This window comes from Peromyscus californicus, unplaced genomic scaffold (assembly GCF_007827085.1).
Source record: "Peromyscus californicus insignis strain IS unplaced genomic scaffold, ASM782708v3 Scaffold_16__1_contigs__length_79575227, whole genome shotgun sequence".
Taxonomy (NCBI): Eukaryota; Metazoa; Chordata; class Mammalia; order Rodentia; family Cricetidae; genus Peromyscus; species Peromyscus californicus.
The window spans coordinates 28,794,677-29,030,001 of NW_026294458.1; the positions used below are offsets into that span (position 1 = coordinate 28,794,677).

At 41.0% G+C, this 235,325-nt stretch overlaps 4 protein-coding genes and 1 long non-coding RNA gene across 5 annotated transcripts in view; 3 read left to right on the forward strand and 2 right to left on the reverse strand.

The window, feature by feature from the left end:
- Nucleotides 1-14,756: 14,756 nt before the first annotated feature.
- Nucleotides 14,757-35,049, forward strand: LOC128111694 (cell surface glycoprotein CD200 receptor 5-like). Its single transcript, XM_052739915.1, has 8 exons — nucleotides 14,757-14,889; nucleotides 18,679-18,777; nucleotides 23,090-23,302; nucleotides 23,437-23,658; nucleotides 27,285-27,399; nucleotides 27,828-27,888; nucleotides 33,367-33,504; nucleotides 34,867-35,049. The coding sequence occupies exons 1-8, from the start codon at nucleotides 14,826-14,828 to the stop codon at nucleotides 35,047-35,049; spliced, it is 1,095 nt and encodes a 364-aa protein (XP_052595875.1). The 5' UTR covers nucleotides 14,757-14,825.
- Nucleotides 35,050-68,290: 33,241 nt separating this feature from the next.
- On the reverse strand, nucleotides 68,291-148,910 carry LOC128111505 (uncharacterized). The gene is made up of 3 exons (XR_008218667.1): nucleotides 148,824-148,910; nucleotides 71,705-71,819; nucleotides 68,291-69,679 (listed from the first exon to the last, which is right to left on the reverse strand). It is a non-coding gene; the product is annotated as an uncharacterized LOC128111505 (long non-coding RNA).
- An 11,129-nt stretch (nucleotides 148,911-160,039) lies between these two features.
- Ccdc80 (coiled-coil domain containing 80) lies at nucleotides 160,040-192,596 on the forward strand. Its single transcript, XM_052740796.1, is given in 10 exon segments — nucleotides 160,040-160,184; nucleotides 160,324-160,553; nucleotides 161,189-162,093; nucleotides 162,095-163,075; nucleotides 170,368-170,524; nucleotides 182,127-182,263; nucleotides 183,663-183,811; nucleotides 188,217-188,320; nucleotides 190,784-190,864; nucleotides 191,832-192,596. Coding segments are annotated over 8 exon segments (2,850 nt in total). The 5' UTR covers nucleotides 160,040-160,184; nucleotides 160,324-160,553; nucleotides 161,189-161,199; the 3' UTR covers nucleotides 192,179-192,596.
- Nucleotides 192,597-198,904: 6,308 nt separating this feature from the next.
- On the reverse strand, nucleotides 198,905-217,735 carry Slc35a5 (solute carrier family 35 member A5). Its single transcript, XM_052740797.1, has 7 exons — nucleotides 217,437-217,735; nucleotides 216,464-216,649; nucleotides 213,904-214,002; nucleotides 212,726-212,859; nucleotides 208,783-208,850; nucleotides 201,635-202,415; nucleotides 198,905-200,317 (listed from the first exon to the last, which is right to left on the reverse strand). Exons 2-7 carry the CDS (start codon nucleotides 216,627-216,629, stop codon nucleotides 200,252-200,254), a joined length of 1,314 nt encoding a protein of 437 aa, XP_052596757.1. The 5' UTR covers nucleotides 216,630-216,649; nucleotides 217,437-217,735; the 3' UTR covers nucleotides 198,905-200,251.
- Nucleotides 217,736-217,968: 233 nt separating this feature from the next.
- The window catches only part of Atg3 (autophagy related 3), a 28,058-nt gene continuing 10,701 nt past the window's right edge, over nucleotides 217,969-235,325 (forward strand). Inside the window, exons 1-6 of the mRNA XM_052740799.1 lie at nucleotides 217,969-218,263; nucleotides 221,369-221,410; nucleotides 225,616-225,665; nucleotides 228,580-228,650; nucleotides 230,191-230,298; nucleotides 234,324-234,373. Coding sequence (XP_052596759.1) covers nucleotides 218,192-218,263; nucleotides 221,369-221,410; nucleotides 225,616-225,665; nucleotides 228,580-228,650; nucleotides 230,191-230,298; nucleotides 234,324-234,373 — 393 coding nt within the window. The 5' untranslated portion in view covers nucleotides 217,969-218,191. The remainder of the gene's footprint in view (nucleotides 218,264-221,368; nucleotides 221,411-225,615; nucleotides 225,666-228,579; nucleotides 228,651-230,190; nucleotides 230,299-234,323; nucleotides 234,374-235,325) is intronic.

Below are 235,325 nucleotides of genomic sequence, written 5' to 3' on the forward strand. Positions count from 1 at the left end.
AGTGACTTGGGCTATTATTTTTGTTTTTAGTAAAAGTTTAGGGAGACTATGAGTGCATGATACTAGAGGACACCTGGATGGTAGCCTCAAGTGGTTCTTTAAAAGTTTGAGTCTTTTCCATTTCACAGTCAAGCCAGTGCAGAGGATAAAGGGGGTATTTCTCTAAACCACTGTTTTATTCTACAACTCTGTTCTCTGAGTAGTTTCTATTCTAGGGAGAGGGGAAGATTGTATGGGGGATAATTTATGAGTCAGTCTTGGGGTAGTAAGCACACCTGCTCAGATTCCATGACTGGTACTCAGTCATATGACCACACTAACTTTTAGGTAGCCTACACACTGTAGGGTTGTTGACTTGATGAAAAAGTTTGATGGTTTGTGCACACTTACCAAATCTCTGCACACAATAAAAAGCAGGAACAGTGGTAATATCAACATTAATGTCTAGTTTAATAGTAGGTAATCACCATGCGTCAAGCAGTAAATCCACTCATAATTGTCACTCAAACACATCTAGGGTATGAGCTCTTTTTTTTAATCTCCTATTTCATTACAACATCTTCATTTTTAAGTTAGGACATTGAAGCACAAACCTAATTAGTCTTGACAGTAAAAACCCAGAGTCAGGCCGGGCGGTGGTGGCGCACGCCTTTAATCCCAGCACTCGGGAGGCAGAGCCAGGTGGATCTCTGTGAGTTCGAGGCCAGCCTGGTCTCCAAAGCGAGTAGCAGGAAAGGCGCAAAGCTACACAGAGAAACCCTGTCTCGAAAAACCAAAAAAAAAAAAAAAAACAAAAAAACCCAGAGTCAGATATTAGGGTGAAAGTTAAAAGATCAGAGAAGCAGAGCAGCAGCTACTTAGCGACTTCTTACCTCTATGAATCCTCAGACTGATTGGGGGGGGTGAGATCCTGTCTTCACCCACCTTATATTCCTGTATCCATCTCCCTAGTTCTGAGATTAAAGGTATGTACCACCACTGCCCAGCTCTGTTTCTTTTTTTGACTGGTTCAATCTTGTGTATCCCAGGGTGGCCTTGAACTCCTGATCTTCATGCTTCCTTCTTCTAAGTGTTGTGATTAAAGGTATGTGCCACCACTGCCTGACCTCTATCATACACTGGTGGCTAGCTCTGCCTTCAGGTCTCCAAGCAAGCTTTATTTATCAGAACACAAACAAAATATACAACAGTCCCCCTTTTTTTTATCTAAAATTAAAAGCAAAGGGGGAAAAAGTGAAGGTTTTTAACTAACATGAAAAACTATGTACAATAAGTACAATAACTATATACAAACATATACAGGCAATAATTGTGCTAACAATGTCTAGTCCATTAGTATTTGGCAAATTCAGAGAGAATACTCCATTACCTATCCTATCTTTGAGTCCAAATTGTTGTACCTAATTTACTTTCTATCTTAACTTGCATTACCAATGTAGAAGTATCTTTTTATGTCTCTCAACCTTATACACTTTACACCTCTTCTATGAGTGTCTTTTACCGATTTGTTAAAAGAAAAACTATAACCATAAAGTCTTCAAGTCCATCAGAGACCTGAGAAAGATACAACATTACTTGAGTAAACAGGAAGTGTAGAGCAAACAACTTCCAAAAAATGTGAAAAATGCTAGAAAGAGCTGACTGCTGAAACAGTCACCCAAGTTTCCTCTGCAATGTTGGGACATCCATCTTTGGCCTACAGGCCTAGCATGTTTGACAGACTTTTCTGTGAAGCAGGATTTTTGAAGGACTATCCCACCTTGTCTTGGCAAAGTTTGACAGTCACTTTCTTTTCTGTTGCTTGTCCAATTTGGACAGTGTACTGTCAGCAGTCAGGGCAAGGGCACTTTCTTGCCCAGTATCCTACTTTTGCTACAAAGTGAGCAAACTCCATATGGAGTTCCTTTGATGCCCTTTATTTTCTTTGAAGTAGATTGGTGCTTTCAAGAGCAGACATGTCTCATTGTCATAAAAAAACAAACCTATGTTATTAAAACATTTTTTTTTTTTGGTTTTTCGAGACAGGGTTTCTCTGTGTAGCTTTGCGCCTTTCCTGGAACTCACTTGGTAGCCCAGGCTGGCCTCGAACTCACAGAGATCTGCCTGGCTCTGCCTCCCGAGTGCTGGGATTAAAGGCGTGCGCCACCACCGCCCGGCTTATTAAAACATCTTAAATGTCATATTCTATAGATCTCTGAAGTATTTGTAGCCCACTTGCCTATCTAAAAAATATCTGTTTGACCTTGAAAACATACCTAACATGACTGCAAGTTTGATTGTAATAGGTGACTAACTACTAACCTGCATTTCTTTATTATCCTAAATAGTTTGCAATAATAACTTTCAAGGACTAGAAATTTACATTACATTGTTAGATGAGCTGTAAATACAATACCTTGAATAAGAGTAGAAACATATGTACAGTATGTTCCAAACAAAAATAACCTTGAATTTGTGTACAATATACAAAAAATTCATGTCAATGCAAAATATTTAAAACTAGTAGTTGCTTTTTTGGTTTAAAAGTAGATTCAACAATCTAGCTTTTATCCTATCATTTTTATACCATATATACAGTATAGAAAAACCAACTCCTAATTTGTATAAATATACAAAAATCCAAGCCAATGTAAAATATTTAAAACTAATAGTTACTTTTTTTAAAAATAGATTCAATAATTTACCTTTTAATCCTATTTATATATCCTCCCTTTTTCTTTTTAGAAGGAGATCCCTGAATCTAATTTTCTTTGTTCATTTCCTGACTATTACCAGTAACAACTTGTAACCAACCCCCCTGAATGACGACAAATATCCATAACTCACTAAACAATCAAAACCTGCCCACCCCATGTCTTGGGAATATGGGCATCATGGTCTTAAAATTACTTCCTGCTGTCTGGGGACAATGATATCTTCAGGGGACCCTGAAAAAATTTTGGTTTAATTGTCAAGTTCTGGGAGAGGTAGTTGTATCATTTGTTGTCCAGTATAATGGTAAAGTTCAGGACTTGTCTCAAGTCCTGACTAGAGTAGTCTGTGAGGCTGGATCATCTCAGACAACCACCTTGAAATTGTCCTGAGCAGTTTGTAGTCCAAAGCCAATCCTTAGGTGGTGTTTGTCAGCTTAATGGCATTACCACAGTCCAGGTGGAATCATCATTATGGGATCCCATCATCTTTTTGGAGACTTTAGAGATTGTGTTAGGTCAGATTATTCATTTTCTTGGTAATTTTTTCTAGGTAGATCTCCCTTCTTCTTTGGATGTTTATTTATCCAAAGGTCTTTAAATTCCTCAAGACAGTTGTTTTTATTTTCCTGGAAAGACAAAAACAAAACCCTGCCCCAACCCTAACTTTGAGGAGTTTCCCCTTTGGCAATTTGTATCTGATCAAATGAAAACTATTTGTTAGTCTTTTAAGCTAGTTTAGATTGAATCTAATCAAGAGGTCTCTCTTGTTCAAATCTAATCTCTATCGATTTTGATGGTATCCACAGCTTTTCTTCTCCTGTGGAAACAAAAGCAAAACCTCTTCCCCAGTGTAACACATATCCTGGTTTCCATTCTGAGGTCAACACATCTTTAAAGTATACAGGCTGATTTAATTCAGTAGTTTTTTTCTATCATCCAATGTCTATCTGTGGCTGTCATTGCTTTCTCATTAGCATTTAGAACATTTAAAGTTAATAAAGCATTATGCAATCTACTTCTTGGGGTCTTTATTGCCACTTTGTTTTTATTAAGCATACCTTCTAGAGTTTGATTAAATCTTTCTATAACTGCTTGCCCCATAGGATTGTGTGGTATAACTGTAGTATGCTTTATGTTGTAATATGCAAAAAATCTTTCATTTTACTAGAGACACATGCTTGTAAATTGTCAGTCTTTATTTGTACAGATGTTCCCATAATGGCCATTGAAAGACCCTAACCCTTCAGGCTTACACCCCCAAGCCCCAGGAAATAAGGAACTAAAAAGAAAACGAGTTCCAAGGGCCACCTGACTCAGCCACTACTCAATCACCCCTGTAACATATAACAATGTAAAAAGATTTCTGTTAAGAGATGTGCTCAACTATGACTCGGATAGTTGCAAGTGTTCCAGGAAGAACCATTGTGACCTGTGTGTAAACTCCACTCCTGCCCTGATACCCCCCCTTGAGGTTTCAGGAAAAATGTGCATGCGGACGTGACTGTACCCACTCTGTGATCACCCTGTGATCAGGCTATGAATTGTATGGGAATTGTAATCTTGTGGGTTTTGTGGGTTTTTCCTTTAAAAGCCCTTATGGGGCTGCAGCAAGATGTGACTCTTGCTCTTGGGAGCAGAGGAGCCTTTCTGTACAGAAGCCAATAAATTCCTCGTGGTGTTGCATCAACTGGACTGGAGTCTGGTTCTTGGGGCGCCCACTTGAGACCCTAAACTTTGGGATCCAACAGCCATGACTTCTAATAGATGTGTAATTACAGAATCAGCCTTTTTGGAACTCAAAGCAGTTGCCCATTGAAATCCCGAGTATGTATTTATGGTATGGTGTACATATTTTAATTTTCCAAATTCTGTAAAATAAAACACATCCATTTGCCAAATTTCATTTCTGTGAGTACCCTTTGGGTTACTTTCTGCAGGCAGTGTGGTTTGGTTACACAAGGAACAAGTAGGACATTTTCTTATAATTTTCTTAGTTTGTTGCCAAGTGATGGAAAAATCCTTTTTCAAACCCTTGCTATTGACATGGTGTTTTTTATGAAATTCTGAGGTCTCCAGCACATTTCCTATTAATAACTTATCAATTTAATCATTAACTTATGTGAGAGGGCCTGACAGACCAGTATGGGATTTGATATGTGTTATATATATGAGATTATTCCTATTCCTGACTATTTCCTGTAATCATATAGATAAGGAAGTTAATTCAGATTCATCAAGAATAAGTTCAGTGGTTTCCATGTGCAAAACAACTCTTTTTGTATATTGAGAGGTTCTGTACAGTCCATTAGTACCATGAGAATAACATATAATTCTGACTTTTGAACAGAATCATAATTGGCTTTGAGCCACTTTACTGAAATTTTCTGACTTGTAACTTGCCTTTTCTGATTTATTTGCATCAGCATACAATGTAGGGGCTCCAGAAATTTGTGTTCCCTGTATAATGTGAGGAATGATCTAGTTAGTTCTCTTTATAAACTGAATTCTCTTGCTTTGGAGATATTTGTTGTTAATCTCTCAAAAAATTACTGCAATCTCTTTGCCAGTGTTCATTTTCTGTCCATAAAGAAGAAATTTCAGCATTAGTAAAAGGTACTAAAATTTCTGTTGGGTCTATTCCTGTCAATTGATGAAGTCTTAATTTTCCTTTTAGAATCAACTCAGAAACCTTTTCCACTTATGTCCTTAGTACTTACTCTGTGTGGTAAAAACATCCATTCTAAGGTAATGTCTTCCCTTTGCATTAAAATCCCTGTAGGGGAATGCATAGACAGTAAAATAACCAGGATGCAATCAAGCTCCAGATCCAAATGATCCACATGTGCATCCTGTACTTTCTTTTCCACCAAAGCCAATTCTCTCTCAGCTTCAGCTGGTAATTCTCTTGGACTATTTAAGTCCTTGTCACCTTTTAAGGTTTGAAACAAATTACTCAGTCCTTGAGTTGTTACTTCAATAGTAGACAATGTCTCCCAACAATTTTTGAAAGTCATTAAGAGACCGCAACTGATCTCTCCTAATTTGTACTTTTGGAGCTGAATTTTTGTAGACCTATTTTATATCTTAAGTAATTAATAGAATCTCTTATTTGTATTTTTTCAGGAGCAATTTGTAATTTCCAGCAAGGTAAAATTTTCTTTATTTCTTCAAACATTTTTGCTGAAGTATCTACATTTGAATCAGCTAGTAAGGAAAAATATCTAGCACCATACTTTTGTAACACACTAGGAAACAGAGGGACAGAGGTTGCAAGTAGCTTGGTTCATTGTCTATCTTCCCTGTTCTATTTGTGGAAGACACTTCTCTTCATGACTAAATCTTCATCCCACTTCTCTAGTCATGTTTTAAGTAGATCTCAAAGGTCATCCTCCAGCAGGCTAGTCCTTCCTTAAAGAGTTCATGGGCACTCCTTATTCACTCCAAGTAGTTTTTCTCTGGTCAATAAAATGATACAAAAATGGCAATTTATCAATTTTGAGTTTGGGTCTCAAAAGGTCCCAAGTGTTTTTACTTTTCATTCTTTGGGAAGATGGAAGGCCTAGCCTGTTGGAGGATGAAAACAGAACACAGCTGATTCATGTCAGTCAAGACTTTCATCTCTCTCTTGAGACTAGTTCAAGGATCCAGGAGTTACCTTTCCATTAGACCCTGAGCAAGCTCAATCAGGATCATCAGATATGAGCCAATGCTGATCCTGGACAAATGAACAGTCATTGCCATAGAGCTCATGTGGTTGCTTATCAGGTAGCACATTTGAGTGTTAAGTAACTCATACATTGCTCCATAACCTAACTCCAAATTTGTAAGTAACTCATATATTGCTCAATAACATCCCTCTCATTTTCTCATGACAGACAGAGCTAACAGCCTCCTTCAGTTCCCTTGCATCTGAGCCTGACCATTAGCTCTGGAAAATGAGATATGTGATGTTTTAAGGACAAACCTTTAGAGAAAAGGGAGAATTTTCTTGTGCTTTCCAAGTTATCTGTGGAACTGCAGTGTTGGTGTGACGCCTGGAGATCCCAGAGCTACTTTATCCATGGATAATGCTGAAGATGGAAGCTACTAATTGAAGTAGAAAAACAGAACCATGGAAGGACTTGGGCCTGATGACCATTGATTCACCCCACCAGCTCTCAACCATGTATTTGTTGTCTTCTGTGATGGAGAATAAACTATGTTTTTCAATGCAGTGCTATTTGGGATTTTACTTTTCATATAGCTGAGATTAATTATAATTGAAACGAATACTTAGTTCATCAATTGGCAAGTTTACTATGATACAAATTCATTGTGTCCTACACATGCTCATGTTCTGGATCATTTTTGTTATTGCTTAAAGGTAATTGTCTTCGTTAGGTTTTCTTTTGCTGTGAGGAGACACCAGGTTCATGGCAACTCTTATAAAGTAATACATTTAATTGGGGTGGTTTGCTCACACTTTCAGAATTTCAGTTCATTATCATCATGGTGGGGAGCCTGGTGGCATGCAGGCAGATGTGGTGCTGGAATAGTAACTGAGAATCCTACATCTTTTTGGCAACAGGAAATTGAATGACACTGAGCAAAGCTCCAGTAAAGGAGACCTGAAAGCCTGCCCCTACAATCACACACTTCCTCCAACAAGGGCACACCTACATCAACAATACTCTACCTCCTAATAATGTCACTCTCTTTGGGCTATGGGGGGCCAATTACATTCAAACTACCACATTCCACTCCTTGTCCCCCCCAAAGCTTGTAACAATATCATAACACAAAATTCATTTACTGCAACTTCAAAAGACCCCATAGTCTATCAGAGTCTCAACAATGTTTTGAAGTCCAAAGATCAAAGTCTCTCCTGAGACTCATGCAATCTCTTAACTGTAATCACCTGTAAGGAAAAAAAAAAAGCAGATCACATACTTCCAACATATAATGGCACAGGGTATATATTACCATTCTAAACCATAGGAAAGGGAGCCTAGCAAGAAAATAACTGAACCAAAGCCAGACTGAAAACCAGCTAGGCAAACTCCAAACTCTTCATCCCCATGTCTGATGACAAAACACTCTTCAGATCTCCAGCTCTGTTCAGCTTTGTTGACTGCAACATACTTCTTTCTTTTAGGCTTGTTCTACTTCCTGTTAGCAGCTCCCCTTGGCAGGTATCCCATGACTCTGGCATCTTGAGTTTTCCAAAGCAATCTAGGCTTCAACTTTACAGTTTCGTGAAATAGCCTCTCTTCTAGGCCTCCATTCAGGAACACCCCAGACACATGCCTGGCTTCAGCAGCTTTCTTGGGTCATGGAGTCAAATTCCATCACCTGCTCCTTTTCTTAACTTTAAAACCAGAGTCATGTGGCCAAACTGCCAAGTTCTGCTGCTTACTGGGGCTGGAACATGGCCTCCTCATTCAATCACATCTTCACCAGCTTTCTGACCTTCACTACCTAAGCTTGGCTGTCCTGAAACTTTCTCTGTAGACCAGACTGGCCTCAAACTCAGATATCTTCCAGCCTCTGCCTTTGTAGTGCTGGGACTAAAAGTGTGCCCCACCACACCAAGTTCTATGCCTTTCTTTAGTTCATTTTCACAAGTTGGAAGCGTATCTGGGTAGGATCTTGCCCTGAAGCCACCCTCTCTTTATTCCATTTCTTAATCTGTTTATCTCCTTGAACACAGAATTTAGCTCCATTTTCTGGTGCACCTTTTCTCCTCAAAGCAAGTTGTCATAGTCATTTTAATATCTAACATTATAGACTTCAAACCAAAACAAATCCAAAGAGATGGGGAAAGACACTACATACACATCAAAGGAACAATCCACTAAGAAAACATTTCAATTTTTAGCATCTATGCCCCAAACATAAGGGTACCCATGTTTGTAAAAGAAACACTACTACAGCTTAAATCACATAGTGACCCAGGTAGATTGATAGTGGGAGACTTCAATATCTCACTCTCACCAACTGACTGGTCATCAGACAAAAACTAAACAGAAATACTGGAGCTAACAGATATTATAAACCAAATGGACCTAACAGCTATTTACAGAACATTTCACCCAAACACAAAGAATATACCATCTTCTCGGTACCTCATGGAACTTTGTCCAATATTGACCACATGCTCTGATACAAAGCAAATCTCAACAGATATAGGAAAACTGAAATAACTCTCTGCATCCTGTGAGATCACCACAGATTAAAGATGGATACCAACAATAAGAGAAACAACAGAAAGCTTACAAACTCATGGAAACTGACCAACTCTCTGCTAAACGAAAAATGGGTAAAGACAGGAAAAAAGAAAGAAATTTAAGATTTTGTAGAAATGAATGAAAATGAATACACAATATACCCAAACTTATGTGACACAATGAAAAGTGGTCCTAAGAGGAAAGCTTGTAGTACTGAGTGCCTGCATAAAAAAATCTAGAGAGATCTCCCATTAGCAACTTAACAGCATACTTGAAAGTTCTAGAACAAAAAGAAACAAGCTAACTGTAGAGGAGTAGAGGGCAGGAAACAATAAAACTGAGAGTTGAAATCAATAAAATAGAAGCCAAGAAAATAGTATGAAGAATCAATGAAAGAAAGACTTGGTTCTTTGAAAAAAAAATCATTAAGATTGATAAACCTTTATTCAGATTAACTAAGAGGCATAAAACATATCCAAATTAACAAAATCAGAAATGAAAAGGAGGACATGACCACAGACATGAAGAAGGTCTGAGAATCATAAGGACATATTTTAAAAACCTGTACTCTGCCAAATTGGAAACCTAAAATAAATAATTTTCTTAATAAGTACCACTTATCAAAGTTAAATCAAGATCATACAAATGATTTAAACAGACATTAATCCCTCTTAATGGAAGCAATCATTAAAAGTCTCCTAACCCAAAAGCAAGCAAACAAAAACCCACCCAGGGCCAGTGGTTTTAGTGGGGGAATTCTACCAGAGTTTCAAAGAAGCATTAACACTAATATTCCTCAAATTATTCTATAAAATAGAAAGAGAAGAAACCTTCCCCAGTTTATTTTATAAGGCCACAGTTACCATGATGCCCACACTACATAAAGACCCAATCAAGAAAGAGAATTACAGACCAATTTCCCTTATGAACATAGATGCAAAAATACTCAATAAAATACTGGCAAACCAAATCCAGGAACACATCAAAAAGATCATACAACATGATCAAGCTGACTTCATCTTAGGGATAGGGCAATATATAAAAATCAATAAATGTAGTTCACCATATAAACAAACTGAGAGAATAAAACTATATCTCATTAGATTCAGAAATGACTTTGACAAAATCCAATGCCCTTCATTATAAAAGTCCTGAAGATCCTGGACATGATGGTACACACCTTTAATCTCAGCACTTGGGAGGCAGATCTCTGTGAGTGCCAGGCCAGCCTGGTCTACATTGTGATTTCCAGGCCAGCTAGAGCTGGAAATCCTGTTTCAAAAACCGAAAAAGAAGAAAGAAAGGAAGGAAGGAAGGAAGGAAGGAAGGAAGGAAGGAAGGAAGGAAGAAAGAAAGAAAGAAAGAAAGAAAGAAAGAAAGAAAGAAAGAAAGAAAGAAAGAAAGGAAGAAAATGACAGACTTCAGAGTAGGAAAAGATCTTCATCAACCCCACATCTAACAGAGAGTTGATCTCCAAAATATATAAAGAACTCAAGAACCTACACATCAACAAACAAAATAATCCAATTAAAAAATGGAATACAGGAGGGCAGTGGTGGCGCACACCTTTAATCCCAGCACTCGGGAGGCAGAGCCAGGCGGATCTCTGTGAGGCTAGCCTGGTCTACAAAGCGAGTTCCAGGAAAGGCGCAAAGCTACACAGAGATATCAGTCTCAAAAAACAAAAACAAAAACAAAAACAAAAAAGGGATACAGATCTAAACAGAGAACTGTTGCTGTGGGATGGTCTGTATGTCAAATGTGTTGCTGATTGGTCAATAAATAAATCACTGATTGGCCCGTGGCCAGGCAGGAAGTATAGGCGGGACAAGGAGGAGACTAGAGCTGGGAAGTGGAAGGCTGAGTGGGAGAGACACTGCCAGCCGCCATCAGGACAAGGAAGATGTAAAGTACCGGTAAGCCACAAGCCACGTGGCAAGGTATAGATTAATAGAAATGGATTAATTTAAGCTGTAAGAACAGTTAGCAAGAAGCCTGCCACGGCCATACAGTTTGTAACCAATATAAGTCTCTGTGTTTATTTGATCGGGTTTAAGCGGCTTGGGACTGGCGGGTGAGAGAGATTTGTCCTGACTGTGGGCCAGGCAGGAAAACTCTAGCAACAAACTGTCAATAGAGGAATCTCAAATGACTGAGAAACACTTGAAGAAATGTTCAACATATTTAGCCCACAGGAAAACACAAATCTGAACAACTCTGAGATTCTATCTTAAACCTACCAGAGTGGCTAAGATCAATAACATAAGTGACAATTATACTGGAGAGGATGTGCAGCAAGGTGAACACTCCTCCATTGCTGCTGGGAATTCAAACTGGTACAGCCACTGTAGAAATCAATATGCTAGTTTCTCAGAAAATTGGGAATTGACATACCTCAAGACCCAGCTATACCAGTTCTAGACATATACCCAAAGGATGCTCTACCATACCACAAAGACACTTGCTCAACTATGCTCATAGCAGCTTTATTTGTTATAGCTAGAAACTGGAAACAATCTGGACATCCATCAACTGTGAATGAAGAAAGAAAATGTGGTCCATTTACACAATGGAGTATTACTCATCTATTAAAAACAGTAACATCATGAAATTTTCCAGCAAATCAATGGAATTAGAAAAGCTGATGCTGAGTGAGGTAACCCAGAGCCAGAAAGGCGAACATGGTATGTACTCACTTATAGGTGGATATTAGCCATAAATTAAGGGATAACTGTGCTACCATCCACAGACCCAAAGAAGCTATGTAACAAAGAAGGCTCAAGGCAGGGACACATGAATCTCACTGTGAAGTGGAAATTGAACAGACATCACAGGTGGATGGGGAAGAGGTCTGGATTGGGGGATAGGCATGGGAACAGGAAGGATAAGGTGAGGAGGATGGAGGAAGAGAATACTGGAATAGACAACTGGAGTCAGGGCACCTCTAGGATGAGCCGGAAACCTAGTGGAATGGAAACTCCCAGGAATCTATGAATGCTAGCTAAGACTCCTAGCATTGGGGATATGGAGCCTGAATTGGCCATCTCCCATAACCAGGCAAGACTTCCATTGGAGTGACTGGGACACCAACCCAGCCACATAACCTTTGACCTACAAGGCATGATGGGACAAAGAAAGAGCAGAAATTATGGGTGTGACCAACATAATTTGACTGGTCCAGCTTGAGACCCATACTATGAGAGGCATCCCACCCCTGACACAGGATAGAGGGCCACAACCTAGAGGCTGGACAACCCAGAGACCTAGGAGAGAAAGTAGCATGAATTTTTTTTTTTTTTTTTTGGTTTTTCGAGACAGGGTTTCTCTGTAGCTTTGGAGCCTGTCCAGGCTGGCCTCGAACTCACAGAGATCCACCTGCCTCTGCCTCCCAAGTGCTGGGATTACAGGTATGCGACACCACCGCCTGGCATGAATCTTAAAGGTCTTATTAATAAAAAAAAACAAAACCTGGAGCCAGGTATTGGGGTGGATGCTGAAAGATCAGGGAAGCAGAACAAGCCATAGCTACCTCACCTCGCCAGTTCCTCAGCTGATCCTGTTTCCTCAGACTGGAAGCCTCTGAGTCCTCATCCAGAATGAATCTCAGCAGAACTGCTTCTCGAAAGCCTGAATACTTAACCAGCTAGTTCCTGGTTTTCACGCCTTATATACCTTTCTGCTTTCTGCCCTCACTTCCTGGGATTAAAGGCTCACTTTCTGGGATTAAAGGCATGCGTCACTATGCCTGGCTGTTTCCAATGTGGCCTTGAACTCACAGAGATCCAGATGGATTTCTGCCTCTGGAATACTAGGATTAAAGGCATGTATGCCACCATATTCTAGCCTCTGTATCTAGTGGCTGTTGTGTTCTCTGACCCCAGATAAGTTTATTAGGGTGCACAATATTTTGGGGAACCCAATACCACCACAATAGAACCAAACATGACTGGCAAAAGAAGGAAAAAGTTAATGAAATGAAACCTAATGATATTCCACTATACCCATAGGTCATTCCCTAGCCCAGATTTGCAGGCTTCATACAGATACAGACACACAGCCAAACACTAGGAAGACCTGGGGAATCCTGTGGAAGATGGGGAGGAAGGATTATGAGAGCCAGAGGGGCCACGTACACCACAAAAACCCCACGGATTCAACAAACCTGGGCTCTTAGGGGCTCACAGAGACTGAACCAACAACCAGAGAACTTGCACGGGACTGACCTAGGCCTTGTTCACATATGTTCCAGTTGTGTTGCTTGGTCTTCTTGTGTGACTCCTAACAGAGGAAGCAGGGGCTGTCTCTGACTCTGGTTTTTGGGACCCTTCCCTCCTACTGGGTTGCCTAATACAACCTTAATAGGAGAGGAGGTGACTTGTCTTACTGCAACTTGATATGTCATGGCTGGCTAATATATATGGGAGGTCTACACTTTTCTGAAGAGAAAGGAGAAGGAGTGGAAGTGAGGGGGAAGGGGACAGGCTGGGGAGGGGGACTGGGAAGAGAGGAGAGAGGGAGGGGAAACTATGATTGGGCTGAGAAAAAATATTTATTAAAAAAGTAAAATCCTGGAAAGCTTAGGGATGAAAGAGGCAACCTTAACATAATGAAGAATTTTACAGTAAGCCCATAGCCAACATCAACTTCAGCAGAAAAATTCAAAGCAATTCCACTAAAGTCAATAATAACACAAGGTTCTCCACTTTCCCCACTCTATTCAACATAGTGCTTGAATTCTTAGCTAGAGCAGTAAGACAACTGAAGGAGATCAAGAGGATACAAATTAGAAAGGAAGAAGTCAAAGTATCTTTATTTGCAGATGATGTGATAGTATACATAAGTGACCCCCAAAATTCTACCAGGGAGCTCCTACAGCTGATAAACGCCTTCATTGATGTGGCTGGATACAAGATTAACTCAAAAGGAAATCAGAAGTCCTCTTATACACAAATGATAAATGTACTGAGAAAGAAATCATGGAAACAATACCCTTCACAATGGCCTAAAATGATACAAAGTATCTTGGGGGAACTCTAATCAAGCAAGTGAAACCCTTGTATGACAAAAATTCAATTATTTGAAAAAAGAAAGAGAAGATACCAGAATATGGAAAGATATCTCATGCTCATGGATCAGAAGTTTTTTTTTTTTTTTAACAAATTAAAAACGGCCACCCTACTAAAGGATTCAATGAAATCCCCATCAAAATTCTAATACAATTCTTGACAGAACTTGAAAGGTCAATTCTCAGCCTCATATGGAAAAACAAAAACCCAGGACCCGGGATTGCTAAAACAATCCTGATTAATAAAAGAACTGCAGGAGGTATCACCATTCCTGATTTCAAGCTGTACTGCAATGCTATAGTAATAAAAACTACATGGTATTAGCATAAAAACAGACATGTTGGTCAATGGAATTGAATTCAAAATCCATACATAACTCACATACCTCTGGACACCTGAGGTTTGATAAGAAGCCAGAAATACACACTGGAAAAAAGACAGCATTTTCAACGAATGGTGCTGGGCAAACTAGATTTCTGCACATGGAGAATGCAAACAGATCCATATCTATCACCCTGCACAAAGCTCAACTCCAAATAGATCAAAGACCTTAACATAAAACCAGATATACTCAATGTGAAAGACATGAAAGTGGGGAGCATTGAATACCGTGAGAGAATGAATGAGTTAAGCTTTGGCTTCTTTATCATTCAGAAAACATTACTGACGTTTTTTCCTGGGCAGACTTAATCATCCAGCAGCACGTAGAATGGAGACGAAGATAAAGATAGATGAATGAGGAAGAAAAGTCACCCGTAAATCTGGTGAGCTGAGCACAGGCACAGCTGACATCGAGGGACAGATCACTGAGTCCATCCAGGGATTTGTGATGACTTGTATTTAAGTAGAAACCACTCCAGATGAATGCTTTCGGGAGGACTTCGGCTTTGGGGTTACTGATCTCCATCACTATTCTGGTGCCCGGTAAGTGTGACATTCTGAGGCTTTTAGGAAATGAAACCATTCTTCAGGCTAAGTTTGACTGTGATAATCCTTCTGCCTCGACCTTCTGACTCCTGGGATTGCAGTCATATACCATTGTTGCAGGCTAACAGGACAACTTTAGCACTCTGCAGATTGCTTTTAAATGGATTATATTTAATAAGCAGGTTTTCTACAAATATTCCATGGAATGGATTATTTTATTTGTTGTTATCATTTGAATTTGAAGATGAGTGACAGCCTGAAAAGAAATGTTTTACTAGCTTGCTTGCTCATCCCATCTTTAAGGTTGAGATGTACCAAAAAAAAAAAAAAAAAAAAAAAGAAAGAAAGAAAGGAAGGAAGGAAGGAAGGAAGGAAGGAAGGAAGGAAGGAAGGAAAACCTCTGAGAAGGGAAGCAGTGGGATCTAGGGTAAAGTATTGGCACTGAACTTAGGCAGGAAGGGACAGTCCTCCATTATAAGGGAAAGAGGGACAAGGTGGCCTGGAAGCAGGTCAGCTCTGGATTGGTGTCCTAGTTATGGAGTCTTAAGCATTTGAAGTAGAGCTGTTGGAAGTTACTACTGGAAGGAGCAGGACAAGATAAGGACCAGGGTCCATGAACTACCACTACAAAGATGGGACAGGCCAGCCTGCTGACTGAGGTGGTAGAACTCTTGTCTTAGTTCTGTTTCAGCAGAACCACAGTTCCTAAGAAGACTGACCAATGTGAAAGTAAATTGACTTTTCCTCAAATACAAAAATACAAGTTTATATCCTACTACTTCAAAATGTATAAAAAGATAAAAATCTTAGATCCAGTACCTCATTAGTAATCAAATAAGGAAGCCTGACAGGCCTTTATACGAAATTAATTTAAACTTCTTTAATTTTTTAAAAGTATATATGTATGTATTTAATGTGTGTGTGTGTGTGTGTGTGTGTGTGTGTGTGTGTGTGTGTGTGTGTGTGTGTGTGTCCATGCCATAGCATTTGTGTGGGTGTCACAAAACAACTGTAGGTTATTTTCTCTCATTTTTTTTATGTTGGTTCCAGGGTTGAGACTCTGGCTTGGTTGCGTAAGTCTTTACCTGCTGATCTATCTTGCTGGTCCCTAACATTCGTAAATGTAAAGATTTGTTTTGTGACCCAGAACATAATCAACTTTGATTAACATACCTAGAGCACTTGAAAAATATGTATTATTACATTAGAACTGTTTTATAAATGTCTCTTTGGTCACTATAATTGATACTTTTATTAATAAATTCTGTGTCTATACTACTTTCTAAAGTTCAGATTATTCTATTCATTTCTGAGGAAGATGTGTCACAACTTCCATCTATGATTGTGAAGCTGTTTATGTATCTCTTTAATTTAGTTAATTTTTGCTTTATGTGGTTTGAAGCTCTGTTACTAGTTATATACTTCATCATGACAATAAACATTGTACAATTTCAATCGTTTCTAGTAACATTCTTTGTTTCTGAAGAATTCTTCTGTTATTCATATAGACTCTAGTTCCTTTCTTCGCTTCTCCTCCTCTCTTCCCCTTCCCTCCCCCAGTGTTTCTCTTTGTGTAAATTTAGGCATAGTGGGTCATTCAAAGATTTTTGTCTGTTTCATCTAGATTATCAAATTTCTTGACATAGAATTCTTTATAGTAGTCTCCACTGTTCCTTTAATGTCTGTTGGAATTCAAGTAATGTTGCTTCTGTTATTTGATGATATTGACACATATTTTGTGATTCCCCCCCTCTTAATTTGGCTAATTGTTGAATTTTTGTAACTCTTCTGGCTAGTTGATGGTCAGCTTTACTGATCCCTTTAAAGAATCAGCTTTAGTTTGCTGGTTTTCTCTGTTCTACTGTGTTCACTGATTCTGACTCTAATTTCTCTTCTGCTTATTTTGTGTTTGATTTGTTCTTCTTTTTCTAGTTTCTGGAAGTTGGAGTCTAAATGATTGAATTTTAGATAATTTTTATTCTCTCACAAAAGCAGTCAAGGCTAAAACTTTCCCTTTAAGCACTGCTTTTTAGTATTCTACAAGTTTAGATAATTTCTATTTTTACTTAGTTCAAACTACTTAAAAATTTTCCTTGAGTTCTTATTTCACTAAATTTTTATTTCAAAATGATATGACATCATCTCCAAACTACTTGTGGGGTCCATTTACTGTTATTGATGTCAATTCCATTATAGTTGAGGAATAGTCATAGTATGACTCCATTCTTTAAAATGTGCTAATATGTTGGGCTGGAGAGATGGATCAGTGGTTCACAGCATGGGTTGCTCTTTCAGAGAACTTGGGTTTGATTCCCAGTATGTACATGGTGGCTAAAAATATTTGTGACTCCAGTTCCAGGGGATCTAATGTCCTCTTCTGGCTTCCGAGGGCACCAGGCATGTAAGTGGTGCACATAGATACATACAATCAATATACTCATACACACAATATAAGTCAAAAATTTGTAATATGTGTATTATAGCTCAGGATATAGTTTATGTTCATGAAAGCTCTACATGAGGTTGGAGAAAATATATATTCTACTATAGGAAGTCATCTCCAAAGACATAAATAATATTGATCTGGTAATAGAGTTGTTCATTCAGTTATGTCTTGCCTGGATTTGTACCTATTGTTAATTTCTTCCTTTCTGTTAGAGGGATGTTGTAATCTCTAACCTAAAGAACTGTATTTACCTTTCTGCAGTTTGTAACAGGTTTTGCTTCTTAATTCTCTGTTGTTAGGTACGTACAAGGGATTTGTTCTTAGAGGAGACTTGATGGTGTGTGTATCTTTCTACAATGCCCATCTTTATCCTTGATATCTTTTCTTGAACTCAAATTTTCTCTGTTTAAAATTAATATAATTAACTTCCACATTTTGTTTACTGTTAGCATAGAATTTGAAATTCATCTTCCATCACACTCAGACATCTGAGATTGGAAGAGGAATGGTTTCTCATAGACAGAATTTCCAACAACAGTAGAAAGTATGTGTACATCTGTGTAGCAGTATGTCCACTAAAGTAGCAGAGGCCAGGACCTCATTGTTTTCCTAGAGTAGAGAATAAGTATACTGTAACTGCAAAGATCAATAAAATCTGAGTTATTGCCATAATGCATAGACTAGGACTATTCTGATTGTTAAGTATTCTACAGAATGCAAAAGAAGTAATGGCCAACTGGAATCTGGAGCTGTGGAACTAGAAGTCAAAGTAGACATGAATTCTCATTTCAATTATTCTTTGCATTTCTGTTTTTTTTTCTTTTTGTCCTCCTGTTACAAAGTAGGAAAAAATCAAGGAAGAAGGAAGATAATGAAAAATCATTTTAAATCCTGATTTTAAATTCACTGAAAAAAGCTCTATATTGTCTAGGTAAGATTCCTACCATATGATCAAAAAAATTAGTTAGAGTGAGGTATATTGAGAAAGTTTATCAGATCATCTTGGATAAGGACATTAACACTGACTTAAGCTGTGCATAGGGACATGATTAGGACATGAAAAAAGGGAAGGGTCCCCTTGAAAAATACTGTTGGTCAAATGAGTTGTTTTATGAATGAGAGACTATTAATTAATACCTCATAAATGTGAATTTCAAGATATTTATATACTTTTATCCCCAGATGTCATAACATCTAATGTTCTATAGTGCTTTTTGGTGAGTAATTTTAGTCAAGGTTAATGGTGACCTGTTGTGTTGAATAAGACTTTGTTGAGCAAGAAGGTTTTTACTCTATATGAACATATATAATAAATTTTATCTTCTTTAAATATTTTCCAGATTCAAGTTGTTCAATTAAGGGACAACATCAGGAGCAATGGTTTTATCCAGTGCCGGAGCCATGGGATGATGAGTACGAGGGGCCACGTTTCTCTCAGGGTAATATTCTTTCTTATGTAATGGCCATCATTGAGTAGTTAGATGGAGAGTGGATTTTGGTTAGAAAGGTAGATGGTACCCTGGGTGCAGTATTCCAGCCTTTCTCTTAGTAGGGGCCTCTAGAGGTCTAAGTGCTGTGCCGTGACAGGTCCTGAGTAAGTGACTGGTAGTTGTTTCGCAAACAATTTGCATCCTTGTTTTTCTCCAAACCTTTGTAAACTTGCAGTGATGGGAAGACCATGGGTGTCTTAGTTACTGTTCTGTTTCTGTGAAGAGACCCATGACCAAGGTGTAGTGGGTGCCCATTCCAGCTTTGATCTGGAAGTTCCAACCCCCATTGAGGCTTTGGTAACTGTCATGCCTACAAGGCAGGGCTGAGAGAGGACCCTGAAGACCTGAGATCTGGATGCGCAGGCTCTCTTGGTTTCTGGACCCTGGATGCTGGAGGTAGACTGAGCAGAATTCTCCAGAGAACACCATGGAACTGCGCTACACCTTTCCCAGACCCTGTTACCTATTCCTTCACTTGTAAGTTACCCCACAAAATAAACCTCCCTTTTAACTACGTGGAGTGAGTGGCCTTAATAATTTCACCAATACCAAGGCAATGTTAATTGATGACTTGCTTACAGTTTCAGAAATTTAGTTCAATATTATCAGGGTGGGGCCATGGTGGCACTCATGGTACTGGATAAGTAGTTGACAGATACATCCTGATCAACAGGCAGAGAAAGATATATATATATATATATATATATATATATATATATATACACACAGAGAGAGAGAGAGAGAGAGAGAGAGAGAGAGAGAGAGAGAGAGAGAGAGAGAGAGAGAGGCTGGACCTGGCAAGGGGTTTTGAAACTTCAAATGTGTCCTGATGACACATTTCCTCCAGCAAGGCCACACCCACTCTAACAAAGCCACACCTCCTAATCCTTCTAATCTTTTCCAACAGTTCTACTCCCTTGTGATTTAGCATCCAAATACATGAGCCTATGGGGGCCATTCCCATTGAAATCACCCCAATGGATTTAAGGTCCCCCTTTTTTTGTTGTCTTGTTATATGGCCTTTATTTGTTCATAAAATGTGAGGCTTGCTTGCGTACCTAGGGGAGGCAAGTGACCCAACAACAAGAAAGGGGAGAGGTTTTAGCAAAACCAAGATTCATTCATATAATAAATTTCTCCATCATGTAACTGTTTCTGACTATGTTAAAGTGAGATCGTCCTGACACCCACATTTGTCACAGGTGAGTTGGAACAGATGTTTTGACTGAATAAACATCCTTCAGTAAACTCTTATCAGTCACAGTACCTTTTGCCAATGTATGGGTTGCATGAGATTCTAAGTAGGAGAAGCTTGCAGATGCCAGGGTTTAAGTTAAACTTTCCACAGATGAGCACAATGGTCAACTTGTGTATTTAATTCTCATGGAACACAGAAACAAAATCTACAGGCAAAACTCATAGCTGAGCTTGTTAGGATTCTGCCCCAACTCCAGCTATGTGCAGTTCAGGGTGTTGCATCTTACATCATCAGTGTGCGCTGGCAAGTAGGTATGAGCCTTAAAAGCCGGATGCAGGCCCCACCCTCTCTCTCTTCTCTCTGCTCTGTTCTGCTCCCCCATCTTTCTCTCTCTCCAGGCCTGGCTCTCCTCTTTCCCCTTCCCTCCTTTTCCTCTTATAATGCTCTGAAAACTAACACTGGGTTCTGTGTTCTGTATATGAATTTATACTTTTCTAATAGGAAGGAAGGAAAACATATGTAAGTATTATATTTGATAATTTTACATATTTTCAGTAAAATTATAAATTTTTCATGTTTTTAAAACATTCATATGTTGTTAGAGTTTTCCTGCCTGGCCCACAGTCAGGGCAAATCTCTCTCACCCGCCAGTCCCAAGCCGCTCAAACCCGATCAAATAAACACAGAGACTTATATTGGTTACAAACTGTATGGCCGTGGCAGGCTTCTTACTAACTGTTCTTACAGCTTAAATTAATCCATTTCTATTAATCTATACCTTGCCACGTGGCTTGTGGCTTACCGGTACTTTACATCTTCCTTGTCCTGATGGCGGCTGGCAGTGTCTCTCTGACTCAGCCTTCCACTTCCCAGCTCTATTCTCCTCCTTGTCCCGCCTATACTTCCTGCCTGGCCACGGGCCAATCAATGATTTATTTATTGACCAATCAGCAACACATTTGACATACAGACCATCCCACAGCACCTCCCCTTTTCTTTTCTTAAAAAGGAAGGTTTTAACCTTTACATATCTCTAAAGTCAGCTTGGTATATTTGGGAATTTGGGCGTAGCTTTTCTTACTACTTCCTGCTGGAGGGGGGCGCTGTATCTTCTGGGGAAACAAAGAAAATTTTAGGATCATGGAGTAGTCCGTGAGGCTGTATCATCTGAGCCAGTTGTCTTGAAACGGTTCTGGATGTTGGATCATCTGGGCCATGGTGTCATCGGAGACCTTTCAGGTGGTCTTGGCTGGTCAAACCTGATGTGTCTTAATCTGGAACAAATCCATAGCCTCTTGCTTTCTGTGGAAACAAAAGAGACTCTTTTCCAAAGCAACATATCCTTACATCCAAATTTTGAAGTCAAAGTATCTTTAAAACATACATACTGGTTTAACTCAGCTTCCTTTTTGAAGAACACTGGACAAATGAGACAACTGAGAAAAGGGACAAATCATCTATCCCAGGAAACAGAGTGAAAAGGCGTATGGGTATATATTATCTAAAAAATTTTATGTCTTCCTAAATGTTTGTTTCTGCTTTTCTCTAAAAATTTAACACTATTGGTCTTCTAATAGTCCCAGTTCAATTAAAATTTAAAGCTGACTTTAGAGTTGGAGAATGGCTCTCTCCTTCTTTAAACTCAAGCTACATTCATACCTTTTTATTGCACAATTCCTAAATGGTCTTATAATAAAAACCCAGAGCAAGATATTGGGGTAAATGCTGAAAGATCAGAGGAAACAAGCCACAGCTACTTCTCACCCTGCCAACTCCTCAGCCGATCCTGTTTCCAAGAATCCTCAGACTCAATGCTCCTGAGTCCTAAGCCAAAAGGGCCTCTAGTTCATGTCTCCTCACACCTTATATTCCTTTCTCTGCCGAGCCATTTCACTTCCGATCTCAACATTCCTAGTGCTGGGATTAATGGCATGTGTGCTTCCTGAATACTGGAGTTAAAGGTGTGTCACCACTGCCTGACCTGTTTTTAACTCTGTGGCTGGCTCTGACTTCTAATCTTCAGGCAAGCTTTATTTCTTAGACTATTTCAAATATTACCACACTTTTTCACTGGGTGGTGGTGGCGCACACTTTAATCCCAGCACTTGGGAGGCAGAGGCAGGCGAATCTCTGTGAGTTCGAGGCCTGCCTGGGCTACAGAGTGAGTTCCAGGAAAGGCAAACAAATATTACACTTTTTCATTGGAAGCAAATATTTCTAAGCATATTCTATTTCTACTGATTATTATTTTTATTTTTCATGATATGGTCAGGCTGGGGAAGTTATATAATGTTTTAAATTTCACTTGTTTGTAGTCTGTAAATAAAAAGAAAAATTTCTAACTAGTTTCATGTAAATGCTATGGGTTACTTTTAATGATAGTGTCTTTATATTTTGCACATTAATGTTCATCTCAATCCTTAGGAGGAGGCTTGCTAATTATTTTGCTACTTATCAAGCCTAAGAGGAGACAATCACATGACTGAGTATGCCATTTTGTTTCCGGAGGAGCATGAATTGTATGATGACACCAACATTGTCTACCATCAAAAAAATAGACTTAGAACACTATTTTTGTAATTTAATGTAATTTTATTGTGCTTTTATGTCTGGCTTACTTGATCTTAGCTCAAAGACTGAGAAGCAAGTGTCTGTCTCTAGATAGTAAAACTGTTATGCTAACTTCAAATGCCTTACAATACACACTGATTCACCAAAATGTATATGAGAGCATACAATTAGTATTTGAATTTGTTTTAAAAATAATGCATATTTTGTGATTTGTAATTTATTTATTACACAGTTTTTAGGGTACAATTGCCAGAACAAAAGACACTCAACTAATACAACATAATGTAATCTACTATAGGTAAATCAAACATACCATGTCCTTTATTAACCTCCCCCTGTTTGTCTCTATCTCGGTCTCTCTCTGTCTCTCTGTCTCTCTGTGTCCAGTTAATATTACAGAGCCTGTACAGATGGGTACAAAGGCTCTGTTTGGCTGCCCTCCTGTTCCACTGTCAAAAGTAATATTAATAACATGGGTAATAATCCCCAGAGGCCAGCCTCCCTGCATAATATCCTTCAAAGTAGAAACCAAGGAGACCAATGAAACCAACTGTGTGGACAGGAGAATCACCTGGGCCTCCACACCTGACCAGAGTCCTGATCTTCAGATCAATGCAGTGGCCCTCGATCATGATGGGCATTATTCATGTCAGATAACAACATCTGATGGGAATTTCTATGCAAGATGGTACCTCCAAGTGCTAGGTAAGCAACAAGTTAACCTACTGCTGTATTTCACTGGATTTTAGATAGAAATGAATCCTTTTGTAATTTGTGACACAACTGAATTTTTTCCCCTTCGATCTCCACAGTCCCCCCTGTAGTAACCCTGTCTCCAGGGAAAAGCAGAACTGTAGTTTGTGAGGCGACTGCAGGCAAGCCAGCTGCACAGATCTCCTGGACTCCAGAAGGGTACTGCAAAACTATGAATGAATCACACAGCAATGGCACCGTGACTGTCAGGAGCACATGCCAGTGGGATCAGAGCAATGTGTCTGCTGTGTTCTGCGCTGTCACCCATTCAAATGGCAGCAAGATTCTGTCCATAGAACTGAATCAAGGTGAGTACCTGATTTTTCTTTAAAGAAGAAATAACTAATATTTAACTTATTCTTCCATGAAAGATAAATATTTGAAGTTCATCCTGTTTATGACAAAAGCCACTTAAGGAAGTAAAGAGGAAAGTCAAGAAACCTCAAGCAGAAGCTTGTGAGCTACTTAAACTCATACTGTTATCTATATCTCTCTGTCTTCTATCTATCTATCTATCTATCTATCTATCTATCTATCTATCTATCTATCTGTCTGTCTGTCTGTCTGTCTGTCTGTCTGTCTGTCTGTCTGTCCGTCTGTCCGTCCATCCATCCATCCATCCATCCATCCATCCATCTATCCATCTATCCATCCATCTATCTATCTATCCATCCATCCATCTATCTATATACCTACCTATCTATCTCACCTGCCCAGGGATTGATGCCATCCAGTTGGTGTCTCTTGAGTCAAGTAGACAGTTAAACTAACTAGGACAACAGACTTACTTCAGATACTAGTAACAAGTTTTCAGTTATCTATCTCCTGAAGTTTTTATAAACTAACTATAAATTCAGGATGTTTCTACCATCTATGTATTAGGTTCATTGATTTGGTAGACTGGTTCACAGAACTGAGGATGCACTTTGCTTACTGTTACTGGTTTATTATAATGACTGCAACATGGGGACAGAGAAACAGAAGAGACTCATAGGACCCTCTATGGAGGAAGGGGCATAGAGCTTCATGGTATCGCAAGGATGGCTGTTCTTCTAATTCCCCAAAGAAGCTTTTCAAATTGTATTGTTTACGATTGCTAATAAGATTTTGTTACATGGTCGTGATGACTAATTATGGATCATTGGTGATGAACTCAATCTCTAGCCACTCTTCCTTCACAAGAGGTTCAGGGGTGAAGATGGTGGTAGTGTCTGGCCCCAAGTTTCAACTCTCTAATCACAATTTAGCCTTTCTGATGATAGTCTCCACCATGAAGCTAAGAGCTTCTAGACACCTGTCATTTTACTGGCATACCAAAGATATTTTTATTATGGTGACAATTTTTCTAGGAGCTGTGTTCCAGAAGATGAACAAAGACCATCTATGTATTTCTTTTTAAATTAAATTCATTTATTTTTGTTTTTTGAGATAGGGTCTCTTTAGATAGTTCTGGCTGTCCTAGAACTCACTATGTAGACCAGACAGGCCTCGAACTCACAAAGATCCACCTGCTTCTGCCTCTTCAGTGCTGGGTTTAAGGCGTGTGCCACCATATAGGCTTTTTATTTCTCATTGTACCTCAAATAGCTACTTTTCTGCCCCTAAAAGCTCCTCAAGAGTAAGAACAATGTTTTCCAATTCTGCATTTCCTAAGTCTGACACATCACCTAACATAAACACCTGTAATTAGGCTCTGTTCATCATCGATCTGATCTCCACATGTCCCTTTTTTTGTATTCCAAACATGATTCAGGGTACTTCATTCTCAGATGATTTTTTTCAAGTCGCTCCTTTTCCCTGAGATGTTCTCCTCCCCTAACATCTTTCATCAAGCAGGCCAGCTGGTACTTTCCTAATCCCATCTCTCCAGGACCTAGAGCTAGTGCTGAGTAACCTTTCTGTCTTCAGATGTTTAGAGTGTGTCATCCTCACTTAGCACTGTTTGATGTCTTGTAGTCATTTGGGAAAATTCTGACAACAAAACAGTCTCGGTGAGTTATCAACAACAACAAAAGACACAAAGTTAATGGGATAACAAAGTGGGGTGTGGATCTGGTAAGAGGAAGGAGGAGGAGGAGTTGTAAGTAAACATGATCAAAATACATTGTATGAAATTCTCAAAGAAAATTTTTAAATAAAAAATAATACCTTTCAAAAGACTAAGATTTGCATGGGATGCACTTCAGACAGAGGACTCAGAGGATCTTAGCTGGATTTGACCTGAAAACCTCCTCCCTGAGGATTAACTTTCGTAGTCACCAAAGGTGTGAAAACTACCTCAAGAGGGAAGCAACTGGTAGTACCATCTAATTATGAAGATTATGAACCACAACAATGACCAGCAAGGCTGGTCCCTAAGGTTCAATAGTGGCAATCATATCTGGGCAGCAACCAATAGCTGTCCAATTATATTCAAGGTCCCACTCCATAGGAGGACATTCATGCCTGATACTGGAAACCTAGCCAACTTCTCAAGGTTAGTGAGACCATTTATCTAAGAGATGAACCTACTTCAGCCCTTCATTAAACCAGCATAATACCTATCTAAATTCTACATACCCGTATGTCCACCAATAAGTGTGGCTCTTAACTCTTACCAAAGAAGCTTCTTTCTGCAACAGACAGAAACCATTACAGAACACCACAAATGGTCAAAAGGCAGAAAATGCTGATCATGTGATGTCCAACCCCCATGGATACATCTACAACACAATTCCTACACCTAATGTTCAGGGAACATTGTAGAAGAGGAGGCAGAAACATTTGAAGAGCCATAGGACAAGGAAATCTACTATAATATTGTGTCTCCTGGAAACGACTGGGAAGCTTCAGGCAGGAAACTTCAGTTATAAACTGCCTAAACAAGACCTGAACAAGTAAAGCAGCAATAGATCTGCAGACATGTGTAGCTAGAGTTTTCCTGCCTTGCCCACAGTCAGGACAAATCTCTGTCACCTGCCAGTCCCACAGCCGCTCAGACCCAACCAAGTAAACACAGAGACTTATATTGCTTACAAACTGTATGGCCGTGGCAGGCTTCTTGCTAATTGTTCTTATAGCTTAAATGAATCCATTTCCATAAATCTATACCTTGCCACGTGGCTCATGGCTTACCGGCGTCTTCACATGCTGCTTGTCATGGTGGCGGCTGGCAGTGTCTCTCTCTGCCTTCCTGTTCCCTCAATTCTCCTCTCTGTTAGTCCCGCCTATATTTCCTTCCTGGGCACTGATCAATCAGTGTTTTATTTATTGACCAATCAGAGCAATTTAACATACAGACCATCCCACAGCAGACATGGAAGGGGGACTCTCCTTTAGACAAAAAAAACTATAGTTAACTAAAGGGTACTGAGAAGGGGGGAAGTAGTCTTCCATCAGGAAAGGCCCCCTAATCTGTTATCTAATACCTAATATCTAATACAAGTGGTCAGTCATGAAATCATGTACATGCAAACAACACTGAATGGACTCAGTAGAATGTATTTACACATTAAATATAAATATGCAACAATAACAATTTAGAAGAGGCTAGGAATTTGAAAGGGAGCATTGGGAGGTGGGGACAAATGGAGGAGATTGGAGGAAGAAAGAGGAATGGATGAAAATAATGCAATTAAATTTTCATAAAAATAAGGTTTGCATGGAAACTTTTATTATATAACTGGGAAGCACTAACAATAGTCAGTATACATTTATTCACTTTTGCATTTGTTAATGACTATCAAGCATAAAAGCTGGACTTAATTTCTAAACTTGATCCAGAAATAATGACATACGAATGTTAATGAAATTATAATTGGTAAGGTTTTCTGATTTTGACATTCTCTAAAAGGTTAGGAATACTGTAAGTGATTCTAAAGCTGTTTGCCTCTAATTTATCGATTGGAACTATAATTGAACTGACCTGAATTTTTACCCTTGCCTGTATTTAAAGGTGTCACCAGCCCTCTGCATTCCTTGTTGACCATTCTCTATGTGAAACTTTCCCTTTTGGGAATCATTTTGCTCATCATAGGATTTTCTTTCTTCCAGAAGAGAAATTACTTCAGGTAGGAACAGAAAACTGAAATGTTAAGATGTGTTAGAAAACATTGTCATGAGTTTGAGCTCACAGTGGACTGGGAAAGTATGTTATATGGCCCCATCAAGGTTGTTCCCTCAGCCCTTCTTCAACATCAGACTGTTTTAAACAATGGAGCCCAGAGCTCTGACAAAAGGTCTGTCTTGCTGCAGTTCTGACTGAGCAGGGACTTAGCTGGCCCTCTGTTTTAGGAATCAGTGGTAGAAATCAAGTTGCTGGAACTTTATGAGTTTATTTACAAGTTTCTTGACTTGTGTGGGTTTCTGTTCATTCCTGCTTAATTGTATTTTTTGTTTATTTCTAGAGAATGAAAATCTAGATTTCTAAAGCCTATTAGTCTGATGACACAATACAAGAAAACAGCCATTTGCAGTCACCTTTCTTGTTGACATCCAGCATACCTGTTCCTGATGTCTCCATGTTTGCTAGAAGTCCTGTGACAGCTGGCAGTCATGCAGTATGAACATACAGGCAAAAGCTTGGTGCTTACCATCTCACGTGCTATTAATGACCATGCACTCTCTCCCATCCCTGCTTCTCATGCCAAAGAAGAAGACGGCTTAGCAAAAGATGAACAACAGTGCTGGGTGGATTTCTTCCACCCAAGTCCTCCTGGAAGGGCTTCCATCAACTTTCTCTTTGTTGGTTTATTTTACATGATCATAAATATTGCACTGTCAGATACCGTGAGAGCAGCACTTTCAAGTCAGCCATTAGCTGGTCTTCTTTCCTTGCTTGCTTGCTACCAAATAGCTGGACAGTTGCCTTTTATATTAAAATTTGAATATATGACTAGGAGCCATGTTTTTTTAGTAGTATCTCTGTGCTTTAGTAGAGGTTTAAAGTTGAACCCAGAGAAGGTACTGCCAGTGTCATGGAGGTAACACTGAAAATCCCCTTACTGTTTAGAGCCCCATTGCCTCAATTCCCTTTGCTGTCTGCATGGTGACTCACAGGGGTTGGGATGGATCAGTGAGGGTAAGGATAAGACACTGGTGATCCCTAGTAACTGTAAACTAAGACCTTGTCTTCACTTGATACAGACAGTAATTCTATAATAAAAATATACATTCTTAGTTAAAAGAATTATTTCTTGGATAAAGTATCAAGTGACTGGGCTATTACTTTTATTTTTAGTAAAAGTCTATGAAGAAAATAAATGCACGATACTAGAGGATACCTGGATGGTAGCCTCAAGTGATTCTTTAAAGGTTTGAGTCTTGTCTGTTGTACACTCTAAAATAGTTGATCAGGTAGAACAGAGGATAAATATTTGGATTAATCCATGGACTCTATTTAATGATCAAAGAATTCCTTTGGAGATAAACTCACAACCATGGGAGATTTATTGTAGGGTCCCGGAAAGCTGAGCTATGGTCCATGCTGAATGGCTTGGTCCAAGATCTCAGCATCCAGAACCATGAGATAGCCAAGAGGGGCCAGCATACATGTATCCCAGGTTCTAAGGGTCCCCCATGGCCACACACCAGAGGCTGGTACCTCAAGGTCATAGGCAGAAGTAACAGCTACACCTGCCTCACTAGGGGTGGTGCTTCAGGGCATGGCTCAAATAGTTACCCACTACAGATAAACAGGTATTTCTCTAAACTACTGTTTTATTCTATAACTCTGCTCTCTGAGTAGTTTCTATTCAGCAGGTGACTAGGGAGAGGGAAAGATTGTATGTGCAATACTTTATGAGTCAGTCCTGGAGTAGTAAGCACACCTGCTTGAATCCCATGAGTAGTACTCAGTTATATGACCTCACTAACTTGTAGTAAGCCTACATAGTGTAGGTGGTTAACTTGAAGAGCAAGAATGAGCCTTGGTGCACACTTAGCAAATCTCTGCACACAATAAAGAGAAGGAAGAGTGCTAGTATCAAGATTATTGTCTACTTTAATAGTAGGAAATCACCATGTGTCAAGCAATACATCTATTCATAATTGTCACTCAAATACATGTAAGGTATGAGCTCTTTTTATCTCCAATTTTATTACAATGTCTTCATGTTTAAGTCAAGACATAAAGAGGGAAGAGATCTAGCACTATAATTCTGTAACAGACTAGGAAATACAGGGGCAGAGATTGCAAGTAGCTTGGTTCATTGTCTATCTTCCCTGTTCTACTTGTGATTGACAGTTCTCTTCATAATTAAATCTTCATCCTACCTCTAGTCTTGTTTTTACTAGATCTTAAAATTCTCTCTATAAAGAGTTCATGGGTACTCTTTATTCACTCCAAGTAGTTTTCTCTGGCCAATAAGAAGTTACATAAATGACAGTTTGTCAGTTTTGAGTTTGGGTTTCAAAAGGTCCTGAGTGCTTCTAATTTTCATTCCTTGGGAAGATGCAAGGCCTAGCCTGCTGGAGGATGAGAACAGAATACAGCTGATCCAGGTCAGTCAAGACTTTCATCTCTCTCTTGAGGCCAATTTGAAGATACAGGAGTCAGCTTTCCATTAGACCCTGAACAAGCTCAATCAAGATCATGAGACGTGAGCTCGTGCTGATCCTAGACAAATGAACAGTCATTGCCACAGAGTTCATGTGGTTGCTTATCAGGTAGCACATTTGAGTGTTAAGTAACTCATACATTGCTCCATAACCCAACACCAATTTTATAAGTAACTCATATTGCTCAATAAGATACCTCTCATTTTCTCATGGCAGACATAGCTAATAGCCTCTTTCAGTTTCCCTTGCATCTGAGCCTGACCATTAGCCCTGGCATAAGTGATATGTGATGTTTTCAGGACAACCTTTTAAGAAAAGGAAAGATTTTCTTGTGCAGTGCTGGTGTGATGCCTGGAGGTCCCAGGGCTACTTTATCATGGATAATGGTGAGGATGGAAGCTACTAATTGAAGTGGATAAACAGAACTATGGAAGGACTTGGGCTTGATGACCATTGATTTACCCCATCCAGCTCTCCACCATCCATTTGTTGTCTTGTGTGATAGAGAATAAACTATGTTTTTCACAACAGTGTATTTGAGGTTTTACTTTTCACGTAGCTGAGTTTAATTCTAATTGAAACAATACTTAGTTCGTCAATTGGCAAGTTTACTATGGTAGAAATTCATTGTGTCCCACTCATCATGCTCACGTTCTGGATCATTTTTGTTCTTCCCTTAAAGATAATGAAACCACAGTTTCAGGAGAGTGAAATCGTGTGTCAGAGTCATCTTCAAGATAATTTTAGAAGAATTTGGAAAGTGCTTGAATCTGAGGATGTGCAAAGATGATCCAGTAGTTAGACGATCTCCAGATATTTGACGACATGTCTGTGTTGAGGGACTGGGGAGAATAAACACTGCATGGGTTCCCAGGAGGGATCTGAACAGGGAGAGAAAGGAATTGAAATAGACTGCACTCATCACTAGTCAGAAAAACAGATGTGGCAGCCCGACTCAACTCACAGCCACAGTTTTCGATCTGGTGTTAGCCGAAAGAGTGAAAGGCCACACAGCTGCCTTGTCCAACCTCCTCATCTTCCTTCTCTACCCAGATGTGGAAAAGTTTCCTTTTTTGACCACGCATGCATGTACACACACACATATAGGTATGTATGAGTACATGCCCATGAATGTTTATATATTGTGATGCTCCCATGTCAGAAACTAGATGAAGATGTTTATGTCTTTTCACAATACTAGAATTTACTAAATAACAATAAATTCATAAAGTACACTGTTCCACTGACAGCAATTTGTTAGGTAGTACCAAGTCTGACTAAGGCAACCTATGATAGTTGACTGAGGCAACCTAATTTCTTAACTATTAATATTCACTGTCAGATCATATTTTACATATCACACAGAAAATATATCTATGTATCTATATATGTATGTGTTATGTGTGCATATATATGTGTGCATCTATCTTTATCATCTATCATCTATTTATCTATTCATCTATCTATCTATCTATCTTTCTATCATCTATCTATCTATCTTTCTATCATCTATCTATCTATCTATCTATCTATCTATCTATCACCATTATCTATTATCTACCTATGTAGTTTACAGAATGTGTACAAAGGGATAAAAAAGCTGCAGCAGACTTTACGATGTTCCAAAGAGTCATAGCTGAGAAGCACAAACAAACTGATAGGGATTCTAGAAGTGTCTCCATGGAGAGGAAGGGTCCAATAACTAACCACCAAAAGCCTGTCAGTGATGCTGCTCTTACTATTGCAGAGTCAAGTCGTAGGGGCAGAGTTTAGCTTCCTAAGAGTTGAGTCAAGCTGTATAAGCAAGGTGCAGACCACAGTGGCATTAGAGCTAAATGATCCTTACAGATGAATGATGGATGGACTGTTGGCAGTCAGCAGCAAGGGCCAAGCCAAGCTGAAGCCCCTGACACAGTTAGCAATTTTATGCGTGTTGGTTCCTTGACTCACACACATGGTGGTTGGATAACAGGTTAGTGCTGGGGGATGTCTTTCTGTATGTTGTGAATATATGTTGTTCCCATTGGTTAATCTCTAAGATGCTTTGGCTTAGAGGCAGAGAAAGGAAAGAGACAGGAAAGAAAAAGGCAGAGTCTGGAGAGATGCCAGCCTCTAAGCTACCTTGCCATAGGCCAAAGCAGCTTATTTATTAACCAGTGGAAGCAACATATATTAACGGCATGCAGAAAGATATCCCCAGCAGGTTGGTGAGGCTGTTGGCATCACAGTGTTAGGTGTCCTCCTCCTTATGCAGTATAGGTGAGGATGTTTTAACCTTCCCTCAATCTGGTCCATTAAATATGTCCTTGGGTCTGGTTTTCCTCATGTGAATTTAGTGATGTGACTATATTTGCATATAGTCCTCATTGGCTTTGATAACTGTGTAGGGTGCTGCTATTACTTCTGGGAATAGGTGGACTCTCAGTCTGTGCCTCCTGGGTGGCACTGAGCAAGTCGTGGTGTTTATATCCTAGCAAGCTCACCCTGCTTCTGCACTTGCACCCAAAATGGAGTCTGATGCTCTTGTATAATGGAGACCCTCAGGGTAAGGCATGGCTGCATAAGCTACCATTTTATACAATATCACCATATTCAGAGCAGGGCAATCTGATCACAAGACTATAATCTTACTCAAAAATCAGTGTGGTCTCAGATGGAGGGAAATTGGAAGCACAACACAGTTGAGAACCACTAGATGGTGCTTCGACTTAATTCTTTTTAACATTTTGAAGCAAACTAAAATCAACTTTGCCTGAGGCAAAGTCACCCTGTATTTCTTCATTTTTCCATAGGACAAGCCTACATCTCATTAACTCTTTAGCTTTTCTCGGGTGCTGTTTGGAATAGGTACAAGAAGAGAAGGAACTAAGCTTTTACTTAAGGAGGAAAACATCTTTTCAGTTCCTAAACGTGGGCTGTTCTTTTCACTTAATTTTAGTAGAAATGTTTGCTTACCAAATGAGTTGGGAGTGGACACTCACACTTGAAAGAAGGAGGATCGTTAAATTTTCTCCACGGGTGAGCCAAGGTTAGTATCATTTCTTCAGATGTAGAAAAATGGCTTGCTAGTGTCAATGACTTTGGGTAAAATGGGCTCTCCTTTTTCACGTCCTAGGTCCTCCCCCTTCATATCTAGAGGCACATACAGTATTCTAATGCTAGAAGAAAGCTACAGATAAATTAGGTCAACTTCCTCATTTTCTAAAAGAGGAAACCGAGACTCTCAGATTCAGTGGTCATGCGGTGTTACTAAGAAGTCAGCTGCTCTGCTTCACTGCTTACCAAGAGAACACAGCTACTTTCCAAGGCCAAGCCAGACAATGGCACTCTCAGAGGAAGAGGATTGGTCATATCTTACTCATAAGGCCCCAAAGCCCCCACCTGCCTCATCTTTCTCGTCTGATTGGCCAAGCTCGTGTGATGCCCAGAAAAGAAGAGGGGAAGATACTCAATACTGATTAGTCCTTTTGCGGAGACAGGCGGAGCCGGGCGGAGAGCCGGGCTTAAGATCAATTTTCTACCAGGCCCAGGTCCTTGTGGGAGAGGAGCGTGTGGAGACCTGGGGCACTGTGAAAAAGACAGAACGGGAGGACGTGTGGGAGGCCTTGCTGATCAAGGTGGTGACAGTGGAACTGAGTTAAAAGATGCACACGAATCTGACAGTGGGAAAGCTCAGGGAAGACAGGCAGGGCAGGAGGAGAGGACGGCCTGGGTGGTCAGGGTGGATCTCCATCTGGGTGACAGAAACTGTATTATTTCCTCACGCTTGTCTTGCGTTTCATGGAGTCATTTGGGAACAGAAGACAGTTTTTAAGATCGCCAGCGATGTTCCGCAGATCCAGCTAAATCTTGATGAATTTGTAAAGTTCTCTGAACAGAATGTCCAAATCTTCTGACTGATTCATCCAACGCTGATTTGAAGATCCAATGAGCAGCCAAGAACACGGGCTCATATGTAGTGGAGAACCAAAACGGGCCTACAACAGGCAGTGGGTCTGCTGGATGAGGCCGATGGAGAGAGTGGGCCTTCCTCTCTGAGCTGAAGACACGGGTTTTGCTCAAGTATTTCTCCCTGTTCTGGCTTCCCACCATGCAATAAGAATACAATTCCTCTTGTATTTTTGGTTGTGAGCCTAGCTTTTAACGGCTGAGCTATCCCTCAGGGTGGTGGTGGCACACGCCTTTAATCCCAGCACTCGGGAGGCAGAGGCAGGCGGATCTCTGTGCGTTCGAGGCCAGCCTGGACTACAGAGTGAATTCCAGGAAGGGCTCAAAGCTACACAGAGAAACCCTGTCTCAAAAAACCAAAAAAAATACAATTCCTATGATTAGACCAGCTGAAGAGAGGGTTTTGAAGATCATCTTTATCTGGTCATTAATGTCCCTAAGAAGGATGCTGCAGAAACACAAAATCTTGTCTGCCAGCCTATTCAAAGGGTCCTTGTGTCCCAGGAAAACATTTCAGGGCTTTCTTCCTCACTACTCCTGCCTTGTCCCCCTGTGAGAGACTCTGAGAGCTCACACATGGGCAAACACAGACAGGATCCCATGACCAGTCTGTCTTTCTCTGTGAAGCTTCGGAGGTTTAGTCATTATGAGAGAAAGAAGCTATCTATCCAGCATTGCAGAGGGAAGCTCTGGGGTGAATCGAGACTGTCTACAACTCTAACCAGAGGAAGAGAGAAAGCATCCACAGACTCACGTTCATCAACAGTAAACGGAACACAGTACGTCAAAACAGGAGGAATCATGAGGTTTAATTTAATATTAGGGCTTTTAGGGAAAAAGAAAAAAAAATCACATTCCAAATTGTTTCAATGATGTGTCTGTCAGTAAGAATGGATCCTGAAAAAAAAAAAAAAAAGAATGGATCCTGACTGGGAGACAGTTATATGAGGGACTGATCATATACTGTTGCCTGGTAACGTGATGAAAATGCTTGAGTACATTACACTTCTCATTTTCTCTTCTGAAAACAGAGGGCCAAGCCCTCTGGAGAACAGTGGTCTGTGGTTAAGATGAGATTTACCACCATTTTGAAAGGTATCTTGTCTACCATACAGCATCCCAAGGTTCCCAGGCAGCCACAGAACCTATTAGGAAGATCTGAGGTGATTGTCAAGCCTTTCAATGGACATGAGCACTTCTATAGACCTGATTGAGGCTGTGTGGGACCTAGGAGCCAGGCAAGGTTATATATTTTAATTTTTTTCCCTGCAAGAAGACCCCGTGGCTTATTTACAAACCCCAAATTCCTTCATTCCCAGTCTTAAAGCTTTTGGCCTGAGAATATCATCCGCAGCCTAACACCTTTAAAGAAACTCTCCCACAGACCTGCCCTTTCTGTGGAATGGAAAATTGCAACATCATTTACAAGACAGTGAAAACCAAGCAGCAGCCCAAGATATCAGCTCCAAAACGTTACAGTGAATGTCTTGGGACTAGAAAGAATGATTAAACAGCTCTCGGGCCAGCAAGAAGCATCTGTCTTTAGTCATTTTCCCCCACGCAACATAAAATGTGCAGAGAAAGGCAGCCATGCCAGCAGGGGTGAAGGAGGTCAGTCGCTGGTAACATTTTCCACTGTTCTCTTACAACTACGGCCTCAGATCCCATTACCGTCCAAGTGCCTGCCAGTGGATGGTACTGACTGATGCAGGCCAACGTGGCCCATCCCTTTCCATTAGAAAGAAGCGAACAGGCAAAACCTCTAAGGCCCAGTTTTGCAAGACAGGAACTATCCGTGCCCAACACATGTGAAATAATATCCAGCTTACCCATTAATAACCAAGGCAGTGGCAGTTTTAAAGAAGTCAGTTTCATAAGTCAAATTATGCTGTTCCTACTCTTGATAGACTCCATGGTTGAGAGAGGGAAGGGGGCAAGCAGCATCTGATGAAAGTACAAGCTAAGACAGCAGAGGGCGGTTCACAAGCATGGGTATCGGTCCCACCTTCAGTATGCACTGAATACAGCCCTTCACATGCACCAGGGAAATGCTACAGCATGATTTAGAACAGCAAAAGAAGAGGTGTAGTGGGGGTTTGACCTCAGTATTACCAGTATCACTTTTTAGAGGGACACAATGTTATGAAGTAGCCAAAAGGAGTAAGATTACCTTGGCAGAAGCTGTGAAAAGTGCCACCCTGTCTGTGCCTTTTGCTCTGCTTTCTCCTTCCACACAGTCCTCTTGCCTTCAGCTAGAGTAGATATTCATAGCATGTTGGCTATTGTTTCTCACCTTCTGGAAAACATACGGCAGTGTTTCTCAACCTGGTGGTCTTGACCCCATTGGGCTGGAATAACCCGTTCACAGGGGTCACCTAAGACCATTGAAAACACGGATATTTATATTACGGTTCATAGCAGTAGTAAGATGACAGTTATGAAGTAGCAGCGAAAATAATTTTATGGTTGGGGTTCACTACAGCATGAGGAACTGTATTAAAGGGTCGCAACATTTAGGAAGGTTGAGAACCACTGGCGTATATTGTCTGGCACAGTAGGGGTTCAACCAATTGTTAGAAAATGAATAAGCTATATGCAACAATAGGGGAAGACCCTCAAGGTACAATAATAAGAGGAAGGAGCAAGCTAGAGAATAATACACGAAAGACGAAGTTCGTGTACAGCAAGCATGAAACAGTCTTAGAAGGCATTCTAATTACTCCATTTCCGTTTCCAACTTGGCCATCTTAGGCTCACTATGTCAGAGAGACACAAGGAGACGAGAGGTAGAACTGCCACCTACGTGAGTGAGTCTTCCTAAGTCTGATCTTTCAAAGCACAAATGTTTTTAGGCGAACAAGGAACTCACAATCATCTCCGCTTACTACTCTAAACAAGAAAACCAAATTGCTTCCAACTGAGAACTGGGAAGACTTGGACACACGGAGCAATGAGAGCATGGATTCTTTTGTGGGGTGTGAGCGGTGGAGGGTTGTCTCTCTCTGGCAGAGCCCAGACAGTGAATGCCCTAAGGAGTTTTGGCAGAAAAGACAGTGGTTACCTCTGAAGGACTTCTCCGGCTTTGACAAGCTCTATAAGATGTTTTTATTTATTTTAATTAGATTTTAAAGTTTTAATTAATTTATTTGTTGTTTGTTTGTGTGCGTGCTCATACATTTGGAGGTCAAAGTACAACTTCACATATCACCCCCAGGAACGCTGTCTACATCCTTTAAGACAGAGGTATCTCATTGGGCTGGAGCTCATCAGTCCAATTAGAGGAGACTGGCTGGCCAGTTAGCCCCAAAGCTCTTCCTGTCTCTGTATCTCAAGTGCTGGGCTTACAAATGCACACCACCACATCTGGCTTTATTTTTATTCTTATTTTTAAACAGAAGGCTATTCTTACCTTTACAAACCTTGACATGGTCAAGTCATTTTCATTTTGAAGAGCTGGAAAATAGTACTGATGTTTCCTTTCCTAAATGCTTTTGATAAGACAACATGGAGGGCCAAACAGATACTTTCCTAACTACTAGAAAGTTGAGATAGGCATAGTGGAAAAGGGGAAGAAGGGGGCTGATTGGCTGAGAGTAATTCGGATTATTTTTTTTGTAAACCAGAGTAGAAGCTGAGCTTTCCACCTGCACCTATATAATTCAGTATGTAAACATAGAAACATCTGGAAGCTTGCAAGCAGGGTAGTAGATGATGGGGAAGAGAAGTTTGATGAGTAATATTTGAATTTTGCACCAAGAATATGTATAGGTGTTTTACATAATTCAAAATATATTTTTTCAGGGATAGCAAGATGGCTCAATGGGTAAAAACATTAGCTACCCAGGGTCACAACCTGAGGTTAATCCCCTGGACCGATGTGGTGGAAGGAGAGAATCAACTCCTGCAAGTTGTCATCTGACTTCACATGTGTGGACACATACACACACACACACACACACACACACACACACACACACACACACACACACACTAAATAAATGAAATGAAATGAAATATAGTAAAAACACATTTTCAAAATAGTGGAAAGAAGCACAGTCTAATGACCTTTCTTGGTAGAAGGTAGGGGAAGAGCCCCAAGATTGACTGAGACAGTCAGTGCAAAGGGGCTACCAAGGGCAGATTCAAACAGAGCTGATCTTGCTTACCAATGTGACCTGCAAGAAGCCATGATCTTTCTTCATTTTTTTTCCATGTAGGTCATTTTCTGGCCTGCCTACAGATCTATTTAGCAGCCCAACAACACCAGAACTTATGAAAGTTTCTAACTTAAGAATTAATTAAAGGCATATGAGGAGAAGAATGGAGCATTACATCCAAGATCTGTCCTGGATATGCCTCCTCAATTATTTTGGAAAACAATATAAAGTCTGATATTTATGACTAGCTCATACTTTTATATTTAGTTTTGATTCCAAGCACATCATAGTGTGTGCAGAATTAATTCTATGTTCTTTGTGCCCCTTCTTTAGTTGGGAAGGCTTTAAAATTAAATTTTCTTTTCTTTTCTAGATGCTTCTGTTTCTTGCAGTTCAGGAAAGATGTTTAAATTATTTCTAGTGTGATAATAAACATATAAGTATAAGGCTACTGAAGGGAAAACATGTAGACTGACGATCACTTCATTTGTAAATCACTAACTGTTGGAAGACATTGCTGGCTTATCCAAGATTGCATCCTCCCCATGGCCTAGGATCTTATCTCAATAAGCTTAGCAACATAGAGTTCCTTCCCTCCAGCTAAGCTTCCTGCTTTCTACCTGCCCTTATCTTGAGACTGTCTCTGGTCCTGGAGGATCGACCTTATCTAAAAGCTGTCTCTAAAACCAGATTCCTGATATCTTTAGCTTGACCTTTGGCCCACATCCCTGCTGAGGAGACTTACCCTAGGGACGCTTCCATAGGACCCTACTGCCACATACTAAGCCTTGTGATAGAAGCATGCCACTTAATGCAAAATAGGGTTTGTTCCCAGGCCCCGCAATCCTATATATTTCTCATACTCTGGAATAAAATCGAGCTGATTCACTGAAATCTGTCTTCCGGAGGGTTGTCATTGTTTGAGCTCATGGGCCGCCAAAGATTTCTGTCACCCCATCTCCCTCTTTCCTCTCCCAGCCTGGTGGCCAACAGGCTGAGAGGGGAAAGAGGACCCCCACAACTAACGTCTGAGAACCCCAAGCCGCTGGTACCTACTGATACTTACCTATAATGAATTAGAGTCTGTGCCCTTTAGTCTTTGTTTCTCCATAACATGACTCAGCTTTTTACACATTAAGCTGTGGTTTAGAAGACAGATCCAGTCAGCCAGAATGAGACACTTCCTGTTGAATTCAGATATTTTTAGGTCTCCGATTCTTCTCATGTGGCTCTTGTTGCACCTGCCATGATGCAGTATGCATACAGTAATTGTTTAAGCAACAAAGATGTTTGCTGAAGAACATTGACTAGCTCGTTAGATCTCTGCGGCTGGAAATTCAGTCTCAGGAAATGAGGAGGGAAAATGTAATCTACCGAGGAAAGGCACTAATGCCATAAGTCCTGGACCACAGGGAATGCCATAAATTACAGTGTTGTCATAGTGCCACTGGATATTGAAAACCTCCCTGCATCTCATCATCTCCATCCTTAGATCTTGATTCAGGGTCCTAGATGAACAAGTGCTGGAGTACTTGATTGAACCCCAGATGCCAGAGAAATGTGTAAAATTGTCTTGCCTGACCTGGATCCACCTCTTACCAGAACCAAGTAGCTTCCCCTCCTCATAAACAGGGAAGGAGCATTCAGAGGCCAAGAATTCTTCAAATTCCAATGTCAGCAGCCCTCTGAATATTGATTTTAATTTTCTTACCTGAGCATATTAGTTTTCTATTGTTGAATAATAACAACATAGTCCTACATTTAATAATTTAATACAAAAAAGATTTATTACTTCACACAGGTTGAGGAGTTCAGGAACTGCTTGAATCTGAACTGGATGGTTCTGATCTCCCTTAATTAAGATGTCAGCTGCAGTCATATGAAGGCATAAAATGGGCTTCAGGTCCAGCTCTGAAGATGGCTCAGTCACCTGCTGAGCAGCAGGGAACTATGCTCCTCCCATGGAAACACAGGCCCAAATGCTTTCAGGGCATGGAAGCATTTGATGACCCAGTGGTAAGTAGAGCAGATGTTGCAATGTCTTCAGTGACATTTCTGCAATGTTCTGTTGGTTATGTAGCTTAGTACTGGTTAGTGCTGGACAGGACTGCACTGGGATATCAACAGTGGAATTTAAGCTGTATGGAAACTTGGGTTTGAGGCTAAGCGGTGGTGGTGCACACCTCTAATCCCAGCACTCTAGAGACAGAGGCAAGTGGATCTCTGAGTTCGAGGCCAGCCTGATCTCCAGAGCGAGTTCCAGGACAGCCGAAGCTACATTTAGAAACTCCATCTTGAAACACCAAAATTATATATATATATATATATATATATATATATATATATATATATATATATATGAAGAAACTTGGATTTGAGAAGCTGATTTCATAGTCATAGTGGAAAGCCAAATAGAGCTACCAGCCATACATTTCTGAGATATGTATACTCACTTGGGATGAGGTAAGCATTTGAAACCCAAAAGGCTTGCTGAATATGATGTTTGAATCATTAAACAAAGTTCAGAAATTCAAAGTATACCAAGCAGATTCAAGAATCCTTTTCAACTGAAGCCAATTTGAAATCTCATTATTGAAAGATGCTTTTTTATGATTTCCAGAGGTGTCAGAATGAAATGAAAAATTAGAAAATTAAGATTTCAGCATAATTTGGCTGATCAGTAAGCTTTTAAAAAACTAGATTATTTTTGCTTAGAATGAAAAGGAGTCATGTGGTTTGAGGCATAGGTCATAAAGAACAAAGATCATTGTTTTTCTTGCTCTCAGATGCATCTCCACTTTTTTTCTCTTATTTAGCTCCATTGAGTTTACTGAGTCACTATTAATTTTATTGCTGTCATAAAATCAGTGGAGAATGAAGATAATTTAGGGGAATTTTTCCTACTTAGTCCATTTGGGCTGCTGTCACAGAATAGCCCTAGTTATTACAGTTTTGGGGGTCAAGGAGCTCTCAGGAATCTCTCTCTCTCTCTCTCTCTCTCTCTCTCTCTCTCTCTCTCTCTCTCTCTCTTTCTGTCTGTCGGATAGGCTCTACCTTTATGATTTAATTAATATCTAAATGTCTTCTTTCTAATATTATTGCCTTTGGGGTTAAGATTTCAACATATGATTTGGGCACAGCACAATCTACAGTGCACATCTCTTTGGGTTTAAACAAGTAATGTTGCATCTGATACGGGAAGAAAGAAAATGTGTCCCAATAATCAGTCTCTTATGGGAACAGGCCATGGATACCAGCTGAAATGGCAGACAGACTCGCTTTCTAGTCCAACAAGGGAAGGGGGATTAACTGAGATCAAGGGCATGCCAAACATTCCAGCACTTCAAATCAGTTATAAAGTAGGGGTGTCCTTAATGTTGAAAACAGAGTGTACTAGAGTTTCCTGTGAAATTTCATGGTGGTTATAGAGTACATGGAGAACCTTTTGAATCAAGAGAAAGAAGGCGTAACTGAAACTTGGATCAGCTGCGTACTACAAGGTACTCTTGCTAGCGTGTGATGTTTATTAAGTATTTAGGTAAGTCTTGATCTTATTATTAAGCCATTGGTAGCTGGAAGTAGGGCATGGTGGCAATAATTATATCATATTGATATAATTCAAAGAGTATCAAGCAGAGCTCTCTATCCATCTGTCTTTTTTTTTTTTCAAGACAGGGTTTCTCTGTGTAGCTTTGTGCCTTTCCTGGAACTCACTCTGTAGCCCAGGCTGGCCTTGAACTCACAGAGATCCGCCTGCCTCTGCCTCCTGAGTGCTGGGATTAAAGGCGTGCACCACCGCCACCCCGCTATCCATCTGTCTTGATAAAAGAGACAGATAATCAACACATCATGTGAGACTTGGGCCTTTCATGATGGAGACTCCTGGAAATATTCCACTATGGTGGAGTTCACAGTAACCCCACGGTAATGAAAATGAGGGGGAAATCTGAGCTTTCTCCAGAACCAGAGCTGGTTAGCTCAACTTTGAAGACAGTGCTCTCAGAACAGAGAGAACTGGTCTAGCTAGACATTAGGGCCAAGGAAACTGTTCCAAGTGGCATGTGATCATAGACCAGAATTAGATGATCTACGACCTTAACGATTAATTAGGAAAAGAAGACAGAAGTCAATACTCATGGAGGCCCCCATTTCATAGTCCTTAGTCACCTCAGCTGATGAGGCTAGATGCTAGATGAATGTTTTCATCTATTCTACAATCAAGAACCCCAAAGTTCCAATAGAAGTGGTAGAGAATGGACTGAAGCACAGTCTCCCAACAATACTTTTTTTTTCTAGGTTTTCTTCTTCAAGAGAATTCAGAAGGGGATGAGAAGGAGGAAGTAGAATTGCTGAGGAGTCAGAAATCTCCAGAAGGAGTAGGAAAGTGACTTCATAATCAGGAAAGAAAGAAATAAAGTTCATAACTTATAAGACCCCTTTTCTGAAGGCAGAGCACACCTTGGATGCTCAATACAGAGAAAGCTGCCTGGAACTACCCTGGAAGGTTCCTTCTTCCTGGCTAGTTTTCATAGACCCAGAAAATCTGATATGGGATAATGGTGGAGAACTGCAAACTTGTAGAAAACAAAGGAACGTTTTTTTTTTTTTTCTGAACTGCCACATATAGTTGACAGGTCTATAGCTACCCTGAAGTATTATGAAGGGGCTCAAAGGAACTTGATGATGACTCCTTTTTAGTTTGAGGGGAAGGGGAAGTTATGTTCCTTTTTAAACTATACTTTATTACTATGACCTCTAATTTTTTAAAATGGCACTCTCCTGGCATGAAGGATGGGAACTGAGGGATGGCATCACATGATCCTAGAGGGGAAAACTTGGCCCTCTTTTTTAGTATGTCTCATGACAGCCTGACACACAGGATGAACACCAGCTACTTTTCAAATAAACATATTGCACAGGCATCTGAAGTCTCTGCTAAAAATAAAAATTGGCATTGGCTCTGTGATTCTACCTCTGTGGTCTCATTGTGAGCATATGTTTCACATCTTAGAATATTCAAGTCATGTGGTCTGGCTTAATATTTCTAACAAACTGAAATGGAAAAATGAAACAAAAAAACTTAAAGAATTTATCTAAGAGCTGCAATTGAACACATGCAGGCTGCAAGGTGACCAAACTGTACATCCAAGGATAACTAGGATTTATTCCATGAGACTCTGTAGCTCATGACTCCGCAGTGGACTCTTCATGCTATGTAACTTACCCACAGAGAAACCATGACCATGTTGCCAAGTCTTGTTAGAATGTTTAGCATTTTTCCCCCTGCCAGTTTTGGCTCAAAATTCTGAGGACATCAAAGCCCAAGCTGACTACCATGCCTGTCTTTCCAGGAGTAGCTACAGTTCTTGTTTGTTGAAGTTTACGACACAGGTAAACCATTTAGTTCTTTATGCTGGCTAAGAAAGGTCCTGGTGGACAAACAAAATGACTATTGAAATCCAGGTTTCAAGTGTTGCTTAGCTCTGTGTGTAGAAAACCAGGTTGCAAAACAACGCCAGTCAAAGGAGAACTTGAAGCCCTTCTGCTGCTGAGAAGGGCTTTGGATAGTCACAACAGTTCAGTGCAAACCTGCCTGCTTCTCTGTACTTAGCAATGCAAGGCCATTTGTGTTACTTAACTTTCTGTAGCAATGACAAAATCCTTAAGAACATCAATGTAATAGAGCAGTAGTTTGTTTTGGCTCCCAGTTTCAGAGGGTTCCACAGCCACTGGTCCTGTTGATTTGGGCTTATGACAGTATCATACATCATGATAGTGGGACCATATGGTGAAGGAAGACTGTGTATTTATGTCATCTGGGAAGGGGGTGGGTATGAATGAACACAGGAACCCCCAATTCCTCTTCAAGTACCCATCCTGAATCCACTATGCTCTACCTTTTAAATGTTGCCTCACCTCCCAGTAGCAGCAGAGGCTGTGAATTAAGCATTTAGGCCGTGGACCTTTGAAGGGGCATTTAGATCCAAACCTTTTATGACCATCCATGAAATACTGGCATACCTAGAAGGTAGACAGTAAGTATTCAAAATATATTACTTAACTCAGGATATTTTAATTTCCTTTATTTTTTCTCATAGCATAGTATAAATATAAAGAAGATCCCTCAGTTTAATATGTGTAGTCTTAAATTTTTACAATTTATTGCCGTTTATTTTATGAATAAAAAAATTGAAATTTTGACAATGGTTTGCCAGTAGTTCTAAATTCATCTCCTCTGAGTTGATTATGAAGGAAAAGCACTAGAATTTGTCCATGAAACCTGTGTAGCCTAATGCAAGGAACCTCAACTGAAGCTCAAGGATTGTTCCAGTACCATGCTTCAAGGACACACCTTAGTCTGCTCTGCTGTAAAGTACAGTTTAGACTAGATAATTCTTACCTAAGTCAGTTCTTCTCTGAGGTTTTAGGCTTCTGTGAAACCTGAGTAAAGTTAGCATCTCTCATATTCTGTGTATCGGAGGAAAACACTCGATGATTCACAATTAACTGAAGACAGTAGTAACCTTTGAGAAGGGCTAGCCTCATATTCACTATCTGCACCCCCTTTTTGGAGATTATACGGATGTATCACAATCCTCAGCTATAAAAGTCAAATCTAGCCAGATGGCAGTGGTGCACGCCTTTAATCCCAGTACTTGGGAGGCAGAGGCAGGTGGATCTCTGTGAGTTTGAGGCCAGTCTGGTCTACAGAGGGAGATCCAGGACAGGCACCAAAACTGTACAGAGAAACTCTGTCTCAAAAAAAAAAAAAAAAAAAAAAGGAAAAGATCAAATCTAAAACTCATTATCTTTGTGTTCAGATTTTCCTTCCAAGCGACATGATAAAGAGGACTTAAACTATTTGTAGTATTAAAATTTTTAATAAGAATGTATTCATGGGGCCAGTGCCATGTCTCTGTGGGTAAAGGCTCTTGCTGTACAAGCCTGATGACCCAAGTTCGACCTGCAGAATCTGTGCGAAAAGCTGTGTGTGGTGCACATCTGTATTCCCAGCACACCTAGCAAGATGGAAAAAAGACAGGAGAACCGCACAGAGGTTCTTGGGTCACCTAGCCTGGAGTGTGCAACATGGTGGAAATGAGGGAGCCCTTGTCTGAAGCTGAAGAAGAAAACGGATATCTGAAAGTTGTCTGCCCTCTACACAGGCACCATGGCACACATGCACCTTCATCCTCTCTCTCTCTCTCTCTCTCTCTCTCTCTCTCTCTCTCTCTCTCTCTGTATGTCTGTCTGTCTCTCTAACACTCACATATACACATACAAACAGTAAAAATTTGAAAAGAATGTGTAATGTTTTACTTAGACATTATTGTTTTCTGTTTTTTTTTTTTAGTTATTGAAAGTCATAGGTAAATTACCTCAAACATTTACTCTTCAGTGAAGCTAAAATCAGAGTTATTTTCTTTTGGGCTATGTTATTTAAGCTTTATGTATATCCCATGTGCCAGAACACCACCCAGAAGGTTGATCTGCCCCCCTGAAGAACTCAGGCTTTCCTGAGCTTTATCTTTTAATTTACCCAACACTGAAACCCCCCAGGCCTTGAAATTCTTCGATGTCTCAAGTGTTCAAAATTGTGACTCCAACTCTGTCCAAGTGAAGGTAGTTCTAGGATTTAAACAGTGACCCTACTCTGCCATTTCACTAAACTTGAAAGCACAAGGTCAGAGAAGGTGGTGACACTCTTCCAGAGACAGATAATTACCTTGATCGCAGCTGCCACTCTGCTAGGGAGCTGCTGATTGTCTCGGCACGGAGCAGACTAAAGTTGCAGAACCTGGCTGTAATTCTTCCACTGGAATATGCTGCAAAGTCGATCCCTCCCATCAGAAGTTAGCAATTTGGGGAAACACAAACACCAGCTTTGCAATGGTTGCTATTTTCAGCAACAGGAAAAAAAAGTGCAGAATATGAATGTTGGTGACACACAGTGCCACCTACAAGTAGAAAGGGGAAGATATTTCGCACATTAAGAAAATAAGAATCATGGCCAGTGAGATGGCTCAGTGGGTAAAGGTGATTGCTGCCAAGTGTGGGGACCTGAGTTCTATCCCTTGGGCTGATCTGGTGGAGGGGAGAAGTTGTGTGTACACACACACACACACACACACACACACACACACACACACACACACACCCTGTCTCCATCTTTGTCTCTAAATAAATAAATAAATAAACACAGAGAGAAAATAAATAAATAAATAAATAAAAATTTAAAAAGAAACAAAGGGTTGTGAAATTTGTCTGAAGACCTCTCTTGACTTCAAGGCTAACACTTCCTTTTATTCTCTTATGATCTCTGTCCTCTTGAAATGAAGATCTGAAGTTTCAAGACATGTCCAAGTTCATCCACTAAGTCAGCTAAGATGTTGCCTAATATTTACTTTACCAAGCACCTGGCTCTGTTCCATGTTCTTTCCTACTTTCTTCAATCCCATCAGAACTCTGAGTTATGACCTGTGCCTCTCAAATGAGGGAATGAAGTAGTTTGCTTATGTCACCTCTTCCGGAAGTGATAGAGTGAAAATTCAAACCTATAACTTCCAGCTCAACCAACTGCCTTTCCTGCTAAGGTTGGAATTTTACCAACACCAAGAGCTACTTTATTTTAGCAGACAATGAAGCCCTTGAACAAAGTTGCCCCTCCGACACACACCCTTCAGTCTGAGTTAACTGGTCTTAGGACATTTGTCAAGCAAATCACTATGGTTTCGGGTGTTTTTATATATGGCTGGGAGCCATCTGGTCACATTAGCAAAATAAACCATTTCTAAATAATGTCATGTGTGAGCCAACAAGAGGTCCATTCTTCCCCTCCTTCTCAGCACCGGCCCCAGCCTTTTCTGCTCCCCTTTTACTGACCTGAGTAATTTAATAACGTCTGAGCATGCTGAGGTAATGGTCTCCCCACTTCAACTCAGGCTTTTAAGGAAGAAAGAATCATTGCTAAATAGAACACACTCATTTATTTTGATTTTGAAGTTCAGAAAGAACCAGAAAAAAAGACTAGGCATTGTATAAGGATGTGTATTGTCATAAGCTGCAGGAAAACAAATTGAATGAAAATTTTTAATAAAAGGACATATGTGAAAGTGGCAGATATCTGGGAAATAGAAAGCAAGAAAGTGCAACAGAACAGACATTTTTAGGCTGGTGATTCACAAAAATCCTGTCTTTGCTGTGTATAACAGTTTCCTGCATATCGGGTGACTCACACGAAGAAACCAATTCCATCCTTATTCAAAAATCCTCCTGGAAGGATTGTCTTGTCAGTTTCTTTGAATAAAATCCGAGGTTAAGACAGAATTCAAGCCCAAATCTCAATCTCTCTCTCTCTCTCTCTCTCTCTCTCTCTCTCTCTCTCTCTCTCTCTCTCTCTCATTTTGATTTGTTTTGTGTTTTTGGAATCGGGCTCCTCCCCCTTCTGGAGAAAGTGGTACCCAGTCAACTGGCTTCCTAGTGCTGAGGAAGCAAAGCATCGGCTGGGCATCTGGGATGAAGATTATAGTTGTTGTCTAACTTGGCTGCTCACAGTTTATTTCTTGGTCATCTAATGCCAACTACTACCAATTCCATCTGGATAACTTTGCCTGATTTGTACTGCTTCAAAAAGAGTGGTCAAGACCATCAAGGCGGAAAAGTCCCATCACTTTCCAGAAGGTCTTTTTGAACAAATTAGTTTGGTTTCTGATCTCTGGTTTCTGGGTCAGCAATGTGACAGTTACTGGCTTTGTCATGACCATCATTGGAGGTTGTAAGAGACCTTGTGGGAACAGTGCCTTCACTTTCAGTTAATGATAGTTGGTTGTTAATAGTGTGGTCTAATGAAATCCTCACCCCACTGAAGAATTCTTTAACATGGTGCCATGTAATTTTCAAAGAAAATACGCCTCCATCCTCTGTGAATAGAAGCTCCTTTGGGAGGACTAAAGATTTCTCAGGAAAGGTTCTGAAACCTGCTCTTCCTTCCTCAGATTCCACACAAAACTGTTGGTTTGACTAGTCTACTGAGCTACATAAGAAGACAGTGCCTTAGCTTGGCCATGAAGACCATTAGAACGGGAAAATATAACCTGTTCTCACTGAGAAGATAGAGAGCTAATCCTAGTTGCCCCTGGCAGAACATTTTGTTTGGCCACAATGTTTTTCAAAGCTACGGAACACTCTAGGTCTGTTGTATACAATGTGCTTATTCTTAGTTTTGCCCTGCTCTCTATTAAAGCTTGTCTATCCCATAGACACCTCTAATACACACACACACACACACACACACACACAGAGACGAGAGAGAGAGAGAGAGAGAGAGAGAGAGAGAGAGAGAGAGAGAGAGAGAGAAACACCCAATATACACAGTAGTGCTCAAATTGAACTAGTCTATAAACAGCAACTTTTTGTAAAATAATAGAGACTAATTTATATTTTACTTTCAGCTATGAACTACTAGGGTCTCCTCGAGATGCCAACTTCTAGAATTCCCCAAGTACATGCTTAGTTTTCATGACAAGAACTCAGACCCTCTTTATGTTAAGACTTTTTTTTTCTTTTTGAGACAGGGTTTCTTTGTGTCTTGGAACTCACTCTGTAGACCAGGCTGGCCTTGAACTCAGAGAGATCCACTTGCCTTTGCCTCCTGAGTGCTGGGTTTAAAGTCATGTGCCACCACCACTGGCTGTGTTAGGATGTTTTAGTATTTCTCTTCCATCTACCGCTAACAGTTAAATCTAAAGCGGTCTTGGTGAGGTAGACACATGAAAAGTTTGCAAATGGGCACAGAAAACCAGCAATCGGAGTCTGGAATCATGAAATACACAACTTAATCATTTGTGGAACCTGACATAGTCACCTCGTTCCTCTGACCCCCAGTTTATTATGTATAAGAGGAATCTGTGAGCAGCACTTAGAGACTAGAGAGTTAGGGCTACTGCTGCCTGGACCAAAGTGAAGTTAAAGAACAACAGTGTCCCATAGAACAAACAGAACCTGAACCTAGGGATGGAGCTCAGGTGGGAGAAGGTTTTCCTAGCATGCATGAAACTGCATAAACAGAGCATGGGGGCACACACACACACACACACACACACACACACACACACACACACACACAAATATATATATATATATATCCATAATCCCAGTGTGTCTAGTTAGGGAGGTCATGTGATGGGTAGCCTGTGCCCAGTGACAAGGGAAGCAGCAATACTTGGTGACCTCATTTTCCCTTCTCTGGGCTGTGTGTAAACAAGCAGCAGGAGTGGAGTGTAAGGTCCACCCAATGCCAGGGCTCCTGCCCCTCCTTCCCTTGGCTGCTATTTTTGCTGTTTTTGCAAAGGCCACTGCTGCTTCTGGCAGGAGCCAGGTAGACCAGGACTTGCCTTTGGTTTGCTAACCCAGAATTATTGCTGACATTCTCCTGGAAGATGAGGGGTGGGGCAGGAAGAGGTCCCCAGATGTTTACTTTCCAGAAAAACTTGGAGACCAGAGTCCTGGCAGGCTAGTCTCATCTCCCACCAGGTGGGCAGGGGTGAGTGAGGACATGGAACAACTCAGGAGGGAAGGTATCTAGGGCAACATGAGATCCCGAAGTTGCCCTGCGGGATGCTGTCTTCATGGTGAGACCTGAGTATCCTACTGACAAGAAGGGGAAACACTGGGAAATGATGAGGACAGTGTCTTTAAGAACAAGCCCAATATTTCAAGCTCACTGTGCTTCAGATTATTCTATCGGTAGAGGTGTGTGAGACCCGAGAAGGCCGGGGGTAGGGGGCAGTTTTTAAAGATCCTATTGTTTAGAGTTGTAATACTAGAACTTCAATCAATCATTGCCATACTTGAAGAACCCTGTTAAATACACATCTGGGTGTCTTGCTGAGACACCTTGACATGTGTGTTGAACGTCTTCCTGTCTCCCACAGGAAGGATTTGCTTGGGTAGAGGAGTGTGTTGTGGATACAGAGAGCAAACATTACCAGTGGTACTTGTTCTTTCTGGCTTTTGTGTCTGGGAGGACTGAGGTCCTTATGGGAGGAGTGTATTAGGGAGGTGGGGGGAAGTGAATATCCTTTAGGAAGGGTAGCTCCTGAGACAGTAGACAGATGTACTCTTTCCCTGCAGCATGTTGAGACACAAGAAGAGACAGGCAGTGGCATCTAAAGAGTCTAAACACTTACTCAGACTTCTACCTCACCTATGACTTCTCTGTCTACACACACTGTTGGGGACACCTCAGCAATGTGTGTCTCAGAACCAATGCTTGACTTTCCTATGTTTCCAGAAATAGACTATTGGATGCTAGCTGGAGACTGAGGAGCATCCTCCTCCCTCCCAATCTATGGGTGGACCTAAGGACCTTAAGAAGCCACATCTACATTGGAGGTCCTAAAGATTGCCCTTGACAATACTGTGACTGTAGAAAGATGGGATACAGATCGAAGCCAACATTTTCACAGGCTATCTACACTAGCCATTTACTTCTAACCTCAGCGCCTGAACTCACATTCCTGAGACAATTCAGCAAAGCTCCTGAGATGTATTGCTAAGCTTGGTAGACCTCTTGCCTTCACCAACCCAAAGGCTAAGATTGCTATAACATCTAGAACCAATAGAAGAGAGTCACCCAATTTTCTGTAGCCCACTTACCTAGTGTCCTACCAATGTATTTGCAAGTAAAAGTTCATGTACCTTTTTCCCCAGTGGAGCGTGTTGTTCAGAGCAAACTGGATCGGTGTTCCAGATTTGGGTCATTCATATTTGGCTCAGACTAAATGATGTCTTATTCCTTTGAGCTGTGTTTTAGTGTCAACACCAGTAATGACCATGGTTGAATTCCTCTCTCACCTTAGTAGAGGCTTGTCCAAAAAGAAAACTTACCCTCCACCCACTTAGCTTTAGTATTTGTGGGCCTGAAAAACAAAGAAAAAGAATTTCAAGATTTTTATCTGAGTGTGTATGTGGAAAGTCACAGAAAAATGTGACTCAAGGAGATGACTGAGGTTTGGAGCTAATATTCTATCTTTATGGGGGCAGGGGAAAGAGAAAAAGGGAATTTATGGGAAAGCAAACAAATCTAAGGAAAGCTAAGTGAACCTTTAAAAGAACAGACGAGAGATGATGAGAGGTCTGTAGTGATGTTTGTCCAGAGGGCTTTTTAGCCTGATGCCGAGTTCTCTCTGGTGGGGACACAATGGTTAAGAGCACTGGTTCATTGAGACCCAAATTCTAATTCCAACACTTATGCAGTGGCTAACTCCAGATCCAAGGAATTCAATGCCCTCTTCTGGCCTCCGAGGGCACAGCACACACATAGTGTGCAGAAATCTATGTAGACAAAGTACCCATACTCATTTTTTTTTAAAAAGACAGACCTGTCTGTTATGAAATATTCAGAGAGGAAATTATAACAGTTGAAATCTTTGGGGGTATTCTGATTTTGAGTGAAGGCAATGTGCTCGATGTATAATATGTGCTTGTATAAAAATGTGCTTATGGGGGCTGCAGAGATGATGCAGCAGTTAAGAGCATTGACTGCTCTTCCAGAGGTCCCCGGGTTCAATTCCTAGCACCCACATGACAGCTCACAACTGTCTGTAACTCCAAGATCTGACACCCTCACACAGATGTACATAGAGGCAAAACAACAATGCAGAAAAAATAAGAATAAAAAATTATTTTTAAAAGAAAATGCCCTTATGTAACATAGTAAAAAATACAATGAATGCACATAGTGAAAAATAATAATAGTATAGTACACACCCTTTTCAAAGTGGCATATTCTAGAATTCTCCAAGATCAGATATAAGTTTAATTTGAAGAGAACAAAGAAGTGATATACTTCGCTCAAGTTCAGGTCACATGAACTTCAAATGTAAAGGTCCAAAAATATGTAAATATATTTGCTTATTGCCAATTGTTAACAATCCCGTACAGCTTTTTTCTGAGTGGGATCTGGGACATGTGGGATGGAAAACTGAAAAGGTTTGGAAGGAATACCAAGGGGCGAAGGCTTACTGGTAGACCCGGTAAACAACTGTGCGTTTTTTTGGGATGCCAGTATATGATCTTTTTTGCTCCACTTTTCCCCAAAGTTTGTTCTTCAAAGCAAAGCCACTGTTATTGTCTGGAACACAAATTACTGACTAGTATGTGTATCTGTCTTCTCAAGACAAACAGTCAAAGGACACAAACATGTACATAAAATGTACATAAAAATTTTTTTTAAAAAAAAATAGCTGTTGGGTGACACCTTAAGGCAAATTATGGTTTCTTTGACATTTCTTTTTTCCCCATGAAAAGTACTGAGGATCTGCTGCTAAAACATGGCAGCAGGTGAACACTTTGACATCTTTACCACTGTGTGGGCATTCTAGATTTCTGGCAGTCTCTGAATGTAGCCTGTTTCTTCTTATTAACCTTAATACCTCTGTATTTCCCCAGTGCTAGAGACAAGACAATTATTAAACAACGTTTTCTTTCCCAAAACTCTGGTAGGGTAACAAAGAATAATGCTTCCCGCAAATTCTCTTCACCTCTGTTCCCTAAAGTCTCACTCTGGCTGTTCAGTGGAGGGGTGTTTTGCATTCTACAGTTCTCAAGCATGGTTTGGCTTCCTCTATTTTGCTGAGTAATTCGGTATTTCCCTGAAACTTGCAAACCCTAAATCTTCAATAAGGCAAAAGGTCTACAATGTCTGGGACTCCTTTTCCCTTAGAGGGATGTTTGGTGAATAATTATTATTATTAGAAAATGGCTTAACTATCTTGCTCTAACCTTCTGTCAACTTTGTCCCTTGTATCCACTATCGAGTTGATTAAAGTTCATTTTCCCATGTATTGAGGCAGTATCTTAGAAGGATGTCGGCCAATAAAGGGTTGTTTTTTTTTTTTTTTCCTGCCTCATTATATATAAAGCCAGCTCAACATCAGGGTCACTTGCTGGTTCTAAATAACAGGATGTTGGAAATTTCAGGGGTCAAATGCTTCAGAGAAGATGGTCTTTCTTTGAGGGTGAACAGAAACTTCAGATTTGCTTATATTCTGAGACAGCCTGAGTCACGGTGTAACTGAGCACGCAATGAGGCCGCCTCTTGGGGAGTGAAAGGCCTGAAGCAAGTGTGGAGATGGTCAATCATGCAGTTGTGCAACTACCCTGTGAGTGAACAAAAATTCCTCGTGGAAGAAAGTTTTAAATGTTCTTTCAGAAAAGGCAGCATCTTCTTCAAAATTATCCATCACTGCACCATAGGGCTTGCACTGGAGAGCTGTGACTTGGATTTCTAAATGCAGAGTTCTGACTACATACAGTAGATTTTCTTTAAGATCACAATTTTATAAGGAAATAGGAATGATTTTGTTTGGATAATTACATGGGAATGGGCCATCTAGTCTACTAGTTTGCTCTCCTGAGGACAAAGACAATATTAGATCTTTAATCTGTGGAAATGTGCATTAGGTATGCTGCCCTATCATTATTTACCTTTCTTAAGTCATCTGAGAAAACCACAAATACCATGTCCACAGTTGAGGATAAACTCATTGCCCTGGGAGAATTTTATACACTTGGCAAATCTTTCTGCTTCTTTATTTAGCTTCATGCTACAAAGGGTAGTCTCATTAGGTACCCATGGAAGCACTCTTTGTGTATTATTTATTTATAACTAGACTCCACAGAGAGGACATATTTAATGGTAAAAATATATGTGCATGTGTATTGTGTGAAAATACAGTGTTTTATCTTCTAATGAAGAAATTTCAGAATTTCCTCTTCTCTCTGCATACAGAGGTCAGCAATGTTTAATATTAGAACATTACACTCTTCCTAAAGATAATATAATTCCAAGTGACACAGAGCAGATTGTTTATATTTTTGCATAACTGAGGATTTGAACTTTATTTAAGGGGATCTTTGGCTTGAGCATAGTGTAGGGGGATGGATATTGTATCTGGCAGAGCTATGTACGTGTCAGCCTTACAAAATAAACTTCTGATAGAGCTACAATCCCTTTGTTGGCTTAACCACAATTAGATCTGAGACTCTGAAAATGTCTGTAAAGTATTTTCACATAACATGAACACGAACACATTCACAAGGGAACCAGAAGGGATACGTTAGTCTCTTAGCTAAGTGCACTTTAAAGCTGATTAAACTCATCTCTAATTCCAAAATAATTGATATTTTTACCATCCCTTCTCCTCTGAGCATCAAATGTTTGCAGATCACATGCCAGTCAGGAAGGAGATGAAATATTTTCCATGTTAATCTGGATTAAGAGACAAAACATGAGACTTTCATGGTTTGATTATGGGTTATGGTTAACCCTGACTTAACATCATGCCAAAGAAGCACATAACAGCCCAAGAGAGGATAATACTTGCCTCATAACACCTACATATTGTAGAATGATGGGCAGGTTTCAATAAGATAGGTGCTGGATGGAAACTGGGACCATGGAAAAAGGGCTGTGGGCATTATTTGGGATCACAAAGAAGACAATGTCAATGCTAGAGATACAACCTGAAGGAAAAGAAAAAGAACTGAGTGCAAATCCTCTGAATTCCCCTTTCCTTTCTTTCTCTGATGATTACATCTAGCTGAAGCCGTTTGCCCACACAATTCGGGAAAAAAACATTTGCAGGCAAGAACGCAGCATAAGACTGGAGAATGAACAGATAAATGACCAGAGCCTTAGATTATATAAATAAGTATTTTTCCTACTTAATAAGGTAGATGCTTATTGATGTTTTTGTGTCTGTATAAGTTATCTCTCAGTTACTGTAACAAGATACCTGAGAAAAATCACAGTATTTGAGTTTTTAGTCCATGGTTGGTTGGTCCCTTGCTTTTGGACCTGTGGTGAGTGTGGGGAGTTGATGAAGTCCTGAGTGGATGTGCGTTCTTGACATGAGCACAATGCTGTAGTCTCATGGGAATGCAAAGCCTTCCCCTGGCTGGTGTGTGGATGTTGACAGAGTGTGCGGAAAGTATCAACCACAGCTTCCTCCTCCTGGATGTCTCCAGCCACCCAGGTTCCCCTATAAAAACCTTGTCCCGAGATTAGCTAGACCTGCTTCCTTGTTCAGCTGCATGCAATAAACCTGCCTCCTCTGTTCATATGTGTAAAATACATGCTTCAAGTTTCCCTATGGCTGGTGGGGCATCTCCATCAGAGTGCATGGCCCACGCAGTCCAGTTTTCTGTCTGTGTGTCAGGCTGTGCTGGCTGGAAAGTAAAGAGGGAGAGACTGACATCTCACCATCTCCTTTCAGGCATATCCTAAAGACCTAACTTCTTTGTACTAGATTGCTTGTCTTAAAGTTTCTAATGCCTCCCAATGATTCTATGAGCCAGCAGCTTAGCTTTTTATACAGGATCCTTGGAGGGACATTAAAAATCCAACCTAGCCGGGCGGTGGTGGCGCACGCCTTTAATCCCAGCACTCGGGAGGCAGAGCCAGGCGGATCTCTGTGAGTTCGAGGCCAGCCTGGGCTACCAAGTGAGTTCCAGGAGAGGCGCAAAGCTACACAGAGAGACCCTGTCTCGAAAAACCAAAAAAAAAAAAAAAAAAAAATCCAACCTAGAGTGCTGTCCTTGAAGCAAAGACATGAGACCCTGAAATTCGGCTGGCCATTTCCTATGGCACCAGATCTAGCCCAGAACTATGCCTATATTCCAGATAGAAGAAAGAGAGAAGGGACACTCCAACTGTGTGTCTATTCAGCATTGATTGTGTGTCTATGGCTCTGGGAATGCATATGATTTAAATTTAACCTACCAGGCGTTGTTCTAGAAAGTTGAGATAAGGGAGCAAACAAAACTGCCAATAGCTTTTATTATATGTATTCCTCCCTCATACATTTCATCCTGAGTGAAGTTTCCCCTCCCTCTACTCGTACCAGTCCCTTCCTATACCTCCCCTCTCACCTAGATCCACCCCCCTCGTTACTTTCCTATCAGAAAAGATCAGGCCTCCCAGGGATATCAACCCAACATGGCATAACAAGCTACAGTAAGACTAGGCACAAATCTTCATATCATGGCTGGATGAGGCAACCCAGAAAGAGGAAAAGGTTCCCAAGTGCAAGCAAAAGTTAGAGACTCCTCCTCACTCCCACTGTTAGGAGTTCTACAAGAACACCAAGCTACACAACCATGACATCTATGCGGAGGACCAAGTTAAGACCCAGACAGACTCCACGATTGTTGCTTCAGTCTCTGTGAGCCTCTCTGAGTCCTGCTTAGTTGGTTCTGTGGGTGGTGTTCTCATGATGCCCTCAACCCCGCTGCCTTCCACAGTCATTCCTTCCCCTTTTCCACAGAGTTCCCCAAGCTCTGCCTAATGTTTTTGCCAACAGTTTAAAACCTTTCATGGTGCTGACAATCTGGTGAAGACAGACAGACAACAGAAAATAATTAGCCTTTAGGAGGAAGGTGAGTGTTATGGACAAAGAAACAGAGCAGAATGGATAGAATTAAGCCTTCTCCAAAGAGGCAACAATGTGGGTGACGTTACATGGAACAATTGGTATACAGATCTTCGACTTAGTTCTATTCCTTCAATAAATGTCAGGCTAGACTTCCCCTTAGCAAGGGGCCATGACACTTCCCTATCGATCTGGTCAAATCCATAACAGTCTATTAAATGTAAAGTTTCCCTATCTTTAAAGAAGCAATAATTCTCTGTCTATAAAGACAGAATTTGTATAGGTTACTTTGTTCCAGACTGTTAATGAGAGCTTATTAAATCCAAACTATTAACGAGAGCTAAATCATTTAGAAAGAAAAATTAAGTTGCTTATACAACTATTTAGTTTGATTGATTTCCATGCTTGTATACTTTCTTTAAACTTTAAGAAAATCATGTACAATTTCAAAAGTATATATGCTAATGCAAAACAGACATGTAACTGCAGAACTTCCGTCCATTGACTTCATGCTAACTTTATACTTAAGCACATAATTCTTCTACTTAAAATCTGATCTGGTGAATACTGTACAGTATTTTTCTTCTTCAAAAAGGTGGTTCTATATGAAGATGATACCTATTGTAAAGTGTATCCTGCCAACTTTGTGCCTGGATATCTATTCCTTACCTCTCATGCTCCACTATTCCAGTTGACTCTTCCATCTCATTCTTTTTGTTCCCACTACTCACAACAGGTCCTGAGGCTAGGCCAGAGGAGCTGCCCCACAGGTAAAACCCATAAACTTTTAGAGGACTATTCAGGGTTGTGAGTAGTTGCTCTTTTCCCTGAAGATCTAGAGCCATCCTTACTCAAATCTAAATTCACAATCCTCTCTCAGCTCACTTGGGTGTCTGCTTATAGAGTATCTAATTTCTTTTAAGTTGTTTTAAAGTTGTTTTGCGTGTATGAGTGCTTTGCTTACATGTATACCACAGGCACACTTTGTAGGGTCTGAGGAAACACTGAAAGAAGACCCCAGACTCAAACAGTATGCAAGAACCAAGAGCATTTCTTATACCATTATATATGTGGGGTTTCTCACCTGTGCAAAATGGCGAAGACCCCAAGAGGGACATGCAAGCCCCTTTTAAGCACAGCTAAGGGGAGTTTCTGGGTCAGTTTCCTAAATGGTTAACCAAGCAGTGGTTATATTAGTATGTTTTTAATTGGCTGGGGTTTAGTTTTGTCATTTTTGGACACATCTGCACAAGCTTGGATGTAACTAAGAAGCAGGCTACTGAGTTTGTCCTTGAGATACTGTAAGGCTGACTTAGACCTTGTGTTTGTTCTCTCCTCTACCCTGAATGTAAGGGCCTTGTAGATAAATGGTTCTTTGCTGGGAAAGACACATATTTGCTCTTCTCAGAGAACTGGAACCTAAATTTAGTCATGAAAGTGGGAAAGTTTAACACCTTCAACTTTATATCCATGGAGGCCAGGTGAGACCATTATCCCCTGGAACTGGAGGTACAAAGTCTGTGAACTACCACACAGGTACTAGAAAGCAACCGAGTCCTTTGTAAGAACAGCCAGTAACTCCTGAGCTGCCTCTCCAGCCTGAAGCCATCTAAGACACCCTCTCTCTCTTTTAGGACTCCTTATTAGGAACTATATTAGTTGGGACTGGAGATATGATTCATTCAGCAGCTGGCACTTGCCTTGCAGATGACCTGGGTTCAATTCCCAGAACCCACACAACAGCTCACAATCCTCTTTAATTCCATATCCAGGGCATTCAAACCCATCTTCTGGCCTTTACTGGTACCCAGGCATGCATGTGATGCACATCCATACATCCAAGCAAACACTCATACACATAAAATAAATGACTACTAATTGCATTAGCTATCTTTCACATCATTGTGACAGAATGCCTGAAGGAAGCAATTTAAGAAGGAAGGATATATTTTGGTTCATACTTTGAGGGGATACAAACCCATCATGGTCAGGAAGGTACAGTAGTGGAATTCCATGGGACTGGAGTCTATTTGTTACACCTCAGAAGACAAGGAAGTAGAGATCTTGAGGCAGAATGGCAGAAGCAGAACCAGGCTATGACCTCATATCCTGCCTCCACAGTGACCCCCTTCCTTCAGTTAGGCAGCCCCTCCCAAAGGTCCCACAATTTCCCAAAGCAGTACTACTATCTATCTGGGGACCAAGTGTGGGGACCAAATATCCAAACACATGAGCCTGGGCAACGTTCTACATTAACAACACGACAGAAACATTCTCCCCATGATGCTAGTAGTAAGTCAGGAGGGGTACCAAGGTAGCAGAGTAACCTATCTGCTGGTCAAGCCTTCCTTCCATCAGTTGTATGCTGGTGACAGAGAAGACAGCTGAAGAAGTCACTGGCGAGCCTCTAAGTATTGCTTTTTAACAGTACATAATTGTGAAATACAGATGAGTCACTGCCAGAGTATTGCTTCAAGATGGCAAGAAATTTTCTATATGAATCAAAAGTCCAGAAAAATAAAAACTTCTGAAAAAAGAGGAGGGAGGAAAAACAAGGATCAGCAAAGTGCCTGTGTGTGATACTGTGTGTCATGATTCTGCAGCATTTTATTCCATGGAATTTGTGGAACTGAATGGCATAAGGAACATCTTTCCTGGAGTCCATGTGTGTATTCTTAGCCAGCCATTACTACCTATTGAAAGAACTGACTCCAGGTTTTACTAAAAGACATAAAACCGTGATGATTCATCCCACAGAATTATAGGCAGAATAAAGCTATTAGCCAATACAAAGACTGAACACCAGAACGAAGGATTATGAGCAGAATATTACATACCAAATTCTTTATAAGGTGTAGAGATGAATAGTCAATAGTTCCTGCTTTTGAGAAATTTGTGATCTAGTCAAGGGCATGCATAACTCATTTTTTTTCCTTTTTAAGCCTAGATGCTCAATGGATACATTTAACTAAATTTGTCTGTAAAAGGCAAAACTATCATCAGAACTCCTGTTGTTAGTGTAAGAGAATACCATAACAACAAAGATAATGACCATTAATACTGTCTAATACTAACTATTATATTCTGTGACAGTTTGAATGAGAATGGCTTCCTTAGGCACACATATTTAAATCCTTGGTCCCCAGTTGGTAGAACTGTTAGGGAAGGAATAGGAAGTATGGACTTGTTGGAGGAAGTATACCAGTAGGGGTTGGGCTTTGAGATTTGAAAAGTCTGAACCATTCACCGTTGGCCCTCACCCTTGCCTGGTGGTTGTGTCTCAAGCTATAAGCTCTCAGCTATCACTCCAGCACCATGTCTGCCAGCCTGCTACCACGTTTCTCCCCATGAGGGTCATGAATTCACACCCTTAGACTGTACACCCTAATAAACCTTTTCTTCTATAAGTTGTCTTGGCCATGGTGTCTCATCCCAGTGGTAGAAAAGTGAATAAGACACATTCCATCTTTAATTAAGTCTTTGCAATGTTTTAAATTCAAAGTTTGTTAAATTCATTTTAATTCTTTTATTTTTATTTTTTTTTGAAAGAGGAAATCAAAATCCCTTTATTGAATTCACTTTAGCTTCCATTTTTTTCAAAGTTGTTACTCTTTTAGGTTGACTTATTATTCATGTATCTAGTATTACTGAATAACACTAAGTTCTGAGTCCTGCACTACACATTGGGAAACATCTGTAAATAAGATAAATAAGTTTCCATTTCATGGACCTGGCACCCTAAGCCTACTGGAATCAATGCCTTTTCTGAATCATTATTGTAGCCCCTGCACTGGAGACTGTTTTTAAAAGGTCTGGAATAGAGGACGCCATCCTTTGTGACTCAAACTGGTGGGACCATTGCTAGCATATCACATGCCAGGGTGTATGTCCTATGACATAAAAGAGAATCTCACTTAGTTATCATGACTGGCTTCAGGGTGATTAAACCCAGGAAGAAGAAAGGAGGCTGTTCAGGACAGGGCAATGTAGGACAGAATTGTTGGATGGTTTCCCCACTAGTTCTGCTGTCTATAGGTAGGAGAATTGGTGCAAGCTCTGTTCTTGAACCCTAACTGATTTTCGGCTCCATAGTCACTGTGATCCTAAGCACAACAGAGCAAATGTTATAGACATCAAAGCAAGCAGGAAGTAGGACACTGTATACGATGGGTTGGTTTAGCTGTGTGACAAGCATTCCTTAGGTAAGCAACCAAGGGCTCCAGAAGTAGCAATACATTATACTTCCTCAGGAACAAGGTAAAAGTAGAGTTAATTTTTGTGGTTCTGGTTTCTGGAAACAGGAGCATTGCAATAGAGCAATCAAAAGCCTTGTATACAATGAATGCACAGTATGTGTGTCCCTCGATACAGATCAGACACGTCTTAGATGACAATAAGGACCAGGAAGACTTGAGGCAGAGAAAACAGCTTCTCCTGAGGAGGACTCGCCAGTTTCCTGTCAACCTGAGGTTGGATGACAACAAAATAAACACAATGTACTTCTAGTTCTGAGGTAAGATTAGCATCAGACCAGTGGTCTGCAGAGGAAAGGCCTACCGATACTTTGTAAGGACAGAGATAGAACAGTGATATGAAAGCCTGGTGCAGGCTCCCAGTGAGGAAGATGCCCAGTGTGATTGCTGCTTCCTTTAATTCAGTGTGGTGAGCCTGTCCCTTGTCATGGGCAAGCAAACAATGGAACACTGGAGGATAAAGAAGCCTTGGATGGGTATGTGAGTTGCTAGTGCCTTTCAAACTCTAAGTCCATTTACCAATTTGATTTTCATTTATTAAGTCTCATTCAGCATCATTCCTACACCTAGAACCCCCTGAAAGAGCTGAGAAGATATTTAGTGAGCTTTTCTTATAAGCCACATCTCTTATCACTATTCCTCTGCTGTCACAGGCTAGTCCTAATGCTGTAGAACAATCTTTTTGTACACTATAAAATGTGTATTGCCCTCATTTGCTAATAAAAAGCTTATTTGCCAGTGGCTGGGCAGGAAGAGATTGAATGTGAGAACCACACTAGAAGAATTCTGGGGAGAGGAGGGGTGGAGTCAGAGAGTCGCCAGCCAGCTGGAGAATGAGTTGGACATACACAATGGGATAGAGGTAAAGGCCACGAGCCTCTGGGCAGTACATGGATTAATAGAAATGGGCTAAGTTATAAGAGCTAGTTAGTAATAAGCCTGACCTAATAGCCAAGCATTTATAATTAATATAAGCCTCTGAATGACAGTTTGGGAGTGGCTGTGAGACAGAGAAACTACCATTTACATCCTAAAGCAAGGAGCAGTGTCTGTTAGACATGGATTCAAAAGTTAGCAGTGTCCACTGAAGCAAAGGCATTGTAACATGGATTGTTTTCTACTGTGAAGGCATTAGAGTGGCCAAGACTCTACAGAAATGGCACTCCTCTTTGGCAGATAAAGCACTTTCAAATTAAGAGTGAATCCTATCCATCAACCTGTAATGCTGTGACAAAGATGCTCTAAAGTGAAGGGAGCGTCAGGTGAAGATGGACTCTGCACACCGGGGCTGGATTTGCTAAGGCAGCACATGGGGTCCAGCAGGCTCATGGAAACCTGGCATGGGAAAAGGAAGGACTTCTAATATCAATATGTGATTCAATTTCATGTTCCTACCCTCCGTGGGAAGCCAGAAAGAATTCTGTCGGTTTTAGCTAATGGACTTTGAGCAGGAATCCTACCAAGCAAATGAGTGGAATAGACGAGCTATGGATCTACCACTGCCCCACTTAATGGAAACAGCTAAGATGGGACCCACAAAGAAATCCAAAATGAAACCCCTACCTGAAAACACAAGGAACAGTTAGAATAAGCATGATTGAGTATGAAGAAGGCAAATAATTGCTATGATGTCTTTGAATCTGCAAGATTCTATTAATCTTCAGTTATTTATAAATATACAGCTTTATTGAACAGATACTACAAAACAGATACTGAGCCAAGGTCTGTGTTCACCTCATTTACCCTTTAAAACTCTATAGAGTAACATCCCTTCTTTTTTGGCAAATGATATATATGGCAAATAAGTCAAGTAGCTTGTTCCAGTTCACAGAAAATTAAATGGAATATCCTCTGTGGCTCTAACTATGTTACATCTAGGCCCTTAAATGTGTTCTATCTTCTTTAATCTCTGTGACTTGAACTTCCTAACAACATCATCATCCTATCTGTACCACAGACGTCTACTCACTTCACTCCTACTTGTCCTTTGCATCAGGGCTTGTTCTCACTTCCCCAGAGTCCTTCCTGTCCCACCCACCCTCCCACCCCCAGTTCCAGTTAGCGGTCCTCCTACATGCTTCCATTTCCCCATCCTAGCATCTGTTATCTTTCTGAAAGTGTCTATGTACTAGATGCAGTCTCTCCCTCAGCTAGAATCTTCATGAACCCAGAACCAATACCTTATTCTTAACTTCATTTTCAGTTAAGAAGGACTGGTTCCCAGCAGAATTCCATAAAAGGTTTTGAGTTGATTGAGTCCTAGTGTTTAGAACCAAGGGATGAAGTCAGAATAGATTATAGGCTATAGTTACTGGGGCCAGTTTCAAGATGGCTGGCAGGAACTGGCTTAAAATTGTCCCCCTAGTCCCATTTCTTCTGAAGCAAGGGAGGACTTTAGATGTGGGTTGAGAGCATCTCATTTGGAGCCTGTGGTAGCTTGTGTCCATCATGGCTGAGCTCCAGAAAATTCAGAGACAGGTGCACTCAGTGTAATCAACTTGGTGCCTAAGTAGGAAGGCCAAACTTCAGAACTGCCTCTCTTGAGTGCCATGGGATGGAACTGGATAAAAAGGGGAGAGGCTATAAGGAAACATTATATTAGAGCCGTTCAAGTTTGACTCTAGAATCAGATCTGAAACCTCAACTTCTTGTTATTTTACTGATCATAGCCTCCTCCACCCTTGTACCCCTGATCCCACCCACCCCAAACCCCACCTCCAGCATTACCTTCAACCATGCTGCTCTCCTGGGTGCTCACTATTTAATTCACCTTTTCTGAGCAGCATCTTGCCTTGCCTCCTAAAGTAATTAGAAAGATTGGCAGTATTTAAAACTGAGCTATCTGTTAGAAAGGTTGATGGTTGATCTTCATTTTCAACTTGATTAGATTTAGAGTCACCTAGGAGATACATTTCTGGATGTATCTGTGAAGGTCTCTCTCAAAGTTTTAACTAAGAAGAGAATATCTTTGAATAACATAAATATGGGTGGCACCATTTCATGAGCTTGGGTCTTCAAGTGAGTACATAAAGAAAAAAAGCCAATAGAGCAGCATTTCTCAACCTGTGGGTCATGACCCCTGTGGAAGTTGTACAACTCTTTCACAGGGGTCACATATCAAATATCTTGTATAGCAAATACTTACAATTCATAACAGTAGTAAGATTACAGTTATGAAGTAGCAATGAAATAATTTTATGGTTGGGGGTCACAACAACATGAGGAACTGTATTAAATGGTCACAGCATTAGAAAGGTGGAAAACCACTGCAGTAGAGCATACAATTCACCTTCCTCTCTATCAACTAAAATATGAGCAAGCAGCCACATAGCATCTGCCACCACAAAGCCACCTTCCACCATGCCTTCTTAGCCAAGACAGACTGTATCCTCCTCAAACTGTAAGCCAAAATAAACTTCCCATCCATTAAGTAGCAATGAGAAAAGTAATCAACAGACCTGACAATTTAAAATTCCCCCAGGATCTTCTGTTACATTAAAAACTTTGAGTATGTAGCAGAGAGTCTCCAGATCCCAGCACAAAAACATCAGCCAAGATGCATTACATGGTTGCTACTCACAGCCGCTGCCTGTCCATTATCTGGTTCAGGGCTTTCTTCTCTGCTTCTGTCAGTTGATTCTCGTTTCTAACAGCTTTAACACAACTAACAGTCACTGTACTTTTTTTTTGTAAGTAGAAACTCACACTATGTAAGGAACAGCTTAGTGTTGGGTAGAGAATAGACAGCTTATTTACTTTGTGCTTTTAAAATTCAATGAACTTCTCTAAGAAAGATATACAGCCCACCTAATTTTACTGACTCATCTCTCAATAAAGAGCACTTTTGAAGTTATTGAACTCTATACCTAGATCTTAGATTCTTAACAACTCTTATATTTAGCATTAAAAATTATTGTTATTATTTGTGATGCTTGGATTGAATTTTAGGGCCTGGTGTGTGCTATTCTGGTATGTTATCACTAGGTTTTATATATATCCTGCTTTTTTTTTTTTTTAAGATTTATTTATTTATTTATTATGTATACAATTTCCTCTCTGCATGTATCCCTGCAGGCCAGGAGAGGGCACCAGATCGCATTACAGATGGTTGTGAGCCACCATGTGGTTGCTGGGAATTGAACTCAGGACCTCTGGAAGAGCAGCCAGTGCTCTTAACCACTGAGCCATCTCTCCAGCCCGCTTTTTTTTTTTTTTTTTTTTTTTTTTACTTTTCAAAATAAAATTTAAGACAGTCTCACTAAGTTGCAAGATAGAGTTTTGATTCACTGCAGCCTGGGCAGGCTTTGAATTTGCAATCCTCCTGCCTAAGCCTTCCAAGGAGCAGGGATTACAGGCCTGTGTAACTGAAAGTTTTTCTGTGTCCCAGCTGGCAGGCGGTTGGGACAAATCTCTCTCATCCACCAGTCCCACAGCCACTCGTACCCAAGTAAACACACAGAGTCTTATATTAATTAAAACTGTTTGGTCATTAGCTCTATTATTGACTAGCTCTTACATTTAAACTCAGCCCATTTTTGTTAATCTATAAATCACCATATTTTCTATGACTTTACCTGTGTGCCATTACATGCTGCTCCCTGGATGGTGGGCTGGCATCTCCTGACTCAGCCTTCCTCTTCCAAGAATTCTCCTTGTCTGTTTATCCCATCTATACTTCTTGCCTGGCTACTGGCAATCAGCATTTTATTTATCAACCAATTGGAGCAACACATTCATAGCATGCAGAGTACTATCACCCATCATTTCCCATTTTCTTTCTATTTAAAAGGAAAGTTTTAACTTTAACATAGTAAAATTATATATAACAAAACAGTTATCAAGCAAGAATTATAGTTATAATATTAGTCTATTTGTATTTGCAAAAATCAAAGAAGATATCCTATCTATCCTATATTTGTAAGTCTAAAGTTTTATATCTAATTTATCTTTTATCATAACCAAGGAAAATTATAACTATCTAGTCTTCAACTACATCAAAGACCCCAGAAGGACATAATAGGCCTGCTTATCACGCTTAGCATTTTTAGCATCTTTATGATGATATGAGTACCAGCCTGAATATAGCTGACACATCTCAGAGGGTCCAGAATCTCCTCTGGAGCTATTCTTACTGTTCCTGGGAGCCCAAGACACATCTTCCAAACTCATCAAACACTCACCACACTTTGATACTAAACATTTATCATATGCCCAAGTCCTTTAGTGTTTATTACTTAGGTGCTTGCTTCCTCTAACACCAATAGGCATTGAACCTAGAGCCCTCACAGGTAACGATGGTGTACTATCACTAGGGAAAATATTACCAAGTTCAAAGACTAACACAAATCCTCTCATTTATATTGTTCTTTAACCCATGGTCAGATTGTTGACCTCAAGGACATTTGGGAAAGGGGATGCCCCATCTCTCCTGCTCCATCATTTCATATTAACGGCCTCTGGGTCCTCAGAACCCTGACCCTCTACAAAACTATCTTTCTCACAATAATTCTCTGCTTGGTATCCTAAGTGGACATCATGTAGCAAAGGCAATAACTCCCAGAAGTAGAGATCCTTACCCAGGATTCCTAGGGAGCTGGAGGGCCGTGGCCTCCTACAATGTGAGTCAGAAACCCTGAGAAAGCACTCTGGGCCATGTGTCGCATCTCAGGGTGAGTCTGACTCCCTTTTGATGAACTTGGAGGACTCAGGGCTCTAGGGTACATAATGGCACAGGCTGCTACGTTGGCAGCATGTCAGAGAGCTGTTTCTCCACCCAACTTGGACAAAAGTCTCCCAGACAGATGATGTCAGTGGAGCTTGAGGAGAAACTCATTAAAATCTGTGCTCTCAGTGGCTGAGAAAACATTTCCCGGAAACCTCCAGAACCGATGATGTGAACTTAGACTGTGTAGTCATTCTGGAGAGAAACTTGGCAGTACACAGTGAAATTATGAGAGCCTACACCCTGTGAACTCGCTACTTCTCTCTGTGGTCTACAACTCAGAGGAGCTCAGACATGGTCAATAAAGGGACAGGTACAAGGTTGGTCACTGCGACCCTCACAAGGGAATAGTAGTCATGATGTTGGTACTTAGGTTAGCTAACACCTACTAGATGTTTATGTTTTAAGTATTTTAATATTCTCAATACTTGAAGGAGATACCTCTATGAATGTTATTTTAGAAATGAGAGAACTGAAGATTCACAATGCTGAGTAAATGGGCTGAGTTCATACAACTGGAAAGTGGGTTAAAATAACAGGCAATCAGCTCTGAGGGTGTTACACACACACACGGAGAGAGAGAGAGAGAGAGAGAGAGAGAGAGAGAGAGAGAGAGAGAGAGAGAGAGAGAGAGAGAGAGAAAGAAACAATGCAGCACCAGAGCATTTTAAATGTATTACTATGCAGAGACACCCAGCCTATTAGTGAGTCCCCATGAGCTGTCACAAGTGGGATCCAGAGATGACAAAGACATACATAGAATACAAAGAAATAAAACAAGAGAGTGTCTTGCCTAGAACAGAGATAATTGAGTACCTGGAGTTCAGGCGGTGCTTCATTCCACTCACTTCCCCTGACATTCACATCCCCATCCTTACATAATTCCTTCCATACAATTAGAACCAAAGCTTCAGCTAGACTTTAGGGAGGATCAGGGGAGATACATCGCTCTCAGTCCCTTCCTTGGGGTTCCGTCTGGTGAAGAGAATCTTTTAGCTATGTGCATGCTCCCTGGTGCCTTCCTTCACTTCATAGAGTGAGGCATTTCATCCCATTCCATAGGTGAGAAGAAAAAAGTACAGAAAGGAAGCAGCGTTAGTATTACCAGCAGACCATCGCTTCAGCCCTGTGCTATAGAGCATAGCATAGCAAGGGGCCAGGCAGCCACTGGCTTCCCAGAAACAGAGGCACTGTTCTAACAGTGCAGGATGAGACATCAAAACAAGGATGATAATAACGTCTTCTAGAGTTGTTTGTAATATGGTATCATTGCAAACATTGGAGAACATTATTTATTTACATGTCTTGTATTTCCAGGGGCAGCTGACCCTAACACTTAGCATTGTTTACATTTTTGCACAAGGTGGTTGGCCATAAATGAGCATGTCTTGATCTGGTCTTGCCTATACAACTAAAAAGATGAATGTTGATCAAGTATGTTTATCATTCACATACCTGCATATGGTTGTTCCTCATGTAGGAGTGAACATAGTTCGTCCATAGTTAATTCTGTGGCTACATGGGTTTCAAGGAATAATTCAACAGGACATTTTTTAATGGCAAATGCCCAGTGACTACATGAAGTTATCTTCCCTCCCCCCCTTCACCTCACCTCTGCTATCCTCTCCTTTCCTTCACAGTCCCTTTGTGCCCATGACACAGCCAGAGATGGAGGGCTAGTAAGACAGGAGCACCCCCATCTGTCCAACTCTCAACTCCAGACTATTGACTTCTTAGTAGTGGGCAGCTCAGATCTCAGACCAAGAGCGGATCATCTTTTTAACTAATAGAGTCAAACAATGCACACCAGAACTTGAAAAAATAGTTTTTTAATTTAAAAATTCAGTATAATAACAAAATGAGATTCTGTTAATGATTCATGATTGGGCAGCCTCATATCCATAAAATACAAAGGCTCTCTAATGATCTGGCAGAACAGTTGGGTTTTTTGAGGGAGCCTGAATAACGATATTAAACAGCAGCAGATCGGTTAACATCAATTTGTCTTAGGTAACTTTCCTTGTCAGGGTTAGAGCAAAGGGAACTTCTTCCTGCTGGCTTGTTTAGGGAGTTGGCAATGGCCTCTCTTCTAACTGCCCACAAATCTTATAAACACATAGCTCAGGCTTCAGCCTGTGATCAGCATCTCAGATGCTGATTTTGAGTTAATCCATTTAGGGCTGAATTCAGGAGTTCAGTCCAAATCAATGATAATCTGCCTTAGTTTTCTGTTGCTGTACCTAAATACTATGCAGTAGAATAAAGATTTTGCCTTAAGGTTGAGTTGGTCAGTGTTGAGAGAGTTTCTTGCTTTTGGAGACTCTGTAGAGTGGTGAGGTGTCACAGGACATCATAGAAACAGGTGAGCACATCTACAAGAAATGGGGACAAACTGGCTTTTGTACCAGTCTTGAGATTCAGTCTCAAGGTAACTTATTAATTCATGAATGAGAGCAGAACCCTTACAGCCTAATGATGTCTTAAAGATCCCAACCTGTCCCATCTCTTAATACTTTGTAATGCAAATAAGATTTGTGCATGATCTTTGGATGGGGCATTCAAACCATAGCGGTCTCCTGTAAATTTAATATAACAGCGGTGGTAAGGAGCATTATTTACTGTGTGTCAATTACATACATGTGTACTTACTATGTGTCAACCACGATGATAAATGCTTTCTGTGTCTTTTCTCATTAATCTCATTAGAAATCTACTCACACATTTTTAGATAAAAAGGTGACATTCAAATGGACCAAGGTCACCCAGCCATAAAGTTGCATAACTTAAGATTCAAATTAGAGTTGATCTGGCCCAAGTTGGTTCCCTAAACATTCATATCATAGAGAAGCTTCAACCTTTGCATTGGCTTTTGGGCTGTGGTGGGAGCCCCACACCCATCTAGGACAGGAAGTCCACTTATCATTGTTCCTTGATTGACTGGTCAATTTCCGAGCAACACGTTCAAAAGAGTGCATTCAAGGGGAGTGGTCTTTTGCAGCTTGTGCTGTAATGGGCTCAGATCAGGCTTTTTTCTTTGAGAGACCTTTGCTGTCTCAAGCAGACCAATTCCCGTTCCTCCTTTCTCATGACCTACCCACAGGTCCACTGCAGCTGCTTCCTGCTGGCTTTGACTCCGTGCACTGCAGGGTGCACAGTGAGTAACTAGTCCCTTGTGTGGCCCTGAGCAGGGTGGAGAAGTGACCTCATGAATCCAACCTGGTGCCTGATGAGCAGAGAGAAGATGAGGAAGCCTCTCTGAAACTGTGTAGGGGTCCAGGCTGAAAAAGAAGAGGAAATTAAAAATAATAATTTGTCATAATACAAAAAGATTTTCTATTCCCACTGCACCAAGAGAGACACAAAGATCTGACCCCAGGCTTCCTGTAGCCCAAACCACACACCAAACCACATGGGTGGAAGCAGGAAGCTCCTTGTAAATCCATTTCATAGTCACCTTGCTCATTACACGTTCCCAGAAAGAGTCCTTGTGATATTAAGAGGGTCAGTGCAAGAAAGTCCATTCTATAGTTACATGAGCTGAGCCTAAGGAGTCAATGACTTGTCAACATTTAATCAGCCATTTAGGACAGCTGACAAATGAGCAGAATTTGAGCCTGGAAATTTCATATATTTCATTACCTTATTACTGTACTTTTCCATTTCTACAAAAAGATTCATGAATATTGAAATCAAATGTCCTATGATAATATTTTAGGCACTAGCCATGGTTTTTGCTCCTAGTTTTGGGGGCAGATGAAAAAAAATAGCTTTCAGGAAATAGATGAGAGTAAAGCTGGGAGTATTTAAAATCTTACTGAAGTAAGACCGAACAGAAATCCTAAATATTCAGCTCAATGGACTTTCACAAAGAAAATAACAACATGAATCCTGTAGATCAGGAAACATGATTATTTGCATCCTGCTAGCCACTTTTGTGCTAGCAACTAAGTGTACTAGAAGGCAGACCAATGCTAAGATTAAGAGCCACAAAACAAAGTTTTCAGGGGTAACGGAAGAAGGTTCCTTGAGGGGAGTCCTTAGGTGAGGTAATGCAAATATGGCCTGGTACATGAAAATATTTAGGACAGTGTTGTGGCTGGAGAGGGGGGTCAAGAGAGCAGGAAGGTGCCCAAAGAACAAGGCTGAGTCTGCTGTTAGCTCCATAGGAAGGAGGGTGGGGAATCTGGGGAGGGGATGGGAAGACTCATCGTCAGAAGAGCCCCCCAAGACTGTTGCTACTTCTTACCAAATCTGCCTCTGAGCTGACAGTGAGGTCTTCCAAGTTATCCCCACATACACTATTGAGTTTTCTCCTACACTCTGTGAAGTTCCAACAGTGATGAGGAAGAAGGGCATAGCAGATTAGCCAGATGAGGAGAGTTAGAAGAGAATTCTGTAGCTTCAGCTTAGCTATCCAACTCCAATCTGGCTGAGAGCGAAGCGGGTGAAGGAACCACGTACTCATTCCTTGCTCAATTTCAAGAGAACTGAGAAGTGGATGTGGTTGGAACAGAGCCTTCTTCTTTTTTTCTTTTATTGAAAATAGATTCTTTTCTCATATAACATATCCTTATTACAGTTTCCCCTGCCTCTACTCCTCCCAGTTCCTCCCCATCTCACTTCCCATCTGGATCCACCCTATTTCTGTCTCTCATTAGAAGACAACAGGCTTCTAAGAGATAGCAACCAAACGTAACAAAATAAACTATAATAAGATGAAACAAAAAACATCACATCGAGGCTGGACAAGGCAACCCAACAGAAGGATATCGGTGAAATTATTAAGGCCACTCCACATAGTTAAAAGGGAGGTTTATTTTGTGTTGTAACTTACAAGTGAAGGGATAGGTTGCAGGGTCTGGGAAAGGTGTAGAGCAGTCTGGCGGTGTTCTCTGGAGAACTCTGCTCCGTCTACCTCCAGCGTCCTGGGTCCAGGAACTAAGAGAGCTGGCCCATCCGGATCTCCGGTCTTTAGGATCCTCTCTTGGCCCCCCCTTGTAGGCGTGACAGTTACCAAAGCCTCAGTGGGGGTTGCAACTTCCAGATCAAAGCTGGAATGGCTACCCACTACAGAAGGAAAAGAGCCCCAAGAGCAGCACAAGAATCAGAGATCCACTTGTCCACACACTCAGGAGTCCCATAAAAATACAAAGCTGAAAGCTATGATATATACACAGAGGACCTGGTGCAGACCTGCAGGCTCTGTGTTTGCTGCTTCAGTCTCTGTGAGCTCCTATGAGGCTTGCTTCATTGACCCAGAGGGCCTGGTTCTCCTGGTGTTCTCTATCCCCTCTGGCTCTTACCTCACTTTCCACCTCTTCTTTTATGGGGTTCTTGAGCTCTGACAGGAGGGATTTGATGGAGACATTCCATTTAGAGATGTATATTCCAAGGACACTCTCTCTGAATAATGTCTGGCTGTGGGGAAATAGACCGTTCTTTAGAAAAAGTTGGTGTATTAATTGTAGTCAATGTGATGTGGGTGGTATCAAAGCTGAAACTTCAACTTTGCTCATGTTTTAAATATCACTGCTTATTTAACTGAAAACTGAATTTTTTATCTATGTAAGATAGCCTTATTAATCTAAATATTTCAAAGCAGAAACTCTAAAAATATGAAGCTATGTTAATAATGGGTAGATTAATCACCTTCTCATTAACTACTTATTTAAGCCCAAGAAAGAAACTGAGGTCTTAGTTATCTGAACTGTTGTTCCCCAAGGAGGTTCTTTCAGAACAAGGGAGAGGTCCATGACAATTAGACCAGAGAAAGCAATTGGGAAAATTTCAGTGGCAGGTAAATGCATATATAGGGTACAGTGTGGTGGTAGTGGTAGTGGTAGTGGTGGTATGTATGAAAGTGTGACAGAGTTATGAAGAGAACTAGTCTGCCTTTGGTAATTACCAAACACCCATCTTGTCCATCACTGCCTTACTCTTCCCTCCCTGTCTCCTTCAAACCTCGAGTGCCATCTAGTTCTTGCCTTGGGTCCAAATCCTTATCACAAAGATTGGCTTAGCCTTCCCAGGCAGATAAAACAAAGCACATCAGACTATGTCATTTTAAAGCAACAACAATGTATTGTTCACAGTCCTGGAAATTGAGCCATCCAAATAAAGGGGACCATAGATTGTTAAGTGTTTGGTGTGAGGTTGTCCTTAAAAGATGGCATCTTTTTTGTGATCCCTTTCAAAAGCCATCTATCCTCTTTTTGTCTTTTTGGTTATGAACCAAGCCTTTAATGGCTGATCCATCTCTCCAGCATCCCTTGGTTTTTAAAGACAACTAATTAATTCTATTCATCAGGTACCATCTCTCATTATCTAATCATCCCAGCCTCTTAAAACATCACATTCAGGCTTAGAGGTCAAGAGGTGAATTGGTTGCAGAACACAGACAATTCATGTTGTACCACAGTTGTTTGTTTATTCCTTCCCCTCCTTCTTCAGCTTCCTCCCCTCTCCCTTCCCCTCCTCTTCCTTGTTTTTTTTTTTAAGAATTTTGAAAAGATTTATTTATTTGTGTTTACTTGTATGAGTGTTTTGCCTACATGTATGCATGAATGTGAACCACATGTGTATGCCTGGTGCAAGCAGAGGTCAGAAGAGGGTATCAGATCCCCTGGAACTAGAGTGACAGACAGTTGTGAGATGCCAAGTGGGTGCTGGGAACCAAACCCAAGTTCTCTAGAAGAGCAGTCCATGCTCTTAGGCACACACTACAATTTTAAAACACTTCTAACTCATTATTTGAGGAGATATTTAGCCTGGTTATTTTAAAGTCTGTGAAGCAATATCCACCTGTACTGAAGCCAGTGCAGAGTCTAAGTAAGCCTAAATTGTTTTCACTTACCTGCTTTCTTATCAATTTCAGAGGTCCCCTGGATAACAATATATTCTCATTAGTTCTGTGGTAGATATTGAGATGACCTAAGTTTTTCAAGAACTTCATCAGACTTAAAACCAGTTGAAATCACTCAGCCTTCATCTGGGTTCTATAAGAGTCCAATGGGTGGCCATTTTGAAATCCGTGGGCCCAGAGTGTAGCCTCAGAGTGCAGTTAAGGTGCTTTAAGGTGTCGTATAAAGAACACTGGAATTTGATAGTTTCAGCACATACTGCTCCAGTTACCTTTCCTCATACCTCAGGACACCAGGCTTTGTTTCCATTAATACTCTCAAACCATTTCCTCCAGCTTGACCCTCCCTCTTCCTCACCTTTGGCTGCCTGGTGAATAATGCTTTGGGGGCTGTGTGTGTGTGTGTGTGTGTGTGTGTGTGTGTGTGTGTGTGTGTTACCTTTTGCTGTTAAAACTTTTTGCTGACTCCAAGAGCTAAGAGGTAGGGCTTGTGAACATAGGAACGATTTGCCCTCTTTCAAGATGGAGAGTGAGGCACTACAGGAATGGCAGAGGCCCCAAAAGGAGGTCTGTGAAGGAAAGGCTGGAACTACAACACAGAGAGTTGGAAGTCTGAATGGGAGAGCAAAATGAGGGATCAGGAAGTGTAAAGTTCACTCAGCCCATACCAGTGAAAAGTACCAAAACATCATTAAAGATAAGAATCGACCCACAGCCCAGGAGCTATATGAAAAGTGTCAGTGAATACTCTTCCAATTACTCTAAGATGGGAAAGTGATTAGATTTGTTGTTCCCATTTGGTAAGCATATAATCAAATTTAACAACTTTGTACATGGTCACACACTTAGAATTGTACTTGAATCCAGCTCTCCTTGACTCAAATGGCCACGTTCTTGTCACAAAATTCTAATAACTCCTAAAATTGTTCCAAACTACAGGGACTCTAGATAGGTGTGTTGCAGTGGAATGTGAGTTCTTTAGCTCTATTTGGATGTCAACCACAAATAGGCAAGATGTAGCTCCTTTCCTGCCAGGATCTGAGAACTTCAGATGCTGGTGCCCTCTGCCCTGAGCATTCTAGCTTGGGTTTTAAGTGCTGGTCTCCTAGAAACTATCACTTTGTGTAACAGCTCTGAGTTTAGAGTGTCAGGACCCTCAACTCAGCATTATATGTCCTTGGATGACAGAACTAGTCATTTTGATGGCTTTCTAGTATTCTCTTAGGGCTTGTAGCATTTCTGCCATCTCAGCTTTTAGTGACTTACTTTGGGAATCCTAAACTCTCCTCTGTATTTTCCCTTCTTGGCCTTAATTTGAGGTTCTCACAGTCTCTCTTCTTCAGCCATCTTCTAGCTATTGTTGGTTGTACTTGGATGACTTTTAGCCCAGGGGCTGTCTATTCTTTATGCCACCAGCTCACTCTGCTCCAGTAACAATATGGAACACAGTAGGCAGTAGAGCCATTCGGGTGTGACATTATTGAGACATAATACTGCAGCAGCACAGGAGGGTAATGTACAGGCGGGAGGTCTATAGGAATGACCCTGGGGAAGGGAGAACAAGGTTGATCATGCAGACAGTCACACATACACATAGCCTCTCTCTTGCTGGCCATCCACTTTCTACTTTATCATGCTGGTCTGCAGGCACACTGGGCCCACTGCCCTGGTGACCAATCACAAGCAGAGGAGGAATTCCTCCCTCACCATATTGAGATTTGTAGAAATCTTAAAGAAGCAGTAAGTACAGTCATGTGGAATAGTTATACTTATGGTAATATGGGAGTGTTCTGAAGCCATAATGTGTGTGGAACTGAATTCTCCAGAGTTGTTGCAAGGTGTCTGGGTGCTCACAACTGAAACAAAGCCACCCAAAGCGAACCCCAAGCTCGCAACACTAGCCATGGTATCTATGGTGCTTCCTATGCCTGTCATAAAATTGAGAATGTCTGATATTAAATGGGAGACATTTGAGTAGCCATGAGGGGTTTAAAGCAGCCATAGCTGCCACGATGACAACTAGAGACCACCTGCTTGATTGACAGTTCTTATAGTCTGATGACAAAGAGTGTCACACAGCTCCAGGAAAGAGAGAGAAAACAAATGCCGCCTTTGTTCTATCCACCCACACTGGAAGATCGTCTCACTCTGTCTCCTGACCCACACACCAGCATCCTTTGGAACCACACTCCTAGATCCTCCCACACATTGCCAGTGCTTAAGATATTCCTTAATCTAGTCGAGTTTACTGCTTAAACGTAACCATCAAAAGAGCCGAACTTTATAGCTTATCTAGATGTATTGCTATAAATTCTCCAAAGGAAGGAAATGACTAAAATGAAGGGGTCTTAATCATGGAGGTTAAACAATGGTCATCCACACAGCAACTGAAGAGCTGTGTACTAGAAGCACTGTAGCAATAAGATCTAAGAAAGCTCAGGGAGAAAAGGCCGCAAAAACAGGGAAGCCAGGCTTACCATCAGAACTCCCCTTCTTGGCCTTATTTTCAGCTGGCCTCAGTTCTTAGCTGTTTTCTTCATTCTTACCCTCTTTATATATGAATCGAAGTTGCGGTCGCGGTCATCTTATTCCAACCCTTTGCTGGGTGAGTCTTGAGTGACTGTGACTTCATGGTGGTTACATCTAAAGGTTAACTAAGAAAAACACTCCTCTGGATGCTCAAGACTTACATTTTGAGTCAGACTCGCTGATATGAAAATTCTGGTATTGGGTAAAGCAAATGATACCAGGCTGGCACACATGAGCATGCTAATTTTTGTTGTTGTTCTGAGACAGAATTTCTCTGTGTAGCCCTGGCTGTCCTGGAACTCACTTTGTAGACCAGGCTGGCCTTGAACCCAGAGATCCACCCGCCTCTGTCTCCCCAGTGGTGGGATTAAAGGAGTGCACCACCACGTCCTGGCCTGAGTACACTAAGTTTTGATGATCCAATTCTACCCATAATATTCACGCCGCCAACTTCTACCATTTTCTACTGTTCCACCAATGTTATATTTTATAGATTGCCTTCAAATAATTTTATTCTGCCTGTGCTAGTTTGGCCTCCGGTGTGCACTAGGTAAGGAAGTAATGACAATCCTGTTCTAGTATTTTGCTGGATGGTTCTTGGTATCATGAAGGAATGGCGATAGAGACGATCCTTTTGCCCTGATGCTTGCTCACTCGTTCTTCTAAAGTTGAAGAGATTGAATGTAAAATCCCTATTCAGGTCAGGTCTACCGCAGGTGAAATGACTAAATCCAAGGAAAATATACAGAGAATCCTGAGAATGCACAATGCTTGAGAATGTGTTGACAAACTTTGTTAAGTAAATGTCGAAGCTCCATGTCATCCACACAGGGAACACTGCTATAGTTTCAGGGGCAATGGAGATATCTGGTACATGCCTTACAGGGAGACAGTATTTCTGACCTGGGTAAGTAGCTCATGTTTTCCTGACCTTGAAGAAAAACAGTCCTACGTAATGACTCTACAGGGGGTACCTTGGAAGCCTTCTGAGGTATGAAAGAAGGCCAAAGAAGAATGATTGAGACTAAGAAAGACTCAAGAAACTTACTTGAGAGACAGCAAGCATTGCTTTAGAAATGAACACCACAATGGTAGCTTCCCCTCTGAGACAATACCAGAATGAAAATCCCATGGAAGGAGGGATTCTTACGGAAGGGTATCCTGAGTTGGCAGAATCTGTGACCTAGAGATCAAATGCAGCCGACCAATTAAATGAGGAAGAGAACTGGAGGAATTTCCATCCTGACAGCAGTAGGGGAAGCAAACAAGAGGGCATCTTCCTGCAGCCTGGCATACAAGTTTAAGTCAGAATCTGAACCAAGGCTGTAAACTGGCCTCACCCTTTGGTACCTCCACCCTTATTCCACTCTCTGCAACCTATGGCCTTGACTTCTGCTGCAATTGAATCAGGCCAGACACCAAGCGATCGGGTTCTCACTTCCTCACTTCATTTCCCTCCCCCTCTCTTTCCTGTTTCTTCCTTTTCCTACTGGGAATCCCCAAACAACAAGGCCTTGGCCTTGACCTAATCTATTCCCCTGTGCCAGGAGCAGAGCAGTAGAACCCCATTTCTCTTAAGCCTTGCTTTCAAGCTCCACTCTTCCGCAAACACATGTAGTAAGTCTTTTCTGGTGTTTCTTGCAAAATTGGGGACTGGGAGTCCAGGAACTTGTTTAATGAACTGCTTTCTTCTCCTTCTTTGTTCACCCCTTGGCTTTCAGAGGATATAGCACTGAGCCTGCATTGGACAGAATCTGTTTATAAAATGGCTGCTGAAGATTCAGAAAAATAGGAGGAAAAACGCACAGGTGCAGCACCTGGAGAAAAAAAATGAAGTCTGGGATGAGGGAGGGGATTTGAGGCATTTGAAAACCCCTCCTTTTTTGCACAGTTCATTTGGTGACTTCGATTTTTGTGAATCTGGGCAGTGTAAAGGTCTTGTTTTAGTGAATTATCCACTAAATTCACATTGGCAGAAAAAGGAGGCAAAATGTAGTGGCTTCTTGAGGTTAGAAGGTGGCGCTCTGAGGGAACTTGCGGGTATTTCTGGAGTGGGAACAGTGAGTGTTTGCTGAAGGCAGCACATTTCCCATCTTTGATCCTTTGTAGCCTTTCGGGAAGCCTTGGGTTGCCGATTGCTTGCTACAGTGGAAGGCTTGTTTTGAGTTTCACATTCACTTACCAGTGTCTGGCCACAGGAATCAAAGGGAGTTGGAAGCAGCCAAAACTCCGCTACATACCACATGGAATCATTTCAAAGAGTCAGGGTTGGCACTCCTTAACTCCTGTCCGCTTCCTGGACTGTCATCTTTCATATGCTGAGTTCATACCAAAGGCAAAGGAAATGATGGCATTTCCTTTAACTGTGGGATTTGAGGACTTTTTGTTGATGTTGCAATTACTCATCTATGCTAAACATGTGAGTGACCAACATCAGGACAACATAAAGCCTGCTGCTGCACTGGTGCCTTTGATCAGTTGCTTATGAGCCAGCTATTAGATTCCAGTTTGGAGGGCAGCGCTGTAGCTCATCTGTTTTCATATCACCGGCTCCTGGCTGGATTCCAGCATTAGGACAGCAACTCAAATTTTTCCTAAATTCGTGATTAACTCCACCATTTTACTTAATTATAGCATGTAACAAGTCCAAATCCAAATAAAGAAATTCACGGGAGGTCCATGGTGTGGTGAGTAGTGCCCCTCCCTCCCCCAAAGATGTGCCCATGTCTCAAAGTCTGAACTTACAGATGTGCTTTTGTTTGGAAAAGTGTCTTAGATATTATTAGGTTAGGATTTCTGAGGTCATCCTGTGTTATCCTTGGGCCCCAAAATTCAATAACACAAAGAAGACGACAGAGGCTAGGCTGCAAGTGATGCCTCTATACCAATGACTGCCCCCACCATCAAACAGATGCCTGGCACCAATTCCCCCTAGGACCTCCAGAAGAAACCAATATTGCTCATGTTTTAGTTTCAAAATTGTAGCTTTCAGAATGGTGAAATAATGGATTTCTGTTGCTTCACATCATGCAGTTTGTGGTAATTAGAAGCCCCAGAATCAGGTATAAGATCTCTCTCTCTAAAAAAAAAAAATCCAGCAAAAGCAATTCTCAGTCCACCTTGTGTGTGGGACTAGGTGTGTGGGGCAGGTGGAACATGGGCCATATCGAATGCAGAGTGATGCATTGTCCTGTAAATTCACTGGACCAGGAATTCCTGCTTCAAGTTCCAATAAAGGTCAGTCTGGGTGAGTCCCTCTTTCTCCCTGGACTTCTGTTTTTCCGCTATAAAAGAAAGATGCCCCCACATCCCTGCAGACAGAGTTGGGGGTGGTGAGCTTAGAGGAAGGTGAATGTGAATAGCACAATGTAAAGTCTGACTGGTAGAGCATGGAATAGCACAGAACTTATAGATTCCGTGAGTCTCCAGTCCCTATGTAGTTCAGAGTTGTGACACTCATATTCCAGATCGAACCAGACCAAAGCTTGTATGTCGTTAGATTTTTTTTATGAGGACTTAACAATCTTCAGATGGTGACATGGCTGTGCCAGCTGAGTGGCTGCAGATGAATCAGTAAAAAATGTGACCCAGAACATTGTAAGCTGGAAAAAAAGATCTGTGCTGAAAGATACCAGCCCTAAGATGTGTGCTCATATGGAACACAGACCTTTGCTATCAGTCCCATGAATTGAGACATCCTTGGCATTCTACAGCTAGTTCAGGTCCACGCAGCATCCTTAAGATGTGACCGCAATGGTGTACACAGTTCCTTTACCTCATTATAAAAGCTTATGTCAGAGACCGCCCTGTCTGTCAGTGTTGTGGATCAGCTGTTGAGATGGGGTTCCCAATATGGACACAGATTTACTGTAGAGAGCCGTGCACGGCCGCGCCTCAAAGATGGCACCGGCGTCCGGCTTCTGCCTTCCCGATGGCAGGTGTTCTCTGGGATAAACAACTCCTTATTTGGCTAAGGCTAGGATCTGGCTTGCTTCCGTGCACCTGGATCTAATCTGGCTTGCTTGCGTATGTCTGACCCTATCGGCATTGTCCACGTAGCACTACGGGGTTGGTTGCCCAGTGGCTATAAAGGGCGTGGGCTGGCTTTCCCGGGAGTCAGAGTGAGAAGATGGCTTTCCCCGGGGTCAGAAGATTGTTCAAGGTTCCTGAATAAACTGCTTGGAGAAGAGCCTGGTGTTGCGTCTTCCTTGCTGGTCGAGGCGGACGCGACAATTTACAAATGTCTAATATCCAGAGTAGACAATTCTGAGTCTCCAGGAGGGCATTATTCCTATCCTTGTCTGGGTGCCAGAAAGTTGTTCAGTGGTCAGATAGCCTATGAAGATTCTCTTAGTAGATTTGATCCATGAGCAGACATTGCAAATGCACCAAAGCCCAAGAAGCAGGTGAGAATTATTTCATAGTGCCCTTCCCTAGCTGAGGATCCAGTGTCTCTTTGTCTGGGTTGGAATATGGGATCTGTCCTTACTTGCTGTGGAACTTGCTTTTTTAAGTCTCAGACTTTAAAATTCTAAAATAAGTCTCAATTTTCTTACTTGTTAAATGGATGTTAGGTAACATACAGCATCAATGTAAATTTAACAATTATAAGAAACTTAAAATACTTAACAAGTATAAAGGATAAATGGACAAATCAACATATAGGAGAAAATTTCAGCTCTCAATTTCTTATCCCTAGACAAAAGAAAGCTCAATAAATAGAAGATCAGAATAACACTATGAACCACTTACTTAAGTGACATATATAAAGCACTACTTATAACTAGAATAGCCACATGCTTTCAAGTGCACATGCTACAATCTATGGTTTGACAAAATTTTCAGTTACAGTCAAAGATGAAAGCACAAGGGAAATGGACAGAAACAAGAGCACAGAAGAAAACTACACTTTCAAATGCTTACATTACAAAATATGCAACTTCTGCAGATAGTAGCACACTTTCCAAGCTGAGGGATCTCAGAAAACAAGAGCAAAGCAAACAGAAAGTAAACCGAAGGAGAAAACAAAACAATACAAAAACAACGATAAAAACAAAGCTCAGTAAAAATAGACAATATTAACAAGTAGACTCCAAGAACATAGAGAAAGACCTACTAGAGCATGGCTCAGGAGTTTTTGTCCTGGGAATGCAACTCTGATTTGGTATTCAAAAATAGAAATCAGTATCCTTTGCTGAGGAGAATAATAACATTCTTTCAATGCCCACAGGTGAAATATTTGAAGAATTCAATGCTGTTTCACACACAAAAGCTAGAAATAGCTGTTGTAGAGAATATTATTTTAAGTTGTGTTACTTTAGTTTATGTTGCATTTGTTTAACTCTGTGAAACTGTTTACTTTGCCTGTCTAAAACAACTGATGGTCTTATAAAGAGCTGAACAGCCAATAGTGAGGCAGGAGAAAGGATAGGTGGTGCTGACAGGCAGAGAGAGAATAAATAGAAGGAGAAATCTGGGAGAGGAGAGAGAGCAAGGAGCCAGAGAAGGAGGAGGACATCAGGGTCCAGCCACCCAGCTATGCAGCAAGCCATGGAATAAGAAATAATAAGAGGTATACACAAATAGAGAAAGGTAAAAGCCCAAAGGCAAAAGGTAGACAGGAAAGCTGTCAAGAACAAGCCAAGCTAAGGCTGGGCATTTATAATTACGAATAAGCCTCTGTGTGTGATTTATTTTGGAGCTGAGTGGCAGGCCCCCCAAAGGAGCAAAGACAAACAACAACAAATGGCAGTAAAGTTTCTTGAACTGATATTGAATATCTTTATAAAGCATCTTATAAGTTCTTGGCCACTGAGCAGGGTCAGGGATGAGTTACAGCTAGTGGGGTGGGCCTTACACTCAATCAGAGAGCGGTTGGTTACTCCTAGACCAATTGCACCAGCATACCATGTAGGCAGGTCACCATTGTAGATCACAGGTAGCTAGCAGAGTACTTTCCAGTACCATGAATACTAGTCACTAGGGGGTGAAGGCTCTAGTTAGTACTAGCTTGACTTCTCTGTGTTCAATGATATATGTAGGTATTATCTTCAGCAATAAGGCCTTACCATCAGTTTGTGGAATGCAACCAATAACCTTGGCAATACCCTAAGATGCTTGAGGATTTCCATGGGGCCCCTTGGGCCAACAACTCAATTAGATATAGCCCATTCCTGGCCCTGGAGGTTTCACCATGGGCTTAGAGGAAAACCAAATACTGTTGTTCTGATAAAGGAATATCAATAAAATGACTTCTAATTATATTCCATTATACCCATAGATCTGCTCATACCCATCATATATACGTATATGCCCATACCTCATTCATCCATTATCAGAGAAGCTTCTTCTTGTAGTAGATGAAAACTAATCCAGAATTCCCACAGCTGGACAATGTGTACAGCGTAAGAGACCTTAATGGGATGTCTCCACCAAACTCCTCTCCTCAGGGATCAGAGAACTATGCGGAAGGGGAGGCAGAAAGATTGTAAGAGCCAGTAGGGGTGGATGACTACAAGAAAACTGTCTTTTCCAGACACAACAGGATCGATGCACCTATGAAGTCACAGAGACTGTGACAGCATTCTTATGACCTGCACAGGTTCAAGCTAGACAGGGTCCCAGCACTGAGAGGGGGAAATGGACACGGGCTCCCATCCCTATCTGGTATGGGTTGCATGGCTACCATGGCTGCTTGACACAGTTCCAGCATTGTGACATTGCAGATCACAATTCCCCAGCAACCTTTTACCTTCATTTTTAATGATTCTCACTCTGTTATGGGAGTTCTCTTATGCCTTTTCCTTTGGGAAATTTTGTGCGTGCTTTGGTGGAGGATGAGGATGTATACAATGGCAGTCTCTTTTTTTTTGCAGTAATTATTCAATTTATTGTATAAAAATTCACATTTTATTTCATTATAAAATTAATTTCTTTTTTAATTTTTTTATTTTTATTTTGCAATACAATTCAGTTCTACATATCAGCCACGGATTCCCTTGTTCTCCCCCCCTCCCGCCCCCCTCACCTTCCCCCCAGCCCACCCCCCATTCCCACCTCCTCCAGGGCAAAGCCTCCCCCGCAGACTGAGATCAACCTGGTAGACTCAGTCCAGGTAGGTCCAGTCCCCTCCTCCCAGGCCGAGCCAAGTGATCCTGCATAGGCCCCAGGTTTCAAACTGCCAACTCATGCAATGAGCAAAGGACCCGGTCCCACTGCCTGGATGCCTCCCAAACAGATCAAGCCAATTAACTGTCTCACCCATTCAGAGGGCCTGATCCAGTTGGTGACCCCTCAGTCATTGGTTCATAGTTCATGTGTTTCCATTCGTTTGGCTATTTGTCCCTGTGCTTTATCCAACCTTGGTCTCAACAATTCTCGCTCATATAAACCCTCCTCATTCTCGATAACTGGACTCCCAGAGATCCACCCAGGGCCTAGTCATGGATCTCTGCATCCAGATCCCTCAGTAGTTGGATGGGGTTTCTAGCATGACAATTAGGGTGTTTGGCCATCCCATCACCAGAGTAGGTCAGTTCGGGCTGTCTCTCAACCATTGCCAGCAGTCTGTTGTGGGGGTATCTTTGTGGATTTCTGTGGGCCTCTCTAGTACTTTGCTTCTTCCTATTCTCATGTGGTCTTCATTTACCATGGTCTCCTATTCCTTGTTCTCCCTCTCTGTTGTTGATCCAGCTGGGATCTCCCGCTCCCCCAAGCTCTCTTTCCCTCGACCCTCGCCCTTCACTACCCCCACTTATGTCCAGGCTGTTCATGTAGATCTCATTCCATTTCTCTGTCATTGGGAGATCCCCGTGTCTTTCTTGGGGTCTTGTTTTCCAGGTAGCCTCCCTGGTGATGTGAGTAGCAGTCCAGTCATCCTGTTCCACATCTAGTATCCTCCTATGAGTGATTACATACCATGTTTGTCTTTCTGAGTCTGGGTTACCTCACTCAGGATGATTTTTTCTAGATCCATCCATTTGCCTGTAAACCTCAAGGAATGCTCAACCACACCACAAGAGCACTTGTTCAGCTATGTTCATATCAGCATTGTTTGTAATAGCCAGAACATGGAAACAACCTAGATGCCCTTCAACTGAAGAATGGATAAACAAAATGTGGTACATATACACAATGGAATACTACTCAGCAGAGAAAAACAATGGTAGTCTCTTTAAAAGAAATAATTCTTTGGAAAAAAATCCCCACTGCTGTGGAACCATATAGTTCACACAAGAATCCCCATTCTGCCCCCTTAATTACACGAAGCATAGAGAACTTAAAATTTACTGACTGGATACCCCTGATCGCAAGGATGAAAGCACATTGTCAAGGGAAACAATGGACCCAAATCCAGAGCCTGACGGCAGGACCTTCCCCTTTGGGAGCATATGAGGGGAACAGGCCCAAACAGTAAGACTAAGACACAATGGAACACAATCAGGGAACAGCTCCACACAAAGGCTGCATCTTCCCCCTTGAGGAATGAAAATCACTCTCATGAGTTTTTTCTCAGGCATCAGTGTCTGACACCTCCTGACCACAGAGGCTGAGACCTTGCAGGAGGAAGTGTAAGAGAACACCTGGTGGGCTTACTGAACCTGAGAGAACAATAGGCATTTAGATACTCAGTGAACTTCTTGCTTTTGACCTCAGGAGAAACGCTGTGATAAAGCTGATGACCGCTTCATCCAGGAATCATAAAGTCCGCATGCAATCTTGCTTGTGGCTAAACTATTGTGCAATCATAGAGTGTAAAAGGTGTGGTCTTTTTTAAATAAGGCGGTAGCCCTCCTGATTCACCTTCAGATCATGTCAGTCTCCTTCCTTCGCCAACTCCACATGTCCTCTTTGGGACCTGAACCCCACTGGAGCTGGACTCTGGCATCTAAGCAAGAGGCTGTCTCCAACTGACATCTGCTTACAAAGGAAAAATTAGTTTTTCCAATGCCGTCTCACTGGGTGTATTAACAATGCTTAAGGGCAGGCCCCATGCTCAGCGGTAAATGGTTAACACAAAATAAACTCAATGGTATTTTATAAACTTTTTGTCTTACGTTGCTTTGTGCATTTTTTTTTCTTGTCTTACTGGCCTTTTGCCTGTATATTTTCCTTTCCAATTTTATGTTTTTATGCTTTTTTGATGGATGTGTGTATGCATGCATGTGCATGTGTGTGAATATCCAAACAAAACTTCATCATGGCAGGAAGAATGACAACATGCAGACAGACATGGCGCTGGAGAAGTAGCTGAGAGTTCTACATACAGATCTGAAGACAGCAGACAGTGAAGACAGTGAGCCTCTAGGCCTAGCTTGAGCTTCTGAAACTTCAAAGCCTACCCCCAGTGACACACTTCCTCCAACAAGACCACAACTACCCAACAAGGCCACACCTCCTAATAGTGCCACTCCCTATGGGCCTATGGGTGCCATTTTTATTCTAACCACCACACTAACATTTGAGGGAGGGTGTACAAACCCTCCTAATCCTAGAGTGTAAATTTTATCTTATAGAATAGTCAGTTACATTGCCACTTTGCCATGTCATCATCAATAGGAAGGGGCACTGTTTTCTATCTTTTTTCCTTGTGACAGGAGGGGACAGAATTTCTCCAGGCTGGCCTTGAACTCACTTCTTGCCTTAAGCTCTGGCTTTTGTGCTGCTGGATTAGAGGCGTGTGGTATACCATCCTGCCTTGCTGTGTGTAGTCCCCAAGCGTAGAACAGTGAGAGGTAAGGGCTAGCAGTGTGATTTAGTGGTGGAGTGCTTGCCTAGACTGTGGAAGCCCCTCGGTTTAATCAACAAAACCATGAGCAGAGTAGAGTAGGGTTGTGCAGGGTAGTGCCTAGCTGCTGTCCAATGCATGTCCATTGAGCTAGCCAATGAAATAATTGGTATGAATTCCCTTTGTAGCTTCAATCTGCTCTTCAATATACACATGTGTGACTGTATAGGGGACTTCACCTAATGATGTGTGAAGTCAGGTGCCCCTGGCAATATGAAACCTGAGGAGAAGAAATGATAGATAGTGAGGACTTTTTTGGAACCCTTTTTTTTGAAATTGAAACAAAAATCAAATTAATTCCTGAAAGTTGTTTGAGTCCCAGCAATGTGATTTGACTATTACCCTTGGCTGCACCGGGCTGCAGAGGAAGTACATTAGGCTGCTTCTTACACGGGTGACAATCACATGAGAGGTCAAGGCAACCCCCCCACTTTTTTTTTAGGATCCTTTGAATGATTATCTTCTCCCATTCTACCCTTTATCCCCTACAGGCTTCTGTGACTCAAACTCTGTAAACAGCAGCAGTTCTGAGTTTATGAAGCCACCCCCTGATCTGAAGGAGCTAGCTGTCTTCACAGGTGTCATATATATATATATATATATATATATATATATATATATATATATATATATATATATATCCACAGGTTTTTATTCTTTTTTTCATGAAAACTCACAAAAGTCTGAAAGTCCATGACAATAAAGCATATTAAAAGTCAGATTTTTTTGTACGTGTGTGTGTGTGTGTGTGTGTGTGTGTGTGTGTGTGTGTGTGTGTGTAACAGCTTCTGAGTTAATGGAGTAGCAAATCAGTCAGCCAGATGGATGTGGTTCAACAGACTTCCAGCTGAGAAACACAGAAGCCAGGCTGTGTTTGGTAGTTTGGAAGAAGGGTTGGATTTCTCTTGGAAAATCTTTCTTCAAAGAAGGACTGAATGTTCAAAACAGATAAGCACCCTGTCAGGCTGAGAATGGGGAGATGAGAGTCTTTTGGAGGCCAAAAGAACTGGAGATTACATTGTGCTTCATGAAGCCAGAGTCCAGATGTTCAGCGTTCCAGAGGGCTGAGCTGGCCCAACCCTTGACTCAGCCTCCACTCTGTTTTCCTCTCAGAGAGGAAAGAAATTCTGTTCCCATCATGGAAGACACTGGTTTGGCACTGGGCTATCTATATATGCTGGGTTCACTTACCTAGCTAGCCAGCTTCATGTGAATTCATCTTCATCCATGTTCCGTGAGCCTACATTTTCATGTTTCACAAGAACTCCCTCCAATAGCAGGAGAAGTGAAATGGCTTTGGCTGGCTGCTTTACTCTGTTTCTTAGAATCACCTTCCTTGTTTGATTTCTTGGGGGTATGGAGGTGTGGACATCTGAGGAAGCCTTCCTTTTATATGTTCAGTATCACTTTAGATATCATTGCAGATTGCAGATATTCTTAGCTACTCAGTAAGGATGATGAAAAATAGAGTCTCCAAATGTTATTTTTATCCAGTTCTAATTCTGCAAATTCAATTTAAATAAACCAGTGTTCCACATTCCGTTCTGTCACTTTCTTTCCTCTTTAGGATGGTTCCAGATCTAAGTCTCTTAAGGATGTAAGAAGCTCTTTTGCAGACAGCTAGCAGTGGTTCAGTGCATCTTCTTTCTGTGTTAGAACCTCCTGTGTCCTTTGACTCTTTAGCGTGTAGAGAAGCTTGGGTCCCTTTGGCCTAATGGTGGCCATAGTTACATAGAAGTTGGTCAGTCTTGAGTCCTGACATTGCTTCATCCCCTTGTTCTCAAATACACACAAACATAGCTCATGCTGGGAGGGAGTGGCACCCAGGAACAGGGTGCTGGAGGAAGAGAGGGTGCATAGAGCAGCTAGGTGGATCTCTCTATCCCTGTCTTCCTTAACGTAAATTGCTCCTAAAGGTAATGGAGCTGGAACAGGCAATCATGAAGTCCAGGAAGCCTGGAGAATCCTAAGACAGGCAATGGTGGGGAAGACTGAATGCATAAACACTCAGCATCTCCTTTCTGGTTGTCAATGGAAGAAAAATCTCAGCTGCAGCTTGTAGACTGTTGATACCACTCCTCTGGTTTGGAAAGAAGCCAGGAAATAAAAGATAACTTAAGAAAATACTTGTTCAGAACTGCTCCTTTTAATGAACTCTAAAAAAACCAAATAAAACAAGAAAAACTTTCCTTAAACATTTCTCCAGAAAGCAGAGATTTCTTGTTTCCCACACCCAATTCCAAGATCTTCTAAGTTCTCCATGCTGCTGAACGTTTGTGAAAGCGTTTGACCCACTATATGAGATTAAAGGCGTTTATTTTAGGATATTTTCTTTATTTGTATGAACATGATTTAAGGTCATCTGTGTTTATTTTTTGGAATTTATCCTGTACAAAATAGATCAGTCTCCTACAAAGTGAAGTCTATGCTCTGTGAGTTAGATCTATTGGCATGTTCTCTCTTCTCTTTCCTGGAACCCACATTTAATTTCTGTGCCATGCTCTTCCCCATTCTGACAAGCTGTATTCTCCATCCTCTGTCCCAGCAGGATATACACCAGGGTTAGGAGCAGCAGCTTCTAGCTGTTTTTACCATCTACGTTCCTGGTAGAATTCCCATATAGCCTTTTTTATTTATACTATAACCCTTTGTCCATTGACTGTGCTCTTTTTAAGACTATTTTATGTGCCCAACGCTTTGCTAGGTAGTGATGATACAATAGTCTAAAAGATCGGGAGGAGGTCATGTTGTCAAAATGTCTTCTCACTGTTTATGTTTGTAACAGTAGATTTGTGCTGCTCTCAACTTTGGCCAGAAAGGCTTCTTTTTGCAGTGCTGGTGGTGAACAAAGAGACTCACAACTGGTCAAAGTGGTGAGAGTGAGTGATGGTGAGTGTTTAGCTCTAAGTGGGTCATCTACAGCAACCTCTCCTCACCCAGGCTCAGGGAACGTAGCAGAAGAGTGGCTAGAAAGAGGACAGGGAAAGGAGCCATGAAACGCTGTCATCTGGACATGACGTGACGGTTGTGCACTCAAATTCACACCAGCTATGGTTATCTCTACAAGACCCGCACAAAATCAAGCCAGGCAAAATTCCAGCATGGATGGTCGAGGGGTTTTCAAGACCTGACTCTTAGCTGAGGGCCTATTGCAGCTGATTGCTGCTTATGGAGGAGAGATTGTCACTTTTCTCGAAAAATGTCACCACTGGTAGGTTGATTGCCCAACACCCTGGATGGCCTCACACTCATGCACATGTGGACAGCACTAATTGAACTCATGGTTTCTGTGTTAGTGTGTGTGCGCTTGCGTGCGTGCGTGTGTGTATGTGTGTGTGTGTGTGTGTGTGTGTGTGTGTGTGTGTGTGTGTGTGTGTGTAGGCAGTGTCTTACTATATCACCCTGGCTGGCCTGGAACTCATTATATAGACCAGGTTGACCTTGAACTCACAGAGATCCACTTGCTTCCACTTCTCTCTCTCTGAATACCTTGATTAAAGGTATGCTCTACCCTGTGCTCAGCTAGGGATTTGTTGATTTAAAAAAGAGAGAGAACATGAAGTTAGGAGGAAGATGCAGATAGGGACCCAAGGAAGAGGCAGCAGGGGATGGATATGATAAAACTCCCTTGTATGTATGTATAAACATTCATAGACTAAATAAATAGTTATTTAATTAATAAGAAAAATGAAGAAGGGCCCTGTTCAAGTACTGCACATCACAGTATGATAAGGAAAAGTGATGTTAAATAAAAATTGATTCTTCCTTTACAATAAAAATTGTGCTACGTAAGAAAATCAGAAGCATAGAATGGCCACTTTACTTAACTGAGAATGTATTGATAAATCATTCATGTTGACATCCCAGAGAAAATCGTCATTTCTTAGACTAAAGGAAGGTGAGGTCAAGACCTCCAACTAAAGATAGTGAGGTGGGCGTAAGAATGGAATTGACAACACGTCTCACAAGATCTCTCATCAACAGTCTGCTATTCTTCAGCTTCCTGTTACTACCACAAAATACCTGAGACTCTTAACTTAGGGGGAGAAAGGTTTATTTTGTTTTGTGGTTTTGATATCTTAGTTCATGACCCGGGCTGTTCCTTTATTTTTGACTGGGAGCAAACACATTTTAATGGGAATGGTATAACTTGGTAAAGTTATTCACCACATGCCTGGGGACTGAAAGAAAGGGATCATAAAGTCCAGGGGGCCTACTATCAGCTTTAAGAACATGCCCCTAATGACCATATGACTCCTAGTAGGCCTTATACACTTAATATTACCACCCTCTTCCAATGCCGCTAATTTTGAATTTAGCAAATGGGCCTTTAGAGGACATTTCCAATCAAAATTACAGCAAGGAATGAATTTAAGTACAGACCTTCAGTTTCTAAACCCTGTCAGCAGCTCTTCCAAAACCCAAATCTCAGGACACACTATACAAGCTTTCAAACATGACAGCCCTGGAGCATTCATACAGGGAAACCTCCCAAGTTAATAATAACTCTCTCTAGGGGTTCCTACTATGGATATTAGTTTTTCCATCTTCTTTATAGTAATCACATATTATTTTTATAATGCAATGGAGTATTTTCTAACAATGAATTTTATTTTTAAAGAAAAACTGTCCAGGGAAGAATGATGTCTACACTGTGTGGCTGCCTAGTGTATATTGATTGGTATATGATAAGCTGTTTGGAGCAATGCCTGGTACAGCGTAGGCTCTTAAATGTTTATTCCATTCTCTCAAATTCATCTCCAAAACCCTAGGACTGGGCTTGATGCCTAGAATATTACTCAATAAATATTTGTTGAATGAATCCATAAGCAAACTTCCAACTAAAATTACAGAATTAATTATAAGGCTGCCGACCATGGAAATTACTACCTTTAAGAAAGAGACGAAAAGAGAGATCTTTTAGGGTCTAGTGGCTCTTACTCAACTAGGCAGTGATGTGGAAATGAGAAAGGCCCATTTCCTATCTCAGACCAACTTTTTTTTTTTTTTTTTTTTTTTTTTTGGTTTTTCGAGACAGGGTTTCTCTGTGTAGCTTTGTGCCTTTCCTGGAACTCACTTGGTAGACCAGGCTGACCTCGAACTCACAGAGATCCGCCTGGCTCTGCCTCCCGAGTGCTGGGATAAAAGGCATGCGCCACCACCGGCCAGCCTCAGACCAACTTTTAACCATGCCTCAATTAGTTCAGGATCCACCAAGGTAAATATACACTAATAATTATGATCTTTGAACACTTTGAAAACCTTCATTAGGAAACCTGCTGGTTATCTTATGGAAAGACTCTTGGTCATAATGTCTGTATTACAGACTGAAACCTAAAAGAATAAACTCTGGTTGGTCTATCTGGTATAAATAACATCACAGTAAATACAGAAAACCTTTATGGGACTATAATTCATGGTTTCATAGTATGATAAATTTATTTTCAGTCAAATACATTTGCTTAGCTATGGAGACTATTATGCATATTTGAAGCATCAGAGGAAGGGAGAGTAGGGTTGACTGAAATCCCAAAGTGCTCACATCTTTCTGTTTCCAAACTAGCCCCAGACCTTCACCAACAGTGCATAAATCCTTTTGTACCATGATAATCAAGAGTTCATCCTATAATTTGCAGCATGAAAGTTCAAGTTCAAGAAACCGGGTCTTGCTTTTTTTCTTTCTGGATTCTTTCCCTTAGCCTAGGAAATAGAAAATAAATCTCACACCATCTCCCTCCATGTTCTCTGCTGTAGCTGAGTGTACTTTCTTTTAGGCTATCGACTGCCCACAATATACCACTTCTGTGTAAGGTGCCTCACCAAGCAACTCACCACTTCCTCCCTCTCTCACCCTGCTAGTCATACATGTGGCAATGAGCATTCTCTCATGACCCCAGGACCTACAAACCTCTCCTCTTTTCACCCCATGTCACCTCTCCATGCAAGTAATTAAGATCAAATGGTGTGAAGACTCCAACAGGTCCAACTCCAGCGCTGGTAGCATCTGGGGTTTTTATTAAGTCCAGACACAGTTTTTTGGTCTTCAAGTTGAAAAAAGACTAACACAAAAGGACAGCTAATACTTTTTTAAATTCCCTAAAAGCTTAGGATTGTGGGTGGTAGAAAACTGGAGGACAGCATAGACTTGGAGAATTCCCCAAAACACTAAGAGGTTGTCGAGTTTTCTTGTTTTGGAATATATCTAGTTTTATTTGGGAGTTGTTTTGTTCTGGTTTTCCTCTGTATGGGCACAGAAAATTTAGTGCTTATGAACGATTTTTTTTTAAATCTTAGCTCTGCAAGAAGTTTATATCAGGATGGAGGTTTGACTTAATAGACTGCTCAAGAGTTTGCAATCTAGAAACTTTGAGTGTAATTATAAAATTTAAAACAGTCAACCTGAGGTTAATGAGCTATACCTGTACTCTCAGACATTGGGAAACTGAAGCAAGAGAATTGTGAGTTTGAGGCCAGCCTGAGTGAGATATGTATAAAGACCTTGTCTCAGCAACACAAAATGAAGTAAAGAGTAAATACACCAATAGCTTTTAATAGTATTTATGGTCCTAAATTTTGCCTATATGTAAAATAGAAAAAAAAAAATGCCATTCTGTCCCAGTCTTAATGAGGTACCCTATAGGGTCAAATTGAGAACAAGTGTGATGATTTTCATGAGAATGGTTCCCATAGGTTCATATAGTTGAATGATTGGTCCTCAGTTGGTGGAACAGTTTGGGAAGGATTTGGAGGTATGGCCTTGTTGAAGGATGTGTGTTGCTGGGGGGTGGGTTTGGAAAAACCAGTGAGCCTGCTCTCTGCCTTGTGCTTACAGCTAAAGATGTAAGCTCTCAGCTATGGCTCTAGTGCCATGACTGCCTTCTGCCATGCTCTTTTCCATGATGGTCATGAAATCACTCTCTAAAACTGTGAGCTCCCAGTATACCCTTTCTTCTATAAATTACTTTGGTTGTAGTGTTTTGTCACAACAATAGAAAAGCAACTAAGACAGCAGGCTTGATAAATTCCTTTACTAGTGTCAGAGTTAATGGGCCAATGTATTGTTACAAAATTATAATGTTAAACATTGAGGCTAGCTGCTATAAAGTGCTATTAGAAAAGCAATTATTTGTAAACCATGGCTTTAGGAGGCAATACAGATCTTGCAAATTGTACTGAGATGCAATTTCTTGATGAAAATGTTGTGGTAATCTTGTATTCTTATATTATCTAGCACTATCTAATGAGTCATCTTGTACTGCACCTCTCTGAAATGTATAACTCTACATTTAGACCTGTAGGAAAAATGAAATCAACCACAAATGCCCAATCAGATTAAAGAGATTTCTTCCCAAATTTTCTCATATTTTCTGTCTTCCTTTGCAATTCCTCCCAAGGACCTACAAAAAAATGTGGTTATAGCCAGACAAAGATCCTCCAAATTATATATTAGAGACTTTATAAGACAGAGAGAGAGAGAGAGAGAGAGAGAGAGAGAGAGAGAGAGAGAGAGAGAGAGAAGAAGGAGGAGGAGGAGGAGGAGGAGGAGGAGGAGGAGGAGGAGGAGGAAGAGGAGGAGGAGAGAGAGAGAGCTGGGGAGGTAGTTTAGTTGACAGAAAACTTGATTAACATGTAAGAGGTTCTGGGTTCAACCTGCATTGGACAGAAGAAAAGATGGGAGGAGAGAGAGAGAGAGAGAGAGAGAGAGAGAGAGAGAGAGAGGAGAGAGAGAGAGAGAGAGAGAGGGAAAACGAACCATCCTGAGGGAGAACAAGTAGAAGGACAGTAGTTTTGCTACTTCAAACATCCTAAGCTTTATCAACACAAGGGGAATCCACCATGTAGAAGAGGTAACGAAATACTGCTACTGCCTCAATCCTTTGGCATTTTCATAAATGAACTGCATGCCCTTCTTTCTCCATGATCTCAATAAGGCTAACATTGAGCTTCTTATGTTGACCATTCCACCAAGAGGCATGTGCATCCACTTTGAATCATGGCTGGTTCTTGAGACCCTACCTTTTCAGAGCCCCCATTTACCAGAACTTCCATGTAGTGCCAATTGCTATATCCAGACAACATTTACAGGCCTCCATGTCTTGCCCAGCCCCTGAATTGAAGCTGTAGCATGTTCTTTCAAGGCCTTTTGCTCAAGAGGCTGCACCCTGCAATGTTTTCAGAGGTCTGATTCCTGTAAATCAGAATCAGTAGATAATCAGGAGATTTGAAACTTCTTCATTGGTTTCTTGTGTTTTCCTGTCTCACAACATGAGGAAGGCTGGCCCTGGATGATCACAGCATCTACTAAACAACTAAAACCACATTACCTAACAGGAAATTCTGCATTTCTCTCCAAACGTGTGAAGAACACAATTGGGTGGCTATGGAAAACCTGTTGCAGGTTGGACTTTCATGTTGATTCACCATCATCATTTTGTGGAGATTTTGATGGGAGATAGGTTCCTGAAAAGTTTATGCTTGCTTTATGTTTTTTAATTTTCTAATTTACTGAGTTCTTGTCAACTAGTTCTGATCACTACTTAACTATGTTTCTGCTGCCAGCAGTCTTCCAATGCCTAAGGGAGAAAGAAACACGATATTAATAAGGCCGTGTAAGGAGATCAATAAATGATTCATAGTGAGGTTTGCAAAATCTGTACAACTATGAGCCTGTAACTATGAGTCATGCATGAGCACATGAAAGAAAAAAGAATGGTGAGAAGGAAAGGGACGTTTCAATCTAGGTCAGGTTCTCTGACTAGAGACATAGAATGAAGAAATTTTATCTAGTTTTCACCCTAGGCTTCATGGAACCCCAAGGGTCTAATAGAGTTATCTTGGGAGCCATTGTAGGGTAAAGCTGAACAGGGAACCAGAACACAGTTATCACCCACTGCTCTGAACAATGGAACTCCATATGAAAGTTTTGGAACCCCAAGGGTCTAATAGAATTATCTTGGGAGCCATTGTGGGGTAAAGCTGAACAGGGAACCGGAACACAATTATCACCCACTGCTTTGAACAACGGAACTCCATATGAAAGTTTGTTCAAGGAAAAGTTCTGACTAAAATGAATTTGAAAATATGAGCAGCACAAAACTCTACTGTTGAATTTAGCCCAAGAGTTTCTATGTAACACAGTAGTAAGGATAGAATTGGCAAGGTTCTATTGTTCTAGGTCCAGCTTCCATGTGCCTTCACAATAACTTGGTACCTCATTCTACTGGTAGTGTGTGTGTGTGTGTGTGTGTGTGTGTGTGTGTGTGTGTGTGTGTGTCCATCCTTAGATATACTTTCTTCTTTTTGGGAGACACCATTTACTTGTAGTTTTAATAGACATCTTTAAATAGGACAAGTAAAATTTCTGAACACTTGCCATATTCTCTTATTCATTTGTTTTACTAAGTGCTCATTTACTTCAGTTAAGAAAAGTTATGCTTAAAGATAGTAAGCAATTTCTGCATAGCCATTCACCCAGTAACTAGCCATTCAGTTTGCTCCTGACCCCTTCCAGCTTATCAGCTCATCTGTGAGCCTTTAGATAGGGTGAGCTACCTCTGAGCTCAGCTGAATCACATATAAAATGTAAATGCTATCATGTCTACTGTGCATGAGCAAAGATTAAAATGAGCTGATAGGTGATCATGATTTTCAAGGTAAACACCAACATTACCTTGGTAACAGTTATGTGAGCTCTTAGAGTTTGAATTTGGTCCTGCACGGCTAATCAGCAGGTCAGAATCGATCATTTCATCACACAGTCACAGATCAAGAGCAAGGGGCAGTGTGGTTCCTACCAAACTTCTGGGGTTAAGAGCAAGCTACTTTTAAGTTGCCAATTCTATAACCAAAAAATAATACACCACCCTTCTCTATGGGCAGATTCCAGACACAGTTATTGTGACACTCAGCTGAAAAAAAATTGTAAACACAATTCTCAACCCTGTGCAAGGTTTTTAAGTGAAATGTAAATGACCATGCCAATGGCTTACAAATGCTTTTTATAAGGCTAAATAGGGAGGTCTGCAACTAATTGAAATTGAAATCATCAGAATTCAGTCCAGAGATGACTTTGAACTGAAATATGGTACAAATCTGAACCACCAGTGAGCACATGAAGGAAAAAGAACGGGTTAGAAGGGAAAGGTTCTTCATACTGGAGATCAGGCTCCCTGCTTAGAGATCCAGGAAGGGAAAATTTTATCCACCAGTTACCCCATGCTTTATGCAGCAGAAATGGCCCAACCAAGGAGACCATCAACTTGTGTTCACTACATTACATTCATGTTCATCAGAAAACCCCCTCTATGCTTTAAGTAAAGATGAGATTAAAGCTGCCAATATTTCCCTTAATAGTGTAGAAGATTGTATTAATTTTTTTTTTTTTTAGTGATAATATCATGAGCTTTCAAAATGGAAGCTGTGACAGGGTCTGGGCATCCTTATAAGCCAGCAAAACACCTCTGGGGGGGCGGGGTCTTTGAGCTGCCTCAGTTTTGTTGAGAAACCATTCTTGTAATTCTGCACGTATCTTTGTTATTGTTTACAACTTCCTGTAATGACTCTACGGTCTTAGTTCTCTTTCTTCCCCCTGATATTTTAGGTGTCTCATAGTCCATATGTGGACTTCCCTACTTGGTCAAGAGGTGGTATTATGGACTCATATGTGCTGAACAGCTTTCTGAGTTAGATACTTCATGCTATGTACTACAAGCAGTTCATTGCCCCTCATGGGGAATGAAAGCTCTGAGATATTTAAATGAAACGTGTATTTTTGGTTCCCTGTGTTGCTATACCAAAAAGTTACAGTCAGTAGGTTTTGGAAGCATCTTTTTGGTGCTTTCTAGAGTGGAAAATCTGAATGAGTCGAGCAGCATTTTTTTTTTTTTTTTTTTTTGCACTGGAGGCTTGATGTAGCCTTGTGAGAATGGTCCTTTCAGAAGTAAGGGAAGTTTCTCAGAGGCCACATCCTGCCTTTGAGAGACAGATATCGCCTTCCACCAGAGAACAGCTCCTTCCTGCACTGGGCATCAGCACCATGAGTTTGGTTTCTGCTATGGCTTCTGCTTCATCATTATGGCATTCGTTGAACACGTTTTCTCTATCAGTCCTCAGGGTTACATGACGATGCATTGACACGGTGGCCAAGCATGGAGCAGGAATAGAGACTGAAAAAGAATCAACAAATTCTTACAGGACGTATACCTGCCAACATGGGACTTCACCTGTGTGGCCTAGCACAGGACTCTTTGTACCTTGAAGCCAGCGTCTGTCCTGATTGGCTGGTGCCTATGGCATTACAGTTGTTCAGGATTTTATGTATCTAATGTATGTGCAAAGTCACCCTCTGAAGCTAAGCTGGTGAGATGCAAGTGGACACTATGAACGGCCTTCAGAAATAACCCAACAGGATTCTGTAAATGGGACCCCTCTGAAAAGTATAGAACCACCCAAGTTCAAGATGGAAATGGAAGAAGGCAAGGCTGAAATGTGATCAGAACCAAGAAAGGGCATACCTAGGCAAGCATGTGTGTGCATGTGCATGTGTGTTCTTCTGATTAGGAGTTGCGTGGGCTAGTTTTTGTCAAGTTAACACAAACCAGAGTAACCAGAAAAGAGGAAAACTCAGTTGAGAAAAGGCTCCATTAAATTATCCTCTGGACAAGTCTGTGGTGGTATTTTCTTCATTGATGACTCATGTGAGAGAGACTCACTGTGGTCTGTGGCAACCCTGGGCAGGTAGGTCTGGGATGTAATAAGAAAGCAAGCTAGCTGAGCAAGACATGGAGAGCAAGTCAGTAAGCAGCATTCCCCTGTGGCCTCTGTTTCAGTTCCTGCCATCAGGTTCCTGCCTTAAGGTCCTGCCATGACTTCTCTTCATGATATGCTTGCTGTAAGCTGTAGATCAAATAAACCCTTTCTTCCCCTAGGTTGCTTTTGGTCAGTGTTTTAACACAGCAACAAAGAAGAAACTAACACAGGAATATTGTTTAGTTATTAGCATATAGTTCAATACTTGAAATTTCCAAGCTGTACTTAGTGGTTCTGTTTAAAAATTAACACTAGAGGACCCAGGTTCAGTTCCCAGCATCCACATGGCAGCTCACAGCCATCTGTAAGTCCAGTTCCAGGATATCAGATGGCTTCTCTCTTCCATGAGGACCAGGCACATACATGGTGCACAAACATGCATACAGGCAAAACACATATTGATATAAAAATAAAAGTGAACAAATCTTTAACAAAAAAGAAAATTAACATCTACATTATATAAACTGCTATCTTGAGGTATAAAAATGTCCAACTTACAAAAATCTGGAATTTTCATAAAAATTTGGACACAGTAATGAAATGGTTCATCATGTTACATGCATCTAATCTAAGCATTCAGATTATAGCAGGATGATTAACATGAGAACCAATGAGACCACAATGTGAATTTGGTGACAGCCTTTGCTACAGATCAAGACCTTGTCTCAAAAAAAATTTATGAAGATTTATATCTTTGAAAGTGACCAAATAAGTGCCCTTGCAAAAAAAGTAATTTTCTGTTTGCTGCAATTTTTTAAACATGGTTGCTTTTATTTTCAAGCAATAGATTAATGAGTATAAATGTTAAACAAGTGTATATTTTCAATGTTGAGGGTTTTTTTGGCGCGCAGGGGGGGGGGGGGGGTTGAGACAAGGTTTCTCTGTGTAGCTTTGCTCCTTTCCTGGAACTCACTCTGTAGCCCAGGCTGGCCTTGAACTCACAGAGATCCCCCTGCCTCTGCCTCCCAAGTGCTGGGACTAAAGGCGTGAGCCACCACCGCCCGGCCAAATGGTGTGTTTTAAAAAACAAAAATGTGTTTAAGTATTTGCCTGCCCACATCTATATGCGCCACGTGTGCCTGGTGCACAAGGAGGGCAGAAGAGGACATTGGATACTCTGGAACTGGAGTTACAGATGGTTGTGAACCTCCACACAGGTGCTGAAAACTGAATTTAGGTAATCTGTAAGAACAGCAAATACTCTTCACTCCTGAATCATCTGTCCAGCCCCAACTGTATTTTAAAAGTTATTTTTAAATGAGAAGGGGTCAGTGTGTGAGTACCTATGGAACAATCTTGTTACAATCACCTCTTTCCAAAATTCATGTGGGAAACAAGCATGGAGGGCAAAACCAGAAATTCACGTTTGCTTCTGTGAGTTTTTACCCTAAATTGCAGTAGTGTGCCCTGGTTACCAGCCAGACTAAGCAAGCAGAGGCTCCTGCTTCTGTTAATAAAGCCCCACCCCCATTGCCTCTGATGTCACTGTTGCGTCATGCTGGTGGCAAGGAGGGGAAACACAAAAGCCTGCCTGCCAAGGAAAGGGGAGAGCCACCCTGCACCGTCTTCCTAAATTCTAAAGAACACTATTGTGTCTAAGTTGTCCACTCAATCTGTGCTTGCTCAGGGGCAGACAGGCCTCCAACAGGGGCAACTCCCGGCCATCGATGATGCCATATGTGTAGAAGAAAGTTTTTTTTTTTTTAAGAAACAAAACAAAAACAAACAAACAAACACCAGGAAAGAGACCACAGTCTTTGTGGGGTGGCTCACTGAAAGCCCCTCTTGGAGTGCCTGAGTGCTTGCCCAGGATTGTGTGTTTAGACGAGGGGCGTGGCCGCAATGAGAAAGAACCAGAGGCCTGGAGCTCCCCCTAGAGGCCAAATCTATTCTACCCTGACTGACCCAAACCTGCTTGAGGTAGAAAGCAGGTGGCTGAAGCCTAAAATCAAGTCAGAACCCCTCAGTGTTCTGCCAGCATTGCCCAGAAAAGGAGAGAGAGAGAGAGACTGAATTCAGTGGACAAAGCTGGGTTCTTGAAAGGAGGTGCAGGTCCAGAATGCTTTAACAGCTCCTAGGCTCAAAAGGCTGGCCACAGAGGCTGTTTCGAGATTCATTGGACAACAAAATATTTTAGATTTCAAAATGTAATTGATTTAGTTTATTTGTGCGAATATGTGTCTGTGTGTATTTGTGAGTGTGTGTGCGTGTGTATGAGCACTAATGCTCAGAGGTAGAAGAGGGTATCAGACACTCAGAGATCAAGTTGCATGCCTTTGCAGGAAGCCAAGCTCGTTACATGCCTGAGGGGATCCTTACCTGTCACCAATATTAGACAGCAAGCGTTTGTAGATTCTGTGTCATCTCTCCAGCCCCTCAAATGCCTTATCTCTCATGACAGATACATTCGTGCTTTAGAATCACAAGATATAGCCCAATTTTCCGTCAAAACTGTATTCTGTTACAACAATCCAAGAGCATTGTAATATACAGTAATGTAGGCATGTCATGATGCACACTTCTTACTAGCAGTGACGTACATTACATGACCTGTTCATTTCTCCAAAATACTAAACTTCTGAACTCTGTGCCCTGGCCCCAATCAGATAAGGGCCTGGGTGCCTGTGTTTCATGATGCTTCCTGCCACACAGACCTCAGTGACGGTGCAACTACTCCTGGGCCATGCAACATTGAATAAGTGATCTATTATCTCAGAGGTTTGGTTGGTGCTGTAGTAAAATGGTCATATTACATATAGAGCGGTGTTGATCTCACTTGACAGCAGCTGGACCGGGGGATGGCCCCTTAAGAACCATCTAACCACCAGCTACCAGGCCCTTCGCTGCAAGGAAACTGGGGTATTAGACACTGACAATTAACTTTTATGTTGCCGATGATTCATTTTATACCTGTATCTGGGCATTTTTAAACCTACCCAATCTCTTGAGTACCTAAAACTCAAAAAAACGGAGCAGCTTCACTTTCAAACAGAGCTGTATATCCACAACCCACCTGGATGCTCAGATTCTAATCACGGACAACTAAGAGCATGTTGAAGTTGGAAAGTTACATCAAAAGAATTAAGACAATAAGTGTCTTTCCTGATATGAGCCCTGTAATGTATGAGGGTCTTGGCTATTAATCTGTCAACAGTTTACAAGGATCCTAGCCTAAGATTTTCTGAAGAATATTTACATCCAAAACGGGCACCACAAGGGGTTTGGTAAATAAAATATCTCCTCAGTTTATTTTAAATTAAACCTTCCCTTCAGGGAACATTAAAAAAAAAAAACCCACAAAAACCATTGTTAGCTGGAGTATACCGTGGAGAAATCATTCCAGCTCCTGGTGACTGACATGTGGTCCTCGGATGCTGGGTGATTCCAAGGCCGTTAAAACCAACTTTTAAACGGCAAAACCAATGCACCCTTGTGACTCCAGCACTTGGGAAACACAGGAGGATTTCTGCAAGTGTGAGGGTAACCTGGTCTATATAGTGAGTTCTAGGCTAGCCGAAAACCAAACACAGGCATGGTCAATTAGCAATGCAGAAACTGGACATACTCATTGGTGCAGGACTGTTTCGTAGGTCCCAGACAATGAAATGTGATAAAACCATCTTTTCTACAGTAAAATTCAGACAAACAATTTAATCCATAAGCTGCTGAGCGCGAGGGGATGTGGATCTCTGGACTCAAGCTTGACTCTCTGAGGACAGGGCTTAGGAATTTGTTGTTGTTAAACATGTTGTTTTTATTAATTCTTTGATAATTCATACATTCATACAATGCATTTTGTTCATACACACCCTCCCTTCTGACTTACCTCTTCCTAGGTCCATACTCCACCCTCCTAACTTCACTTTTTAAAAAAAAATAACCCACAGAGTTCAGTTTGTGCTCATGGGCCATCTACTCTAGTGTGGTCAACCCATCAAGGACCATACCTTTAAAAGAAATTGACTATTTGTAAGGTGAAAAAAAGTAAGGTTTCAAAGCTTAAAAATGGATTAAGTTTACTAATTCATTGACTTCAAGATAAAATTTTCTTGGGTTATCCAGGAGGATCCAGGGCAAAGTATGAAAGTTTTGTATTCACTTTTTTTCCCTCTGAGGTTTTGATAATTTGAGTCTGTGAGGTGATAAATGCATTATGGAAGAAGAACATACAAACTTATTATACACTAAACACAAGACCCAGAAAAGGAGGGGCACAATAGCTGAATCTGATGCAGAGCTAAGCTTAGGCTACAGGACAATGGAGATCACCTCAGACTGCAAGGGTGGAATGGAGTGTGCATGGAGAGCAGAGGGGTCTCTATCTACAGACGAAGTCTCCCAGAGCCAACGTGAGATTCCCAGTCTCCAAAGGTCTTCTATGAACAGAAAGGAAGCTTTAAAAAAATGCGTCTATTACATCTCTGACTGTTTACTGGTATGCAGCTTCTCTGACTAGCCATCCTAATATAAGGCAAAGATATGTATATTGGGAGATAGATTTGGGGATTTCATGATATCTACAATGGCCTTTTAATGTGGAAGAGGGGTCAGAGGTGACCTCAGAGATAGACAGGTAGGTAGGTAGGTAGATAGATAGATAGATGATAGATAGGTAGATAGATAGATAGATAGATAGATAGATAGATAGATAGATAGATAGACAGACAGGTGATAGATTGATTGATTTGAGAGATTTGAACTTGTTGCACTTCTGGCTCTGGATATGGAGAAAGAGATCACAAGCCAAGAAATACCAGTGGCCTCTAGAAGCAAGAAAATGGGCTTGCCCTACTTAATTTTAGCCTAAAAGACCCATTGTAAGTAATATATTTGTGCTGTTTTATTCTACTCTGTTTGCAATATTAGGGCTTGGAAAATTCAACACTGAGGTCCTTTGAGCTAAAGGAAAATGGAAGGGCCTCAGGTCGCTCTGGCCTCTCTACCCCCCCAGGTCTGGCCATAAAGAAATTCTCTGAAATTCCCTTGAAAGTAGGTCATTTGAAGCTCATTCCAGAGGGGTTCTTCCCTACCCGTTGGGAGGAAATACTATGTTTAGGGGAGGGGAAATGGCTTCCTTACACTTTCCAGATTTGTTGGCTAGGGTACAAGCTAAATTGACAAGCTATCAGAAGAGGAAACATTTTAGTTGCCTACATACATGCAAGAGTCCCACAAAACATGGGACTTGAAGACATATTAGATGATGGAAGCTGAGATATAGAAAGATGCAGTTTTGTGTGTTGGGGGGGCTCTTCCCAGGATTGTGGTCATGAGTTATAAGAGAGTGGGGGAAGGGGATGGGTGGCAGAATAGTTATGCAGGATAAAAGATATTTTAGATAATAGCAGAATAGGTATTGTCATGGTATCAACCTCTATTTTTTCTGCCTGCTACCCAAGTTCATTTTCACTGACAAGCATGAAGGTTTGGACAGAGAATTCATGACAGTTGAATGCATTTAGGGGGCAGTTCTCTCCAAGCAGATAAGGGGAGTTTGGGGAAAACTCTTTCTGTGTCTAGTGTTCCCCATATGTCTTCAGTTCAAAATAATCACTGTACCAGTGCCACAAAGTGTGGGGTGGCATCATCTGAACTCCTTCCCAATACAAAGAGGACAAGAGTCACAGCAGTCTGGCTGAGTTTCCCTCAGCATGTCACCATTTGTCACAGCCTTTCATCCAATCACCCTTCTATACCACTGCCCATTCTTCATTGAATATAAGCATAGACATTTATGAAAGGTGCTGTGCTCCCAAAGACTGGCTAGGGGATGGAGAGATGATGGCTCTGTAGTTAAAAGCTACTCTTGCTACTCTTGCAGAGGACCTGAGCTGGCTTCCCAGCATTCACTTGGGCAGCTCACAATCACCCAGAACTCCAGTTCCAGGAGATTTGACATCCTTTTCTGGCCTACGTGGAACACATACAGACAAGTAGGAGCATACATACACACATATTTCTTTTAATCTTTTTTTTTTTTTTTTTTTTTTTTTTTTTTTTTTTTTTTTTTGGTTTTTCAAGACAGGGTTTCTCTGTGTAGCTTTGCGCCTTTTCCTGGAACTCACTTGGTAGCCCAGGCTGGCCTCGAACCCACAGAGATCCGCCTGGCTCTGCCTCCTGAGTGCTGGGATTAAAGGCGTGCGCCACCACCGCCCAGCTCTTTTAATCTTTTGATTAATTAAATTCATCATGCTTTTCTCTGATTAGCCTGCCTTTGGTTATAGGGATATTGTATGATAGGTAAGCAATAGCACTGCATCTCCCACACATACAGTGATCATTTCTCACAGTAAGGCAAGCTAGAAGACAGAGAGAATCAAGGCAATGTGAGAAAAGACGAGTCCATCTTGCCTCTAGATCTGAAGTCTTTTGTTGGCTTAGAGTCAAGAATTTCAACAGGGCTGATGAAATTTCCTGCAAAGTGCTATCCTCTTTTTCTCTGAGAAAGTTACACAAACAAGGTTCTGGCCACATTAGTTACCAAATGTACGTCTTGACTCTTGGGAGATGTGTGTATAGTAAGAACTCCTTTGACCTTTTGGAGTGAGGCTTTATCTTATCTGCCCTCCCCTCTTATCTGGAAATTTCAGCAATGCAGGCAATAAATTGCCTTTATAATCTCATTTATAAGAAAACCCCACCTTCCTTAGATAAGCATGCTTTTTACTTAATCCTTTATGTTTAGTTGTAGATTAGGTGGTTTTTTTTTAACAGTGCAACTCAAAAGCCAAACGTCCTATTGCAAAATATACACAGCTATTGATTGTTAAGACATATCTCATTCTTTTTGCCTCTGCAGAAGCTATAAAGCTATACCTACCCTTTGTGTGCACACTCTTGTCCTTTACTTTAAATATCTTGAAATTCTCTCTCTCTCTCTCTCTCTCTCTCTCTCTCTCTCTCTCTCTCTCTCTCTCTCTCTCAAGATCCTGGCTACATCTGAGTGGTAGACCCAGAAGAAGGAGATCTGCAGGCTGCAGAACTTGCAAAGTTGAGTTGTGTTTCCTGCTGCTGCTGACAACTGGCTGAGGAGAAAATGAGCCTTTTGAAGTGTTTTACTCACCCCCTGCCCCACCCAAGAAAGCTCCAAACTTCATAAAGTAGCAAATTTTACAAAAGTAAAAATTTTAAATCTGTTTTCCTTTCAATGTTTATAATTGATTACATGTAATAGTTTATGTTCATAAAGGTACTTAAATTGTTCACCAAATAGGACAATGGCAAGCTTAGAAAAGGGAAATAATTAAAAATGCTTGAGTAAGGCTGTGAGAAAATCTAGGAATTTCCTTGGACTCTAACAGTTGCAGGGGTTTATTGCTTTCACAGAGAACATTGTGATCATACCATAGATGTCTAAGGCCTGGGCCAGATCCCGAGGTTAAGCTTATTGCTTAGACCAGGTCCCTAGGGAGTTTCTATGCTGAATTCAATTTTTTCTGTCTATAAATCGGTAGGATTTTGTTGTTACACAAATCACCACCAAACTTCAGAAGCATGTGAGGTTTTACCAGATGGGATTTCAATAGATGTGATTTACTGTAGGCCTTACTTAGCTTGTAAGCAGTTGTCCTATTGCTTGAGGCAGGGTTTTCCCTGCCTGGCTTTGTAATAGTAGGGTCTCCCACAGGAAAGTATCTCAAGTACTGATGGGACATATCCCTACAGTATTCTTCCTTCCTGGGTGGCTTAGTTGGAAATGGTTGCTGCAGAGACAAGCCACCTCAGAAATCCCTAAATTCAAAGTTTGCCCTTGAGACACCTGCTCTACCTCCATTTCTTGTCCTGGTGTGGTGGTTTGAGTAATAATGATCCCAATAGGCTCATATATTTGCTTAGTCACCAGGGAGTGGAAGGAACTCTTTGAAAGGATTAGAAGTATTAAGAAGTATAGCCTTGCTGGAAGAAGCATGTCACTTAGAGTGGGCCCATGACAGGCCAGTCTCTCTCTCCCCCTCCCCCTCCTTTTCACACACCCCCCCACCATGGATCAGGATGTAGAACTCTCAGTTCCTTCTCCAGTGCCATGTCTGCCTGCATGCCACCATTCTCCCCACCAGGATGATAACTCTGAAGCTGTAAGCAAACCTCCAGTTATATGCTTTCTTTTATAAGAGTTGTCTTGGTCATGGTGTCTCTTCACAGCAACAGAACATTGACTAAGACACCTGGTAAGTGACAGGCATCAGGAGAAGGCTAAACAAGGAACATTCTGCAGTAGACATGGAGACAGAACCTGTTGCTGCTTAGATCTGGGTACTCAGGTAGTCTCTGTTCTGAATGTAGAATTTTCTACGAGTGAAGATTTGAGGGGAAATGATGGAGGAGGCATCTCTCCGTAAAGTTTGGGAAGTCAAAGAGCAGAAGATAAAGCAATATCCTTATATGGATGAATGAGTGAATTTTCCTGGGCACAGCCTTAGGGTGGCAACCACACCATTGGGCTGTATGGAAACATAGCAGTTAGTGTTGTGGGACAGGAGCAATGATTTCCATTTTGCCGTATTCAATTTCCCTCAAGAGTTGGCAACTTAAGGTGCTTTGTATAATTCTCTTATGGCACCAGAGAGCACTGATGTTAGTTGAGGGGGTAGTATAATTTTATTACCTAACTCTTAGATGCCCTCTAACCAATCAAGCAGACAGAGAAACATAGAAGCATGCTCATTGGTTAATATGTGGGGTAAGATGCAAAAGTGGCTGCATATTCGTAAGACCAATTGCAGCCAAACTTTTGGGGAGAAAATAGTTGTCATAAGTCCAGTCAATTTTCACCTGTAGATTTCTTTTTAAAAAATACTTTTTTTTAATTTATGGTTTGACAATCTCACACATGCATATATAAAACATTTTGATCATATCCATCATCCATTACCTTTTCTTATCCCACTCTCACTTCCTCTGGAAATCTTTCCATCATATCCCCTCCTACTTTTGTATCTTTTATTTTCTTTCTTAATGACTCCCTGAGTTTTGTTAGTGCTGTTTGCATATTCACAGGTGAGTGATGGGGGATTTACTGAATCACAGGCAACTTACCTGGTGGGGTGGCTACACTGTTGAAGAAAACGACTCCTCCCCCAACAGTCATTGATAGCCAATAGCTCCTTCTCTAGGGGTGGGGCTTCATATGGCCCTCCCCCATCCATGCTAGACTATTGACATAGATCTCCGGCATTATCTGAAATTTTTAATATCTGATGAACATACTGAGCTCTTGAGCAATTCAGAGAGATAATGCAAGGCAGGTGTGGACAAAGTAGGGGCACTTTTCCTCTCTATGTGTAAGACTATTGATCCCTGATAGCATGGGGAGGAAAAGAAACATCTGTGTGGACTACCTTGATGGTATGATAACCTTGAACTTGATTTGATGAGAGTCAATCAATTAATTGATTGACAGAACTAATTTTCTGCTGTTACCACAAATAAGGACTCAAAATCACAAAATTTATGCAAAGTTAAAGAACAAACTATTTTCATACTCCTAAGTTAGGTGGCCAGTTGTGATAGAGAAACTTCACACGTTTCAACAACATAGAAAAAAACAACCCAGGAAAGGAGTTTTTTTAAAAAAAAATCCCAAGGAAAAAAAATGGAATAAAAGCCAATGTCAAGTTATTAATGTGTAGAGAAAGTGACTCAGAGGAAGGGGTGATGGAATCTTCTAAAAAAGTAGCAACAACTGACTCTCCTCAAACCCATTAACTACTGGCTGTTTTGATGGTCTCTTTGGGAATTAATAACACACCAGCCAAAGAAATCTGTAGAGCATTGCCGATGGATTTGAAGTCAGGCTACAAGTTGAAGGTTTTGGAAGAGAAAAGGGCACCAGGGAAGTGAACCATTGGCTACAGAAATGGTTTTAAAGTGTTTCAGATCACGACTTCTCTGACAAAACTTCAAAACTATGGCAAAGGAGAAGGTATAGTCCATGAAAATAAACCGTGTGACAGAAGAATTCCTAACCTGTTCAAAAGGGGTTTAATCTGAAACATGAAAGAGAACAAGAGGGGTGAAATACAAAGATAAAGCTCTAAGCTAAGTCTGGTGAGTAAGTGATATGACATTGGGAGAAATTATTATAAAGAAAGGAAGCACCTAGTCCAATAAGAACATATCAGGGAAGGAAGGGGCATGCACATTCATGGCCCATCCTACTGTATGTCCTTTCACACACAGGATGGGTGCACAAGAACAGAACTTGACTTAAACATTGGCGGTAGCAGGGATTTGGTGAAAATCATTGTGAAAACAAAAGGATGAGGTTTATGGTGTGAAACAGGGGGGCTAAAATAAGACTGCTTTGGCCTGCTCTGACACACTGGAAAGGAAAGTGACAGCTCTCACTTACGTTTATTATGTGTGTGACAACGCCCAGAAATGTGGCTTTTGGGGTATCTGTCTCAGTGAGAGCAAAACGCAATAGTTAGAACCAACATGGAAGTAGACATAACCTCATGTATGGGTGGAGCTATAGATGATAGTGAAGCATAACAAGCAAAATATTAGATGAAATATGGATAGTGTGAGATCAATTATATTATTCTAAAAATGGATCCACGTGGGAAATCACGCAGATTTGGAAAGTACACTTATTAATGCGTACATAAATCCATTAGGCATGTGAGAATATGAAATCTGTCCTATTCCATTCCTTACCATAGGACTCTTTTCTCTTGGATATCAGCTTGCTTGTTTTATTTGTAAGTAGTAGTATAGTTTTTAGCGGCTTCAGTCAGCTCTGCATATGACTCTCTCTACCATACCCACGGGCTAGGCTAAACCACAGGGGAAAGCTGGGTTTTAATCAGAGGCATCTGGACCATGGAAGGGAGGGGCTGGCCAAAGCAACCCATTTCTCAGGTTCATTGTGTCTGCTCAGTGTGTGTTTGCTTGTTTGTGTCTCTGACACAAGAAGGAAAAGAAAAAACAACCTCCTTTCAGGATTCCAAATTCAACAGAGGAAAGTGATTAAGTGACGGGATGGTGATTTGCTGCAGAGGGAGGCCTCTTTGTTGGCAGCCTTGGTCTGAGAGCAATGTCTCTCAGAGTTGGCTCAGGACTTTGGGGAGGAAAACACCTCACTTCCGGGCTGAGGGAAGACAATCATTTGAGCATTTGTTAGGGGCTGGTTTGGCACCAGATTTGATGGATAGTAAAAGATGTAAAGCCTTATGTTTTCTCTCACTTAGGGTTCTAAATTTGCCATTGTGTCGTCAGTCAGAGGGCAGACTTAATTTTGACAGCCTTATTACATTCCTGTTCAGATCTTCTTTGTTTGTGTATTTATTTGTGTGTGCCTTGTGTGCATGCATGTGTGTGTGTGTGTGTGTGTGTGTGTGTGTGTGTGTGTGTGTGTGTGTGCTGTGTGGGTGAAGATGCCCTTAGAGGCCAGAAAAGGGTAGCAGATTCCTTGGAGCTAGAGTTAAAGACCATTTATGTGATGCTTAATAGAGGTCTCCTGAGAGAGTAAGAGTTACTGTTAACTGTTACATCACCTTTCCAGCCCCCAGATTTTGTACTTAATTTTTAATGTTTGTTTATTTATTTGTTTGTTTGTTTATTTATGATTTGTATGTGTGTATGAATGTGTATGGGCACATGTGGAGGTCAGAGGACAACTTGTGGAAGTCAATTCTCTCCTTCCACCATGTGGGTACTGGGGATCCAACTCAGGTTGTCCGTCTTAGTGGCAAACGCCTTCTCCCACTGAGCCATCACCAACACCCAGATTTTGGGGCTTTTTAAACTGCTGTTCTTATTCCACATTTTGTAACTTGTCAGGAAGTGTCAAATCTTTAGTCTCTTTCTCTCCTTCCCCTCCCCTCTACTCTTCCTCTCTCCTCCCTTTTCATTTCCCCCATCCTCATCTTCCTCCTCCTCCTTCTCTCCCTCCTCCCGCTTCTCACCTCCCCCAACATCTCATTTCGATTACTTGTCTACTACATTTCAAGGTTGTTGAGGATGTGTTTTCCACTTTCTCACCTCTCTCATCCTTCATCTGCCATTTTAACAGGGTATTCTGCATACAACTTTTCTCAATAAATATTTGGTAAATTGGCATACATCTGGATACATTTATTAGGCAGCCATGATCATTAATCTGTTTCTTGGTAAAACAGCAGAGAAAAGCCATTGCCTCAACTGCCAAGGGAGGGGAACAATTAAATAGAACTGCCCAGCTGCGACAATCATGAGCCATGACAATTACCAGCAAGGCAAGATATGCACAAAGTTGTAATAATTGGCACTTACATGCTGGTGGCTACCAACAGCTGTCTAAGTGGATTTAAGATCCACTCAGCAGGAGGGAAATGGTGCCTGATACTGGAAATCTAGCCAGCTTTCCAGGGCTAGTGAGGTCATGGGCCTTAGAAAATAATCTACTATTACCACTTTGCTAGGCCAGCATAACTCTTTACTATATCCCAGATCCTATCCTTATACCTACAGATAAGTGTAGCTACCATCCCTCATCAAAGAAGCTTTACAACAAATGGAGACATCACAGAAAATCACGACGGGACACAAGACATCAAAAGACCATGCAGAGCCCAGCCCCCAGGGGTTACATCTACCTCACAGCTCCTGCATCTATGGCTCAAGGAACATCTCAGGAAAGGCAGGAAAAAGAGTGTAAGAGCCAGAATACCAGGAGGTCTGCTATGAAATAGTCTGTCTTAGAAATCACAGAATGAAAAAGACCAGGAAAATGGCAATATCAATGGACATATTATTACCGTGAAAGTGGGAAATTTTTGAGGACTCCCACCACTAGACAAAAAAATGTGTTAGGGTTCAAACCCTGGCTAAGGTGCCTGTTTAACATACCAAAGCTGACCTGGCTGCCAGGTTCTCCCTGCATCCCTCAGCCCCTACTTGTTACAGGGTCCTCCTGGCTGGCATAACCTGCCCTCTACCCTAAACTCTCCAGCCCAGGGGACTGGGCTGCTCTTCCCTATATAATCCAACCATTTTGGTTATCAGCTGTCTTTGTATTTTGGGGCCTCCTGGCTGCTGCACATGGTTGCCTCTCTTCCCCTCTCCCTCTCCCCACATGGCCCCACTCAGTCTGGTCATGACCACTCTGGACTTTCTCAGATGTCCCTGTCCCTGGCTATGTTCTCCCAAATATCTACCATAAACCTTCTCTTCCACCATACCTAGGAGCAGTCATATTTCCTCTTCATTTCTTTTTTTCATGCAAATAATGATTCCTTGGAATTAGAGAATTAGTATCGCAGGGATGAAACCCCTTCTTTATTGGTTGTCCAACAGGTATCAGCCTGGTAATCACATATGTACATAAAACAACAAAAATGGACTCAGCAGGTTATATATGTGTGTGTGTACATCTTTATAGCTTGCACATACATGTCCATATATATGTTTATGTAACAACAATAATGATGAAAAGAGACCAGCAACCTTGAGTGGGCATGAGAAGGGTTCAAGGGAGGGTATCTGGGATTGGCTACAGAGAGAAAAGGGGAAAAGTGATATAATTCGGTTTCAATTAAAAACACACTTAAAAAAAAGGCGATTGTCTCTGGTTATTACATAGGTCAATATTATTTCATGACTGTTTTTTTTCCATTCTCTGAAAGATATCTCTAAGATCTGTTATGTAAGACTGAAAATGAATTCTTTCTCCCAATTAAGATAGATCAGGCCGGGCGGTGGTGGCGCACGCCTTTAATCCCAGCACTCGGGAGGCAGAGCCAGGCGGATCTCTGTGAGTTCGAGGCCAGCCTGGACTACCAAGTGAGTTCCAGGAAAGGCGCAAAGCTACACAGAGAAACCCTGTCTCGAAAAACCAAAAAAAAAAAAAAAAAGATAGATCAGAATATCTTTTACTTAATTCATTTAACAAAATTATTTATTAAGATGAGTTCTCACTATATAGCCCAGACTGGCCCCCACCTCAGCCTCAGGAATGTTGGGGTTATAGAGCTGTGCCTCCATGACTACCTTTACTCCGAGAAGAACTTTATTCTTTCCCTCATCTTTTTTTTTTTAAATGTTGTATGAGCTTCAGCTGTCTGTGTTTCAAATAAATGAAATAGCTAATTTCAGTAAGATATATCCAGATTATCAGTAACTTTATTATAGTATGGGTCTTTCTCACTTATTTATTGGACCAACCGTTTTTCTTTAGCAATGACTATCTAAGCTAGATTTGATTCGTTTTTATTGGCACTGAGATGAAATGTTCTTCTCTTTTAATTAGGATAGAAGCTGGATGGGGTGGGGCCAATTGTAGGGATGAGGGGAGCCAGCCTTGGCTCCAGGAGATTGGTTTTGTGCCGGTTGGTGGAAACTTGAGCAGTTTTAGTTCTTTTCAATGTGATTGCACAGTGCAGAGAAAAATGTCTAAACCAGGTAGCAGAGAAATGCTTTCTTTCACACCATATAATAAAACAAACAAGACAAAAAGACTTCAAGAAGCATTTTGCCTTTTACCACGGAACAGGACACAACTTTCAAAGGTTTGGACGCACTCATGGGAACTCACTGAAACTTAGATGATTCTTAAAAAATGTGCAAAATGGATATGACCTCATGTATGTTCAGATACAAAAGTGCTCATGCTTCCAGTGAGAGTCTAGACAGCATCATTTATCAGACAAAATGCTTTTGCACTAACCTAGGAGCTATCTTTGAAACTATAACCAGTAAGTGGATAGCAATTCCCATTCCTGTACTTTTTCTGGGTGTGAATCTCCTTCACTGCAGGCATGTGTCTGTAGAGTTCTCAAAAAATGCATCTTGGTCTCCGTTGCATTCTAGGCCACACATTTCATAAACGTTCATCTCTTTGGAATGTGTTTGGGGCTGGACAACCTCAGGGAACACTCACTCATCCCAGTTTCATACTCACCCTGCATGTATTCAGCATTCTCATAGGTCACCGCAACGTTTTGCATGCTTCTGGCTAGCAAATTTCTCCACCTGGGACCATGGCATCTAACAGTGTATAGCATTAGCACTTTACTTTGGGAGGCCTTATTAGAGTGAGTAAGTTAGCTGTGAAGAAAAATGTTAGAATGGTGTGTTTCTGTCTCCAACAGTGTGTAGAATACCTTGCATGTTTCTACTGGATTTTCTTAAGTTTTTAGTGTGATTTGGGGTGGTGGGGAGAGGAGAGCATCTATACCTCTTAAATTCCACATTGTCAATCTCAACTTCTTAGACCTCCTTTTCTTCCTGGACACATCACTGGGTTGCATTTTCCAGCTCCTTTGCAGTTAAGTGTGACTATTTCATTGAGTTCCAGCCCATAAAGTTGGGGTACAGTTATCTGACCACTCTTTATACTAGACTCTATGACCCTTGAAGTCTTCATTTGAACTAATGTTCTTAGATGCAGGGCAGTTTTGATATCTTCTCCCTTCCCATCCCTAGGAAATTATGACTGTCACAACTGGGAGATGGCTACTGGTATCTATTGAATGGAGACCAAGGTTACTGCTAAATATCTCATAGTGAAAATAAAGAATGATCCAGCCCCAAATATAAATGTTAGTCAAGTTTCTCCACGGAAATAGAGCTCCCATCAGATAGATGTAGATAGATGCAGGGAAGAGGAGATTTAAAGGGGATTGGCTCACTTCGTCTAGACTGAGAAGTCTCACAAACACTAGGTGTTTCATGGGAACTCAGCAATTGTGGGCATGACTCAGCCCAGCTTTGAAGACCTGAAAACCAGAACGGTTGCTGAAACACTGAGAATGAGGAAAGGAATCAGACAGCAGAAGCTGAGTGACTCAACTCAAGGAGGGAAGGGGGAAGAGAGAGGAAAAGAGAGGGGAATGATAGGGGAGGGAGGGAAGGAGAGGATGAATTTACATCTCTACCAGGTTGTCCTGTTTGGGCCCTCAGTCATGTTGCGGCCCTCGTTGGGTGGTTGTATGATGACCACCCACACTGAGGAGGGTGGATCTTCTTCACTCGGCCTGCAAATTCAAGTGCTCATCTTTCCCAGGAACATCCTCACTGGCACACCCAGAAACACTGTTTTACCAGCTATTTGAGACTCCTTTTTCCCAGTCAAGTTGACATATAAAATGAGTCATGACAAATACTGAAGTTGAGAAATGTTGCTTCATACCATTACTCTGTCTGCTGCCTAGATACAAAATACCCACAACAGAATTCTGAGAACCTCGAAGTTGACTGAGACACTGGGTGGAAGGTTCCTGGAGCACTTAAGCCCTGCACAGTGGTTTTTACTGAACATCCGCTAGCCCCTGTCTTTAAAACAGAGATGCTTTCCTCTGTGTTAAGTCACCGAAATTTGAGAGCTATTTGCAAAGCCATTAAGAAATTAACATTGACAAACAGCAACTCAGTTCTTGGGTAAATTACCTAATCTATCTTAATTTCCTCATCTACTAATGAAAATAACAATATCCCCTACCTCATAGGGTTCTGTGAGGATTAAGTAGATTTGCATCTATATAACACTTAGAATAACACTGATCTAACTGCTTAGTTATTTAGCCACAACATCTCTTCATTCTACCGTACATTTTATACAGTGAACTGATTCCCACATGAAGAATATTGAGTTCTGTGTTCAGGTCATGGAATTAGCAATACTACAGAGACCCGTTCAATGGATCCCTGTGAAGTACTGTTACTGTCATTGTTTTTAATAAGAAATTGGTTCCTGGCTGAATTTTCTCTGCTGGTTCTGTGTAAGACAGACATTTGAGTACATTTTAACTCCCAAACCAATGCCTTTTGTATCATACCATTATACTTGGGAGGCAGAGAACTCTGTGCATTCAAGGCCAGCCTGGTCTGCATAGTGAGTTCCAGGACAGTTGGGGCTATGTAGAGAGACCTTGTCTCAGAAAAACAAACAAACAAATAAAAACAAAGAAAGAAAGAAGAGAATAATGGTTTGTGGTGCTCCATTTTTCCAAGGACAATTCACTTAAAATTCGCAGAGTTCTAACCAAAGTGGGAGACTGAAAGCAAGGACTTCCATGGGTTATAAGCCATTTCTTGACAGCTGTATTAAACAGAACTTTCTCTATTCATAGAATATGGTCTACGTGCAGTAGTTAGGACAAGTGCCAAATATGGCCACACCATTTTGTAAAGTTCCTCCTCTTTAATAATGACCCAAATTTCCAGAATTTAAGTAACTGGTTTCTCTCCATTCTTGCCTTCTCTGCGGTGAGAGCTCACAAAGGTTTCCTAGTGAGATCTGAGCTTGCCTTACACAGCAGGGCTGCATTAGGGGATGGCTTGATCACGTGCATGGTCACCAGGTGTCTGGAATGGTCTGCACATGGCTGCGCTAGGGGGAGGTCTTTTGCTCCACCCCTTGGCATTCCTTTAAAAGCCCTTTAGTAGAGACAGAAGGGGCTGGTGGGTTTGGACCCAGGCCCTCCTGAGGCTATCCTGTGTTTTCTAACTGTCTCTCTCCTCTATATTTCTATCTACATATTCTTTGTTTCTCCCTGTTCAAGAGTACCCTGGGGGGGGAGAGCAGGTCTCCCTCACTCTGCCCCATTGATTCACCTCTCACCCCAATAACAGCCAGTCAGAAGAGATCTATGCATCACCTAACATTCTTTAACTTACCATTCACTGGATACCCCTAGCAATGATCACCTATGATCCACAAAACAAAACACTTTAATTTCCTTTGAACCAGCCTCCTTTTGCCCTGATTCTACTCCATCCTGCAATCTGGCACTGGGCTCTGATTCTCAGAGCCCCCTTCTCCTGAATAAAAACCTCTACTGTCATCCAGTTGCTCATTTTCCAGTTGCTGTATTTCCTTCTTATCTGTCTTATAACATGCAGCTATCGAGGACTTAAAATATGGCTAGTTAAATGGGAGTAAAGTTTATGTTTTATTTCTAACATATTTAAATAGCTGCACGTTGCACCGAACAACATGGTTCTATAACACAAAAACCACTAGGCTGGACAGACATTTTGGTTTGTTCATTGTGTCAAAGTGCTCTGAAATATTTCCAAAACATAGTAACTGCTCAATTGAAACATAGTAAATCAATTTTGGTCCACGAGGAGTACATATATAATGTAATAAAAGCAAAACTATTAATGTGTGTATAAACCACAATTCATTTCTATTTAGCCTGTTGCCTGATGCATGTTATTTAATCGCTGTTCAGGATACATAGAGTGTTCCACCTAACATGGGTGTATCCAAATAAAGCTATACTCTACTTACTACCATGTGTGAGCCCCTTCTTCCAATGGGCTATGCTGGGGATAGGTTCTACTAACCTGTTTCCTTCTACTGTGGTACCCCAACATCAGGGCCAAGGAGATAATGAAAACATACTCACCATTTCCCAGCAAGAAGCCTTCTGGTTCAACCTGAGCAGGCTCCATGAAGTTAGCTGGCCTCATCTAACACCAGTAGAAATCCAGACTGTAGTCACCTGTCTATACTTGCCTGTAGCATTAGGGGTAAAGCAGAGGGAGGAGCTTTGCAACCTAGGCGAACAATGTCGTCATACAGAAAGCTCTGAAACTCAGGTTAATATGTGGAAGTAATGGAGGCATTGGGATGACTTTGATATAGACAGTTCAAGCCCAGGCTGCCCATCCAGCTCTTAGTGGAGGGCACATACATTTCCTTTCCTTGTCTGTGAATGCTGAGTTTCTAGGTTGCCTTTGAATGTGCCAGGAAGGCTGTGGCTCTGTGTCTCAAGGATGACAGCAGAGCACACAGTCCCCCAAATATAAATGCATAAGGTCAATGAGTATCTGTGGCAATGATCCAAAATGTCCATCCAAACAGAGCAAGCCAGATAAGGAGATGAGCTCAGCATCTCCGTCTATAGAAAGTAAGTGTAGAAGCAATGGCCCCGAGGAGAAAGGCTAATCATGAAACTGCCTCTACTCTCCTCCCTCCTAAACCTCAACACCATTCCATCAGCTCTCATGGGTTTTGCCATTTCATACACCCAGGGTACCAATAGTTTCTTTCATTCTTCAAGACGAGCTTCTCTGGGACAGTAGCCTTTTTCCAAATCCCATTGTGTTCCTTCTCTGAAATTCTCAAGGATCCTGACTCCAAAGCCATACCAAGAGAAGCCATTCCAGCTCCTCATTTTAGTGAGAACCTCACTGTGTCTTCAAAAACCCTGGAAACTTTATAAAAGCAAAAATACCCAAGCTGTATCTCCCAAAGCTTGGGATCGACTGGTCACATGTCAAGCCAGGCTTCAGACTACTAGTGTTGACTCTCTATAAATATAACCAGACAGACAATCAAGAGTCACTTACCGTTTAAAAATATTAACAGCAAGGGAGAGATATAAAAAAACAGGTTAACTAAACTCTCAATAAAAAAAAAATTGGAACTGACAGGTCATTAAAGTATACACATAGGGGCTAGGGAGGTGGCTCAGTCAATAAAGGGCTTGCTGTGCAAGAGAAGGTAGAGACAACTTGATCCCTGGGGCTTGCTGGCCAGCTAGTGTAACTAAATTAGTGAGCTCTAAGTTCAATGAGAGAGCCTGTCTCATAAAATAAAGGGAAGGCACTGTAAAGATGTGAGACCAAGTGACTCATGCTTTGTTTCTGAAAGCAATATGACTTTCAGAACAGAAACTAACTACTGTATTCTCAACATTCTAATCACATATGAGGTCAACTCTAGCCACCCTGCTAGGTGAGGAATGTTGAGCCAAACTATTTATCTCAATGACTCTTTTTTCTGGGTAGTTCCAGAAAGTGGAACTGCCCAATTCCACCAGGGCAATTTTGACATGCTTTTCAATCAAATCAGTCATGGGATTGGCTCACTTGGAGATCAGTGGTTTTTCACATACAAAGTCTGAGAAATACATTCATCTTTTAAATCCAAGTTCTAACTTATAAGCTGTAGATATGTATTTAGATAGAGAAGTATAGATGACTGCTGGATTGCTCGTATAGAGAAGTAGATAAGAAGGGTCCCATTCTTTTCAGCTACTTTGAACATTCTTCTATGTGTTCTTCCCTGTGCCCTCCTCTAATGCAAATTTTTATTTCTCACAGGCTCATTTTTATCTCCATGCGTATTGTTATTCAAAAGGACTGGAGATAAGATAAAAATCTATGGTACCCCAATCTTATAGCACAGTCTCCTGTCTGTCTGTCTGTCTGTGTGTCTGTCTCTGTCTCCCTGTCTCATTCTCAGTCTACTTACTTCCTCTCTCTTTCCTCATTCTCTGTTCTACTCTCTCTCTTGTTATTGCCCCATCACAGCAGAACATCTTGAAAAAGTTGCATCTTAATTATTTGTTCATAATTGTCTTCATAACTGTCTTCTCTCTACTCCGAGTCACACTTTTCCCCTCCATCGATGACAAGGCGTGCCAGTGGGACAATCACGTGGTCTATTCAATGGTCAATCACATTCAACATCTTAACATAAAGTAGCAACAGCATTGACACAATCAAACCTGCTGTCTCTCTGGAAATTGTCACTGGTCCAATGTCAGGTGATACAATAGAAAAAATCATTATGAAATCAACCAACTTCTTCTTATGGACATAATCATTAATAATATTTATAGACATATTACCTATTACACATATGTGTAAGTGAGCTTTAAGTCTACCCACTCCTCTACACTCTACCTTTCTCAGTAAACTCATGTGGATTTACTCTCATGGCTAAAATACAAACCTCTATGGGTATTTTAAATGTATACTAGATGAAATTCTATATATTTGGTATTAGTTTTTTTTTTAAATTGTTTGATGAAATTTTCCAGTAAAGTTCTCTGACCTGAGAATTTACTTTCCTGGAACCTATAAGGTACAAATTTAATTTTTTTCATATTTAAAGAAAATTAAAATTATTTTTTTCTTAAAAAAAAAAGAGAGAATTGGATGCTCTTGCAGTGGGCCCCTATTCAATTCCCAGCACCCACATGGTGCTCACAAACATCTGTAACTCCAGTCCCAGAGAGAATCTGATGCCCTCTTCTGGCCTCCATGGCCACTGCAACCATGTGTTGCACATACATACATGCAGGCAAAATAGCCATATACATAAAACAAGTAAAGAAAATAAAATAAAGCATGGTGGGAATAATCAAGGCAGGTATCTGACAAGTTCTGGCCTCCACACAAGTGTACAAACCTACATGGGCACTTGTATGCATATTCACATACATGAACTTATATGCCATACAGATGTACAAAATATATACAAATATATGACTTGGTGTGTAGTCAGCAAGTAATAGACTGCACACATGATGATAATATTATGTTTCCTAGTGAAGTGATGTCCCAGCTCTCTTAGTTTCTGTCAGTTCACTCTGTAATGTTCAGATAACATAAAAAAATTGCCTAAAGACCAACTTCTTAGAATTGATCTTCGTACAACTCTACCTAAATGTCTGTTTATTTTCTATGTTTACTTGAGAATTCTGAGACACTATCACAGCTGCAAATTAATAAATGATGCCATACGAGAGGTAAAAAACATTTGTTTTTAGCACTTAGGACCTTTGATTTTTGTTGTTGCTGTTGCTGTTATTGCTAAACACCTCATGTCCTCTGACCCAGTGTCTTTCAACCTTAGCACTTACATTGTGGGCTCCAGCAACTCTGTTCATTGGAAGATGATAGAAGTATCCCTGGCGATCACGAACTGCACGCTAGTAGCACTGTCTCCTTCCAGTTATGAAAAACAAAAGTCCTTCTTCTAAACATTGACAAATACACCTTAAAGTGGACAAGCATCCCTGGTTGAAAATTACGGCTCTGCTCCAAGAAGAGTGGGGTATTTAAAAGAGAGACTCTGAATGAAGAGAGCCAATAGAGCTGGTTAACTACCTGGAGAGACGCATGGTGATCTTGCTCATCAACGTCTCTGACAGGGTGCTTTCATCTAAGTTATAGTCTTAGGTTACACAATTCCTAAAAGAGAAAGATGCTTCCTGATAGAGATAACAGTAATGGACACTGAGGAGTTGCTTACCTAGTACATCAGAAATTGACCTAATATTTTGACTAGATACTTAAGATTTTTTTTAAACTTAGTATGACTTACCCTTTGGGGTCAAACGACCCTTTCACATATTTTATCAGATATCCTTACACACACATACATCAGTGGTTCTTAACCTATGGGTTGAGACTCCTTTGGGGTCACATATCAGACATTTACATTACCATTCATAACAGTAGCAAAATTACAGTTATGAAGTAGCAATGAAATAATTTATGATTGGGGGTCACCACAACATGAGGGACTGTATTGAAGGGTCACAGTAGCAGGAAGGTTGAGAACCAGTGACTTCATACAACAACTAACCAACCGAGTATTATTTTTGGTATGTTGCATGCAAGCACACTGAGGCACAGGCTTGGTGACCAAGGTGAGACAATCAGTCCCAGAGGTGCAGTGAAAGGCCAGGTGGTCTGTCTCCAGGGTTGGCAAGTAGTTTGTGTGACGCCTTTCCTAAAGGACTAATTCTAATGTCTGGGCCTGAAAGTCAGCAGTGGGATAGAGACTGAGGTAGATGGTACCCTCTGTGCTCCTCCAGTCACATCAGAACAAGTTTTGTCCCCCCTAGTAGTGCCTTGGAGAGGGCACACCTGAAGAAACATGTAGGAAAACCTGGAATCACATCAATCTACCCATTACTTTTGGGTCATTCTCCTATATGAAGTGTCATCCAGACCCAGAACATGAAAAACCCATCCAGTATTAGTGAGAACCATGAGAAAGGATGGCCTACCATCACTGAAACAGGGAATTAAGCGTGAAATAAAACATCCAATTCTGAGCCCACTTTCTGCTACACCTTGGAGACCATAGGGAACAAGCATAGCAGAGCTGTGGCGGGTGTACAGCATCAAGCAGAGTGTCACCTGTATAGCCGACATCAAGCAATGGGAGCTATGCTAGTTGCCGAAAGGCCCCTTCCTCGCTAATCCACCTCTGCAACTGTGCTTTCACGCTGCTGCTTTGAACTCTGGCTTTGGCTATAACTTCTTTTTGAACTTTGTTTGTGGCCTCAACATCTGCTCTACAGTTTTATGTACCAAATATAGTCACTGGTCTCTTTTGCTCAAACCACATTTGGGGCCCTTGTATCCTGAGGTTTTCCTGTACCGCATATGACCCAGGTCCTGTTGGCCTTACAGTTCGAGTTTTGGTGCCTGAATCAGTGGACTTGTTTCTAGAGGTGTGGCTGCTAAGCTTGGACAATTAGGATGCTAAGGAGTAGGAAAGGGAAGGTGTAGGTAAAACATTTTAAAAAGCTGAAGAATGGATACTTGCAGAATCGGAAAGTCACAGAATTAAAGCAGAAAAACCACTGATTTAGTAACAACAAAGACTGCACAAGGAGGTGTGAAAAGAAACCCAGGGTTTTCTTCCTCTGCCACCTACACAGTCGTCTGTGCTCAGTGCCGGAGGGAAACCACCTTAGGTCAGGGGCCTTGAGCGAGTACGGAGTCCACACCAAAGGAACCCTTTGAAGCATGGTAAGCGGCTGTGACCAGAGAGTAAACTGCTTGCCCACTGTGGGCAAGAGCCTGCAGCACAGCAGAAGCAGTCTCAAGCAGTCTCGGTGTTTGCCTTGTCAACACATGGGTGTGAAGGCTGCCGGGGACAAACCCTTCTCTCTAGCTGTGCTGGCCTTCCTGCCAATACCAACATGCAAATGATCTTAGGGAAAAATCCACCCATTTCAGGTTGGTTTTGCAGCCTTTAGCTACCATCTGTGGGAATAAAATTGAACCTCTTCCTCCACACAGTGGTGAGCTGGTGGGCTGAGGGCTTTGAAAGAGAACAGGAGACTTAGAGAGACAGTTATTGAATGTTTTCTCTCATATGCAGAATCAGCCTTTCACCCACCTATACTTACCTATCTATTGCCTATCTATAATCTATTGAGAGTAGAAGGGGACCATGAGAGGGGAGGAAAAGGTCTAAACGAAAGGAAGAATGGGGGTGTGTGTGTAATGAAATATGGGTATCATGAAAGCAGAAGCTGAGCATCTACTTGGAGCAAGAAAGACCAGCAAGGTGGGTAGGGGAGATGGAGGAGGATAATGGTATACATGTGTGAAAATGTTACTGTGAAACCCATTTCTCTGCAAACTAATCAATAGCATAATTTCAAAATTATTAATGAAAAACAGAAGGCTCAGAATGTTTCCTTTGATGGAAAGTACTTGGTAAGAAGCTCTTACACCACAAAGGTTACAGAAGAGAAGCATCAGTAAGGCTATCAATAGAAAAGCCAGTGATGCTCACTCTGTGCCATCCCCAGGCCCATGGACAGACCCTTTGCTTCATTGCATTGATACACAAAACCAATCTGTTTAGTTTGTACACATCTTATGAGAGTAAAACACTAGTTTTATTGATGGGTATGAACTGAATTGTTGCCACTAGTCTCCAAACGCAAAGAAACAGCTTCCTGCCTTCTCTGCTCCCAGAGAGCCAGTGAATAGAGAGAAACCCTGGAGGTAAAGAGAGGTGAATGAGGGGCTATAACAAATACAGAAGTGTCTGGTGTCCCGTCCAAAAGGCTACCTGTGGTGTCTATTAGGAAATCAAAGTGCGTGCGGGCCTCCAGGCTGACTCAAGTGTCTGTGGCTCTTCTCAGTTCTTCTCATCCCACCCTCTACCCTAACTTCTCCAGCTCATGGGCTTCCTTCCCTCAGCTTTTCATCCCTGTATAACCTTGATGTTTCGGTCATGTGCTCCCTTAGTCCCCTCAACTTTGCCCTCTCTCTCTTTTGTCTTCCTCTCTTCTATTTCTCTCTCGCCCTTCCCCCTCTCCTCTCATGGCCCACTTTGATCTACTGGCCATGTCCAGTGTAGTACTTTCTCTCCCTGCTCTCGACTCTTGCAGATGCCTCTGGCTGTCCTCTCCCTCATATCTACAATAAAAACCTTTCCCTTAACCCTACCTTGGAGAGGTCGTGCCCTCACTTTATACATCTGGCTATCAAGCCTGAACTTGCACGCCCTCTGTGTTTCACAGGATAGCTCTTGGTATAACATGAAAGAAGTGTTCATGTTTCAGCTTGGCTGGGGTCAAGTTGCTGTACTGCCCAGCATAGGCAATCCTGGGAAGAAGACATGCACAGAATTCCTATGCTCCCGACTTGCCTGCTTTATTAGTTTAATCCCATCCTGGTCCTGATTTGTAACCTTCCCTGGATGTCTGGCTCATTTTGGTTTCATTTCTAGTCTTGTCATAGCCAATTTGATGTGTTCATTGTATTCTTTCCTTTAGCTCCAACAATTCCTTGTGATGGAAGAAGGCATGGGGGTGGGGGTGGGAAGGTAGGTGAGAGGGGTGGTCAGGACAAGCAGAGAGAAACTCACAACTATGTTTACTAAACAAAAACCTGCTGAGTCTTTATTGTATGTCAGCAGCTAAGAATCCAGATGAACTGTAAATAGCTTCCCACTCTCACATGTGTTTGGGTTCTGTCTACCGAGTTATTACTGTATGCCAGGCATGGTACAAGGACCTTTATTTTACTAATTCTCACAGCAGCCCTGTAAGGAGGAAAATTATCCATGCTACTCTAGAAATTGAAATTCAAGACACTGAGTACTTCTCCAGGCTTGCAGAGACCAAAGTATAAAACCAGGAGGCAAACTCCTGCACCCTGGCCTTGACCTTCCAGGCTGTATTCTTCTGATCTCCAGAGCATTGCACTCTGTCACATTGAATGTGTGTAGAGTAGGATCCTTTGTTCTGGGAAGCATGGTAGCCTTCGCTTTGTGAGTGAGAAGTGTGGAATGGGTCCTGATGACATGATGGATTACTCATATCCCAGGATTCTGCCTCTGGGTGTTAGTCTAGGAGGTGACTAACTACTTTCTTTTACTGGTCTCTTTCACAGAGTAAATAACTCAGCAGGATAGATAGAGGTCACATGTAGGTGTGACTATTGTGCAAGGAACAAATCCCCGGGGAAGGGATCTTGCAAAGTATTTAGAAAGTTTCAAGGGACAGCCTCCTATTGCCAGTTAGAGCCCAGGGCTGGTCCCGAAGGGGTTAGATTTGTGTCTTATTTGAAACCAACTAACTGCTTGTGGGACATTATATTTGGCCAGGCCTCTGTCTCAGTTTGCAGCATATTCTCTGGCCATTACTCAGCGTCTCTGGGAAACTTTCCATCCATCTGAGTTTGCAATAACCTCTTGTTTGGTTGAATTGCCAATCAAAACATCATACTTCCTGGACCAATTTTTATTTCCAGAAAAAAAAAAAAAAAGAAAAACATGGTAAAGTCATTAGTATGGGACCATGTAGGAGATGGGGAAGGCAGAAGATTATAAGCCAAGCTATCCTTGAAACACTGGTAGGACACTTGCTCTCTGTGTTGGAAATTCACTCCTGTCAAGGAAAGGCACAAGCCAGTGAAGCAAAGACCTGGACAATTGCTTTCCCAGCCATTTTCTTGTCCAGGTCTGCAAGAGTAAGGATGGTTGCTCTAGGAGAGTGCACTTGAAATTCAGCTATTGTCTAGACACCTGAGCCCCACAAGTTTTGTTTAGTTTGTGGCTCCCGGGCTATGGAGCTTCTGTCAGTCAATCCCTAGGCGGTTTACAGTGGAAGGCTGGTCTTCACTGCTGTGTTCTGACATTGTCTGAGCTGATGAAGATCCATGGGAGGAGGAACATATATGTTTGACCTGTAATCTGCTTTTTTAAGCAGACCCAAAGGGTAGAGAGGAAGAGATGCCACAGTAACAGCAACTACTGTGCCAGTATTCTACAGAAAATTATTACGAGAAATCCACGGAGTCTCCTTAAAGGGTAAAGAACTTTGCTAGGAGGAAGACTCACTGCAGCACAGAAGATTTATCGTAGGGTCCTGGATAGCTGAGGTACAGTCCCATGCTGTTCTTCCTCCGGAGTCTGGCCCAGCATCCAAGCCCACGAGGGAGAGAAGAGAGCGGGAGTAGTGAGTCTCAGGTCTTAAGGGTAGTCCCGAGGCCACACCCCAGGGGCAGATACTTCAAGGTCATAGGTAGGTAGAACAGTTACCACTACATCTCTAGGGGCAGTGCTTCAAGGCCATAGATAGAACAGACATCCATTACAGAAAATAAATTTCAGGATGTAAGTTATTCTAGGTGCCATTTAGACCCCTAAACTGCTTTAGGTTAAAAGCAAGTAATGATCATAAAAAATACTCTGTTACCAAAAAATGTAAAAACTCTCTGAAACATATGTTAGTGGAACATTGATAAGAATCATTCCAAAGAATGTATGTGCATTGTTTATAATACACCGTGTTTAGTAATAGGCTTGAATTTGTTGTGACAGGGTAAGAAAAGAGATATCTAATTTGGTATTAAACAGTAAAGTAAGATACAAAATAATCAATTCACAGATATGTATATAAGGAACTAATGTATAATTTTGCTTAATGTTCTATTAAGCTCTTGTGTGTGTGTGTTTGTGTGTGTGTGTGTGTGTGTGTGTGTGTGTGTGTGTGTGTGTGTGAGACACACATACAGAGGACAGATATTGACATCCGGTATCTCTTATCTGTTCTCCATCTTACTTTTGAGGCAAAGTCTCTCACTGGACCTCAGACTCAAAGCTTTTGCTAGACTAGCAGCCAGAGAGACCCCACAATTCTCCTGGCTTGCCTCCCAATTCTGGAATTATAGGTGCATGCCTCCATGGCAGTTTTTTACATGGATGCTTGGGATCTGTACTCAGGTCCCCATGCTTACATAATAATCACTTTAACCACTGAGAAATCTTCCCAGGCCCTCAAATGTGCTTTGAAAGAATCTGAAAAGAAGGTTCATCACTGACAGAAGCAAAGTGCTGTGTGGTTTTTTTAAATGTGGCTGGCCCTAAATGTCATATCATCAATGGAAAGGAAAGAGCAGAGAAATATGTCCACAGTCACGGCATAATATGGGTCCATGTCAGTGCTCTCTTTCAGCCAATGATGAGGGGGGAACTCCTATCAGAAATTATTTCTAGAGCTAATTACAGTTATTAAGGAATCAAGGTATTTTGCTTCCTAATGAGATAGAAAAAGAAATTTATGGATCTAGGAAGGAAGTGGTGGGGTTCATTTTGATGTCTTAGACCTTGACCAGAGTTGGAGAACATCAAGTGGTGACTGTAACCATTGCATTTTGTGATAACCAGTAGTCTAGACGGTGTTGGAGATACACAATTTTAAAAGTCCTGATTATGCATACAATTTTTCTTGTATACATCTTATAATTGGATGCTAATTCCCTTAAATTGATTTTTAACATAAAGTTAAAGTTTTCTTTTCTTTCTTTCTTTCTTTTCTTTTTTTTTTCCCCCCAAGACAGGGTTTCTCTTTGTAACAGTCCTGGCTGTCCTGGAACTCGCTTTGTAAATCAGGCTGGCCTTGAACTCACAGAGATCCACCTGCCTCTACCTCCCAAGTGCTGGGATTAAAGGTGTGCGCCACCACTGCCCAGCAAATTAAACTTTTCAAAGGAAAAGTTGAGCTAGGGAAATAACAGAGTCGAAGACAATCATCACTCTGGTAACATCACCTGTAGACTGCTGGCAAAGAGAAGCCATGAAAGGAAATGGAATCTGCTTATTTGTGGTGAATATCACGAGGAACTCAGCATCTGGTTTAATTTTCTTGTTTCCATGGGGTGAAAACAGAATCTCTGTGAGTCCTTTGACCTGATCGTGATCACAGCTTGTCAAAGGAGGAACTTACAGACTAGTCTATGCACCAGCAGGCTCTACTTAGGTATTCTATTTCCCCTCTCTCTGCAGAATCCTAATCTGTCTTTAACTTCAATGGCTTGGCTTAGACATTTCCTCAGGTAGCTCTAGACCAAGCTTTGAGTCAGACGCACCTGATGACGATTGGGTGTACCACTTTATGAACCCCTGCATCTAAAGTAAAGGGAAAACCATTGTAAAACATCTAAAGGTGTTTACAGAGGCCAGGGAATAGGATCCTACTAGGGGACAGAGTTGAGACTTCAGAGGGAAAAGGAGGCTTTATTGTTTGAATTTTATCACAGCTAGTGAAATTGGGATCGACCGGATGTCATGTAATGAAAGGAAAACTGTAAAGAAAAAACACAAAACCCTCCACCATTAGAAGTGCAACCACCTCTTCCTAGCTGATTTGAATTTTGTAAAGCAGCTTCTAAGACGTAGTGTAAGCATAAACAACATTCCTATCAACCTACAAAGTTCACCTGTCTGAGACTGGGGTTCCTTCCACTCCAACAGAGACTTGAAGGCTGTCTCCAAATTGCCAAAGTTAAACTGTTTGTGGTCTTGGGCAGGAAGCTCCTAGAAGAAACAAGCTCACCCCTCTCTTGCTACATAAGTCTGCTTAGATTCAAAAGAATTTCCAAGCCACCCAGAAGGAACTTGACAGAAGCCAGAGTCAACTTGCACTTAGGCCTGGTGTTCTCAGTTTGTCACAATCAATAAACTTGCAAATGTTGTAAATAAAATAAAATGCATTTCCTAATATAGCGGAATAAAATGGGAAATCAATTAGTTCATGAGGCTCTGTCCTTATGAATGGGATTAATGTCCTTATAAAGGAGGTTGGAGGCCAGATTGGGCATTAATATCCTATTGTGGAAAGGAGAGGGACTCATGAGCCCTCTCTCCTCTGAAGATTTATGTACAGTTAATGGTTGATTGGGGTGGGGGGGGCATTTTCTTCAGTAGTGTAGTTGTCGTAAGGTGCCCATACTTCTTTAAAAGTCAGCAGCCAGGGGCTGGAGCAAAGGCTCAGCAATAAGAGCACTTACTGTTCTTGCAGAAGACCCAGATTTGATTACCAGCAATCCTATCAGGCTGCTCACAACTGCCTGTAACTCCAGTTCCAGGAAATCAGGTGCCCTTTGGGTTCTGTGGGCATATGCACGTATATGATACACATAAACTCACACAGGCTCACATACACATGCATAAATTAAAAAATAAATATATTTTTTAAAAGAATCCTCACCTGTGATCCTGTAAACAACCCCAGTGAAACTTATTGGGACACATACCACACACACATACACCATACACACACACACACACACACACACACACACACACACACACACACGTAGAAGGGGACCTCATTGAGAAGAGGAAGGATAGCACTGTGAATAAGAGGGATTACAAAGAGAAGAGGGGGGTAAATATGATCAAAATGCATTATGTCGATGTATAAAGATATCATGAAGAAACCCATTATGAATAATTAATATATGCTAACAAAATATTTCAATAGAGAAGTGAAGGGGTTCATTTGCTCCTCTTACTTTGTTAGGACTCGACAAGAAATGAGAAGGCTCCTGTTTCTGTCTTCCCTAACCTTCTTCTCTTCCAATCCTTCATTTCTCCTACCACCATAGACGCTGACTCACCGGATTATTATGAAAACAAAATGAGCTGATATTCTAGAACACCTTTAGACAGAGCCCACACAGGTAAGTGCAACTCTGTTGCTCCCCTGTCTAGCCACGGTGGCCTCTTCAGCTCTGCTCACACAAGACACATTTGTGTTTGCCTCACTGCCCTTGAAAATCAACTGGGTGTCTATCCCAGGCTGAGATAGACACCCACCGGGTTTGTTCTCTGAGCTCATTAAGCTTACCGGTATTCCCAGATGAATTAAAAATTTAAGAAAAAAATCAGAAACGGTCCTAACCAAATCAATCCAAACGAAACAAAAAAGCCAGCCAGGAAGAAATGAAGACTGTTGATTGAATGCCTAAAGGAAAGAGGTGGAAAAGGTGAGATTGTCTCAAAATTCAGTTAAAATGTGGCTTATAAAAAAAGAGACCAAAAGACCAATAACGAGTATTAGAGGAAAAAGTGGGAAATACTTTTTCCTCCAGTACAGTGTGATTTTGTTCTCTCTAGGAAATCAGTAGCGCACCTAGAACATAAAAAAGACATCAATTAACCCGGGAGGCCAGTTCTTGATACTATGTTTCTGACTGAATGCCCCAAACAAGCTAGTCACCATCCATGATCAGAAAAATCTTCCTGCCCTTTGCCGCATTCTTCTTCCTCTTCTAGACCTGGCAGGGCCTTCCCACCTGGTCATGTGACCATCTGACTCTCTTACCTGTTTCTATGTCAGGCAGAGATGCGCCCATCACCAAGTCTTTCCTGCTTCAGCAGCCAATCATGGCACACACCTGGCTCACCAAAAACCCTGCTCCCTCTCCATCTTCATCCTTCCCAGAGCATCCCTGGGCCCTTTGAACCCTTCCCTTCTGAGAAGGATCACACTGTGTCTATTTCTACTTGAGATGCCAGAAGTTATTGTTTCCATCTGTTCATCCATCAGCAAAGAATTCTTTGAAGCAATTAAGTACCTATTTTTTTTTCCAGAGAACTCTAAACAAGTTTGACTTTCCTTATCTTCTAGAGCATTTTAAACAATTATCAAGTGAGACTTCACTATGAATAAATAACACACATTAGGAGACAAGGAAAAGATGCATGAGGGACACTATCCAAGTTCTCCTCTTGTTTCAAGGAAAGGAGGTCATATGTAGGTAGCCTGAAAATTATTCAAAACTCTTGGACCACTCTATTCTTAGCCTTGGCCATTTGGGGGTCCTGATGTTGACGAACTGTATGGGGGGGGTCTTGTCCAAATATTAAGTGTGGGGGGAGATACTATATCTCACTCCTGGCAAAATTCTGCTTCCCTGTGTTAAGCTGAAGAGGTAAAGTTAGAGCCGACCTCACCAAATTGGAATCAGAAGTACATAAGTTTCCAAAGAAATGAAAATGAATGTCATATGATTAAAAGGTTTGAAAAAAATAATAAACTCCGTGTGGGTGGAGGAACAAAAAATGCAAGGCAACCCCCTCCCCGCAAATCTTTAACTGGATGTGTGGATTCTGTTTGATGTTGTTTGAACTAGAGCCGGAAGAAGAGTGGAGAAGGCAGTGACTCTTTTCTTGGAAACTTATTTTTTTAAGGGATTTATGGAACTCAGATGTTGATTATTCTTCTTCTCTCTTTTCAGGAAGCTTGTCTCATGCAGTCCTCCCCCAAGTCTAGTTGACTCCTGCAGATGAGATCATTGTTTTCCTAACATGTCTTGGGATGGGAAAGAGTTCTGTGAATTTGCTCCAGGATAGATAGTGTCAGTTTGATGGAGGCTCACTCTCATGCCAGTTCTCCTCTCCCATTCGGCTCCATCCTTCATCTTTTCCCTCTGTCCCTGAGGCTGACAGCAGTGCACTGTGACCAGCATGCAGAGCAGCTGAGCTGGCTCCACACCTCCACCCACTGAGGACCTCAGTGAGCACAGAGATGAGCCGGTGCAGCATGACCACCTACCCTGCCTGCCTCTGACTGTTGCAGAAGGAGGAAGAACCCAGAAACAGCACTGAGGAGAAGGGTCAGTTCCAAGACCAGATAGAACGTTCGTGAATTTTTGAAATTAAAGTCGATGTTCACACACAAATTTCAAAGCTACAGCCACAAATTTCAGATAGCATCCAATTTGTACATTTTCAAAATTGAAAAATCATATCATAATTAAATTGGATGGTCACCCCTTCGGTACTTTCTTGTTTCCCATTAACTCCAGTCCAGCTGTGTCTTAGTTAAGGTTTCTATTGCTGTGAAGAGACACCATGACCATGGCAACTCTAATAAAGGAAAACATTTAATTGAGGTGGTGGTTTACAGTTCAGAGGTTTAGTCCATTACTGTCATGATGGGGAGCATGGCAGGATGCAGGCAGACATGTTACTGAAGAAGGAGCTGAGGATTCTATACTTTGATCCAAAGGCAACAGGAAGTGAATGGAGATATTGTGCGTGGCTTGAGCACATATGAGACCTCAAAGCCCACCTCCACGGTGACATGCTTCCTCCAACAAAGCCACTCCTCTTAATAGTGCCACTCCTTTGGGGGCCATTTTTTTTTCAAACCACCACAAGCTGCAACCTGTGACAGTGAGACTGCATTGTTTGAGTTTTGACGTTTACAAATCTATGTATGTCTGTAAGTAGAAACTTGTCTTTTATACAAAATTGGGAGGGGTGAAGGATGCCGATTGGATCTAGGTGAAGTTAGAGGAAGAATGGGGAACGAATATGATCCAAATACATTGTATGCATACAAAATTCTCCAAGAGTTAATAAAACTATTGTACTTTTTTAAAGAAAATGAAAATAAATTGTCTTAAAACTCAGAGGTGAATTCCCTTCAAGTTAACGACTGCATTGAGAGCACCAGGGTCTCAGAACATTTCTGTGTATGTTCCTTCCATTCAGATTTCACCTTTTGCCCATGTCCACCCATGCCTGACTCTGCTCGCTGATTCTCTGCTACTGCCCCTGCAGGAGGCCTGGCTGCTATTCACGTGTTCTATGATATTTAGGTTTGAAGAGTTAACACCGCACACTGGTGGTGAACTTCTGGAGATTATTATCATGGGTGCTTCTTAGCTCTGTGGCTCTGTGTAAATGGATGTTTCTGTCCTGACCACCCGGTCTCAACTGACTCAGAGGCTAAATGTGAATTATAAATGCTCAGCCAGTAGCTCAGGCTTATTACTCACTAGCTCTTACACTTAAATTAACACATATTTCTATTTATGCTGTGCCATGTGGCTCATGGTTTGTTATCTCGTTTTCTACACATCCTTCTTGCTCGGCGGCTGACTGCAGTATATCCTGACTCTGCCCTTCTCCTTCTCAGCATTCTTAGTGTGGTCACCCTGCTTATACTTCCTGCCTGGCTATTGGCCAATCAGCATTTTATTAAACCAATTAAAGTGACACATCTTTACAGTGTACAAGAGGATCATTCTACAACAGCTCTAGGTAAGTTTCTATTCTCCAAAATAAGGGATAATTAATACTCAAAAGAATATTGCAAGAAATGAAATAAATTAAGGTACACAGCTTGCCTGGCTGTGCTGCCTGCAGCTAAGTATTGTTATTTTCCAACTCTAGGGTTTACATTACTCTTCTGGGGCCTCTTCAGGGTTGTTCCTTGTTGTTTAGATGTGGCTTGAATGTGTCTTTCAAAGATGTTTTGGAAGTTTGTTCCCCAATGGGGTAGCTTTGATAGATGATGTTAAGCCTTTAAAGATGGGACCTGTGGGATGTAATTAGGTAATTGAGGTTTCTGCTTTTCAAAGGACTTGAGGCAGCTTCCATGGGAACCTGGTTAGTTCTCACAAAAAGGTTTTCTATGAAAGATTAAACATGACCTTTGAATTCCTTGGCTTCCTCTCTTAGCATATAAACTCTACGGTCTCACGAACACTCTTAGCCAGTATCATTTACCGCCAGGCATTCACCCGAGTTGAGGCAATGCCCTTGAGCCTCCAGAACTAGCAGTCAAACTAACCTCTTATCTTTTTAAGATATCTAGTTTCATTATAACAAAAAACTTGCTAATACATTTCTTTCTCTGATAATTTAATCCTTCCCTGTCCTTTTAATATCAGGTAAATATCCTCTTTCCTATAAAACCAGAGTCTATACCATGCACTTAAAATGTAGTATGTTCTAGTTTGTTACATTATTTCTTTTCCTTGCTTGCCCTTTGTGTGCTTCTACCAGACTGACATGTCGAGGACAGTACGTTCTTATACACTTTATAAAGAATAGGGGCTCACAGAAACTGAAGTGGCAATCATGGAGCCTGCCTGGGTCTGCACTGGGCCCTCTGCACATACGCTATGATTTTTTAGCTTGAGGTTTTGGGGTCTCCTAACAGCGGAGATAGGGGTGTCTTTGACTCTTTTGTCTTTTCTTGGGACCTTTTTCCTCCTACTGGGTTACCTCATCTAGTCTTAATATGAGGGTTTGTGCTTAGTCTTATTGCATCTTGTTATTCTATATTCAGTTGATATCATTGGGAGGCCTACTTTTTTCTGAAGGGAAGTGGAGGAGCAGTGGATCTGGGGGAGAGGGGAGTTGGGGGAGGGGGGGCTGGGAGGAGAGTAGGGAGGAGAAATTGTGGTTGGGATGTAATATATGAGGGATGCTGAAGTAGTCATGTATTGTATAAGAGAAGAATAAATAAAAAGAAAAGAGAAAAATAAAATAAAAAAATCTACTAATCCAAATTTGAAAAAATAAATAAATAAAAAAGAAAAGAGAAAAGAAAAAAAAGAATACATGTGTTGCACAGTGCTTCGGCAGCAATAATCCATCAAGTATGGTTTTGTTATTTGGAATAATAAAGACAGAGGAAAGAATTTGAATAGAACATGGGAAAAATAGGAAAAGTCACTAGAAGTGGAGAAGATGGCTGAGCAAGGAAAGGTGCTTGTCAGTAAGTGTGATGACCTAGAACCCACATGGTAGAAGGATAAAGCCAACTCCTGCAAGTGGTCCTCTAACCCCCACATACACAGTGGTGCATGCTTCATACACACACACACACACACACACACACACACACACACACACACGATAAGTGAGTGCTTTAAAACCCCCTTCCAGGTTATGTTCATTCCTTTTCTAACACTGCATTCCAGACAATCTACAAAAGTAGGAAGGAAGAATTTCTGTCCTCTAAGTTAGTGAGATCACATGAATTATGTCAATATCCTTTGGAATGTTGCTGCAAACTATATGGGAATTTTCATTTATCCTCAAATTTGTCTGATAAGGAAAGAAACTGACATCTTTCAGCCAATAGAACTTGGGCTATACATTTTGTACTTCTTTCAGAATAATGGTGGTTTGAATGAGAATGGCCCTTTATAGGGTCCTATATTTGAATGCTTGCTTCCCAAGTGATGGATTGTTTAGGAAAGATTAGGAGGTGTGGCCTTGTTGGAGGAAGTGTGTCACTAGGGGCAGGCTTTGAGGTTTCAAAGGCCCACAACAAACTGGGCGTTGTGGTACATGCCTTTAATCCCAGCATTTAGGAGCCAGAGGCAGGTGGATCTTTGTGGATTACAGGCTAGTCTGGTCTACATAGAAAGTTCCAGGACAGCCAAGGCTACATAGAGAGATCCTGTCTCAAAACAAACACAAACAAACAAACAAACAAACAAGCCCACTACATGCCCAATAGTGTTCTCTCTCTCTCTCTCTCTCTCTCTCTCTCTCTCTCTCTCTCTGCTGTGGGATGGTCTGTATGTCAAGTGTGTTGTTTATTGGTAAATAAATAAATCACTGATTGGCCAGTGTCCAGGCAGCAAGTATAGGTGGGACAAGGAGGAGAATAAAGCTGGGAAGTGGAAGGCTGAGTCAGAGACATTGCCAGCCACCACAATGACAAACAGCATGTGAAGATGCCGGTAAGCCACGAGCCACGTGGCAAGGTATAGATTTATAGAAATGGATTAATTTAAGCTGTAAGAACAGTTAGCAAGAAGCCTGACATGGCCATACAGTTTGTAACCAATGTAAGTCTCTGTGTTTACTTGGTTGGGTCTGAGCGGCTGTGGGACTGGCAGGTGAGAGAGATTTGTCTTGACTGTGGGCCAGGCAGGAAAACTCTAGCTACATCTCTCTCTCTCTCTCTCTCTCTCTCTCTCTCTCTCTCTCTCTCTCTCTCTCTCTCTCTCTCTCCATCTTGCAGATTGGATATAAGCTCTCAGCTACTGCTCCAGAGCCATGCCTGCCTGCCTATTGACATGTTTCCCGACATGATGATCAAGGTCTAACCCTCTGAAACTGTAAGCAAGCCCCCAAATGAAATGCTTTCTTCTGTAAGTTGCCTCGTGGTTTCTCTTCACAACAATGGAACAATAACTAAGATAGTGTGCTATCTCTCTGCAGAAATATCTGCACGACTTTGGTGCAAGAGCTCTCAGTGCAAGGCTCTCCCTATTCTCCATAGCTTGCTGTCCTGGAATAACCAAAATGGGAAGCCTAGCTATTGATCAGGGCTCTATGTGGAAAAATAACAGCACATGAATATTTTTTAAATAAAGAATGAGGGAGTGGGTGATTGAATGTGCAGATTTAAGAGATTCAAATTTGATTTTAGGTCCCCAAATCTGAGAGATGTGAAAAGAATCTTACTGGTCTATGTGTCTGGCCCAGTGGCTCAAGCAACAACTGGGGCCTCATCTGAGCTGTAGAATAAAATGTCATTGAGTTATAGAGATTTCCTTCTCATGGCTCCAAGCCATTTCCGATCCTTTAATCCATTCTTTAAGTCCTCTAAGACAAGATTTGATTTTGTTGATACTGGAGGTACCACCATGCCTGACATCAAGTTGTGTTACAGAGCCACAGTGATGAAAGCCACATGATACAGGCACAAAAATAGAGACATAGATCGGTGGAGTAAAAAGAAGACTCTATCAGTGGAGTGGAATAGAAGATTCGGGTACAAGTCCACATAACCACAGACACCTAGTTTTTTGTTTATTTTTACTTGTTTTGTTTGCTTTTAACCAAGATGCCAAGAAAACACACGGGAGGAAAAAAACGCAGCATCTTCAAAAAATAGTGCTAGGAACACTGGATATTTACATGAAAAAAATGAAACTATATCTCTATCTTACTCTGCACAAAAATCAACTCTAAATGGATCAAAGAATTCAGCATAAAACTTAAATTCTGAGACGGCTAGGTGAAAAGAGATGATGCATACTACCAGATCCAACATAGTACATAAGGACTACTCGGGAAATAAGTAAGTCACTTGGGAAATAATGCCAGCGATTGGCAAATGGGACCTCATGAAATCAAACTTTTCTAAAGCAAAGGAAATTCTCCATTGAGCGATTTGGCAGCCTACAAAAATGGAGGGAATACAACTGCTAGAAGATTTATAACTGGAATATACAAAAACTAAAAAACAAAACAAAACAAAAACCCAAAAGACCAAAAACCAAAATCTAAACATCAAGAAGACAAACAACCCAATTAAAAATGGTCAATGAATCTGAGCAAGGAGTTCTCAAAACAAGAAACACAAATGGCTAATCATTTTAAAGACCAGTTGTCATGGGAAGGTAAATTAAAACAACTTGGAGATTGCACCTCACCTCAGTCAGAAGGGCAATCGTCAAGAAAACAAATGACAACAAATACTATCAAGACATCAGGCAGGAGGAACTCTTATTTACTATCCTTAGGACCATAAACTGGTGCTGCCACTATGGAACTCAGTGTGGAGGTTCCTCTAAAAGCTAAAACTAGAACCACTATATAACACAGCTATATCATTCCTGGGCATGTGCCCAAAGGACTCTACCCTACAACAGAGGCAATTTTACATTCATACTGTTGCTCTTGTCCAATAGCTAGGAGAGAGCTTAGATGTCCATCAACTGATAAATGGATAATTAAAATGCTCTAGATATACACAATGAAATTTTACTCATCAATAAAAAAAAAGACAGTTACGAAATTTGTGGGGAAATGGGTGGAACTGAAAACTATATAAGTGAAGCAACCCAGGCCCAGGAGATGAATTCCGTTTGTTCTCTCTCATGTGTAGATCTTATTTCTGAATATTTAGATTTCTGAGCTTAAATGAAAATGAATGCCCACAGAGAGCAGAAAACAGAAAAAGGAGCCATGGGATGGGTGGTGGAGGGTTGTCCTTGGTGGGGATTATAAGAGAAAAATGTGATGAATGTAGTGGCGTGGATAGTAGGGCCTTGAAATAGTACCTTAGGGGTACTATTCTGTTTCTATGATAAAGAAGTCTGAACAAAACAAATTCAAGGAAGAAAGGGTTAATTTGGCTTGCAGATCCAGGTCACAGTCCCTCTTAAAGGGAAATCAAGGCAGGGGCTCAAGCAGGAACTGAAGTAGAAACCATGGAGGAAAACCCATTGAGATTACAGCCACAGTGAGTGTTAAACATGTACAGTTGACGGTGGGCACTAAAGGTAGATTAGGGTAAAGTTTTAAATATTTAAAAAAAAAAAGGTTTTAGAAATCATGTTGAAGGAGAGATGGCTCGGTGTGCTAGAATATTTGCTGTTCAGGTATGAAGACCTGAGTTCAAATCCTTAGCATCCATGCAAAAAGTTGTGTAGCAGCACTTGTGCCTGTAGCTCCAGAGCTGGAGGGGTGGGGACAGAGACAGAACTGTCAGCAGGGCTTGCTGGCCACCACCCTAGCCCATGGTTCAATGTGAGACCCTGTCTCAAAGGAAGAAAGCAGAGAGAGATAGAGCAAGACACCCAGTGTCCTCTTCTGGCCTGCCTAAGTGCACTCACATGTAAATACACACACACACACACACACACACACACACACACACACACACACACACACACACGAGAAAAGAAAGAAAAAGAAGTCATGTTGAGACCTGCTACCTCTCAAAAAGAAGTACTTTCAGACTTGGCTTCCTAAGTACAAGTTTCGAAGTCAGAGAAACATATATGTATGTGTTATCCGTGTTCTGTTTATTTATGTATGTGTACTATGTGCATGAGAACATGTGTACCATGGTCTGAGTGTGAAATTCAGAGAGTTGGTCCTCTCCTTTTATCATGTAGATCCCAAGGATCCAGCTTGACATTGAGCATCTTTACCCACTGAACCATCTTGCCAACCTTCGAAGAAATACATTGTTAGCCTGACCATGAAAAGCAAACCCATTTAATTAAGATAACAAGGTAGACACTAAATGTTTCATTATTACTTTTGAATGGTTCATTAACCAAACACAAAATTTGAAGTCCAGTGATTCAGCAACCAACCACAATGCGAAAGCACTACAAAAGAACAGCCAGAAAAATGCAATGTTCAAGCTGCTGGAGGAGAAAGGAAGTTCACCAAGTTTCACCTAAGGAGAAGCAAAAAATTTTAGAAACTCAAAGGTAAGTTAAAATTTTTATTTGAACTTTAACAGATAACATGTAAAGTTTGCTTAGGATAAAAGTTAGGTCCTTGTTTTGTCTTTTCTTCTTATTTTTTATTTATTTATTTATTTATTTTGAGACTGCATCTTACATTATGACTTTGGCTGGCTTGAAACTCATGACAGTCTTCCTGCCTTGGCCTGTGTGCTTAGTTCCTTTTAAAAAATAAGTTTTCTTTATTTTTATTTTATGTGTATGAGTGTTTTGCCTACAAGCAAATAATTTAAGTGTATTGTGAATATACCTGCCAGGTGCCTGTGGAGGCACTGGATCTCCTGGAACTGGATTTATTGATGTGAGCTGCCATTTGGGTTCTGAGAATCAAACCTGGGTCCTCTGCAAGAGCAGACAGTGCTCTTAACCTGCAGGCCATCACTTCAGCTCTTGCCTATTTCACTTTTATTCAACAGAGGTGAGTAAGACTATCGACCTGTCATGTTCCTTCCCTTAAATAAAGTCTTGGTTTGATGAAGTTGCTTCATATTTTCTTCCCATTCTTTAAAACTAAGGAACAGGAAAAATGTAATAATGGGTATTCTAGGTGACAGAGCACGAAATAAATTGAGATGGAAACTTAACTGTTATCTACTCTTAGATCAAAATCCTTTCTTATAGAGAAAAACAATGAACATCAGTAGAAAGATGATCCCCCTCCTTTAAGAGTACACCCCTTCTCCCACTGCACAATAATGCTCTAGAACATGATTTCGGTAACTACAAACTATCACTTTTCATTTGCTTGGGTGTCTGAAATGAACAGGAAGAAATATTTAGATTGATTTAAGAAAGCTCTTGGGTGGTTTTGTTTTTGTTGTGTTTTTACTTTTTATAGAATTGTAGCAATTAGAGTTATACACAACAAAAGCAAAAGAGGATTTAAAGGCAATTCATAAGAATCTGGTGGTGTGATAGGAAAAACAAGGTATCTTTGATCCTGAGAGCTGGGCTTCCATTCCACCTACACACACACACACACACACACACACACACACACACACACACACACAGAGAGAGAGAGAGAGAGAGAGAGAGAGAGAGAGAGAGAGAGAGAAGCACCATGTGCCTTGGAAACATTTCTTTAGTTGTGAAATAAAGATGGTATCTGTGGTGAGATTCAGCTAGTGCACTGAGCCACTGCCTGCTTCATAGTCCTAACTCACTCACTCATAAACACTGGAAATACAACAGTAAAAGATGAACATGGCTTCTTCCTCCATAGACATCATCAGTACAGCAGATAAGGCATGCAATAATAATGAGGCAAATGATTTCATCTAAAGAGATATTTTCCCTTATTGTCACCTTGTCACAAAAAGAATACCCTTTTTATGGGACTTAAGTAAAGAATATAGATCGGCTTTGTATATCGACATCTCTCTACAAATATTTATTACCGTGTTGTGTTTATAAATGGGCTTACCAAATGCATAGTATTTAGATGGGTTTAGAGAAAGTAGAAAGATGAACTAGACAGGCCCTGCCTACCCATGATGGGGGAAGATAGGGAAGGGGGCATTGTAAGTTGTTGTTCTGAGGGAAAATACCAGCGAGTGCCTAGAGAGAGCGATGAGAAAGGAACTGGAAATTTGGAGGAGACCAAGAGTGGCTCAGTACGAAGTGCTCAGGGAGGAAGGACTTCATGTAGCAGACACCTTTGAACTGGGTCTGGACAATCAGGGTGCGTTTGGAATTGGAATCGGTGACGAAGAAAAGTGATGGTGATATTAAACTAGTGCACTGTTTGCTCATGCATAAACCGTAAACACAGACATCGGAGAACAAACAGCAATGAGAATCCACAAGTGGTTGCACTTGAGTTGGCCTACATGAGGGAGGCATTGAGAGCAGTAGCTGGCTGTAGCATGAATCTTAAAAGGTTCTTATTCAGCACTCGGGAGGCAGAGGCAGGTGGATCTTTGTGAGTTCAAGGCCAGCCTGGACTACAGAGCGAGATCCAGGAAAGGCGCAAAGCTACACAGAGAAACCCTGTCTCGAAAAACCAAAAAAAAAAAGGTTCTTATTAAAAAAAATCAAACCAGAGGCCAGGTTTTGGGGTGAATGCTGGAAGATCAGAGAAGCAGGACAAGCCACAGTCACCTCACCTCGCCAATTTCTCAGCTGATCCTGTTTCCTCAGACTGGAAGCCTCTCAGTCCTCATCCAGAATGAATCTCAGCTGAACTGCTGCTCAAAAGCCTAAAAGCTTAACCAGCTAAAAGCTTCTAGTTTCTGGTCTTCATGCCTTAAATACCTTTCTGCTTTCTGCCCTCACCTCCTGGGATTAAAGGCTCACTTCTTGGGATTAGGGGCATGAGTCACCATGCCTGGCTATTTCCAGTGTGGCCTTGAACTCACAGAGATCCGTGCCTCCAGAAGGCTAGGATTAAAGGTGTGAGTGCCACCATTTTTCTAGCCTCTGTATCTAGTGGCTGTTCTGTTCTCTGACCCCAGATAAGTTTATTAGGGTGCACAGTATTCTGGGGAACACAATACCACCACAGCTGGCTATCAAAGTTTGAGGACACACTACAGAGACTCTTGAATGCTGGGCTAATGCACATGAGCTGTTTTCAACAGCTGTGAGCTCCAGTGGTGATTGAGGATGACAGTAACAACTGAAACTGTAGGTCAGGAAGAGGACTCTACAACTGGGTGTTGGAGGGGCTGCCATGACTCCCACTATAACCCTGATGAGGAGTTTTCATAGCGTGAACTCTTAGTGTTATACCTTGCCCCACACCCCACACCCTCCCATCTCCTCCCCCCCTCCTGCCCCGCCCCCACTTCTACCTCCATGCAAGCCAGGGTCAGAAATGGTCACTCTTGTGGTGGTCTTGGGAACATGAAGGAGTTTTGAATTCAGGAGTACTGAGACACGCAGAAGACAAACTCCCTCTTCCAAAGAGTATGGAACTCCTAAACTGGATCCACATTTTATTTTCCTCGGTGAAAATAAAGCACCTCACAGCTGCAGCACCGTCCAGTTGATCTGTAGTTTCCGATCGCAGAAATGGGGAAGAAAGAAAAACAGTTTCTGCAAACACTAATCTGCTAGGACTCAAAGCCCCAGTAAGTGCAAGCCAGACCCTCTAACTGCTTCTCACCCACTCACGGCTGGGCCTTTAGCATTTGGTAACAGCTGCTCAGAGCAAATTTGTGTAATATTGGCACTCCCGGAACTCCCAAGGGCTGGATAGAACAAGCTGATCCAGACCCTTTCCCCTTCCGGGAGCTCCGAGAACCAAAAAAAAAAATCTGTGGGGAGATGAGTGGCAGCTGGTGAACCAATGGACAAGTAGCTGATGGATTGCAGGCTTCGGGGATGACTCACAGAGATGCTGAAGAAAGCCAAGTGGCCCTGCCCAGCTGTTCCAGAGCTTCAAAACGAAAAGAGAAAAAACAGATGTTCATTTTAAAAAAAAGTGAAAAACCAACTACAAATGCAAAACATAATTTTACATTTGTGAAATGCATGCCAGAGAGTACTTGCAGAATCGGAACACATTTTTGCTAGCCCCCACAGGGTGTTTGAATGACAAATATAGAGAAAAGGGGTGCATGTTTCTTCTCATCTCCCTTATACTTCCATGCTGCACTCCAGGGAGTATGAGACATGGTCTTGGTATGTCGCACAAGACACCTCTTAGTGTTTGTGTTACATTTGTTTAGAGCCAGGAGCAGACATAGAAATGGCCTACCTACTCCCAAGGCAAGAGCTGATTAAGAAAGAGCAAGAAAGGTAGCTAAAGACTTTGCCCTATTACTTCATGGAAGAGTCATCACATAAAAACAAACAAACAAACAGAATAAACAGAAAGTAATCTGGCGTGAATTTAGCAACATAGAGGAAAATGCTAGGAAGCAATTTTCCAGCTAAGCTTTAGAAATATTCCAGGCACAGGGTTTTAAATTGTCTTCATCCCAATAAGCAACCAGCTCCTGGGGCTGGGCCTTCAGGTGTGAATGCAGTTAAGTGGAGGCGGCTAGAGGTTGAGCCCTTTCTCCCACTGATGAACAAGTAAGTGAGACGAAGGTACCTCAGGGCTTTTCTCCAAAATCTTTGCTCTGTTGCCTCATCTTAAAGGCAGGTGGTCAAGATCTGATGTCATGAATTCTGTAAAGGATAAGGAAGGTGCTAGAAAGGTCCAGAGGGTGCTGTTTGGCATCTAGGGGTTGCCTTTAGGCTCTGTGCTACACCCTGGCTCTGTCTTACCTGAACTGCCTGAACCAAGTTCTCAACTCAATTATGAGTGAATATAATCCACTCAGTCCAGGACTTCTTGACGCCCCCTGGGAAATCACTCCATGATTGGAGAAAGAGTAAATGGAGGTTAAGTGAATCCAGGGCACCTTTTCTAATCCACTCTTAAGATGGTCAGGTGATATTTACCTTAAGACAACCCCAGATGAGAACTCTGAGGGTTTCAAGAGTGGACCTGGACTCAGACAAGCCTTCAGGCTCATGTGCTAGATGCCCAAATGTTGGAAGAAGGTCAAGAGGCCAGGATGGGATTTATGAAGCAGACATCACTCTCAAAGCTGGAGCAGTAGTAGCTCAGGAGCAAATACCAGAGTCATGGTACATCAAATCTCCTAAAACTCTGACCCATATTCATCCAAAAATTACAGCCAATGACCAGCTTCCTATATATATATATATATATATATATATATATATATATATATATATATATGGTTAGCATTCAGACCCACTTCTTGGAATCCTGGCCAATAAGCAGGTAATACCCTGGCCCGCTCAGCATCTTGGTATCATCCTACTTTCCTGTTCCCATTAAGAAAGGACTCTTCCCCTTCACGCTCTTTCTCTTCCCCTCTTGCATACGCCTCCCTCTTCCCTTCTCTCTCTCTCTCTTTCTCTCCCTATTTCCCTCTTCCCCTCTCTTCCCCCTACCAAAAAAAACTCTCCACTGAGCACTGTCTGCATGACATCTTTGTCTCTTATCCGCCATAAGCACCTTGGCTCCACCCGCCAAGGCCTCTCTCTCTCGCCATATCACACATACATATGCAGGCAAAACATTCATACACGTAAAATAAATCTTGATTTTTTTTTAATTTTTCATATCCTTTCTCTCTGGTTTTAAACAATTTTTATTTTCTATGTCATTCAATACCTGTTGTGATGCATTATTTATAGAGTCCCTCCTTCAGGATTCATTTCTTTTGAGTAATAAAACTTTCTGTATTTTCCAAAGAAGCAGATTGTTTCCTCAAAACAATCTGAAAATAAAGATGTAAAATGGTAGGCATTATAGTGTTGGAACACGGTCCAAGAGTGGAGTCATGGGAGGAGAATTCTGAGTACTTGTGAGAAAACTCTAAGAAACCAAGACTTAAGTCTTGTGACCCCAGTTTCTTCAAAAACACAGAATTGTGCTGGGAGTGTGTTTCCGTGTCCCTCCCAGGTGTAACAGAAAGGAGTGAGTTTACTTCAATCTGCAGTGAAACTGGCTATTGTTATTTGTTTATATGCCTCTATGAAAAAACACGCTTTTGCCACGTGTGGCTTGCCTTCCACGTTCGGCTTACCCTTGTAATTGAACATTTTACTCACGGGACTCCTCTTAACCCTTAGAGTATAAATTGTCTGATGCTCTGAAAAACTTGGCTATTGCATGAGACTTTAGCCCACCTCAGTCATGGGCCCCACTCTTCCAGCTCCCATGGTCTCTAGAGTGGTAATAAACATTGTTGTTGGGTCACAAGCCCAGGACAAATGGCTGAGGTGCCTAGTTAACATACCAAATCAGATGCTGGCACAAGGTTGGTTCTCCCAGCATCCTTCAGTCCCTGCCTGTTACAGGGCCCACCTGGCTGAATACCCCACCCCGTTCCATAATTTTCAAGAAATGATGAACATAACACACATACAGACACACATGCATTGCTCTCTGGGCTAGACACAAAGAAGACAAGAGCATGTAACTTTAAATTAAAGCAATGCATTAATTTAGGATGTAAATTATAAAGCTGATTATATGGAAATCCAAGGCAAGTAAGGTTAGTGGTTTAATTGTTCTCTTAAAACAGTGGTTCTCAATCTGTGGGTCATGTCCCCTTTGAGGGGGTCAAATGACCCTTTCACAGAGGTTGCCTAAGACCATTAGAAAACACAGATATCTGTGCTACAATTTATAACAGCAGCAAAATTACAGTTATGAAGTGGCAATGAAAATAATTTTATGGCTGGCGTCCCTATAACATGAGGAACTCTATTAAAGGGTCACAGCATTGGGAAGGCTGAGAACCACTGTCCTGAAGGAAGTTTGAACAAATAGTCTGAGTATACAGCAGGATATCTGGTTAATTACATAGTCTTAAGTGACCTTCAGGTGTATTATTAACTTATCTGTGAGGTGTGACAAAAGCTCCACTCTCTTAGAATGTAAAAGGTATTTTCACAAAAATAGTATCACTACACCAGATTACCACGAGTAGATGCCCATGTGGTATGTGTCTCAAAATGTCATCTGTTTTGAGAAACCATCAAGTTAAAAATAAAATTGAGGCCACAGTCTTTTCTAAATAAGTTATTTTGTTTTTAAAAATAGAAATTCAAACCACAGTCTTCTTCTTGATTGAAAACATAAATTATTCATACTTAAAAATAAAAATTTCAATCAGAATCTTCTTCCTGCCCTAAACAAACAAAGCAACAAAGCAAACAAGCTTTATGTATAGCAGATTAACTTAGGACCAACATGGCAATAACAAATTCTTTACACTTTATTGCAAGTTTAGGTTCATGCAAAGTTTTTTATAATCATGTTAAAAATCCTTTATCAAGGGCATCTTTGCTACTCAGTTTCCATATCATCCTATTTAGCTCTGTGATATGCTTTCCCTTCATATGTGTGGATAGTCACTATTCTATATTTTGTATATTCTATATACTGTTGTGGAATATTCTTTTACACTGTGTGAAGATGTGTCACTGTGACTGGTTTAATAAAGAGCTGAATGGTCAATAGCTAGACAGGAAGAGGTGAGGCGGGACTTCTGCAGACAGAGAGGACTGGGGGGTGGGGGAGAAAGGCAGAGAAAGCAGCATGAGCAGTATGGAGAGATGAAGTAACAAGCAATGCAACAGAATATAGATTAAAATAAATGGGTTAGTTTAAGTTACAAGAGCTGGTGGGACAAGCCTAAGCTAAGGCCAACCTTTTATAATTAATAAGTCTCTGTGTCATTATTTGGGAGCTGGCAGTACTGAGAAAGACTTGCAACAATATATAAAATATATAATTTTATATAAGTAGACATTTATATTTTTAATACTGCTTATAATTCTACTTTATAGTTTTTAACATGCTATGCAATTGTTCACTATAGACACTCTGCAAGGGGGCTAGAGAGATGGGTCAGAGGTTAAGAGCACTGATTGGTCTTCCAGAGGACCTGGGTCTGATTCTCAGAACCTATTAAGTCACACTTCTGTAACTCCAGTTCCAGAAGATCCACACTCTCCTCTGGCCTCTGAGGGCAACAGGCATACATATGGTACCCATATCCATAAAGAGAAGTTATGCAAGTCCCAGGAAGAGACAACGGAAAACACATAATTGGATTCAACTTTTGAATCTCACTTGCTCAAATTGTTAGACAAAGTATCTTGGCCATTTTAGTTTTCTAAACCCCTTACATAATGTGTGAAACATATATAATAAAATCTACCTGTAACAAAATAAATAATTCATGCAAAGTACTTAGTTCAGTTGCTTAGGACATAGACTTTTATAAAACCTGTTATACTGTATGATAAATGTGTGCTAATAAAAGTTTACATTTAGACACATAATATACTTTGGCTATATTTACTCACTAATACCCTCTCTTTTTTTTCACTCCTTTTTTTTTATTTTATATAAGAGATTTTCTAGTTGTTTTACGTATCAGCCACGGATTCCCCTGTCCTCCCTCCTCCCAGCCCCCAGCCTTCCCCCCCATCCACCCTCCATTCCCACCTCCTCAAAGGCAAGGTCTCCGCTGGGGAGTCAGCCCAGCCTGGTACATTCAGTTGAAGCAGGTCCAATCCCCTCCTCCCTGCACCAAAGCTGGGCAAAGTGTCTCAGCATAGGCCCTAGGTTCCAAAAAGCCGGCTCATGCACCAAAGACAGGTTCCAGGCCCTGGGGGCCTCCTAAACAGTTCAAGCTAATCAACTGTCTCACTTATCCAGAGGGCCTGGTCCAGTTCCATGAGGGCTCCTCAGCTATTGGTTCACAGTTCATGTGTTTCCGCTAGTTGGGCTATTTTATCTTTTTTTCTTATTCCCTTGTCCCATTCTCTTTACTAATGGTCTTCTTTCCTCATCTTTTTTTAATTTTAATTTTCACATATGAGAGAAAACAAGTAATATTTATTTCACTGGGTATGAATTAATTTGATTATGATTATTTTCAGTCTCATCCATTTTCTTACAAATACGTGATTTTTCTTCTTTATTATAAATGAACATACATATGCATATATTCTACATTTTTTGCAATATTTTCTGTTGATGGGCACAACTCTGATACTATAGCTCCATAGTTATGAACAGCATCCCAATAAATACGAGGTTACAGAATAGTCAGGTGGTGCAGCCTGTAACCCTAGTTACTCAGGAAGGTGAGGTAGCAGGACCACAGATTTAATGCTTGCCTGGACTACAAGGTAAGTACGGGGCAATTTAGCAAAATCCTGGGCAACTAAGCAAAATCCTGTGGTTTTTTAAAAATAATAATAATTAAATTAATAAAATGACTGTGTGTATGGTTCACTGTTAGAGTTCTTATCTAGCTGCTAAAATTGTTGATCGGAACTAGAAACAAGTGAAGACGGAGCTGGAGAACATGCTGCTAAGGTGGTCCACTCACATGGAAGATGGGCGACTCCTGGATCTTGAAGGGAAGCCTCATTTCTCTAGCCTAGGGAGCTGGCCTTGGGGCCACCTGTTTTCCCAGGACATTGAACAGTTGGCTTTTATTTAAGAGAGGGGAAATTATTTAAGAGAGGGGAAACAGGAAGTTGCAATGTTTTGTCTTATATTGCCTCACTCAGGAAATCATGCTACTCCATTTTACATCTAATTGGTTACATGATGGATAGTTGAAAGGCCTGGGAAAATGGCCACAGAGTAAAAAAATATCCTATTGTAGGTATGCATTAAGAAGGAAAACTTCTTGAAAGTTTGACAAGACCATTCAAGTATCACTATGTGTGTGTACACATACATATATGTGTGTGTACATACATATATTAGAGTGTATACGCACTTAAAATCTGAGTTACAAAGACATAAAATATATTTAAATGAGACTAACTTTGGAAGAAGTTACCAAATTTAAATACTTAGATATAATCAGAGATTCTTACACATATATTGGGTAATTGTCAACTATTGTTTAACCATTGACTTTCATTTTCTGATTAAAGTAGAAAACAAATCTTGGCTCATTCTGAAATATTGTTTTGGATGAGAAGCCTATGAATTTTTATGTTTTTGTCACATCGCTCATTCATTCAGCAGGTTTTAAATGACACTTTACTGACCTAGAGCCTAAACTTTGTGGAATTTCTTAGTGTTTATGGTAAGGAGACAGACTAAAAATGGTGTGTACTGAAAAGTGGACTCTGTAGGTTTTTAAACAGGTACAGAGAAAGGTTCCAACTTCAGTCTGTTTGGAAATGGATCGAACAATTCTTCCAAACATGATATCACATTTGAGCAGAGTCTGGAGTGAGTTATAACTACGCAAGCAGGTGCAGAGAGAAGGGAGGGGATGTTTCCAGAGGAAAGAACTTAGCGACCACAGATTCCAAGACATGTGAGAGGATGATGCCATGTGCTACAAATGGTCAGAGCTCTGGTCAGCAGAGTTGGCATGCAAAGGCTGAGGAAGCCAGGGCCATGTGTGTCAGAGCATGGAAGGCAAGCCTCATTTACAGGCTGAAATTTAACTTGTGGGCAGTGAGGAAACTGCTAAGGAATTTACGGCAAGGATGTAACACTGACATTTCAGGGAAGGTATAGTAATGGCCATTTGGAGGAAGGATTAGGAAGGATGGGTCTGGTGACCCAGAGAGCAACTGCAAGACAGCTAAAGTCATGAAGCTGAGAGCTAACACAAGACAATGGGTGTCATCTGCTCTGCTTACGACCTCCGTGACAAATAGGCATTGCAGAACTTCATAGGAGAGTATCTTGTTTTCTAGCTATTTATCTTTGTGTTTGGTACTCAGCACCTCTGCCTGTTTCCTTCCCATACTTTTGCTTTAGGCTACTTGTGAGTGAAGTCTTGTGTGGCTGTTTTCCAAGTGGCTGAGTTTTTAGCATGCTTGAGGGCCCATTTTTCATACAATAAATATAACCGCTCCCAGTCAAATTCAAAGGTACAAAAAGCAGTGTAGTACTTATAGGACACTAAGTGAGAGGGGAGAGGCAGGGAGTTAGTGTTCAATGGGCACAGACTTTCAGGTTGTGATCATGAAAAACTCTGGAGATAAGTGGCCATGATGGGTGCACCGCAAGGCCAGTGCACAGCGTGACACTGACTGTACGAGAAAACGATTAAATGGTAGATTTTACAACATGTATGTTACCGTATTAAGAGCAAAACCAAAACAGAGCTTCTAGGATGAATCTACCCAAGAGTGAAACATTTGAGTCTGGTAAACTGACAAATTCCTGATTGCTTACTCTAGTTAGATGTGTTTTTTCTGTTTTTCAAACCATTCTGCTCTCTAAGAAAACATCTTTAGTGGAAAAAAAAAAATAGCTCTACTGCTTCTGTAAAGCTTTCTTTTTCTTTTTCCTTTCTTTGAGACAGAGGCTCACTATGCAGCCCTGGTTAGCCTCAAACTTGTGATGATCTTACTTCCTGGGCTTCCCAAGCCCTTGGATTACAGATGTGGACTACCACATCTGGTGAAAACATCGTATTTTTAGAGATGAATAAATTGGGAGTCGGGGATGTTGACAAAACATATACTGCTTCCTCACAGACAACTCAAATCCCAGCCAATAAATGAATGCATTATCTAAATAGGAAAGGAATTTTTAAATATGGGGGCAGAGGCTCTCTAGTTAGGACTTGTGTTTTTCAATATAATTTGTTTCTCTTTTCTTTGATGAAGTTATTTATGTTTATTGGCACCAACTTTGAATTTTTCCAATAGTCTATGCATTCTGATGATCATATTCTATTTGATCTTTATTCTGAAATTTTTGCAACAGATTTTGCCAAAAAGCATTTTAAGTTAGAATATAGTGCGGGGTTTCCAGCAGAACCCTATTAGCTGTGATTATTAGCCAGTGTGACCTTAAGAAAACAGCAGCGCCTGACTTCAAAGCAGCCATTTCAAGAGACTGGATGGAGATAGTGATGTTCAAAGTATTCATTTGCTGGGCCACTTATCCTGTGGCAGAAACTCAAAGCATATTTGAAATTCCTTCCAAGCATTTTCTCCAGTGCTAGTTAATGAACTATGTATGAAACTTATTATTGAATAATCATATATTGACCCCAAACAGAACTAAACAATTTGATCATTTACCTCATTTGTAAGATTTGGCTTCCAGAGGTTTCAGACAATGATTGAAAGGCAACTCAAACTTTAAAGATTGACAACTAACCTCATGGAAGCTGTCCAAAGATTCTCCTGCAAGCTAGATGTTAGTCAGCTTCCCATCACTGGGCGAACTATCCAAGATGATCACCCTATGAAAAGGAAAGACTTAGTTCAGTTCACAGTCTTAGATGTTTCAACCTGAGGCCACTTGGCCCTGTTGCTTTGGGCCTGTAGGCTGCAGAATATCATGGCTGAGAGTGTGGAAGAAGAAAGCTGTCCCCATCATGGCCAGCAAACAAAAAACAGAGCAAAGATCTGAGGTCCCAATATATTCTTCAAGGCAAACTCCATTGACCTACCTCCTCAAAATAGGCCCCACAGCCTAAAGTTTCTACCATTTCCCAATAGTGATATCAGCTGGGGATTGAGGCTTCAACAGAGGAACATTTGAGAAACATTAGAGACCTGAGCTGTAACATGGTGTATATGTGTAGACAGAGATAGCCCTGGATAGTATCCACTCCTGCCCCTTTCTCCTTTTACATTTCCCTGAGTTGTACTTGCTTTGCTTCAGAGTGCTTATCAGTACCTGCCACTCACTGGTCTCTCTCATTCAGGAATGAACTTTCACCAGAGCACAGCCTCCATCAACTTGTCTGTGTCTATATTCAAAACACTAGAATAAAGTCCAGTGTGTAATTAGTCTTTGAATGCATAATGCATGGGTAAAGTCAAAACTTACACTACTTTCCTGAAGTGTTTGTCTCAGTTTCATAATTCCAGCATTGAAAATATTCACCTTGGGGGCTGAGGAGTTAGTTCAGTTGCAGATTACTGTCCAGTCACTCAGAGGGTCAGGGGGTCAGGGTTCCATTACTAGCACCCAACATAGTTGCTTACAATTGTATGTGACTCCAGTTCAAGGATCTAACATCCTCTTCTGTCCTCTGTGGACAACAGGCATGAGCATGAGGCACATACACACACACACACACACATATGCAGTAAAAATAAATAAAACTTTCTTTAGAGGCTAGGTAACAAGGAGGGCCCAAAGAAGGATGCGTGGATTTACCTGGGAAGGGGAAATAGAAGTGATTTCCTGGGTAAACTGGGAATAGGTGGGAATGGGAACTTGAGGGATAGGTTTAGGGGTGGGATAGAGGGGGAAAGTAATGACAGGGACATCTTGATAGGGGCATTTCAGGGTCAGACAGAAACCTGGTGCAAAGGAAACTCTCAAGAATCTACAAGGATGACCCCAGCTAAGACTCCTAGCAATAGTGGATAGGTGGCCTAAATTAGTCATCTCCTGTAATCAGATTGGTGACTACCCTAAATGTCATTAGAGACCCTTCATTCACTAACTGATGGAAGCATGTGCAGAGATCCAGAGCCAAGCACGGAGCTGAACTCTGGTAATCCTGTTGAAGAGAGGGAGGAGGGATTGATTATATGAGCAAGGGGGGGTCAAGATCATGACAGGGAAACCCAGAGACAGCTGACCTGGGCTAGTGGGAACTCATGGCCTCTAGACCAATAGCTATGGAGCCTGCATGGGACTGACCTAGGCCCTTTACATATGTGTGACAGTTGTATAGCCTGCTCTATTTGTGAGATTCCCGGCAGTGGAAGCGGGACCTGTCTCTGAAGCTTTGGCAGGCTTTTGGGAACCCATTCCTCATACTGGGTTGCGTTACCCAGCCTTAATACAAAGGAAAGAGCTTAGTCCTACCTCAACTTGATGTGCCATGCTTTGTTAACATTCATGGGAGGCCTGCCCCTTTTTGAACAGAAACAGAGGAGGAGTGGATGGGGAGAGAGTGGATGGAGGTGAAGGGAGGTAATGGGAGGAGAAGAGGGAGGAGAAACTACAGTAGGAGAGTAAAATAAATGAATAAATCTAATTAATAAAAAAGAAATAAATTGGACAAAGCAATAAATAAATAAATCAAACTTTCTTTAGAAGAAAATAGTCACTTTAATTTTGATGATTGGCAGTGCTACATCTGTATTTGTCACTGTTGTTTAACATATATAGAGATAAAGAGGCCCTATGTTTCAACAGTAATACCAATGTTTTTCTTCTCTTCAGTTTTTCTTTAAACTGACCAGTCATAGTTTGTTTTCTGGGGTTTGCCATCTTTCTCCAACTGTATTTGATTGGCAGAGACTTACAATGTTAGTACCAGGACTCTATGTCAGAGTGAAAAGAATGACACAAATCAATGGAAGGGTACTTCATGTCCTCACAAATTAAATATCAGCTATGGAAGGACAGGGGAATGCAGCAGCTTCAACTCAGTGGCAGAGTGCAAGCTGAGCGTGCTTCAAGTCCTGTGTTCAGACTCCAGTGGAGAGAGAGAAAGGGAAATGGAGAGAGAGAGAGATAAAGGAAGAGGGAGAGAGAACGAGGTGAGTGGGGAGCCTTAGAAGGCCTCTCAGAGAAGGACGAGTCCAGGGAGAAGCTTCTGGGAAATCCTGAGGGAAGTTGATCCAAGGCCTAGACGCAGATGCTCAGCTGGAGGTGTAATAGAAATCTGAGAGAAAGAGCCCAAGAGGTGATGTGTCTAAACTATGGGCCTCTAAGAACATCACATGGTCTTGCCTTTCTCCTGCCACAGTTGACGCTCTATGCTTCTCCTCATCATGTAAGTTGTGCATGATAGATGTCTGTCTTCATGTCCACCTGTATGCATTCCTCAAGTGATGCTTTTCTATTTCTGTGATTGAAATAGCCTTCTAGATTTGTGATATCAGCCCCAGTCCTTCTTGAAATACAGACTCCTGCCTCCAGCTGTTTACTTAACATCTGGACCAAGGTTCTGACTGGAAATTCAAATATGATATTTGCTTTTCTCTGTTCCCTCAAGTGCTCTTGTCAGCCCTGTCTTCAAAATATATGCCATAGTAAGATGATTTTCTGTAATGACCTGCTGTGAGCACCCTAGTTTGAGCTACCACATCTTTCACTTGTGCCAGTACAGCACCCTCCTAATGGTCTCTCTGTTAGAATTCTGCCCTCACTCCAGCTACATGACTGCACATACACAGTTCCGGGTCTTGCATCTTATGTCATCAGCAGGTGCTGGCGACTATGTGTGCAGTGTAGTCACACAATCTGCACCTTAAAAAGCCGGACGCAGACTCCACTCTCTCTCTCTGTTCCCTCTGCTCTGCTCCCCTCTCCCCCACCCCACCATCCTTTTCTCTTTCCAGGCCTGGCTCTCCTCTCTCCCCTCTCCCCCCTTTCCCTCCTAATAAAGCTCTGAAAACTAACACTGGGTTCTGTCATGACCGTGACCTTTCCACATGGTAATCAGTGCCGCAACCAGTGCCATTTATCAGACCTATTGCTCCCAAGACGCCAGGTTTCTTTGACCTCCATACTCATCACTCAATCATAAACATTTCTGTAAGTCCCATAGCGGCACTGTCATGCCTTTGCTGAAAAATCCTTCACCACCGTTCTTCTCGGACACACCTGTGAAATACCCCCTGTCTTAGTGTCTGTGCAATCCTACTTCTTCACCTAGAATGTTCTTTTCCTTCCCACTACAGGAGTGACTTGTTCCTACTGTCTCTAGATCCATTATCCTTGTCCTCATCTCAAATGGCTTCCCTCTCTTTACTATCCTTTACTCCCTTCCCTCTTCAGGTCTCTCTTTCAAGTATACATACATACATACATACATACATACATATATATATATATATATATATATATATATATATATATATATATATATATTGCAGCCACTTCTTATCCTTGGGGAATATATTTGAGACCCTCAGTGTATGCCTTTAGCCAAAGACAATATTGGACCCTGAGTGTTCCTTTTTTTTTTTTCATATATACGCACACAGGCTTAATGCCTTTTCCATACCAAATGAACATTTGTGCATAATGCCCAGACCTTTTATAGTCTGACATGGGACAATAATACCAACATGAAGTTTTTTCCTTATGATTTCAAGAGGAATCATTCTTACTGTAGTCTTGTCCATCTCCACATACATGATTTTTGGTCTTTATTGTCCCAGTTTGCTTCTCTTTTGCTGTGATAAAACATTGACCAAAAGCAACATGAGGAAGAAAGGGTTTGTTTGTCTTAAAAGTCTATCATTGAGAGAAGCCGTGACAGGAACCTAAAGCAGGAACCGAAGCAGAGGTCATGGAGAAACACTGCTTACTGACTTTCTACTCCTAGGTTACTCAGCTTGCTCTTTATACAACCCAGGTCCTCCCACTCAGGGGTGGCACTGCCTATGGGTCAACCATTAGTCAAGCAAATGTCCTGATTAATAGACTTGCCTACAAACTAATCAGATGTAAGCATTTTCTCAATTGAGACTCCCTATTCCCTAATGGTTTTACATTGTGTCACATTGACAAAACTAATCAGCACGTTTATCAAGTCAGAAACATTCATCTTTGTATTAAAGGAAGCATTTTGTGATACCTCTTTGATAGCTGGTATCACCACCCATGCACTCTGAGTACATTGAGTAAAATGTGAATTAGATGAATGTAAGTACTGTGGGACTGAGAACACCAAACTGATCACCACCATGGCTCCAAGGAGGATAGTGTTTAGCATGGGAGATACACTGGATAAAAAGATGATTCTTCCTCATGAAGAAAGAGCAGGAGAATGTAAAACTTAATCCAGTTACTCAGAATAGAACGGGATTTAAACCTTACACATATCTTTGTTTTCAAACTTTGCTTGCCCACAGGCAACCAAGACATCAGAAATCAAAACCTCATGTAAGAGAGGACTACTATACTTACTTTCATTCTTATGAGCTATTTGTCTCCCATTAATGTGTAAGCTCACATCTGTACTTCCAACGACAACAACAATGCCTGGCACTATGAAAATACATGTAGAAGAAATAGATTGTTATTTTGTTGGTTCCCACTTTCTGGTGAGATGATAATCTGAGGTCTTTTGAACAAAATGTCTAAGATGTGATCAGTCCAGTGAAGTAACCAAAGAAAGATGGGATCAATCCTGCCTGGAAGAGCAGGTGACAGAGGCTGATCTGAGATGAAGACTGGAGGAATGATAACACAAGGACAAGCAGGCAGTCCAACACAGCCTGCCAGAGTATCTGGAACTCTCACACACTCTATGGCCAATAGAACACAGCAAGCAAATGGACCAGATGCAATGTGGATGTCCCCTGAGTTACCTGTGGAAAACCTGTTCCAGGAAACAAAGAAACAATGCCTGTCACAGAAGTGGACACTGCAGTTGGCTGCAGCCATTATTGGCACTGCAATTTACATGAGGACAAAGTTGGCAGTGATGCTGTGGAGACACGGTGTTTGCCTATCTTCTCTAACAGGCTGTAAGCTTCTAGGGGAAGATGCTGTCTGGCTGATTGTTAATCTTGGTGCAAAATCTGCTCACTGGGAAAAAGAAAAAGAAAGAAAGAAAACAAACAAAAAAAACAACCAAAACCAAAACCCAAAACCAAACCAAACAAAGAACTGAGAAAGAAACTTGATCTTTTCCATCTTGAATACGCCTATGTGGATGGAGAAAGAAACAACCAGAATGTTCCCCTTCAAATGTGGTTGACAGAAAAATTTTGTTTGCGCTAAATAGCTAATGGCAAAGGCTTTGCAACCATATCCCCCTGACCCTGGCATGGATCCTCCAAGAAGCAGATTCATGTTCAGGCTCATTCCTTTCACACAGGACAGTAAAGATTTGAACTTCAGATCACCAGCTGTGGGGATTTAAAGAGTTATTAGGGGCTGGAGAGATGGCTCAGTACTTAAGAGCACTTGCTATTCCTACAGAAGACCCAGATTTTAGGTCCCAAGATCGACACAGCAGCTCACAACTGTCTATAAGTCCAATTCCAGGAAATCCAACTCCCCCTTCTGGACTCTGAAGTCACTTGGCACACATATGGTGCATATACATATATGCAGACAAACACTCAAACACATCAAACAAAAATAAATAAACCCAAATAAATAAATATGAGGAGCCAATCTCTTTAATTTATACTAGGGTAAGATCCTTCGGTGTTTTCCAATTGTAAGAGCAATATATTCCTAATCAAACAACCTTCTAAAGGGCCTTTAAACTTCCCCTAACAAACTCTTAAGCACTTATGTCAACTTTAAGGAAAAGAAAACCAGTAATAGTTCTTGAGAGTTTTGGACGTTAGCTCATCAGGCAACTTTAAATATATATATATATATATATATATATATATATATATATATATATATATATATATATATATATTTACTTTTTAAAATTAAAATATATTCACATCATTTTCCCCCAACCCCTCCAATGTGCCTGTCTTGATTTGTGTTCTTAAAATCATGACCTCTTTTTCTTTAATTGTTACTACATACATAAGCATATATTTCACACACACACACACACACACACACACAAACACACACACACACACACACACACACAAATGCCTAACTATAAATACAACCTTCTCAATCTCTTTGGTTTTAATGTATGTATGTACATGTATATACATGAGGTCAGGGCTGACCACTTGCTACTGCTAGGGGCTCTCATCCTTGGGGAAGGCTGCTTCAACTGCTCCCAGCATCCCTTGGTTGCCTACAGTTCTTTGTCTAGCAATGGGGCACCGTGAGATTTCCCCCTTTCATATCAGCATGTCTATTGATGATGTACTTCTTCAGGTCTTCTTTAGGCAGCCATTTATTTTTTGAAAAAGCATTTTCAGGTTTAAATTAGGTATGTGGCATTTGGTTGGTAGTTTGAGATCAGTTTTGAGTATTTATTTGCTTTGGGTTTATCTTGTTCTCAGAACCTTTCTGGGTTTCCTCAGCATCCTGAGTTAATGCCATGATGGGGTTTCCCCTTGACCTTTTATCTATTTTTTTTTATTTCCACTTTAGTTCCTCTCATACTGTGAATAACAAGAAAGGAGAGTTCATTTGAATGCTGAAGAACATAAATGTGGCCAAAGAAGAACATTTGATTAAGGTCTGAGGGTGGAAAGAAAAACCACAGCAACATCCACTGTGTGAACATTCAGTGTCTACCTCAGGGTATGGTGAAATGGTTCTGCTAGCCTTCCTGCTGGAGAGAATGGAATCCTGGGGCACGGGAGCTGGCTCCCCTGTCCTGTGATGTTGAAATGCCGTCTTGTTTTTTTCCCTTTTCTCCCTGTTCCGTGACACTGAAATGTTGGGCTGTTTTCTGCCCCCCACTCCGGCCCCTTGTTTCCTGTTTCCTTCTAAGCAGGTGATTTTCTAGTGTTTTGAATTCAGTTCGGTGGCATCTACTGAATGTTACTTTGTGCAAGAGAGCTATCTGCAGGTGATGGGCAGCCTGGGTTCTCTAGTGTGCTTGGAACAGCACATTTCTATGAATGTGGGTCCAGCCAGCTAATGGTCACCTTTCTGGATGTCTATCTCTTTCTGTCCACTTTAACTTTCATCAGATAGCCACCTCCCACCCTCATCACTCTAAAGCAATCCTAATGACTCTTTCCTCACCCGCCCCACGGCTCCATTACTATGCAATCGACACCAGGTAATTTCCTGTCACATAATCTCCAAGTTAGCATTTATGACATTTACTCTTGGCTAGGATGTGGTGATGATGCACACACCTTTAATCCCTGCACTCAGGAGGCAGAGGCAGACATAGCTCTATGAGTTCAAGGTCAGTCTTGTCTATCTAGTGAGTTTCAGGACACTTAAGGCTATGTGGAGAGACCCTGTCTCAAACAAAACAAAACAATCCCCCCAAATTAATTCATATGTCACTTTGCCTTTGGCTGAATACGCATCAAGCTCCAGTCTCTCCTCTAGATCTGCCTCATCCCCATACTAACTTATTTCTTTCTCAGGTTGCTGGTGAAAGGACCAGGCAGAAGCCCTCAATTTCAGTTTCCTGAGACTAGTGCAGGCAGTTTCTGGGAGGGCCATGAACAAAAGACATAGTCCTTGCAGTAGCTCCCTTTCTGCACGTACTCTGACCGCCCAAGGTTCAGCCAGTTGTTTACTGTCTGGGACCCCTCACCAACTTAGAGCTATGTACATGGGTCAATGTGAACGTGCGAGGCCAGCCAGCCTCCATGGCAGATCAAGGACAAAGCCTGGGACTTGTCCAGGCCTGCCCAAAAATGATAACAGTAACCCCCAACCAGTAAATTCAAAGGTTACACATCCTCACCCAATCATATGATGTAAAGGCTTGTACCACCCTGTTTGTGGTTTTTCCCTTTAAAAACTCCTCACTCTGAGAGCTTAGGGCTGTCCTCCTCCACTCTCTGTGTCCAAGTGTTGGACATGGACCAAGCCCAGGCTTGCTCGTTATCAATAAACCCCTGTGTGTTTTGCATCGGGTGTTGGCTCTGTGGTGGTCTTGCTTCGGGGGTCTTGTGATGCGGGCACAACACTGGGAAACGGACTGGTCTAAATGGGGAACTTAAAAAAATGGAAATTCAGATCCTTGCAAGCCACAAATCATTATGTCTCCCTATAAAGGGATGGATGTAAACTTGTCCCTTAACTTGCTCTTACTAGATACATGAATCCCAGACATCCCTGAGGAGCTTTTTCTGAGGTCCCAATGTAGGTTTAGACCTCAAGATGGAAAAACCAAAGAAGCTTCAAGAGAAATCCTACTTGGTCCCTGGTTTAGGGAAAAGCACTGTTGGATCGGCTCCTGCTCATGTGTTTAGTGCGCCATCTACTGACCCAGTGTCACAGAAGGAAGGCGAGCCTGAGATTCCAGGGAGAGAAAGGCAGCTGGGGGTTGAGGCGGCTTCCTCTCTGGGCACCACCAGTTCACTCATGTAACTGTATCTCAGTTTGACTCCCAAAAAGTGGGGGTGGGTGGGTGTTGGTGGTGGGTGTTGGTGACACAGGTTTCCAATGTTGTGCACATGGTTGGGGAGTTCGTGGAATACATGAGAATTCAGAAAAAAAAAATGAATGAGATTTGAAAGGACCTACTGAGAAAAGCTGCACCATTATTTCAGAAAGCAGAACTCTAAAACGATAAGTGCCCCAGTTGAACAAATCGAAGATCTTCTGTGGAAAAGAGAAACAGCAAAGGAATCCAGAGACTATGTTACAAAGGATAGTGCGGCAGAAAATGAAACACGAAGGTAGGACACCACCCTGCAGGACACCTGGTCTAAACTTCAGCTGCACCACTCTTCATTATTTCTGTGATGACAAGAGATTCATTGAAACATCCCTCTGTCCAGCTAGAAACTAGGGGACCCTCCTATTACCTCCCAGGTGTGTTAACTAACAGACTATATGCAAGCACCATAGACGGAGAAAAGCCCGGTGATCTGGTAGCTCTCGTTGGTAGGGGAAAAGAGAAGAAAACAGCGACCACAAACAAGAGGAGGGAGGAGGCTCGGGGAGGGTGGTGTGGACCACATCTGAAAATAATGAAAACACACCTCGACTCGATTCCTGGGCACGGGGCACTGCTCCACTTTACAGTTTGAACTGAAGTTGGCTCTGACTTTTATGTACTCACAGTGGTGCCCAGTGGACAGAGCACCTTCCTGCTTGGCACTTTCCGCACTCTAAACCATGAGGTAAGAGTGCTACATCCAACGCCCCTACAGGAATTTCCCCAACTCTTGGGTCAGAGCTGTATGTGCAGGGAAGGCACATGTAACTGGGAGAGATGGAGCTGACCTAGGGATGCAACTAGGGATGATGTTTTTACCCATTGAGAGAAGCTGCTTGTACGGCTTAGTTCACAAGGCTTTGGTGGCCCCTGGGTTGCCACTGTTGGTGGCAGTTAATAATGAATTGTAGAGGTTGGGAGAAATGCCCACAGGACCCGAGTGTCTTCCCTTCTCACTCAAAGCTGAGTCCACATGGAAGACCCAGGAGGTGGAAGCCAAAAGCTGCCACAGTCTCTCCTGTAGAGAGACTGGTCCGACTATTTCTTTGTGTGTGTGTGCATATGTGTGTGTTTCATGTGTGCATGTGCATATGCATATGTGTGCACACACATAGCGGGGAGTGGAGGCTTGGAGGCTAATGTCAGTCATATTCCTCAGGCGCTCTCCACCTTATTTATTTAATGTGTATAAATGTTTTCCGTGTGTGTGTGTGTGTGTGTGTGTGTGTGTGTGTGTGTGTGTGTGTGTGTACCATGTGGTGCATGCCTGCTGACTGCAGAAGTCAGAAAGGTACATATCAACTGGAACTATAGTTGTGGATGGTTGTGAGCCACCATGTGGCTGCTGGGAATGAAACCCAAGTTCTTCTCAAGAGCAACTAGTGCTCTTAACCAGTGAGTCTGCCCAGCCCCTCCACCTTACTTTTTAGAGACAGGGACTCTCACTGAACCCGGAGCATGTTGATTCAGGTAGGCTGACTGGCCAGTGAGCTTCAGGGATCCAAGTGTCTCTGCTGCTCTCCCCAGTGGTAGGGTTACAGCCTTGGTGCTCAGTTTTTATGAAAGTGCTGGGAATCTGAACTCAGGTCCTCACACTTGAGAAGCAAAGACTACCACCAACTGAGCCACCTTCCCAGCCCCCCACCTAACTACTTCTAGGGACTGTAAAAGATTCTAGATTTCTAGAACATCTGGAGAGCTGACTATTGTCACACACACACACACACACACACACACACACACACACACACACACACACGCTGTGTTCACCATCTCTACAGAAACTGGGAGCCAGAATGCCCATTCCCTGATGTAATATCCCTGCAGTCCTCGGAGACAGCAGCCTTTGCCCGCCTTGCTAACCTTTTACCAGCTTCCACACATCCCAAGGAAAAATAAGGACTAAGCATACAGTAACATGAGCCCCAATTAGCATAACATAAAAACAACTTAGTCATGTTTTCCATGGGCTTTTCCAAACCCAAACTCAAAGCATAAAGCAGGCAGAAAGAGATAAAAATACGTGCATGGAACTATAAATAGATGCATGCTGTCTGACTATGCACCACCAAGGTCTGTGGCCCCAGTGAGTGGCTGTCGCCAAGAAAACCAGTCAGGTGGAGAAACCTGAGGCTTTTCCCCTTTCAAACCATAGTGTGAGAATGGACAGGAAGGGAGACTGCCCCTGATGGCTCGGTAGGGAAGGAGTTAAGTCCTCAGTCATCCTATTCTGAAGTGATTTACAACGAGGAGGACGATGTGTAGAGTTTCAAAACTTTTCCCAGCCCAGGCACAGCCCTTTCCCTTCTCACCGGGTTCACTGACTCTCCCTGTACTGAAATGGGAAGGAGGCGTGTTTTGCTGATCTGTTAAATTCTTAGTGAAGTTTTCTTGATTTCCAGTGGCTGCTGTTGTTTGAGTTTGGTTTGGAGCAAACCTGAAGTAGTCCTGACTTTTCTGGAATGGAATCCAGATGAGGAAGAAGAAATAGAAGGAGAGGGAAAAAAGAAGAGAAAAAAAAGGTGGGGAGAAATAAAGGGAGGAGAGACGGAAGGAAAGGGGGAAAATTGTCCTTTTTTTTTTTTTTTTCACATTCACATTCACATTCCTCTGTTTTCCCTCAGCCTGGAAAACATATTAATCCCAGTGCTTTTACGCTAGGAAACAAAGGGACTCAGCCAGACTGTGTCGGGGAAAGGGTGATAAGAAAGAACTTGGAACTTCACCGAGGGCAAGAGTGAGGATTCAGAAAGCATTAGGACTTCACTCTAAGGACAATCCCAGTGGCAGCAGAGGACCAGCTCACACAGACTCAGGAGAAGCTGCAGACAAATGGAGATACGGACAGTCCCGCCAGCAGCAACGTTCACCTTATCTCACTGGACCAGAAGGTAAGAAGACACAGCCAGAAAGAGAGGGAATCAGCCCAGCTCGACAGGCTGAGCTTCCTGGGGCTGCTTTCTCAAACAGGAGCTCCCTCCCACCCCTTTTGTATTGCTCACCCTCCACAAGGAGACAGAGGGCTACAAGGAACCGATTTCATCTAGGAAACTGTCCTAGGGACCAACCTTTCAGTCTCTTTTGAAAGCCCCTGCATTCCGTCTCCATGAACCACCATGTAAGTGTGCGATCTCTGCCTTTCCCTGTTTGCTTCACCGTTGCTTGTTGGAAGAAATGAAGTGTGAGTGTTGTCTTAATTACACGGCTCCGTGTACACGGTCTCTGGGGCATCCAGAGTACAGCTGAGGCAGTCCAAGCATGCCTGCCGCCCGCCTGTGAAGCAAGGTTGGATTTCCTGCTTACCGACTGACTGCTAAGCACTGGCAATCCCAGCAGCTTGAAAGGAACGGGCTCTCACCCTGTTTTGTCTCCGCTGCCTTCCCTCCTTCTTCTCTAGCTACCCCTTCCCCTTGGCCAAGACAGAAAGAGAGAATGCCCAGCTCTGTTTGCAATTGCAATTAATGATTTTTTTCTCCTCCCTCTCTCTCCCTCCCCCACCCCATTATGATCTTTCTGCATTCCCAAGTGGATAACACAATGATGTGGAAGATGGGACCTCATTTCGCCATACTGTTGGCCATGTGGCTGGTGTGTGGATCAGAATCTCATTCCCCTGTCTTGGAGAGAGACAGGCACACAGGGCGCAAAGTACCTTTGGCCTCTCCAATCAGCACTAGGTCGGCTCGATATCTGAGGCACACCGGGAGGTCTGGTGGAACTGAGAAATCCACCCAGGAAGAACCAAATCTTCAGCCTCTCCCAAGGAGGAAGAGTGTACCAGTGTTAAGATTAGCTCACCCGACCATGAGGCCGACCCCCTTAGGTATCAATGGAGTGCCAGTCAGACCTGAGTCGAGACCAATAGCTAGGGGCTCTCCGCGTGAGATGGTCCGAGATGAGGGGTCCTCTGCTAGGTCCAGAGTGTTGCGTTTCCCCTCTGGGTCCAGCTCTCCCAATATCCTGGCCAGTTTTGCAGGAAAGAACAGGGTGTGGGTCATCTCAGCCCCGCACGCCTCGGAGGGCTACTATCGCCTCATGATGAGCCTCCTGAAGGATGATGTGTATTGTGAACTGGCAGAGAGACACATCCAACAGATCGTGCTGTTCCACCAGGCAGGTGAGGAAGGGGGCAAGGTACGGAGGATCACCAATGAAGGCCAGATCCTGGAGCAGCCCCTGGACCCCAGTCTCATCCCAAAGCTGATGAGCTTCCTCAAACTGGAGAAGGGCAAGTTTAGCATGGTGCTGTTAAAGAAGACTCTCCAGGTGGAAGAGCGCTACCCTTATCCCGTCAGGCTGGAGGCCATGTATGAGGTCATTGACCAAGGCCCCATCCGCAGGATCGAGAAGATCAGACAGAAGGGTTTTGTCCAAAAGTGTAAGGCCTCGGGCATAGAGGGCCACGTGGTCCAGGAAGGGAACAATGGCGGCGGGGGGAGCGGGAAGCACAGGCCTTGGCAGTGAGAAGAAGAAAGAGGACCCAAGGAGAGTACAAATCCACGCCACCAGAGAGCCTCAGAGAAAGCTGGCCACCACCAAGGCAGCCACTCCCCAACCTCCCCCAACCCCGAGGGCCACCACCCTTCCTCCTGCTCCAGTCACAACGGCCACGCGGGCCACATCCCGAGTGGTGACAGTAGCCGCCAGACCTACAACCACGACTGCCTTTCCAAGCACCCAGAGGCCCTGGACAGCCCGGCTGCATCCCTTCTCAGTCTCCCACAGGCCTTCTGCCACAGCCGAGGTGACCACCGCCAGGGGCACTTCCATTTCAGAGCAGCTCCACCCTCTACCTCGGAAGGAGCAACCCAGAGAGAAGTCACAGGCCACCAGGAGGCCCAGTAAAGCCACCAACTATGGGAGCTTCCCAGCAGCCCCACCCACCACTCTCTGGGAGGGCAGCACAAGAGCTGTGGGCACAAGTCGTTTCCGCGACAACCGGACAGACAGAAGAGAACATGGCCATCAGGACCCAAACGTGGTGCCGGGTCCTCACAAGCCAGCGAAGGGGAAACTGCCCAAGAAGAAGGACAAGATTCTCAGCAATGAGTACGAAGCTAAGTACGACCTCGGTCGGCCCACGGCCTCGCAAGGGGAGGAGGAGCTGCAGGTGGACATTATGCCCTCCCAGAACGCGAAGGAATCAAGAAAACACGAGAAGCTGGGGAAACCTGAGAAGGAGAAGAAGAAAAAAGGGAAGAGTGCGAAACCAGACAAGTTGCTCAAGAGTGAAAAGCAGACGAAGAAAGCCGAGAAAAAGAGCAAGCAGGAGAAAGAAAAGAACAAGAAGAAGAAGGCGGGTAAGACGGAGCAGGATGGCTATGAGAAGCCCACAGCAAAAGAGCTCACTCCAAGTCCCAAGAAGTCAGTGGCCGACCTGCTGGGGTCATTCGAAGGCAAACGAAGACTCCTGGTAAGTAATGCGTTTGGCACTTTCCTCCTGTGTGCTGAGGTGGGGCATTGGTGCGTTTGTCACGTATGTTACAAACTCACTTCTGGGGTGACAGAGTGAGGCTGAGCCTGCCTCATGCTCAGGAAGGCTGGAGGCAGGATGTGGTATGCCTTTGATATTAGCACATTGGAGGGCAGATTGGATTTCTGTGAGTTCCAGGTCAGTCTGGTCTACATGGCAAGTTGGCTGTTGTGAGTCTCACAGACACTTTTTAAACTAGTAGGCAGATATCTTCTCTCCAGGAAGACTGTCTCCTCCATTACTGTCCCAATTACTAGAAAGAGCAGGAAGAATCCCAGGATGGCATGTGGACTGAGTTATTTGCTCTGGTTTCTAGAGCCTCAGAGGTGTGTATGAATTTGGAATGAGACAGGAGTTTCTCCTGAGGCTGTGTTGGAAATGGGTATGTATGCCCACATTGGGGAAAAAAGATAAGCAATCCGCACTTCTGTTTTGCCTGCTGTTAAGTGTATACATCCCATCCCAGGAAACTTCTCTTTGAGCATTACTTGTCACTATCTGTAAAATGGTAAAAGGATTTGGATAAATTGAAAGGAGGCTTTGGGCAGGAACGAGCCAATACTAAATGGAAGACCTTTTCTCATCAGTCTTGTTTCTGACTCTTTCTGTGTGCACTCATGTTTCAGAACTCCTCCAAGATTTCTACACTAACTCTGGCTTCTTAATACCATGATTTTAGCCCAGGTTGCCAAGGAGGAGTTTAATAGGTTACATATAGTAAAAGACCCGTGAGTTCATATTGAGTGAGGCAAGTTGTATCTAAGAAAAGTTCTTAGATACTGCTTGAGGGAGCCATGTCAGGCCATTGTGACCATGCCCATCCTGCTGAACACAGGATCTGACTCCTGGCCTGGATTCATCTTGCATGCCAAACAGGCACCCTTCTCTAAGACATTTCTCAAGAGGCCTTCAGCTTGTTCAAAGTGGCCTAAATTTGGATTAATGATCTGAGCAGAGAGACTCTGATGACCATGTATCTTAAGTGATTTAAAAACTTTTAAATACCCATTTGAAGTGTTAACCAGAGCAGAGGCATTTGTGGTATTTGTTCTGGGTGGAGCATGTCTTGAATTTTCTTTTCATTTCCATCAATAGTGGTGTTAGGGATTAGAATAAAACCTAAGGTCTGGCTGGTTTTGAGAGAGAGAGAGAGAGAGAGAGGCTTTCTTTGGTGCTTTCTGTAAGTTGATGGCATTTTAAACAGATTTTTCAAGTGACTGTGCAAATTTAGGCAATCAGATGATAGGCTATTTGTAAAGAAATTTAACAGCTGCTTGTATATTTCTAGAATCCATAAACTGAAATGTTCCACTTAGGGCCATAAGCATCACTGATTTAAAGTAGAACTTGATCCAGTACCTGAATGTTTGTCCAGGATCCATGGAGCCAAGCTGCTCTCTTGGGGGCGTGGGAAAGCATTACCACTTGGGCTGCTTTGCTCAATGAGTACCTGGGACTTTGCCCAGCCCACTAAAGCACCCTCTCACCCAATTCTGTCCATTTAGACAACAAGGCAGGCAGAGTGCTCCTCATGGCTAGATTTTAAACACAGAAAGAAGTAATCAAGGGTAAAATGTCAGGATTGTAATTGTGCACCCGCCTGACAAATCCTCTCATTGCCCCAAGCGGGTAAGTCAAAAGAAAGAGGTTTTCATACTCCATCCCTGGAGTTAGCTGTGCCTTCGATTTCTCTTGCCTGCTCCCTGCTCTCTGTGTTAGGGATCGGAATGCCCAGCTGGGACTTCTCTGCTTTTAACAGTATCCCTGGTCATAAATTGTTATCAAATGAAGCTCAAAGGACAGCTTCTGCTGATGTCATATGAGGCAAAGCAGAAACCAGCTGGAATCGCTTCTGCCTATGTTGGCTCTTTGGAGCTAGCCAGAGAATAAGGTTTGTTATTAGAAAGAAAATCCCAACAGGACACAGTTCAGTCTGTCAGTCCTGTGTGTGACCAGCTGATCATATCTCTACTGTGTTTTCTGAAGTGCTAATGATGTATGAAGAAAGAATGGAGTCAAAAAGATGAGATGGAGCTGTCCTGATATCAAAACAATGCTTTTGGGTGAAAGGCGTTACTGGCGCATAACTCCTTTCCCACTCACTTTTTCCATCAAACTCTGCTCGTGTTATTCAGGAAGTGTGGGGATTCAATTAACATTCATTAAGGCTGAGCAGTGTTGAGCTGTTAAAGTACGACAGAGAACGTTTACTTCTAGTCTCAACTAAACCTGGTATGCTCAACCTATGGGTGGGTTTGCATTCCAAGAAATGGTGTGGACTTTCTGGCTCATTTCTCCAGCTTTTCAGTAACCAGATCCCTGACTCGAATTTATCGTAAAACCCCTGGCGCTTTGTATTCATTCACACCATTCTTTAGATGTGAAAACATCCCATAACTGCTCTTTAACCAGTTACTTAGGGAAACCCTAGCAGCAACTGTGTAAGTCGTGGTTGAGCGACCGACTTCTTCCGGTCTTCAAGCGCATTGCAGGTAGATCCAGGGGTCCTGCTTTTAAACCAGAGTGCAACTCTTGAAGCCTTCTGCCTCTCAGTTCGTTAAAAAGAGCAGATTCAACATGTAAGCTGCTTTGCTGAAACTTCATGGTTTTGTTCTCACAGTTCCTACAAGGAATGACTTATTAGCAGTCTTTCCCAGATGAGAAAACACAAGTTTAGATTCCTTGAGAAATTCACCCAAGGTAGGTAGCTATTATGTAAAAAAGACTGTGTATCTGTTCAACTTCAAAGTCAGTCCACACTCCAACCTCCCTTCCATTGGGTGTGAGCCTTGGGAGGTATATGCCACAAAGAAAATGGGAAATTGGGGAATAAAACTATTTCTTAATAAGTATGAGCATCTAATACTTCATTTTGGGGTAAGTGAGATGGCTTAGCAGGTAAAAGTACCTGCTACCAGGCTTCACAACCCAAGTTCAATCCCCAGGAACCACACGGTAGAGAGAACCATCTCCCATCTGACCTCCACATGCACCACACACCCACTCAGCCCACATACCATAGATAAATAATACAGCTTTTGAAACTACATTTTGAACTTTGAGTTTTCAAGACAAGTGAAGAAGCAGTCGCATTTTCATAGTAAGTGCAAATGTGGAGTTACTGCCTTTCCTACACAGCTCAACTCTGGCTTTCCAGGCAGTTGGTGAAGAACAGTTGATTGAACCCATTTTTCTCTTCCGTCTGTCTGCTTGATGTCCATTTGGGATTGGCTACAGAGATGGCGGACAGCTGTTTATCACTAAACCATTGGTCCTTGTGAAGGATAGCTAGCGATCATTTGGTGGCTCCGAGATCCACCTACTTGTCAGCTCACAGGGAGCTTTGATGTGCTGAACTGCATGAGTTCAAGCTCGAGTCTCTGATTGCTTTGGCAATGGAATCTCTGACAGTCCAAGTGGGTTAATAGTTTCAACTCTGCTTGTGAGACATTGCTCCTGAGATAACAATCTACTTACTTGGTTTTAGTTTTAGAAAAGGATTTAAAGTTCTGTTTTACAAGGCAGACTCCAAGGCTGAAAGTTAGTTTATGGAATCCTTTAAAAAAAAAAAAATCTAATGTTTTGAGCCTCGCCCAGTACTGAGACTAAGCGAAGACTGAAAATATTTCAAATCTTTCCCAGCATCTTCTGGTTCGTGTTTGCCCCCTTCACTTATACAGTCAGGTTTCATTCTCCTCTGGGACTCATTGACTCAACACACCACTGGAATAGACACACAGACAAGATCACAGCACAACGGTAAATTCAGGACACATGCCCTGAGTTACCGCCATCAAACTGGCAAGAGAGCAAACGACAGGGCCCTTCACTGAGGAGTCCTGGGGTAGTCCTTCTAGGAAGAGAGAACTGGAAACAGTTTCCATTTTAAGCACTGTTAGAGATGCTACCACGCTAGAAAATGGATGTGTCAGAGGTGTCAATACACAGGGAAAGGCTCTGACATGTCAGGTGACCAGCTGCCCCCATTTCCCTGTGCAAACTCCATCAGCAGATCAAGTGTAAGGAGAAGGTTTTCCATCTGGCTTATGGGCTCTGCCTAGATATATTCATGCCCAGGGATCCTCATGTTTCCGAGTTCCCCCTGCCCCTGATGTGGATGGACTGATCTCTAGCTTGTGGAATGTGGACCAGCCAGCATGGATCACAGGATAACTTCAGGGTCTGAGGTCTCAGAGCCTTAAGGAACTTGACATCAACATAAAACATATACATAAAAGAGACACAAAATTTCCATGTGAGCTGCGCAGGCAAATAGAACTGTAATTAAAAGGAGTACGTGTTTGAGATATGGTAGTAGGGTAGGATGTAGGAGACTGGAGGACATGGGCAAACACAGATGGTGGAGTTGGTGAGCTAGTCAGAGGCAGTAGACATGCGCGTGTTTGGACGCATAGCCCCATTCAAGTATCTACATATATTGTTCAATTCCTGAGACTTTACGAAGCTTGCATAGAGATTGTTCCACGGTAAAGAAGACAAAGGTAAGAGGCTGCAGGCTACCCAGGGGTTGAAGTAAGACAAAAATGCTAGGCCTCCCTCTTTGATGGTGGATGTCACCCTTTCCTCTGTGCCACTCTGCCTAAAAGTTGCTTTTATTTCATGGTTGAGAGTGATCTGATAACAAGGGTAAAGGGGGCTTAGAAGCCTGGGCAGAGTGCCTGCAAGGACAGAAGCCAGGAGGTGAATTGTGCAACATGTACATCACCTCCCTGTGAGTTAAAGCATCCCTGGGCAAAAGCTCCAGGTTAAGATAAGCCTGGAAGGATTTTCTTCCTCTGAGATTCCTACTAGACATCCATAATCTGATATCACTGTGTACATGTGGGAGAAACTGGCATGCAAGGGAGGAAGGGCATCTCTGAGATTATATATTGTCTGAAATTCTTAATTATACTTGCCCAGGAGGAGAAGACTGGAGGAAACTTTGAGAATTCTTAAAATATGGCCGTGGACCACAGGGCTCCATATCAAAGAATGAGGCAATGAAATGAATCCTGGGTATGGATATGAAGGGAGAGAACAGTAATTATCATTCATCTAGTGTCTGGGAAGCTGTGCCTTGGAACTTCTTGGAATATATTCTAAATATGGGCTAGGAGTTCAAAATCACAAAATTTTTCTTAGTTCATTATTTTAAGTAGACATGTTTCAGTTCATTTTTTATTTTGCATTTCATGTCTGTTTATATGGACATAGTGGCCAGGAAATATGTTTTAAAAGATATAATCTCAGTGAGGAAAAGTATCAAAATTCCACATCTATCTAAAATTTATTCATTGACTCAGACTTAGCCTTAAGGAAAAAAAACTAGCATGGTTCTTAAAACATACATTGATCATATTTCCAGTTGTTAGTTTGTTTTTAATTAGCTATATGTGTTTTGATATGGAAGGAAGAATTTAGAAATTTTATTTTAACTAGACATATTCTAGATTTTTCTTTTTTAGCTTGTCTTTGCTCATAAACAGACCATTTTGGAATGAACAAAATGTTGTTTAAGTGATGAACTAAGAAAAATTTCTTAAAAAGCAACCCCCAAACCCTTTGCTAATGTCCCACTCACAGGCTTCCAGAAGCATTTTAATTTCCCAGAGGGAGTGTTTTGGAAAGCACAGAGATTTCAGCCGGGAAAGCTTGTAGGCATCAATAAACAACTCCAATGGAGAAAAACCAAATCAACAGCAAGATCAATCTGGGGCCAAATTTACTGGCTATTTTTGATCAAAATAGTTGACAAAGGTTGACGACATAGTAACTTCTCCCACCCAAAATGCTAACCTGGTAGACACAGAACTTTAGAAAGAATTTATAAGTTCTGGTTGGGTGAATAGAAAATTGGTTGTTAAATTTGAACATGGCTGAATGCAAGAAAATGTTTACATAAATCAATCAATAAATCAATATAGGGGCTTGCTTCCAAGCCCTATGGTAAGGCAACAAAGGGCGCCCACGTGGGACTCACTGTGGACACCTGCCATGTGAGTTCTGGTTCCAGGTCAACAAGAACCTGGTCATCATCAGAATACAACTTCATGTCCTCCCACTTCCAGGACAAGCAAAGTGTTGCTGCCCATTCTCAGCATGTGGGAAACAGTTTGGGTTTCAGCTTGGAAAAATCTTGGAAAAACATTGGAGAAGGTTCCAGAAAAAAGTCAACTAAAATGATCAAAGGATCAGAGAAGCTTCCTCTTAGAGTAGATTCAAAACATTGAGACATTCTTAGAAAACGCAAGAGAACCTAGATAATTAGCTAAATACACACACATATCCATGCATATACACAAGCATACATACATACACAAACAAATAAACATGCATACATTCGTACATAGAATAGTCAAAGCATACTCATTTTAACCAAAACAAAATGAAATACAGCTCCCCAGATGGCTGGAGATCAAAATATCTCTGCTGTATCTTTTCCTCAGAAGTCAAGAGTTATAAAACATGGACGAAACTCCAGATCTGATTTGAAGAGAAAGCTAAAATGAAACAGTTAAGACCATCCTGATGGGGTAGGGCTGGGCTCTAGTATCAACATCCCCCTCCTTGAGCTGAGTGCCACAAAAAATATCATCTGTGTGGCAAAATATAGCCCCAAAAGCTATCCTAAAAACTGTCTGCAAGGTTGCCTAATAAAAATTCTGTTCCACAGTGTGCTGGCCTGGCTGTGAAATTCTTTCAACATTATGGAAGTGAAAAAAAAATAGTGATTGAATTAGCCTGATTAGTTAGTTAGGAAAATGAAGGTCAAAATGGAGGAAGGCAGATAGTTATTGCATGTTAGATATTCATGGAATGTGACAGACTAAGAATAAATATTTCTGTGTGCCCACAAATCGGAAAGCCATAGCATAGATGAAATGAAGGCAAATTAGAGAACTGAGTAGAGACATCTAAACTATCTGGACTTGCTTTTAGTTTACTTTAAAAGAAAAGAAAAAAGAATAAAAGAGAGAGGATAAATGAAAAAGAGTAAGAAAGAGAGAAAGAGAAAGAAAGAAAGAAAGAAAGGAAGGAAGAAAGAAAAGAAAGAAAGAAAGAAAAGAAAGAAAGATTGTCTAAATGGTCATTTAGGTCTTGATTACGCAACTGTCTAAGAAAGCAGTCTACAGTTTAGGTGCCCTCTGCTCCCACTTGTCTCTGGGTTTGGCCTCATCATGACTTGAGCACTGTGAACTAATACTTGGCTTGTCCTCCCCTGCCTCCAGCTGATCACCACTCCCAAGGCTGAGAACAACATGTACGTCCAACAGCGGGATGATTATCTGGAGAGCTTCTGCAAGATGGCCACCAGGAGGATCTCTGTGGTCACCATCTTCGGTCCTGTCAACAACAGCTCCTTGAAAATTGACCACTTTCAGCTAGGTGCTCTTAAGCATTTTATAGTTTTTTGTTTGTCTGTTCTGTTGGTTTTGTTTTTACCCCTTATCTGTGGTGGGCCCGTTATTATGGGAGAGGCCTTGGGTGGGGGTTGGAGGAGATCAAAAGAAACATTGAAATGTCTGAAGGGTCCTCTGGTTGTGATGACAGAGATGATGTCTGTCTGTCTATCTATCTATCTATCTATCTATCTATCTATCTATCTATCTATGCAGGCAGGGACACTCTGGCTTAAGATGTCAGCATTCTAAAACAAAGACATGTAGTACTCTTTTTTGTTAAGTCAGAAAAGTGGTGGGAAATGAAAAAAGTATTACATAATTGGGGGGAATGAGAGAATATGTGGCCCCTTTCTCTTGGATCCTGGGTCCTCTTGCCTATGAGCAGCACCGGTCAATATATGCCTACATGCTTTATGCTACAAGTGTTTCATCATACCTGGGGACCTGCCAGACTCTTGGATGCTGGCAAGCCTGGAGGGGGAATTAGCTAGAGTTAGAAACTGTTAGCCTAAATGAAAGGTCACTGAAAATACGGATTGCACTTCACCCAAATCCTTTTGGAGAGCAGAAGAATTTGGCTGAACTTTAGAGTTTGCACAACGTTTCACAGTGATGATGTGTATAAGGTTCATGGGGCACAGCTCGCCTCAGGCAGCTGAGTTCTAGTTCACAGCGATTCCCATGGGCATGCTGCAAGAGTCACTTATTAGTTAAGCCTCACACTCAGAAGGTTGGAACCAGAGGCAATAGTTTCCATAAAACATTTTATGTAACAGTTTAGTGTGTGTGTGTGTGTGTGTGTGTGTGTGTGTGTGTGTGTGTGTGTGTGTATGTGTGTGTGTTTGTAATTTTGGTCATTTTACCCCCAATTACTCTCCCTCATATCCCTCCCTCTCCCACTGAACCCTTCTTTCTGACAAAAGTTTTATCTTTTGGAAAATCTTTCTTAAACATTACTTCACTCCTTTTGTTGTTTAGCTATAATTAAAGTTCTTTGGATTCATTCTTTATATTTCATTATCCTCTATATTTTTCATAAGTACATTTCTTCTGAAAGTACATGAAAATATTTTTCCAATTAGTTAGCACAAAATAACTAACATAGCTCAGATTTTTCTGATGCAAGATGTTGATACAAATGCCACATCTGTCCTAATTATGATGTCAACTTGATTTGCATATGGACAAGTTTTCTAAACTATGCACTTTTGATTGTGATAACAACCGTTAACATAAGATCAATCGTCTTAACACATGTTTTGATGTAAAATATAGTAGTCTTAGTATAGGCACAATGCTACCCAATGGCTCTATAGAACTTAGCTGCACATTTTCAGCTATACATTCTCTTTCATTGGCTCACCATCCCCTGAGGTGGCTACAAAGGACAAATAAATAACATCCATCTTGGTGTCCCACATTAATCACCATGGATCAGTAACTGATTTGTGAACTCTGTCCCTCTGCTACAAATATGTTTGGTGATTAATGTCCTCAATCAACAACAACAGCCAGATATGATGCTTTAATCCCAGCACTTGGGAGGCAGAGGCAGGTGTGTCTTTGTGAGTCTGAGGGTAGCCTGGTCCACATGGTGAGACTCTGTCTCAAAATTCTGACAACAACACCCATCAATCAAGTAAAACCAAGAAACAAAGAAGTAGCTCTGGAAGCCAGGAGGTCCACAGCCAAAGTTACAACTTATTTGTCATGTGATCTTGGGCAGGTTAGCTCTTAAGTCTTTAAAGAAACCTACTTCACAGGCTGTGGTGATGAAATAAGAGTGTGTACACACACCCCTGCTGACAATAGGCACTATTCTTGTGGCCATCCTTATCATCACCATTGGGTCAGGTGGGAAGTTCCACAATCAAAGGAGCCATCACAGTTGCCACCAGAAAAACAATTGCTGCTGCTTTCTGCTAATTACAGAATGGTGACTTGCAGCCGCTCTTTCAGGTCAGATTGTCATTAGGACTCTTGATAAATGAGAAGCCCAAGAGAATAACAACATAAAGGCATAGTTAGTGGTTAACCGGGATTCCAACTATTTGTTTCCTGGAGTTTCGCATAGTCGCTTGAGCCAGCAGGCTTCATGATACTCCAGATGTCTGGAGAGGAAATAGGCTTTCAATCCAGCACAGACTGGTGCTGGCAGATGATGAAAGCCCTCCCCAGCCAGGTGATCTCAGTGTCAAATGTGCTACCTACCAAGTCTTCCACAAAGTGTTCCCATTCCTTAGTTCAGAGGCGTTTGGAGAAGTCATTACATCTTCGACTTCAATCTTGGTATGATCATATTATAAGCATCTGGTGCTGCCTTGAAACATTTTTAGCATTATTCTGGTGTTTTCTAGAAATCTGGATTGAATGTGAACTGTAGGGGGCTGAGGTTTTTTTTTTTTTTTTTATTGTTGCTGTGGTTGTTGTTTTTTCGGAGTTATTGGAAGTCAGGTCTTGTAGTTTACCTCTCTGTTCAAAGAGTAACGGTACAGGCCTGATTTGGAGGTAAGGGAGGTTCTCTAACCTAATTCCTGGAGGCCCTTCTCTCCCTGTGTTGTGACCCAGGTTACCCTTATGAGAAAGGCGTGTAGCTCTTTCAGCCAAGACTGGGAGTCAGTTATGGGAAAATAAAACTTGGCGTGAGCCATAGTCGCAGTGAACCAAATCCCAGCTTTGTCTGGTTTTCAGCTGGAAGTCTGTCCGGTGGCTTTACTTCTCTTTAAATAGGAAGCAAGTACTGTGTATTTCTCCAGAGTTTTCCTAGGCCTTGAAAGTAGATGCTAACAACCAGATACAGTGTAGGCTGCCCTCATCAGCTGGCCCATCTTGCCAAAGGTAGTTGTCACATCTGGTGTGGGCCTACAAACACTAGGAAACTTAAGGTTTCAGACATTAGGCTAAAGAAAGTCACAAGGCTTGGGAAAATTCCGACGCCCTTATGGTTTTGCCAATGGAGAGGATATTATTTATGAGATGCTAAAGTGGACTCACATATAAAGTAATTCTTTATTGTTAGTATGTAAAAAATGTCACTGTAGCATAAGAATATTGATGTATATGTTGAGTAGAAAGAGCATAGACAGAATTGATCAGATAGGAAGAAGTCGCTGGGTAATGGTTCTTAACTAAAGGATGAAATGAGGAAGTAGAATATAGCAGGTGGGGTTTTTTTTTCCTAGAAAAATATAAACTTGAAAAATACTTTGATATTGGTATCAGATCCCCAAATATTAAGGACTATAACACAAGAAATACTTCAAATTCCCTCCCTCCCTCTCTCCTTCCCTCCGTCCTTCCCTGTCCCTCTCTCCCCTCCTGTTTGTGTTATGTGAAGATGCTTGACCTTCCCCTACATTCAGAGGCCATTGGGAGACATCCGATGTGTTCCTCTAACACTCTCCACCTTATTCCTTTGAGACAGGGTCTCTCTCGGAATGTGAGCATATTGTTTCCACTAGAGGTCCCAGTATGTGCCTGTTTCCACCCACTAATGCTGGAGTTGCAGGTCTTTACAAGGCTGCTAAGGATATGAACTTATTTATGTCTTCATGTTTGTGCAGCAAGTGCTCTTGCCTGTTGGGCTATCTCCCCAGTACTGGTAGCTTCTTCTGAAGGAATGAGTGTTTAAGGGGAATTAATAGAAAGGACATAGAAAAAATGATGAGTGTGGAATACAACAAGAAGAAGAGACAAAGCATAAAGTGCTTCTTCAAATAAGGAATACACACTGAAGAATTTTAAACTCACTTTTACAAATAAGGATGACTGAATACATTTTGTCTTCGATTTTATTGAAGAATTACATTATATGGTGAAGTTCACAATCATCAGTATCCATAACGATCCCCAAATCCTGCTCTCCTTTTGAGGCAGTCCAGAAAAATTGATCCTTTGACTCTAACTGTTGTTTTTAATCTGTGGTTGTAGTGTCTGGCAACCACCTTTTCTGGACCTCACCACCCTTAGTAAAGCAGAGTCTGGGTGAGTGGCTTTCCACAGTGTCCAGTTGTTTCCTGTGTGTTCATGCAGTCTCTAATTATCAATAGTATCTAGATAGGCTACAAAGCCTAGCACCCATTTACTCACCTTATTCCACGACTCTCGGCCTTTAAGATCAAATGGACCAGTGTTTAGGTCAATAAGGGGGATAAAAGAATATAGGTCAAGTGTGTAAAAAAAAAGTCACTGGAGAATGTGGTCTAAAGATAAGTGATTCCCTGTCAAAAGATGAGCAGATAAAGAAAACATGGAATATAAACTCAAAGAAATTTTCGTAACCATTAAGAAAAATGAAATTTGTGGAAAAGTGGATGCAACTAGAAATCATGCTAAGCAAAATAAACCAGACTCAGAAATACAACTAAATATTTTCTCTCATATGCAGAAGCTAAATTTAAACTTTTATGTGTATATATGTATACATAAAAAATAGGCTTAGATGTAAAACTGCTATAATCAGGGATAATACCATAAATGGCAAAAAAATTTAAATAGTGGGTTTATTAATGGAGAAACCTTAGGAAATCAAATTTATCTCATCCTCATTTGGGAAACTGATGTATTTTATCTTTATCTAACTTTTGAAGGAGTTGATACATTTTATATATTTATATAAGAAGTTATACATAGATGGTTCTTGAATCTGTGCCTGATCCTTTCACCCTATAACTCCCTGCCCTCTGCAGGGAACCACATATACACACATGTAAAGACAGATATACACATACATATACGTATATAATGAAAGAGAGAGTCACTAAGTTGCCCAGAGTGGCCTGGAACTCACTTTCTAGTCCAGATTGGCCTTGAAATTACCATCATCCTGCCTCAGCCTCCTGGGATTCCAGATGTGCATCACCAATGTGTTGAAAGAAGCCATAGTTCTGATATTGAAATAGAGAGCTGAAATACAGTGCATGGAGGAAGTCTTTTTTTGTCGTTTGTTTTTCGTTTTTCGAGATAGGGTTTCTCTTTGTTAAAGTCCTGGCTGTCCTGGAACTCACTTTGTAGACCAGGTTGTCCTCAAATTCACAGAGATCTGCCTGCCTCTGCCTCCTAAATGCTGGGATTAAAGGTGTGCGCCACCACCGCCCGGCTGGAGGAAGTCTTTATAGATATATTAGTTAAGTTACACTGGATCCATAACATTAATGGCCTTATATGCTATGATAAGAATTCAGGTTTTCTTCTGTGAGATAGTAGCTTTCTGTCCTTTGAGTACATTATACTTAGTTAGGAAACCTGCTAAATGCAGCTCACGTGGCCTTACCATGAGGAATTCTAATTGGATTGGTCTGGATACAAAGATTGAAAAGGTAAGCTTCCAGGAACTGTGATGAAAGTGGGCGATCCATTCCACATACCAGAAAAACAGCTGGCGAAGAGAGGGAGGTGCCACAGCCACAGTAGAGAGGGAAATGGCTCTGGCGTTGGTGAATGGCTCTAGAGATGCAGAGTGCAGTTCTTACCTCCAGGGAAATAATGGAGTTCATGATGGTATAAATATGAGAGATCATGGCCCGTGAACATAGATCCAGGTCACCTTGGATGGCCTGCTCTAATGTGGAAGAGGGTATGTGAACTGTCATAGTGATAGAACAAAAGAAAACTTGTAAATCAATGTGTTAATTAAATACATTGGTGGTAAGATCTTGTTCGTAGTTACAGCAGATCAGAACAATCTATAGGTTTCAGATGTGTGTGTATGTGTGTGTGTGTGTGTGTGTGTGTGTGTGTGTGTGTGTGTGTGTGTTCTAATGTGTGCCAATGTGTGTAGCAATCAGAGGTTGATGTCAGATTTCTTCTTTGCTCTTCACCCCCTTTTACTCTTTTTCTTTTTAAGACAGGGGCTCCCCACTGTATAGCCCTGGCTGGCTGGACGCTCTATATGTAGACCAGGCATTTTTGAGACAGATTCTCTCACTGAACCCTGCTTGCTGATTGGCTGGACTGGCTAGCTAGTACACCCCCATGCTCAGCCTTTTACATGAGGACTAAAGATCCAAACTAAAGTCCTCATGCTTGCTTCCGTGGCATATGAGTCATCTCCTCAGCGCCAGATGTTATCTTTTAACATTCTTAGCTTTAGGGTTGGTGGAAGTTAGAGATCTGCTGAGTAATACATTCCAAAAGCTTTACTAACAGTCAGAAAGATGCTAGGTCAAATACGTTTGGGAGTAAGTGGTTATGAAGGAAACTAAAGATAGCCCAAGATAATTTTGTCTCTTAATCTGCAACATTCCATCTCTTCCCAACTACAACACTGTAGTCAGTCATCAGTCATTCAGAGACTGTGCACTCTCCAGCACAAATATGGCTTCCTTGAAAAACTTCAGTTCACAACTTGAACTTAGGGAAAGGTGAGATGAAAAGAAATCGTGGATGCCACGGAGAGGAAGCAGTCACAGGCTGGGGTTGAGTACCATTTGGACCATAATGCCAAGCATACAATTCCTTAATAGCTTTTAATTGAAACTATTTTTTTTTTTAGTTCTACTGTGCTGTCTATAGTCAATCAAATACATGAAAAACTTACTGAATTGGGCCACGGGTTTTTGGGATCAGGATTCTTGAGGGATGAGGAACCAGGCAAACATCCCATCATTAGGCTAATGGTAATAGTGAGAAACAGTTCACCTCCACAATCTGGCCCTTCCCTTGATAATCCTGCTCCAAATGTCACAAAACAGACTTGGATCTGTGAGTCATTTTAGCTGGACTAGGAGAATGTGAATGGTTTACAGGACTTCCTTAAAGAATGGCTACTTGGAGGTCTTACAGCACTTCACAAGAACAAGCGTGCCTAGATAGTAGTGGACAACCTTAAGCACCTGTACTTTTTATGCTGCTTCCCCCAACTGAAGCGCATACATTTAACCCTGCTCTGATTTGCACAGAATGCAAGAATGGCTAGAGCAGGCAGCCAGAGAGAGGAGGTGGCCTCATATGCACCTTCCTCAGAATTTGGCCTGGAGTGGGTTCTGTCCTGCTGTATACTTGCCTCCATCCTCCTTCAATCCAGCATTGATCAAAGCCTTCACTGTTTTCCCTGGGCAGATTTCTTTCCTCAGGCCAAACATGTAGACATTTCAGTAGCCTGAAAGTGTGAAATGTTTTATTTCTAATATTTGGCTGGATTATTTCTGAAAACATTTTGCTTGAGAGAAGAAACCAGATTGTGAAACCGGCTTCTTGCCAGTTAGAACAAAGTTTGTCTTAGATCTTGAACCAGGGTCCTCTTTGCGGATGATTGTGAGGTGTGTGTGTGTGTGTGTGTAGCACAGAGTGGGCTGTATGGGAATAAGTTGTGTTGTCTGAGTCCTACCCTCATTTTACTTCTAGTTACTGAACAAGTCAATCCTCTTTTCTTTCTCAGAGTCTGTTACAGTTGTGGTCCCTGAGAAAGAGACCCTGACACTCTGAGTTTTGAATGTAAGGAGGTTATGGGGAGTTAATTCCTTTCCTCCATTCCTGTGAGGGAAAGGAACGCAAGGATAGACAAAGGGTGATTTTGAGCTCTAATGTGGTTGACACTCAGGGCTGTCAGTTTTGAGGTGAGGGGAATGTCTTTTATATCTACTGTCTCTGCCTGACCTCACACCCACCACTGCCCTTCAGCTGTGTGTGACTGGGGGAAAGGTGGCTCTTTGTTGAGAAGAGTAACTCTCAGGGAGGGGAATCTAGCTACAAATATAGAAAACTCAGCTCTGAAAGTAGGTGGAGCTGAACAGCATCCACTATGGCTTTTTAGATTCATCCTCAGTGATGTAATGGAGCCAAGACTCACAAACCTCAGCAGCATATTATATAAAAAATCCACTTGGTAACAAATGTTCAGCTATAGGGTTCAGCTGGTCTGGATTGGTTAGGTTTATGTATGTACCTGTACTCAGCCGTAAGTCAGCTGCGTGAGTCTGCTGACCTCATCTGGGATGCTTTGATCCTCAGGGTGAAGGAAGTAACTCTAGGATGATCTGGCATGGCCTTGGCTGAAACGGTACCAGGCTGTGTTGCTTAATTTACACTCAGTTGGCTAGTGTGAACATGTCCATGGTAGAGGTGAGAACCATTAAACACATAACTTCCTTCGTGCTAGCTATATTAACAATCTTCTGGTATGAATGAGCTCAAACTCTCAAGGCAAGGATAGTTCAAGCCATTCACCATGAGGGATGGAGGGGATCACAGTTTGGGTGAGGATATAGATAGGTATAGAGAGGGTAAAGAACTGGGATCATTACATCTGTTACATTCTCTACCTTTCTTCCTTTGCAGCCACTCACTTGTTTTGTGACTTTACCTGTTAGGTATTAATGTTCTAATTTTGGTTCTAATTAGAGCTTAGACTCCCAAACTCTACCCGAGCTACTGACCCCTAAACCTAGCACCAGCATAGGAACAGCTCAGAAACTGTTAAATATTTCATTGAATAAATATTTTATTGGATAAATAAAACCAAAAAGGAACATATGTGCAAGGTCAAGCCAGTGACATGGCTCAGCATGCAAAGGCACTTGTCACTCAAAGACCGGTGACCTGAGTTTAATCCCCACAGCCCATGGAAAGGTGGAAATAGAGAAGAGATTGCACAATCTTGTCCTCCGCCTTCCAAATATGCACCACAGTATACACACCCACTCGCACACATCATAGACACACACACTAATAATAATAATAATAATGACAATAATAAACTTTTAAAAAGAGTTCAAGGCCATCTTCAGCTATAGAATGAATTCAAAACCAAGTCTAGGCTCCTTGAGACCCTATTATAAAAATAAATAACACAAAATATCAGCAAAACTCCTCAAAATTATAGTTCCTACATGAAGATAAAATCTATTTGTAAAGATTTATAATATTAACCACAAAGGCCATTTTTATTTTTCATAGTTTTATTAACATATTAATTATGCATAATAATTGATGTGTGTGTCCCAATTAGCTTCATTAGTGCTCTTTACAGATAAATGGATGAGAGTGTGTTTATAGAAACATGGGGACTTTATCAGTGTCTACACTGAAGAAAATGGTCTCTGCCTTCCCCCTCAACCGTTAACTACAATAAAGATTGATAGAACAGCGGAGTCCTATAATCCTTTCTCCATTCAGTGACTAGGTGTTGATGGGCACCACCTTGTATAGGCATTCATGCTGGTATTTTTCTTTTGCCTTAATAATTTTTTTAACCAAGAATAATATCATATTACACATTTAATTCTGTCATTTATTTTCTATGCTGAAGAAGATATACTAAAAAACAAACAAAACTACTACATCAACATAACAATTTTTAATTAGTATATATTTTGTCAACAACAACAGCAAACTGTATAATTGAAAAAAATAGATATGTGATCTATATAATACATCCTATCATATCCTTTTGCATTTTTCAGACAGGGCTTGGTCCTCATACAGCTCTTTAGGTCCTGTGTCTGTGGATCACTTCCATGACACTGTTACAACTCTGGAAAAGAAAATAGATTTCTTTCTACTTGCACTTTGTTTTGGAGAAATCAAACTACTTGTCTATATTTTTTCAGGTAGCCTAATCAAATGACTCAAAGTAACAGTTTAACTGTAATCACCCTCTTACCAGGAAAGTAATGGATATTATTTTCAGCTTTAATCTCATATTTGCAAAATATCCTCTAGCACAGCATAGCACTTTGGTACTCCTCATTGGTGTCACATTCATAACTCAGACTCTTTGTGCTAATATTTATGTTGTCACATACTCACTAATTTTATTTTTCAGATTTATCCTTAATAAGAGGGATTATTTTGAAAATACAATTTTAGGTAGAGTTGAGGGAAACACTAACCTGTTTTGAAGAGGAAGTAAATATAGATATCTTTTAATTTACCCTGGAGTTATATACTGATAAACCCATGGTGACCTGGAAGATTATAATACAGACACACATTTAGGGCCTGCAAAGCAGCACAGCAGATTGAGACTCTTGTATGAAGACTTTATGGCCCGAATTCAATTCCTTGATTCCACTGTTGGCAAGAGGGAACTGACTCTTGTGAGAACCAACTCCAGAGAGTTGTCTGCCACACCCATGCTGTGGCATGCACACATGGCACCTGTACACACACACACACACACACACACACACACACACACACACACAAATTAAAAATAAGAAATGCATTTAACCCACTGATTTTCTAAGCTCTGAGGCACAGCATAGTAATACATTATGCTACATGTTCAGCTCTTACCCATGATCCAATGGGTTCTGGAGCCTTGACATCATGAATAAATAATAGGAAAAGATAAAAATTCAAAGCACAGCTTGACTGAGTGGGTATCACTTTCACTCTATCACCAAGTTGAAAAAACTTGAAGTTAAACCACAAGTTAGGGACAGTCTGTAAAGCTGCCCTGTCCTTAGAAATGTTTAAATACTTTCCAGATATATAACTTGCATGTTAAGCCATAGACGCCTTGGGTCTTGTCCTCTGGCTGGTTTTATGTCATCTTGACATAGGCTAGAGTCATTTTGGAAGAGTGAATCTCAACTGAGAAATGCCCTTACCAGATTGCCTATGGGTGACCCTGTGATACAGTTTCTTGATTGATGATTGATGTGGCTGGCACTACTGTGGTCCTGCTAGTGCCAGCCCTAGCCTGGTGGTCCTGGGTACTAGAAGGGAGTAGGCAGAACAAGCCAGGAAGAGCAAGCTAGTAAGCAGCATTCTTCCATGGCTTCTGCATCAGTTCCTGTCTCCAGATTCCTACCCTATTTGAGTTCCTGTCCTGACTTCTCTCAGTGATAGACTGTGCTGTGGAACTGTAAACTGAAATCAACCGTCTCCTTCCCAAGCTGCTCTTGGTCACAGTGTTTTTTTTCCCAGCAATAGAAACCCTAAGTAAGACATTGATTTTCATGTTTCCCATTGACTCAGGAACTATTATGAATTATAATGGTTTCTTTGACTGAAAACTTGAATGATGCGTAGTCTTCCAAAGACTTAAATTTTGCTTGAGATTGTGTTCATTTGCAAAATTTGTATAGTGAAGAGTTTAACTTCTTTTAGAGTCAAAAGGAACCTGGGACTGGTTTGGAGCATAAACTATTTTTCTCTATGGTGCATGTTTACTGAACTCCAAAGTTAATTATATGCTGAAAGAGGAACAGACACAGACTTCAGACTCAGAATTATCTATAGTGGAAGTGAACCTTAACAAACATGTCTGGTCTAGTTTCCTGGCAATTTAAGTGAAGACTCATACTTTGGCAGGATGGACAGTTTTCTAGGAATGCTAGGCAGCCTTAAGGCTAACACTTCTGATTCACATGAATCGGGTGGGTAGAGATGGGTTTGCCATTCTTAGAGGAGTGGTTTTCAATATTATTTTACATACTCATTTGGTTGCTTTATATCTACCAATTCACTCTAGAACTGATTTAATTAGTATTGTTTGCATATATTGAGAGTTAAGTATATATAACTAGGAAGTATTATCTGACTTGAGCTGGTTGAAAGTTCAGTGTCTCCACTCACTCTCCTCTCAACATTTTCTGTTTTGCCATACTCATTTTTATTCACATTTTGTTGGCCTTAAGATAATGAGAAACCTATGCATGTGGTGGATGATGAGGACTTGGTGGACCAACATCTCATCGGCGAGCTGAGGAAAGAGTACGGAATGACCTACAATGACTTCTTCATGGTGCTGACAGATGTGGATCTGAGAGTCAAGGTATGGGCTCTTGCTGTGGGTGATGTGGTGCAATTCCTTGGAATATAAACTATGGTTCCCTATGGTCAATGAGTTCACTAGATTATAATTCATCACAAACTATGCCATGGCAGTAAGGTTTTGAAATGGTCCTAGTATTTCAGTTGTCTCACAAATTTGCATTCAGAAATGATCTCTTAGAAAAAGATTGGGTTGAGATGAACTTAGCCCACTTATGTGACTCAGACCAAATCCTTCCATCACACAATGCTGTGAATTTACCAGACACTAGTTAAATGACTGTAGTGAGCTATGCCCTGGGAATAAAAGAGAAGGAGGAATGCCTTCCTTCAAAAAACCTGCACTTACCACAGATCCCATTATGGAAAGTCCTGACTTAAGATAAAAAAGACTGCAAGGATTTTCCATCAACTTTCTTTCTGTAGGGACAAAGTTTCTAACCCATCGAAAACTGAGTTATGCAGTCATAATAATAATAACAAAATAGCTAGCTTTTATCGCCACTTTTCTTGCACTAAGCACCTTGCTCAAACCTATGCAATCCTTGTCTTAAAGATATAAATTAAGTACCAGTGTCTCGTTTCACAGAGAGAAAAATATAGTCCCAGAATGGGTACGTGCCTTTTCTGAGTTGATCCAGCTAGAATTAGATTTCATCCCGACAGAGGCTAGCTACAGATCTCACAGTCTTCATCATTCCAGGATGCTGATATTATAAGAAGATGTTGGGGGAGGGGTGCTGTCTACACCATCAGAACAACTGGCTTGACCTGCAGTATTATTGTGGTCCTGCGGAGAGATCACTCCATTAACGTGTTCCACACGTGTCACCTCATCTCTCACAGGAAAAGTTGGACTAGATGATCTCTAAAATGAAACCCCATTGAGGCCAAGTTGTAAGCCACACTCAGATGGCCCCTCATATTGGTTCTGCTGAGCAGGGACCATATCCACATCAGGTGACTTTTAAAAGTATGGGTAGCTGGGATCCAAGGAAATGAACTTCATTGTCTGTAAATAAAACAGGATTTGATGGAAAAGTCAAGTTAAAAACTCTAGGATGCCGTGTCATTAGTTTCTCTCTGTTAGTGTACTTACTGTTCCTCATTTCTTTGGTTGTGTCATAAACAGGAACCAGATTAGTGCTGGGCATGTGGGAGTGAATGTAGGGTTTGTATGGTAGGGAAGATATGGATCGTTTTTAGTAAAAGAAGACAAAAATAATTTGTTATAAATACACCAATTGCTTCCTGGAGTCCTGATTTTAAGCAATTGGCAGAGAGTACTACTGCAAAAGAGCATTTGTAAACCATCAAACCCTCTAGGCTCCAAATCAAAAAGTTTCCCCAGACCTTGCTAGATGGTATAAATGATATGTACCCTATGCTTTCTTAAACAGCAATACTATGAAGTGCCAATCACGATGAAGTCTGTGTTCGATCTGATTGATACTTTCCAATCCCGAATCAAAGACATGGAGAAGCAGAAGAAGGAGGGCATTTCCTGCAAGGAGGACAAGAAGCAGTCCCTGGAGAATTTCCTGTCCAGGTACATCATCTTTGCGTTCTCAGGAGAGGCTAGCGCCATTTTGCCTGGAATGAGCTCAGAACCAAAGAAACCTGGCACCTCGCCTGTACTTATGGGAGAGTGCTCGTCTGTGTCTGAGCACCTTGTCTGCTGGGCTTAGTCATGAGTGTCTGGAAATGGTTCTGGTTGCAAGGCTCCAACTATGAAGGTTGATTTGGTGATATTGGATGGGTCTCTTCTGTTCCTTTGTTCGGTACAGAGCAAATTCAAAACTTCCAAAAGGATTGCTTCATATAGTCAGTGAATCTAAGATGCTGTGAACATGATTTTTTTTCTTCATGAGCCCACTTCCATTTCCAAATGGGATTTGATATACTGTGCTTGATTTTCCACATCCTTGCAACAAGACAATGAAAGCCTCACTAAAACCCTAAAAGTAGGGCTCCTGTTGACCTAGCTCCAGGATTCTCTGGGGAGTATTGTGTACTCACAGCCCTTTGACAGCAAGGGGTAGGAGCATCCCCCAGAGAAGAGAGTAAGAAAAGCAAAATGACAATTTCTTCTTTGCTCCATGCCTTTCTCAATGTTGGGTGAAAATTTCATTAGGACTTTGAGGCCCTAAAAGAGACAAAATTGAAAATTACACCTGCAACAAATAAAATCACAGAGACCTCAATATAAACACCACCCCAGCTGTACTTCGTGGCTGAGGGTCTCCCCAAAATGAAGCAAACATTTGCTGGAGGCTCAGTGTGAAATGTGTGTCACATGGGCTGAGTCTTCACACATTGCCTCATTTTAGTCAGGGTCTCAGGAATTCAAGGAATAGGAATCGAATAACTTGAATTCCTGCAGACCCAGGAGACTTGGGGCCCTTAGGGCATAGTGTCTCATCTAAAGAAGGTGTGATTTAGCATTCATATGAGGATTCAGTCTGCAACACATCCATTATGTTGACCCTGGGCTTCTCAACTCATCTGCTTTAAAGATCTTTCCACTGTAAAATGAAAATAATGGTAGGAAGGGCCCCTCCTCCATCCGAGTTGCTGTATACTCATCCATGCTGGTACCAAGAACTTCACCTGGTATACATTCAGATGTAAAATGTTGCCCATAGGCTCTTGTGTTTGAATATTTTCAAATGCTCCCCCCACACAATTGTGTTCACTTAGATTTCAACTTGTGCTATACTTCCTAATTATTCAATTACACAACCTCATGTGTAGTTACAAGTTTGTCATTACACAAAACTCTTTTAACATTCACAAGATCATGTGTGTGTGTGTGTGTGTGTGTGTGTGTGTGTGTGTGTGTGTGTACATATTCACTCACAGGTCTTGTGCATGGTGTCATAATCTCTATAAGTCTGTATTACAACTGCTCTGTTGTGTCCAGAAAACACTTTCCTTAAAGTTAACCACCTCCTCTGAACTTAAAATCTCCCTGCACCCTCTCTCATGGTAGACAGAAAATCCCACTAACTAGCTGAAGAGAGGTTGACACTTCGTGGCTGCTTGGAGAGTGAGAGTCAGGGTTTTTTAATGGTGACCCTTGGTGAGTCGACCACACTCCTAAAAGTAGTTGGACAATGAAAATTGCACTTAATGGCTTTTAAAAAGAAGAAGAAAAAAACTGGAAGTTGAGTGGGTAGGAAGTTATGAGTGGGAGGATAAATCTGGGAGAGTTGGAGAATAGAGAGGATAGAGAATATGATCAAAATATACTGTATGAAATACTCAGAGAATTAATAAAGTATCTTAAAATTTTAAACAGAAAAATATATTACTCGATGGCAGGAATAAAATAGCCCTGTGTTGGAATTCTGCCTCCCCCCACCCCTCCACTCTTTGATCGTGAGATATTGGGCTGATTTTTTAACTGCCTCGGAATTCAGTTTTCTAATTTGCAAAATGATAGTATGTGTTCTTGTTTTTAAAATCACTGTGAGAAGGTAATTGAATACTAAAGGTAGCAAGGGGCTAGAACCTAGCACCAAGCAAGTAACCAATAAATGCTAGCTGTTACAGTATTCCAGGATGTTGTTCAGGCCCTGTACCACACATAGTCAATGAGAGAAACTCTGTAGACAATTCGCAATTGAAACCTAGGCAAAGAGAAAAAGGAAAAAGAAAAAAAACCCTGAAATTGGCCGGGGGGGGGGGGGGGGAGTTCTATGACTAAGCCAGTCCCTAAATGGGAATTTTCCTTGAATTTGCTGACTTGTTGGTGAGATGGCACAGCCTGGTTTCAACTGACCAGACCCTGAAACCAGTCTGGTCTTTAGCACTGTATTTTACGCTATAATTAGCCTTCCCTGAGACAGAAGCCCCAAAGAGTGGGCAAATGCACACTACTTTGGTATGCCAGTTAAAAGAAGCAAACATGCAGACCTTGTAGGGTTTTACTGAAGCTGAAGTGACATAAGAACCATTTGCCCCCAAATGGGGACCTAAGTAGGGTCACAACTCTTGTCACAGACAGAGTTGGACATTATTTCCCTTAGTGCCTTGGGATGGGGCCTTGGATCCCTATGCGGCAAGTTGCATCGTTCCTGATGGGAAGCAACCTTCTCTGGGTTGTGTCTGAGACAGGGTGTCTCATCCCTCTCCCATCAAAACCTCATTCAGTGGCACATACAGGTAAACAAGTCAAAACAGACCTCACTAAAATAGCTCAATGGCTCCGTGGAGGCCAGAGAGGCTGGCCTGGTTAGATCCTGGCTGGGGGCCAGCTCTGGTCTGGCGCTCCTCCTAAGGAAGCAGGGAAATCCAAAGACCAACCGTGCTCGAGATGCAGCCGCTGCCGCCACTGTTCCCTTTCCCAGGGACCTCTGAACAGTCTCATATGCTCCTTTCCCTCTGTCTGTGCCAAAACATTCATCTCCTTATCCTCAGTGGAGACTTGTTTTTCTTTCCCTTTGAAGAAAAACAAGCAGAGGAAGCGAATGTAATGTCGCAGCAAGCAATTCTTGGCAAGGCTTGGGAGACAGGCATCCATTCAGAGCTTGTATTTCATTAGACTATTATTTCCCCTCATTCACCAAAACCACTGTTCCCTCCAAGAGCCACTCTCTTTGGGGTCAAAAACTCTCATGTTCACTCTGAAGCTAGATAGGGCATAGGGAGAGAAACCATGCGCTCGGGGATAGTTAATACCTGCTGGTTGCCTGCACCTGAGGCAGAAAGCAACACCCCCAAACCTTTCCAGTTTGAGACAACGCCGTTCAGCTTTTCCTTGGAAGCATACTTCGCACCATACTGGGGACCCCGAGAGCATGACTAAAGCATCGTCATCCTTAAGCCTATACTTGGGTACCACCTTAGGTTTACTAGTTGGGCAAATCACTCCCTTCTTACTGTCTCTCTCACCATTCAGAAACCGGGTTAAACAAAGCTTGCTTTCTTGAGCCTTAGTGAGGAACACTCACTGTGGAGTGAAAGTGGGCTTTAAAATGACACACTGACACAAGGATCAGATAGATTGTCATGTGGCGCAGTGATGGATGATGTCCAAGGTATATGAATGACAGGCTTTTAAACTGACGGATGATGTCCAAGGTATGTGAAGGACCGGCTTTTAAACTGGGAGCTGCAAGTGAAGACACAATTTCCCAGATCCATGCCATCATATGGATAACATACTGACGGGTTTTGGAATTTAATTTTGTAATACCCGTTTGAAGCAGACACTGATATTTTCGATTCCAGAAATAAGGGAAAAGTGAGGCTTAGTTCAATTGCGTAACATGTGCAAAGATACCCAAAAGGTAGTGATGACAAACTTGAATTCAAGTTACCACATGTAAGATAAAAGCTCTATTAGTGCACCATGACAGCCGTCCTACCAATAGAAGCTGGGTTCGCCAAAATCCCATGGCTTTCCACTTCCTAGGGGCAGTTGCATTGGCTTTTATTACTGATAATAAGATAGAGATCAGAACTTACATTTACCTCTAGAGCAACAACTGGCCGCTAAGGAGAGGACACAGGCTTTTATTTTTTGGAAACCATCTTTGACTCTTTTAGTGACTTTCCTGTTCTTCTTGCTGCCACAGTCACTCACTTAAAATTTAGCAGTCTTCTCCTAGCCTTTTCTTGTTTGTATTCTCATCTCCCGATGCCTGCCGAACTCCACAGGTCCCCTGCTGGGACTCTAATTCTTTTCAGCGCTCCTCTGTCCTCTTGGTTTTGCTGCCTCCCTCACAGTTTTGACGAGTCTTCCTTATAACTGAGAGCTTCACTTTACCCTAAGTGACCCCACGGTGACCATGACCCAACACACCATGCAGGCATACTGTGGGAAGGTTCTGCGGGCCAGGGATTTTTATTCTGGGAATGGAAAAACCCAGCAGCCAATGTTGCTCTGCGTTCTTACACTGGCCTCTGTTGTCTGAAGCGGTCACAGCAGCCTCGTGCATCTTTTCCAGGTTCCGATGGAGGAGGCGGTTGCTGGTGATCTCTGCCCCTAATGATGAAGACTGGGCCTATTCACAACAGCTCTCTGCCCTCAGTGGTCAAGCATGCAATTTTGGTGAGTAGGAGGCACCTCCTTTCTGCTTTCCCATACCACTCTCTTTCTGGATGATTCTAAACTGAAACAGAGCCTTAGCTCATCCAAATATACCGTAATCCAGATGTAGATTCCCAGACACATATTCTACCTATTGAATGTGAAGTTGCTTTCAAAGTACTGTTTTAGTCAACTATAGGTCCCCTCACCTTCTTCCTTTCACATTCTATACTGAAAGTATTTACTGCTTTACTTTTAATTATCTTTTATTTCTTTTTAAACATGTCTCAAGATGATGATATACAGGCAGCATTGCCTATTTGATACTTGGGTACTGGCTACTAACACTGGGTGTTTCTCCATAAATTGATCTTGTTCTGAGAATTAATGAAACAGAACCTTATTTCTTTTTTTTTTTTTTAGAGACAGAATGTCACTATGTAACTTCAAATCCTCCTGCAATATCTTCCTCTGTGCTAGAATTATAGGTGTGTGTAACTGTGCCTGGTTCTGAACCTTATTAAGTCAAGTCAAAAAGAAAAAAAAAAAACATTTCTTTCCTCCTTGTTGCAAATCCCTCAATGTTTTGAAAAATAACATGGGACCTTACTTATTAAACATTAGGGTAACTGAAAGCACTTGTATTGTTTTTAATCTGGCCACAGACACATATGCACAGTACACAGAACTTATTGCTAGGTTCAGTGTGAAATGGGATCATGGTAAAGTCAATAGTGCCGTGTCACAGCTGACATCCATGAGCTGTGCAGCTGCAGAGAGAGCACCCTGAGTCATTAGAAGTATGGAGGGTTGGTTTGGTCATTGATTTCAAAGTTCATCATTACAACATTACAAATCAAGACAGTTTTGATTCTTCCAGTGGGAAGAGCCATATCTACAATCATGCTGCAGCTATAAAACTGTCCTTGATTTTTGAAGGAAGGGTCTTCATGTGATTTGTGAAGCTTTATCAGGACCAGGCTCTGTGGTATGGCCCAGTGCCTCTAAATTATAAGCACTTTTCGATTGTAAGATGTGAAATACTCAAAGGAAAGCAGAAAGCAAGCTCCAAATGGTAAGACAATTCAAGAACTTCTCACTTATTCTCCATTCATCCAGGCTAATAATTTGCAACTATTGACATAGAATATTTGATTGTGTCAATATTCTGAATTGTATTTTAAATGATTGGGAGTCATCAATGGTACTAGTTGTGAAAGGTGTTCTTAGGGCAACCAAGAATACATCACAGTAAAAATGTAAATCAAAACAAATCCCATTTTGGTGGCACATATCTATAATTTCAACAGCAGGAGGCTCAGACCAGGAGTTTGCCAGTTCCAGGCCAGCCTGGGCTGTGGAGTGCCACCCAAGTCAAAAAACAATGATGGCAAAAAAAAGGCATTGCTCCTTTTCCATAGATGCCTTTTCAAGAACTAAGAGGTGTTTTTTTTTTTAATTTTAATTTTAATTTTTATTTTTATTCTGGCACAGAAAGCCTGTGCCACTCGAGTGCAAGCAAAGTCTTTTGTTACTCAGAGGAAATGTGAACAAATCATGCTTTCCAGGAGTCATTAAATTCATGATCATCCCTTCTGAAAATATGACTCACTGGTGTTTGGAATAGAATGCTTCACCTTTCCGGGAAAAGATAAAGGTGGAAAACTAAACAAAACTGTGGGAAACAGCATTTTGCCTTGATTTTGGCTCCTCCTTACGGGAGCCCTCCCACATAGAAGCTTTTCATTTTCTCCCCTGGGCAACATACTCCACTGATCTTATCATTAGCGCCCGAGCTATTACCCCTGCTAGACGCTTCATCCTGATGTTTTCTTTCTGAATCCCTTCGCATGCTTTTCATCTTCAAAAGAATTCCAACAAGCTATCAAGGCATGACCTTCCCTCCCTTGCTGAAACCTTAGCTAAAGATGGGAAGCAAGCTGTGCTTCCCTGGGGTTCCCCTAGGCATGCTGTGTGTAAGAACGTGCCAGTCAAGTGAAGTACCTATCCTGTGACTGACTCTTTAAACATCACGCACCTGGTTTGCGTGCCTTTTCTGAGGGCAAGGTATCCATCAAAGGTGTCAAAACTTCAGGCTTAAGTTTTTTGTTTTTTTCAGAATATCAATCATTGTGCTGAGCTCACATTAGGTATTTTACTACGAATAGTTTCGTATTTGGGTATTTTATAGAGAGAGTCATTTTAAGAGCAGATTCTTCTGTTTTACCCCACCCGCCTCATACATAAAACCACTTGATTCTTGCTAATCCTAAAATCTGCAACTGGTTTTTTTTTTTTCAGTTTTAAAAGCGTTTCCTATCTTTTGGAAACATCGAAAACAGATTATTCTACTTGGCTTTTTATGTTCCGTATTCTTTTCAAATTTTAATTGACTTGAAAACTCACTGGTTGTCAGGTTGTGGGATGTAAAAGCTGTTTTCAGATCTTCTCCTCTAATTTTGTGGCTTTCTTCTCCTGTGTCAGGTCTGCGTCACATAACCATTCTGAAACTTTTGGGCGTTGGTGAGGAAGTTGGAGGCGTTTTAGAACTGTTCCCAATTAATGGTAATGTTTCATTATTTTAAAACATTATGAATTAGCGTTAAGTTTAATTAAATCATGTTAAGCTATATGCAAGCAGGAGGTATACCTCAAAGAACAGCGTGTGTGCACAAACATGCTTGTGTGTCCATGATGTGTATGTGTCAGGGGCGGGACTAAGGACTAATCTTGGTTTTGATACAAAATTATTCAAACTAACAGTAAAAAATATCTATTTTTATAATCAAAATCATGCTTTTTGTCTATAACGAGTTTAAAGTTTTCAAAGTGTTTTATGTTATGTCATTTAATCTCATGATTGTTTTATGAGGTTGTATCAACTTGATTTCCTTTCAAGGGATAAGGAAATGCAATAAAAGGCTCAAAGAAGCTGAAGAAAATGATTACAGATGGAAGGTTTCAGAAGGTGTAGCCACTCCTTCCTCCTACTGAAATAAATGCCAGTGTATGAAATAGTTGGCAGGTCCCAGAGTAGACCCCCAAGAAAGCCTCAGTTCCCCTCTCCTCTTTTTTCTTTTCACACATGCTACTAGTTTAGTTTCAGTCATTGGTTTTCAATACAATTGGTATTTTTCACCCTGGACAACAAAACAAGCTTTCTGCTGTTTCTTGAAAGGAAAACGAGAATGCCAAGAAGCAAGCTAATTGGAAAGGCGTCTAGAAATAGAAACATCACTGTTTGTCAGTGACAGATTGTAAAGACGATGTTGCAGCGTTAAATTAAGGCCTGGGTTCTGTATTTTGCAACATTCTCAAAAGAGATGCCCCATGTTTCATAGTTTGACACTAACAACCTTGCACAACATGGCATGTAATTTCTAGTTGGACGCTCCCGGCAGACAACTGGATTTTGAGCTAAAGAGAGCACGTTTATGGGTCTTCTGCTCTTCCAGTGATTTCCTCTGGCTTTGTTATGTCTGTGAACTCTTGACTCTTTAATCTACTAACAACCATTCCAATGCTTTTCCAGGGAGCTCCACTGTTGAGCGGGAAGATGTGCCAGCCCACTTGGTGAAAGACATTCGCAACTATTTCCAAGTGAGCCCAGAGTACTTCTCCATGCTTCTAGTTGGAAAAGATGGGAATGTTAAGTCTTGGTATCCTTCTCCTATGTGGTCGATGGTCATCGTGTATGACTTAATTGATTCCATGCAACTTCGGAGACAGGAAATGGCCATTCAGCAGTCACTGGGGATGCGCTGCCCAGAAGATGAGTATGCAGGATATGGCTACCACAGTTACCACCAAGGATACCAGGATGGCTACCAGGATGACTACCGTCATCATGAAAGTTACCACCATGGATACCCTTACTGAATAGAAATATGTAACCCTATTCCCACCAGTTTCCCCTTCATCTGCTAAAGCTGTGTGTGGTCAGCTACATAAGGGAAGTCGTCCATACTCTACATTCTCTGCCCTTTTCTTTCAGTGTTCTTTCAAGATTAAAGAAACAGTAAACTTTCCCCTACTCCTGAGTTGTTATTAAGACATTTAAAAGAATTCTCTAACTTGAGAGAGGGAAATCTGGTGCTAAATAATTGTACTGAAAAAAAAAATAGGTACTCTTTCTTTCTTTTCTTATAATAGCTATTATTTGATATGCAAATTTCTATAAAGTGTTCTTACAATCTTTTCATCATTTTTATATCAATTTGTAAGCAAAAACTGTGTTAAAGAAAATAAAGATCACAGTACAGATGTTTACAGAAAACATCTGCACAGACACAGAAGATATCAGATGGCTTCTTTTTTTCTTTTGAGACAGGGTCTCTCTGTGCAGCTCTGACTGATCTAGAGTTCACCATGTAGATCAGGCTGGCCTCAAACTCACAAGGCCCACTCGCCTCTGCCTTCCAAATGTTGGGATTAAAGACATGAGTCACCATATCTGACTAAAGATGGCTTCTTAACACTTGAAATGTTAGCTTTGCCATATGAAGTTATTTTATGAAACCTGGTAACACTAGAGTAGTGATACTGGCCATCAACTGTAAACCAATGTTTGTTATAAAAAGGCAATTTGTAAATTCCTGTCTAACTCTGTAACATTTATGATCTGTTCAGCTTTGGGGGTAAAATACTAAATGCAAAGGTTCTGTATTGATGTTGATTCTCTGAGCTTGACTGCAGCCTTTCTTGGCTCTGGTGGCCTTAGTCTAGAGGACAAAGGTGCCAGATGGCCATCAGAGTCACCTCTCAAATTTGCTGAAAGGAGTGAGTAAAATGAAAGATTTATTTAGAAAAAGTGAGAAAGACTCCCGAGAGTGGGAGGGGGTCCCAAAAGACAGAAAACTGCTTTGGCTTTTATGGAATACTGTTAATGGCAATTCTGAAAATTCACTTTAAGAAATAAAGTTTATTATTAAAAAAAATTGAGCTGTGTTTAGGGGCTTTTTAAAGGTCTTGGGGCAGAAACTTGGCAAAACCTGAGCGTACTATGGCTGGACCAATGGGAGCTCAAATGCTCTGTTGACCTGGGACATGATCAGGCACTGTTTGCCCAATCAGAGGAGTGTCATGAGTTTCAGCGCCCTCTAATCATTCTATTTCAACCTTTGCTTGGTTTGCCAGCCATCCGCCTTGGCTGGGTCTACCAGCTGTTAGTCAAACCAGGCTCATTTTGTTCCCAGGTTTTGTGACCAACCTGTGGCTTATCATGAACCCGTTCACTGCCTATGGGAGCTAACTCCTACCACAGCTACAAAATGTGCTGGAGTTTTTTGTTTTTCTGTTTTTTTTTTTTTTTTTTGGTACTTCATACATAGCTCTTTTGGCTTGCTTTTTGCCATGGACTGTCTTTAGAAAGACCAAAGAGAAGAAGGGTGGGATTGGTTCTAGACGAAATCAGGAATGACTGGAAGACTCGGCCTATACAAGTAATGATTTGACGTTACCATTCTTCATCATAGGACCTTGAAAGTTAGACTCCACTTAGTGTAAAGGATTCAAATAAGTCTGGCGGTGGTGGCGTACGCCTTTACTCCTAGCACTTGGGAGGCAGAGCCAGGCAGATCTCTGTGAGCTGGAGGCCAGCCTGGGCTACAGAGTGAGTTCCAGGAAAGGCTCCAAAGCTACACAAGAAAAACCCTGTCTCAAAAAAAAAAAAAATTCAAATAATTTGCACTATTTTCTTTGTATTCTGCTAGAATCAAAATACAAAATACAAAACTGGAAGACTTTTGTCCTTACACATAAACTCAGACAAGTAGAAAACAGTTACAGAGGCAGCTAATTGTAACAGTAGGTACAGCAATGGAAAGAAAGGAGAGGAGGCAGCAGCAAGTGAGAAATGAGAAGGAACTGCAGTTCGCTGGGCATCTGGATGAGTAAACTCTTTTTCCTTCAAGTTCCCTGGGATCTTGCAGGTGTCTTCCTTCCATTGGCTCCATCATCACCATGGTCAATGATCAATGGATTTTGGATCCTCACAGCTTCCCTGGGAATGTCATAACTTTCTCAGCTTTAAGAAATTTTTGGGGTATCCATGAAAGATGGTGGCATTAGTACTAATTCATTCATAAACACTCCTTCTTTTCTGTTGAATGCAATACAAATGATTAGTGAGTTCATTAAAGAGCATTTCATCAAGGAAATAGTCTTCGTCCTACTTTTTTTTGAGAAATATGTGCCTGTAAACCGTCCATAAATTGGGGAAGTTGGGCAGCTGGAAGATAATTAACCAACTTGTAGTCTATTGTCCATGGCATAAAGAGCCTCTGTGGCTGAGGCCAAAGACAAGAGATATAGCTATATGCCTACATTTTTTTTTTTTTATCCAGCTTAAAGAGAAAGGAGGAGGGGGGTATGGAGATAATGGTTTAAAGTCAGAGCATCAAAGCCCTATATCATCATTGGAGCATCAAAGCCCTGTATCCTCATTGGAGTATCAAAGCCCTGTACCATCACTGGGGCATCAAAGCTCTGTGTCATCATTGGAGCATCAGCACCCTGTATCTCTGGGAACACCAGAGCACTTAATTTTTGACTCTAGGCCAGGATAAAGACGGTAGAATTTACTATGTGCTGTTTACGGTCTCAAACTACTGGTTTTGGGTGGTTTCCAACTGGCATAACATTACGCCTAGCCAACTAGATGGCCAAGAAAGTCCTTAAAATTCTACATTGGAGCTGGCAACATGGATTAGCAGGTAAGGGTGCTCCCTGTTGCCAAGCCGGATGATCTGACTTTGACTCTCAGGACCCACATTTTAGGAGAGAACTGGCTGCTACAAGTTGTTCTCTGACCTATCTACCCCCCTCTACTTAGCAATTGTAACAAAAAATTTAAAACAAAAGAAGACATTCTACTTAAAAATTCTGCTTTGAGCTTTGTTAGTCAAGATACAGAGATCTTGGTGGTTCAAACTGAAGACAGTGGGAGAGTACAGTATGCACCGTATAAGGCCCCTAGAAGGCTTATACACTTGATGTCCCTGGAATCTTCAATGAGTGCATTCTCCTGTCTTGCTGCACTCTGTCCTTTGACCTTAACTGAAAGTCTTACATGAGTATGTTCTATGAAGTCTGGGGAGCACTTTCAAATGATTGAACTTGAAGGACTTGAAATACGACGGCTCATTGGCTGTGCACTTGGCCAGGATATCTGAGGCCATGGGTTTCTTTAACCCCTAGCACCATAAACAAACAAGAATAATAGATGAATTGGGAAATCTTTGCAGGGTAGAATAGTTTTACATATAAAACATACAAAGTATTAAGCCTAAATTTTAAACATATTTTGTATACTGTATTAAAAGCACACACATAACAGCTATTAAAAGCTATAAAATGTAAGTCTAAATGGAATGAAAATTCTAGTGGTCATTTTTACAGTTGCGAATAGAGCTGAGCTGTTCAGAGGCATTTCATTCCACCTGACTGACTTTTTATTGAAGCAGATATCCTGGCCAATAATTAACATCAATATTCTATACTACAATGGAGTAACTACATTTCATAATAACCTGTTCTTTGTTTTAAGAATAACCAGAAGAAACTGAATGTTCCAAATATACAATAATGATAAAGAAATGGGAATGCCAGCATGAGGTACAACCTTGGCCTCCTCTGGAACACAGTTTCTGTGTGCTGATTCTCAGGAAACACTTCCCAGAAATTTCACCTCAAACAATCTGGTTTCTTCTTCATCACAGATAATTCTTCAGTCCAAGATGATCAACATCAGTTGTCCTAGGAAAACCAAGGTTTCACTTTAGTGGTTCTGTCTCTTGTTATTCATAGTCGACTCCTCAGCTCCAGCTGACCAGACACCACAGATTCTTCATACAAAGGGCCCAGCAGAGTCTTTACTTCCCTCTGAAACTTCACAAGCCTGGCCTCCATTGTCTGTTCTGCTCTTAACTCTTATCCTGCAAGCTCCCACAGAACAGCCCACTGAGCTCTCGACACTCAATGACTTTTCTGGACCAACATTCCAAAGTCCTTCCACAACTCCCCTAAAACATGACTAGGTCTGTCATAGCAATACCCCATTATCCTGGTACCAATTTCTGTCTTGGTTAGGGTTTCTATTGCTGTGATAAAACATCATGACCAAAAACAAGTTGGAGAAGAAAGGGTTTATTTGGTTTACACTTCCACATTACTGTTCATCACTGAAGGAAGTCAAGATAGGAACTCAAACAGGGCAGGAACCTGGAGGCTGATGCAGAGGCTGAGTGTGTGTATGGTGTGTGTGTGTGTGTGTGTGTGTGTGTGTGTGTGTGTGTGTGTGTGTGCGTGTGTGGTGTGTGTGTGTGTGTGGTGTGTGTGTGTGTGTGTGTGTGTGTGTGTGTGTGTGTGTGTGCCTGCTTACTGCTTACTCTCCATGACTTGTTTAGCCATTTTTTGTTTGTTTTGATTTTTCAAGACAAGGTTTTTCTGTGTAACAGCCCTGGCTGTCCTGGAACTCACTCTGTAGCCTAGGCTAGCCTCAAACTCACAGATCTCCACGTACCTCTGTCTTCCTAGTGCAGGGATTAAAGGCACGTGCCACCACTGCCCAGCTAGCCTTTTTTTTTTTTTTTTTTTTTTTTAATAAAATCCAGAACCACTAGCCCAGGGACAGCACCATCCCCATAGGCTAGCCCCTCCTCACCAATCCCTAAGTCAGAAAATGGTCTACAAGTCTGCTTACAGACCAATCTTATGAAAACATTTTCTCACTTGAGGGTTCCTCCTCTTAGATGGCTATAGCTTGTATCAAGTAAACCAGCTAGCACAGTTCATATTTTAATTTAAAATTTATTGATCTTATAGCACTGTATTTTATTCTGTAAATGTGATTTGGTTTTTATATAAACATAACTGAGGCCAGGCATGGTGCCGCACAGCTATCATTTCAGCACTTGGGAGGCTGAGGCAAGTAGACTGCTGTCTTGGTTAGGGTTTCTATTGCTGTGACAGGACACCATTGACTACAGCAACTCTTATAAAGGAGAAACATTTAATAGGGTGGCTTGCTTACAGTTCAGAGGTTTAGTCCACTATCATCATGGTGGGAAGTAAGGCAGCATGCAGGCAGACCTGGTGCTAGAGCTGAGAGTCCTTACATCTTAATCCAAAGGCAACAGGAAGTGGTCTGAGACACTGGGCATGGCTTGAGCATATATGAGATCTCAAAGTCTGCCTCCACAGTGACACACTTCCTCCAACAAGGCTACAGTTGCCATACCTCCTAATAATGCCACTCCCTTTGGGGGCCAACTCTTTCAAACCATCACAATGCTCTAAGTTTAAGTCTAGTATAGTCTACAAAGTGAATTCAAGGCTAGTCTAGGCTACATGAGGCACTATCTAGAAAAAAATAAGTCCATACTTCACATTGTTTGGATGCATCTTAATGAGTAAAAATTTATGCTGAGATATTTATCAAATGTTTTCTTCATTAAAAGTGGAAATCTAATTTACTCAATTTCAAGAACTCTGATCTAGACTTTAGAGAGGGAAAATCACCCTCTTACCCACTGTTTAGCCTTCTTTGCTTGGAATGTTAAAGAGTTCATAGAATTATCATAGGTAAAGGGGAAATGTACCAAGGAGGATCTGGGAACATCCAGCCATTTGGCTTACACATAAGGGACATTAGCAGTTACAAAGCTACCATATTTAGTTCACCCCACAAGCAACAGGGCTTCCACCCAGGGATTCAGAGGCAAATTTAAAAAAAAAAAAAGGCCTTGGCTGTGAGGCTGAGCAATTATGCCCTCACAGGGCCACTCTGTACATAAATCTTGAAAACCTATGGAGCAAGAAGCAGCTGTGCAAGGACTTGGGATCTTGGTCTAAGTCACCTGCCCTTTTATAGTCAGATCTACATTCTTGCTTTCTTGATCACTGTTGAGAATTACCATTTGTTAGGCGCTTTACCCTACATGCATGAATAAGGGTCAGCCTGCAATCTTACTGCTATTTAGTTCCTGGAGTCGGAACCATGTCTACTTTCCTTTCTGTGTGCCAATTGTTCTTTCCAGGTCCTACACTCTCCTGACTCCAACAGTACCTGAGAAATGGTTTCTGGACCTCTCTCTCACCTTCGCAATGTCCCTCTTAAACCAGTGATGCCCCTTAAGTACTCCAGTGCATCTACCTGACATTTTAGTCCCCCTCAGGAAGTGCTAAGTTAACACAAGTAAGCCTGATGGTAAGCAATGACTGTTTCCCAAAAAGTAAGAGTGTAGAAAAGTAACTGTAACTATGAAAAATCAAACTACCACACACCACTGATACTGACACCTGCTATTACTATGTCCTGTAGGTGATACCTCCAGTGTCACTTGCTCAGTAAGATGATTTGTATACTTTTGCTCCTAAAAGTGAGGTCCTGCTCTATCTTATTTTCCTTATCTTTAAATCAGTCACCTTGGATATAATCTTCCCATTTCATGTAACTGGTGAGAATGCCTATGATGACCATTCTTTAGACACCAAGGTCTAGTGAAAGACAATGTTTTAAGTTACTTGATTTTTTGCTTTACTCCATTTTTTTAAATTTAAAAGCACTTCATTTCACCTCACATGACAAATGACAGACACCAGATATATGTTTAGTAGTTATTTTAATTAAAAAGTTTCTAGCAATTATTGCCAATTATATTATTCTGGGTAGACAGGTGGATTTGAATAATAGTAATTTCTTATATATATAAATACATGGGAGTTTGAAGGAATGTGCAAACTGCATGGTAGCTTATCATTCACATTTACAGTGTAGGGCTTTGTAAACACATAGGCGTGAAACTTGTTTCCATTAGCATTCAGCTGTAAGACCTGGGACAAATCACTCTATTTTCTTACTTTTTAATTACCTGGCTGCATGCAAACATATCTTGAGACATACCATGCACTTTTAAGTATGAACTACTGTTAGGAGGTGACTTACTGACTACTGGCCCTCCATTAGAGTAACACTACTCTGTTTCATTAAGAGTCATTATTGTTTTTACAAAAGGATTCTTATAAAGGATTCCTAAAGCCAGGGACTTGACTTTTAGGATAGGATATTATACAAAGATAGCTAACAGTTACAAGGTTTAATCAATAACTCAAAAGTAAAACAACTTAATTCTCAACAGAGTAATTCAACACTAGAAAGTAATGATGCCAAGATTTTGTAAATATACAGACTGAGGAAGATGGGGTATGAAAAACAAAAACAAATCCACAATGGCTTAGGTGATTTAAAATGCAAGTGGTAACTATGGTAACTTGGCAGCCAACATTCACATAAATAAAGCTAAAAAAAAATTACTAAGAATAAAATTTCCCACAAGTTCAAAAAAAATCAAACTTGGATATTTTATTTTAGAAGAATAGCTTAAAAAATATTACAAAGGATGTTATCCAAATTCTATGGCACAGCCAGATACTTAGGTCTTTCAGCCCAAACTTTTAGTCTTATTGCTTTAATAAAAGCAAAATGACTATTGCTAAGGCATCAAAATCTGAGGGACAACCTAGACAATATTTATAACAATGAAATGGGGGAGGGAGGATAGGAGAGGGAGAGAGACAGAGAGAGACATGAGAGGAGACTGCAGCACACAGTAAGATACAATGACTGGTATCCTAGTCTCGGGCATACTGTCTCCGTTAGTGGATCTGTATGGTCTAGTTAACATGATTTCTGGAAGCTGGAGGATGAGGAAAACAATCTGAAAATGTGACCCGCTGACTCATAAATAATGGGTTATTCACAGCCCTATGTTCATGTCTCAGAAATCTGCCACCCTGTGGCTGCTCTAAGTCTTGGATGGTTTATGCAGTGGTTAGATACATGTAAAGAGTATTATGCTTTCAAACATTATCAGTTTATCAGAAAAGACAACGGCCACAAATGCTGAAAGTGTTCAAACAGAGTTTGTGGGAGCTGTCAACCAACAGGTATGATTAGAAAGTGTCGTCATCCGAGTCATCACTCTTCGGTTTGGTAAGTCTTTCCAGCTCCTCTCCATCCTAAAATGAAATGTAGGAAATGAATAATTAGTTGAATTAGAAATGTTTCATTTTCAATAATTATTAAAAGAATGTCTTACTAAACATATAAATCAAAGGTAACTGTGAATATCAGCTGGTCAAATTAAAGAGTTGAAATGCTACAGTTAGAAGCACATGAGATAATCAAAAAGTAAAGGGGGGGGGGCAGGAGAGACAGCTCAGTGCTTAAGAGCACTTATTGCTCTTGCAGAGGACCTGGGTTTGGTTCCCAGCACCCACATGGTAGGTCGCAACTATCTGTGGCTAACAATCATCTGCAACTCCAGCTCCTGAGGGATCTGACATCCTCTTCTTAACTCTGAGAGCAAAAGGCACACAAATGGTTTACACACATGCAGGCAAAGCACTCATATACAATAATAAAAATCTAAGCAAAGCTTTAAAAGAGAAGTCCATTCACCTCAGGCCAAGTGCACCACCTGCTGGCCTTGCAGGGAAGTGATTAAAAGATGGTGAATGACACAAAGAATTCTTAGTACCTAGTAAGATTTTATTTTCCTTAAAATTAGGGCAAACGTCATTATCAGCCCTCCAGAAAGAATAGTGAACTTCCCCAAGTGTACACTCTTGCTGACTCAGGGGTTTGGGACACATGGTCTATTTTTTTTTTAATATAAAATCTGTTTTATCAAACCCCAGAGATATAACACCTGGAGGTTTTCTATCAACCTACTAAACGACAGATTTTTCTAAGAGTAAAATGGACTCATGATGTGAAATAGTTCATCTTTGTGTTAATAAAAATTATAAATTCAGAATAACTACATGATTTACTTGAATATATTCTTGTACGACAAAGTTCTTGCTAGAAACCATTTCTTATTGAAATAAACAGATAACTACAGGGAGGATTAAGGTACTGGCTTTCCCAGTTCACATGACTGATCAATGTGAAAGAGTACTTTCTTTTCCCCAGCCACTGTGCAGTGGGAAAAGCAAGGAACCAGGAGTCAGACCACGTAGCTCCATTATCATTCTTTTATCTACTGTCTATAAACCGGTTAGGTCACTCTAACCATACATCTAGGGGAGACAGGATGAGACAAGGAATGAGAACCTCTGCAGTATGGCTCTATGTGATGTAATTATACAGTTAACATACAAAGGCCTTGAGGCACTATGGTTTACACATCCTTGCCAGCTCCAGAAGTTCAGTGCACATGTATTAAGTCATACAGATCTAACACATTTTTCTGAAAAACTGATGCTGATTCTCTTTCTTGAATATGTTTTAAATTTTAAGAATAAGAAGAAAGTGTATTTATACCAACTTACCCCACTGGAACGCTCCCAAAGACTGCCACTTAGATCTCGGATCCTTTCTTGCCTAGGTGCACATTCGAGATTTTGAGGCTTGCTAGCATTATAAATAAATATGGAGAGAAGGACTGTTGGGGCTTGTAGGAAAAAATCCAGGGAGGGCCTGAAATCAAAGACCAGGACGGACACTGTTGTGATGATGACAGTTGTCACCTGGGCCATCAAGACATGGAACATGTTATCTAAAAATTTCAAGATAAAAGCCACTGAAAGGCCCTGGAAGGCAGTTACAAAAATAAGAGCTACTGAAAATGTATTGTGGCCATAAAAAAACCCACAGTTCTGAATCTGATCACGGTTACTGCTCTGAAGGACCAGGGTCATCCCATTAAAAACAATGCCAAAGAAGTAAAGCTTGCTATTCTGTATGAAGATGCTCTCAGTGTGCTGTGCCCCCTCCTTCAGGATCTTCTCATTATAGATATTGGCCATTGAAGAAATAAAACACTGAACTATAATCAGAATGTGGCCCAAGCCCAAACGGATGTGACTAAAAACTCTGGCTGTGGTGTTCCAGTTGACTTCAGTGAAAGTCCACTCCTTGGCTGTACAATTGTCTCTCTGGGAGCATTCTCTTCTAAAATGAAGGCAAGAATTGGACGGGGTGAAGAAGGCATCGTGATGAAATCCATGTCCTGCCAAGTCATGCTGTGACGTTTTGGTACTGGCAGTCAGGGCGACAATAGACAAAAACAGAATCAGGAGAGAAGCCCACTGTATCCAGTTCAGATGCCGCCTATCCAAAGAGGGAGGAAACATGGTTTTATCACATCTTTTTTTTTTTTTTCCCCCACCCTGTCTTTCCCCCCTGTTAACTGTTCTGCTGAAAATTCAGAAACTTGAATACTTGGTTTGGTAAATTATACCCAGTTGCTAGTATTCCCTACAATTCAAGTGCAGTATAAACCTGACCTCTCTATTCACTTTCCAAATGCCATAGGGCCATGCTTAATTTCTCTTCCTACAGATTAGCTTTGGATGTGCAGGTGTAGGTCAGCCTCCTGTCTTCCACGGCTATCTTGGACCTCTGGCACAGAGATTTTTTATTGTGATAAACTAAATTCTGACAGAGGATCTTAGCTCAGTTTCCAAGAATCAGAAAAAGCAGTATGGATGAGCTTTAGTAATAGATATAGATAAATTTCCCCAAGGGATACTAGACCTTTCTCAAAGGATTTCATAACACATGACATTTTTGAGGACATTAGCTCCTGAGTCAAAGGTCTAACAATAAGCCACCACACAGCAAAGTACTGGATGATGAGGAAAAGAAATTATACTTGGGTAGTATTTTGCTTATAAAGCCCAACCAAGCTTTCCTTACTTGCTGTATCTGAGAGTAAAGTTGTAAAGCTATGTGCTGTTAATCTACTTGTCAATTTACTCAGTTCAAAGACATGTAATAAGCAGGCAACCTGGGCTGATAAAGATTTGATGCCCCTCCTGAGGGAGCTTATGTCACAATCAGGAGAGGGCCATGGTGCTAAGTGATTGCAGAATGTGAGACACATGACCAGGTGGGTATACTGAGGAAGGGCACTTGCAGAGGCTAAGGCAGAGAAGCATCTATGCACAGGCAACAAAGAAGAAACTGTATCTCTCTCTGGGGCTGGGGCAGTCTGCAGGGCCCCTGAGGAGAAATCCAAAACACTGAAGTCTAGAGATCAGGTGGTCAGGAGAAGATGGGAAAAACCAAGCAAAAGCAGAAGTGTAAATGAGAGAACCGGAAGTGGTAAGAATGTTATCACTAGAGCATACAGAGCACCTAGGACAGAGCAGGCAATGCCTGCTCTTAGGGAAAGAGTTAAGTGAGAGGTAAATGATTTTCCTGCTTACATGTTTATAAAAAAATAAGAAAGAGATTTGTCTTACAGCTTTGTATACCTTCCTCCTCCTAGACAGCTACAACTTTTAAGACCTATTCTAAATTCTCAGGACATACATGGAAAATGAGTCTGCCTGCAATTCTACAACTTCACTCTCTCACACTGCTAAATGCCCACACTAGCTCAGGAAGCAGCACGTCTGTATATCATGCCTTCTCATGTATAATCTTCACATAACTAGATTTAGATCTCAGTGACGGGGTTAGCAATAGCCCTATGACATGAGCAGCAAGAAAATTGCTGAAGGTGCAGGTGTATACATTAAGCAGTAGAAAGTAATGGCTGAAAAGAAAAAAAAATATAAACACAGAGAATATCTAATTTATAAAGATAATTTTGTAATGAATTACTGTACATGACAAATGAGGAAATTTTATAGCTTTCAGAAGTTTTCAATACTAACAGATTTTCTGCTAATATTGTGAAGAAAAGAATCTAAAGGAAAAGACTTTAAATAAAGTCAAAGTAGCCACTGCAAGTAATTATTGATTCAAAGCTAATGTAGGGAAAATAAAAATGACTAAGAATTTGGCTAATCATGGGATCTTTCCAGAAAAAGAATATGATGTTTCATGAACTACTCAGCTGAGCAAATGTGCATTGATGACTTGACTCCACATGGCTTGTTTACTGCTCAGTCCTGCCTTGCAGGACAGTGGCCGAAGTTCAGATTATAGCTGGATGGCTCAGAGCTTCTCCTCCCATGAAAATTATTTATGTTTTAGGTGTGTTTTTACAAAGTGACCTCTTTGGTGTCTTATGTAGCTTAACCTTATATAAATTATAAATGATAAATTATAAAAAGACCACTGGTTTTGTTTAAAATTTTTCTTTTACTACATTTATTTGTGTGTCTGTGCACACATGCATGTGTGTGCATGTCCAAAAGCACATGGAAAGGTCAGGGTACAACTTGCAGAAATGGTTCTCTCCTTCCACCATGTGGATCGTGAGGACTGAACTCAGTTCACCTATCTTTACAGCCATCACTTTAACCCAGAAAGCCATTTGCCAACCCAAAGTTTTAAACTGTTCACTATGTAAGGAACATGACAGAATCTCTTGCTCTGTGTGCCTTATCCTCTACATCAGTGGTTCTCAACCTTCCTAATGCTGTGACCCTTTAATACAGTTCCTCATGTTGTGATGACCCCCCAAGCATAAAATACTTGTTGCTACTTCATAACTGTAATTTTGTTACTCTTATGAATCGTAATACACAACTCCCCTGAAAGGGTCATTCGACCTCGAGAGGGTCGCGACTCACAGGTTGAGAACTGTTGTTCTCTGAGCATCACCCAATGTCCCTTGTTTCTATGCTGTGCATGACTTCCGGCCAGTCACTTAGCACTTGTCTGCTCTGATGGACTGTCGAGGTATCACAATGCTTGCACCAAAGTTACCCTTATTTTACTTAATAGCTCCAAAGTGTAAAGGAAGTATGTGATAGTAACAGTTTAACTTTCAAAGATGCTATAAAAGTGCTTCCTCCAAGTGAAAAAATTTCAGCTTAACAGGGAAAGGAAAAAAAATATGTTAAGGTTGCCACGATCTCTTGAGAAAAAAAAAAAATCTGTCCATGAAGTTCAAGAAAAATGAAAACCGTTCTAATTTTACTGTTACATCTCACACTATAAAAGTTACGGTGATAAGTGTGGTTAAGTATTTAGTTCAAATGAAAAGAAGTGTGTGTGTGTGTGTGTGTGTGTGTGTGTGTGTGTGTGTGTGTGTGTGTGTGTGTAGAGAAAAAACCCAGCAATATGCAGTGTTCAGCACTACTCAAGAATCCAGTTTGGGTACTGACATATTCCCCATCTATAAGGGGAACTACTATATTTCCAGTGAGCCAAGTTCTATATCCAGAGTCATAACCATGGATTTGAATAAGATTGATCATGTGCAGACTACATTATTCCTAAGCAACATAAAATAGAAATATTTTTACACTGTATCAGACAGGATAAGTAATTTAAAACTATTTGTATAACATTTACATTATTTTAGGCAGCATAAGTAATCTAAAGCACTTGGGAAAATGTGGCAGGTTACATGGGAACACTATATCATTTAAGGGACTTGAACATAATTTTTGGCATTCTAGAACCAATCCTATGGATTTTTAGGGGTAACTATACCTAATTTGCCATTATTAGCTTCCCTATTAAGTGAGCACTTAGGTTAAATTGTGTCAGGTAAGGGCAGTTCTATTGTGTTTCTTACTGTATTTGGTGATAGTATACCAATGCAGAGAAGAAAACAATGAAAAGATTAACCTAAATGCTTTCTCAAGAAAATTATACAAATACATTTTCAAGGAGCACTGGGTGAGTTCCCAGGGATCCAGAATTATGTGAAATCATAAAGATTTGTTTTGGAGAAAATGATTACTGAGTAATACCTTATTTTTCTGCTGGTTCTAATAGTACTTAACTTTATAACCTCTAGGACATCTACACTTAGGGTTTTTTTTGGTGTATATGTGTGGAGAGTTTCTCTGTATAGCTCTGGCTGTCCTAGAGCTTGTTCTGTAGACCAGGTTGGCCTTGAACTCACAGATCCACCTGCTTCTGTCTCCCAAATGCTGGGATTAAAGGCATGTGCCACCACACCCTGCTGATTTAGGAGTTTTTTTTTTTTTTAATGATCTTTTCCTACAACTTCTCTTTAATGAAAATGGAGGAATTTTATAGTTAGTAGATAAAATATTACTGATCAGTTTTATTCTTTTCCCTAAAATCTCAATCTCCAAGTAGTGCTACTTCCCAGAGACAAACAAACACAACTATACAACTATGCTAAGGTAAGAATAAACCAGTGAGGGTGGCTTTGAGCCATAATGTCTGCCATCAGTTTCTACTGTGAACTAGTGGCCACACTTCAACAGAATAAATCTGGGCAGTGGGATGGCTCAGTCCCCTGACAACCTGAGTGATTATGGGACTTCACAGCAGGAGACAAATGATTCCTGAGAGTTGTCCTCCGATCTCCACATGAGTTCCATAGCACTACATATGGACATCTGTCATACCATCTCTCTTTCTTTCTCTCCTCCCCCCCACTCACACACACACACACACACAAATAATTAGGTTTACAGATGTTACAGATGGTTTTGCAGAAAAGATACAACGTTTCCTGGTGAGTACTGGCTGATTCCTCCATGTTCTATGAGTGTATTCAGCAGTAGTCTTACTGCAACTTCTGGAGGGTAATTGAGAGCACTGGCAACGGCCTGTAATGTCTGCAGGATGCTCTCATTTGCTTTCTATGCTATGATAAACATTGAAACCAAAAGCAGCTTGGGGAGGAAAGGGTTTTTTTGGCTTACATAATTATAGTTCCTCACTGGGGGGAAGCCCAGGCAGGAACTCAGGCAGGGCAGGAAACTAGAACCAGGAACTGGAGAGAGACCTTGGAGGGAGGCTGCTTACTGGTTTGTTCTCCATAGCTTGCTTAGCCCGCTTTCTTCTACCATTCAGGACCACCGGCCAAGGAGTAGCATTCCTGGCAGTGAGGTGGGCCTCCCATTCCCACATCAATCATTAATTAAGAAAATGCCCCCAAATACTTGCCTACAGGCAATCTGATGGAGGCATTTTCTCAAATGGAGGTGTCTCTCTCCAGATAACTCTAGCTTGTGTCAAGTGGACAAAAACCAAACTGGGGGGCGGGTTAATCACTGGCCAACAACTCAAAAGAGATAACCTATTTCTGGCACTTGCCTTTTCGATAGCATGGATAGTGGGGGTACTGTCACAATGTAGAGTAACCCTATCTAGACTCATACATATCTGTCTAGAGGTCTATATTTCAGGAAGCTTCTACAGTAGTTTCCATATGACTGACTCTCTTGAAAGGTCTTTGGTGTTCATTATCCCACCCATAGTCACTCCTCTAACGGGTCCTCCAAGTCTTCACCCACTCAACCCCTTCTGTTCCATTATTCATCTTTAACTCTGTGTTCTCTTTTTCCTTGAGCCCCCTTCATCCCCTCCCAAGGCTCTGTGCTAGTTCCTGACCGCTAGGCAGGCTTTATACTGGCTAGCTTCCATAGTACTTGGAGGTGTCATGCACATTATCAGAGAAAGAAAAGTAATCATCAACCTTACCCAGCTGTGAACCCTGAGAAATACGGTAACTACCAGCTTGGCAACAAATGCTCACTGATACAACAGTGGCACAAATGTCACAGGGGTGACCAACCTCTTCTGATTGGATTTAAGGCCCATTCCACAAGTTAAAAACCATACCTGGCACTGTTACCAGTGCCAAGAACCTGTGGCTAGACTGGCCATAGGCCTTAGAGGAGAACCGACTACTACTATTATTCTGTTCAGTGGGCATATTACTAAACTGACTCCTAATGACGTATTATTACATCCAGAGATTACTGTATCTCTTAACCCTCATTAGAGGAGTGTTTTTTTTTTTTGTGTGTGTGTGTGCACTATATGGTGATTAACAGAAAGACCCACAAGTGGTCAAAGTTCAGAGAAGAAGGGATTGTCTGTGGAATGCTCAGCTCTAATGTGATACTTGTATCATACTCCCTCCTCCCAAGGCTGGTGGGGAATAGGTGGCAGAAAGGATGTAAGATCCAGAGGTGGTGAATAATTTCAAGGAAACAGTGTCTTCTGGACACAGCAGGGCAATTGCACATACAAACTCACAGCAACTGTGACAGTTTACACAAGATCTATACAAGTTCAGGCCAGAAAAAAATTCCAGCACGGAGTGGGCAGGTGGGCACAAAATCCCATCCACACATAAGGAACTGTTAGTAAGTGAGAGCTGCTAGGAGAGGGAGAATGAATTAGTACTCTTTAAGGGTGTAGCTCCTGGTAGATTGGGTGTGGCCAGTAATCCTAGCACTTGGGAAGTTGAAACAGGGAAATGATGAATTCAAGTCTATTCTGGGTTACAAAGTAAGACCTTGTCACAGAACAAACATTTTTCAAAAAACACTAAAAATTAAAACATCAATAATGTCTTACTTTTGAAAAGTTCAAGACATTTTGTACACCTGATGGCAGAGGATTTAAACAGCCACTAGAGTTGCTCTCTACATTGGATAAACAAGGTATCTAATATACAAGGCTAATTAGAAATCAAATCTTGGCCTAGAGGTTCTGAGGGCTCAGCATTCTGGGTAAATTATCTAAAACCAGACTGGCCCATTTTAAAGGATGATATATGCTTCCACAGTGAATTACTTACTTCAGCACTATCCTGAATAGAAGAGCTGTTGTTATAATGCTAAAATTCGAGAAGATAACAGCCATGGCCTAGAAAGAAAGAGAAGATAGAATTACGATCCGAGCAAAGCACTGACCTCAGAACCTCCCAGCTTGCTAGTTCACCTGACACAAGAAGCCTTTCAGTCACAAAGCAGAGGGGTTATTAGGGCAGCCATTTCACTAGGGGATTAAATTCCATTTTTATTGCTTGTTAAATTTACGCAGATATGATCAAGTTATTGTCAGGATTTGACAATATATGTTTAAATTTTGCCTTATATGCAGTTTATGCCTGCATAAATGTCCTTGTATTTAGAAATACAAATTCTAAAGGTTTAGGTTTAGAAATAAGTTACCATGATTATGAAGCACACACTTTTTTTTTTCTTACACCTATCACAGCACTTTATAGACTTCTTAAAAATTATTATTTTTGTGTGTGGTTCTGAGAACCAAGTAAGAGCTTGTGCACATAAGACAAGCACTTCACCACGATCCCCTTATAGCTATTCAATACTGGCTTTATGGGCAAAGAGAAGGGAACATGTTAGGCCTATTTATAGGGTGTGGTAGTTTGAATGTAACTGGTGCCCATAATTTCACAGGACGTGATACTATTAGGAGGTGCAGCTTTGTTGGAGTGGGTATGGTCTTGTTGAAGGAAGTGTGTCACTGTGGGGTCAGGCTTTGAGGTTCCCTATGCTCAGGATACTACCCAGTGTCTCAGTTGACTTCCTGTTGCCTGCAAGATGTAGGACTCTCAGCTACTACTCCAGCACAATGTCTGCCTGCACACTGCCATGCTTCCTATAATGATGATAATGGACTGAACCTCTGAAACTATAAGTGAGCCACCCCAATTAAATGTTTCCTTTATAAGAGTTGCCATGGTCATGGTGTCTTTTCAGAGCAATAAAAATCCTAACTAAGATATATGGTAAGAAAATATAGGCACATCTTTAAGCATTTTTGTTACTTTAGAAACTGAATCAGTTTTCCAGTTGAAATGACATGACCTGAAACATAATTCATATAAGATAGTCCTCTGAATTGATCTGAATTACTCTAAACATTTAGAAATGTATTACCTAGATTTTATAGTGGTTTGTTTTTTTGACTGCAGTTATATTTTGGTTTAAATTGAACACAACACACACATATATAAGTACTGCTCAGAATACATGAAATTCTACCATTGTTTCCTATACTGGATCTGGCAATACTAATATTTTTTTCACAACAATCATATGATACAGTTCACCTTTGTTTACTTCTTGCTATCACTTTAGGGTGGATACACAGAGTAACCAGGTGTCCTGCTGTCTGGCTGTGGTTTTAGCACTAGGAAGGCTAACACAGGAGGATCTTGAGCTCCTGTGTTGCCTGAGACATAGCAGAACCCTGCACCAAGAAATCAAAAAAAAAAAAACCAAGACTATCAAGTCTTATACAATCACTAATAACAGCAAACACAGCTACAACATAGTTAAAGAAAAAAGTGATATTGAGTTAAATGAGTAGTAATTCTAAGAATCTAATGTTTTACTATTGAATTTTCTAATAAGAACTAGTCATACAATCATGTATGTTTACTGGTCATAAAAAGTAATAATTTTAGCCGGGCGGTGGTGGCGCACGCCTTTAATCCCAGCACTCGGGAGGCAGAGCCAGGCGGATCTCTCTGAGTTCGAGGCCAGCCTGGGCTACCAAGTGAGTTCCAGGAAAGGCGCAAAGCTACACAGAGAAACCCTGTCTCGAAAAACCAAAAAAAAAAAAAAAAAAAGTAATAATTTTAAGAATCTAATGTTTTACTATTGAATTTTCTAATAAGAACTAGACATACAATCATGTATGTTTACTGGTCATAAAAAGTAATAATTTTAAGAATCTAATGTTTTACTATTGAATTTTCTAATAAGAATTAGACACACAATCATGTATGTTTACTGGTCATAAAAAGTAATAATTTACTACATATACATAATGTATAATGGTTTAATCAGGGTAATCAACATTTCTATCTTTCCAATCATGGATTATTTGTCTGTGTGGGAGACTGAGTGGATTTTCTCAGTGTACCTCACTATAAGACAAATGCTTGTGAGCTTCAGGTTAAGAGCAGAGGAAGGGATGATAATGAATGTGGCTGGTAAGAGTAGGGAAACAGCAGCCCTGAGAGATCACATTAAGAGCAGCATAAATGCACATAACTAATCAGTCTGGCTGATTTGACAGATTCTGAACATACTTCCCAAGTTAATACTAGGGAATAAATCTAATCATAATTCTTTGTCCTAAAAATTCTATGCACCTTTATTTATTTCCTTAAATAGAACGAGGCAAGAAATACATAAAATAAATCATATAATCTGTTTCATAATATTTGTGGTTGCAGCTGATCAAGAAGACCCAAGCAATAAATAGGGAAGAAGAATAAGGAAGTTGCAATATTGCTTAATACAAGTAAGAAAGAAAAAGTATAAATGTACAGCTAGTCTGTTGGTTTCCAATAAGATAGAAGTAATATTTATTATTGAATGTGAATCACCATCCTGTTGTGATAGGAATTATCTTATCTGAAAAAGTGGGAAGAATTTAGGAGAAGGCATGTTCCATGAACGGCAGCCTTACTTACTATATTACAAATCACAAAGCTGACAGGAACATATGCAGATGGTCAGTTGGGCAAGGCGCCTGCTTTGAGCTGGGTTAGCGCTTCTTCTTTATTTCACAGGTAGAATAATTGAAACCGAGAGCAGACAAGGCCTTCCAGGTCTACAGATCATCACAGGTGAGAAAGTGCCAGGCTCTTGATTCCTACTGTGTTCTACTGCTCCCTCCTTTTCACCCGATCCTAAAGCAGATCCGGGAGGTTTCACATAGAGGATCAGTGCCAATAAAAACACTATCTCTAATTAAAGTGTTTAATTTTATTATTTTTTAAAAACTTAAACCACAACATAGGCAATAAAAGCCCTCACCTTAAAAAATATTGGGGAGGGAGCAGTGGAACCCAAACTGACTATAGTAAAAGTAGAAAAACAGATTTTTTTTTTTGAGTGAGGGTCTCTGTATAGCCTTAGCTGTCCTGGAACTCACTATGTAGATCAGATTGGCCTCAAAGTTTCAGAGCTCTGCCTACCTCTGCCTCCAGAGTGCAAGGATTAAAGGCATGAGTCACAACCTAAGCAGAAGACAGACTTTTAATTGTGATTATCAATGCCTTTCAAAATTGATACAAAAGATGTATCAGAGGTGAATTCCTAGTATTATCAGTTGATTTCTATAGTTCCACACTCTTAAGTTATCTGTAGATAAGATTAACATAAAAAGGGGCCAACAAAATGGCTCAGTGGGTAAAGGTGCTTAGAGCCAAGTCCAATGACCTGAGTTTGATCTTGGAACCATATAGTGGAAGGAGAGAACCAACATCCACAAGCTGTTCTCTGACTTCCACTTTTGTGCTATGGCACATGTGTACATATATATACATACACAAACACATATGTAAGTGTAAGAAAAAATAGAAAAAAATCATATAGTAAATATGGATACAATACATACATATAGCAAATGGATAAACTACATTAAAACAGATAGAGCAAAGAGAGATCCATCAACTGCAGTATTTTTTGAATTAATACAGGAGGTCTGAATTGAGGCCTTGAACGATCATCAAATAGCTCAAACTAAAGGTAGATTGATCACATAAATCAGGGTGGTTTCTGAGTCCCTGTTCCTGGGAGCAACTTCCCCCAGTAGCCAGCACAGGAATCATTAACAGTGTGAAGATCTGACACAGTCCAGATGGTTCTAGAAACTGTCAGGAAGGCCAGTGGAAAATGAGAAAAAAGAAGGTCAGTTTGGGGACTCATCTCTTTGTGTCTTCTCAACGGCACTTCCTCTGTTACACTTGTACTTACAGGCTGAAGATAGGAGAGGACATAGAAGACAATCAAGTTATCCAGGAAGTAGAGAAAGGCAGGAATGGACCACTTCATGAAACTTGAGAATTCCTTCCAGGAAGTACATCTCAAATGTCTACTTTGATGATCATCTGAAGAAAGAAGTATATGAATCATGCAAAGCAATAAACAAATCATCTATATTGGGAATGCTTATGTTTCATTGAAACTACACTAAACTTTATGACTAGTACAATTCTATAAAATGGGCTTTATTAAATTGCTAAATGATTACAAGCCTACAGCAGTAAAACATAATATGGCATTTATTAGTATCTCTTTCTTTTCCCACCTGTGTATCAATGAGCAACCCACCAGACCCTTAGCAAAACAGAATCATAATTCCTACTAACTCAGAGCGGAAGGATCACTCAAGGTGACTCCAGACAGACTTGTGTTTTTACTTCTCTGCATGGACAACCAAGAGAATATGTTAGAGTAAGCAGAAAAGAATAATGAAGTTTTTACACTTTCATTCTCCCCTCAAAGCATGATCAGAGAAGGGAAGTAATAAGTAAAAATTTATATGCCTGGATTATAAGATGGCTAACTTTTACTAATCCCGGTTTTAGTTATTAATCCAGCTCCAGACTTCCAAAGACTTAGGAAGGCATACTGCAATAGAGATAAAATGCAAAAGAAGAAAAAAAGAAAGGAAGAAGGAAAGACAGTTTAAATTTAAGCCCTTCAAGCAATGCATGAGTTCATGAAATTATGAAATGTACTCAACTACCTAGAAACTCAACACAGACTAAAGCAATTTGGTAAGAAGACTTCCTGTACAAGGACTTTAATGCTGCAAAGGCTTTTTTTTTTTAACCTCACATAAGAAGAGTAAAAAGATAGTGTCAAAACCCCTAACTGGGAAACTGAGATGGAAAATTAATAAAAATCCACTGAAGAAAACCAAACCAGGGACAAGTGATAAGGCAGAACAATTGACAGGACACTGGGAGACAAAGCGGAAATCTAGGTCCTCTCCTAATACAACTCTGCATGACATTTTCTTTGATCCTGCTTCCCTACCTATAAAACACACTTATGCTTGGACTAGACTAAATGATATAAACTTTATGCCAGTTCCAATGTTTTTTTAATAGTGTGATTTAACAAATATACAATATCTTGATAATTACCTTTCTTTATAACACAGAGTGACACAAGTATACAGAGAATCAGCTTCATCAGTTCTGAGCACACATTCACAGTAGTAGGGAGATAGTCATACTTGTTCTCTGAAATGTAACAGGAAAATTCAAACTAACAAGTTTATTTTTACATGTAATTAATAATTTCTATATTTAAACATCAAACTTAAGACTCATTAAACATCTTTCGGCTGGCACAGCCTTTCTCAATCTGAGTAAATATGGTGGGAGGCTAAGATCAAGGACAAAGGAAGCTCCATGGGAGAGAGGCAGAGACTGACTTCAAAACAGGTAACTACCACTCAGCATCTGACTCATCAAAAGTTATGAATTTATCAGATGAATTAGTACTCAGCTTATGATTCATCAAACCGGACTTGTTTGTCTTACAAAAATCAAGGTATACCTTGCCTAGGGCACTTCTTTACCTCAGAATTTTCCAACCTGGTTCATATTATAGTGTACACAGGAACATGTTTGGTTCCCCTGCTCCTGGCATAAATGGTGAACTGGGGTAGAAAAAAGCTATCTGGCAAAGGACTGCTACTTTTAGGACTGAGAAGAAGTAAATGTAGGTCACCCACACCCATTAATGAATTATATAATACAGCCTAGGTATTAGGTAAACACCTTGGTCTTAGTTATTACCTGTCTTTTCTAAACGCTTATCAACAACTTGCTTTATCAAAGTGACAAGGACAAATAGAAACTTTATTAACTACTACTTTGCAAACATTTGGTTGCTTCTCTTAGTCATATTAAAACTTGGCAAACACTGGGGTTGGGTGGGTGCCAACTTAACCATCTTTCTCCAGGATACTTTCTTTCTCTTTTCTGAAGATTCTCTTAACAGTCAACATATGCCAAACTGACTACTTCTCTGGTTCTAGGCACAATCTATCAAACTCTGTAAGACCATTTGACACACTGTATTACAATTATTTATTGTTTTTATGTTATATTCTTAGAATAGAAATGTCTAATGACAAAAAGACCAGGTTTTAGTGACTTTCTTATACCTGACATTTAATAGATATTCACAAGTATTTGCTTATTCAACTACGCTCACCACTCAAAGCCTAGTTCAACTATCTCCTCCATTTTCTCAGTACTAAGGTTGGCTTAAATCACACTGCTACCCTCAAAAGGTGTTTTTCATAATCTTTATGACATACACACCAATCAACCAAAATGTGACTTAAAGAAATGGGTAGAGACTGGGCCTCTGGTCACACTCCTGAGGAATTATCTGGACTACATTAGCTTCTGAGCATGCCCATGAGGGATTATGTAGATCAGATTAATTGAGGTGGCAGGACCGACCTTAACTGAGGGCAACAGCATTTCATGGGCTGAGGTCTTAGACCAAATCAGGTGAAAGTGAGTTGGGTGTGACCTTTTTTTTTTTTAATTTTTAAATATTTTTCCTTTATATCATGTGAATAGGTGTTTTGTCTGCATGTTCATCTGTACACCACGGAGGTCAGTAGAAGGCTTCATATGTCACGCTAAATTGCTGGGGCTAACGTTCTAGAGTCTGGGAGAATAAGAAATTATTTGAAGGATTATAGCTAGGTGGCAGAAGAATATAGTGGGAGCAGTATAGTTGGGAGAGTAGTGATATTTGGGTTGGGGGAGCCCATTTCAACTCCCTGGGTCTGCAGGTAGTTAGTTTTGAGTTGCCATGTAGATGCTGGGAGTGGAACCGGCATCCGCTTAAAAGAACAGCCAGTGTTCTTTACTGCTGAGCCATCTCTTTAGCCCAAGCATATTTTATCTCTTTTTGCTCGATGCCTGTGGATGCCACGTAACTGCTACAAGCTTCTGCTGCCATGATCTCCCTGGCATGATGAACTGTACTCTCCAACAGGAAGCCAAAATAAACTTTCCCTTCCTTAACCTGCTTTGCTCAGCTATTTTTGTCAGAGCTACGAGGAAAGAAAGTGAAAAGAAAGATAAATTAAATCTTAGCCTAGGGCCTGAAAGATAAATATTAACTGAAGTTAAAATTTACATTCACGTATAGGCTCTCCAAGTAGACCACTAAAAGTCATGATGTCATGATTTTACAGCTGTCAATAGTTAACAAACAACCAATGCAGTTTTGTAGAATTAAATATTTGCATAAACCCTTACATTAAATAATAGATTCCTTGAATGTATATGTACCAAGCTTTTAATTTTTATCATCCCATTGACAAAATAATTATACTGACTCACAGACACCAAGAAATTAAACAAATATATTGTACTTTCAAATAAGCTATAATTGTACATTTTGCTAGAGATCCAGAAATACTTGTTGGGTGAAGTAATAATGAGATGTTATGATACACTGTGTTTTATTTTGCGCTTGAAAGATCCAAATTTCATGCACAAGGACACTTGGTTAAAGTGCTGAGGAACACGAGGTCAAAGTATAAACATTAAACACACTTTATCATTCACAAAGCATAGTACTTTAAAAGGTATTATGTATAATTTATTCCTAAGGACACCACGGACAAGTGATTAAAAGTACCCCACGCACATCCGCATGTTAACTCACCTTCATTGGCAGAATATTTTACCAGCAAGATGCGACTTGAACTTAAAGCAATGAATATAACACCTAGCAGGAATGTGTACAGTGCTGGTGGGCCTAAGCCGGGACGCCTGAAGCATTTTCTTTCCATTCCACTGGTTTTTAATTTTCTTAAAAAGAACACTTTCATGAGCAACCCTGTTGGCAGACCTAAGGATTAAACACAATGCAAACACTATAGACTGTGCCTAACAGAAAAGGAAACCTGTAGATGTCTGGCCACGACTAAATCAGAAACAAGAAAGCTGAGGGGAACGAGGAAACTCAAAAGGGAATGATCGATACTGACAAAATCTTATAGGAGGGGGTGTTCTCGAGACAGATGGGGTGTGTGTGTCTGCATTGGAAATAAGTTAGGAAGTAACTGACAGTTTGGGACTGCAGGAAAGTAGTTTATTTGTAATAACTGTGCTCCAGAAAGAAAGAATTTTGGAATCGCTTTTGGGGTGGGGTGGGGTTTCCTCACAGTAAACCAGCTCTTCCTTCAGCGTAGAAAAAGAGCGTCCTGGGAATGATTCTTTTACAGTTAACGACCACAGTGCACAGAGCTGAAACGTGGCTACGGACGTGTTCTGAACCAGGACAGGGACGGAGGGCTAACTAAGCTCAGAGGGTCAGTGAGCCTAACTGGCCAGTCTTTGAGGGACAGGTGGACACGAAACTCCAGGCAGGGTAAATACTTGCCCGAAGCGCACAAGTAGGAGGGACACATGGGAGCCATTGAGGACCGCCGACAAAGGCCCCAACTAGGGACCGGCAGCTGGGCGCAAGCGTACAGAAAGCCAAGGATGGGTCAGCAGCACCCCGCCACCACGGCCAGGCTTCCCTCGCTGCCAGGGAAACCCTCCCACACATGCGCAATAGGACTCGCAGGCGGCTCCCTCGCCCCTCGCACGCTCCAGCAAAGAGCCGCACTCTGCCCGCGGGGCGCGGTTACCTCAGTGGCTCAGGGAAGGTTCTAGCGGAAGAACGGACATCATAGAGCTGAGAGAGTGACTGCCTCGCTCCGTCGCAGCAGCGGTCGGCTTTCAGGGCCCATTGGTGGGGCTTAGCTCTGAGCCGGGAACAAAGGCGAGAAAACAAAGCAACAACAACAACAACAAAAAATAAACCACCTCCCGCCGCCGGCCTCCAGGGCTGGAGCCCAAGCGGAGCCCCTGCCGGCAGGGCCGAGCGGCCTCGGCGCCCATTGCGCACGCGCGCTCACTCGGGCGCTTCCGGGGGGCGGGCCGGAGGAGCCGGTGGGTCCCGCCCCCCCCCCCCCCCCGGCCCTTCTTGTTGTCACGTGTCGCGGGAGACTCGAGTCACGTGAGGCCCAGGTGGCGCCGGCGGCGGCGCGGTTGGGAGGGGAGTGGAAAAAGAGGAAGGGGAAGCCGGAAGGGGTGTCCGTGGAGCTAAAGGGGGACGAAAGACAGCTTCGGCGGGGGGGGGGGGGGAGGCCAGGGGGCTGCGCGCGCACCGGCCCCTGGTTCCGCGGGGCTGGGCCCCTTGTCCCCGGCGGGCAGGTGACAGCTGGGCCCGGCCGCCGCCTGGCGCCGCCCCTCCCCCGCCCCGGCGCTGCGGGTGCCGCCTGCGGGGCTCGATGCCAGTCGGCCACGTCCGGGGCAGTTTTTGAGTCCTCCCCCCCGACACCCCCCGACCCGGATCGCGACTGTCTTCCCCTCCCTGGCCCATCGCTGCTCCAGCCCCAGGATGCAGAATGTGATCAACACGGTGAAGGGAAAGGCTCTGGAAGTGGCCGAGTACCTAACCCCGGTCCTCAAGGTAAGCCTCGGCACTGACCGTCCCAGTCCGGGTCCCCAGCGTGGACCCGTGGAGAGAAGGTGGAGGGGCGGGAACTCGCCGCCGTGGGCTGCCCCTTGCCCGGGGCTTCTGGGCCGGTCCCAAGGTTTGATGGCTCCCCCCGGCTTCAACTGGTGCCTGCTGTCTCCACCGGTCATTCCTCCTTTTGCGTTGGAGTGCGGGAAGAGGTGGTGTGGAGCAGAGATAGGAACATTGAATCCAGACATCCACAGTCTTTTTAAACAGGTATCTGGGCTAAGATGACAGCTTGGTGGCTAACGGCATGCCACTTTTTCTTCCAAGTTTCATAGGAAGTTTTGATTATCCGGTGATGTAGATTTCTTTTAGTTTCAGAGGAACGTAGTAAATGGTAACATGTTAGGAACTCTGAGCGGAACTAGGCGAAACTTCTGGTTTCCCAAGCTTTTAGAGTAGCCGCAACTGATTATTAATCTTGGATTTGAAGGATCCTACGGCAGCAGTTCACCTCGCTGTGTGTGTATAGACTGGAAACAGTATAACATTTTCAGATGAAAGTTGTGATACGCGTCATCTTTCAAAAGTAAATTTCCAGAGCTGCGTTCCAGGTTTCCTTACAACTTCTAGGATACATCTTTTTGTTTTAACTTGATTTTGCCTTGGCGAAAAGCGAGCAGTAATAGTAAATGAGTGGTAGATACTTGCTTAGTTTTTGTTTTCGTTCTGTATTTAGCTTTCTGTAAGAATTTTACTAATCTGGGGGGCGCAGGGGGAAGAACAAGGGAATCTGGCTGATATGTAAAATTAAATTAAATTATAAAATAAAAAAAGCTTGAAAAAAAGAATTTTACTAATCTTACTGCAAGCAAGAAATATGCAGACAGGCGGAGCAAACTGATCTCTTTATCTTCTCTTTTCAGTTCTTGTTTCTAAGACACGTTTGAAAATGATACCTTTTTGGATCAAGTAAAAAAAGTCTGCAACACTTGTAAATGAGAATCTTAACTCTTGTTTACATCTTTATTCTGAAAGTCAGTTAAGATTACTCATCTATTTAGAAATTGAAAATAATTTCGACATTGAAATCAAATGCTTCTATTGCACGTTATAATGTTTTCAGAATATCGTATTGCCTAGGTAGACAGTGTTCTAATAGTCCACCATTTAGTCACCTTTTAGTTTAAGGAAGAGATGAACAAAACACTTCCCAATTAAATATAAAATGACTATCTTGTAGACCCCGTAGATTTTATTGCACTTGTGATGTAGAACTTTTTTTGAGGAATTCTTTGTTCTCTTCACCATTCTGAAAGGAATATTAGGAAATCAGTATGTATGGTATATATTTTTATGTTTAATTATTGAGACAGGGTCTTACTGTGTAGACTTAGCTGGTCTGGAACTCACCATGTAACCCAGGCTAACCTTGAATTCTTAGAAATCCACCTGCCTCTGCCTCCCAAGTGCTGAGATAAAAGGCATTTGCCACCATGCTCGAAGGCAATGTGTGCCATATGTTTTTAGTATAAAAGAACACATAATTAATGGCCCTCTGATTGTCACTCCTGGTTTGCAGAGAGAATCCTTACAGATTCCTTCTAGATGAAGGAAGGCAAAGGAAAAAACAAAGGACTGTCCAGAAAGATATGGTGGCCTTTTCTTAGGAAGTGAAAGTTTGGGAAGGCATGTTTGTTTAGATGGCATCAGTGTAGTAAAGCCAAAATCCTTAGAGTGCTCTTGAAGGGTCTCTTTGGCCACTGGAAGTCCCAGTCTCTTGTTCACTTGAGAACTTCGCCAGAAGCCAACCTTATTGCCTCCTCAGGACTTCAGCAAGAGGAATCTTGCTACTAGAATCTTGTATTTTTTCCCCCTCTCAGGTGGTAATGCTTTTTCCCCAGACAGCCTTAGAGTTTGGTCCTTTGTCTAGCCTTTATTTATTTATAATATATTTTGTACTTATTCCTTGGGAATTTCATACATGTTTACAATATATTTTGATCATATCTGTCCCTCACCCTCTTCCAATTCCTCCCAGATCACCCCCAGCATATACCAACTTCATGTTTCAATTTTTAACCCACTGAGCCGAGTTACTGCTGCCTGTATGTGTGTGGGTATATGGCCATCCATTGGAGCATAGACAACCTACCAGGGGCCACACCTTGAAGAAAATAGGACTTATCTTCCCCTAGCAGCCATCAACTGCCAGAAGTTGGGGGGTTTGCTTTCAAAGTATCTTTTGGAGTTAGAAGGCTGATGCACTCAAACGCAGAGTGGCTGTGATTACCTCTGCAAGATCAAGCCAATCAAATCCCAGCGGGTTCTGGAGGTGCTTGCTAAGTGGAACCACTAGCTGAAGAGTTATTTATTTTAACACCACCTCTCCCCTACATAACTATTTTTTCCTTCATGGTGTGAAGACGACATTGATCTGTTTTTCAGGCATGCAGCCCATTGTCTCCAATAGTACTGGCATATAGTGATAAATAATTAATAGCATTCTTGCTTTAGAGGAGAAAATACTGTTTTAAAATTTTAGTGAAGCAGGACGTGGTGGTTGTGAACACATTGACTAGAATTCCAGTATTCTGGAAGCTGAGGCAGAAGGATTTTGAGTTACATGCCAGCCTGGCCTGCATAATAAAACCTAGTCAAGAGGAAAAAAAATCAAAAGAAAAAGAAAGAAAAAATTATGGTGGAGATGAGAATAATGGGAAATATTAAATATTAAATGATTTCTACTGTTGGTTTCTAATATTACTCAGCTTAAATAAAGCATTGGCTATGTGAAAGTGCTGCAAAATGACTCGTTCACTGTGCAGGGTCACTGTAATCTAAGTATTAGCATGCTTTTTAATACTCATGTTTTACTGTAGTACTGATCAAATTATCCTGCAAGTCATTTCCTGTAACTCATCCACATTATACCTGTATATCTTTGTAATCAAGGACCACTGCTATTTTACCTAGCACATTTAGGTTTTAGTGTTTTGTTTCTTTCATAGCATACTCTCTGTTGTCTAGGAGTGGTAACTATTTGCCCGCAAGACACTTTTTTAGTTAAATGTGAAGATGGTCTAATACTTTTATTCTTTTTGTTCTCTTCAGGAATCAAAATTTAAGGAGACAGGTGTACTCACCCCAGAAGAGGTGAGCATTGAAGACACCCTGAAGCCTTTATAGCGTTACAGTTCTTTGACTAGTACCTTTTCCTCTGTTAGAAAGCATTTTTTGAGAAAAATTAGATTAGGTAACTCTAATAATTAGGTTAAGAGAGTTTCTACTTCCCTTAGCAGATAAAATATAACATCTTTTCATTTCGCTGCTTCTCATATTTCTCTGTAGTTGAACTTTGGAAATGAAGGTTGGGAAGGGGAGTGGAAAAATATTGTGTTCCCTTACCTTTACTGCTATATGAGGATGTGCCCTGCAGTGGGCTCTGGAATTTGCTGTCTTGGCTCTGTTTAGAGCAATGTATGTTTTTTGATGTGTTGGAAACCTTCCTAGTGCTTTTTATCCTAATGTTCAGCCTAACTGTTACACAGTTGACACTGATTTTATTTTACCATGCTTTTACTTTGTTTGCTAAACAAGTTATGTTGAAGGGGAAGTAATTTTAGAAGTATGGGGATTTTACCTGCTCACTATACTTTTTAAACTTTTTTTGCATAAAATAATGTTTTGAGGAATCATTTCACTTGTTCACCAAGTCTGTATTATGAGTTCTCAGTCATTTAGGGAGTTTATCCCGAGAGAAACTTATCCCAGACAGTTCAGTTTTATGAATAGTTGCAGTTGCATTACACTTACTTGTTATTAATAAAAGGCAACTGATTTATTTAAACTTGATCTTTAACTTTCACTGAAAATATTATTCATTAGGAATAGGATCATATTCCTTGTTTTGATAAAAAAATTATAAAATAAGCTGTGTTGTATGATGAGGTTGTGGCTATAACTTGAAAGACTTCAAACCAGAGAATTAATTGATCTTTCACTTTTCAGTTATCATGCCACCTTTTCAGTCCAGTTCATTCTGAGGCCTAAGAGTGGCTTGCTGCACTGATATTTATCTATCTATCTATCTATCTATCTATCTATCTATCTATCTATCTATCTATCTTATCTATCTGTGAAACTGCCTTTATTCTTAATAAAGACATGGAATGGCGCGGAGAGAGCCTAGGGAATCTGCTTTCTAGAACTATCTGTCTAATTTCTCTTAATTTAGACAGATTAGTTAGCTATTAAGTCTAGGCTTCATATTTACCCATCTGTAAAATGAGGGGTTTGGGATAGACATTCTTTGAAAGGACTTATTTTGCCTTGGATGTCATGAGTGTGATATGTTGAATTCCAATTCAAAGTCAGTTTTGTTCTTAGGCTGTCATTAATTTTCTTCCCAAACAGGCATTGTCTAGCCAGAGCTTTGAATCATCTGAAATCAAGAGCAGAGATAAGCACATGCTGTGTTTGCACCCTTCGGCTTTATCTCTGCTGTGTGAACAGAACTCATTGTTGGGTGCATTTCTGTAGAATTAAGCTGTTTTCAAACAAAAATTCATCCTAACATGGGTAACTTAATAGCTGCATGAAGTATGAATTTTTCCTTACAAGAATCTAAGGCAAAACTAGCTTAATTTGATACAAAGCATGTAATTCTAGGCTCAGATAGAGCATAATTACAGGATTGAGTTAAATGAGCCTGAGGGAAGACAATGGGAAGGTATGATTTGCTTGGGATAAATACTACATACTGAATTGAGCTGTTAATTTGTTTCTTCTAATTTCTGGGCTCTTACCCATCAGTTTCCAGCTATCTTTTTGTTTTCATTGAGAAATGTGGAAGAATTTACGTTTAAAAAGAGGGACAGCCCATGTCTAATACTGTATCTTTTGTGGAAAAACAAATGCTGCTGTAACTAACTTAGAGTGTTACATGAATTGAAGGTCAGTTGAGGAATAATATTGTTTGCTAAAATCCAAATATTGATTATATCTTGTTGGATACAGTATTAATCTGTATTATGTATTGAAAAATATCAGGAGAATATTTACTATGAGGAAGGTCCTATAAGCAATTGGTAGTTTGAAATTTGACTCTAACATGTTATTTCACTTGACTCTTTGAAGCAAGTAATAATGGCCGTTGCTAATGAGCACAGATATCCACATGTGCTAATTATTGGTGCAGCTCTGTGGGTTTCAGTTTTCGGTTGTTTCATAATGTTTTTGTTATTTTTAAATAGTTACTACCAAAAGACCACGAAATAAAATTAATGTCTAATGACTTGAAGGCAATATATGCAAAGAATTTCCATTTCCAAATATATATATATTTGACTTGCATTTTCTTAACTTTGTTACTTTGGTGGTGATGAATTCCTGGCAACCACAGGGCTAAAAGTAATAATTGGTTGTGGTAACCCTCAAACGCTCAAAACTGAAGGCAGAGAGAAGCTATTGTTTTTATTTTGGCTTCTGTCATTACATAACTAGTTTAAATAATTTTAAAAATGTGTTAAATGAAAGAAGAAAAAGGTTTATTTTGGGAATAAAGTTGCCATATCTTAACCTTGGCGATATATTATCTTAAAGTAGGCTATTTTCAGAATGTTTAATGCTTGAATTTTATTCTCAAATGAAAGTAGACTTTTGGATAGATATACTTTTTCAAAGGATATTGAGAATATGAAATGTATCCTAATTTTTTACTGTGTAATAAGTCCATAAATGATACAGATTTCTAAATTAGAGCTGTTGTGAAATAGCAATTGGGAAAGCATGTACAAATTGTTGCAGTTGTTATACTGTAGCTCTGCGTAGCAGACTCTTGTTTTCTGCTTTCAAAAGTCAGATTTGTATCCTTCAGTGAGATTACCTTATATTTATGAGAACTGAAAATTCTTCAAATATTAAATTCTTTTTCCCTGGGTCTAATTTTTATTTGTGAAGAAAAATGAAAGCTTATAATAATGTTCAGCTTGCTCAGAAAGTCCAAGGAATCCATTAGATCTTTTCTCTCTTTCTCCTCCTTTCCCTCTCTATATCTCCCTCTCAGAAAGTCCAAGGAATCCATTAGATCTTTTCTCTCTTTCTCCTCCTTTCCCTCTCTATATCTCCCTCTCAGAAGTTTTTGGATAGGTCCCATGTATCCCAGGCTAATCTGGAATTCACTAGGTAGCTGAAGAGGACCTTGAACTCTGCTCCTCCTACTTCCACCTCAGAATGCTGGGATTACAGGCCTGTGCCATCAAACTTGGTGGGATGAGGTGCTGGGGGTCCAGCCTGGAACCCAAGCCAGATTTTGTAGATGTTTTCATAGTTAGTCCAGAACTTAACTTTCCCCCCATTGTTTGTTACTATAATTGCTTTTTCTCCTTAATTCTTTTAGGAGTGTAATAAAACTTTCAATATTGGTCTAGTGCTGTGGCATATAGCTGATTCCACAGAATGCTTGCTTAGTTTCATGCACCAGGTTTGACCACCCAGAACCACCAAAAACAACAACAAAATGTTTCTTAAAAGTATAATAGAGTGCTGAAGAGATGCCTCAGTTATTAAGTTTACTTGTATTGCAGAAAACCTGAGTTCCATTTCCAGCAACCACATGGTGGCTCACAACCATCTCTAACTCTAGTTCCAGGGGCTATGATGCCTTTTTTGACCTCTGTGGACACCAGAAATGCATGTAGTACAAAGACATACATCCAGGCAAAACACTTAGAAAATAATTCTAAAAAAATTAAGTAATTAAAAGAGGAAGAAGAAACCTCCACTATGATTTAATGAAATAGGTTGACATTATAGACCTATATGTATTTATTTATTTAAATGTTTTCCTTGAGTTTCCAGTCCTTAATAAGAGTATTTATTGAGCTGCATGATGGATCTTGACACTTGAACTTCATTGCCTTGCCTTTAGTGATTTCATATCAGGTTTGAAGCATGATTTGATGATGCAGTTGAATTAAAGATAACAGTGTTTGCTCAGTGTGGTGGCACAGCACTGGGAGGCAGAGGCAGATGATAGGCCAGCCTGGTCTACAAAGTGAGTTCCGGAACAGCTAGGACTACACAGAGGAACCAGGTCTTGAAAAGCAAAACAAAAAGATAACAACATTCTTCTTTCTTCCAAAGTTAACTTGAGTTTTTATAGACACTAAAACTTTAAGTTTACTAATTGAAATAAATCTTCAGGTTGATAAAACAGGTTTTGCACTATTTGCATTTTAATTGATTACTAAGTATCAGAGTTACCCAGGGTGATCAGTTTGGTATTTTGCCACCCTGTACTCAGTGATGTTCAATGTTTCTTTTCTGCTTTTTCCATATTCCTTGCGAACCCTGAGTAGTTTGTGGCAGCTGGAGATCACTTAGTCCACCACTGTCCCACATGGCAATGGTAAGTAATGTTGAGTGAAAAGTTGACTACTGAAAGGTGTTTAGCTTTAGATTACAGGCAGTTTGTAAACTAGGTTAGCACGTTAAAAGTGGAATGACGAACATAACCTTCTTCCTTAGGTTCTTCTACTGAACAATACTGCAGTGATACTCCAAGGAACATAAAGGGGCAATAGGTGTCACGTATTTTACTTTGTTCTGCTGGAACCAAGCATGGGCATACTCAAATCCACTTACATCCTTTGCTCGTGTTTCCTTTGTTCTCTTTAGGTCTGACCTTGTGATTCCTTTAAAAATATGTTTAGGCATTTAATAATTGTGAACAGCTTTTGGACATTTTAATGACAAATGAAGATATTTTGTGGAGTTTACGTTCTTTAAGATATAATGCCTAAACTGTAACATCACAGGTGAATGTTATATTCCTCCTTTAGAAATCAACTAAAACCAAAGCCTTGTGGTACCAGTCAAGTCCTGGCTGGGAATAAGCCCATAATGAATTATAACTATTTTTTTCATTAACATTACTTTTAAGTACTAAAGTAGTTAATACAAATATGCTTTTGAATAAATGCAGTTTTATTACTTTTAAGTACTCATGGTAGGGGAGGGGGCTCTCAAGAGGGGGCTCTCAAATGTTCTCTCAGTAGTGGCTGAACTTTTTATTTAGGTCAAAATTATCTGTAATTAATCAATTGTCTTCATGCATATGCTTTAATATGTATCTTTCTTGTTAGTGATGTTTTTTAATTGTACTAGAAAGATACAGTTTTGATTATTGGGTTCTAGAATGACAAGGTTGTAGTTGCCAGTTTCCTGTTTGGCTAAAGAATTTAATTACCTAAAATATTTTTAAACCATAGTTAGAAAATTCTTCATTTGTGACCTGTTTTAGTTCCTTTCATCATTGGCTTTTATCAGTTGCTATGTATCTCATAGGTTATTAGTTCTTATGTATCAAGAAATGCCAGATTGTCAGCTTCATTTATTTGTGTGCGCATGTGTGTGTATTTCTGCTCTAAATTTTAAAAATCAAGTTCTTGCCATAGGAGCTTTCTGATTTAACATGTTCATGTGTGTGTTCTAAATATTTTGCTACAATTAGGTTCTCCATGTTTTTCAAGTCAAATCAGTATGAAATAAGCTAACACTTATTTGGTTAGAGGAACTTTTTAAAATTTTACTATGGTAGACCTACATTTTTTTTTTTTAATTGAGAGTTCTTTCACGGTGCCTTAAATTATCCATGTAGTTTAGATGTCATACATAAAGTACAATGTGGAAGAGTGGTATATATAGACACTATCTTTTAACGGGTATCAGTAGCTAAGATTGTTATGTTTATAGATTAAAAAAATTACTGTGCATGTGAGTGTGTGTTTGAGCAGAGCATGCCAGAGCATGCATGTGAAGGTCATGGGACAATGTGTGGGAGTCAGTTCTCTCCTTCCACCCTGTGGGTGCCAGAGATCAAACTTAGGTGCTCACTCAGGTTTAGTGGCAAGTGCCTATAGCTGCTGAGCTAGCTCACCAGCTTTATTTTTTATGGATCATGATTATTAATATAATTTTACTGTAACTGAGAACTCAGTCACAACCCATGCCAGTGCCCTCACTTTTGTCTGAATTGCTAGGGCCAAGGAAAAATTAATTTTAAATTAGTACTGGAGGCAAATATTTCCATGCTAATATATTTGTGTATACAAGTGCCATCATGATCTTATTTTAACTTCTTTCCTCAGAATTTCAGGCATTGATGTTGAGTCTGATAGTTGAACTTAGTGAAAGAAGATTATAAGGCTGTCAAATGATATTCCTGGCTTTACCTTGTTCTCAAATCTATAGAGTTCAAATTTAAAAAGCTTGAAAAGACAGCAGAAATTCAAGTTTATGTGTTGATAGTTGTGAAGGCACCATATGCCAGCTCTGTCTTGGCCAGGTCTAGTAGATGGTGCACAGAAGACTGAATAAATTCTTAGTGAGAGATGGCAGAAGAGCTCAGAATTGCTGGCAGTTGGTCCTGACTCAAAGATGGAGTAGTTGAAGATGAGTCCCAGAGTCACTTGACTTGATCCTAGCTCCTCTAGCCTGTTTTCCTGACTGTGAGCACTCTGACTCCCTTTAAACTTTAGTTTTCTTATCTATAAAGTAGGAAAAATCTTCCCTGCCTTTTAGTGTTAGAAGAATTTATTGATAATTAATGGCTCATGTTAGAGCTGGAAGTCCTGTTATTACACTCTGCAACTGGATTTTTTTGTTGTTGTTGTTTGCTTTTAAGCATTATTATTCTCAGTATTACCATCTTTGATTCAAGCATCTTTTATCTTTTAGTTCCAATTTTAAACACTAGTAGGAGGAGGGATTTAAAAGTTTAGAGTATGGTCATTGTACAAAGCAATAGTTTTCATAAAGAAATTTCCTTTTACATAGACCATATTCAGCCACCACCTGTTACCCTCTTTAGCCCTTCCCCCTTCTAGGGGATGAGGGAATCTTGCTAATTGTCTACTTTGTATGTAGTATCATACAGCTTTTTCCATTCCTTGCTCTAATGTCAAAATGAACAGTACTTTGATATTAACTGTCTGATAGATTGTATGATGGAATAGATTATGGAAGAGCTGCATTTTCTTTTTGTTTAGAGGCAAGTACAGTGGTTTTCTAGTTCTATTATTCTACCATTTTTTGCCTAATATTAAATACAAATCCCCTCTGTCTGCATCTCCTAATATATTTCACTCATGCTAGTATATGCTTTTCTATGCCTTACTTAATGGCAGACTTCCCTAACAAGTCCTAAAACAATTTCCACAGATATGCAGATTTTGTAGTCTTGAGATTTACATGTGATATCTTCTGTTACATACTGACTTTTAAAATATTTTGTATTTTGGTGCTTTTCACTGTTTTTAAAGGGCTACAGGGGAAGAATTGAAAGTGAAGGCATATCTACCAACAGGGAAACAATTTTTGGTAACCAAAAATGGTAAGCGTTATATCATTGTATATATTAGTAAATTTTTGCACAGTATATTGAAACAACAAAATCCCATTTACAGTTATTTATCCTAATTTGTGCCTGAAGTTATGCTTGAAGCTTCTTACAGATGGAAATATGAAAATTCCATGAAGCTTTGGGTTTTCTGTCCCAGGAATATTTTCCACTTGATTTTATCCCTTCTTTTTTAGTTCTTTTTACCAAAAAGATCTAATTGCCAAAATAGTGAAGAAGAGTTCCCCATGGAAACTTAGATTCCTCTTAGTTTTTTAAAGTTGATTTCATAATCAAAATATATTTAGCTGTTTGATTTTAATGTTTGTGTGTTTTTATATAAATGAAATTGATCCCACCTTTGACATAGAAAAGATCAAAATTAAATTTTTTATCATTCATTGCGCCATCGCAAGTTTACCCACAGGCACAAAAACTCTTAAAATAGATGTCATCTTATTTCTGAAGTTGATTTTTAAAACATCAGAAGAAGATTGTGATAGTCTTAAAATAGTCGTGTAATAATTCATTGGCTTCTGTTCTAATTTAACTCAACCTGGGAAGGGAGCTCGTGTGTAATAATAGCAGGTTTTGCAGGCATGGTGCCTGTGAGCATTGTCCTGCACATAGGGTCCACATATGGTGGAAGAAAGCTAGCCGGGCTGCGTAGTAAGTGCAGGGTCAGCCTGAGCTATGTAAGGAGACCATGTTTTCACCTGTTGAGAAACAAAAAGGCCAAGTGTTGGGGATCCAGCTCTGTGGTAGAGGGCTTGCTCAGCTCAAAGCCCTGTGTTTGATATACAGTGCTAGAAAGCAAACAAACAAAAAAATCCCAGCAGTTATTTCTTTTTTACAGTGTATTTATTTTTAAAATTGATAATTTATATCCTGATTATTTAATCAGGAAATTAAAACAGTGTCTTAAGTATCATGTTTATACCTTATAATATCAATTATAGGTTTATGAAATAATAGTACTTGTTAATTGATACACCTATATGAACATTTTGGTACCTGTGTTGTATTAGGAAGTAAAATTTAGCAGTTTGTTGAATTTTAATATGTTTATCCTTTGTAAATAACCAGAACTTAAATATGAATTATGAAATTCATATTGACAGTTACTTTAGCTTTGTATTCCAGAGGTCACCTCTACCACCTCTCGGTATGACAGGTGGTGTTTGCATATTTTGAGATCAGAACTGTTAGTGTGAAATATTATTCATTAGTTTGGAACTGAGCACTGTCATCTGGCTTCTGCCAGCTGTTCCTCACAAATCATCATGGTAAAGGAAGACAGAGATGCTTAAATCAGACCCCTTGTTACTTGTCTTCTGATAAAGCAGACTGGGGAAGGATTAATGGGGCGAGATCATGATGTGTCTGTGGGCTGAATGTAATTCTTAAGGTATTCGTCTCATTGGAAGGGAAGGGTTTATTTGGTAGTAGTTTTTTTTTTTTATGATAGAAGCTGTCTCTTTCTGATGTATTTATTATTAGTGAATTATATATGTATTTGACTTTTTTTTAATAGTTCCATGCTACAAACGATGTAAACAGATGGAATATTCAGATGAATTGGAAGCTATCATTGAAGAAGATGATGGTGATGGGGGATGGGTAGATACATACCACAACACAGGTGAGCGGTATACAGAATGACAGGTATTTAATATAAATTATTTTAAAGTTTTTCATCATCTTTTATAATAGGCTTGATTTAAAATTTTAAAAAGGATACATAAGGTGCAAGTTTGTCCCCAAAAACTTCACCCTGGAAAAGTAGTATCTGCTGCTTCAATTACAATTTGAAATATTCATTTATTTTCATTATTGCTATATAGAAGAGAAAGTAAGTACAGTAAAAAGCACTGCCTGTGCACATGAGTTTGCCCCGAATCTCTTGTATTAAAGCCTAGAGGAAGTGGTAGGTTCAGCATCATCTTAAACCAGTTCTGTCAGTCATTCTCCCCTGACTGATTGATGCTGTTAGCCCCTCCCCTCATCTTTCAAAGAATTTTCAGTGCTCTTCATTAGTTTTTCTCATGGCTGGAAGATACACACATTGGTAGTTGTTGACTGACTGGAATGATTATTTTTAGTATGGTTTCCTCTAAAAAGCTGGAGAAATTTCTAGTTGTATTTTATTTCAGAAGCACTATCCTAAACTTCAAGAACGTACTTATAGGATCATAGTGCACAGAGCTGAGTAGGTATTAGTATGCTTAGATTGGCAAAAGTCTACAAAAATCTGACATCTAAAAATGATTGCTTAGGGATACAGAACAAGTAGCATCGTTGTTTGTTTGTTTGTTTGTTTTTTTATGGAAAATAACAGCATTGTCCTTCAGTTCATTGAATGCATAAATTCTGATGTTCATTAGAGATACTTGTAGAATTATAACTTTAAGCTGTATCTTAGGATAAGGCAGTGCTCCCAACTGAAGCCAATTTTGCTTGCTTCACCTCGTTGGGGTTTCATTATTGCTTTTTTTCTATTATTGGCCCCTGAATTTGTCAGTTCTTTAGAGGGATAGAACCGATAGAGAGTGTATACTGACATTGCTGTAAGAATAGGTATGCCAGGAGACACTGGAGTTTTCTGGTGTGTTAGAGGAAAACCATGGGATATAGGAATGGACTCATTTACAGTTTTTACTAGACCTGGGAGAGAACATGTCTTTTTACCTTCTTTTCAGTGATGCTATAATTTTATAGAAAAGATGAAACAAAGCCCAGGAAATTTAATATAATATAAAGTAGATTTAGCTATGATATAAATTGTCAGGCCTGAGTGAACTCTTCCTCCATAGCCAGGACTTTAAGCCTGTTCTTTCCCTGGATGGAATGTCTTGGGGAAATTTTAAATTGCTAGTGCCTATCCTTTCAGGACCACTGCTACACTGTAATATAAGTAGATTTATTTTAAGGAATTGGCTTATATGACAAATGGATTTTGTAAGATATGCTCCAGCAGGTTTGAGAAACAAGGAAGGTGACAGAGTTTTTGCACCCCGATAGATAGGCCTCTCCACCGATGCAGCAATCCAAATCAGACCAAATTAGAAAAAGCCCTGGCTTAATGGGTAAAGCGTTCCTGAGTGATTCTCTGCCCCACCCCCTTCTGGGATGCAGTTTAAATACCCTGTGGGAGTGGTCTTGAGCTTCTCTGTGGTTGGTGGGCTTTGGGGAGGGGGGTTAGGGAAAGAGATGGGGGAGAGGAGTTGAGGTGGAGCTTCCACCAGAACATTCTAGACTCTTTGGGTATGTGGATGCCAGGGTGCCAGGGGTTGAGGTGAAGCTCCCACCAGAATAGAAGGGTTGATGTTACAGGCAGTCTACAGGCCTTCCTTTCCTCTGTCCTCCTCTAGTTGATTGGATACAATCAACCTACTTTTTGAAGGATGATCTGCTTTATTTAAAACTAGTTTTAGTATTTATTCATCATCTCTTAAAAAGTACCTGTACCACAACCTCTGAACTAGTTTTTGACCAGACATCTGGCTATTACAACATTAACAACCAGACATCTGGCTGTTACAACAGGTTGACAGAATAAAACATCACAATGCTAGAGTGTGACCGTGTTTAGAATTATTTGAGCTTTCTTTTCCTTTGTCAGTTGTGCCATACTTTTAAAATTAAGGATATTTTAAAAATTATCTTTTTGACAATTTCATACATGTGTATAATATATCTTGTTCATATCTATTCCCTGCCCCCACTCCCTCAGTTCCTCCCAACATGTTTCCCTTTCATCTTCATGTCCTTTTTGAAAATTCACATGTCCTTGTCATTTTTATTTTATTTTATTTTATTTATTTTTTTTTGTGTGTGTGTGTCTTGTCTGCATGTATGTCTGTACCATGTGCACGCAGTGGAGTGTCTTGTTACCTAGAACAGGAGTTTCAAACAGTTGTTAGTTACCATGTGTGTGCTGGGAGCAGAACCTGGGTCCTCTGAAAGAGCAACCAGTGCTCTTAACCTCTAAGCCATCTTTTCGCCCACCCCCATTTCTTTTTAAATGACTCACTGAGTTGATTTAGTGTAGACCACGTATGCGTGGATGTGGGACCATCACCAGAGCTTGGGGAACTCACCAATGGCCCCTCCCTCCAAAACAGACAGACAGCTTTACTCTACCTCGCTAAGCAGTCATCATACAGTAGTACTCACTGGGGGTGGAACCTCATGAACACCTTCCATGCTTTAAGATTGGCTGGCTTAATCTTATGTAGGCCTGGTGCAGAAAACCACAGATTCTGTGAGTTCATGAGTGCGTTGTCCATTTCATGTCCAGAGAGCAGCATCTCTCAGCATTCCTTCCTGTCCACCAGCTTTTTCTTTCTTTCTCCCACATCTTCCTTGATGTTCCCTGAACCCTGAAGGTGTTGATAAAGACATCCTGTTCAGGACTGAGCACTTAATAGTCACGTAGTCTTAGCACTTTGACCATCATGAATCTTTGTAGGACTGCTTCCCATTGCAGAAAGAAGTTTCTCCAGCTGGTGCCTTGGGGTTGGGTTTAATGGTATACTGTTGCATTACTGTATTTTGGCAGATAGATGAGGTTTCTTTTTATGTTCTGGGTTCAGTAAATACTCTTGTATTATTGGTTTGATTGGCTAAGATTTGGGTTTTATCATCTTGATTGATCCTATCTATTGTAGGATTGTAGTCAAACTGTTACAAAATAAAGGCTTGTAGTGCTGGTCTTTGGAGTATGCTATCTTCCGTTTGTGAAGGTGAGCTTGTTGTCCTTTGGTTGAGGAATGTTAAAGGCATGCCGGTTTAAATTAAGAAAATAAGCTGTACTTATTAGGAGCTAAATACCTTTTGAATTTAGGATCTTTTGGTCTGTAGTAACTTTAGGTACTCTCATTTTACTGAGTTTCCCATCTGGTTAAACTGTCCATTTAAGAACTCTGATAGGTTCTTGGGATGAGAATGTTATGCAGGGCCATGGTGTGGTGTTGCTGCTTATCTGCATTGTACTCTCCTATGACAACAGGTTCTGAGGGTGTGCGTAGTGAATACAGTGAGAATAAGTATCCAAGGTCTCTTTGTATGGATTTGAATCCCAACTTCCTCCTAAGTGCTGTGAGCCTCGAGCAGCTCATTTGACCTGTCTGTCAACTTCATTTCTTCATTGGGAGGAATTGTTACTCTGTTTTATAGTGAATTGTGTAAGGATTAATAAGACATGGAAATACTTGTAAAGTAAAAAGGTCCATAAGAGTGTGGAGTAGTCTTACTACATTGAGATGTCCAAGATATTTGAAGCAAATAAATAGTATGTCAACATAACTAAAACCTGATTTTGGTGAAGGTCTAATTAAAATGTAAATATAAGTCATATCATCTCTTGATTTTAGTGTGTATTGTGAAAAACATTCAAATGAACAATTGTAAATGGGTTATTGAATAGGGCAAGTCATGGTAATACAGGTAAACCATTAAATTAGAATTCTTTTGGCTTTTTTTTGAGGTGTTTTTGAGGTATCTTTGGGATTGCTTGTAAAAATTCATTTGTAAAGATTCTGTTAATATATGACTATTTCAGGGTTGTGAGAATTTTAATAAAATGTTTTATATTGTTTTATTCAAGTAAATGGAATGTTTGTAGCTTAATTTTAGTTAATTTTTTTCCTGCTGAATTTTAAACAGGCATTACAGGAATTACTGAAACAGTTAAGGAGATTACACTGGAAAGCAAGGTATTGCTTAACATTTCTAAGGTCAATAACCTAGTTTTTCGTACATATGAATTTAAATTATATTTGTTTGTTTATTTATTTATTTATGTGTCATTATCATTTGTGTGTGTGTGTGTGTGTGTGTGTGTGTGTGTGTGTGTGTGTGTGTGTGTGACAGCAAGCATGTGGAAGTATGACGGATAACTTGGGGTAGTTGGTTCTCTTCTTCCATCATGTTGGTCCCAGGGATAGAACTCAGGTCATCAGGCTTGTAACTATTACAAATTACAATAAGCTACTAGTTTAAGTACATGAAATAGGAGATGGGTAAGTGGAGCATTTGTGAGGGGTATGTTTTCTGATTAGAAGGTGCAAATATTGTATTAGTATTATATTTTGAAGTTTATTCTAAGCAATTTTATTCTGTTTTTTTGTAAAATTACTGGTAATATCTTAAATTCTGTTTTTACTCTCTGAGTTGAGACAGGGTTTCACTGTGTCACCAATGTTGGCCTACAACTTTCCATGTAGCCCAGAGAAACTTTGAACTTGAATTCTGCCTGCTATAGTTTCCCAAGTAGCTGGAATTACCTGTTTGGAGCCAGCAGGCCTGCCTAAAGAAAAATTTTAAACAAATACAGTAATGGTTATTTTGGTGCTTAACTTTCTTGTTCTAAAGGAGGAAGCAGTGTACTAATTTTTGACTAGATGTATGCTATTTGATTTTATTTATCTAGTGGTAAATAAACCCTAAGTAGGCTCTCATTAGCATTATTCTGTCTTAGACAATATTATTAATACATTGATTGAAAATAATGTTATAATTGTAAGGTTTGATAACTTTTGATTAATTCAGATAAGATATTATTAGTAAGTTAGAATATAATAGTGGTTTATACTTCATTTTAATTTACAAATGTATTTAGTTTATAAATGTATAGTTGTTCCCTAAATTGTAAGCAGGCAGGTTAAT

What these genes read in the sequence shown, in the direction of transcription:
- LOC128111694 (XM_052739915.1), top strand. Translation starts at nt 14,826, where the DNA reads ATGAATGCTTTCGGGAGGACTTCGGCTTTGGGGTTACTGATCTCCATC. An exon ending in GGGGCCACGTTTCTCTCAGG is followed by an intron (nt 18,778 to 23,089) that starts GTAATATTCTTT and finishes TAATCCCCAGAG; the next exon opens with GCCAGCCTCCCTGCATAATA. An exon ending in ATGGTACCTCCAAGTGCTAG is followed by an intron (nt 23,303 to 23,436) that starts GTAAGCAACAAG and finishes CCCTGTCTCCAG; the next exon opens with GGAAAAGCAGAACTGTAGTT.
- Slc35a5 (XM_052740797.1), bottom strand. Translation starts at nt 216,629, where the DNA reads ATGAAAGTGTTCTTTTTAAGAAAATTAAAAACCAGTGGAATGGAAAGA. An exon ending in CTATTCAGGATAGTGCTGAA is followed by an intron (nt 202,416 to 208,782) that starts GTAAGTAATTCA and finishes CTCTTTGGATAG; the next exon opens with GCGGCATCTGAACTGGATAC. An exon ending in TTTGGGAGCGTTCCAGTGGG is followed by an intron (nt 200,318 to 201,634) that starts GTAAGTTGGTAT and finishes ATTTCATTTTAG; the next exon opens with GATGGAGAGGAGCTGGAAAG.